Here is a 215,848-nt window from a genome sequence, read left to right as displayed (position 1 = left end):
CTCCAGCTTTTATGGCTCATCAGGTCATAGTAATGAAAACTGCCTGTAGCCAGAGTAGAAGAAATGCTTTTGATAATTTTGCTCTTCATCTGCCACTTTTTATAAACTCTGCTGGGGCCTGCACTTGTATAATGCCTCCAAAGTGTATTTTTAAATGTAATTTGAGTGGGGTACAAACATGGCTAATCCTTTGTTGCAGCTGACAAACACCAGTGGAAGGATTCTACCAATCAAAATAAGACCAACAAATTGAGGGGTTGTAGGTCATCATTTATAAAGTAAACGTTCTCAAAGCCTGATTGAGTTCCCAGTATTCTTATTATCTCTCCTCTAGTGTTCTGAAGACAGCATCAGCCTCCTTCCCTTGAGTTCCCTCAGTGAGGCCGAGAAAGCACCTGGGTCCTGTGGCTAGGTCAGAAGCAACAGAATCAAAAAAAGAGAGGAGGGAAATAGATGTATATTGAATACTTTTGTGCCAATCGTTGATAAGTGTTTTTAGGTATGGATATTATGTCATTTAACCTTTACAGTAACTCTGCAAAGTGTAGATTATTGAACCTATTTTATACATGTGCAAGGTGAGGTTTACAAAAGTTAAATAACTTGCCCAGAGTTATCATATAACTAGTCAGGAATAATTTAAAGCCAGCGTTGTTTGACTCCAGACCCCATGCTCTTTCATTCTGCTCTCCTAAGAGAATGAGAAAAAAGAAGAGGAATGAGTGAAAAGGAGAACAAGATTAAGAAGAAAAAAAGAGAGAGAGAATAATGGGGTAACATATACAGTTGCTTCAGATTCCTTTCATATCTTAGAACCACATCTAGGCATCTTTCCCTTCCCAAGTTAACTTTGTTTTCCAGGTTCTAGTAATCTGGAGTGCAATTGAAGTCCGAACATCCAAGCTTCATTATAGGATGGACTCCTGTAGCCTTTATGATATGTTGTTCAAATTTTCTCTTGTAGGATGTATGACAAGACAATATTTTTTCCAGAGAAAGAAATCCATATAAACTGGCTGGTTTCAGCTTTCCTACTTGCTCAATGATTTTTATCCACTTTCCGTTTGAATCTGGTCTCCTGTGAAGAGGAATGCCTTTCTGCCTTTCCCTGCCACCTAACGCATTTTATTTTCCCTCTCATTTCTGAAGCAGTGACACTGTGTACTGTATTTTGAGTGCTAATGTTGATTGAAGTTGTCCCTGAAAGGATTGCACTTGACATGTCAAGGAGTGAGTGATTGACAGCAGATATAAGTACTTTTAGTGTCAAGGCTTTGTCAAGTCATTGTGGTGAAACCTAGCCTACTGAATACCAATACATAATACCCTCTAGATTTGCAGTGAACAGATTTCTAGCTCCCTGAACACTGATTCCTATATGCTTCTAAAGGAAAACGTAATATATTTTGACAAAGTTGGAAGAATATTTTATTTTTAAATCTATAACAAAATGTATAATTTTAGCAGGTATCATAAAATCAGTATTCGTTTTACTTTTTTCCTGCCTAATAATCTGAATATGATGGATTGCCTTCCCCTTGTGCGTTTCTGACTATTCATTTTCTATGGGACTAAGTTTTAGTGGTATGCTGTCTTTAATGGGAAGGTTTGTAGTATGCAACTAGGCTTGTAAATTGAGAAGTTTAACCCTATTTCCAGAACTCAGAAGATGATTACTTCCATGCTAAATAAGATGATTTTGTCCTACTACTCAAAGAAAAAATTATTTTCGTTATTGCTGTTATTTTGTATAAGCATTTAAGGAAATATTTTTGTCCTGTTTCCTCCTTCTTTATTAGTTATCATTATTACTATTTTGATGTTTTCTTTTTTTTACTATCTTATTGTCCAAAACACATGTATTTTATTGTAATGCCACTTATTCCAAACCCTGGAAAAAATTATTTGCTGTAAAATGTATTCTGTTCTCTTAAAATAGACAAACATGGAATTGATGATATAATGTCAGCAAATCTTTCAGTAGTACATTCCACTCTGTGAGAACAATTAAAATATGTTAACCTCTGCTCAGCATCAATTGATATAGATTTTATCTTCTTCTAGATCTCTAGTATTTGGAAATTAGGTTTCTCATTTTGCATTTCTGTTTTTAATACTGCTCTTAGTCTTTCTTGATCAGCTGAAATCGTTGCATATTTAGCCCCCAACCCTCTTTTCCTCGTTACTCAGTTACTTCTCATAATGGTAGGTTTTCTTGTTCTTATAATCCTTACTCACTTAAAATTTTCTGTAATGATAAGTGCTTTTAAATTCTTACAGTAAATTTTGAGTAATAGTGGTTCCTTCGTTGTATCTGATACCAAATTATGAAGTCAGCCTTGAAATTGGTAAGTTGACACTCATGTGCATAAGGGGTCAGTGAGTGTGAATAAACACATATGCATCTCCTTTTATGACAATTTCTATATAAAAATTTTTAAAGCTTTTAATGATTAAATTTCCCAGATAGAAGGTAGCACAGAGCCTGGCACGGAAAAGGGGGATGTTCAATAAATGCTTATTGGTTCACGGAGTTTTAAAGGAAGAATATGGTTTTATGATTATATGCTTAACCATGTGGAGAGTTCCATATAAAAACCATCATCATACTGTTTTGTCTTTCTTAAATTTAGGTTGTTAAAGGCCTTACCTATTTGTGGAGTTTAAAGATTTTACATAGAGGTAGGTACTGAGCTTACAAGCTCTAACTTAATTTGGGGTGGGATGGGGAGCTTTCTGGACATCTTGATTTTTATAGTGAATAAATGATTAGATATTTAAGCCAGCTGATATATTTGCTAGTCAAAAATATGGCTGCTTTATAAATGTTATTTTTTTATTTTCTCCCTCAACTGCTCTGATTTATATTATAAACTTGGTATTATATTTTTGTGAATCATGTTTACCAAACACGTAAAATTGTGTTTCATAATATTTGAAAGTGACAGATCTTATTTTTCTTATTTAACTCTAGTTAATGCAAAACCTTCACTTTTTTATACAATTGCATCCCTTTCTTTTTTTTCTTTTTTTTAAAGATTGGCACCTGAGCTAACAACTGTTGCCAATCTTCTTTTTTTTTTTTTTCTGCTTCATCTCCCCAAACCCTCCTGTACACGGTTGTATATCTTAGTTGCAGGTCCTTCTAGTTGTGGGATGTGGGACGCCGCCTCAACGTGGCCTGACGAGCGGTGCCATGTCCACGCCCAGGATCCGAACCCTGGGTCGCCGCAGCAGAGTGCGTGAACTTAACCACTCGGCCACGGAGCTGGCCCCCCATTTCTTTCATTAATATTTCTTATATCATCATACACTGTTCTTTAAGAGATTGCTTCACATACCGTGAGAGTGAAACTTTATAGAAGGAATTAGTGAAAGCATCAGAAATTAGTCTCCTAGTCTATTAACAGAGCACTTGAGAGAATAACAGATTAACTGTTGAATGTTGCAAAAGGAACCTCCCTTTGCTTTTTTTTAATGTTCCTAAAATGTCTGAATTCATTTGGAGCAAAAAGAAACAGACTATAATAAAGCACCTTCAGGGCCTAATGTTACTAACAGTATTGTTTCATTTTACACATCTGCTCGGCCTAGCTTTATGCACATTGGGGAATGCAACAGCATATGCATTAGATGTGATTAAAGGAAAGTTTTTTTAGAAAAGGTATCAACTATGAAAGAAAACAACTGATGTCTTCAATTGTAGTATCACATCTGTCACTAAGGGTTGTTTTTGTTTGGGGTGGTTTTAATATCCTAGTGATTCCAAATTTCTTCTTAAATCCTCCTGCCTCTTTTGAAGAGGGTATATAGATGTGACAAGTAAAATATCAATTCAGTTCTTGAGTGTTTATGCTGATTAAATGGAATCATAAACCAAATTTTTCTTTAAAGCCGGTCTACTCTATTTCTAGAGTATAGTTGGTGCCAAATGTAGATGCAGGGAGAGTGAGCTGAGTTGTGTTAGCATTACTCTTCTTGGGTGTAAGTCAGCATGTAAACACATCTGGTGGGTGAGAGAACACCACCAAGATTAAGAGAGAATAGTATTTAACATAATATGACTTATATTGTTTCTATTCCCTGTACTCCTACCTCCCCCCCTCATCAACCCATAAAGTGGTTATAGCCATTTTAATAGGAATTAACACAGTGGTCAATTCTTGTCATTTTATTGATTTTTGTGAACATCTGCTATCCATTTAACAAAGGAACTCAAGGAAGTCATCAATTCTCAATAGCATCCCTTCATTAAAAGGACCTTGCCGTGGAAATGCAAATGTTATTATTAAAGTGATCCTTAGGACCATCCTGTACTCTGGGCATACAGCATCATTTTGGCTTGTAATGAATTCTCACTAGCCTTAGCTTTCTGTGAGGAATCTAGTAGCACTAAGGACTATAGTGGATGGGGAAATACTGTTTAGTTATTCTGCAATCATCTTTGTTTTTCTTCTTTAAAATCAGAAATCATGCTGATAAGTAGGTATACCTCTAGTATTTCCTGTATCTAAATTATTTGGTTTTAGTTTTACTCTTTGTTTTGAAGAAATAATTAAATTTTTCTTTTGAAATGGGATCTTGATAGACCTGTTTCATATAGATTTATGTCTGGATCTAAAAATAAAGTCTAAGCTGTTTGTCAGATTCTCAGTACAACCACACTGTAATCACCGTGTGCAAGTGTGATTAACCAGGTCCTTCTTCCAAGCTCTGGATGCAACTCGGGCTAAGAAAGCGTTCTTTGATCAGTGACATACCAGGGTCTTAAAGGTTTGACCAAATTGAGAACATAGAGGTTTCAAAAAGGAATCCTGAGCCTGTACTTCTCTTTTCAGTCTGTGCTGGCCAGCCCAATTCCCACAGAGAGTAACCTGCTATAAAATGCAACTAGTTATGGAAAGAAGATATCTGCCAGGGCCTGAGAGGGGGCGGTGGTAGTGGACCAGCAAACCCTCTCAAAGGATTTCATTTTTAAATAAATACCAGTGAGTGACTGTGCATCTGCATCTGTCTAGATGGAAACACTAAGGAATTACAGTGCAGAGGAATGGTTATTTACTGGTAGTTAGGGATACCCAACTATAGAAATAATATGCTGTGCTAAGGCACCTCATTAAATATATTTATATGCTAAGCTTTTGAGTTTCCTGGTTATTCATGGAAACTTTTACCTTCTGGATTTAAAAGCATGTGTTTTTATTGAAAGGTGGAAGAAGCCAGATGTCCCTGAAGACTTTTGTAAAGCACTGTAATAAGAATTTTACTCCAGATTGAGTAGTTAACATAATATTTTAGAGCTTTTTGTCCATACTTAATAACTTGGATTCCATAAAAATAAGATTAAAGATGCCTTTTTATTTATCAAAAAGCCATTTAATTTTCTCCTTGATTAAAAAATTGTAGGTTTTTGGATCAGTTCAATCAGGCAATTAAAGATCAGAGCTTTTAAGTTCAGCTAAGGCAATTAAATAGGTAATATACTTGTTTATACACTTTTACTATATAAGCTGATTGCTGTACCTTCTTACAAGCACATATACTCATTTTTGCTTTCTCTAAATGAATGATGATGGGAATTCTATCTGAATATGTGTCACATTGTCAAATCAAAGAGAGGTGTCCTTCTGCAGGAAGGGGGGCCTGGTCCTGGTGCCTTGAGAAAATAGAGAGTGAAAAGAAGATGGTGAAAGAGAATTACTGCTGAGGGATCTAAGGCTCTTTCTCCTTTGTCTTGGGCTCAGTACCCATGTTCTCCTCTGATCATCATTTTCTTCCCTACCAAATGCTGCCCCTGAAAACAAGGGTCTTGTACTTCTAAACAAGCTGTTGAAAATCTAGAATCTTTCCTATGGTGCACATCCAGTGAAGACTGTAGGGTAGAATGAAATCTGAGTGACAAGCAGTGACAAGCCATCCATCCCATGAGGCTCGTTAGTCTGATACAGATGAGTTTATTCGATAGTGTATTATGTCAACTGTATATTTTTTTAGAAATTGAAGTATAACAGTTGCCATTCATAATGGATCACTGAATATCATATTCAATCAGGTTTTACTATTATTTTGTTCTTTTTAAGAATTGGTTGAGATGATATATGTGAAAGTACTTTATAAACTATCAAATGCTAATAATTCAAGCATGTTTTTATTGTATAATAACTATGAATTAATCACTTTATCTGATTAATAAGCATACCCCAATACCAAATAAAGCCAAGGAGAGAGTTTATTATACTTTGTATTACAGGGTCAAAAATTATGAATATTTTTCTCTAGGATAAACGTGATATCACACAAAGACGTAATTACTAAACATATTTGAAACTTCCACCAAGATTAACTACTGTGGAAAAATTGTTTTTATTAAAAAAGCATATGTGTGAGCCCTGTAAGCATAGCATGTACTGACTGGGTAAAAACAAAGAAAATGAACAGTGAGAGTCTGTTAGGCCAGATCCGGCATTACAGCAAACATTGCAGCTTAACTTCAAAACATACATCGCCACTAATGAGGTGAGAGCCCTGCATATTAATAAACCTGCAGCTCCAGTCATAGCCATCATTACCCACATCAAACATAAATACAAGATTAACACCTATGCCATTTCTTTGGAAGATGTGAGAATGCCCTGGCAGTAACTGCTCTCTCTTTCCCTGAGGATAAAAAATAGAAATGGAAGGGTAATGAGAATAGAACTTAGATTAAGAAAATAAAATTGGCAATCAGGCTGGGGCAATCTTACACAGAAGGAGAAGTTTATAAGAAAGAAAAAACCTAGACAGTTAGTGTCCCAGGATATTTTTTGTATTTATGAGCCTGGTTAGTTTCATTTATTTTCTCTAATAGGAGACCTTTTTAATATTTCTTATTTTTTATATTATATATATATTTTTTATATTATTTTGAAGGCAAAACCTGCCCAGATAGACTTGTATTTAGAGAAACTAAGTCTGTGGTTTCAGCATGCATGTTAGAAATTTTGTTTTCTACCCCTTGCTTTCCTTTTTATAAATCTGGCCTAACACGAGTCTTCCAACTGGTGCTTGATTAGACGCCAAAGCCAGTGTTGTTATTTTATTCATTCACAACTATTTATTTTATACCTGCTAAGTTGCAAGCACTGGTCTAAGTCCTTAGAATACATCGATATGTAAAATAAAAAATTTCTATACTCATGAAACTTATATTCTAGCAGGGGTAGGGCAGGGTTGGGTAAGTAAATACGGTCATGTGCCGCATAACAACATTTCAGTCAACAATGGACTGCATATATGATGGTGGTCCCATAAGATTATAATAAAGCTGAAAAATTCCTATTGCCTAGTGATGTTGTAACCATCGTAACATCATAGCAAGAGAAAAGGAAACTGCAGGAGAAGAACAAGAAGAAAAACCTCCAAGAAAATTCACAATGAAGGGTTTAACAGAAGCTTCGCAGACTTCAGCAGCCTCCTTAAAAAGCTTGAAAACATAGACCCCAACACCAAAGGGTTTTCGTTAATAGAGAGGAATGTTCATGGTGCTCTATGTGCTTAAAAGCAAATCTATGATGAAAAAAAGAAACAAACCAAGCAAATCACCATGGATATATTTCTGAAGAGAGTGATACCTCTTCAGGAAGAGCCTCAAGCAAGTCCTTCAGGAAGTATTCAAGAAGGCATTGTTATCATAGGAGATGACAGTTCTTTACATGTTCTTGCCCCTGAAGACCTCCCTGTGGGACAAGACGTGGAGGTGGAAGAGAGTGATATTGATGATCCTGACCCTGTGTAGGCCTAGGCTAATGTGTGTGTTTGTGTCTTAGTTTTTCACAAAAAAGCTTACAAAGTAAAAAAAAAAAAAAAAATTTTAATAGAAAATGTTTATAGAGTAAGGATAGAAAAAAAATATTTGTGTACAATTGTGCAATGTATTTGTGTTTTAAACTAAGTATTATTACAAAAGAATCAAAAAGTATTAAAAAATTTAAGAGTTTCCCACAACTAGAAGGACCTGCAACTAAGATATACAACTGTGTACAGGGGATTTTGGGGAGATAAAGCAGGGAAAAAAAAAAAAAGGTTGGCAACAGTTGTTAGCCCAGCTGCCAATCCTTAAAAAAAAAAAAAGAAAAAAAAAATTTAAGAGTTTATAAAGTAAAAAAGTTAGAGTAAGCTAAGGTTAATTTATTATTGAGGAAAGAAAAATGTTTTTTTATAAATTTAATGTAGCCTAAGTGTACAGAGGTTATAAAGTCTGTAGCAGTGTACAGTAGTGTCCTGGGCCTTCACATCCAGTCACCACTCACTCACAGACTCACCTAGAGCAACTTCCAGTCCTGCAGCCTCCATTCATGGTAAGTGCCCTGTGCAGGTGTACCATTTTTATCTTTTATGCTGTATTTTTACTGTACCTTTTTTATGTTTAGATATACAAATCCTTACCATTGTGCTACGTTTACCTACAGTATTCAGTACAGTAACATGCTGTACAGGTTTGTAGCCTAGGTGTGGAGTAGGCTATACCATCTAGGCTTGTGAAGTACACTCTGTGTTGTTCGCACAAGGATGAAATCATGTAATAGTGCATTTCTCAGAATGTATCCCTGTTGTTAAGTGACCCCTGACTGTACAGAGTGTGTTAGGAGGTGATTAGTAATATGAAGAAAAGAAAAACTAGATCAAGTTTAGGGGAGGCAAAGGGTAGGTTGCAGTGCTCATCAGGTAGACCTCACAGAGAAGATGAGATTGGAGCAAATGCTTTTGAAGGAGGAGAGTTGCTAGTCAGTTAGGTGTGTGGTGGAGTAGAGCAGAAGACAGCAGGTAGGATGTGCCTGAAGTGTTCAGGATACCGCGAGGAGGCAAGTGTGTCAGTGGGCAACAGTAGAAGCAGCTGTTAGGAACTGCTGCAGTAATCCAGGTGAGTTATAAAAGCTCAGATCAGGAAGACGGGAGAAGATGGAGAGAATTGGTGAGATTCTGGATATATTTTAAGTGTAGAGTCAATAGAATTTTCTGCTAGATTGCTTGTGAGTTTTAGGAGGACGAGAGGAATCAAGGTTGCTTAAACTTTTGGCAGTAGTTCAGTATGCTAAAAAATGTTTCCTGCTACTTTTTTTCTGTTAAAAGAGAGACCTTCATTAAAATTAAAGAAAAAACTGATAATATCAAGTGCTGACAAGAATACAGAACAACTGAAACTCTGATTCATTGCTGGTGGGAATATAAATGGTACAGCCATTTTGGAATACAGTTTGGCACTTTGCTGCAACATGATCAGCAAATCCCAGTGCTAGCGGCTTTATTCGTAAGAGCCCCAAACTGGAAACAACCCAACTGTGGTACATCCACACAGTGGATACTACTCAGCAGTAGTAGGGAGCAAACCACTGATACACACGATGTGGATGAGTATCAAATGCTTTATGCTGAGTGAAAGAAGCCAGACTTGAAGGACTACCTATTGTGTCATTTCATTAATATGACATTCTGGAAAAGGCAAAACTGTAAAGATGGAAAATACGTCAGTGGTTGCCAAGGGTAGAGTAAGGGTTGACTGTAAAGCTATGAGGGAATTTGGGGGTGGTGTTAGAAATGGTCTGTATCTTGATTTTGATGGTTACATGACTGTACACATTTGTTAGAAGGACCTGGAAAGGGTTAATTTTACTCTAAATTATACCTCCGTAAATCAGACTTTTAAAGAAAAAGAAAGGAAGAGAAAAAAGGCATATTCTCTTACTTAGTAGTGTGGTAGAAGCCCTACTTTAGAAAGAAATTTCCTCTGCCAAAAAGACAAACCATTCTTTCAAAGGATCTTGGTGATTCTGTTATTATCACCATGTTTCATGGCTCATGGAAAATCCTGCCTAGGTTTGGCTTAGCAACTCAGTAGCTTGAAAAAAAAAATCCCTCATGATTTAAAGGACATCTACTATGTCAAAAAGAGAGGGGGAGGGAGTAATAGAGAAACTTAAAAGTCACTGTCCAACAATTTGGAGGATCTGGAAATTGGAGAAAATTTTCTTAGTTAATCCATTTTTTCCCCTCAGATATTATTAAAGAGCTTCAGATTGCAGCACTGACATGGCCTGACTTGGACAGTTTAAAAAGCTCAGTTTCTAAGAAGGAATAAAGCTTTATTTGAATTCCCAATTCAGTCCCACTGCCTGCCTGCCTTGTTGTGTGACCCTGAAAGGCAGGTCACTCCTGCTCTCTGAGCCTCGGTTTCCTCATATATACAGTGAAGGGATGGCTAAATGATCACTCAGTTTCCTTCAAGCACCAGGATTCTGGATGCTGTGATCCATGACTGAAGGAAGTATGATGCATTGGCCAAGGTAAGGGAACAAAGCAAATCAGAGGGCATACGGGAGGGAGAAGAAAGAAAAAGATAGAAACCCCCAAGAGTCGATTTTGCTATGAAAATAGTAATAATGATGAATATTTATTAAGCACTTACTTTCTGTACCAGGCACTGTTCTGAGTGCTTAACGTGTATAAACTATTTTGTGTTCCTTCAAAGTGGGGAATTCTAGGAAACATGAAATATTTTAGAACTGAAGATGAGAGTGAAATGCAAACACATAATTGAGAAAGCAGTATGGCTTAGTAAGAAAATGGTTACTTTCTAAACCAGACTGGTAGAATCAAATCAACAGACATCTTTAAGGGGAAAGGTTTTTAAACGATAAAGTATACTGAATATAAAGCATTAACATTAACAAAGAATTATAAAAAAGACACGTAGAGTCACAACTAGGATGGAAAGCAAGGGCATTCTCTTTAAAAAATCTTTTTATTTTGAAATAATTGTAGCTCCACAGGAAGTTGCCAAAAGGGTACAAGAAGGTCTCATGAAAGGGCATCCTTGTTAAGGAAGGAATTTGGAAGAAAATTGGAGGCTGATAATCCAAAAGAGTGTAGGCAGGTAAATGTTACATATATTTGCTAATACCTTTTAAATGAGATCAGTGTAAATTTTAAGATTTAAAGAATGTTTGTATTATATTCCAAATTATTCGATTATATTTATTGAGAAAAGAAGAATGAAATCGTAGAAGAAATTTTGATGTCAAGTTGATAATGTAAAAGAATACCTTTGTGTATGTAAAAATTGGGGTTTGTGGCAAAAATAATTTAGGGAATGATCATTTCCTGGATAAATTGATTCTTTAGGGAAAGAATTATAGGAAAGCATTACTATCAGTAGAAAACTAACCTGATTAATTTTAAGGAATTTATGAAAAAATGTAATTTGCACAAAACTGTCCTAACAACCTCTTTTGCAGAGATTTATACAGTTTGTGCTTATTTATAGGTTAGAGTGAGTTTTGAAATAATGTAAGCCGTATTTTGCTATCTAGAGGACCAGAGTTTTTTTTTAAGGAATTGCCTAGTGTTTGAGCAAGGCAAGTCGTAAAAGGACCATCCCCGGTTGGTTTTATGTGGCGACATGTGATGATGAGAGAGCTGAGGTGTGGGGCCGCCTTCCCTGAGCTTTGTGACTGCATAGTGTGTCTGGAAAGGGCGGCATTTATGTTAAGCAAGTGCTAGTGATGAGAGCACCATTACACCTGGGCTCCTGTTTTTAAATCCTTTAAATATTGTCCTTTAACTGTTAATCATATGCCAATGCTGTGGTAAATCATAATTCATGAACATTTATGCTTTTGGGGGGAAAAAAAGCCGTAGCCCATTAACTGAGGTAAACAAACTAGTTTAATGACTCTGGGTTGTTGGTTTTTCTCCAGCTCTGACTATCTACACAAGTGAACGTCTCTAGAAATTAAGCCTCCTTTCCCACGTTGGTCATTCATTCTCTTTGCCTCGGGTAATCACTGAGGATTTCTGTATTTGTGGTAATAATTTTCAAAAGACAAGAAACCTCATATAGCATTACTTAAAAATGTTCTTCTAAGGAATATGTGTGTAGAATATATAAAGAACTCTCAAAACTCAACAGTAGAAAAACAATCCAATTAGAAAATGAGCAAAAGATGTGAAGAGACATTCTGCTGAAGAAGATATACAAATGGCAAATAAGCGCATGAAAGGATGTTCAGCATCGTTAGCCACTAAGGAAATGCAAATTAAAACCACAGTGAGATAGTACTACACACCTACCAGAATAGCTAAAGTGAAAAAAATAGTGATAACACAAAATACTGACAAGGATGCAGGGAAATTAGATCACTAATACATTGCCGATAGGAATGTGAAATGATACAGCCCCACTGTAAAACAATTTGGCATTTCTTAAAAATCTAAACATGCAGCTTACCATATGACTCAGCAGTTACACTCCTGAGCATTTATCCCAGAGAAATGAAAACAAAACCTGTACACAAATATTTATAGCAGCTTTATTCATCGTAGCCCAAAACTGGTAACAACCCACATGTCCTTCAGTGAGTGGATGGTCAAACAAGCTGTGATACATTCATACCATATAATCTACTGCTCAGCAATAAAAGGGAATGAGCTATTGATATACATAACCTGGGTGGATCTCCATATAATTATGCTGAGTGAAAAAAATGACCATAAAATGTTACATACTATATGGTTCCATTTTTATGACATTCTTGAAATGAGAAAATTATAGAAATGGAGAGGAGATTAATGGTTTCCAAGGGCTAATGAGAAGATGCTGAAGTGGGAGAGAAGTGGGTGTGGCTATGAAAGGGTATGGTGATGGAGACATTCTCTGTCTTGGCAGTGTCAAGTAGTGTCAGTACCCTGTTCATGATGTTGTATTATAGTTCTACAAGATGTCACCATTGGGAGAAAATGGATAGAAGGTACACAGGATATCTCAGTATTTCTTTCAACTGCATGAATCTACAATTATCTGAAAATAAAAGGCTTAATTTAAAAAAAAAAGAACGTGATCTTTCTATAGTTGTCTGTATTTGAATGGTCTACTTAATTAAGAGACAGTTGTCCTGAACTTAATTTTTCTTTCTCCCATGGATCTGTGTTAGGATTTATCATAGACAGAGTCATCCCTTTTAGGATCTCTCTAACAGGGTGAGGAACCCAGGGGAAATTACCCTGCAGGCCACCTCCCCTTCCCGGTCTGAAAATTTCATCAGTGAAAGCAGTAGAGGATAGACAAGAGGTCATGTGTCATACAGGGAAGGAATACAAATGGGATAGGGTAGTTAGTCCCCCATCCCCTTGCCTAAAATCATTTTTCTTGCTGGGGATTGGGATTTAAAGTAGATTATATGATGATTGTGTGTTTGACTCACAGGTCTTCATGGTACCCTAAAATGAGCGCCTCACCTTTATGGTGAGCCCCTGTCTAAGCACCCTGCAAGATGTGGTCTGATGAGTGTTTGATCGACCAAGCCCCACAGATAGCTCTGATCATAGCTTTGTCTCTTAAGCAAACCATGAAATTTAGAAGCTCATCAGAGAGAAAGAGAGAACAGCTGTATGATGGGTCACTTCTCTTGGCAGAGGTTGGAGATCACAGTTAATTTATGACACTGTATGCCAAATATGTCTTAATTGGAAGTCATCCTTTGTCCCCCTTTCTAGTTTTAGAGTAAGGTATTTATCCTCAGATAGAATATTCTGCCAAGAATGTTTAGCAGTTGGAAGACCTTTCCACATCTGTCTCTTTCTCCAAAGGCATGGTTTAAGGTGATCAGCACCATGGAAATCAAATCTATTCTTTTGCTATTGGAGGACTGAGTTCCTTCTGGATTGGGTACAATAAAAAATATTATTGCTATTAATATTACTGTTCATTGAGTGCCTTCTGTGTACTCTGTGCCATCTGTATGCTAGATTTTTTGTATACATTATTTTATTCAAGCTTCATGATAACGTTCCAAGGAAGGTATCATCGTATCCCCATTGTTAGATGAGGAAACTAAGGCCCCAAAAAGGTAAATAACTTAGTCATAAGAAAGGCAATAAGTGATTGGCAGCCTAACGGAAGAGCTCTAGTTTTAGTGTCAGACCCAGGTTTAATTGCTGCTTCTGACTCTTAATTCAACTCAGCTATGTGGCCTTGGGTTAGATCCTTAACCTCTTTGAGGTCATAGCACTCACTGCGTCTGGTACATAATAGCTATTGATAGAGTTCAAATAACAGTTTCTCAAGAGAAGTCGCAAGAGATTGAGAGAATAGAACCTTCCCCAGACCGCTCTCCTATATATACTTTTCTGTAAGAAGTGGAAAAATCTAAAATAAAACATCTGAAGATCAGCCAGCTCTTCATGCCAAAGCTGGCATAAAAATCTAGCCCATAAATTCAGATGAAATTTATCTCATAAATATAATATAGTTTGTTACGGCTTAAGAGTTAGGATTGGAGACTAGTTGTGTGGCCTTGGGCAAGTAATTTCATTAATTTGAGCCACAATTTGCTCATCTGTAAAATGGAGTTAATAGTACCTATCCCAAGATTTATGAGAATTAAATGAGATAATAATGCATTTGTTAATAATGCATTTAGCCCACTGCTTGGCATATAGCAAGTGGCAAGTAAGTGTTGTCTGCTGTAATTTGTATTATTTCTTGAGAATAATTAATCAGAGTTGGTCTTCTGGATATGCTCCTCCAAGTCAAGTCTACAATAAAAATGTGTTTTACGATTATGTCTGCATTTAATGTAGTATTCCGTTGTTTACTTTGCTTTTTCACTGAAAAGGTTTTCTAGTCACTAGGAGTCTTACAATTGGTAGTATCTTAGACTTGGGGGAGCAGATTGTTGTAGAGCTAGGGCAAAAATAGAGGTTCCTTCTGACTCTCAGGAACTTGTTTCCCCACACGTGGTGTTTCCCATAGACCAAGAATTGGTACATATTGCCAGCTAGGAATCTGAGATCCACGGTGAAGGGAACCTCCTTTACTTGCTATGCAGGCACTGGGGGAAGGCAGAACTGGGAAGCCCAGGCCTTTTTGCCCTTGATATTAGCCTTGTAAATGCTGCATGTCTCTTGCGTTTTTCATTCATGAATGAGGAAAACCTTATTTGTTGCCTCCTTTCTGAACTGAATCATGAGACTCTAGATAATAACTGTCATTTAGGATGGCTAATTATGCTGCTTAATTTTATTTAAGGCTTTTGCAAGAATATTTGGATGACCTACCCTTTATTATGTTATGGAGTGATTAGAATAACTTTTATATCTCATTGTGGTTTTCTCTTAAGTGTGTTCCTGTTGTGCACAGATGAATTTATAATGCAGAATGTCAGCATAGTCTATATTTAATTGTACCTGCTGTTCTCATTCATTAGAATGCAGTCCCCAAGAAATAACTAGATAGATATATTAGTTGTCTTTTCATAAGACAATTAAGCATAATGAAAGAAGGTTGCTAAAGCACCCTGGCACAGTGCTAGAAGAGTTTACTAGAGTGGAGACCTGCTAATGTCTCCTCTGGCTCCTGGTAAACTGAAAGTGGCTTCCTGGCATTCAAGCAAAACAGTGTAATTGCTTTATAGAGGGGGAAAAGTTGAGAAGTTTATTTCTGCTTCCGTTATGATCCCACAACAGAGCCACATGCCTTATTTTAAAACTCAACTCACATTTCCTTAAGAATTGTACCATGCCTATTTCTAAAAACATGAAGTGAGGTTTACACATAAAAGCACAGAACAAATTAAATATTCTAAGTATAAAACAAAATGGAAACCAAAAGGGAGCCAAAGTAGGATATCACCATCACTTGATGTGAATAGATCACTCAAAAAAAGAATTCTCAATTTGCATGGTTTTCCTTTCCTGAAAAAAGAAAGTGTATATAGTAGCATGTACAGAAGTTGCAATTTTCTTTGGAACTAATCCTACCAGGATATTGACATATAGATCCCTATACAAAGCACACTGGGTAACTCCAACTGTAGTTTTATGAAAGAGTTTTTTTGTATCTGTTTTGAACAGTGCCCTGGCGCCCAGCCCTAGCCTGACTGAGGGTAACCTCCCACTCTGCCCCCTGATGTGTTGAGGGCGGGGCCTGGGTGGTGGGCAGAGGAGCCTTTTGTGAGGAGCTGCAGAAAGCACATGCTCTTGAAGCTCTGGGCTTTATTGGCAAGCTTCAGCTTGATGCTGTTTATGTGGATTGTTTAATGGCTAATTGATGCAGCATGTGTAAAGATACAGTTTCTTGCATGAGGCGGTTATGGGTGGCAACATGGGTTGTCTCAACATGATACCAATTTCCACAGTCAATTTGGTCAATTCAGTGGAAAAAAAAAAAAATGAGTCAGTCCAGCCTGAAAATCAGAGCAGAGCAGAGCAGTTACTGGAGGTTACTGAGGCAACTATGGTTCATTGACCAAATTTTTCATGTTTGAACCAGTTGTTTTTGCATTTATGTATATAACCTTAGTGGACTATTTTGGGAAATAATCTGAAACACACAGAAGTGACATTGAAAAATTAGTATCTTTCTTTAAATATTTATGATGACAATCAGGCTTTCTAGTGTGTATCAGTTTTGAGAAGGAATAACCATTTTACCATATGACGAGTGTAATTAACTGATGTTTCATATTTTGTTATGAATAGAGTAGGAAAGAGACCATGGGACCAGAAAGCACCTAAAAAACTATGGAGGAGTTAATAAGTGAAAATATGTTTTGAGGCTGATTTTTTTAAACAGCTTTATTTATATATAACTTACCTATCATAAAATTCATCCATTTTAAGTATATGATTCAGGGATTTTTAATAAGTTATAGAACTGTGCAACTATCACAATAATCCATTTTAAATTATTCCATCATCCCAAAAAAGAGTCCTCATGCCCATTTGCAATCGATCCTTGCTTCCAGCCCCAGGGAACCACTAATCTATTTTCTGACTTTATAGATTTGCCTTTTTAGATATTTTATATAAATAGAATCACACAATGTAAAATCTTTTATATCTCACTTCTTTGACTTAGCATAATGTTTTTAAGGTTCATTCATGTACTTGTTGCATGTGTTAGCAGTCCATTCCTTTTTTATTGCTGAATAATGTTCCATTGTATGGATATATCACATTTTATCCATCTATTTATTAGTAGAGAGACATTTGGATTGTATCCAGTTTGGGGCTATTTTGAATAATGCTGCTATTCATATACAAGTCTTTATTTGGTTCTCCGATTGCATTTCTCTTGAGTAGATACTTGGGAGTGGTTAGTATCTGTCTTTAAATATTTGTGATCACAGTGCATCAGATCATCTAGTCCATATCAGTTTTGAGAACAAATAACCATTTTATCATTGATACATAGTATATGATCAGTGTAATTAACTGATGTTTCATACTGTCTCAAAGATAGAATAGGAAAGTGACTACAAACGTTATATGGTAAGTTTATGTTTAATTTTTAAAGACATTTTGAAGCTGATTTTTATTCAGTTACAGCCTCCTGTAGAAAACCACCTACTATTTTCTGCATGACATGAGACCCGATTTGTAAATTCTTCCATTCTTACAACTCCTTGGTATTTTTCTAATAACCTTCTAAGTGCTTCAATTTATTAAACAGAATTGCATCATAACTACCTGTTATCTACGTGGGCTGTCACTGCTGCATTACATTACATCATTGTTAAAAAGCCCAGCTTACTGTGAAATCTCACTGAATGAGTGGGAAAACATTGTGACAGGAGACACTTGTTGTGATTGGGTAATTGTTAACTCTTCTGTGATCCCAGCTGAACAGCACTTGCCATTCTGGAAGAAGCCTGCCTTCAGGTGGAGCTTATATAATTAAAGTGAACCTTATTTAGCATTTGGGTCTAGTCCAGTGTATTAGATGATCCACATCCTGACTTCCTAGGCTGAGTCATTGTCATCACCAATTCTAGAAAGCAGTAGCTTCCAGTATACGTAGTGCACTCAAGTTTACAAAATGTTTCTAAAATTTAGTTTTATTCATTCAATTCACTGAGCCCCAGCTCTGTGAGAGGCACTGCTAAGCCCAGTCTCACTTAATTCTTATAACAACCTTGTCAATGTGGGAAGATCAGATATCACCCTTAAGCTTGTATGTCATACAGCACACACATGCACACGTTCACACTCACACGCTGTCCATGCCATCTCTGCTTGCTCTGAGAGGATATGACAAACAGGAATCTATCTTGACTCCTATAAAAACCCTGTCTGCATAAAATGACTAAATTTTTTTCTAAAATGAAATAAGATAAGAAATATCTGATATTAAAAATAGTCACTTTGCGTTATACTTTATCTCATTTTCTCCAATGTGCTATTGACCTCTTGGTCAAGATGGATTAAAACCAAACCTCCAGTTACAGAACACCAAAACATGATATTTCATATGTAATGCAAAGGGGATTAGAGTTAATTTGATTTTTCACTAAAGGCTTGTGTTTTACATTAGAAGTGTATTTCTTTTTAGTGGTATGAAAAGGACCTGTAATTTCTGGATTCTACACACCTCATTTGTATTTTCTTTGAGAAAAGGTCTCAGTTAAAATCAATGCCCTACTATTCATTGAAGCTCCCTTGCCTTCAATAAAACTAATTGATAAACCCTAATAATTAATGGCCTGATTAAACCAAAATGACTTACATCTGCCCTGATGATTGCCATTTATAATCAGTCACTTGAATGAGTCATCTTTTCTGTGCTTTGCTTACAGAAGAAAGGCTAGAATGTTTTTAAAGTAAGCTGAATGAAAAGCTGTATGCCTTCAATTGTTTGTTTTCTATAACTTGAGATTGCACTAAAATAAGTCTAAATATAACTACCTCCTTAAAAGTAATCTTGCTGCCTAATCTGTTGTACTGTTGTCTATGGCTTGGAGTGAAGTTGAAAACAAACCAAAACCAAAATTAAATCGTTTTAGTATTCCTGGAACTATTCTTGAGAATTGTAGCATTTGCACATTTTAAATAAAAACTTGGAAGTAGTAAGTTCAGTGGCTATATACTAGGATTTTTTATACCTCAGGTATAAGGTGGAATATTTTATTCAGATAAAGTAAAACTTAGAGGAGCTATCCTCATTCCAACATTTAAAGAATTCCATTTGCTTCAAATTCTGCCACAGGAATTCAGATTTAGCTTAACTAATTAAAATCCTAATATTATTTATATTCCATCTATTTCAAAAAAGGATTTGAAGCAGCTTATGATATAAAGTCAAAACAATGAACAAAAGATAAGAACTTTAAAGGCATATTTCCACTTCTGCCCAGGAAGAAATCACTGCTATGGGACTTGCCCTTCACCAAAAACAACTAGGAAACTGGAAAATATTTATGAAACATCTGTTTTCAGACACTAGACAACAAGCAGTGCAAGACTCTGAGCCCTGAGAGAAGGGAAAAAGATGAGGTGGGCCCTATAATCAACCAAGCTTTCTACCCGGAGACGGTTTCCAGACTGCAGCATAAGGAGGAGGAACCTAAACAGACCCCAGAAGTCTTACTTAGTTGAAGAGAGACAGAATTTGGAGATTGAGACAGACAAAATGGCTAGAATTTACAAGGTAGAGTCCTAGAGAGGCAGGAGCTGTGATGAAAAGAGCTCAAGAAATTGTAAAGGAGTCTCCTTGAGTCTTTGGCTAAACATCCATCTCTGCATTCATAGGGTGAAATCTTACAAAGCTACACAAAGAACTGCTGTCTGGGAAAGAAAATTTGGGGGGAGCTATAAGCTAAGTAATTCCCAAAGATTACACAAGTTTGAGAATTTTAATAATTTCAACCAACCAGAGGAGAGAGACCTTGTTGAATACATTGGAGCATTCAAGAGGGACTTTAGAAGGGTCCTGCTTGAAGAGTGGGGCTAAACTAGCCCTAGAGGAGGGGTTACTCTAGGCTCTCCATAAATAAAAACTCTAAAGTAAACCTCAGAATGATTGGCTGTCTGCAAATAAGTTAATTACCTGCCAGTATCAAGTCCAACACTTTCTAAAGGATTACAACAAAATTCAGTACTCAAGAACGTAAGATTTACAGTATCTGGTATCCGGTTAAAAATTAGTAGGTGAACAGAGAATTCTTCTGATGATAATGGGTGAAAGACCATAACCAGGAGAAAAACCAGTCAGTAGAAACGGGACCCGCCCCCCAAGATAATGAACTTGCCAGATAAGGACTTTAGAGCAGTTACTATAAATATTTTAAGTATACTCAAAGATTTCAAGGAAAAAATGAACATTATGAGGAGAGAAATGGAAGACGTAAAAAAGAACAAAGTGGAACGTTTAGAGATGAAAAAATAAAATATCTGAAATCAAAATTTCACTTGATGGAATTAACAGTGGATTAGACACAACGGAAGAAACGATTAGTGATCTTGATGTTAGAGAGAAATTATCCAAAATTACTACAAATAAAAAAGAGACCAAAAAAATGAATATAGCTTCAGTGATCTTTGAGACAGTGGCATGATGTCTAAGATTTATGTGTATCTAGAGTCTCAGAAGGAAAGAAGAGAGAAAAGGAAACAAAAATTAATTTGAAGAATTGATGCCCCCAGACTTGCCAAATTTGATGAAACACATAAACTCACAGGTCTAAGAAGCTAAACAAACGCTAACCAGGACAACACAAAGCCATACCAAAGTAAAATAAAAAATTTGAAAACCAGTGGTTTAAAAAAAATCTTTAAAATATTCAGAAAAAACAAAGTACATTAAGTAGAGAGGAACAAAAATAAGAATGACAGCAGACTTCTTGTCAGAAGCTATGCAAGCCAGAAGATAATGGAAAGACATTTTAAATGTTGGGGGGAAAACCCTATCAGAATTCTATGTCCAGAAAATGTATTTTTCAAAAATAACAGCTAAATATAAATCATCTTAGGCAAACAAAGCAAGGAAAATTCTTTGCCAGTAGACTAGCATTATAACAAATAAAGCAAGTTGTTTAGGCAGAAGGAAAATACCAGATGGAAGGTTGGATCTGCACAAAGGAATAAATAGTACCAGCAATGGTAAACATGCAGACGTATGTAAAAGACTTGTTTCTCACTTTTAAGCTTCTTTAAAAGATAATTATTTAAAGCAAAAATAAAAATAGTGTATTGTGGAGCTTATAATGCATGTAGAGGAAAGATAATAGCAGAAAGGATGTGAGAAAGAAAATGGAAATATACTACTATAAGTTTCTTACGTTATAAATGAAGCACTCTTAATATTATTTGAAAGTAGACTGTGACAAGTTAAAGAAACGTTGCAAATCCTAGAACAGCCATTAAAAACAAACAAACAAACTTCAAGCAGAGGCTGGCAAACTTTAGCCCACAGGCTAAATTTGGCTCTCTACCTGTTTTTGTAAACAAAATTTAATTGGAACACAGTTATGCCTACTCATTTACATATTACCTATGACTGCTTTTGAATTACAGTGGCAAAATTGAATATTTACAACAAAAGCGATATGGCTCTCAAAACCTGAAATTGAGTTTTAAAAAAAAGGTTTGCCAACCTCTGGCTAGAAGCCAATAGTAGAGATCAGTGGAATGCTAAAAAGAGCCCAGCTAATCCAAAAGAAGGCAAGAAAAGAAGAAAAAGGGAACCACAGATGGGACAAATAGTAAGATGGTAGAGTTGAACTCAGTCATATCAATAATTACATTAAGTGTAAATGGTCTAAATGCTCCAATTAAAGCATGAATTGTCAGACTGGTTAAAAAAGCAAGACCCAACTGTGTGCTATCCGCGAGATACCCACATTAAATATTAATGACAGAGACAGACCACCCAAACACTAATTGTCAGACTAAGGCAGAAATTATAGCGACATAGTACAGAGTTTATAATGTATATAGGAAAGGCAAAACTAATCTATAACAACAGAAACCAATTAGTGGTTGCAGAGGTCAGGGTGGAGTTGACTGTGAAGAGTCACAGGGAACTTTTCGGTGATAGAAATCTTTCATATCTTGACTGTGGTGTGGTTACATGGATGTATACACTTGTCAAACTCATCAAACTATGCATTCAAAATGATTGTAATAAAATTGATTTTTTTTAAATGAATAAAATTGATTTTAAAAAGTAAAGTAAAACGAGAAGAAATTTCTCTTCAGATGTTCTGAACTTTCTAGCAGTTAAATCAAAGAGAAATACAGTGGGTTATATCAGTCTTTTCTAAATGCTGGCTTAAAGACTGGACTGTATTAGATTCAATTCTGATTCATTAGGTCTGAAATGGAACTGAAAAAGTTTTTTTTCAAATGCACAGCCAGGCTTGGTAGCTGTTTAGTTACATAACTCTCATTGTCTTTATTGTAGGAAGCATGCCAATTGTTCAGGAAGAAAATCCCATCTAAAGTATACATAGGCAATGTTATCCTGAAATCTCATGTGCAGTATTTTTGGTCAAAGAATATATTCCTGAAGGGCAGAGACAGGGACTTACTCATGTTTCTCTCCACTGCACCTACTACCTTATCTGGCACGTGGTAAGATGTCAATAAATATTTGCTGAATGAGTATTTTTGAATGACTGGATTCTTCTCAGAGTGAAAAACATCATTTAGAAATGTATTCCTTAACAGTGAAATGTGTTCCTTCTGAAGTATATGCTACTAAGTAGGGAAAGATGTAGCTGCTTCTCAGGCTGAATTCGTGCTTTGCTGGGTGAGTACGTCTGCCCATCTGTTTAGTAGAGAGATACACTCACCGTTTGCTCAATAAGTATTGTTTTTAGTCTGTACGAGGCACCATTCTGGATGTAGTAGTGAACGAAACAGATCAAGTCTCTGCATTCATGAAGCTTCCCTTCAAGAGGCAGAACTGTGAGGGAACAGATTTCCTTGTGCTGACACAGTGTGTCCGTGGTGTAAATGTTAAGAAGAACATTGAAACAGGGAAGAAGGAAAGGGAGTATCTGGGGTGGGAAGGTATTGCTGTTCATATTGGGTGGTTAGGGAAGACTTCTCCTAAAAAGGTAGCATTTGAACAGAAGCCTCAAAGAAGTGAAGGAGCCAGCCATGCATATGTATGGGAGCAGAGTATTCCAGGGATATGGAACCACAGAACAGGAGCTTGCCTGGCAAGGAGGCAGGTGAGATGAAGCAGAGTGGGCCGGGAGAGGAGGAGGAAGGATGAGAGCACAGAGGTAGTGGGGGGCCAGCTAAGAGAAGGCCTTAGAGACCATCATGAGGACCTTGCATTGAGTTGCGAAGCCCTTGGAGGTATTAGGCAGAAAAGTGACGTGGTCTGATGTAAGTTTTAAAAGGATCACTTTAGCTGCTGTGCTCAACACAGACTATAGTAGAGCAGGTGCAAAAATAGGGAGACCAGTTCAGTAGCCTTGTTGAGGAATGAGTGCATATGGTCTGGCAAAAATGCCTCCTCATAAACGTTAAATTGTTTTTATAGTTCTACTTACTGGGCTTTGGAAATTATTTCCTTTCAGCTAGTATTTTATTCAAATACAGCTTAAGTTTGCTACAGTAGCAATGGAAACTATTTGCTAAATATAATGAAATATACCACCTGTGTAGCTTGATTGATTACCAATGGATAATAATAATACCTTACATTTATACAGTGTTTGACAGTTGAAGAGCAATTTTACATTCATCTCGTTTAATCCGCACAGTTCTTTAAGATTGGCACAGAGATGGAAACTAAAATGTCACGTGCCTAGTCCAAAGTCACATGCCAAGTTTATGGCAGTAACAAAATGACTAAAACTCAGCTCTTTTGTCCCCTAGCCTGAATCCATTGATTTTGTTTAAAGGGGTCTATTGTGTTCAAACGATGTCTCAAGGTGTTGGTGGGGAGGGGGACACTTAATATTAACAAATTTAATATATTGTTTAAAAAACCATCAACCAGTGAGCAAGATACTGTGCTCAGAAGGGATACGTACAGAGATGTATAAAGCTTTTTCCTCCCCTGTGAACTTAATACTTGGGGTAGTGGTGTCTGTAACAGTAAATATGGTAACTACTGGTAAAAAGGATTATGTGCGCAGTTCCAGACAATGGCACAGACAGTAAATGCTTGGGGCAGTGGTGTCTGTAACAGTAAATATGGTAACTACTGGTAAAAAGGATTATGTGCGCAGTTCCAAACAATGGCACAGACAGTAAATGCTTGGGCGGTTCAAAGGCAGCAGTGACTTTGATGACCTGAGTAGCTAGGGCAGCAGGGAAGCAGGTACTTGAGTTGAAGGATGGGCAGGATTCCGTCAGAAAATATCCAGGAAGGGTTTCTAAACCTGGGGTGGGGAGAAAAGAACACACAGCATGAACAAAGGCTTAGTGATGGGGTTTTTTGAGTTGGGTTTTTTTTTTGTTGTTTTTTTTTTTGAGACAATGATTAAAACATTCTATTTGGAATACAAAGGTTGGTTTGAAGATGACTGGTTGTCTACTACTTTCATACATAAAGTATTCCTAAAAAGTAGGCTGAGAGGTGAATGTGCAAAAGTCTTATAGTAGGCTTCCATGTAAGTTAAAAAAGATGTTGTTGGAGAGCTGAAAAATGCAGTAAAGTTTTTATTTACACCTTGCCTTTTAGAATATAATTATAACATAGTTTTCTTGCTTTGTTCTCTCTATTGATCCACTTAAGTCAAATGTATGTCTGATTAAAGATTTGTTAATTTTAGCATAACTTGTGATTTCCAGGCAGCTCCTTCTTCCAAAAGCTCAAAATATTTGTTCATTAACTGTCTCCCTCTGATGTGATGTGTTCAGAGCGGTTTAAGGATGGCAATATACAAAAGGAGCAGATTGTCTAAAAGAAAAATATTCTAAGTTGAGGGCCTGTAATGAGAATTAGATTTGGAAAATAAGACCAGGCTATGTAGAGGCTAACATTTCTTTCAGTTCAGCGAACATTTATTTAGTGTCTACTGTGGCTGTCTGTGATGTGTATGTATTTTGCTATCTGCTGGGGCAAGTTTGAAAGCACAACCCTATTCTTAAAGAGTTCACATTTGGATTAGCAGGGGAAGTCAGGAAATGTTTTACTTCCTCCTCAAGGAGAGAAATGATGTAGTGAAAATTGTACATTTAATGTGATAGTGGTGTAAGATTTGTATTGAAATTGGGGGCAGAGAGACCAGTTGGTAAAAGAGCTTACACCTGCCTAGGCAAACTACTTTCTGTTCAGAGAGCGAGCCCCCTAAAGGAAGTATGTGGTGTGTCTCGTCTGAAGGGCACGTTATGGAGATATGTTCTACTGCTAACCCCTGACCCTTCAACCAGAATCATCAACAGAAAATAATGCATGTGTGTTCGTGGTTTCCGTTCATTTATTCTCTCATCCATTCAGCAAATATTTATTAAGCACTTACTGTATGCCTGGCACTATTCTACAGACTGGGAATATAGTAGTCAATAAAAGAGGTAAAGTCCTGCCTTCATGGAGTTTACATTCTAGTGTCAGTCAGGCAACACCAAATAAGTACATGTATGAGAAAATACCTGGCGCATTGCCTGTCACATAGCAGGTAGGGTTCAATAATTGTTGGTTACTGAGTTTGAACTTGAAGTTTGAATTAAGTACCTACAATTGGCAAGATACTTTTTTGGAGTACCCTTTTGCAGGATAGACAGTTGGGGTAAGATTATTACTCACAGATTTTTTTTTTTTAATGTTACATAAAAAATTGAATCTCTTGTTCTGTTTTGGGTAATTAAGGTTATATGCTGTATTAAATATAACAAGTTGTCTGTTCCAGACTACTTTTGCCATTGAAGATGAAGCGGTGAAGCAGGTGCTATTCTGTACCATCAAAAGTAGTGTGCTCTTATCCTGCTTGGATGGTTTTTGTGGGCTTCCTGAATTCCTGAAAAGGCTCATTGTTGTCACTGACAATGCTGCACAGAAACCCTTTGTGTCATTATTTAGCAACTGACTGCCTTGGCAAAAGCTCTGTCACTTCTTTTGTTAACTATAACAGCAGTCAAAAATGATGTAAGGGAAGAGAAGGATAAATGAAACAAAGACTAAGTGCATGCATGCACACACATACACACGTCTTTTAGATCAATTTCTGAGTATTACCTGAAGTAGTGTTTGTCACGTAAAACCAGGAGATAGGAGTACTGCATTCGTTTTCTCATTGTTTCGTTCAGATATGACCTGTTACCAGAAACATATGAATGATTTTTTCCTTGTTGGCTTCCCTTTTGCCTTACTGCTTCTCAGATGGGAGGAGTGGTTTCACCTTGAAAGCAAAGCTAAGCCTTTTTGTGCAAATTCTTTGCAAGATTACATTTTCTTATCTACCTACTTTTCCTAGAAGGCTGGCGATAGGATGATGTATTTACTGTTGTTGGAAGCCAAGATTTTATTTAAGTTTCACTTAAAATAAACCTTTGCTTCTATAGAAACTAGAAATGGTTGGAAGTGGGAGTTAGGACCTTACGTTTTGCCTCCAGATAAAATGTTTTACCTTAAATTTGTGATTGGAATTCTGGATGTCATTTCTGCAATATGGTATGGTGTGCATGTGCGCCGTTTTTTAGAACAAGCACTGTAGATGTGGAATTAGTTACGTGGACTTTTCTGGTCCCTTTTTAGATGTGAAGCCCTCCAATATGCTAGTAAACACAAGCGGACAGGTCAAGCTGTGTGATTTTGGAGTTAGCACTCAGGTAGGTCTCTTTTTCCTTCCAGTCTGCTCTCCTCTCTATAACATCCACTTTTTATTTTCAGTCTACTCTCTGGATTGAAAAATCGCCTAGCTGCCAGACAAACAGAACTCTGCATCTTCTCCTCGGCTGGGATTGTGTCATTCATTTTTAATCTCTGAGCGAGTTTCCTTCATCAGAATATGATTGTTCATTGTTTAATGACAGTAAAAACTGCTGATATTGTAATTACTACTTACGAATAGCAAACTTCATTGATATGCAGCTTTGATATGAAAGTGTTTTGGCCAGACAAAAGGGAGGGCAGAGTGGGAGCTGTGCCTGGGGAGCCCAACTGGCCCACAATAAAAATTAATATTGGGAGCAACAATGGTGGAGGGCCATGACAATGTGCGGCACAAATTTTAATTAATTTCCATTTTGGGCCTCCCCGGAGGACCCCAGTGATAGTGACCCATGAGCGTGCTGTGATGTTGATTTGAATTGCAGCCGCCTTTACTCCCAGCCAAACACGAAGACCAAAGCAAAGGTCATCGTTGTATTATGAGTTGTCAGAGTCTGTTATCCCTCCAGCATATTTAGTGTGCGTTTCATTCTAGTAATGCACAGGGCTTCATTCACATCTTGAGCCATTTGACTAAAAAATGAGTGTGTTCAAATTCTACTTCAAATTGACTTTTTATATCAGGCGGGTTTGGGGTACTAAAGCTATAAGCATCCTGCTTAAGTGAATTCTTTAAGGGTATCTGCTATAAACTGTAATGCTGTGCTTGTTTAAATTGGAAATCACATTCAAAAGAAAAGAGAGATTTAATCATTTTTAATGCCTTTGTAGATAAATTTGTTCCCTTTTACATAATTTTTAGTTGATTTATAGAAATGATGATTGTAGGTTAAATGGGGAATAATTGCCCATTTTATTTCCACATTATCTTTATATTGTTCTAACAGACTGTTTTGTCTCATAGCTGGTGAATTCTATAGCCAAGACGTATGTTGGAACAAATGCTTATATGGCGGTAAGTAAACTTATGCAAAAATAACATTTAAAACCAACATCTTTATCTTTAAGTACTTGGTAATGTATAATTCTTGAATTAATTCCACAGCTTTAGCCTAACAGTTCATAAATTACAGAGTCAATCCAGTCATGATTCTATTTTTAAATCTTTCTGAAAGACATTAGGGTTTATACAGGAGCTACCAACTTATCTGATTTTGTTGACTTAACTGGTTGGTTCAAGTGGAAAATCGCTGAGTTTTGAAGTTTAATCCTACAGAAAAATTGCACCTGATAGCGTATTGGCTACTTTGCCACATTGCTTATTTAATTAACCCTCAAATATACCAAAATGTGAGTAAATAAAATTGGTCGTTTTTTCCAAGATTACAAACATGCTTTGTCACCAGATCAAAATTAAATTATCCATGTGACCAGCTCTTACTTATGGATCTCTGAAGAAAAGTGTTTAGCAGGCAGTTCTCTTTAGAACTTGGACATCTATGTTCTGTTTATTTGTTAGTCATACCTCTTGTAAGATAACTTGCTTAGTTCCACGCAAATAAATTTACCAAGAATAAAAAGTGGAAGTGCAGAACTATTTCAAAGACCAACGTGTACTTGGTTTTGACCTTTTTTCTCCTTACCTTTTAAGTAAGGGAAGTTATTTGTGTCTATAAAAATGCTTTTGTGTATTGGTTTCCACAATCACTTCAGAATGGAGGGTGGGGAGAGATGAACAAAAAGCTTATCTAGTATCAGTTTTGGAGCAAAGTTTTGTTTTAACATCTTCAGGTTAGTTATTTTAATGAGGGTTCTAGATTTATTCAGGTAGTCTGTTTGACTTCTAATAGTCTGTATGTGAAGTTAAAGTGTTGGTATGGATGGAACCCTGGATGTTATTCTCAGTATTCTTTGTTCATATATTATCTTGATAAAAAGATGTTGATATGGATAGAACCCTGGATCTTACTCTCAGAATAGTACAAAGCAATTTTTTTACTGAGATACTAGAATAGTTTATTTTTGTCTTGCATTGCTTTTACAGAAAATTCATTCCTTCTCATTTTTTTAGGTAATGTGAAAAAGAAATTAACGTCTGAAGTCATCATATCTGTTTTTATAAAACTTAATCACCCTCTTGGCTCTACCTGGTTAGCTGAGATTAGTGAGCCACCTTTATAATTAACAAAACCCTGCTAAATGCCGTGATTTCAGTCTTTGAAAGAATATGGAATACTGATTTTAAAAAAAAGAACTATAAATGAAACAACTTCTCAACTACCCCTCATGGTCTTAGGTTTAAATTGCTCTAATAATTAAATTGCCTTATGTTTGAATGTATAAATTCAGATTACAGTTGTCTTTCCCAGGTGTACGTTAAAGAAATTACTTTATTTCCATTTTGTTTATGGATGCATGTGATGCGTCTGTCTGTTAATTGAAAATGTGTGGATTAAAATTATGAAACGTTAGCTCAGATTGGCAAAGTTAAAATTGCTTTGTTTCTTGGGTGAGTGAATTCTAGTCATCAGCTTTATAGTTCAAGCTGTAAAAAGCATAAGATACCTAGGAAGTGAGAAGTGATAGCCTCATAGTGAGCTTCACTCAATTCAGCAGGCCGTCGTTGGCCATGTACTTGCCTGACTGGTGAGAGATCAGAGGTTGAGAGTCAGGGAAGATGGAAATAATATTTATTATTCTGTTACTGGTATTAATCCCTGCCTTAGACATGGTGATAATTTTATTGTATTACTACCATTGGGGGGGGACTGGGTGAATGGTGCACAAAATCTCCCTGTATATATATTTTTTCAACTTCTTGTGAATCAATAAGTATTCCAAAATAAAAATTAAATAGGAGAAAAGAAAGTTTGATTGGAACACAGCTTCACCCATTTATTTCCTCATTGTTTATGGCTGCTTTAGTGCTGTGATTGCAGACTGGAGTAGTTGTGACAGTTGCAGCAGAGACCATATGGCCCACAAAGTGAAAAATATTTACTATCTGGCCCTTTACAGAAAAAGTTTGCCAACCTCTGGTGTCTGCCAGTAAAAGCTGTATCTGACACTGAGTTCCTTCCATTAATCAACCAGTATTTACTGAGCACCTTCCATCTTCTTAGCCAGATACAGTGGAACCACTCTATAATCCACATGAGACGTGGGCAAGATAGGAAACATAGCATTATATACGGCCACATTATGTGTAACATCATAAAAACCGAAGTTGTACCAAGCATACATTTAGAGAATAAGAAGGCATACAGTGTACGAATTTGATGATTCAAGCAGTATGTAAAAAGAGCACTTATAAAAGAGAGAGATCACTGTGGAAGGATGAGCAAAGACTCAGAAGTAGATGATAATGTGACATGGGTGGGGGCGAGGAAGTTGGGCAGAGGACAAATAATAAATTGTGGGAGGGGCCGGCCCGGTGGCCGACTGGTTAAGTTTGCGTGCTCTGCCTTTCGGCAGCCCAGGGTTTCACCACTTTGGATCCTGGGCGTGGACATGACACTGCTCATCGGGCCATGCTGAGGTAGCATCCCACACAGCACAACCACAAGGTACTACAGCTAGAATATACAACTATGTATGGGGGCTTTGGGGAGAAAAAGGAAAAAAGAGGAAGATTGGCAACAGATGTTCGCTGATGTGCCAATCTTTAAAAAAGTAAAAATAAAAATAAATTTTGGGAATATACAGTTGGAGGTCACCTGATGTAATGCCCTCATTTTACCCCCATTTCTCTCACTTTATATTCGTACATACTTCTGTACAATGATACTAATAGTAATAGCTAATACTTAATTAGCACCATGTGCCAGTCACTCTTTTAAACTCTTACATCTACTAACTCTTTAAATCCTCACAACAATCTTATAAGGTAGGTAATTTTATTCTCATTTTACAGATGAAGAAACCAAGGGATAGAGAAGTTAAGTGACTTACCCAGTTCATATAGCTAAAAATTGGCAGAAGTGGGATTCAAACCTAAGTAATCAGTCTCCAGAAACTAAACTTGTAACTGCTCTGCCTCTCCCTATATCCAAATCATTTATGTGTGTCTCTCAATCTAGATTATGAACTTTACAGGGACAGGGTTTATTCTGCTCATTCTCTGTATGCAGTCCATCACAGTGCTAAATGAAGGAATTCATGAAAGCTGCATTTCAAAACAGACTTGTTCATTAATTATGAGCAGAGCACTTAACTTTTCATATTAAGTATCTTACTTGCATTATAAGGTGTAGAAGACGCCCCAGATTACTCAAATACAGTCAGCTAGGCTACTCAGATATTGAAAAGAAAATGAATCAAAGAAATAGTCTTGCATGTGTGAACAGTCTCACCTCATTCTCCTGTAATCTGAAGTGTGAGGTGCAAGAAAATGATAATTAGGAAAACGCAGTGAGGTTTTTCTAAGATCCTAGCTCATTTAAAAAAACAAAACAAAACAACGTATGAGCACATTAAGCAGTGGAGCTTGTGGGAGACTTGGAAAGTCATCTGGTCCAACCTCCTCATTGGCTGTTGAGACTGAGACCCAGAAAGTGAAGTGGCATATTCAAGGATACATTACATTTTAGGGGAAGATAATTAGGCTCAACAGACACTTTAATCCAAAGGAAGAAAGATTTTCAACCACATTTTAAAAGGATTTCATCCAGAAGGATTATAAAAGGGGTCCAGAAGGCTTTTGGGGGCTTACATTAAGTTAAACCATTTCTCAGAAATTCTAGTTACTAAAAATTTTACTCTGTTTTAAAGATAGAAGTCCCTAAAACCTTAACCCACTGTTTAATCACTGTGGTTTGTTTATTATAATTTTTTAAATCAAATGTAAAGGTTTGACAATATTGTTATGAATAAATAAAGTTTTGAAATTTGCAAGAAAGATCTTGCCCAAATATTTGTCCTTTGGGATCAGAAAGACAATCTAAATAACTATTCTTATCTCCTGAACATTTTTTCCTACCTGGGCTATTCCTATCCTTAGAAATTATCTTTACCCAGAATAAAACTTGACAGACTATAAGGTCCATCTCAGTTGACCATGCTCGTGCAGTGATGGTGATGATGGTAGCGTTGACCGGAACGAGGCTGGTATTTACTGAGCATTCCCATGTGGCATGTACTGAATCAAGTACATTACATAGATTGGTTTAATCTTCACACAACCCCATGACATATATGTATTACTATTATTGTCTTCATTTTACAGATGAGGAAACCAAAGGTGAAGCAGCTTTAGCCCAGGGTTTCAGAGTTGGTCAAGTAGTGAGAGTCAAGATTTAATTAGGACTCCAGCTTCTAGTTTCTGGTAATAGCAAGTTAGGTTATTTGGACCAACTATTCTGCTGAAAAATGCTAGTTAAAATACTTTTAAAACCATCTCAAATGCACTGAAGAGCTAAAAAGATAATGAGGAACTCCAAGGACAATTTTCAGATGGAATCCTGCAACAGATGGGCAAGCAGAATGTTAGAACACCAAAGCTCCTTATTCCTGAGGGCATTTGCCCGTACCACAGCTGTGAATGACATGGGGGCCCCTAAGCCAGAGGGTCCAGGAGATCTTCCCCATATCATGCTGGAAGCCTGAAGGGCTCACCTTTAGAGTAAAAGCAAACCAGAACTAAAGCTGTTCCTTCTCCCCCAGTTCCAGGGAACAGAACAGAAGCCTTCTCAGAGCCAAGCAGAGAAGCAGGAGAAAAAGAAAGAAGGGGAAGTTGTGGCCATAGACTAACTCTGGCATAGATTTGCACCCTGGGTATTTGTATATATGACCTAAATTGTAAAGGGAACTTCATGCTGAAAACTTGATATGAGGTGGGCACATTCACCTCAGGCCTCAGAGAACCTCTCCAAATTTTTTTTTCACGAGGAAAATCTAGCAAGCAGTCAAAGAAGACCAGGCACACAAGGACACAAAGCAACATGAAGAAGAACCAGCAGAAACAACAGATGCACACAGACTTCAGATCATAAATTTTAGAAGTGACATAGTAGATTTGAGAAAGTCTCAAACAAAACTACTAGATTAAAATCAAAACCTTGCTACTTTGTAGCATATTGGACATAGCAGAAGAGAGATTTAGTGAACTGGAAGATAGACTGAGTTAGAGCAGTCTGACCAGTATACTCTACTACTCACACAGGGATCTTGCCAACTTAAAAAAAACCATTGTTTGTGATAACGTATTTTGGTTACATACTAACCTGAAGTATTTGTTCATACTTTGTTCATTTTCTGAGTAGCCTAATCCTGAGCAGAAATTCCTTTATCAGAAGAGATGAGATGTACCTTGGTATCCTCCTGCTTTTGACAAGTAAACTCTGGGATATTGGGTTGTAAATAGAGACAGTTCTGGGAGGAGTTGACTAAATATGTGTCCTGGGTAAATGCTAAGTCACAGAGGGTAGCTGGAAGGAGTGGAACGTGCATGCCAGCTCGGAGCCACTGCCCTTTGAAATCTTCTATAAATCCTGCTTTTTATATGGTCATGACTCTTTACTGTTCTTGTTAAGAACAGACCAGAGTTTTTTCCCCTACACTTTAAACCCCATTACAGAGGCGTTCCAGAGAAGATTCATGTTTTTCCTATTATTTAGCTTTCCATGCTAAATAATAACAGCTGTCATGTCAGCAAGTAACCCAGCTTTAGCTTTTTGACTGCAAAATGTCCATCACAGATCTTCTGTCAGTAGTCTAGTACCTGTTGGTTGGTTTTGTTTTGTTTTGTTTCAGAGGGGACAAGACAGGGCTACCTTGGCCTCAAGTGTGAGAAGAGAGTTGAATTCTGCAGCCTTAGGCCATCGAGTCCTGGCTCCATAAATTCAGAATGTATTAGGGCTTATCCTGTGCCTGTGTCAGTTTCAGGGGCCTGGGATCATTTCCCATCCCTATCTGCCATACAAATTCTTTAGGATAGACTCTGCTTTTTCTGAGCATTTGTGCTTAGGCACTGCCATCACAGCAGTAATCTCATTTTGAAAGGTTATTGCAAGAATAATTTTTCCAATGAGAGGTTAGCAGAATCTCATCCTTAAGGAGTTCTCTTATTTGCCACCTGATATCTGTGACCATTATCACTTTTTTATTTTTTCTTTTTAAATTAAATTTAATTTTTCTATGCCTTATTTTCAGCTTACAGTTTGCATTTGTTTTGGTAGATCAGTGGGTAAATGTTATCAATGTATTTAATCTTAATGTTGGTCCTGCCAAAATATTTTATATGTGGGTTCCACTTTTGTTTGTTTATTTGTTTCTTCTGTACTCTGGATGAAGTGCTATACTGATAACTGTCAGCTAGTGGAATGAAGAAAGAGAGGAACGAAAGAAAAGACAGGGAGGAAGGCAACAGGAAGGAAGAGGCTCTTCTGACTTCTAGTTCTGGGAGGTTTTTGACACACTGGAAAGAACTGTGACTGTGCAGTCGGCCATACCTGGGTTTGAATCCTGGCTGTGTTCCTAACCAGTACTCTTAAAGCTAGTCCATAGCTCTAGACTTCAACAAGTCACTTAATCTTACTAAGCTTCAGTTTTTATATCTGTAAAATGAAGACAATAATATCTAACTTTGCAAGATTGTTATGAAGTGTAGAGGATGCAAAGTATCTAGCCCAGTGTCTAGCACATACCAGATAGTCATTAAATGATAGCTATTACTATCCTTATGTAGTGGGTGCAAACTAAACCTGTCTGTGCCTCATTTTCCTCTTCTGTTAAATGGGGATGATAATAGTACCAATCTAACATGGGTGTTTATGAATCTGAAATGAGACATGCATGAAGAGCACTTAAAACAATGCCTGGCACATGGGAATTCTTCAGTAAATGCACAAAATGATGATTTTGTTGTTGATGATGATGATGGCAGCAGCATCACTCCAGCAACTGACTGGCCAGTGGCATATGAATATATCCTAGTACCTATTGAACCAGCTAGGATTGGATAATGGGTTCATTCATGTATGAACAAGGAACTTGAAAATGATGGCAAAGTGGATTAGAACATAAAAGAAAAAGTATTAAGGAATTGGAATGACCATGTCTATTAGCAGCTGCAAGAAATGGCCACGTGACACTTGGCCCTTGGGAAGAATTATTCTTGGTAGGAAAGGGGTTTTACAAATTAAAGAAATAAATAAAAGAAGGGAAATAAGACAATCCGTCCTACTCCCTCAGGGCAGGGCTTTGTGTAATTTTATGGAAAGTGGTCCCAGGAGAAGGCAGCAACTACACTGAAGTAACCAGTAGTTGGGAGTGGGAAGTAGGTTACAAAGTTCTGGGTCCCAGCTAAGCCAACTTTCTGAGATGTAAGACTGTGCCCTCTCACCTGAGAACATCTGGCCCACATCTTGTACACCCCTGGTGTATCCCTTGCTGGTGACTGGTGGATGCCCACTTCCTCCATCTGCAGTGGACTAGGCTGACTCTGACCCCAGTTACTCTTAAGGGCTCTCATGGCAGCTCCTAAAGGGTGATGGCTTTGGTGGCTGCCAGGAACTCCAGGGATGGTACAAAGAGTAAACTGCTGTCCTGGAGGCCAAGAGATGTGGGTTATCATCCCAGCCTTGTCGTGACTATCTCTATAACCTTGAGCAACTATTCCATTTCCATGAGAAGTGACTCTTATTCCTTTGTTCATGTTCACTCAAAAGACTTCTGTGAAGTACCCAACTGAATGCCAAATCCTGGAAGAATAGAGAGAACAGGCAGCACTCACTTCAGTATGAAATTATTCCTGTTGAAGTAGAGAGTGTGCGTATAGTGGCTTTCTAAACCGGGTATTTGCTACACATCTTGAATGGAGGACCAATAGTCCCAAATGGACCTTTCAGACTGTTCCTTGGTTCATATCAAAAGAAACGATGATAATTGGAATAAAATACTGAACAGTAAGTGAATCTGGGCAAACGAAATATGAGTGTTCTTCATACTAGTCTTAATCTTTCAACTTTTCTGTAAATTCGAAATTATTTCCAAATAAAAGATTAAAAATTTTAAAATGAAAGAATCCCTAATGATCCAGACCAATCAATCAAAATGCAAATAAGTGATAATATTATATAATAGCACGTGATTTGTCACTCCACAACTAAGACCACTGGATTTGGAGGGAGAAGACCTGGGATCAAGTCTCAGCTCATTTACCAGTTTAGGATTTTGCCTAAATTATTTTACCAATCTGAGCTTCCATTTCTTTCATCTATAAAATAAAGATGATAAAGTTTCCCTCACAGGGACTTTGTGAGGATTCAGTGAGATTATATATAAAATATCTATATTAACTATATAATTTCTATGTATTATCTACATAATGTACACACATATATGTATACACGTCCATATAAAATTGTTTTGCTCCTCATAAAGTACTATGCAACTATTGATGGCTCCCCGCCTTAGCTGAGCTCATCTGAGTGTATCTGTTTCCTGGAGCAGCTTACATCAACTCTCAAGCTCCCTTCTGTTTTCTTACAGCCTGAAAGAATTTCAGGGGAGCAGTATGGAATCCATTCTGACGTCTGGAGCTTAGGAATCTCTTTCATGGAGGTATGTTGTTGTTTGCAAATAGATGCTTCTGTGTATTTCTGTACTAATATGTTCTATCAGGAAGAATGAAGATTTTGAAAAAAAATTAAACCTTCAGTTTGTTAAATGTATGTGTACACAGAATTTAATTCTAAAGTCCTTATTTTTATATCCTTGCGTGGCTTGTGAACTGACTGTTCTAAAGTGCTACTTCTCACAGATCACCTGTATAAAACTTACCTGGAGTGCTTCTTAAAAATGCAGCTTCCCAGACTCCATCCAAGACCAGTTAAATCCAGATCTCTAAGACTCTGCACTATTAACATGTTCCCTGAGTGATCCTTATGCACACTAAATCTGGGAAACCTGTGTTGTGAAAGAGATTCAAGAAGAATTATGTGTGATGGTAGCCTTGTTGGAATGCATATATAACTTCCAAAGGTGATTACTTTAAAGAGTACAGCCCTACTCATTTGGATGTATAAATTCTATGTGTTGATTTAGAAAGAAAAAAGCCACCTTGTTCCAATATGGTCATATCGTGTGTTGGGGGATGGGCTGTGATATGATCTGGGAGACAATAAGGGGTGTGTATTTAACACAATTTTAATGTCTTTACTCTTTATAGCTGTGCTTAGAATGGATTTTATCTTACTGTGCTACTTGTAGCCCCACTAGAACTCTGTGGTAAGGTTTCTATACAATGACTGTTGATCTATAAGGAAATGCACATGATTTATATTAGAAGGATATCTGGCTCAATGTGAGTTACAGTAATATAGAGTCTGGATATTCACTAGTGTGCTTCGAGAATTGTTTCTCACATACACTAGTTCAGATAAAGGAGGACTTTTTAAAAAGTAGAAAAGACTCCTTAAATAAGGTCATGGTTAGAGTTGAGATCATGATTTTACCACTTTTCTTTGGTCAAATACTTTTTCTGTGGTTTTTGTAATGCATGAATGCAGTTGAGTTTGTAAGGAAATGTCTTCAGACTCAATTCACCTGTGCTATAGAAGGAAAGCAAAAATAAAGTATTGAATGTATAAACCGTATTCTTCTGATTCTCATAAAAGGGAATCTAAGAGGAAATACAATATGTGTGCATCAGGTGAAAAGTTAGCAATAATGGTAGACAAATGCTTAGAACTGAGTCTCCCAATGGAATCCTGAAGGGCTTGTTCAGTTAGCCTATTTCAGAGGAAGCTAGTGCTGTTGACGTGTGGGGCTCAGGTCTTGTTTTATAATTTTCCTTTGCATATTTTAAGTCATTTGTCATTGAATGTATTTAATAAACAACCAGATCCAGTGTAGAGTATTTTGGAAGTTACATGGTGTAGAGATAAGAATCCTAGATTGGGAATGAATCCTAGATTGTACTTCGAGCTTTGCTACTGGTTTTCTAGGTGGCCCTGTGCAAGCCACTGTCCCTCATTTTGGGCCTCAGTTTCTTCATCTGTAAAATAATGGTCTCTACGCCCCTTTCCAGACTAACATTCTATGATTCTAAACAGTCTGCTGTTGTCTTTCTTTAACTTTCTGCAGCAACTCTGGAGTTGTGTGACTTAGTGATATACCCTCGCATGACATAATATGAGAGGCATAGCAATATTGTGAGAGACCACCACTAATAGATTTAAGATTTAGAACATATGTGAATATTCACCATTCATTCCTTCCACATTTATTTTTTCATTCATATATTGAGCTCCTGCTATGCCTGCTAGATAGGCAATGGGGATATAGTAATGAAAAGACACTCTAGACTTGACTCTCATGGAGTTGAGTTTGGTGAGGGCTTGGGGCGTGAGGAAAAGGACAGAAAACAGAAGGATAACTAAATATATAATTTTTCAGGTGGTGGTAAGTCCTATGGAGAAAAATAAAGTGGAGTAGTCCTTTCTGATAAAGTAACCTTTGAGCAGAGACTTGAATGATGTGAAAGGAGGGAGCCATCGGGCAACAGCAGATACAAAGGTGCGAAGCTGCAGTGTGTTTGGCATATTTAAGAAAGGCTGAGAGACCAGGGTGACTGGAGTAGAGTTAGCAAGGGAAAAAGTACATTCAGAGAGGTAGCCAGGGACCAGACCATATACCACCTTGTAGGCCATAGTAAGGACTTGAGATTTTACTCTGAGAGTAAATGATCTGAATTACATTTTCAAAGGATCACTGGGTGCTCTGTGGCTCACAGACTATAGAGAGGCAAGCATAGAAACAGGGAGATCAGTTAAGATAGGTAGGTAGGTAGATAGATGCCTAGTAAATAGAACGTATTTACATGGCATATTGAAAATATGTCTGTCAAGTATTTTGCTGGGTGCTAGGGAGACAAAGATTAATAAAAAGAGATTCATTGTAATAGAGGGAGGGAGATTGCCATTGATGTATTTGAGGTTTTGTTGATCGTCTTCGTTTATCTGGAGGTACACTATTGAATGGTCTCTGGAAGACTGAAGAAGACAGACTCATTGAATTTGTAAGATTGAGGAGGATTAAGGCATAGGGAACTGTGTGAAAAGTGTCAGCGCTAAGTGTGGGACACCTGAATGCCAGAAGGAATGGGTTGGCTCATGTGGTGAAGAGGATGGTAGAAGAGCTCAGGAGTGAGGGCCAGAAAAAGTTAGGCATTTTGATTCTTCTTGTGTTTTAAAATGGATGGTGAGAAGCCAGATGTTAATTCAGAAGGAGGAGAAGATATCGTTACAGGATGCAAAGTGCAGTCTGATTATGATCATCAAAAAGGGTGGTTGAGCACCTCTTTGTGCATCTGGCTTAACTAAGTGTTTTCAGAGGAACTATGTGATTGCAGCCTCTCTCTTCTAGGAGCTTATGATCCACCAGACAAGCACGTGACAACATATGACCAAACACGAGTGGTAGACCAGTAAGTGGTTAGAGAATAGAGTAAGGCCCCCGGCATGTTTTATACCAAATTTATTTGGGGTACAAGGTGATGAGAAATATGTGATAGGGAAAGGGAAGTTGGAAGTTCTGAGTCCATACATGAGAAATTGTTGGTGATTCAATAATGAAGAGAACCCCAAAGGTTCTTTTTTCCTTAGGGGTAGATGCGATGAGAACATTATCTGAAGAGATGGGAAAGTTAGTCCAAAAGAAGCACTTGAAGGCCAAGATTCTTCTTTGTTTCCACCACAGTATGCTTAGAATAGATGTGGTAAATCCTGTTTAAAACTACTACAGATAGAGGGGCTGGCCCCGTGGCTGAGTGGTTAAGTTCGCGCGCTCCGCTGCAGGCGGCCCAGTGTTTCGTTAGTTCGAATCCTGGGCGTGGACATGGCACTGCTCATCAAACCACGCTGAGGCAGTGTCCCACATGCCAGAACTAGAAGGACCCACAACGAAGAATACACAACTATGTACCGGGGGGCTTTGGGGAGAAAAAGGAAAAAATAAAATCTTTAAAAAAAAAAAACTACTACAGATAGAGAAAAGTGTGAATCTCAATAGAATTTTAAAATTTGAGTAACTAATTGTGTTCTGAAACATTCTCAACATCTTCAAAGAAGAATTGCTCCTCTTCTGTTTATCCTCACTTTTTTTTTTTTTTTTTTTGAGGAAGATTATCCTTGAGCTAACATCTGCTGCCAATCCTCCTCTTTTTGCTGAGGAAGACTGGCCCTGAGCTAACATCCGTGCCCATCTTCCTCTATTTATATGTGGGACGCCTGCCACAGCATGGCTTGACAAGCAGTGCTAGATCCACACCCAGGATCCGAACCAGCTATCCCCGGGCCGCCAAAGCAGAACATGCGAACTTAACCGCTGTGCTCCTGGATCGGCCCCTGTTTATCCTCACTTTTAACAACAAGATTCCCTTTCTAGGTGTGCACTTTGAAGAGTAGAAACTTTCATTTATTCAATAATTATTATTTAAGCACTAACCACGTGCTAGGCCTTGGAGAATGGAGCATACAAAGCTGAGAAAAGCCTACCTCTGATAGAGAAGACAGACACCTACAGCCCGGAACAGTGTGACAAAGTCCTCAGTAAAGATATTTGTGAAGGATTCTGAACCACAGAGGGGAGGGAAGGGCAGGAGTTTCTCAAAGGAATTGACAGTTGAGGTAGAGTAGTCTTAAAGGGAGTTTGCCAATGGGAGAAAGAAGGAAAAGGTGGAGGAGTCCCTCCCCCCATCCCCTAGCACACTCTAAGATGGATCCCTGTAAACTCTTCAGGAGAGATCAAATGTCAAAGTATGCAAGGTCTCACCTAGTGCCACTTCACTCCGTTTGTGTGGATACCTTCCTCAAATGTTTTGAGGCAATCAGTTTATTCTCTTAGGATACCTGTGGTAATGAAACGAATGGGATAAAAATATAGGAAACTGGGGCCAGCCCCGTGGCGGAGTGGTTAAGTTTGTGCGCTCCGCTTCAGCAGCCCCGGGTTTCGCCGGTTCGGATCCTGGACACGGACATGGCACCACTCATCAGGCCTTGCTGAGGCGGCGTCCCACATGCCACAACTGGAAGGACCCAGAACTAAAAAAAATACACAACTCTGTACCGGGGGGCTTTGGGGAGAAAAAGGAAAAATAAAATCTTTAAAAAAAGAAAAAAAAAAAGTATATATATAGGAAACCGAGCAAAGGAATTTTCCTGAAATGACACAAGAATCAAATGAGACAAAATGGGAGTTAGAGTTTTCTATCCTTTCTACCTCTACCTAGCACCCCCACCCCCAGTCCAATAAACTCTCATCCCATCCCTGAGGTTTGGTGATGCAAGAATCAGAAGGTCACTTCATTGTTTTAAACTCCTAAAATAACAAAGTTCACCCTTGCTTGCCTTCGTCATTCTGCTCCTTCCCTTGTTAATGTGCTGTCACACTCTCCATGGGGAGTCATAACGAGGCCTCTTGCCATACTCTTTCATAAAAGATAATGCTACATGCCACTAAAATGTGCCATTAAAAAAGTCACAGACAGGTACATTTGTGCCTTAAGCAAAGAATCTTTAATATCAGAGCATCTTTTATCCAGAGACAGAACTGCCCCCATCACCTCTTGGTTCAGCATCCCTCCATTTGTGGGATAAAGTGGGTCTCTTCTAGGATTTTGTCAGCTGTATTTAGTATTTGGAGTTAGCAGAAGTAACCTGAAGATGGAAACCCTTAAGAAGGGAAAAAATGTTATTATTCTGCTAGACTAAAGCACAGCAGTTTTATTAGATGGGAAGAATTTGACGCTTTCTATTTTTTTTGTGGATTTATTGTACGGTTTTCAATTCAGATCTTTAAATGTATTGTAGTTCTCGTGTGGATTAGTTATGGAAGCAAATAAAGGTCATTGCAGTCTGTGGGGTTTGTATGGGCTCACTTTGTAATGGGGAAAAGAACCCATATGGAATTGCACTTCTTCCTCCTGCCAGGAATCAGTGGCAGGAATCAAAAAAAAGAAGATCCACTAACAAGGATACAGAATTCCTGAACTAGGGCAAACAGGGGGGATTAATCCTGCCCCTGGAGTATTTGTTTGACTCTTCTAGAAAGCTTGCACAGATTCAGTTGACTGACTGATTTTTAGGACTATTCACGCTCATAGTTGCCATTCAAGACTTTAGGGCCAACTTTTAAAATGAAAATGAGTTTGGTACATAATAAGGTCTTTGTTTTACCAAGTGTGAGGATTTTATTTAATTTTTAGTGGTGAGGAGTAACTAAAACATTTAGGGCACAATTTTGTAATTTCACAAGCAGCTCAGTACTTATCTCCTCCTGCAGAATGGCTTGAGGAGAGAGTCCTACTGTTGTTTTTCACTAATTAGTTACTCCACTCATATTCTTGTGTGATTTGAGTCACAACATGTTTGCAAAAGCTGGAGTTTTAAGTTGGCCCTTCTTGGGTCAAAAAATAAGCCAACATACACCCTGCTCTAGGCTTGCCTTTGCAATACCCAGGATGGCACATATACATTTAAGAAGGCACCAGGCCAGTCTTGTAATGTTCTTACTCTCACTGAGTGTGTTGTGCAAGTACATGTTCTGGTTTGTGATTCTATCTGGCAGGTTATTATAAACCTTATTAAGGTTGGTGATGAATAATCTTCTGATGGGCTTTTCCGCAGGAGTCAGACGGAAGCGCTATCTTTAGCACATGCATTTTGCTTTCTTCACTTGGGTCCTTGCTCTTCGTGTCTTTGTTTGCCTCCTCTCTCTGCCAGTCTCTTGAGTCCGAGGCATAAAACAGTCTGGCTCAATGTGCTTGGTTAATTGGAGTGTCATCTAGTCCTCTGAGACCCCTCTTCAGCATGATCACTGTTTTATTGAAGTGGTGTCAGTGATGTGTTAAATGATGACAGCAAGGTCCATGGCTTAGAAAAATCTCTCTAGATAGGTGAAGAACATATTCAGAGAGCCACACAAGGTTATTGTCATCAAAGTAATACCATCTTCTGAAGATTTTTATGGGTTCTGTTGTTTTAACAAAGTTTTTCTTTTGAGTTTCAGAATTACCTTTACCAAGTTAAAAAATAAATCCATGGAATACTAACTATAGTGCTCGCTCTACATGGAATATCATTTTTCTGCATCTCCCCGAGATAGAGTTTAAATGCCAGTCCTTTGTGATACCAACTCTGATCTCTCCAGCTGAAAGCAGTATCTTCTTCTGACCTACATCTGCATCTTCCTTGTGGCATGTGCATCTTCCATTTTGCATTATAGTAATTTGTAGGTGTGTCATAGTTCCTTATGATAGCATTCAAATCTGATTCTCTCGAAATCTACACTCTCTAGCACAATTCCACTGCCCTAGTGGGTACTCAAGAAATATTTTTGGCTCAATTTCTTCAGACTTTTGTAATGATTTTAAAGCAGTTTCTGAGAATAAAGATCAGAGTTTAAAGTTTGATGCAGCCTTGAATATAGTGCTCATAAATGTTTGCTGAATAGATCACAAATGTTTTCTTGTGAAGAAGGGCTTTCTGTTTGCCAGAGTATCAGACCCAGATTCAAATTCCACTTTTGGCAGTATAAACTATAGATCCTTAGATAAGTCATTTAATCTCTCTGGGCCTTAGTTTCCTCATCTTTAGATGGAAACTCTACTCCAGAGCTTCTGGACAAAGATCACAGTGAGAAAATTAAGCCATTATCCCCTCTCTTTAGAAGGAATTACCTTTTGAAATGTTTATATTTGGTTCAAAAGCCTACTAATTTGGTAAAGCATGGAATATATGCTTTAGCTTCCACTCTCACCTCAAACTTCACTAAAAACAACCATAAAAGAATTTATTTTTAAAGGCATGATACCATAAAGACAAAGTGAAAGGGGAAGGAGACAACAGCAACTGAATTTTGGATGTGGGAAAGCCGATGGGCAATGGTAAACAACTTAACAACGCTGAGAATGCCGAAATCCTAAGCCAGCAGGAGTAAGAAGCACCCTGATTTCCTGGAGAACACCCAAAAGGCTCAGGAAGTGGTAGTACCAGATATCTGGAACTAGGAGTGAAGATGGAAACAAAGAGAAGAGAATTATTTTGAAGTTTTTTTGAGAAGCAGTTAAGCTGTTTGACCCACAGATTCTGCCCCTAACTCAGCAAAAGCAGACAGTTAACCCTCTCCAGCCCTAACCTAAGACTGGAAGGAGGTTTTTTTGTTTTTGGAGAGAATAAAATAAGTGATGCCTGGCACTGTGGAAGACTGTGTCCCTTCACTGAGTACAGAGGCATTAAGTGAGTTTGGACTTTTAACGTAAAGACGTCCCAGCCTTCTTACCACGCCCTGTTCCTAGGACACTGGCAGCCAAAATTACCTTTCAGGCAGGAGATCAGAAGAGACTTTCCCTAGGGAAATGGGACCAAGAAGTCTTAAAGATCCAGACATTGAGAGTTCTCCAAGGAAACAGCCCAATTTGGTGATGTTCCCTCAGTCTGCAAGCTCCACAGGTGAGCACAGTGCTTCCAGTCAGATTTTCAGTGCCTTACTCTTAGCAAGACATTTGAGGAAGGCCTTTAAGGTGAGAACAGAGACCTCAAATAACTGAAAAAAAGCAACTTGGAGGGCCTTGGAACCTATGCAGGGGAGGAAAATTCCAATGAACTACTGTAGTATTCTCAGAGGGATAAGAGAAAATGTTACATCCAGGAAACAAGAACTGGCTGCTGTTACAAAGGAACTTTCAGAGAACAATAACAACAAATAAAGAAATGAAAATCAGAGAACCTGGTCAGGAAGTCTAACATGAAAAACAGAAGTTTCAGGAAAAAAGAATAGAGAAAACAGAGGGGAGGAAATCATCAAAGAAAATGTTTTCATTTTAATTTTTATAACATGAGGGAAACACTTATATGCTGTTTGAAACTGCCCTTCTCTTAGTATTCCTACAGCAAAAACAAAACCTTAGTTTTTTTCTAAATAACCTGTGTCAATGCTTTTCCCCAGAGACAGTGAGTTTTTGTTGATAAATAGTAAATTTTTAAATTTTCTGTAGACATCTATATTAGAATTTTTCCTAAGGAGAATTTAGCATAAAAAGTACAAGTAGTTGGATGTAACTACCTTGTCTTATGGAAATGTTAAAAGCTGCAAACACATCTCATTTTTGAAAATTTTGCCTTTCTCTATATTGTTTAATGGGTGCCAGATAAGACTCATTAGATACCAAGAAAATAAAATATAATCTACATTTATAAGCAAACACATAAAGCTATTTGAAGTTAAAATAAAAGTGTTGAAAAAGTGGCATAGATCACCCAGCCTAGTACCCTTGACAGAAGCTTCTGGAGAAGTTTGATGAAGAGGATGTAGTTTTCTTTCTGTGATGTCAGTTTCAGATTCAAGGGCTGTCATCCTAATTCTTGAACTGTTAAAATCCAGATTAACCAGATCTGTTGGCACCACCGCTTAGAATCAGTGTGAGCTTGAACAAGTCATTTTGCCACTCCAGCTGTCAGTTTCTGATCTGTAAAATGAAGATAACATTAGAATTGTTTAATTTCTCAAATATTTGCTCAGTGCCTTTTATGTGCCAAACACTTTACTAGGTGCTGGGGAAACATTGGTAGGTAAAATAGGCCTGTTCTCTTTCCTTGCTGAACCTACAATGTAATGAGGCAGGCAGATGATAATAATAGTAAATTCTTATTTTTTGAAAGCAGACACCTTCTTTTGTGAACACTTTCATTTAACAACAACAACCTTATGAGGTTACTTTGAGAAGTAAGCTTCTCTTTGAAATAACATCCTCATCTACGTGTTGGGTGTTTACTGGGTGATGAGAATTAGGGAGCATTATCTAGACGTGGTCCCTGCCGCTAAATGGATAGAAGAAGCCATTCCCTGCTCTCCCTACACAAAGCCCCTGGAGACACAGCTGTCTCTAGTGGGCCAAGCTGCGGCTCTGTTTGCCTTTGTGGCCCTTGGTGATTGTGAACCGGTTCTGAGGGGTGACGGATGACTCCAGATGCCCTATGAGCGGCTGCTGTCAACTTCTCTGTACCATAACAACTTGGCATTTGGTGTGCTTAAGTACTGACATTTTCTCCTCTTGTTTTTTAAAATTATTGTCAAGAAGATGAGTGAAAGTTGAATTTTGTTATACTGTGCTCTGTCTGCTGCTCCAACTAGTGAAAATCTTACCTGTTGAGCAGGTGGTTTCTGCTGAAAACCATCAAAAGGCAAAAGGATCAAAACTGAAGGATCCAAACACCAAGGAAATTTCAGTGGAAGATTGTATAGGAAAGTGGGTGGGAGTTTCCTTTACAAGGCTGAGAGGCCTTGTCAGTGGGTCTCCCTTCCTTCCATTGAAGAATGTTGAGGAAAATGGCATGTAAGTTTCCATCACTCATTCCCCTGCTTTTACTCCCATTTTTGTAATTGTTTTAACTTGAGTTTTCTCACTGTCATTTTTTTGTCTAAAATTTTTTGTAACTTACTGCAAAAAGGAGCTGTTAAAATGACCTTTGGCATATGATGGATTGACTAGTTTAATCCTCTGCAAGGTTTGTGAAGGGATCCAGCTGTCTCAGATTACCATGCCTAAATGTGCATTTTCCAAGGTTGTCAGTGATTGTAGTGAATGTGAAACTGGCAGACAAAGTGACGTGTTTTCCACTGAATGAGGCATTGTTGAGCTTGCTTTGTGCTCTCAGCTATCGTGAACAACCATGAGATTGACAAAACAAGTTGGAACAGGTGCTAGCAGTCCCAGCTAAGCATTTTATTATTTTGATGGATTTCGGACTGATTTTAAAGTTTTTACAGCAGCACATGGCCAAATTCTGTATGCACACAAACACACACAATTTGGACTTCAAAAAAACCATTAAATCAACAAAGTCTTGATAGGAAGAATAAAGAAAGGAAGAGAAGACAAAGCAAGCATTTGACAAGCCATATTCAGATGTTTGAAGGACTGTCATTAGAGAAGAGGCGGGCTGCTGCTTTATAACTGATTGGCTGAACTTTCTGAAACTAAGAAACAAACAGAAAAAGCCCATAGTTTTCTATTCTATATAAAGAATACTTTTCTAATGGCTGGATCCCTATACCCTTCCTACTCAACAGTGGCATCGTCGCCTTTAGGGGTTAAAGTGCCCCATCCATGGGGGGCATTGAAGTAGTGACTGAATAACCACTTGTCTCAGATTTTTTTTTAAAGAAGAAATACTTTGTAGAAGAGACAAGTATAAGGTTAGACAGGCTGCCATCATTTATTTGGTCACTCAGCAAATTTTTGTTGAGTGCCTATTATGTGGCAGGTACTGTGCTGGTCCCTGGGGACATTGCCGTGAAGGAAACTGACAAAACCCCTGCTTTCACAGAGCCTATGTTTGAAAGAAAGATGCTTGACAATAGTAACTTGTGGGACAGAAATAAACAGCATTGTGTGATGGGGGTAGCTGAGTGATGTGGAGTTACTTCTGAGTCGAGATCTAACAGATAAGAAGGAGCCAGTCTTCTAGTGACATCTGTCAACTCTAAAATTCTGTGTGAGTGTGATATTTGGGGAAGCGTTGCTACTACCTTTAAGATATCCAGTGGTAAAAACCACTAGAATTCTATCAATACTCAAATCCAGTGACCTGGAATTGGCTTTAAAAATCCTCTCAATCCAAAAGTCCCATGCACCCCTATGTTCACTGCAGCATTATTTACAATAGCCAAGGTGTGGAAGCAACCTAAATGCCCATCAACTGATGATTGGATAAAGAAGATATGGTATATATACAATGGAATACTACTCAGCCATAAAAAAGGTAAAATCGTCCCATTCACAACAACATGGATGGTCCTTGAAAGTATTATGTTAAGAGAAATAAGCCGGATAGAGAAAGACGAACTCTGCATGACTCCACTCATAAGTAGAAGTTAAACATAGAGACAAAGAGAATTGATCGGTGGTTACCAGGGGAAAGGGGGGGTGGGGGGAGGGCACAAAGGGTGAAGTGGTGCACCTACAACATGACTAACAATAATGTACAACTGAAATTCCACAAGGTTGTAGACTATCATAATCTTAATAAAAAGTTTTTTAAAAATCTTCTGGAATATCCTATGGACAATATTACATACTTTGGTTCTGAACTGGATAGTAATAACTTTAACATCTTTATAATATTTATTTAGAAAAGTCTTTTACATACCTTGTCTTGTATTTAGAGACTAACATGCTTTTTAACCAGAAGAGAGACTTTATAACTTGTTACGTCAGATCCCTCCTCTTGCCCGTGAGGAAGCTTGGGTCCAGAGAAGGGAGGGAATGTTTCCACACTTACAGCACTGTGCAGAAGAGAACTGGAATCGAGGACTTCTGGTGTGAAGTCTAGTGCTCTTTCCTCTATTTCTAGCTGTTGACATCTTCTTGCTCAGTGTCATTCTAACAAGAAGGATGGCAGCATAACACTTTACGTGTACATAAGACTTAAAGCCTTTTGACATTCCTTATCTCATTCAAGCTTCTCCTCACTATGAGGGGAAATAACTGAAAAATCAGTAATGTAAGGCACCCAAGATTGTTCCAACGTATAAGCTTCAAAGCTCCCATTTTGCAAATAAGGAAACTGAGATCCAGAGAAATCAAAGGACTTTTCCCCAAAGGTTAAGTGACTGAACCAGGCAGCAGCAGTTAAGTGTCCTGACTCTGGATTAAAGTCTGCTTCTTCCATTATGCTGTAGAGAAGAAGTAGATCGAGTAGACTGAAAAAAGAAGAGGTAAATGATAAATGTAAATGGACAGGAAATTAGATAAAGGAAAAGACTGGTTTATTGTGACTCTGCTCTTTAGGCAAGACTGCTTTTCACAGGATTATTACCTACACTATTCCTATAGCTGGTTCAGTTTTACCATATTTCAAAGTGTACAATTGCCATTGTTTTTTAGAAACCAAGGCCTAGGTTATTTTTTTTAAAAAAACATATAAATTAACCTAATCTCCAATATGTCTGCTATAACAGGAAGTGGGTAGGTGAGAATTCCATCTAATCAGTAAACGTTTATATAGTGCTGCCCTGTTGGCGGAAAGGATACAGACTTGGCTCTCAGGAGCTCCTTGACCAGTAGGGACAAAGAGAAGTAAAAGTGCAATGGAAGCATAGAGGCCTGAGCAGATGAGAGGGGCGGCTGATATCAATGTCAAAGCATTTCACTTATCTGTGACTGCTTAACAAACTACCCGACACTAGTGGCTTAAAATGGCGACCATTTATTTACTCACAATTCTGTGGATCAGGAATCCTAGCAAGGCTCAACCATTCCATGTAGTATCCACAGTGGCCTCTAGTGAGGGTGCAGTCAGATGGTGTGTAAGAACGGAATATCCAAGATGGCTTTGCCTGCATGCATGGTGGGGGTGGCCACTCCATCCGTCCTTCCGTCTGTCTCTCTCGCTCGCTCGCTCTCTCTCATTCTTTCTCACAGGAGCAACAACACATACAGAGGCCAGAAGTGTGAGTGTGAGAATATTACTTGATTATGACTTCCTTGACCTTGAAATGTCTAGAAATAGAAGTGTAGATTAGGTTGAGCTTGATAGACTATACCCCAGTGCTGATGTTTTCTCAGGTACTCACAGCTGCATGACTCCAGTGAGCAGTTTGGAAATGGAGACGTCCCCAGTGCTAAGTCTCTAGGGATGGTGATCATGATTAAAGTCACCCACTGTCAGAGGACACAGGTCAGCATTACACAAACATTTTGAAAGGGTGTCATTTCTTAATTCTTACTATGAAGATTAAAATGGTTATCAAATTAAGCACATGAGATGATTTTGGAGACACTTAACTCTAATCTTTTCCCTTCTTGTGACCTTTTAGTCTTTAATAAGAAATAAGCCATCTAAATTAATCATAATGCTTAAATATGTGAGAGTGATTATTCTAAGCAGTGATGTGTAAGAGGGCCCTGTCAGTTAAGACTATCAACCCCGATACTGAAGAGTTTGTGTACTACGTTCATTAAAGTATTGTAGCGTAGAAACAACCAAGCCGTGTACCACCAGACTGACCAGGCTCTGGGAGACCTCACATCACCATCATGGGATCATCATAATCAACAAACGCTTATTATCTGCCTACTGCAAAATACTATTTCTCACGTCACAGAGAATATATAAACGTTTATGACTTAGAGTTTACCCTTAAACAAGTTAGAACTTGCCAGGCATTACAGACACACAACGATGCAGAACACTAGGAACTGTCACCAGGTGGGATGTGATAGATGGCCAGGGAATGATACGGACAGGGACTGATGTGAATTTGGTCCTAAAATTGTCCTCTGGAACTAACTCCTGACAGAAGAGGAGGAACAATTTGAACCAAGTCCAGAAAGGATAGGTAGCTTGGACTTCCATCTATTCCTCTCTTACACCATCTCAGATTCCAGATGGGAAAATTACCCTCAGGACTGCATTTTGAGTTGTGCAAAAATTTGAAGAACATTTATTTTTGTATTAGAAAGGTAAAGTGTTTGCTTTCATCCGTCATGACTGGACTTTCTCTTTAATTCAGTCTCTCACTAAATTTCCTCTCAATGTGCAGAACACCATCGAAGAGACCTTTGCAGCTGTTTTTAAATGACTTTTAGAGATTTGGTTATATACCCAGATATTTTAATTAGCTTTGCTCTGATTAGAGCTACTGATAGAAATCACCTTGGAACAATGAGTGTCTTCAAAGCTACAAAAGTGGGTCTGTTTAAATGGAAGAGTTTTTTTCCTTTTTTTTTTTAATCAGTTAGCTGCCTCATATTTACTATGGCCTAGTTGAAAAAATATATATAATTTAAACCATAGTATACAACCAAAAAATTATTCAGTCAGAGTTTTTAGTCTAATATAGATAGATTGATATATATACACACACACAAACACATATACATATATACACACATGTAAACCCACACACTCTTTTTTAAGAAAGTGATGCCGGTGAAATAGCCTAATGGGAGAGGAAGGAGAATTATGTGTTTCGAGACAGCAGGGTTAGAAAGACCAAGCAACATTTAAAGATTGAAAACAATAGCATTTAGCATGAAATCTATTTTTTATCATCCTTACCCAGCCATTAGAATGAAGAAAGACAGTGTCCAGCTGTAGCAGTAGTTTGCTAGCAGGAGAATTAGAAGTAAAGGTACTAGTGCCTGAGGGGCGGGTCATGAATTAATAATTGCTATGTGGCGGATGAGCCCCGTCAGAAGAGCTGAAAATGAGGAAGTTGCCTTGCAGAGCACTATCAATCACTCAGTGACCATAACTTCCAGTAATTAGTGTATTTTATGGGCCTTTGCTTCAGTGACTCGAAAGCACATATGCTCCAGTCAGAGCTAAACTTTGCCGGAGTAATATTCCAGGATGATTTATCCTCCTGCTGCACTGGGATATAACCCTATATTAGGTGAAGATTGTGAACTAAGCTGCAATAAAGTGTAAGTTTAGGTACAGTTTGCCCAGGTTGAGACCTCAATGTATCATGCTTTTCAGCATTTGTGGTTAGGCTAAAGCAAGCAATCATTTTTAACAGTGAAACAAATAAAGCAATTAAAGGAACAGCATTAGGATATTGTACTGGTGAATTACTGTTGGCCTCTCCTTATTTAAGTGTCCACTGTAATGAGCCCATTTCTAATTTTAAAAAAAACTCTATTAGAAACATTTATTTGTAATGCTGTCCTTTCTCCACTATTATTAGTAATCTGTGGGATATAATGCAAGACCTTCTGAATGATGGGGAAGTGCTTGATTTCTTTGTGCTACTGTGTTTGGGCTCCTTAAGTTAAAATAAATTTTCTTTTCATCAGTGGACTCTGGCGAGGATGAGGAATTCTTTTGTAAATAATGGCACCTGCTTAGAAGCACTCCTGATGGGAACCTCACATTTAGGCTCTTTCTACACAAAGAAAACGTTTTATTTGTGAGCTCTCAGAAGCACTTGGCGCTTTCTGTGCAGGTGTAATGCATTGTTTGCAATGGTTCGCCCATTGCACTAGAAGTCTCTGGGGCTTCTGCAGACAGGGTCCTTTGCCATCGCCAAAACATCTGTATAGTCCAGAGTTCCTAGTAATTTAACAAGCTTTGTCACCAACCTACAGTGTAACCTTGGGCAAATTAATTAAGCTTCTGGTGCCTCCATTGGGTCATAATTCTGTTTGTGTTAAAGAAATCCTTAGAGTTTATAGGAAAGTGTTATGTGAAAAGAAGTATAAATTGAATAAGGAAAAGATATGCTTGGTTTCACTGTGTTCTTTTTTGAATGAAATGTTTCTACACCACTTTTAATGATGGTGTCCTTGAATTTCCTCAAAAAGACACCAGTGATAAGCTAATGTCACCAAGCTTGGGTGGAAAGGTGTATACAGTTTGATGTTTTTGTTACATTTATTATCCCATCTTTAATTTGCAATGTATTATAATATCATGCAAGTTAAAACAATGATAGTAAAACAAACTAATTTTCTTTAATTAAAGTGAATTAGGCTTTGATTTTAATATATTTGATGTAGTGAGAACTGATAATGTGGAGGGTCCCAAAGGTTATTAGGGCATATTTCTGTTGGGCCTGATGGTGTTAGTAATAACCCTGTTCCTCGTAGTTCTAGACATGAACAAATATGTCACTTCATCAGTCTCTGTGACTCGCACTTCTGCCCCTCCGCAGGGGTTGCAGATTCCACAAGTTATCAGCTAATGGCGTTATACATTAAAAATTGAAGCGTTCCTCACTCCGAGGCCTTGCAAGGCTTTGTTCTTAAGCCCTAGACACTTTGGAGTGCAGCTGCAAACTATAGGCAGAAGATTAAATTAATTTGTAACCTTTTTTTTTGGTCCTGCATTACTAAATCCTCCACGTTTAATTGAAATCCTACTTCAAGACGCTTTCTGTTTCTGTGTTCTTTGTTGTCAGTTTAACCTCCGAAGCACTTTAACATTGGTAAATTGCTGTTATATCCTTTGGATTGTTTTTAAACCATTCAGTAAGAGGACAGTGAAATTGATACATGGGAAGAAAAGGAAAGTCGTAGGGTAGATTTTGAGGTATTTAATATTTATTATGGTTCTTCCAGCATAGTTTCAGATGATTTAAACTCTCTCTCTAGGACTGTGTAAATTGGTCTTGGGATGAAACCTCACCTAGGGAATTTTATGTAATCCAGTAGTTAAGTCTGATTTTTTAAAGTTTCCCTGTGTCTGAGTGTTCCAAAGTGGCTGCTGCATTTCTATAAAACAAAGGTTTAACTGCAGTGCAAAATCCTTGCATGGAAATTTAATTGTGTAAAATGTGCACAAGGTAATTAAGAACAAATTTTAGAACATTTCAGACTATAAAGTCCTCCTTCAGCTAGATCACTGCCTGTATTGAAAATGCTTATTTTCAATTTGCAGTTACGTCGAGAAACATAGAATATGTCAAAATTAAGACTAAAAAAAACCCAGTGCTCTTCAGTATAACAGTAAATTTAAAACTATTCCCACATTGTTGCTATTCTAAGTAGGAGACCTGATCACCAAAACATATCCTGCGTTTGTGTTCTGTACTTACCTTCTGGCTACAATGTATGTTATCTCTTTATCATTTATGACTTTGTGACAATAATAATCATTATCAACAGAAGCTATTTTTGTTTCTTTGTACATAGCTATCTTCTATCCTAACTGTTGTTAAAATATGAAGGTTTCTATCATGCAATTGTTCTATATTTGGTAATTGTTATGATTACACCCCCACACACGTATAATTGTTATTTAGATAGTAAAATCCAACGTATTCAAATGCTGCTAAATCAAGAGTATTTCATAGATTGTGGTTGGACAAATCCAAGATGACACTAAGCAACAGTTCTAGTTTTATAGTAAAATATTAGTAGTTCACTGTTATTTAAATGTATTCCCAACTGTAAATGTTTTCAGAGCTTTTTTTTTTGCCTTTTACATAGTAAATCGCTCACAGTAAACAGAGTATTAGCAGTTTGCTGAATCTTAAGTATTTGGAATTAAAATCCACTTTTTAAATTTAACGTTAAATAGAATCCTCTCCCTTCCTCATTTCTACCTCCACCCCCTGAAAAATAAATAAAGCTTTTCCAAATATTTTACAGTGTGAGCCGCTCCCCTCCTGGGAATGAAAAGGACGTGAGAGTCCTTTGATGAACTGCTGGCGTTTATGTGGGTCCACATTTTTCAATATATTTTTTTAAAAACTGGACTTAAGCTGCCTATATTTAAATGCTTCTTTTGTAAAGATGATAAAGAGAGCAAAGATTTCTATTGGCTTAGCCCTAATCTGTTTGCTTTGTTGTGATTCTTTTTTTTTTCTTTAACTGTTAACCTATTTATAAATCTAAATCTACACACAAAGGTCGTTGGTTGGCTGAACTTAAACCATTTTAGTCAGTAAATTTAATTAAGAAAATACAGTGCAACTCATAAGCAAATGAGTTTTTTCCTAGTTTTAAACCAAACCACCCTCTTGAGTGCTGATTGCCTTGCCCGACCCCTGGTGATACAGAAACAGGCAAAATTAAAAAGGACATTAAAGCTTCATTAAATCTGAAACACATTTAGTACAGTGACATATCTGCAGGCCATTTCAGAGAAGATTACATACTCTCTTTTGTAAGTTTCCTAATTTATAATACCTTGACAATAAAAACTGGGGAAATGCAAGTAGATTAATAGACCAGTTGGGGTAAAAGATACAGAATGGCCCCAGGTCCAGCTGTCTCTGAAATATTCACTCATAGCATATGTGCTCCCTCTTCCCCATAAGGGTTCAGTGTTTATTTTGACTTTTGACAGCCTCATGAAGAACTTGTTCTTCATGCAGGCATATCTGCTACAAGCCCTTTTCCTTTTTAACCTTCTCCTAATTGAACTTGATAAAAGAGTTCTAGGCCCTGGCTATATATTTCCTTCTCTTTTGCCATCAGACAAAATAGTGTGGAACATAAACACTGCAGCTACATTAAACCTAGAAGGACAGGAACATACATGGAAGGCAGCTCCCTCTCCCGGGGCCTTAAAGTGACTGCTGTGGTGCCAGCCTAATAGTGCCACTGCCAGTTTTCACGGGCGCAGAATTGGAATCCTTGGCCGGCTGCTGGAGCAGCCCAGTGGTGACACTCTGTGTGAAAGAACATGATTATTTGACTGCTCTGGTCAAGGACAAGAAACCATTCTCTATCCTCTGACTGAAAAGAGGTCAGACATGCAAGATGTCTTAGAAGCAGTTCTCCCAGGACTATAGTTGACAGGCAGGCCTGAGATTCCACAGGATGTCAGGAAAGTACACACAAAGCAAAGCCAACCCCAGGAGTGGTGAGTTCACTAGTTCAAGCACTGCCACCTGCTCCCAGGCAGACTGGTACAGAGAGGCTCCAGTTGGCCAGCCTGTACTGAATTTCTCTCTGTTCTCCTGCATGGTGGTATCTTACAGAAGAAATGAATGATCAGCCATCCTTGTTACCTTGTACCAGTCATGACAGAGGGGGCCGAGTAGATGTGTGCATGTTCCCAAGTCAGCTGTAGCCTGTCCTCTCTATAGAACAGTGATGACTTGAGAATTTGAGGCTTTGTGGTGAAGTGGGAAGATTCATATTTTTCACCTTATCCCACTCTTTTTTAAAACCTTCCATTTATCATTGCTTAGTTCTTTAAACTGCAAGAACCAGTGGCCAGTGTTGGCACCCGCCAGCTAGTTTAGATCTTAAATATACTGTGGTAGACAAGTTTCTTCTGCTGGTAAGTCATGTGGACAGAATTCTTCCGTAGTCCTTAATGACATGTTGAACATGTACCCAATTGGATGGCAGAGCCCCTGTAGAGGCGCTTGAGATAGAATGTTCCAAATGCTTTTTAGTAGTTATTAAGCTGTTGGTTTTTATAGATGAGAGATCCTCCTCTTGGTAGTTGTCTAACTCCAAATGGAGGAATATGCAAAATTTGTAATCCACAGATGAGTGTGATGATAGGTGACAGCTTTTGATGAGCTGTCACTGCCTGTCAGTTCAGTAGAGAATGGTGCAAACGCCTAGTCCACCCATTAGTGCCACAATAGACCACAGTAGCTCCTCCTGAATTGGTGTGCACACTCATTGGCCAGAAACACACTGTATTTTCAAAATGTGAGGCAAATTGATGGCACATATTGGGTGGGAGTGGAGTAGGGGCAGTGGAGAGCTGAATCCCTCCCCTTCCAAATAAATAACTGTTTATAGACAACAAACATAATCACACAACACCTTAAAAGGGAGTTTGGTTAATATCCACACTCTCTTTCCTTCACCCTACGTTGTAATGTTTTACTATTTATATTTGAAGGGATTAATGATATCCACCAAATGAAATAACAATAGTATAACTTTATATCTTGAAAATCAATGACCTCTGAGTATTCAAGAAATGAGTGCAAGGTAATGAAACATACAAGGTTTTCCAAAACAGATATATATAAATATACATCCAAATGAGTGTTGCTTCTTTCAAAGTAGTCACCTTTCCTGGTCATGTGGTTTTTTTTCCTTTACATTGCTGTTGCTCAAACTGGTCTTACAACTTTGAAAATTAAACTCAGCACTTCATGTTTATCCTTAGTAAGGAACAAAACATTTATTCTTTGAAGGTGGCTTTGGGTTTTGGTCATACCTATAGGGCATTCAAACCTTAGTCAACAAATAATTTAGTGGAGCAAAAATCTGAGGAGTATAATTTTAAATCCAAGATACAATTCTAACAAAATGAAGTAGATGTTCTTCTCTTGCTTGAAATGATTCTGAATACAGTTCCAAAAGAGGAGTTCAGAAATGTTTGAGCAGTGTCAGTGTGTTTGAAATAAATGCACAACTTCTCAAAATCTAGAAAAGCAATGTAACAACACTGGAAAGAACAATGGATTAAGGTACAGATCTTGGGGTCAGTCGCTAGGCTTCTACTGATAAACTGTGTGGGAACTTCTTCAATGGGACTCTGAGGTTCTAATCTGTAAAATGGATTGATTCTTTCTTGGATCCATTCCAGCTTCAGAGTTCCCTGATGTAGTGATTCTGCTTTGAAAGTAGTTACAAATACGTGTAACGGATTTTAGCCCTGAGACTGGGCCACATTATGAAGTTGCAAAATTTTGCCGCTATTTACTTTAAATACGTTATGGTATGTTTGGTAAATTTGATCTCATTACTTTATATCAATCCTGTTCCTAGTTGAATCTTTTGTTTGTACAGTGAGAATCCAAAGGCCGAAATTAAGTAACTGGCCTAGAAACATAGCAGTTTACAAATCAAGCAAAATCAAAAGCTCTAAGGATTCACTTTCCAAATTTCAGACTTAAACTTATAGTTCTGACTTCTCAGTCTTAAAATTGCCATTTACCCACTAGTAGTGTCTCTTTTCTTCTAACTATAGATAGAAAATGGATGAAAAAAACTAACAGATAAATGGAAATAATGGCAAAATTTTCTGTTTCATATGGCCCATTCCTCACTTCCTATAACCCTCCCTGTATACTTGTAACTGAAAACTCTACAGAGCTGTGGGCTAGGAACAGTTAGGTGTTCCCATTTTACAAGAGAAAAGCCAACAGTCTCCTTCCATTGTTTTATATCTCTGTCTAGAAGAAACTGTAGCTCACATGTAAATGTGAATAATGCCCATAGAGCTGAGAATATTCCTAAGAGAAACCACATAAGGACAATATTTAGTTGTTAAAATTAGAGTATTTTATTGGAGATGCATCACTGTCCATTGAAAATGTCCATTCTGAATTCAACTCTTAATGTAATTACAGCAGTAATTTAGTTCATGCATTCAAGGTTGTGAGCTTTTTATATTTGCTGGACACAGTTCTGAAATTTAGTACTTGTCTGTCTTAAGGAGATCTGCCCTGCATGCAAATCTATAACTAGACAAATATTATTTCCTTTCCCAGCTTGCTCTTGGGAGGTTTCCATATCCTCAGGTAAGATTGTTCATTACTGCCGTTTGCCACTGTGACATTCATTCCTATGTATGAAGGTGCAGGGAGCAATTGTGAACATTTGAGCCACATACAAATAAATCTGTCCTGTTAAATTGAAAAGTGATATCTTAAAGGAGTCATTTAGAAGTCTCTATTGATTTTTTATTTTTTTAAACTCCAGATTTTTTTCGTCTTTGTTAAAGGTTGAAAGCCATCATCGTGCTCTTCCTTTGTGTGACATTGGTGATGTTTTCCTTATCCTCACTCAGCACCATGTGCTCAGATTGAGGTTGAGGGAGAGGCACAGCCTTTTCTTGATACACTATTCGAGTGTTTGGATTTAATTAAAGTTATTTGAATTAAAGGATTGAGATGAATGGTAAAAATATCTAAATAGGTCATTATTTTTGCTAAGCAAGTAGACGGACCCCAAATTTTATGCAGGTGTGATTTTGAACATATTCCTTTCTAAAATTTTGCCTCTTCCTATCCACATTTCTAAGAAAACAAACCATTGTATTACTATTGCTGATGATAATCTTTATAATTTCTTTAATGTTTTTATTATAGAAGGATGCTAACACTTAAAATATAAAGCTATTTTGTGATTTGAAAATGATTCCCCAGTGCGTGTGGGGAAATAAGTGAAATGTCTAGAGGGATGAAAAATGAATGGTTTGACTGTTTTCCTCTGGTTGATGCTCACTGTTTTTCTGGCATCTTGGTCTGTACAGGCCAAAGTGCCTGGAGGCATGTCTGATTTAAAGGTGGTGTTGGTCTCTGCTCTTTAAGCATCTATTAACTTGCTATTATTATGCAAATAAGTGTTGTATTACACATACTAATTTATGCATGGTTAGATTATGCAGATGCATCACAAACATGGTTATTGAATAATAGGATGGGGCTCGTTCTCTCCACCATCTTTATAAGCGATTTTAAGCAAATTCTCCTGGTACCCATGTGAGCATTTAAAGACCCTTCACATACTGAAATGTCTCTTTTGTATCCTTTTTCTTTTACAGTTAGAGTCATCAGATAAATGGAAGAGAAATTCTCCAAGTTGTTAGGTTCAAGAATGTTAATCTCATTTTTCAAATTTTTAGGCTTCTTTGTTTAAACATTATCTTTTCCTTAAAGAGAAAATTCTAAAATGTAATCACTTGGCATGCATTCTAGCATTTAGTGAGATTTTAGTATATACAGCCTTGTTGCTTAGCTCTAGGTAGCCCATCAAATTAAAATCACATTTTCAGGATTTATAGCTCATTAGAATATTTATCTTGGTAAGCCTATTACTCTGTCAGTAATTTTTAAACAATTCACTATTTGGCCAATTTATGCAATCCCCTAAAATTTTGTAATTGAAGAGAAGAGACCCTGAATAATGTATCTCTCGAACAAGTCTTGGTAGAAAACTTGTAAGCCATCTAATAAAAATGCCAAAGATTGAGAATGTAGCTATATTCTTGAGATTCCTAATATTTAGAGTAATTAATCAGTGAGATTTGATAAGTGATAAGTCTAAGAAATGGATTGCCATTGCATTTGACAAGTGAAGCGTTTGAAGGCTCTGGTCAGTTTGGGAAGAGACTGAATACCTTTGCAATATTGTTTTCTTGAGTGTCTAAGTATACATTTACTTGATCAGTCAGCTGGAGGTGGGAAAATCTAATGTGCTGAGCTCCCTAGTTAGCAATAATCTTTATGCCAGAGTCGGGGGAAAACTGTATTCCTTAAGTCATGATAGAATATTGTCATCAGATTGGGACATTTATTTCAAATAAAAGAAGCAGCTTTGATACCATCAGGCCTGTTTCCCAGATCTTTCAACAGAAGTTTGTGTGCTTTGTTGCTAGAATCAATAATGACTTTTGGTGGAGTTGGCGTTTATTTTACAGGCTTTGTTCTATAGACTGAAGATTAGGAAAGAATACTTGATAAATTCTTTTCCTGACCCTCCCTTTTGCCCTCAAATAAAGCACAAAAGAAGAATGTTTATTTTTATAGTATCACAGAAATTGGATTATGAGATAATACCTTCTCTTTGGCCCATATTATCTTATTTGAACCCCCAACCACTCTGTGCGATGGCCTCCCTTCATAAATTGGGCAAACAGAATGGCTGATTGGCTCGTTGTTGAACTGCAGATGGTTTGGTGCCATTGAATCCCAAATGGAGTAGGCAGGAGTGAATCACAGACTCTCAGGATTGGAAGGGATCTCAGACATCGTTGAATCAAACCTGTCTACAATATCAGAAAGCAAACATCTACACTCTACTTGAACACCTCCAGTGGTAGGAAACTCACTACTTTGCAAAGCAGCCATAGAGTCAAAACAGTGTTCTATTTACCGAACTGAGGACTGCCTCATCCCAATTGTCATCCGGGGGTCTGGTCCTTGAACACATGAGCCTTTCGTATATCCTTAAGATTACATAGATTTGAATCCCTTCTGTACTCAAGACTGGGGACAGTGCCAGGGCATTGCTGCTCTGAACTCTAAGTCAAATCAGGGCACCAGATCTGGGTACGCTTCACTGATGGCAAGTTGAGAAGAAGGGTGGAGTGTTGGAAAGAGCTCTGGACCAGGAGCCAGAAGATAGGAATTAGAACTCAGCTCTACCACAAACTCTCTGGTCACCACAGGCCTTAATTCTTCTTTGTTAACTCTTTGAGGCTTCAGTTTCCTTGTCTCTAAAATGAGGTTCTTAATACCTATCTTTCCCATTGGAGAAGAGGAAGTATACAGATCAAATAAGATTGTGGATATGAAACCACTCAGGAAAGTACCAAGGGCCACCCTACTGATCCTGATGTTGGGCTGTAACACAAAATAAAATTTCTAATCGCCAACTGAAGGTTGCAAAAGGATGTGCTCAGCAATCTGCCAGCTGCAACTGGAGCAGAGTGTAAAATGAGCAGAGGGGAAAGTGAGGAGGAGAGGCTAGCTTCAAGACTTGTTCTTCCCCAAGCCCGGCATCAGTGCTGCTGACAGCGTCGTTAGCAGCACCTCTTCTTGCCAGTGACATACTGTGTTATCAGGTGGGGACGCAGATGAAGGAGGGGTATTGGGAAGATATCAGGGAGAGTCAGTGGCCTGGGTCCAACATAAAAGTTAAAGGACTAGTTTTTTTGAAATAATCATTCTATATGAATGTCATTGTTTTGTGGGTTGGTTTTTTATTTATTTTAAAATGCTATTTTCGTTTCCTTTAGACCTTAAGTTTGCATAGCCTCATTGGCATACGGTTTAGGACTCGATAGAAAAAATTGTTAAGAGCCACTAAAAATGCACAGTCTATTACTGCAGCTAATAATAGGAAGAGCAATGATGTCTTGGATTCGTCTAGCACCTTTCTGACATCGAGCTCCAGAGTGCTTTCTGTTGTCTGACTCAGGCTGTACGTCCCACCTGCAGGGACTATTATTCCCAGCCTCCAGGTGAGCAGACTGAGTCTCAGAGAGGCGAGGCATCTTGCCTCAGGGATGAAGGGGTACAGTTAGGTCTTGGACTGGCTCTGTGTACTCTGAATTTGGTTAGCCATTCATACCACTGCTCTTCTTTACCCTCAGCCCCACCAAGCCCTTCTCCTGGTTTGCCTTCTCTGCCCTAGGGAGGCCTCTTGTGTAGATGAGAAATGCTGAACACTGGGGGGTTGTGCCATTGCAGATGATGACAAGACCCCTCCCTAGAGCCCTTTTGCTCTTCTTAACATGTCTTTAGCAGAGTGACAGGGGGATCTGGAGAGCCCCAGAGCTCTCACTGACCCCAGTGACATTAAATTCTGGGTGCCTGTGAAGCATATTATATTCTACAATATGATAATGAAAAAATTATGTTTTTAAACATCTTGCAAACAATATCTCAATTTCTTGAACAATTTAGCTTTAATAATAATCTGGAAAGATGTGCAGGTCTGGACAAGGACTGGAGCTGTGTGTAGTTAATCATGTAGATACAAATTCAGTTGACTTAAAAAACATGATGGTGGGCAATGGTTTGTTTAATGACACCATAATTTAGGAGAAATGAAAAAGATTGCCTGCTAAAAATTGTCATCCTTCATTCAAACTTTACAATAGTGCCCTGCATTAGGATGTTAGTAAAACCATTAAGGAGACTTCTCAGGGGATGTGCCAACTCTAGCATTTGGAAATTTGGTAAGCAACATGCCACAGGAAAGTGAAGATATTACAGATACAAATGTATTTAAAGTACTTTTCCATATATAAAAATGTTGTTCTTCTTTTGGCTACAATTCCTGATCTTGGTTAATAAATTACATCAAAATGACCTGAAGTTAGAAAAAGGAAAAAAATCTGAGCAAATAGTGCCCCTGGTATTGTAAAGCTTTGAATGTTTTCACACCCCATTAATTTATTACTTCTCTTTCTTCATCTTTAAATTTCATTTTTTTTTTCAAAATTCCGACTCCCCGCTGCTGCAGTGATTTTCATCTTGTTGTTAATTTTCCCTGCTCCATATGGAGCTCCAGACATTTCACCTGGAGGCTGTACTAGATTTTGCTGTAGTGATCGTACTTCCGGAGGCCAAAACTGTCATTTAGGGTTCCTGGTGCATCTGTCTGCGCCAGGCTTTTCACTGGCATGGGAGAGTGTGAATAACAAATTGGATGCACCTGAGATTCAGATGATTAGTGTGTTTTGTGAATCTCCACGACTTGTAAGCAGATAGCTCTGGGGGTGGGGGGTGGGGAGGAGGGCTAAACAGCGACTGTGGGTGAATCTGTACTCACACCTTACATTTGGGGCTTTGCAAGGGAAGTGCAAACATCCTAGGCAGTCTGTGAGTGCAGAGAGTAACAAATATTTCATCCTGCCTTGTCATTGATTAGAAAAGAGCCTTTAATTTCATTTCACCCCATGTTGTGATTAATTTGCATTCTTTGTCAGAAGTTAATGGAGTTTTTTATGGTTCACTCTGAAATCCTTGAAGACATCAGACTTGATCTGATGTTTATACAACCGCCAGCGGAATTTTTTCGTTTGATTGATGGCAAGCTTGATGTTATTCCAAACGGCTTTTTAAGCTGTTTTTAAGAATTATTTGAATAAAATGCAAGCAAGATATTGTTGTAACGATCAAGATTATCTGTTAAAAATCTGTTTCAAATAAAGAAGATGATAAGTAGTAAAAAGGATCAAAAACATAAGAGATGTATAGTGTATATGCAATGTTATTTGTTAAAAATACATAAGAGTGGCATTCAAAGAAATTATTGCAAATCAAGAGATCACTTTTATTGAAAAAGAATATACCATCATCTGGCCAAATAGAATAATTAAGGCTAAGGTACAAGGAAAGTCTGGATCTTTGGGATTAAAAACCTTTACTACCAATTGGCTAATTCTCATTTATTCTGCCAGCTTTTGCCACCAATGTACAAAATAGAGATCTACTGTTCTTAACTCGAGGAGACAGGGTCTGTCAGGCCTGTTAGCTGAACAAAATGATGACATATTACTTGTCTCAATAAAGAGGCATTCTTAAATCCCAATACGAGTTAAACATAAGTGGATAATAGAGGATTTTAAGTGAAAGACGTGCATTCTTAATAGTATAACAACTGGCCTTTTTCACAAGATGGTACAGAAATGAAAATATCCTCTTGTTAAAAGCAAAATACCGGAGTTCTTTGTGGGTAAGAGGAATGTGTGTTCACCCCCATACACTATCCATCAGAGTAGGAGGGAAGCTGTAGGTGCCATTTGCTCCGAACCTCCTGCTACTAACCAGGGAAATATGTTTTGACAATGCTTTTTGATTACTAATACCATTTGTTTGATTTGGGGGCTTTGCCTTGCTTCAGCAGATTCTTGCTTAGCTGCAATTGCTGCTGGTGAGACTTACTCATAGGTCAAAAAGCTACTTATCTGAGCACTTTCATTTAAAACAGAGTAATTTATTTGCTGTATCTGAAAACTTGCTAAATAATTGGGTGGTTTTAATTGAAGTTACTCTTTTCTGATTCTTGTATTAACATGATCTAAGGTCCTTTTTATTATATGCAATCCATATTATTGACCAAATTTGCCCTGTTTTCGTTTAAATGTAAGCAGCTTGTCAAAGAGAAAATGTTTTGTTTGACTTGGCTTGGAAACCTGCTTTTTTAATGTGGGTTTTTTTTCAATTGACAGACTGTCTTTTAAACATTCATTTATTTTGTAGTAATAAATTGTGCTCTGGATAGAGTATTTGTCTCATAATAGAGTAGAAAGCATACGTTCTTAAAACTGTTTTAAAATATTAAACACTTCAAAAGCTAATGTCAGAGTACTAGTTTTTTGCTTTTTGTGGTTTTTTTTTTCAGTGAGGAATATTGGCCCTAAACTAGCATCCGTTGCCAATTTTCCTCTTTTTGCTTGAGGGACTCGCCCTGAGCTAACATCTGTGGCAATCTTCCTCTATTTTGTATGTGGGACGCCAACACAGCATGGCTTGATGAGCAGTGTGTAGATTCACGCCTGGGATCCAAACCTGCAAACCCTCGGCCACCAAAACAAAGCATGTGAACTTAACCACTATGCCACCAGGCCGGCCCAAATGTACCTAATTTTATTCCTGTTTTAAAAGCCATTGACTATATTATTACTAATCCTAATTTTGATAATTTAATATTGTTTTATATTCAATGTTAAATCTAGACCATAGATATCTTTATCTTATTGATGTGTTAATATACTGATCATGCCTAGACCAACCTAGAATTGCAAAATAATACCTAAAAAGTTGGCCTTCTTTGAAAAGAGATATTTGGAATCTATCCTTTGTTGCATGAACTTTTTGAAGTTCAGACCATCAAAGATTTTAGTCAATTATAAGTATCTAGTTTTTGTGTGAGGTCTCTAATCAGAGGAAAAAAACAGTAGTGGAAAATTACCCTGAACTTCAAGTACTCACCTTTAATTGGCAAAATTCCAAAAGAGTGATACGCATGCAGTTTTTTCCCTAAACAAATTTCTAGCCTACATGTTTAAATTCGTTGTTTATTTTCATCCTCACTATTTAGGTTATAGACATTTTAAAATATGCTGATATTTCAAGCCATAAAATCAGATTTTATGTTCCATAAAATGCAGAGGTGAAATCTAAGTGATATGAAGATGTTCATTTATACACATTTGCTTCTTCCCAGGAATTTTTTAATTGCCCATGTCAAATTCTTCTCCCAATGTCTATCTCATACTTATCAAGAAGACTCATAATTTTATTTGCTTAGCCTATGCCAAAGACAGGAGGTGGGTTTCTAGTATGTCCTTAAAATAGAGCAGAAATGGAAGCAAAATTATCCCCGAAGTGTGGCTAGCTTAGAATTGTGACATTTTCCATTAAAGATAAATTACTTGTTGATACCGCAATTGAGATATATGTAGTTAGTCAGCAGGTTAGTGATTCCTGTCTTTTTTTAAAGCACTAACCCCATGTTGGTTTGATTTTATAGCACCTTCCAAACTAGTGTTTGACATACATCTCTATTCAACTCATATTTGTCTTGGAGCACCCGCTCTATCCTGGCAGTCTGCTGAGCACTAGGAGTACAGTGATGAGACAGATGTGGTCCCTGCTCTCAAAGAGTCTAGTCCAGTGAAGAGGAAAACATAAAACAAATGAGTGGAAGTTGATATAAAAGGAACCCAACAGGAGGTGGTGTGCTCTGGCCTCAAGAGGAAGAGGTCAGCTCACTTTAGGAAGTCATGAAGGTTTCACAGTCATGAAGTCATGATGCTTGAGCTGAGGCTCTGAGGCTAGAAGGACGGGCAAGAACTTTGCAGGCATTCTAGTCAAAAGGAGAGTGATCTGGTAAAAGATACGGGTCTAAAGCAGCATGGTGTAATTGGTGTCCTGCCAGTACTTTAACCTGATAGTGTACTACTACTGTTGTTACTTTCATTTCCCTAACAGTTTAGGAATTTCCCTAGGTAACTTTTAAAGCAAGACTTGGAGGGAAGTAAGAAAGAGGAGGGAAGAATGGTAGAGGAGAGGTGGTGTGTCAGGATGGAGATGGCAGGTGTCGCAGAGACCAGATAGTAAAATTGGGTTTGAATCCCTTTGAGATGACTGAGAGCCAGTCTGAGGTTGGAAATCAGTGCATTTTAAGATCTCTGCCCCTAAGGTCAGTTGGCTCTTGCCTCTGAGGGGTTCCCTGCCACCATCTATGAATTTGAATTGGCACATTATAGGACATTTTCTAGACTGCTGGGGGAGGAGAGTGGGAATTGTCATGGTCAAATGAGCTAATGCCTAAGAGAGCACTCTGAAAAATATAAGGTGGTGAACAAGAGCAAGGTAATATTAGTATTATTTATATTTCCAGAAAGTACTTTAGGGATTTACCTTTGTAGCTCTGGAAATATATGACCATGTCTCACACCAGAAAGGACTAAAATGAATTACTTTTCTGATCCCATAAGAGCCTTTCTTTACAGTCTTTCTTTTTTGAGTTATAATTTATCATTCACAATCACAATCATAATATATAGAATTATATACAGAATCTAGTCATTTTTAGTTCAGTAACTGGGGACCATGATTCTATTATAATTTTTAAATAATCAGCTGAGCCTAGAAATAGAATTGAAGTTTGAAGTAATGAACTTGGTGCCCACTCTGGCTTTTAAGTGATGACTTTGCCATCTTCTCTCCCTCTTAGACTCTATGGTCTGGAAGGCCTTCCGTTTTTCTCCCTCAGGTTTTATTGGTGCTGCCTGCTACTTCACAGCTTCATAGAATTTCAGGATGTGAAGAGTACTTACAATGATCTGATCCAACTGCTTTATTTTCTAGAGGAGGAAATGGGGGTTCCTAGCCATTTAGTGACTCATTCGTGATTACCAGCTATTTGGCAACAGGATCAGACTGTATCCCACTCTAGAGGGACGATGCGGGGAGAAAGTGAGATAAGGCACTCAGAGGCTTTGAGCCCAAGTGACCGTCCTTATTATATACACCCACCCACTCAAGTACTGCCTCCAACTGGTGTGTCTGCAGAGATGGAAATTACTGTCCCAGGATGCTCCAGGCCTGCCAAATAATTGCTAGTGGATATGGATCCCTGGGGGGAAAGTGGCCCTCAACAGTGGTAGTAGCAGCAGCAACGGACAAAGACAGCAACTTTTATTGTACCCCACTGATTTACTTTTCACCATTCAGTATAGAAAACAGGTAGATTTGGAGCTAGGAGGTCATTCGCATCCAAGTTAAAAGGGGGGCAGACCTGCCTGAGCTTTGTTTGAGCACAGATTACTTTTTAGATGTTTAACAGTTCTGGATTAATGAATGGGAGGTTGGGAATTCTTCCTCAACTAAAATGTTAATGATACTAAGAACTCAACCTTCTTTAGTACCAATAAAACAGACAAGCTAAGTTCATTGAAAAATCAATGAGTTGCCTAAAAGGAGCAAAGAGCTGATTCAATTTAGCACTGGAGATTGCCCAGGACACACCAGGTAGAAGAGGGTTCCAGGGACCTCTAGGAGCTAGGAAAGGAGGCAGTTGTCTGTTTATGCACAGAGCCAAGGTGTCACTTCCAAAGGATTGTGGGAAACTGAGGCAACCAGTTAGAACCAAGTGTGGACTCTGTTATGCTGTACACTGTCAGGGTCTACAGTTGGTGACCACCAAGGGGAGAAGGAGAGAAAAGCTGGGGAACAGAATGGTCTTATGAGGAAAGAAGCTCAGAGGAGGAAAGAAAGACCAAAGAGCTTGTCTTGTTTTCTGTTCAGAAACAGGTTGCAGAGAGCACCATTCTGGGTGTGAGGAGACCTTGACTCTAGCCTTAGTTCTAGTTATAAAAATACAGTAAACAAAAGAAAGTTCCCAGCCAGAGGCCTCCCTCCAGCCCCTTTGGATAGCCCTGTGCCTCCTTGGTAACCAGACAGCTAGAAATGCTCAGTGACTCAGGGCAGAGGGGACTGGGAGGCAGCAAATGACACACCCAACAAGTGACAGGTTAAGTCATTGTCAGTGTATGGTTTCTGCCCAAACACACACATAACTAACCTGAGTTCTGGTCCTGGCTTTCCTTGTTAGTTGTTTGACCTTATTTCTTTTTGAACCTCAGTTTCCTCATCTGGAAGATGATAGAGGTGTCCTGGGTCAGTGATTTGCAGAATTATGGGAAGACAGGACATAGAGTAAGTGGGAATCTACTCCCCAACACATACACACATGCATGCACACACAAACACAATAGCAGTTCTACTTTTATCTGCTAATTTTTTAAACATGTCTAAGCAATATCTTGTATGGACTAGGAATTATTTGGTAAACAGAGTCTGAAAAAAATGCTGGACTATGCATTCTGTGGTCTCCTTTCATCTTGTGGGAGCAGTTTCCTCCTCTTTTCCACATCTTGAGCTATTCTTCTCATCATCATCTCCCTGAGTTCTCTCTTGGAGTTTATTGAAACCTGATTTTACCTATGTCACAATATGAGAGGTGCAAAATAAAATTCTGAAATGAAAGTCAAACTTTGTTCAGTTGATTCTAGATCCATGACTTCTTTTCTTTAAATCTATTTTGAATTTCATTTACAGTCAAGCCTGTAAGACACATGTTAATTAACATGGTTGTATGGGACTATGTTTCAAGATTCTTTCCTTCCTGATCCCATATGAATCATGTATTGGCTGCAATTGCAGCTTATCGCAGAATCTCAGCAGGCCAAACAGTGTTGTCAAATAGACGTGTTTAAAAAAAAGAATGCAGCAATGTATAGAGTCTTAGCTCACAAAGAACACCTCCCTTGCAATGCCTAAAAACATCACTTGTTGGGAGGAAGCTGTCTTAAAAATCTACACCACCCTTCATCCAGCAAATTGTGTTTTATCCAAATATGGAGTGACGTTTAGAGGAGAATGCAAGCCCTGTACTTTAAGTCTTAGCTCTGCCAGTACATTTCAGGGACCTTAGATAAGTTACTTCATTTTTGTGGACCAGCAATTTTATCTTATCCAACTGCTGGGTCCTAGAGTCTAGTACAGTGCCTGGCATAGAGCACGTACTTGATAAACATGTATGAATCAATAAATTAATGATTTAGTCTAACTTTACTTTTTTACATGCTGGCATAGTAGATTTTAGAATCAGAAGGAACTGATTCCATCTAAGGATCAATTCATCTTGCCGCTTTAAATGAATAATTTTGTCCCCTTTTTTTCTTACATGTTTGTACTCCCACTCAACACCACCAGCATTAATATCAGAAGGATAAAAGGTTCCAAGGAGATGTGATAGTTGTCTTCAGATAATTGAGGGTTCTCATGTAAGAAAAGACACAGATTTGTGCCATCAGGAGGGTAGAACTGGAAGGAGAGGTAGAATGGACAGTCAGAAGACGTAAGCTCCCCATCACGAGATGCGTTCAGATGAAAGCCTGGTCGGCAGGGGTGTAATGAAGGAGGGATTCAAGGATCAGATGAGGTGGAGAGCTAGGTCAGATTTTAAAGCCTTTAAGATCCTTTCAGTCCCCAGAAGTCTACGATTGTGCCTCTCCTCAGTCAAAAAATAAAAGGATGCAGTTTCTCTCTGTTGCAGAGGAGAGCAATAGGTAGAAACTTCATCAGACTTGTCTAGATTCTATAATTCGTTTAATCATTTACTTATTTTGATTCTCAAATGCTCCGTTGGTATGAAACACGTAAGAAATAGAAGAGTACAGGAAAGAAGTAATTCTTTTTCAGTCCAAGATTATGTCCTTCTCTCTTTTTCTCAGTTGAGCCAACTCTGTGATATGGCTATAAAAAAATGTGAAGGCACTTGTTGCCTCCATGAGTTTCTTCTAAATAGTGTATAGTGTCCAAAACAAGAAGATGTAAACCAGTCCATCCAGGTATTTGTTCAGGTGTGGGCCTCATGCTTTATGAGGAAGGTACACATGTGGCACCACTTTCAGAGAAAGGTGACTGTGGTGGTGGAGAAAGTGAAATCCTGCCTGGGTCCTTCCAGGCACCTTTCTCGTTCAGGTAGCAGAAAACCCAACTCAAAGTTGCCTCAACCACAAGGAGAGTTTGTTAAATGGCAGGACCGAAAAGCCAAGTATTACTAGTTTTAGGTAGAACTTGATCCAACAAGTTACTTTTGGCTCTAAGTAATCTTCTCCCTTCACAAACCAAGAATGGCTGTTGGAGTTCCTGGGGCGACCTGCTTTAAGCAGATCTCTTTTCCCCACAGGCAACCAGAGGCCCTAGGCTTCATTTTGATTGGACAGTTTAACTCCCTGTGCCCAGGGGATTTAGATGATGCTGACTAGTTAAGCCTGAACCATCTGCCCCACCCGTAAAGCTGGGGGTAAAGTCATCTTCCCAGGAAGCACACAGGCTGCTTGGGGGCAGGGGATGTTGTTAGAGCATCATCATTAATAGAAGGCGAGGATAGAGGGCAACCACACATAGCAGTGGTCACAGGAGGAGAAGTGTTCATTCAGGACAAAAGACATCATGGGGACATGATAGCTGTCTGCAGATTGTAAAAAGCTGCCGTTAGACCTGATCGCCCGCAGCTCCAGACCACGGGCACATCTTATAGGAAGACACGTTTGGACTCAAAATAAGAAAGAACTTTCTAACAATTTAAGCTACCCAAGATAGAATAATTGGAATCCATCATTGAAAGTCTTGTAGCCAAGGCAGGATGCCTGCCTGTCAGGAATATGATAAAGAGGATTTCTTTATAGGGCAAGGAGTTGGACTTGGTGACATCTAACATCGTTCTGGATTCTGTGTCGTGGGGAGGACTTAAGCTAATAGAGATGCAAACTAAATGATGGTCCAGAAAAAACCCTTTCAAACATTTTGATGCATTAAAAAAACTTTTGCTATAGCAGATTTATTTGACCTTAAAAAGTAGAATATGGTCAACCGGCCTTTTCTCAGAAAAAGCAACATCTTCCCCCAGTTCCCATACACACATAACTAATATTCTTAAACTAGATTTTGAAATAAGACCACTCTTTTTTGGAAAAAAGAAAAGGGAAAAGTTGGATACAGCAAATGTCTAAAATCGTCTTCAAAAGGAAAATGTTTAATGGACTCGTTGGCCAGACCTCATACCATTAGAGAAAAAGTTAATTTTGTAATTCACATTGATCATTTTGAATTGAGGTTTCTAAGCCTCTGCTTTTCTCACAAAATTCAGGTCTAAATATTAAAACTTACATTTGCCCAGAGGATGATTTACTAAGGCTCCTATATACCTATGTGGAGTAGGACATGAGCTGTGTCAATTTTAAATACAAAAGGGAAAAAAGAGTATAGACTGGCAATCAGGTCCTTTCTTTTCTGCTCACTGACTGGCAGATCCAGCAAATGAATAATGTTATGCCATACCTTGATGCTCCAGCTGTTGTATTTTGTGTGAAAATGCATTGTCCTTGATACTCGGGAAGCAGTAAGAGCCAAGTGATCTAATTTATGGCTGTGATGATTTTCTGTCGGGTCCCATCTGAGCTGTGCCCTCCTCTAGGCATCTCCGAACCTTCCTTTCCCACCCAGCTGTTTGTTAAACTCAGGGACATCTAGTTTCAGCTCTTCGAAACTGGTCCCTCCTGAATGCAGCACCCTGGCTGGAATTTGAGATGTGGGGCAGAGAGAAGGTGCCAGTAAGTGGATCTTTGAATGTGGGAATTATAGTGATTCCCAATCGGTGAGAACCAGTCATTCTTATGCCCTGTTTAGTAGGTCCCTGCTAAACCCTCTTATGACTTATTTTTGTTTTGTCGTTTATTTTTGCTTAAATAAGTCTTATGACTTAATTTTTTGTTTTTGTTCTATCCAAGATACACCAATAGACTCACAGGCATGATAACAACTTGAACAAAGACAGAGGCTGATGAATAGAGGAGATAGGATGGCATAAGTGAATTATACCTGTTCATTTTATATTATTAGAAATAGTATATATTGTTCATTTATTTTGTCTCATAATGTGTTCAGTATCTAAAATATCAGTTTGCTAAAATTCCCATTTTTAGTTAGCTAGAGTAAATTTTGTTCTATTCCTTTTTGAAAAGCACTCCTTTGTTTGGGAAATCTTATTTTAAGTTAGTAATACTCAGTAATGTGTGTTCAGTTTGTGGTCATGTGGAAGTGAATTTTTTTTTTCCTCTCCTTGAAGGCTTTCTGAGATTTGGGCACTTTGTTTTCACAAGTAATAATGGATTGGAGGTGGTGCGTCCCGAAGTTTTAGCACCTAACAACAGTGCCAGATAAAATTAGATTGAACGCTGGAACTAGTTTTCCCTCAGATAGGAAGACAATCCTGGCACTTGGATGAGAAGCTCCACCTTGGAGGAACCGTTGGCCTCCTCTAGCTCCTGCCTTCACTTTGTAGACAAAAGTCCTGAGCCTAGAGAAGGCAGGGAGCTTCTGAAGCCGTGGGGTCTGGCTGGAATTCCAGGGGTCTTTCTGACTCTGACATTGGTGTCTTTTCCCTACACTAGGCAGCTTCCTGAATCAGCAGCCACTTCTAGGCCAGGTTCTATCCGTGACCCTGGGCACTGCTCCCTTGGAGCCTCAGTGTCCCTAACAGCAGAATGAGTAGATTGCACTAGATCTCTGAGGTCCCTTCCATTTCAAAAATTCTTTAGGTCATTATTCTTCATTTAGAATATGGAAGTCTCAACCTACCATAATCTCTGTTTATATTTAGCCAGGGTTATTGCTTAATGCAACTGATTTGAAAAGAGAGTCTTTGCAAAATAGCCACACTTCCTAAAATTAGAAGTTTTTTAAAAAATGAAGAATTCAACATCGATAGCTAGAATGTGATGCCAGTAGCACGACAAATAAAAAAGATATTCTCTAAAAATTCCAACCATATGATTTAATTTTCTATTTCTTTTTTCTATTTAAGAGAAAATAACACAAGCTTGAAAAGCAGTAAATATGTAAAGAGAAAATTTGTCAACTGATATTGGAAGATCTGACCTAGGTCACACATAAATCTCTCAGACAAGAGCTGCAGGGCAAGCCATAATTTCAGAGAGTAAAAGAGAAAATGAAAGCTATAGCTGGTGTCTTCTCTAAGTTACATAGGTGGATTCATTTTAGTTTTCTGATTGTGCTTCTGAATATAATGTGAAAGGGCTGGTAGCAAGGTCTGTTTTACCACTGTGTGTAAAAAGTACCTCTACAGAGATGGAAGCATAATGTGAGACTTCCAGAGTTGCTTTGTATCACCAGAGCCATTACCTAAATAGTTGAGGCCCTACAAGCAAACTTCTGCATTGGCAATTTCCTGTCCAGGATCATTTTCCAAAGTCATAAGTCATGTTATAGGAGCTTTTCTAGTTGCCAACTCTATGGTCCTTGCAAGGAAATATACGAAAATGTTACTTCTATAATACTCTAAGACCTAACTGATATTTATGCCTGCCTGTTATAAAGTCATTCTTCCACATTTAAACACATAAAGGTCTGTCTTATATCAGGATGAGGCAAAACTATCCACTATTAGTGTGGCTTAAAATCTTGGACCTAACAGCTGATGAAAGAAAGAAAAAGCTATGCCCAGAAGAGGGAAGAGATTCATCTAATTAGTGTATCAAAATGCTAGTAGTTCTAGAGACTGATTAGCAAAATGTATGACTGGAGCAATGATTGTTCTGTTATTGTCCAAAAATATTAGTTAGACATAGAAAACTCAGCACAAGCAAAATGTACCAGCAAGAATGTGGACTTGGACAAGTTAGTTGTAAACAGCATTTCATATGTTGTGAAGGGCAGGCAATACGTCAGCCCTAACAACATTATTGTGTTCCTCTGAACTCTGCTCCCACAGCTCGGCGTTTGGAAGGCAGACCCAGAATAAAGAGAGGCATTCACAAAGCTAAGATTTTATATTGAGTACCCTTAGTACCACTTTAATGTGCTATAAAACTAGGGGCTTCACTTTTTCATGAACTGTGTGCAAAAGCAAAGGCAGTGACTGGAGGTTGACTTTGTTTGGATCTGTTTTATGGTTGCTGTGCCTGTACAGTAATGTGATCTTGAAAAAGGTAAACAACAAAGAGTTTAGCCGTGAAAAATATGCCTAATATAAATACAGTTGAGTACATGGCAGTTCAGAATTTGAAAAATATGACTGTGGCGTTAAATTTTCTGGTGGAATTAACAGAGGAACAGAATATATCCTTTAAGGCAATATATCTGAGACAGAGAAAGGAGATAATACATCTAACTCTATGGTCTATGTGGCATTTATATAAAGAAAAGCACAGTAGCTTTATTTAATTGAGAAAATGAATCAATTACAATGATGTTGCATCATCAAATTCTTGTGAAATAGAAGATATAAGTCACCGCATTGTGTAACAGTGTTAAAAGGTAATTGAGTATCTTAAGCATTTTGAATCAATTTCAGGTACTGGCACTGCTACCTTAATACAAAATTTATGAAGATGATTTCTTATAATATGTTGCTATCAAAACTGTGTAATAAAACCTGGTAACAACATCTCTCTTTAAAAACATGGGTAAAACAGTGTAGTTATAAGATCATAAGAAAAAGACTTTGATATTGCCGTTTCTCCCTTTCTTGTCGTGAAGAGGAAGCATTAAAATACTGCAGATTTGTCTTAAACCATGCTTTTAATCCACAGAATAGGACAGAGTGGAGACATTCTCTAAAATCTCCTTTCTTGAGGAAGTGTCCTCCCGTCAGTCCATTTGGTTCACACAGCTCCTGTTACTGGTAGCAATGTCTCACAATCCATTCCTAAATTCATTTTGAAACATCTTACTCAGAATGTTCACTGCATGTTTTCCTCAGAGAATGTTGTAATCCCCCTAACTGTTGAAAATTTGTGAAAAACATTCTCTTTGATGTAAAAAATGGATTTGTTCATTATAAACAACCCTCCTGTTGAAGTAGATACATCTTACTAAGGATGTGGGAGGTGGGGGTGGGGAGTATCCCACGTGGTCTTGAAAAAAATGTAAGCAAACGCCAAAGGCATCTTGTATCATAGGAGAAGTTACCTGGGATGGTCAAGATTTTCTTTTTTTTTCTTTCTTTTTTTTTGGTGAAGATGATTGGCCCTGAGCCAACATCTGTGCCAATCTTCCTCTATTTTCTATGCAGGACGCTGCCACAGCATTGCTTGATGAGCAGTGTGTAGGTCCATGCCTGAGATCTGAACCCATGAACCCCAGGCCACTGAAGCTGAGCATGCGAATTTAACCACTATGCCACCCGGCTGTATGGCTTGTTACTAAAATCTTTAACCACTCCAGGGTGGTAGTAACAGCTCTGTCTTCCTTTTTAATGTAAATCTTTACCTGCAGAGCCTTATCCAGAAGTACTCATTGGCTAGAGAAACAGGAAGCAGCAGTAATTCTGGACAGCTTTAAGTAGGAGCTGTCAAAGTAGACGAAGAACCAGTCATCCTGGGACAGGTTTCAGGGAGTGGTGGCTGGGGAGGTGGGTGCTGAGGAGCCAGGAGCAGCTGTGAGTGGGCACTGTGTTCAGCTGAGATGATAACATGGGAAAGCACTTTTTAAAACACTCAAGCACGAGGTGGAAGGGTCTGCTGATCAGCCATGTGGATGCAGAAGAAATACAAAAAGATAGCTGCTGCCCTTGAGCAGCTTATATTCTATGTGAAAAGAGCCCATATGCCAAAATTGATCATTTATCAACTTCATCATGCCAAGTATAAATATATGCAAATCCAATTGTTTTTAAATAATGCCGTGCTTGTAAGCAGATACAATGCAGAAGCTGGAGGAAAAGGATCATGGGAGAAACCCCAGCTCAACCATAGCCTGTTCCTGAGGCCTTGGGCCTGCACCATCCTCTGGGAGGCCCAGTTTTCTCATCATAGAATAGAGGTGATGATCCCTGCCAACCTCAGGGCTGGTGCAGATCACATGAGGATGTGTATGTGAAGGAACTTTTAAAAGCACCATTGAAAACATATTAGGGACTATTACTATTTTCCCTTATTTTCCCAGCTGGTTGGAGCTCAGTTATTCCAGCAAACAACTGACCCCTCAGTAGTTGTATTTGGTTCCTGAAATTTTTCTTCTTAGGAAATTGAGTACCTGGACTCCATTCTCATTGAGTTTATGATAACCGTAGGCATTTTTCGGGGGGAAGGGAGTCATTGAAGTGTTTAATACTTTAATTGCTAAGTAGATGTTTTATTAATTTGGTGTCACATTTTAGTACCTTTCTAAGAGATATGGTTTACTGGTGTTAGATTTGTGAGCAGCCGGCCTTCAGAACAGGCATGCTTAACTTTCTGCTTTTATCCCCTGAAAAACAGTGTAAAACTTGCATGGATTTGATTTTCCCAGAGAGCATTGCTGCCCTGGAAACAGGCTGAAGGAACTTTGGAAAAGGTGGAATCTTCACCCCACTCCTGAGTTAGAGGCAGATACTTCAACCACATAATTAAAGTTTTCTTCACAAAATAGGGGATTGTGAGCAGACACTGGCAGGAATCCAAAATTCTAATTTCTGACTATGATTTAATTTCAATTTTAAATAAATCGGTTTTTAATTTAAAAAGAGTGAGCTTCATAACATTAGCAATGATTGCAACATTAAGCCCAGTGTTCACAATCTAGCAATATAAAACATTATTTATATCTGAATCGTAAACAGCCTTTTGAAATGGATTATGGTTTTTCTCCCTATTCTAATACAACCTGGAGGGTACTAAAAAGTGTTGTGTGAAATTAACATTCTGCTGACTTTCGCCTATAAATGAGAAGCGAGCTATTAACATTTGTGTATTTTCATTATGTAAATTGTGTTAACACATGCCCACAAATTGCCACCAGCAATGCAATAATTTTCTCTCAGTGATCATAATGTGTCCAAGTGAGTCATTTTGATTATGACATGCTAATTACATATTGCCTTTTTTCAGATTCAGAAAAACCAGGGATCTTTAATGGTAAGCTTTATGAGTTCAGAAAAAAATTCACTTTTCTTTTTCCTGATGGCTGCTTCCTTTGCATGCTTGAATGCCTTGTTTTAAACTTAGCAAATTGCATTTTGAAGAAAATGCAAACCTTTAACTGCCTGTATTAGATTAGGTACCATTAGAAATAATAGAACATCCTGAGCGTCGATGTTTTTATAAGAGTTTGCTGTTGTTGATTAATCTTGCTGTATTTTATTGCATTAATGATTTTTTCTTTCCACTCCACTGTAAGGATATTGCATAGAGGCTAATACTTTTTCCTCTCTTCTTCCCCATCGCAGCCTCTCCAGCTTCTGCAGTGCATTGTTGATGAGGTGAGGCATCGTCTTATGTGCTTTCACTCCTAAAGTCATTCCTAATGGTGTGGAAAGCTTATATTTTGTTTCCTAATGAAGCACAATGCCCAACATCCTTGGAGCAAGTTGTGTTGTATGCCTCTGAGCTGTGTTACGTGAACTGGCCTTGTCCTGAATCCTGCTCTTCTGATTCTGCCTGAGAATCCCTGCCAAAACAGACTGTCCCACGGGCTGGTCCTTGGGGGTGTCAGAAGCCCTAAAGACAAAACACGATAATATTAATTTATCCTCTCCCTGGCCAGATGGGGATGGAGCTGGAAATGAAAGTGGTATCATTTTTTTTCCATAACAGATATTTAAAGTCATTCAGTAGGCAAGGGTCAGAGTTGAATAGCACACACAAGCTGGGTAAAATTTGTCTTCCTTGCTTTATTTACCCAGAGCATATCAGAGTGATAAGAGTGTTCAAAAGCTCTAGCTCAACAGTTCAGCTTTAATTTCCTAATTAGGCATTTCCCCCAGAATAGACTCCTAACTTTTTGTGCTTTTAACTAGTATTCTCCCATTTTAAAGTTGTCGTCTCTCTGGTCACCCTGATCGGTGGAGCTCCACTGTCCCTTCGACTTCATGGAGTTAATCTACCTTCATTTCTTTCTCAGTCAACTTTTTCTACTTCTGATTCTGACTTAAATTCCTTTTTTCTATAAATTAGCAGTCTTATAGTACAGAAGACTCTCAATTAAGAAACATTAATGTTTAAAAACTGAGTTTCTCTGGGCTTGGGCTTACCTACTAGCATTGGTTTTTTTTAAACTTTAATTTTACAATATTTAAAACACTTGTAATGAAGGCGATGAATGATTCAGATAGGAAAGTTTGAAAGAAAAAAACAAATCGTAATTCATAATTATTCCTCTCAATTAAACATCTGTATAACCAGTTATGAGTTTTGGGAGAAAAAATAAAGATCCTCCTAGGAAAAAAGCAAATGTGTACACATATCACAATAATAGTAAGAATGGGGCTCTAACATCCTTAATGGTTGCATCAGTCAGTCCATATATCCCCTGCAAGCCATAAACCATGTTAGTGCAAAAATGAAGGCATCGTCCTGAAACAAATGGAGGCCCCATTTTCTCAAATATCAGACAGGCCTCCTGGATCTAACAGCTCATCAACATCTTCTGTCATCTTAGATTCCAAAAGCATCCTATCCACATCAGAATCCTCCCAATTAAACTGATTTTCCTGAGGTCCCCCTCCAGGATTGCTTAGGGACCTGCCCAGAGAAACCTGGCCCTCCCGGTCTAAGGCACAGCCTGCCCTGCTCCTGGACTCTGCTGTTCTCTGCCTGCCAGGCTCCTGGCATCAAATGTTCGGGTGCAGACACTCTTCACCAATAATATATATTTTACTAGAGAGCTAATTTGAAGGATTTCTGCATGAAATGGATGTTTCCATGTCTTATTTAAAGTAGCAGTGATTGCTATTAAATTTAAAATATTTTACTTATTTGGGCAAAATCCTGAGACTTTTGAAATTATTGTAGCGAGATGTTCTGTCTAAGGAGGGAAAGCCTATGTGATGAAGGACAACAGCATGTAATTTAAATGGGTGTTTTTTTTAACATTTCTTCCTCATTTGAGAGAAAAATATAATTTAGACACCTATTCCCACTTACACTAAAAACATATTAAAATATCTTCTTTATGGAAACTTGGGAACTTCACATTGTCATTACTAAAACAAACATAAGTTGGTCTTAGAACTGAGCTGATGTTCAGTAGTAAGAATATTAGGAAAGAGTTGGCCAGATGACCTGCCTTAGGCAAGGTGCACCATAGCTTCTAGGTAAGAAAGGATTGAGGGGTCCTTTAATTACTGTGTTTATCCCGTGTTTGCCAGATTTCTCATTGCTGTGATACTGTGTTTCTCAAAGGGAGAAAGGACTAACTGCATCAGAATTACCTAAGGCTCATGTTAAAAATGCAGATTCTTGGACCCAGATCACTAAATTAGACTTTCTAGGGGTGGAGCCCAGGAATCTTCATTTTACTGGCTTCCCAGGTCACTCTTTGCAAATTAAAGTTTAAGAACGTCTTCTGTAATGGCTTTTTAGGGCTAAGTCTGCCCAGACCTGGAGCCCAGAAGGCAATTAACTGTCTGTCTTCATTTGCATCTGACTTTTAGGGCTTCTATTCCTGAGTGCATATAACCAGCCAGGATTTGAGCCATTTTACTCCTTGGGAGTGGGACGTACCTGATTGTGGAATGGATATCTATTGATAGTATGTACTGTTTCTATTAAAGTCAGATCAAAAAGTACCACCCCTAATTCAAACAAGATGGAGTATTTGGAGTCATGTACAAAATAGCTGAGCAAAGCCCAGTGTAACATACTTCATTATTATGTGGATGCACTTGACCTCCTGGCATGGCCTGACAAAGGGTGAGGAAGTAGTAAAACAAGACAAGTGGGCAGGAGGCAGCCCTAGAGTGGCCAGAAGTGGACGTCAGAGCCAGTCTGGGAGTCAGGAGGTGGAATCGTGGGACAAAGCCAGAGTCAGCCACCAGGTGTCCAAATAGAAGACACCAAAATTCACACAGAGGAGTGAGAATCATGAACATGAAACTGGAACCACAGAATGGGAACTGGAAGGGTAGCTGAGGTAACAGGAGAATCAAGCTCCAATCAGAAATCTGGGCAATCCACTTTAATTGTGGTGGGTGGAGTTTGGAGTGAGTGGAGTATCTGGTTTGGACCTGGCTAACTTGGGATATGAGTGATGTCTTAAAGACACCACCTGATGCCTCCGAGTTCTCTCAAAAGAACTTCTTACTTTAACACCCTTGTGTAACAGGCCCTCTCTAGGTCCCTGCCTGCCTCTGAGTGCTGTGATGCCTTAGCTATCTGATATCTTTGGGGAATAAGGTGGCCCTTATGGTCTACATAACTGATATTTACTACTTTAAGCTCTAACATCAATGAGAAAATTTGCATTTTTGGAAAGAAATGTTTCTAAAATGTATTTGCTGTTGGCAGCCTGTTGATAGAGTATAGTGACTATCATTTAACCTTTTCTTGATGACTCAGGTCCTTGTTTTGAAAATGGGACTGAACTAAACTTTGATGTGTTGATGCCCTCCAGGGCTATAGAGTTGTGTGGGGCTTGCCTTGTTCTTTCACTGAATTTTACCAACCATTTTGCCAGTATGTTTGGCCTTGGCTCTCAGTGATGTGCATGCGCCTCTTGAGATGTATAGAGCCGTTTGCTCCCAGGCAAAAGGGCCCTACATGGCTGTGCTAATCTGCTTGGTACTTTTCCCATGTTCTCTTGTGATCGCCGCTGTTTCCTATGGTCACTCCCCTTTCTTGTCAGTGACTGCCTGCTGCCCCAGTGACCTGACCATCTGTCTTCAGTCTTTCCACTCCTGATAGTGACCCTGGCAAAACTAGAAGATGCCAAATGAAATCAGATACCCAAGTGGTATGTGTAAGGTCAAACACACTCATCTGAGAAGAGAGACAGAGGCTTGAAGCCCTCCTTACTGAAGTAAAATAGGTGGGCTTATGTTCAGTCATTCAACAGATAGTTATGAAAAGTGCCCACTATATGCAAGCCCAAGTTGGACCAGCCATGATCAGGACAGCCCCCAAGCTTAGACACAACTGAGCTTCTGGGCAAAGCACCCAGGCCAACTGCAGACTAGGTCTTTGAGTCAGGGTAGAAAAGCAGAAGCACAGCCCCAAATCCTGGGCCAACACAATGTGCTGGGACTCAGGAGGCTATGTAGCCATCTAACACTTCCCCTGGTGCCTGAGCTCCCAGTTTGCCTAGCAACAAGGGGCTGGCCACACTGGGGATGTGGCCAGTGGGAATACAGCAGTGATATCTAAGTCCCCAGTCCCAGGCTGGCTGGAGCCAGCTAGTGGGGGCCATCAGTGGATTGAGGTGCATGCTGGGAATTGCAAAGATTGAAGTGGGGACTTCTCCCTTGGGCCTGCCCCCAAGTAGTCCAAAGCCTTGGAAAAGATATGACACAGAAATGAATAATTGTTGTTCAGTGTAGGGTGCATACCATTTAACCCAGAGACAGGAGAGTTTGTTCTGCCAGGAGAAGGTTTGTTCTGTGAGTGGATTGGGAGAGGCCCCTCAGGGAACGTGACATTTAAGCTTGGTCTTAAAGGATGAGTAAAAGTTTGTCAGGTCAAGAAAGGAAAAAAATAGAGGGCCAAGCCCAGGGGCGCAGCGGTTGAGTTCACACATTCCGCTTTGGCAGCCCGGCGTTCACCAGTTCAGATCCTGGGTGCAGACCTTTGTATCACTTATGAAGCCATGCTGTGGCAGGCATCCCACATAGAAAATAGAGGAAGATGGGTATGGTTGTTAGCTCAGGGCCAATCTTACCTCAGCAAAAAGAGGAGGATTGGTGGCAGATGTTAGCTGAGGGCTAATCTTCCTCAAAAAAAAAAAGAAATAAGAAAGGAAAAAAGTAAATGTCAGGCAGAAGGACTTGAAACTTTGTTGTGAACCATTTTTGAGTTCACAGATGTGTTTCAGAATGTTCAGGTTGTCTGAAATATGACAACCAGGAAATGGATTATTACTCTGACTATATATATGTTTCAAGCATATTACAACTAAAAATAAATTTCTATCTAACATCTGTAGGTGCTCAGCAGGACAATTAGCAAATCCCTGATTTATGCTTCTGTTTATTTATTCATTTTACTAGTAAAAGTGGATTCATATAAGTCATGTTTTATACCCAATCAGGAATATCTTCTACATGAAAGTGTTGATTTCTTAGTAAGAACTACAAGATTTGTAAAATACCAAAATGATTCTGAAATATAAGCACAAACTTTTAGTGGTCGGTAATGGCCTACAATTGGGCCAAGTGTACAGACAAACAGTGGGCTTAATTGTCTAAGATGCTAGCTGAATAATTCAGATATACCGATTGTTCTTCCCTGGTGTGGCTAGAAAGGGAGAAGGATTTGGTGTCAGGGATGACATGACATAGCACTCTATTAGAACATCTAGGTAGGTCTGATGAAGAGTTTATCTCACGTGCTTACTCTAAGAAGGCTTCCCAAGGAGGTGAACACAGGGCTTTGATAGAGGACAGTGGCATTTACAGAGTATGGAGACTGAATAGACAGATGGCCAAGGAGCCAAGGGATCCCGGAGGTTGAAAACAGATAATTAATAACAGAAGGAAATTTGGAAAATTCACAAATATGTGGAAATAATCCACTGCTATATAATCAATGGGACAAAGAAGAAATTGAAAGAGAAATTAGAAAATACTTTGAGGTGAGCAAAAATGAAAACACGGTATACCAAAACTTATGGGATACAGTGAAAGCAGTGTTCAGAGGGAAATTTTTAGTTGTAAATGCCTGCATTATACAAGAAGAAAGGGGGGCCGGCCCAGTGTCATAGTGGTTAAGTTCATGCACTCCTCTTCGGCAGCCCAGGGTTCTTCGGTTTGAATCCTGGGCACAGACATAGCACCACTCATCAAGCCATGCTGAGACGGCGCCCCACATAGAAGAACTAGAAGGACATACAACTAGGATATACAACTATGTACTGGGACTTTGGGGAGAAAAAAAAAAAGAGGAAGATTGGCAACAGATGTTAGGTCAGGGCCAATCTTCAAAAACAAAGAAGAAAGATCTTGGGGCTGGCCCAGTGGCATGGTGGTGAAGTTTGTGCACTCCACTTCAGCAGCCTGGGGTTTGCATGTTCAGATCCTGGGTGTGGACCTACACGCTGCTCATCAAACCATGCTGTGGTGGCATCCCACATAGAAAATACAGGAAAAATGGCACAGATGTTAGCTCAAGGACAATCTTCCTCAAGCAAAAAGAGGAAGATTGGCAACAGATGTTTGCTCAGGGCCAGTCTTCCTCACCAAAAAAAAAACCTCAAAAAACTCAAATCAGTAACCTGATCTTCTGCCTTAAACTAGAAAAAGAAGAGTAAACTATACTCAAAGCTAGCAGAAGGAAAGAAATAATAAAATTAGAGCAGAAATAAACAAAATAGAGAATAGAAAAACAACAGGGAAAATCAATAAAACCAAAAGTTGGTCCTCTGAAAAATCAACAAAATTGACATACCTGTGTTGGATTGACCAAAAAAAAAAAAAAAAAACAGGTGGAAGACTCAAATGGCTAAAATCAGGACCAAAAGCAGGTACCTTACTACCAACCTTACAGAAATAGAGTTATAAGGGAATACTATGAACAATTGTATGCCAACAAATTAGATAACCTAGATGAAATGGATAAATTCCTAGAAAAACAATGTATCAATACTGACTCAAGAAGAAATACAAAATCTGAGTAGACTTATAACAAGTAAATAAATTTTTAAAAAATCTTCCCACAAAGGAAAGCCCAGGATCATATGGCTTCACAGGTGAATTCTACCAACTGCTTAAACTTTTAACACTAGTCCTTCTCAAACTCTTCCAGAAAATAGAGAGGGAGCACTTCCTAACTTCTTCTGTGAAGCCATTATTACCCTGATACCAAAACCAAACAGACACCTCACAAGAAAAGAAGACTACAGACCAATTTCCCTTATCAGTATAGATGCAAAAATCTTCAAGAGGGGCCGGCCCTGTGGTGTAGTGGTTAAGTTTGGCACACTCCACTTCAGCAGCCCGGGTTTGTGGGTTCAGATCCCAGGTCCAGACCTCCACTACTCGTCAGCCATGCTGTGGTGGCTACCCACGTACAAAATAGAGGAAGATGGGCACTGCTGTTAGCTCAGGGCCAATCTTCCTCATGCACACAAAAAAGAGGAAGATTGGCAACAGATGTTACCTCAGGGCAAATCTTCCTCAGCAAAAAAAAAAAAAAAACAAAACAAAAAAAGAATCCTCAAGAAAATGCCAGCAAACCAAATGCAGAAGTATATAAAAAAAATATGTCATGACCAAATGGGATTTATCCCAGAAATGCAAGGTTGGTCCAGCATACAAAAATCAGTCAATGTATTACATCATATTAGTAGAATAATGGGAATAATGGGAAAAGTCCCATGATAGCTCAATAGTCACTTGACAAAATCTAACACCCTTTCATGTTAAAAACACTCAAAAAACTTGGAAGAGAAGGGGACTTCCACAACTTGATAAAGGACATCTACTGAAAACCCACAGGTATCATAATTAATGGTAAAAGACTGAAAGCTTTCCCTCTACGATCAGGAGCAAGAGGATGATGTGTACTCTTGCCACTTCTATTCTACATTGTACTGGAGGTTCTACCCAGGGCAGTTAGTCAAGAAAAAGAAAAGGCATCCAAGTTGAAGAGGCAGAAGTAAAACTATATTTGCAGATGACACAATATTATATATAGAAAAGCCTAGAAAATCCAGAAATAAAAACTGTTGATTAGGGGCCGGCCCCGTGGCTGAGCAGTTGGGTTCATGTGCTCTGCTTCAGCAGCCCCGGGTTTCGCTGATTCAGATCCTGGGCACGGACATGGCACCACTCATCAGGCCATGCTGAGGCGGCGTCCCACATGCCACAACTAGAAGGACCCACAACTAAAATATACAACTGTGTACTGGGAGTATTTGGGGAGAAAAAGAAAAAGGAAGAAAAAAAGATTGGCAACAGTTGTTCGCTGAGGTACCAATCTTTAAAACAAAACACTGTTGATTGAACAAGTTCCTAAGAATAGACATATAGAATAGAATTGAGGGGCTGGCCCCGTGGCCAAGTGGTTAAGTTCGCACGCTCCGCTGCAGGCAGCCCAGTGTTTCGTTGGTTCGAATCCTGGGCGCGGACATGCCACTGCTCATCAAACCACACTGAGGCAGCGTCCCACATGCCACAACTAGAAGGACCCACAACAAAGAATATACAACTATGTACCGGGGGGCTTTGGGGAGAAAAAGGAAAAAAATAAAATCTTTAAAAAAAAAAAAAGGAATAGAATTGAGAGTCCAGAAATAAACCCATATATCCATGGTCACTTGTTTTCTGAGAGGATGCCAAGACCGTTCAATGGTAAAGGAATAGTCTTTTCAACAAATAATGCTGGACAATTGCATATCCACATGCAAAGAATGAATTTGGACCCCTCCCTCACGTCATACACAAAAATTAAAATGGATCAAAGACCTAAATGTAAGAGCTAAAATTATGAAGCTCTTTAAAGGAAACATAGATGTAAATCTTTGTGACCTTAGATTAGGTAACAGTTTCTTGGTTATGACACCATCAAGATAGTGGAATCGCTGTGACAATGCCAGGGTTCCAGGCCGATAGACAGGTAGAGCCATGACAAGCCACAGCTCTAAGAAGAGGACCTTTGTGCCCCAGTGTGGGAGGTGGGAGAGATGCTGGCTTTCTCTGTAAGGTCTGTAGCTAGGAAAAGCAGATTGACAGGAATGCCACAGTGGCGGTCGCGGGAAGGATGACAGAAAGGAAGTGACCAGCTGAGTGATGGGCAAGAAGAGGAGAAAGTAAGGGGTGAGTGTTGCTGTGGGGCCTGACTTTGGGTCCTCAATGATGAGGAGGAGTAAAGTGGACTTGCTTAAGTTGAGAACAGACTCTCTTGGCCAAAAACATACTTAACAGCTCATCATTACAAAATTCCATTTATAAAAGTAGATGCCTTCTGTGAGTTAGTATGACTCTATTTACTCATAAAACTTAATGAAGACATAAGAGAGCCTGGCTTTTATCTGCCTGGCTGGCATATGCACGTCATTACAGTGGTACTAACAAGAGTCATTATGAATGGGGACACTAGTCCTCCGCACCAAACACCTGCACTCACGAGAGGCCTCACGTAGACTCTTAGACGTGGCTCCTCTGATGTTCACTAGAAATGCCAGCAAACCTGTCCAATGCTGGAAGGAAGCAGCGTTTGATGCCAGCCCGCACCTGGCAGCTCAGTGGATAAGAGGAAGGAGGTTAATCACACAGCCAAGCACCTCCACATGAGCCGGGTGAACCAGGAGGCAGCCAGCATCTCTGTTCTAGAAGAGAGAGGTATGAAGAAGGGGATGAGAAAACCTAGGACTGGGGAAGGGAGGAAGAGGAGAGAAGAGTCTGCTTTGTTACTGCGTTGTTAAAAATGTCTAAGCTTTTCTCTCTGCCTTGTTTCTCCACCACCAAGAGAACTGAAAACGTACATCCACATAAAAACTTGTACACGAATGTTTGTAGCAGCATTATTCGTAACAGCCAAAACATAGAAACAACTCAAATATTCATAGACCGATGGATAGATAACAAAATGTGGTATATCCATACATTGGACTATTATTCAGCACAGAATTGTCTTTTAAAGATTTTATTTTTTTCCTTTTTCTCCCCAAAGCCCCCCAGTACATAGTTGTATATTCTTCGTTGTGGGTCCTTCTAGTTGTGGCATGTGGGACGCTGCCTCAGCGTGGTTTGATGAGCAGTGCCATGTCCGCGCCCAGGATTCGAACCAACGAAACACTGGGCCACCTGCAGCGGAGCGCGTGAACCTAACCACTCAGCCATGGGGCCAGCCCCACAGAATTGTCTTTTAAAAAATACAGATCTCAACCTGTCAACCCTTCCAGGGATCCCCCTGCCTATAGGGTAATATCTAAACTTCTTAACACAGCATTTAAGACGCCTGCGTATTTTTTTCAGCCTCACTTTGGGTCAGTCATTAGTCTTCAAAGCTGCCCCACAGTTTCACACCTATGGTGGTACTCCTCCGGCTTGGAACGGCCTTCTCCTCTTTTTCACTTTGTAAATGCCTAGGCATCCTCAAAGGCCCACAGGTCAAACCTCATCTCCTCTTTGAAGCTGTCTCTGTTACCTCTCCACCTCTTCTGTCCTACCACACTCCCGCCCAGTGTGAGCGGAATTCAGCGTATCATTGTTTACAAAGCTGTGTTATAGTTGTTAGTCACACCGAGTCAAATTTAGTTGGTGAGTTTGCCTCCCAGTAGACCATGAAGTCATCCAGCATGAGGATTTATCCCAGCACCTGGTAAAGATCATGGCCCAAGTAGGAGCTCAGGAAATGCTCCTTGAAGTAAATTAAATATGGATTTTTTTAGCAGGGCTAGTCCTACACAAAATGGAATGTGGTCTAAGTTTATCTTTTCTTCCACTGAGGCCCATTATATCCAGCTGAAAAGGACCTCTGTCCTATAACACAGCAGTGAAGTACAGAGGCCATCATAGAGAAATTCATTTCTCTTTCCTTTTTTCCTTTGAAATTTTTTTATTGAAATATAATTCACATAAAATTCACTCCTTTAAAGTATACCACTCAGTTCCAGAACATTTCCATCACTCCATAAAGAAACCCAGCACTTGTTAACAGTCACTCCTAATTCCTCTCTTTCCTCCAATCCCTGGCAACCACTAACTAATCTACTTTCTGTCTCTATGGATTTTCCTGTTGTGGATATTTCATATAATTTGGACCATACAATATCTGGCATTTTGTGATTGTTTTCTTGCATTTAACATAATGTTTCCAAGGTACACCACGTCATAGCATTTATTACTGCTTCATTACTATTTATGGCTGAGTAATATTCCACGGTGTGGATATACCATATTTTGTTTATCTGTTCATCAGTTGATGAACATTTGAGTTGTTTCTACTTTTTGGCTGTTATGAATAACGCTGCTATGAACATTCGTGTACAAGTTTTTATGTGGATGTATGTTTTCAGTTCTCTTGGATATATACCTAGGAGTAGAATTGCTGGGTCATATGAAAATTCTATATTTAACTTTTTGATGAACTTCCAAACTGTTCTTTCACAGCAATTGCACCATGTTACATTCCCACCAGCAATTTATGAGGGTTCAAATTTCTCCACATTCTTGCCAACGCTTGTTATTTTTTGGGTTTTTTTATTATAATCATCCTAATGGATGTGAAGTAGTCTCTTGCGGTTTTGATATTCATTTCCCTTATGATTAATGATGAGCATATTGTCATGTATTTGTTGGCCATTTGAATATCTTCTTTGAAGAAATGTCTGTTCAATTCCATTGTCCATTTTTAAATTGGGTTGTCTTTTTATTATTGAGTTGTAAGAGTTCTTTACATATTCTGGATACTAAACTTAAATTTTTTCTCCCTTTCTATGGATTGTCTTTTCAGTTTATTGATGGTGTCCTTTGACACACACAAGTTTTAAATTTATTTTTTTTTTGGAATTTGAAGCCATTCTGGTTTGATTAAAGGATGGAAGGCTTAGATCATCACCCTATCCCCACCCCACCCCTGGCACCCACATAAAAGTCCTTAGAGTTTCATAGATTATAGTTTGAAAACCATTCATTGTAGCCCAAACAATCATTCTGTAAACCTGTATTAATCCCAGAGCTAGGTACTGGAGACAGGGAATAAGATGCAATTGCCACCGTTAAAGTCTCCACTCGAGTCAGGGAGGCAGACCATAAACAGTCATACATAAATAGATCACTTTAAACTAAACCGCAGGTAGTACAAGTGGTATGAGACTTGATGGACTGAGCTCTCAGAGGAGCACAGCAACTGTCATGTTAACCACTCACATAAATGGGTATTACTCACATAATAAGGTATTTAATGATGTTTGCAGCTATATAAATTTACAATTATATATTTGTAAATATACAAGGTGCTAGGGAAACACAGAGAAGAAAGCTGATAATAGAGGAGATGATAATGTACCAGAGGGCCCAACAGAGAAGGGGAGCCCAAAGGGCCAGTAGGAGTTAGCTCCAGAGAGTCTTGAAGCCCCTACAGGGAGTTCAATGTGGCTTCAGCGCTTGGCAGAGTATTAAGAGATGAGGCAAGGGCCACATTTCTAGGGATCTTTATACACTGTGCCTGAAGGCATTTGCAGCAGTCGGGGGACTAAAAGAGTTTTAAGTAGGGGATCAACAGAGCCAGATTTGTGCTTTAGAAAAATCACTCTGAGAGAGTTGTGGAAGATGGAATGGGAGGGACAGTTAGGCAGCTATAGTTCTGGTCAGAAATTATGAGGGCTTTGGGACAGCCTTAGCACGTTTGAAGGGTATTTAGGAGGTAGAATAAACGGGATTGGTGAGTAATTGGGTGTAGGGGAGGGTGGAGAGGTGGGGTCAGGGGTAAAGCACATGGCTTGGGCAGTCAGGTCTTCCCTGAGATGGGGCACACCCACAGGAAGATGATGAGCATTCTATTCATAGGACAGCACCAAGCGCCTCATTCAAAACTATATTAATTCCTCTTTCAGACCCAGTTATAAGAAGTTTATCAACTAAACTCTTAAGTCCCTGGCTTTTCATTTCTGTCTTCCAGGTATTGCACCTAATGTACAGTAGTCACTCATAAATATTGATTGAGTGAAATTTGGGCGTAATTATAAGAACTTACTACTTGTTTTTTCAAGATCTCAGAAAAACAAATCCAAAAAGTAATAGAGAGTATATGATGAGGAGTACTTAACTAATATATATGGTCCTTTATGGAAATTCAGAAATCTATCCTTAACCCTTAGGAGTTACAGAATGTTTTCCCATGTCATGTTGCTTTTCCACAGCACTCCGTTTTACAGATGAGAAAACTGAGTGACAGTCAAAGAGTAGGGCTCCTTCTGTTCTACTGTAACTGACCTTGATGGAACCGAAAAATGACAGCTGAACATTTTGGCATCAAGAGGAGAGATTTTAAAATCCATAAAAGAAGACAACTTAGAAAGCATTGCAGACATGCCCCAAGGGCGTAGCTATATTGCAACACAGTTCAGTTTTGCTGTCTATAAGAATGACTCCATGTTTTTAAAAAAAGAATTGAATTCTATTCTGCATATTTTGTTTATGTTGGCAAGGAGAAGCTTGACTCCTTTTAGAAAGATTTATATATACAAAAGCTTTGGCTCTTAGAGAATTCATTCATGCAGTCACTCATTCCTGGACAGGTTAACTGAGAAACTGCTGGGCTGTCAACAGAGCAGCTGTTCTCTAGGGGTAGGGGCATGAGAATGGTTGCCTAATAATATCTCTCTGGAATTCACAAAGTGAAGTTAACCAGCTCCAGAGGGAATAGTATCCATTTTTTTCCCTGAGGGACTTTGCCATAATTCTGGCTTCTGAAGTTAGCAGGAAGTAAAAGGAACATCCCCCATCTCTCCTGCTCCCAGCATCCTAAGCATGGCCTGTTCCTGACACAACGTGTAACTGCAGATAGTTTAAAGTGAGACAAGACTTGCTAGCCTGAGCTCTCCAATGACTGGTGGAGGCCCAGCGCTCTGACCACGGTCACTAACACCGTAACCACTCGCATAAACAGGTACTGATGATGTGGGATTTCCTGATGTTTGCGGCTTGTGTGAGTTAATGACTGAGGCATTAGAAACTTGTAAATTAATACAAGTGGATATACGATAGTCTTGTCCTCCAGCAATATCGTTAACTGGACCTGTGTCTCGTAGTGTTAGAAATATATAATTGGGAGCCTGAAAACTGATATTCCTCTTTTATGTGAGGCAACCATTAGAAATCTAACACTCCCGTTGAAAAGTCCAGTATGTTTAAATTAATTCAGTTTGGCTGGTTTGAAGGTTGAAAATAGGTTAGCATTAAGGCCATGATTCCTTTAGTAATTACTTTTTCTATTGGTAATAACTATTTCTTTAGAAATGACATTAACATTCTACCAAAACCCAGCAGTAATCCAAAAGTTAATGTTCTGTTCATTTATAATTATATTTAATTCATATTTATGAGTTGTCGGAAGGGAGGAGAAAGAAAGGAGTTTAAAAAATGTAACAGAAGAAACAAGTTAAAAGCACAGTTTTTCCTGATAGCCTGAAGGATGTACAAAGTCACTTTTAAAGTGGGAAAAATAAATTTTTTAAACACACAGTTATATAGAATCAGATTTTATTGGCTTCCGCTGAAAAAAACTGTATTCTTATTATTTCCTGGTGGCACCGAGTGAGTTCAGTGGATAGGCTTTCTCCATTTCTTCTTTTTTACTAACTAAAATATTAGCATAAACATCCCTATGATATTGATTTCAGTAAATCAATTAGATTTGGGGGGAGTTTTTAACCAGGAAAAATTCTGAGTCTTTAGGCAGTCGTTGAACAAGTAGCTTTGTGTTGTTTTCTTTGAATTGTCTGCGAAGCCTGATATATTATTAATGAATTGATTTCTTGGTGGTGGAGGCCTGTGAACAGTGTTCTATGAATGGGCAGTTGCCTGGTGGGGCCAGTTTTGGCTGCTGTCATTTAACATGTGTTGCTCTATTGTGAAGTCTTACCCAGCCGTAGGACAATGCTCATTTAATCCACCATGATGGGACCTACACACCCTGAGCCCAAGTTGGATGCCAGGGTCAGTTACCCAGCAGCTTGGGCTGGGGCACTGCTCTGCCTCACTGCCTAGTTGCTGTAATCATTTTGCCTGCCGTTAATTTTCCCTAAACCAGGGAAAACGCGTCTGTGAGCAGTGCAAATGTTCTCAAAAGAGATTCCAAACGGGTCGGCTGGGGTGTTGCCTCCCTTCCAGAATGGAGGCAGCATTCCAGGGAGTGCGAGTTCCTTCTTTCCTCCTGGAAATGGAAGCGTCTGGGCCCACGAGATCCCTGATGTTCTGAGGTCCAGAGTAGCAGATGGCATTATGGTTTTCCAAATCCTGAACATTCTAACTGAACTTGTTCATTTCACAGTATGTAGTTTTGTTTTGTTTTTTTTCACTTCCTCTCCCTTTTTCCCTCCCTGTCTCCCTCTCTTTGTTCCTCTCAGATTGACTAATTTTAAACTGATGCAGTATCTCCTTTAGCCAACTTTAAATTCCCTTCTCTCTGTGTTTATTGTACGCAACCAGGTATAGCACAATTTCACATATAATTCTCAGGCTTTGAGTCACAGCTGACATAGCCTTTGAATTTGGTTATAAAAATGTGTAAGCAGATAACCGTCAACGCTCCTACCCCCGGCAGCCCCTGGAAGTTCTGTTTCCCTCCTATCCATAGCTTGCAGTGGAGGTGGCAAATGGCAGTAATTATTTTAACTAACAGTTGAGTGAACATTCAGGAGGACATCCAGTGTGGCGATGTGGACTTTGGATTTCAGCGAGTTCTCAGAGTCTGACTTGATGGTGTTATGGCTTGTTGATTTTTCAGGACACGGACCTGCCAGGTTCTTGCCCTTGAATAGTGTGTGGATGTAGTTCAGATGTTTTGATGTTAACGCTTTACCTATGAAAAGAGGAATAATTCCCTTCATTTAGGAATCTGTTAAGCGTTATTTTTCACTCCTAGAGTTTCCTCTTTCCTTTTTGTTTAATATAATTTATGATCTATCTTTCATCTAAGATTTTAAGTGCGTTTAATCAGCACTTCTACACATAGAATGTGGTGAAATGCCAGTGTGTATATTAACATTATAATTTAGGTCCTGGATCAAACATGTGTAGCTGGACTTTTCCTGAGGAAAAAAAATTGACCTTACTAGTGTATGAAATTCAAACACTATATAGGGACAAGTTAAACCACAGGTAGGAATTGCTGAATAATTACCTTTAGACCAGCCTGAGCAGGAGGCTTCCCACGAGGGTGAGCTCATTTAATGGTTCCTAAAACTCAATCTCATGGATGTCAATGGTCATGCTTGATTATTTGCAGCAGTGTTTTATGAAAAAGCGATAGAAATGCTTTGGGAGGCTACAGAGAAAGAGGACAATAACGGGTTTGACTTTTGTAAATGAAATCCCTTTGGTATGAGACAAGCATGCTTTTTGTTCTGCTTAAGCCATCAAAAAGGGAGGTCTGTGTGGATGTTAGTGTGCACGTGTGTGTGAGACTGTGTATTTGTGTGTGTGTTCTGTTCATACAGACACCTCTAAATAATACTGTGCACTATAGCTTATGACCAACAAGAGACCTAAAATAAAAAGAGAAAAAAGGTGTTCATTGGCTTTGGAAAGGAAGCAATTTCAAATACAGTTTAAAAGATTAATCCGTTTTCCAGTTCTCCACTTACCTGTTTTCAAGGAATTTTATAAAACACGAAGATCTTTGCCATATGTTTGGAAAATCTCTAAGTAAATATAAGTCTTTTAAATGACAAAAATTAGATAGACTAAATGAAGGGTTAGTTTTGACTTAATGACAAAATTTCTTCCCTTCCCCTTTATCCCAAAACTGAAGAACTTCCAAAACACTTAGGAGAAAAAAGAGAATAGGAAAAATATCTATAATCTCAAATTTCAATTACCTAGAGACAAATTCCTTTAGACCTGTTCATTTATATTTTGTGGGTTTTTTTATAAGCCTTCTGATTATGATGTTCACTTGGCTAACAGCTGATTCTCCCTTGATTTAAGGGTTTATGGGTAAGGTGGGTATTTCAGTGGTGAAAATACAGGCGTTTTGCTCCTGGTACCAGGTCCATCTGAGACAAGTTAAATGAGCTGCTACTATCAGTCTGGACCCAGTGGACAGAACTTCACACCAAAATGCTCACACATGTAATTTGTCACGTCTGGCAACCCAGAGCATGGGCTGACCCAGGAAATTGAATCATCTTTCACTTTCTCTGCTCAAGGCTTGATGTGGAGTCGTATGAGTAAAAGGAGGGCTTTCTGGTCTCCAGCTGAGGAGGGTCAGAGGCTTGCTTTTCTGATGACGTCCATCCGTAAGCCTTCCTAAATTCAAATCCTCATTCCCACCCCAGTGCTGTCCTTGTATATAACAGCCCACAGATTAGGTCAGTTCCGTCTACATCATGAAATCCAAAACACATTTAATGTCGTGATACTGATTGTTCCCTCACAGAGGCCATGTTTTTAAGTAAACTAAGTGTTTTCAACAAGCATTGATTGAATTCGTACAAATCTGATATGTAATCCTGGTTTACTCATATCTTAAAGTAGGCTGACTCATTCTTTGACTGACCAGGAGCACTTGTCCATCTATTTCCCACCTTTCTCTGTTTCCCACCTTTCCTGCAGATAGGAACATTAGGGACCTTCAAAATATTAATACTAAGCTAATTTCCCAGAATCTCCCATTGGATTACACTTTGGACAGGTAGATATTTTGGTATGTAGATTGGCTTCTGTGAAAATCTTTAAAGATGAGGGTCCGCTTTTTTTGTTTTTCTGCTTTTGTGTCTTTGATTTTTTTTTTCAAACAAACAAAGTTTCCTCCCCAACCGAGAGGAGACTTCTTGTATGGATTCTGCCAGTTGTCTCACAAAGACACTACTTTAAGGCAGTGAACAGTGGAGGATCAAAAACCAGTTTGGGGTTCGACAAGGCAAAATGCTATTCTGCCTGACATGAAGCCACTGGAATCACAAATGACCTTTGATCTCAGCACTGTGGATAGATGTGGAGGGATCGAAGAGAGCTGTGGCAATTAGTGTGAACTCCAGTGTATTGGGCCAGGCCAAAGGAACATTAGGCTTGAATGAGAAGACTTAGCATGACTCTCAATACTGGGCAGACTCCAGGTGATTCTCTGATGTTAACCACCTGTTGGCTTGATGGCTTGACACCGTGATGTCTAAAAATAGACTATTAAAAATCTTAGAAGGCTATCCATATTTTATTTAACTTGCCAGGCTGGTTTAATCTAACCACAGTACAACTCACCTTAGAATTCACCATTGTGGCAAACACCTTGAGATTTTTGAGTTGTGCTTCTATCTTCCTTGTTTTACTGCCAATAAGTGTGAAATCTTGGTTTGAAGGAATGTCTGTTTGGCACAAAGAGAAGGGAACAGGACACAGATTAAGATGTTCAAGGTCCCTTCACCACCGGTGCTCTCCAGGAGTGAGGAAGGAAGAAAGTAGAAGAGCAGAGAAGGTATCTCACAGCCTCCAGACTCTTCTGTCTTATTCTCCATCACTCTCCTTTAGGGACTCAAATACACCAGCCAAAGTAAATCGAACACCAGGAGCTCCCCGTACTGCCTGAGCACCAGCCATGGCCTCTCACTTGGCCAGTTCCTCCATCTTGCAGGGCTGTTTATTAGGGGTGCATATCTTGTCTCCTGAAGAATACACAGATTCTCTGGGGGTATAGATTAAGTATCAGCCATCCCACAAGCCAGGGTCAGTGCCTTTGACATGGTGAGTGGTCAAGAAAATTGTTGAATGAATGAACTAATAAATAAGTAGTGAAGGATTTCATCATTTTTATATAGTATTTTATGTGTATTCCCTATCAGTGTCTGAATTAAGCACCACATCATTTTCAGGTTCCATTGTCATCTTTAATTATGAATTAAAGGCAAAAATTAAATTCTCAGGTATATTTTTTAAGCAATGTCTCTTAACTTTTTTCCAGTTAAGTAGGTATGTCAGGCTGTTTTCCGTTATACAAAGCAGAGCTCTGCTAAGAATTTGGACCTCACCACAGTTTTTTAAAATAGCTCCTTACCTTTTTCTTTTTAGACTTTCAATTTTGACATCATTTTAGATTCGCATGCAGATCTAAGAAATAATATGGAGAGATCCTGTATACCCTTCACCCAGTTTCCCCCAGTGGTAACAGCTCGTAAGTATAGTACAATCTCACAACCAGGAAGTTGAAATTGATACAATCCTTTGAATTTATTCAGATTCTACCAGTTTTACATGCACTCCTGTGTATGTGTGAACATTAATGACATGGATCCTTTCAAAGCCAAGAAACATGGCCTCCAAAAAAACACAAGTATTTAAAATAATGATCTCCCTTTTAAGTAAGTCATTTCAAAAGCATTTTTCTCATATGTTTTCTGTGTTTGGAGTATCCACCTGACCTGCCTGCTCTCAGGATCACAGAGTGTACTTACTGGCAAACTTACTCTGCGAGTGAGCCAGCAGCGGCTGTGGTTGGACTTGGACCTCCTCCTCCCACCTCCTCTCCACCTCTTTGAGTGTGCAGGTACACACACACTCTCAGATTTTCTGCTGCTTGCCTTTTTTTATGCCTGAGTACCTTGCTGACAAGTGCTAATAACAAAATACCCAGAGAGAGTCCAGTTGAAGTTACATACATTAAACATTCTGAACTTGTCCTTTTGCTCATAGATTGTGCATAATTAATAATTAAACAGTTTCAGTTGTAATGGGTTGACCTTCCTGAACTGTTCATTATTCACAAGGCAAAGGCATCACTCAAACTTTTTTCCCATTGTCCTTCGCTGTTCTCTAGCATGCCGCGTGCTTGTGTTCCAGTTGTTTAGTGAAAGGGGCTGACCAGGTAGTTACTGAAACCTCTGAGACTTGGAGACTGTCCTCCTTGATGACCAGAATTGCTTAGTGAAATGGTTTGTGGCAGCTATTTTTATATGACAGTTTCCTGCTCAATAACAGGATCCAGCTCGGGCCCCTCCAGCAGGGCCCTAAAGTGGATTTGGGACCAGAATCTCAGGATAAGGCTTTTGGTTAAGGTTGTGTCCACTGTTTTGTTCCATGCCTGCGTGCTTAGAAGTTCAACAGAAGAGCATCCCCGAAAAAGCCCTTAAGGTGAAGTATGGCACCCAAGGTCTCAAAGAGAGTGACGTTTATTAACAATTTAGAGTTGGTTTCAGCCAGTACTTTGAGTTATTAGTGTAACTGCTTCTCCAATTCGTGTTTATATTTTTGAAATGTATTTCTTCATCTTGCCTGACCCCATATCCCGTATTTCACAGAGAACATTTTTGATAAGGAGCAGCAACTGCTAGATCCTCTGAACCCCTTGGCATGGTTCTCAGTCTCCCTCTAACCAGGCGGTGACTTTTCCCCTCTCTGGGAGCTGCTGTGAAACTGGAGCAGCTTTACTGTGCTCTCCCCTCTCTCCTTCGAACAGATTTGAATTAGATAATGAAATAGGTTCTTGGAGGTTTTTACATCCTGATCTAAACTAATTCCAATTTTACTTGCTTAAAAATGAGAAAAGTACACTTTAAACTCCCCCAGCGTGGTGAGCGCTGTCAGGCTGTTGGTTGCTTTCCTTTGGAGTGTTGACAGCCTGCATGCTTTTGTGCAGTTGGAGGCTCTCAGAGGACTCCGTTGCCCCTCCCTCATGTCTGTGTGTGACATTCTGACCCCCTCCCCCACAACTAGTCATCTTCTGCATTGCAGGAAATTCTCCTTTGAGGTATGCAAGAGATGTGGATTTTAAAATGAAAAGAAATATCTGGCATTATGCATGTGAGATTAGAATTTCCCCCTGCATCTTTGATGAGTGATTCTTTCCAGGCACCACTGAGATGAGAATCCACTCTCTGTGGTTCTGCAAAGTCGACTTGGGCTGGCATTTTCACAAGTGAAATAAATTATTCATGGGTACCACCCAGTGTTCCTTAGTTTTATATTATGAGGAACTTAACAGGCTACAATATCAGGTCTTAAATAAAATTAACTACCCATGCAACGATGTCACATTTCCTCGTTTTATTTCTCATCCATGTTAAAATGACATCTTCATCAAGTTGCCTAGTCTATAATTCATTAATTTACTCTTAGTATCATACTTTGAAATGAGGCTCACGTTAGCATCACGCTTTATACCAGGATCTTTATAGAAAACCAGTGCAGAATTTTAACCATCTTGGTAAATATTCAGCCACATTACAACAGGAGGCTTTTATTTTCCTAAACATTACATTTTAAAGCAACCACTACTCAGACACTTCCAGTACTACAGCCTCCCAAAAAATTTTAGAAAAGAATAACTTGGAGAATTAACTACCTGATCAGAGTCCATAGTTTTTGTACCTCAGACTTTGAACTATCTTTTTACTAATAGTTTTTGAGACAGTAAAATGTCATTTCTTGAACTGGGCCTTGTAGAATCTTGCAGGCTTGATGATATATATGGCTTTCCTAAAACAGGCCAGGCTAAAATTGATATCATGTTTTATTTTTGCTCTTCAAACCGATGGGACTTCTGTGACCATTTTAGAGTACCTTGGTCGAGGCCTTGTGTTATTGCGTGCCTTCTTTCCTTTGAGTGGACTATTTCATCAGCCCCCCCGTTTTTCATGTCTTCTCTACGTAATGCCTACATGTAATCCTTTGAACTTGGCAGGATTTTATGTCACTCCCATTTTCCTTTGTTTTCCTTTCCTCTTGGAAGCCTCTCTCCACTGATGAGAATTTTAAGCTTACAATTACTAACCTTCCTCTGCTCTGGATGAACAGAGTAAATTCAAAGAGGACAGATACGCAAAAACTAAGAAACATTTTGTTCACATTCCTTTTCTTTTAATCTCTTTGGGATTTTTCTCTTTTTTTGGCTGCTTTGACCCCCTCAGTTCGTTTTGATTTAATTGTATTTTCCAGCAGTTTCCAATTGTTTGAATTGGAAACAAAGCCTTAATAAGAGTTCTAGTTAATTTTCTGTCTTGTAATTACCGATCTCATTTTTCTGATAATTGGCCACAGCAATTATATGTATATTTACTAATCACATAGGAGGCTGTGCAATTGTATCTATCTGCCACCATTGATAATGACACGCATATTGCAGAGGTGCTTTTATCATCTTCTTTTTTCCACTACATCAAAGCTATTTCCTCTCGTTCTCAATAATGAATACATGCATGCATTTGACACAGTTGTGTGCTAGAGAAATTGTTTGGCTCCCACCAAATGCTGCATGCTCTGAGTTTCTTGCCTGCAGCGCTGGAAGGTTGTATGTAATGATATATTGCTCATCCAAATGGCCAAAGCACTCCAAAGCACAGTGAGATTAAAATAAGTCATTCCTTTGTTAATTTAAATAGGTGCATGTATCATACTTTGCAGGGCACTTTGTGTAGGGATGTCAGGGAGGAAAAAAGCCGCCGAAAGGTATTTTTAATAGCAAATGAGAATAGATGAGAATGGAGTCATTTGCAGCTGCCTACTTTATGTGGCTCTCTTGTTCCAACTGTAGGTCTAATGAGATGACTGTTAAAGTACTCTGCAGTGTAATTTCATTACATCCTGAGCCGTTACACTATAAACACAGTGGCGCTCTCTGTCATTCTTGGAAAAACTCCTAAATTCTTAAAGCCTTCCTTTGCAAATGGTAATGGGGTTTGCTCCCTGTGTTACTCGGTGGTTGTCGTTTGTGGCCGTGTGGTTTTCTGCTCTTTTGAGTGACTCCCGCCTCCACCCCAGTTCTGTTTGGTGGTCAAGATGGGAGTTGTTCATCGTGTCCTGAATTCACTGGCTTTCTCCTATGATGAGTTAGCCTAGACTGGCAAATAGGCCGAAATTCCTTTTCAGGAAACAGCTTCTTCTATAAAAGCCTTTCTATTCAAATAAAAAAAATCCGACCCAGATGATTCAGTTATGGGCAAGCAGTTAAGAGCAGTTAAATATACAAATAAATGTAAATAAAAAGGAAAGTGTAAATAAATAGCAAATCCAGTAAAAGAAACAAAGGTCAACACAAGAATAATTTCACAGCTCTTCGTTAATTACAAGACCATTTGTGTGTTACTTAAATAATCATTAATTTCTCATTTACACTTTCGTACCTTCTTTCCTCCCCTGTGGCTATCATTGTCCTTTTTTCACCTCACCTCCCCCTTTGCTCTCATGTTCCTCACCATCGTAAAATGTGTGTGGCTTTAAATTTGGCAGTTTTACATGAATGTGGAAGAGGATGTAGACAGTCTTTTTAATAGATGAGGCCTTATTCTCCTTCCCACATGGTGGTGAATCCTTGTTATATATTCATCTTCATACTGCTTCTTTTGGCCAGGGGTGCTGTGGGGGTGGGGGTGCGGTATAAAGAAAGAAGAAATTGCTGTGACTTTTGGTGACTTGTTTTTCCTCCATCCCAGGATTCGCCTGTCCTTCCGGTTGGAGAGTTCTCCGAGCCATTTGTACATTTCATCACTCAGTGGTGAGCCCGTTTGCAAACATGCCATGCCCTCAATGTAAATGATACATGCCATTAACTCGGCGGCTCCGGGAGACCTTATGGCTCTCCCTGCTTCCTTTTGGAGATGGAGGGACTTCGGGGCCTTGGGCAGATGGGGCAGCAAAGCCGAAGAAATTGTTTAAATTATGTAAACGTTATTTACACAAAGGGTCGTAAATGTACTTTAGAGGCTTTTTCCTGTTTTAATAAACTGCTGAGAATCAGGCTACTTCTTTGAGCACAGATACTGTTGCTATCCAATTTTTTTTTTTTAAGAAATATGCAATTTTATAGCCCCTATTGAACAGACATATGAAGCTTATTTTTATTAATGTAACCTCAAGTTACCCATAAAACTGTCTGTCACTTAGTAGAAGCAGCATAGTTTATTAATTCATCGGATTTTCAGTAAATAACTTTTATCTTTGGTTATATTTTAAACATGATACTGGTGTCCCATTTCAATGAATTTTGATGTTTGAAAGACTATGAGAACATGGTTCCATTAGGCCCACTTTAACCATTAAAGAACTGAGAGGAACCACAGGATTTAGATCAAAGGGGCCCTCAGAGTCTCTAGGCATCCCCTTGTCATTTTACAAAATACCTGAGGAAACAGGCATTTTTCTGCCAAAGGTTTTCAGCTTCTGCCTTTTTCCTCCCAGTAGAACCAGTTTTTCTTTCATTATCCCTTTCATGTCATCCATCTCTCCCATCTGGGCAGTACTTGTGTGGCCTTGGAAGGCCCAGTTGCCCCACTGCCCTCCCCCTGCCCTCTCCCTCACCCCAGCAGGGAGAGAGAGGGGAAATTAGGAGCATAGAAATGACCAAAGCAGGAGATAGAACTAACTAGAAACTGTTCTGGACATTCTGGAACTCCTTCATAACTACATTTGCTTCTCTTTCCCTCCTTCACCAAATTCCTCATTTCATCACTCCTTTGGAATCATGTCCACTGGTGGAAAATGAACCCTCCATTCCTCTGGTGCCACTAAATGGTACAGTCAGGAGCCCTTGCTAAATGGAAACACTGTCCCCTTCCCCACCACCCCAGGATCCATCTGATGATTACACTAAAGTGAAACCAAGACATATTCTTTAATAAAGATGTCAAGCTTTATCACCTTTTTGACTAGGTGTAATATGTTACCTCTTAATAAAAATGTCTCATACGGTTTATATACCATAGGAAAATATGTAGGGAAGAGATTTTCCCCCCAACTTTTAAAACGTTATTAACATTGTTTCTATTTTTTAAAATACTTATGTAATATTCCATAGCTGTTAAAAACTATTTTCACTCTGCAGACATTTTATTTCCAAAGCATGCCATGTTGGAAAACATATATGTTGGTTAAACATTGGAATCCTGAGCTCATTAATAATATTAGAGCAATTATCCAGAGAAATATGTATTAATTTCTCTTAATTTCCTTTATGTGGAGATTCCTAAAAACACTTAGAAGCCCATCATGGGAATGCCCTATTTTGAAATGTAGAAATTGAAAAACTGTGCGATTCCTAAGCTACCTGGAATGTCTGGTTTAGGCATCACTCGCTCCAGAGGTGCTGGATTTGTGACGGGACCAGCACGCTTATCTCGCTGCGTGGTCCAAGACCAACCTGGGGGTGGGGCCGCTTCTGGGCAGACAGGGAGAAAAGCAGATAAGGCTTTCCCTTCCTTCTGTCTAAAAAATTAATCAGCTATTATATAAAAGTTTTATGGAGACAGAGGGAAGGATAACCTGTGTTGAAATTTCCAGAGATGTCAAGCCAAAACAGAAATGATAGTGGGTAATAGCTTTGTTTTCCCAAGAGATACAGCTACTTTGGAATGTCAGATTAGGATTGTTACCAACTCCACTGGCGAGACAGCTTAAATTACTTACTAATGGGTGCAGTATTTGAGAGGTGCATATGGTTATTTATAGGGAAGGAAAATGTCCTCAATGTCATTAATGGTTCCTAACTACCGTTCTCGTTTAGCAAATGATCATTAAATCTCTCTACTTAAAACAAAAATAGTGTCAGCAAATGCAGAGATTGTATGGAGGGTTATCTTCTTGCTTGTTAGAGGTTGCCTTATATAAAGAAAAAGCGTTGGTGCGATTTTCCAAATAACAGAAGCAACAATCTCTTTTCTCGACTTCGTCCCACAGACACTCTGAGTTTAGGCCATCAAGTAGGCAAGGTGCCCACAGTCACGTCAGTCCCGTGTGTGGCTGCTTCATCATGTAGCTAAGTACGTGCCACAGCCACTAGTGATGCCTATGGCATGTAAGACAAGAAATATTTTGCATGAGGAATGTGGTTCTTTAAGCAGTTTAAACAAACTTAACTTTCCCACAGCTGTTTAATGAATTATCAACTTGTAGCCAAAATAAATGAAAGTCTAGATAATGTAATAACCCATTTGTAATTTTTAGCATTATCTAGATTCCTGACCTCTTTTATGTATTACTTGTCATTTGGAATAATAATGAAGGAATGAGATGTCTTCTCATTTGACTTGATAGTCATGTTTCTTTTCATATTGTCTTATCCTGTTTACCAAAAAGAAATAGATCGTTCCCTAAATTTAAGTTTGAAATAAATTGATAATTGAGTCAGGAAGAGAATATTGCTGCTCTTTTGCACATTAGTTTCAAAAGTAGAATTGGAATAAATTTAAATTCATTTTTCATCTGTATTGCAAGAGTAACTCCAAAAAGAACCTTTGTGTTTCTGATTCATGAGATCTCCCAAAATCTGATTAATTAAAGGCCAAAATAAAAGAAAGGGAATAGATGCTAATACTTTGGCCAAGAATTGAACATGCTGAATTTTGAAAACATTGAAATTCCAGGGGAAATAGTCAATAGTGGAAATTAGAGCAGAAATTTCCAAGTGACATAGATAACATGAGGGGTTTCTTTTTCTCCTACAGCATGCGAAAACAGCCAAAAGAAAGGCCAGCTCCTGAGGAATTGATGGTGAGTAAATTTCTTTAATTACATTAGAATTCTCCATTTATATATCTGTGCTTAACATTCTGTTAAAAGGACCAGAATGGAGTTTAAAACATCCGAAGGCTCTGGAGAGGCAACATTATTTACTTTATTTGGTTAGGTGTTTTTAAAGCACATATCCTTAGATAGGAGTTTTTACTTTTTAAAATTCCATCCCCATTTTGACACTTAATGCAGAACTCTTTTCCTTTGCCTCACACTCAAGGGTCACAAGTTAATCTAGGTTACTCCTTGTCCTCATTTGCTATTACAGCCTCTCAGAATTAAGAGGATTGGTAACAGAGAAGACAGTCAGCCTATTAAGTTTTTAGTGCTATCCTACAGGAAATTCTGAATGGTGTGGAGACCTCTCGAATTCATGTAGAATGAAATTAGATTGGCTGCAAAAGACCAAGTTAATGTGAATCTTCTGTCTTTCCTCAGAAGGAGACAACTACAAGGCTGCTAGTGCTGTGTTCGCAGCTCCAAGGCCACTTTCTTTGATTGCAAATGACAGTTTTTAGTCAAGCAGGGAGAGAACAGAGACGCTTCCTAACAATTCCCAAATGGTCATTTATTTAGTGCAGATTGTTGATTTGACAATGCGCAAGCTGTTAGAATACGTTAGGCTCGAGCATTAGTAAATAATAATTATAGTCTGCTCTTTCTAATGTTTTGCATACCATTCCTTGTCTTTAGATTATTGTAATCAGAGCAAATTCCGACCAATTTTCTTTTACCACTTTAAACAATAAGCGTTTTACAGATATCGGCTCACAGGTTTTCATCCTTTGTATTTCATCCTAATAAACATTCTAAGCACCCAAACTTCTTTACGATACAGATTTCACCCCCAAATATAAAATAACAGTATATTTCCCCTTTGCATTGTGAGTACTTTCCAGAAAGGTGGTTTTCTCCTTCATGTTACCCCTGGAGCAAAATCGCAGTTTTCAGGGTAGTTTCAAGCTAAAGTTCATCCCTAAAACTTCGGCAGTTTATAACTGTGCACATTTCATGTCTAGAATAAACTGGTCTTTTTGGGGAGTGGGTCTCTTTGATGGTTGGGAAATTCATGCAGTTAGTCACGTTTGAGAAAACTTGGAACAGATTCTAGAGATGGAGACCATTTACCTTATACATTATTATGCTATGGCTGGATAGCTCAGCTGTTAAAACAAAGGCATAGGGTTTCATAAAACAGATATCTGTTTGTAAATGCATGTTTCGATGCTGCAATGAGTTGGCCACTTATAAATAAAACATCTGTAGATTGTACAAACTCCCGTAAATGTATAGGGATGTACATGTTGGTAAGGAACCCCACTCCAGGGTGGCAAGTCATAAAGACAAGGCTAAAGATGAGTACTTTCAGTGCCTTGGAAGCAAGTGGATGTGGATGTCTGTGTGTTTGTATGTGTGTGTGGAGAGACACAGGGATACGTATTTCAATATATCTCTTTACAACTATACACCCTGGTCTGTGCTGTCCTGCATTTTTAATTGATAAATACCAATAAATCAATAAAATACAATGAAAAATTTAGTCACAGGAAGCACCATCCTATACTTAATTTAACATTGTTTCTGGTACTGCTCACAGTTTGATTTAAATGAATTTATTCCCTTAGGTATAGCAATAGAGAGGCACCCCCTGGCTTAGAAAAGGCTTAGTGAGGAGACAGGAAACAATGGGATGTGTGTGGGGCTCCTGTGGTCCAAGGGAGTTGAGCCCTGCCTGCCTTTGGCCAAAATATTGGATCCAGTTGGGGATGCGAAGAAAGCAGGTCATCTCTGGTTTGAGGAATCTGAGTCACATCCTAGGGACCCAGTCTTAAGGAACCAGTCCTTTATTCCTTGTATCATATTAAAGGCTTTAATTTTTCCTTTTCCCTGTCCGCCTACAACCTATTTGATGGTGCTCCCATCTGGAAGCTGAGAGCGTCCTCTGGAAGGCATGAACTGTAGAACACATTTGTCTGTGGGTGGGGGCCTGCCTTTCACCAAATGAGCACTTTATCTCCCAAGCACGGTAACTCTAGCCAGCAGGGTACCAACCTGGTCTGCACAGCTTGGGCCACATCAACTGTGAGGCCTGCAGAATTGTCCAGGTTTCCCTATGGGCCTGCATTTCCCAAATCAAAGGAAGAAAATCAGAGATGGGATCAGGTGGAAATACTGAGAGTTACAGATTCACCATCAGAGAACTCTTGAAATTCGGGTGTCACCTTGACCACTGGTGATCACAGCAAGTCCCAGCCTGAGTAAATCAGAATGTAGGAAGGGGGGGCCATGAACACAGGGGCACTCAAGCAGTTTTTGTCTTTTTATTTGGTAGGCTCACCTTATATACCAGGATACCCAATAGCATCATCTTTGCAATTTTTGACCATATCGATCTTAAAGATGAAATGTAAAACTCAAGTTTAGACCCTTGAAGCCATTCAAATCTCATTTGGTTGTTTAGCTATTTAATTCTCTCTACTTTGTGGGGTTGTTCCTAAGATGGTTACCAGTTTTTATGTTCTAAGTGGAAGTATTTTAAAGCTGGACCAAGAAATTCCCTTAACACTCACATTTTGGGGAGACCAGCGTCCACATGAGCCAGTGCACTTTTCTGACAGTAGTCATTAAGCTACATAAAGAATTCACTCAAAAGTTTCATCATTGGCATCCACATCATCTCAGGAGATCTCAGAACCAGGCAAACAATTGAATTCAGTGGATCTTTATAGACCATTATGTGCAAAGTCCTGTGCTAGACTCAGCAAAAGATACAAAGAAGAGTAAGTCCCGTGCATCCAATCTTACAGGAGACATGGCAAGTATACAAGTAACTAGAATAAAATAACTGCTCTGAAAGAACTGCAGAGCTCTGGGGGATCCCTTTGGGAAAATGGGGAAAAGTTACATGGAGAAGGTACCATTTGAAAAGAGCTTTTGGAGGATAGGCTGAATTTTATAGAGAGTTTTCAAAGGGTCCTTCCAGGCAAAGGCAACAGGATGGGCAAAGCATAAGTGTGTGGAGGCCCTAGACCTTTTCAGAGCAAGATGAAACCTCCAGTGCCTCTTGTCATTGGCCTCATGGAGTCCCAAACCCACAAAGGTGAAGTTTAGATAGGCAGCGTATTCACCACCAGCTGGGCAACCTGTTAAGATATTTCACTTCTTATAGAAGGAACCCTAGTGTTTAGGTCTGAAAACTTTGACCTGACATAGAAGCGGCACATGTACCTTTTTTCTTGAGTGAGTTCTCTTGAGTGGACTCCCATTCAAGATAGGGAAGTCCTTCACCCTTAGGGAAGATCTGACCTTTCTTCAATTCTTTAAGAGCTATAGCATAAATCAGGAGTCGTCTTTAAACCCAACAAAGGAAAACCAGCCATGCATGTAGCCAAGAACATTCAACTGCTGACACAACTAGACAGTTAGGGACCCCTGCACACACGCTTTCTGCTCCTATGATAACGATTACATTATTAGAGAACCCACTTTTAAGTCCCCCTGACGTAAATCACAGCAAAGACGTAGGTCAGTACTGCCCCAGTTCTGTGACCCAGGACCAGCCAACATAGAAAAGGTTTCCAGGCTGTGGAAGCTCTGGAGCTGGCAGAGTGTTCAGCAGGCTTGAGACAACCAAGCCAGGGGTGTCACGACTTCCATGGAAAATACCAGCTTCTGCCAGTCAGGAAGGATTGGTGGGACTGTAACAAGAGGAGAGAGGATGGTAATGCAAAGATGGTAGAGAAGCTGTCCCAAAATGTCAATAATCAGATTGAGGGAAGCAAAAAAGTAAAAATCAGACCGTTAAACTCAAGGACAGAGTCAACCTGAGATGGGAGCGTTAAGAGGGAGATGTTCAAGTCTGATTTTGCTATTCAAATTATATGTTTAGGTATTTTTTAGATAAAAGGGATATGGTAAGAAGCATTACTGTATAGACCATTTGCTTGTGTAAATCACAAAGAATTCCTTGTGCCGAATCAGTCTTGCTTTAGTGTTCTTTTGTAGCTAAGGCCGTGCTCTGATTTAGCAGAGAAGGCCTCCACACTTCCCTTCTCTTGTCAGCACCTCCCCATCCCCTCCCCACCTGTGTCTTCATCTGCAAAATGAGGGGATGGACGAGAGCAGCAGTCCCTGACCTAGGGTCTGTGACTTCAGGAAGTCTGTTAGAGCCCCTGAAATTACATCCAAAATCAGGCATGCTTGTGGAGATTTACATTTTTTTCTGAAAAGAGGAATTCCTGGCTGTCATCAGTTTTTCAAAGGGGACCATGACCCTGAATGATTGTTAAGCTCCCTTGCTACCCTCTCATTCTCTTAGTTAGAGCTGTGCAGCCAGGACCAGACCAGCAGCTTCTTACTAGCATCTTGCGAGGGAGGTATTCACTGGGAAGGTGCTTGCTTGCTGGGGGGGGGGGGCGTGCAGGAAGGCGAAGGCCCTCCCTATGGGACTCAGCAGGGCTTCCCACCAGCTGTCAGGCGGCCCTTTAACCTCCCAGCCTATCCTGAATGTGGGCCTTGACTTGATCAGGGAGGGTGTGGGCCATGGGCACCTCTGCAGTTACAATTTGGGTTCAGAGTGCTGCAGATCCTTCTATGCATTTAGAGTATTTCCAGAAGCTTTCCATGTCTAAGCTCTATTTAATGGAATCTATGCATAGCAAGTAATCAGGTCAGAAGAAGCAGCATCCCGGTTTGAGATCAATCGCTGGCTAATACTTTATCTAGGCCACTTTATTATCTCATGCTGATCCGATTCCCATTCTCCTCCTCCTTTGTAGCATGCACTTCGGCTGTGGTAAAAGTACGTATCACATACATATTAAAAACATATACCCATTCTATCTGTATGTAAATGCATGAGGCACAGCTGGATATTGCAGAGGAGTTTGATTTACTAATAGTTATTATCTGTTCTAGCTGTTCAGTGGCAGAATTTCAGAGAAACAAGCTGGCGCAGAAATTGTCTTTATGCTGTTGCTCTACTGCTTTAGTAATTGTTTAAAAACATGGGTTTTCTCCCTAGGTTCTAATGCCAGTTATTTTGCGCATTTCTTTGTACATTCCAGAGCAGGGTGTCCCCAGTTAGTATTTCCTCAGGTCTGGTTTTCTGTTCAGGCTGCTAAGAAGAAACAGAGTGCAGTTTTGCAATTGAAATTTGACATTTTGCTTAGAAAGCAAGTAAATAGTGGGGCTGGAAATACAAGAAGCAGGTGTGGGTTTTGCGGGAGGAGCGTCAGCTATAATCAAAATAGTGCTTTTAGATTTTTTCCCCTTCGTCTAAATCCCGGCAGCTGCAAACTTGAAGGCACCTCGTCTCTCAGAGAAGGCTTTATGGAGAAGAGGTGGAATTGTTTGGGGGCTAGTAAACATCAAACTGCTCCAGAAAAATCTGTTTAAACATTTAATTACTTGCAAAGAGATGTTAACTTGTTTAACTCCTCTAAATTAAATTGTCAGTGGTAGCTTTTCTGCTTATCCAAAGCTGATGGCCATTACATTTTTAGATAGTTTGGTTGGTTGTTCTCTCAGTTAATCAAGGTATGTGATAAATTGGACATCTGTATGGTCCCTTTTAAAAATTGGGGAAATCACCACGTTAGATTTCTGTCTCTCCAGCACTCAAATTCCGGTGTAACTTTTGGGTTTACATCAAATGGCTTTGTTCACCATTATTAGACCCAAACCTTTTGACCATTATGAAAGTAAAATGCACTGGACAATTAAGGAGATGATTTTATTCAGACTAGTACAATAGGGAAAATGTTTATTAGTGAGGAATGTCTCAAAGAAAAGGGAGGGGGCCAAGGTTAGGGAGGCAGGTAAACAAGGAAGTCATCAGCCAGTCTTATGGAAGTCATGAGAAAGGATGGAAAAGGGTCTTATCTCTGTGAGACTAGTGTGGTCCTTTGTGGCTAACAAAAGAACGGGGAGCTTTCTCACCCGTTACTGCTCTCTGGGAGCACAGGGCTCAGATAAAATTCATTATCACCACATTCTACTAAATGGACCAAAGATGAGTTTTAGTTTATTTTGATCGAGGGCTTTCATGTCCTAAGCACAAATAGGAGGAAAGGCACATTTTGGCAGCCCCCTTGCATAGTGCTCATGGACCACTCTGCTTGCAGTCTAGGCTTTTTAAGATACTAATGATGGTTTAATAAGAAAGTCTGAACTTGGTTGTAGTTTACCGCATTTAACCTTTGCCTTTGTCTTACTGAACATGTTTTAAAATAGACCAGGGCCAGACTCATATGTGTGTCTGGCCGCCCATTCTTGCAGGCATCATTTTTGCTTTTGGTTACTCATTTGGAAGTGAAAATCAGCTCGTTAGCTAAGGCACCTGGAATTTGCAGGGCGAAACCCTGGCTGGGATTGTAATTTCAACTAAATATTTTCTTTGAGCACAAAAGACATCACAGAAGGTTTGGAGCTCCATGTTGGGTCCAGCTGACAGTGATGTAATGATTTTTTTTATTATTTTCAAGTTCTGAAGGCCATTAAAATCATGTTTGTGCCTGCTTATAAATAGGAATCCACTAGTAAGAAGTTGATTTTAGCTTTTTAATTGCACATAATTACAACGGCAGAATCACTGTCTGGATGTTTGAGATCGCACTAAATCAGACAGCTTTAATTTGAATTTTCGATGACACGTTAGCACTTCAGCAAGAACAGAGGGATTATAACCCCAGAAAACAAGCTTTGTCTTTCCATAGACGTGACTGCTTAATCTTTTCACAAGACTATAGCAGATAAATATATGTGTGTATTTATACACATGTGTGTAGCAAGAGATACACATAGATAAAAATCTGTCATTCCTTGATCATGGCAATCTGACAGTTTTAATTTCCCAGTTAAGGATAACTTTTTTCCTCTATCAGTCAAGTCAGATCTCTTAATATGGTGGTGATTTGCCTGTTTAAGATTTTGGTTGTTTGAACTCCTGCCTGCAATACTTCTTTCTTGTTTTACTGAGCTGTCATCTTCCCAGCATCAAGTTTCAAGGCACAATGAGGCTGTGCAGACTTGACCGCAGGAATAGTTTGGTTATCTTGAATGCGGTCAAGTGGATAGATCAGGCTGCTCTTCAGTGGGGCTACGCTGGGTCTTTGGAGTGTGTCGTTTGACACTGCTCAGCTCCTGGGGAGTCTCTGTTATTAGGGTGGGGGCCTCACCCTAGAATGCCCTCCTCCCCCGTGTCGTTGAAGGCCTCCGTCCTCCTCCCTTCAGCTTCTCCTCGCTCTTTCCCTTCCTAGTGCTTACTGTCTTCTCTGAAGCCCTCCATAATTTATCTCCAACTTGGAACAGCACTTAATTATATAAATCACATTCTTATTTTATATTCACAAATTGGTCTGTGTACTGACCACGGCAACTCATTAGAATCTCTGAGTGGGCTAAAAAAAGAAAAAGAAAGGGGCCAGCCCCATGGCATAGTGGTTAAGTTCAGCGCACTCCACTTCAGCAGTCTGGGTTGGTGGGTTTGGATCCTGGGCATGGATCTACACCACTTGCCAGCCATGCTGTGGCAGCAACCCACATATAAAATGGAGGAAGACTGGCACAGATGTTAGGTCAAGGCTAATCTTCCTCAAGCAAAAAAAGAGGAAGATTGGTCACAGATATTAGCTCAGGGCAAATCTTCCTCAGGGGGAAAAAAAATGCCTAGATCCCAACCTGGATCAAAGAATCTCTGGCATTTGGACTGGGGAGCAGGTACTGTTTTATTTTTTAAAGCTCTCCAGGTGATTGTATGGAGCAGCCCAAAGGTGACACTTACTGGTTTAAGACTTTTTTCTCCAGCTAAATTATAAGTTCCTTGAAGGAGGATCGTGATCTTATAATTCAGTGCCTAGCTTGGTCCTATGCTACTGTCATTCTGGAGAGGTCTCTGATCTAATTAAAAGAAGAGAAATCACCATCAGTTACTCTTTGCATGTGGCGCTCTTTCTAATCCAATTCAATAAAACGCTGTACTAGACATTGAACAGGTAAAGACAAACTAGACATGTCCCTGGTTCTCCAGGAACTCACAGAGTAAAGCTCAGGAAACCGACACAAGAACAAGCAATCTCTGGACACTGTGAGATACAGTAGAAGTTAGGGTGACCATATGGAATACGTGGTCTGATCAGAGGTTTTTGTTTGATGTCCTGCTATGAGAGGGCATCTGGGTAAAATAATTTGGTGCCAAAATAAAGGAATTTCTAGGATGTTGCAGAGATAATATTTAAAGCATTTAACAGCCAGTATAGCATGGGCATGACCAATCAGAACAGACACCAGCGTTGGGCCATCCCACCCTGGAAGTGTGGGAAGAGCAAGAAAGTGTGAAGCAGGTGTTGCTCGGCAGCACCTGTGGTCTCTGGCGTGTGTTCTGACCGCTGGAGAATTCACCTCTGACAGTTAATTCCAAATCAAGAGGTCATTAGAGAGCCGAGACCTAAAGGAGACCACCTGGCCAGCACCATCTTTGCCTGGTTAGATTGATAGCAAGGGACCCCAAGGTCTTTATCTATCAGCATATCAGATGCATGCCACCCCACCCCCCCAGCTCTGGGGGATAATGGATTAGGCTGAAAAAGATCAGAAACATTTAGCCATTTGTGGGGAGCATAAAAGGATCTTGAAGCCTGGTCTCTGATTTGGGATTTGCTGTTGAAGGCAGCAAACTTGTTTTCCTGTGAGTACACTCCAATAAATAGATGCAATTCTTATCAATAATTAATGAGTCTAACCAGGAATTTCAAGGGCTGGAAAAATATTAGAAGCCTCCTATTTACAGTTGTAACCAGCTGGATTTGTTTAATGGGTTGTTTGCTTTTTAATTTGTAGCAGGTTTGAGAGAGACCTTTGGGGATGGCAAGCCTTGTGGTTTCAGTGAGGCCTTTTGTAGATACACAGTGATTTGGGGGGCCAAATCTGCCTGCAGATAATTTGAGGTTCACTTGGCTATTTAGGGACTGCAGAAAAGCAGTAGAGACATTTGGGCCTTCTGTCCTCTGTTTAATTTTCAAGATTAGAATTAAACATTAGGCCTTGGTCTACTGAGAGACATTTGCCAGAGCACGGACTAGTTTCTTTCCAGTATCCTGGTTTACCATTTCTCTGTTCTCTTAATATAAATGGTCACTGATTCTGAAGTAGGAGAATAGGTACCATTCATTTATTCTTGCAAAGGATCCCTTGACACAAATAAAAATGGAATTTTCAAATGTAACCCGATTAACTCTTAATTGTATACCAATAGCCTGTGTGTGTCTCAACTCCCTCAGAAGGCTTCTGAATGGCCTGCATCTCTTTTTAAACTTGGGGGCGGGAGGGATTCAATTAATAGCAGGACTTTCTAATTGTGGGATTGGTATGGAGTTGACAAAAATTTGTATAAATAGGGTACATTTTTCCACTTAAGAGGGCTGTGCTGAAACATTTTTAATTGGATTTTCATGGTGATTGACAGCGTTTGATTATGACAGTAACTTTATTTGGCTGGACTGCTTTAGCCTCTTATTCGGATTTTTCCATCAAAGCTCTTTTTCATCCCCTGAATCCCCGGCGGAGCAGCAGTCATTGTGGAAGAGCCTTTTAGCACCTTTGTTGCAGCCATCCCTGGTGACGATTGGGCCCAGCTGGTAGTAGATGGGAAAATGGGCCTTTCACAAAGAGGCCGTGTCTCCTGCCTCTGCGGTTTCAATAATTTTAAGAGCCCCCAAAACCTGTTGAGGATTAGAAGTAGCTTTAGATGTGAAATGAGTGTTAAGTATTAGTAATCGGGAGATTAGGGCCCCAGGGACAATGAGAGATAAACAACTGCAATTAAGGCAAATCTGCCGATGTAAACAAAATTTAGCAGAAACAGATGCCCTAACCATTTTGGGGGATTGATTTGAGGGCACTGAGGAATCGATTTTTGTCTTGTTTACACTTTCAAACCCCTGTGATATACTGGAAGGCTAAATATTTCATACAGCCTGATTTTAGTTAATTTTTTTTTCAGCGCCTCACAGTAGGCGCCTCTCTTCTCGCAGTGACCAGGCCTGAGTTTATTCAGCATTCACAGGGAGCAGCTAATTGTCTATGAAGGGCCCCCGTGTTTAAATGGGCTTGACAGGAATTTAAATTTTGTTTCAATCAACCCCTGTGCTCACAGCCTGCTCCAGTTTCTAATTTTTAAATTAAACATGATTTTTTTTTTAAGCCACAGCCTTGCCTCTGGAATACTCTCACTCTCACTTTCTGGAAGGCAAATCGACATCCCTGGCATGCTGGTGTACTCAGGGCCTGAGGCGCCAGCTCTGAGGCTGGAAAGTTCTTTCTCCAAGACAAGCTTTTCCTCCCCCTGTCAGGGAGGTCAGCCGGGCTTTGGCTGGGCACATTCTCCTTCCTGCCTTCTGAAATGGCCTCCTTTCCAGCTCTCCTGTGCAGGGAGCTGTACCCCATCATCTGGAAAGTGGGTTAAGTACCAAAGGAAGGTGTAAGGATAGCTTTGAGAGGGTGGCTGAATTATAACCCACTGCACGTCTGGTACAGATTTGTAGAAAAGTAGAGGCCTTTTCTCCTCCTGTGAGATAGGGGAGACACACTGTGAGCCTCACAAATGTGCATTTCAGTGTGCACTCACCATTTTTATTTGTTGAGCATCTGCTGTGTGCCGAGCATCCTGCCTGATGCCACTGTCAGCCCTGAGTCCTGACCTCAGCCAGCTTACAGTCTAGCAAGGAAGACGAGGATATGAACAGCCAAGCACAGGATGGAATGTGAGACTCGCCAAAGACCCTCCCTCCCTGACCCCGCCCCCTTCACCTCAGGGCATCCCTCCCCAGCGCCTGCGTTCCGACATCCTAACAGTCCCCAGATGCCTGAGGCATTCTCACAAGGTCAGGTCTTTGCTAGTGCTGCTTCCTCGGCCAAGAATGCCCTTTCCTTGCATCCACCTGGTGAACTCCTATTCAGCCTCCAAGACCCAGCTGGCACAGCCTCTGTGAAGCTTTCCCAGGCCTTCTTCAGTAGGGTTGATGACTTCCTCTTGTATGTCATCCTTCCTCCTGGCTAGTACCTCTGTCAGTGCACTTTCACACTTTGTGGCAGTAACTTGTTTACATAACTGGTAACAGCCCATAAACAAGACCACGAGTTCCTGGAGGGTGAGATCTTGTCCTGTTTATCTTTGTATCCTTATCATCGGAGTCCTTAGCTCCAAGTAGAATGCTCAGGAAACAGTTATTGAGTTGAAATGATAGGAATTTAACAGGTAAAATGAGTTCTGAGGAGGGCAAGATTTCTTCCAGCCCAGGGTATCTGGGGAGGCTTTGTGAATGGGGTGACAAGTGAGCCAGGCCTCGAAGAAGATTTGGATATTTATGTGAGTGTATTACTTTCTGCACACAATGTGAAACAGCTTGGATCATAAGGAAAAGTACCAGACCCTCTAATATCCACACTAGCCAAAATCTGTACTGCAACCTATTGCAAGAAATTGGAGTAACAATTGCATGCAACTTGAAGGTTTGGATAAATTCAGAAAGGCTTTGGTTCTTTAACCTTAAAAAAAAATATTATAGAGAGAGAAATTAATCTAAACAGATAACGTTTTTTTAAACATGAGTTTACAGAGTTCTTTCATCTAAGTTTTCCCATTTTACTGATGTGTCAAACTTGGGCTCAGAGAGGCTAATCAACTTGCCTGGAGTCATACAGCCAGGAAGAATAGAGGACCATTCTGCGCTACATCAAAGCTGTATCTATTGGTGCATAGTGGGTAGGGGTGTGCTATTGTGGTTGTGAGAATTGCAGCTAAGTCAACTATAATAATAAAACTAAATACAAAAATAAAACGAAATAGGGGCTGGCCCGGTGACGCAGCAGTTAAGTGCACACGTTCCGCTTCTCGGTGGCCCAGTGTTTGCCGGTTCAGATCCCGGGTGCGGACATGACACTGCTTGGCACTCCATGCTGTGGTCGGTGTCCCACATATAAAGTAGAGGAAGATGGGCACGGATGTGAGCTCAGGGCCAGTCTTCCTCAGCAAAAAGAGGAGGATTGGCATCAGATGTTAGCTCAGGGCTAATCTTCCTCAACAAAAAAAAGTAAATAAATAAAACTAAATACAAATACCGTACAAGGAAACGTGTAGTATTACAGCAAGTTTGTGCTCATGAACCAAGGTGCCCCTCTGGGATGATTTCTCAACTCATTCCATATGGTCCCATCCACCTTGGCCCCGTCCCACATCTGCAGGCTGCGGTCGAAGCAGAAAGCTGGTATCTGTACACCGTGGCGGGGGCCTGGCTGAAGCCTGAACCTCTGCAAACAAAACCAACGAGAAGAGAGAGAGGATTCCCCAGCAGTTTGCACCTGGTCTGTCGGTTGGTTATCGGAGAGGAAGCTATGAGAATCTGTGTAACTGTTTTTTGGTTTTGTCAACCTGCTGCAAAAACTGAGGGCAGAGTATGTTCTGCCATTTGTCTGACCGCAAACCTTTTCTCCGAGTTTCTGGTTCTGCTATTATGGTCATAGCAATGAGAGCTTCCAAGAGCTATTGTTCCTTGAGTTTGGGAGAAATTCACTGAGCACATTCCACGTGCAGAATATATTGCTAGTGCTTTGGTTTAGTGCTACTCAAACATGGGCCATGGACCAGTGGTGGTATCTGAACCATTTCCTGAACACAGGAAGTTTGTGCCAGAATATAAATCAAGCATGCCTCAAAGCATTCTGTTTAGTTCAGCTGACATTTTTTGTAGCAGAACTTCCTCAGTGAAGGAAGCTGTGTGCTCATTCACATTACCGCACAGCTCCTTATCTTGTTGCAAAACAGGAGCAAGGAGTTCCCAGACCAGCTACTTGAGTCGCACAGCTGTAGGGCGTTCAGAGGCTGATCAGACACTACTCCTGCCCTCCAGGAGCTTACAGTTGGTGAGGAAGTGAGGCTTTTCTGTAACTATCACGTCCCCTGCCACTGGCATGATACAAAGGTCCAAGTAACTGTTCAGTAATCTCTGTTTAATAGATGATCAGAAACAACTAAATGAAGTAAAAGCCAGACTGGTGAGTGCTTTAAAAGACATGTGAACAAAGTAGTCAGATCACACCCAGAATATGGAGCAGGCAGAGAGTGGGGTCCATCAGGAAGGCAGAAGGAAGACTGGCACTGGGGAGACAGCCCACAGGTATCCGTGCCAACACAGATACTCAGGGAGTGAGAACAGCAGGAGCGCAGGCATGGAGCCAGGACCTCGCTCATTTCTGTAACCCTGACGGGGAGAACTGGAGGTGGGGAGGTTTGTGGCCAGACAACTGGCAGGATGTGCTCTGTCCTCTCTGTGTGAAGTCTGGGGTGCTGAAGATAGGCTCTAGATCTTGAGAATGAGTGTATTGTGACTGTGAGACAAGAAGAAGCATGGTAAACTGGAAAGAGCGTTGATCTGGTAATCAGAAATAGGATTTCAAGAACAGGCTCTACCTCTCAGTAATTGGGTAATCAGCAATTGCTTAGCTTTTCTGGGCTTCAGCTTCATCTATAAAATGGGGGTAGTGATACCAACCTTGAAAGGTGGTTTGTTTTTTAATAAGGTGGAGTTTTTGAAAATGTGTTTGTAAACTGTAAAGTGCTAGGCATATGTGGGGCACTAAATCATTCAGCCTCTTTGGGTTGTGATTGTTCTCATCTGTCTGATGTTCCTGGGCATTTTAGACTAGTAACTTCTTGGAAGACAGATGTGTTTAGTGGCGCTTACTGTGACTTAGAACAAAGTATGTGTGTGTCAGATGTTTGCAGCTAGTGTCCAAAGGATTGGTCATTTCTTTGGGGTGGACCTCAGTGCGTTATTCCTTACCAGTCATTAGAAAGCCTTAACTTTTTGTGTTTGTCTTCTATTATCTGTAACATGTAATGAACATCTCCTTGGAGTTATTGTGAAACAGTCAATCAATAAATATTTGCTGCCTGTGTCTGTGAGGTGCTGTGGTGGGTTCAAAAGGAATGTAAGAAACATCCAGGTCCTCAAGGATCAGACAGACACGTTCATAGGAGACATGTCTGTGTGCTGCTGACGTGCACGGTGTGAGAGCTGGGGAAAGGATGCGGAAGGGTTCACTGCTCAGGGAGGCAGCTCTGTTCCGGCTAGACCTGTAGGATTGTTAGCATTTGTCTGAGTGTGGGAACTGGAAAGTGGTGGCTCAGCAGAGAATCAGCTCCTCCCATCCCTCCACCCCTCCTTTACTAGCTGCTCCACTTCAAACATGTCATTGAACCTCTCTCTGGCGCAGGTTCCTTACCTGCGGGGTCTCACAAAGTGGGAAATTTAAGTGAGATAAAAGCATGATACATGCTTAGCATGGTGTTCAACATAAAATAAGTACTCGGTAACTGGTAACCATCATTATTATCCTAATCACTGCTAATAACAAGAGCGAAGGTGTTCCAAGAAGAACCAGCACAGGCTGAGGCCAGAGAAAGCAAGGGACAGTGAGGAAGCCACCCGCCGCCCCAGCCAAAGCAAAGAGACGTCTGGACATAAACGGGGTGACGTTAGCTGGATGGGGTAGATCTGATCTGAAGGGCTTCACACACCAGGGAGGAGTGTGGCTACAGGACGCTGCTGTTGGTTCTGAAGCAGGGCGGTGGCTGGACGAGCTGCAGCACGACAGGCAGACGGACACCCAGGACTGATCTCTGCCTGCTCCGCGTGGACAGACTCTGGCTGGAACTGATTTGTGAACAGGGGTGTCCTACCCCTCTGCTTCTTTCTGAAATGCCATGAAGGTCTCCAGCCAGAAGAATCGGAAACTGAGTTCAGAGCCAGTAGCTTCTTGGCAGCATGTCATTTGTCTCTCTTTCTGCATCTTCTTTTCAGTGTCCTTTCTGTCACTATCAGGGAAAATCATTAGTATGCTAATCTAGCTAGCCGTCATTTTAACACTGACCTTTGCTAACCTGCCTTTGCAATTTCAGGAACTATGTTTGACTTCTCTAAAAGTAACCTTAAATTGTAGTCTTGTAAGAATTCCAGAGCTGTATCCTTCACTCCTTCTTCTAATGAGGTTATGACCAAATGCTCATTATAATTGCTTTAGACTCCTTTTAATTTTCAAGCTTATTAATCATAAGAAGAGTTATTTAAAATTGCATAAATTAATCTTAGATTAAAAGCCCATCAAAGCCTCGAAACAATTAAGAATAAGTAGGATTTCCCTGGGGCAGCAAGTTTTATTTTAATATTGTAGTCAGGTGGATATCAGAACCTTGAAGTATGGTAGTGATTAATGTATGCAAAATTTAAATGAGATTTTTTAAATGGCAAATCTAAATCACATGTTGACCTAACTGTAGGCTTTAACTGCATTGTCTGTCTCATATTTAAACTGTTTACTAATCAGCATTTTAATTACAGCATGTGCTGGCAGACCCTAGGACAAATAAAATCTAGCCTTTTTAAATGTTACTGCAAAGTCTGTTATCTGAAAATAACAAGACACCTTTATTGGGAACAATGGAGGAATGGGAAAACAGACTTGGCCTGGACAGTCCTGAGGAGTGGGGCTGCCCGGTCCTTCCTGCCTCTGCTCTCACCTTGGGCTTCTGCTGGTCTGACGCAAGCTACCTCTCCACGGAACTTCGGCCGGGTTTCCTTTGAAGTTGATTCATGTTTAATTAGGGAAATACTTCCCTCCATGTGTTTGAGCCCCGGTTGCCAAGCATTATTTACTTGAACAGTGTGTAGCCCTGGGGTCCCTAGGCCCTCCCCTTTTGTGATATGGAGATAAGATATTTCCAGAAATTTGGTTTAACCTCAGGCAGAGTCATCAGCCTTCTGTCTTGCGTTCCTCCTGCACCTCCTCAGGAGCTCCTATCACCGCCAGGGTGGGCACGCTGTCCCCAGGAGGGCAGTCATGGGCTGCATCACAGTCTGGAAAGAACTTCTCTATTTTACAAATCCTCTGTTTCGTTATTGAAGGTAGATAGGTAAGAGGGTCGCCTTGAACAAATTATTTCACCCCTGAAACTTCACTTCTCACTTCATGGAGAGGGGCTAATAGTGACCAACTTACTGTTTCTGTTTCTGGAAAAATCCAGACAAGATGAAGCATGTAAAGAACTTAGCATAGGAGTTGTAAAATAAGATTTCCCAAAATGTTTGCTCCTGCCCTCATCATTTATTTTCTAAAACCAGTTTTTAAATTATGGTTAAAAATTCAAATAGTACAGAGGATATACAGTAAGAAGTTAGTCTTCTTCCTTGCACGGCCCCAGCCCCACTCTCGGAGTTAAGCACTGTTAATAGTAGTTTGTGTGTCCTTCTAGGATTTTTAATGTTATTGTTCTGCACCTTGGTTTTTCACTTAATATATCTTTGAAATTTTTTCGTATCATGTAAAAGTCTACCTCATTTTTTGTAATGACTGCATGGCATCCCATAATATGGATGTACCGTATTTATTTAACCAGCACCGTGTCATAGAACATTTTGACCATGGCCAGATCTTTGCTGTTAAGATGGTGACCACCTATATCTGTATACATCTTTGTATACTGGATGTGAGAATGCCAGCTCCCCTTCACCTCTTCTAATGCTAAATTATCAGACTTTAATCTTTGCCAGTCTAATCAGTGTTAAATGCAATCTAGTTGTTGTTTTAATTTGCATTCTTTTGTTAAGTATGAAGTTGAACACTTTTTTTCATACGTTTATTGGCCATTTGCAATTTTTTTGCATACTTTGCCCATTTTTCTGTTGGATAGGTTGTCTCTTCCTCCTTTTTGAGCCTTGATTTCCCCATGGCGAGGGAGGTAGACCCACAGTCTCAAGGCCCCTTCTGCCTCTCTAGTCTGTGGTCCAGAACAAAGTGTCCTTTGGGCAGCTTTTACGCTACCGAAGGTGCCCGTCTGTTTATGACCTTGGCGAACCGCATTGAGGCTGCATAGCCTATAGCTGGGGGTAACCTGCAAGAGGGTCATTTTCTTCTTTTGTTTAGTTGTGTATCTTCCTCCCTTAAAAAAGCAGGCTTGGAAATTACAAGGCAGAGCTGGGATTGAACTTCCTTTAAAGCTGCCTGTAGACATCAGGAATATTTATTTTCTCTATTTGTTTTAAGCCTGGGAAGACTGTGGTTTTCTCGACACTGTCCTGATGGAGCCCTGACCAGCAAGCGTGCAATGCCCCTAGCCCTAATGTGCCATTAATGATAGGTTAATGTACAGTATAATGTTTTTGGGACTATGGGTTCATTACACTTCTGAGTGTGAGGTCTTTCCACAGAGCGCCCAAGGTCCCATTGCATTATATCATGCAATAAAAATACCCTTTTCATATCACACACTAATAAACTGTATTTGAAATGCTGTCTGAGGGCACTGCTATCTTGTCTATAGGCTGTGCACAAGTGCAACAGTTGGGATGCCTTTTTTCTATTTTGTATTTTAGTTACACGGAATTCTGAACCCAGGGAAGTCTGCTCATTCTTGTTTTAAATGGTGAAGCGAGTTGGGTCTTTAGGCCTGAGGCTCAGGGGACAGGCTGCTCAGTGAGCAGTGAGGGTCCTTAATACATGGAGCAAGGCCCTCATTGTCTACTGCCCACCCACCCACACAGCGTGCAGCTGTCAGGGGAGCTGGTCTAGAGTCTTCCACACTTAGCCCTGACCATGCGTTAGGTGTCATAAAAATGTCCATAGAAGAGGAGTATGGTAAGTCCCGCCAAGTTTAGGCCATCGATAGTCAAGACTCCAGCACTGTTTCCATCACAGCCTTTGTGCTAGGAAGTTCACTCAGGCAGCCTTCCTCTGAGGTTGGTGCTGTTCTCCTTATTTTACAGGAGAGCTAGGGGAAGGCTGTGCTGTAGAGGGTGAAATCCACAGGCTCCTAGGAACCACAGGTAAATTACCTTCCTGCTCAGATGCAGACAGAGCCCCTCGCACGCAGAACTCTAGTCACCCAAGAGATCAGAGATGCGGGCTGGGCTGGGGCGAGCTTCCTCTTCTCAAATGCACGGAGTCCTGGTGCTCTCTTTAGTTACTCACAGCTTCCTGTGAGTTTGCTTAATCAGGTGGTTTTCTTCCCAACAGTTAGCTGATAGCGGAGGTGGCTTTGAAGCTTGGGGCCCTTTGGAAAAGGAGACTGCTCTTCTACATCAGAAAGGAAGAAGGCGTCCGAATCCAGGGCTGAGGCAAAGGCTGGGATGAGACAGCTTCAAATCACCTACTTCATACCTGGGTCCAGGGCAGGCCATGGCACCTGTGGGCTTTTTGGCAGTTGTAGCGTTTGGGGAAAGAATGACATGTGAGGTCCAAGAACCTGGTCTCAAGCCGGCCCCTGAGACTTGAGCCTGAAGCAGAGTCCTTTCCTCTTCGGAGCTCCAGTGTCCTTCCTTATAGAATAGGTAACATCTACTTCTGACAGGGCTGGAGGTCACATGAAATAACGTAAATGAAGACACTTAATTGGTACCTGGCACAGGGTAGGTGCTCACAACTGGTGACATTGTATTGCTGATATTACCGCGTTATAACAAAAGGCATAGGCTTTGGAGCTGGTGTCTGTTCAAATCCCAACTCTACCTTAGGCAAGTCACTTCTCTGAACCCACTTTTTGAATCCACGAATTGGAGGTAATAACAGTAATGCCACCCAGCTGCTTCATGGGATTGTCGTGACACTAGAATTAGATAATGAGATTAAAAGTACTTTGTGGAATGAAAAACTCAAATGCTGGTATCTGTAAATATACATACATCTCTCTCCAAATCAACGTATTCAAACTGGGTTATTTTTTTAATAAATCCCCTTATAGCAAAGCCAATAAGGGCAGCTATTAAAAAGATTCAGTGGTCTGTCCCCCTCACCACCGGGGAGCATGTCGTGGCCAAAATATAGACTTAGAATATTAGCACGAAACATATAAAAGTCAGTATGCCGCCTTTTCATAAGAACAGAGCAGCGGAGTAGGGGCGGGATCTGTCCTCACCTCAGGTAGTCTGAGGTTCCAGTACCTGCGTGAGGTGGACAGTATTGCGTGGAACAGTGGTTGAAAGATCAAGGGACCATGTTGAAGGATTGAGTTGGTCTAGGGAGCCAAGAAGATGTTAGAAAGGAAAGATTGGAAGTTGCTGAGACCAGGCTGCAAAAGGCTGGACCTTGTGGCTCTAGGCAAAGTCCCCTTAACTGTTAAGAGAAGAGTATTTAAGTTGCAAGAATAATTAGTTTTTCTTTCAGGGTTATGGGGTTGGACTAATTCTTTTGTTTTCAGATGTGAGGACTTTGGAGCACTTATATAAACCTCTCAGGGGTTAAATCTGTGTTTAGGGCTACCAGGACTTGAAAAATGTTACCCGGTATCAAGAAAACCAGAAGTGACAAGTTCATTTTAAAAGGCTGGTTTGTCATTGTTTATCTAATTTTCAGAGTTGACACAGAAAATTAAACCAGCTGACACTCACTCTCTGACTGTCCCCCCGGCTCGTTTCCCTGCTCCTTTCCTCCCTGACCTTTGCAAGTACCAAATGCTCCAAACCCCAAAATATAAAACTTCTCGCCGAGTTTCCAAGTTGCTCCACAGTCACTCCAAGATTCTGTCAGAGGGTGTCATCCCTAATGTTATTAAAAACAAGATGAGGTTATAAATCTGCTCTGTGAGGTATTTCTTTTTTCCCTCCGCTTTGACCATAAATCTTAGAAGTAATCAAACTCTGCAAAGGAAGCCACGATAAACGTGGGCCCTGTGTGGCCCCAGATGTCTTTACTAAATTCGGAGGATCTGAAGGCTGTCTGCCCGTGACGTCACACAGTGCTGCCGCGAGGCGGCGAGTGGGATGAGCGGGAGCGCTCACCCTGTTCAGTACTGATATTCGAAACTCACGGGCCGGCCGGCTTTTGTTCAGCACCATCGGTGAAGGAGCTGCTGCTCCATAGAGGGGAAATTACTCAGATAACTGGAGCTCACTCTTTATAAAATCAAAACTTTAAAAAACGAGTATAGGTAAGAGGTCATCTTAAATGTGTATCCTCTTACACAGATCATGTGCATCAGGATCTAGCTTTTTTAACAGACTTCCTTAGATCATCGTTATGAACACTGTCTGTTTGCTGTATTCTGCTGTACCCATGTCTCCTGACACTCTCGTGTGTAGGGCCATTTGTCCCTACACTGGGTGACCCCAGGCTGGGTTTTTGTTTTGGTTGTATGGTGTCACTTCTTACCCTGCCCGTGTTCCTCTGACAGCCCTCCCCTCCTCCTCTTCCATTTGGCTATTTCTTTTGTGCTTTGATTGAGAAACCAGGTACTAAACTTGTTAGCATTAAGTCTAAAATATAAGGAAATTGGCTTGAAAAAGGCTTGAGGGAGTAGCTAAAAGTAGCATATCCAAGTTTTAGCTTAATTTCCAGTTTCTTAGCCTTAGATAAGGATGTCAAATTATAGTGACTTCTCCATATGTAAGATGCTTCTGGACTTGAAAACAGACTGTTTCACTAAATAGGAAATACATTACTCAATAAAGTTGCATATGAATGTCCAGGTTTGAAACAGTATGACCACTTTGGTCTTGAATCAATAATTAGTGTAGACTTCAAATTGTTGAAGTTTTGTCATTTTCTGAGGTGCCCAAATAAGCCACGAAGGTGCCAAGGGGAGTCCTTAGGCTCTAAAAACCAGACAGAGCCAGGCACAGTGAAGCTCTCCATACATCCATACTGAATTTGATTGAATTCAAGTTTCCTTGCAAACTGGAGCAGTGCTAGCAGGAGAAGCAAGCTTGTAACTAAATAACTTTGTCCTTCTTGAAAGTGAAAATAGACTTTGGTTTCATAAGGCTCTGCAGGGAAGGCAGCCAGCTTATTTGTAACCAGATGAAGTGTGCTCCCTTAGTCATTCATCGTGCGCGTGACCAATGACACCGCCTCAGAAAACACAGGCCGCACCGTTCACCACCACAGAAAACGCATTTCAGGCTTCCGTACATTTAATTTTCTTCAACATTACCTTGCAAACCACAGTAAATCAATAACAGAATAGTTAAGTACCACAGGTTCTTTGTGTTTTGTTTTAAAAAATATTGCTCAAGGCTAAAAGGGGGTTCTATTGATGATTTTTATTTGCTGCTGGGACACAAAATGATCAGAATTTTCAAATGGTTTGCTTCCTTTTTGTGGATTTCCTTTTAAAAAAAGAGGAAGGGGCAGTTTCAAATGGAGACGTTGGTTGCTGATAGCAGAAACCCGAGAGTAGCTGGTAGTTTTCAATCCTGTATTTTATAGAGTAGGCCTGGCAGCTTCAGACTGTGTTAGGCTTTTATTTCAAAATTTCCAAAAGGGCTACCCTAGCCAGCCCCATGAGCGCCCCCACACTCAGCGCAACTCCCTATTCCACTGAATCGAGTGAGGTTCACACAACTCTGGGGCACCAGAGCTGAAAACAGTAAAAAAGATGGCACTTCAGTTAAAGTTATTTACCCTAAATGTTGACATCTAGTGTCTTTAACAGTTTTTTTCTCTGTTTTTTTGTTGATTTGATTGCATCAAAAAATTTCCACTTTGGCTTCAGTTTTTGTGTGAATGGTTGTTTCTCCTTGTTAAGAAACTGGAAAAGCTGATACTAAGATGGATTTCACGAGGTAGCAGCCTTTACTTAATTGGTTGCTTCTTGAAATAAGATGCAGCAGTAGATAAGAAGTGCTTTGAACAGTTAAAAGTGTGATACCAGTGCTGGAAGCCCGTGACTCACCTGCCCGGAGTGATATTTTGTCAATGCTGGTTGGCACCTCCCAGTCACCACCATTGTTACCCGTCCCAATGCCCCCACCATCTCTCTCTCTCCCCCCTCTGCTGAGGAGTCGTCACTCTACATTTTCAAATATGTTGGCCTCATAGTATTCATATGGTATATGTCCTTATTATTTTTAAATTTTTGCTGGATTTGTGGTTATGTGTCCTTTTTTCATTCCTGATGATGTTTGCTTATGTCTTCTCTTTACCAATTCTGTCAGAGGTTAGTTTACTTTACTAGTCTTTTTAAAGAACCAGTATTTTATTGACTTCATCATCTCTTTGATATCTTTCTATTTAATTCCATTGTGTTCTTTATTAGTTGCTATCTTATGTTTTCTTTAGATTTACTTTTTGTTCTGTTTATAATTTATTGAATTAGACACTTAGCTCATAAATTTCCCATCTTTTTTCCCTTAATATATCTATATAAAGCTATAAATTACCTTCTAAGCATTACTTTAGCTGCATCTCACAAATATTTATAGGTAGTGTTTTCATTATCATTCAGTTCTAAGTGATTTCCAATTTCCATTAGGATTTCTTTTTTGACCCATGAATTATTTAGAAGTCTGGTTTATTTGCAGATACTCAGAGGTGTTTTACTGTCTTGTGGTGGTTGTCTGTTTTTTGTGCCCCATGGTCAGAGAACGCAGTTGGTGTGATGTCAGATCTGTGTTACTTGAGACTCCCCTTCTACATGGTGACAGTTGTTTCAGTGTTCCCTTTTGGCTTGAAAGAAATGTGTATTCTCTAATTGTTGAGTGCAGTGTCCTGTTTACATTCTTTAGATCAAGCTTGTTAATTGTGTTACTCATATATTTTGTGGCCTGATTTTCTCCCTGCTTTATCCACTACTAAGAGAGCTCTATTGAAGTCTCCCACTGTTAGGGCAGCTTGTCTGCTTCTCCCTGCAGTTCCATCAGTGTTTGCTTTAAGGCAGTGATGGTAGGTGCCTATGTCAAAATAGTATAGCTTCATTTAGAAGCCTTTCTTTTATCTTTTTGCAATGACTCTTTATCTCTAATAGATTTAAAGAGATAAGTATTTTATGTCTTTATCTCTAATATATTTTGCTTTAAATTTTATTTTTGTCTGATATTAATATAACTATGCTATCTTTTGGTTACTACTTGTCTGCTATGTGTGTTACTAGCCCTTTGCTTTCATCATTTCTGGGTTCTTTTGTTTTAAATGATTCTCTGTGTTTTGTTGTTGGTGTTTTTAATTTTATCTAAGACTCTCTTTTCATCCATTAGTTTAATATTTATATTTATTGCTTATTGACATACTTGAGTTTTTTCCCTACTCTCCTGTTTTGTACTTTTCTACAATACTTTTCTGACTTCTTTCTTCTCCTTTTTCCACTCTGTTGGATTAATTTCTTTCTTCTCTTTATTCTTTCCATTGGTTTAGAAATTATATTCTATTTCAAGCCTCTTATTGATTAGAGTAGTCCTCCCTTATTCATGGTTTCTCTTTCTGTGGTTTCTGTTACCCGCAGTCCAAAAATATTAAATGGAAAATTCCAGAAATAAACAATTCATAAGTGTTAAATTGCACGCTATTCTAAGTAGCATGGTGAAATCTCACGCCATCCTGCTCCATCCCACCCATGAGGTGATCATCTATTTGTTGGACATCATCATCTGCTCCTGACTTCCAACCATCGACATTGTCATGGCTCAATGATCCTCCATCTGACGTATCATCAGAGGTCAAAGGAGCCTAACACTACGTCACAATGCCTGTGTCGTCACCTCACCACATAGACATTACATCGTCTCACATCATCAAAACAAGGGAGAGTACAGTACAGTAAGATATTTTGAAAGAGAGAGACCACATTCACATAACTTTTATTACAGTATATTGATGTAATTGTTGTATTTTGTTATTGTTGGTAATCTCTTACTGCACCTAATATATAAATTAAACTTTATCCTAGGTATGTATTATGTATAGGAAAAAGCATAGTATATATAGGGTTTGGTACTGTCCATGGTTTCAGGCATCCAATGGGAGTCTTGGAGTGTATCCCCTGCAGATAAGGGGGGACTACTGTGTCCCTAGATTTTTAGCTTAATTTACCAAAGCCTAAGGTTAATCACTAAATATACCCCCCTCCCAAACAATACTCAGCTTTAGGCCAGTCTCCTACCTGTATATTAGGTAGAATTAGCTTCAACTGCATATGATAGAAAACAACAATGTAACCAAGGCAGCAGGTCTTGTAAAAGAAGCCAGAAAGTGGGGTGCCCAGACTAGTTTGGCAGCTCCTTCTATCTTACCAGCCAAGGAGCATTCAAGCTCCAGCCAACAGGAATGAGAAAGGACAGTGGAAATGCTTGCTTTATTTTAAGGACAGTTCTAGGGATTGGCACACAGCCTATGTGCTCACATGGCATTGGCCAAAACTAGCTGCAAGAGAGGCTGGGCGTGCAGTTGCTTTGCTGAGTGACAGTGTTCCTTATTAAAATCAGGGTTCGTATCACTAAGGAAGAAGGGAGAATGGATATTGAGAGGCAGCTAGCAGTCTCTGCCACAGCCCCTCTCCCTGCAGATACAGGGGCTGAAGAGTTTCTTTTTCTTTTTTAGGAAGTTTAGCTGTGAGCTAACACCTGCTGCCAATCCACTTCTTTTTGCTGAGAAAGACTGGCCCTGAGCTAACATCCGTGCCCATCTTCCTCTGCTTTATATGTGGGACGGCTGCCACAGCATGGCTTGCCAAGCAGTGCCGTGTCCTCACCCAGGATCCAAACTGGCAAACCCCGGGCCGCCACTTAACTGCTGCACCACCGGGCCAGCCCCTAAGTGTACATTTTTTTACGCCTTTCCAATTATTTTTCTATTATCTCAGTTGTGAGAACTCTAATCTCCCTCTGTGTTATGTCTGCTGACTCGTGTCCATGGTGAATTATTTCCTCACCTATTTTGGAATTTTTACTGTAAGCTCATACTGAGTGGGGCGTATTATTGTGGAAATTCTTGAATTTCAGAAGTGTTGCCCCAGAATGGTCTTTCATCTGCTTCTGAGGACACCCCAGAGTATCACTAGATCAGGGTCCATGTTATATTAGTTTATCAGCCTGGGGTTCTCAGACCACAGAGGTGGTATGTTGGGCCTCAACCTGCACAAGTCTCGGCCTTGTTTTCGTATTCCTCTGAGGGGAGTTGCCCTTATGGTCCCCTTTGCTGATGGGCAGAATTTTTCTCACTCACCCCTTCTGTAGTCCCAGCTTTGTTCAGAGTCTCAGGGTCAGCTCCCCAGGTGGACCTTGTCTCCTGTTTCTGCTTACTTCTTCACACTTTCCAGATCCTGCATTCCTGGAACCAGTAGCTCCCCCAGGGCCCACAAGGCTTCCACTCACACACTTAGGATTCTGGTTTTCAGTTCACTCGTCATTTTTGCTACTTGTATATTTCCTTCTTCCTTATGAGTTTAGCTGTGCTTTTAGAAAATGTTCCATTTTGTCTGGCGTGGCTCGGGGTTTGCAGAGGGAGGGCTTATAGGCTGTCGCAGTCTCTCAGCATCTTTCATTCACACATCGTCAGAATCACTCCCTTCTATTTGTTCAACAAACTTACTGTGTTCCCATTGTGTGCCAGAAATGGTGCTGGTTTCATTGTCTCTTCCCTCCTTTCTGTACAGTCACATGCCCTCACATGCACACACATGCATGAGCACATGCACACACACACAGCCAAGGTCTCAGGGCTCAAAGATCAAACCTCAAGAGGTCAGGAAAAAAGAGGGCAGGAGAGAATCCATCCTTCTGAGCATCGTCTTTAAACCTCCACCACCACACATCCAGATTCCTATAATTGGCGCCATATTCACTGCTTGGACATGCTGCAGCTTTAGCCTCAACGTTATTGGAGCAAGGCTCCCCCTCTCCCTCTGGCACCCTCTGATCCTGACTCCTCTGGGCCTCTACCCAGCCCAAGGCTGCCTGGGGGAGCCAGCATGCTCCCTGCTTTCCCTCCACCCCAGTCCTATCTGAGTTCCCTGCCCGGACAGCCACCACAGCCCCCTGTAAATGGACTAGCTGCACCGTTCTGCCACTCACATGGGTCAGTTCCCTTTGACTCAGACTCATGGGTACTGGCATCCCGTGTGTCTACCCCCCGTCCATGGCCCATGAGAGTCATCCTGTGCCCCATCCCCTGCACTGGTCCTGTGGCTGCCCTGTAAGCACAGGCCCCAGAATGACTCACAGAGACCTCTAGAAACGTCTTGTTCTCTCGATGGGCCATTTTCTGACCAATTACTCTGTGTGGGAACACATAGATCTGCTCAGATGAAAGATGGAGCACTCCTTGACCCCCTTAGGTGCCTATGTATAGTCTAAGATGGCTAGAGGTAAGCAATTTGCTGCTAATAATTGAATATTTGGGGAGAAACATCTATTTCTGTAGCAGTTGTGAAAAATAAACTTGGGAAGGTTGATTGAAATGGCATGTCACAACTGCAAACCATTTCTGAGGTCTTAAAAGAAAATGAAGGGCTGGAAGAGTACCCCCCCACCACCAGCCAGGGAAACATTTTAGGAATCAGAGGCTGACAAAGCACGTCCTCAGAAGATGCCTTGCCTCAGGAAGCTCTGTGCCCATGGCATTTGCCCACTTAAGCCGGGCTAGGTGCACAGGCAGACTCTGCACTGGCTGCACAGAGAGAAGGCTCATGCCCTCATCTGACTGCTGTGCCCCAAATGCAGAACCCTAGGGCCTGCGTTCTGTGTGGAGGAACAGCACCCACCCCTCACGCTGCCCAGCGTGTGTCTGTGAAGCCCGGTGTTCAGACAGGCAATCTCATCTACTCCTCGCCACCCAGCACTAGAGGAGGAGAGAGCAGTGGAATTCACTGGGGGTGAGGAGGCCAGCACACAGCCTCGCCATGCTGAAAACCAGCTGAGAAATAAGACTCAGGAAATGATGGAAAGGAAGTATCCACTTTACTTCTATAAAGATCTGGATTGAAGGATGTGCTTACGTGTGTGGTCCGAGTAGCCTTGCTGGGAACTCATCACTGAATCCCGGTCAGAGGTGAACAACTGCAGGCCTCCCCCGTCGGGTCTGGAGCCTGCCTGGATCTTACCACGAGAAGGCAGGCCCAGTGCGCCCTCCCTGTGGCCGGGAGACCCCTGAGCCAGCCTGCTCAGTACTTCCTCTCAGTGCTGCCCCACCTCCCCACTGGGACAGGGCTCAGGAGTGTAGTAACAGAAGTCCCTCCACATAGAATGATGAAGCCAGGGAAATGCAGGTTCCCTCGTAGTGTTGTCTCTCTTATAGGTGAGGCAACTGTGGCCCTTCCCAAGCCTTCACAGCTCCTGGGCTGGCGAGAGAAGGCTTTCTGACTCTTAGTCCAGGACTCCGTGCATTACCCGACACAGGGGCAGACAGAAGAATCTTTATTGAAGTCTTCATTTTCTCCCTACTGAGTCATTCATGGGTCTCCCCTTCAGCCTCAACACCAGCCACCTCCTCCCAGTGTTGATTAGCCTGGGCACACCCAGCCTGGAAGGAAGAACTGACCCCCCAGGGATGGTTATGACTTATTATCTCATAGTTAATATTATCATGAAGGCTGCCCTGCCGCTTGTCAGTTTAGCAGACATTGGACATCTGTGTGTCCTTCCATAAATTAACTTCTCTAATCTGAAGTTATCTCCTGGGTAAGTAGGGATTAGACTTGGTCATTGTGAAACTTTAGCAGTGGAACGCTTTTTATTATGTAAAATTAATGCAGAATCTCAATATAGGGCAAATACAGGCCTTGATCCACACCTTCCTAGCTGGTTGTCACGTGACAGACTACTGGGCAGACGTGCTCCATGGGCTCAGTGCACCTGGCTCTAGTGTGGCACTCATGGGTTTTGCACATGCGTACAGTGCGAGTGGACGTGACAGCACTGTTTTCAAATGGCCAGTGCACCACAGTGGCCCTCCTAGATGTCAGCCTGCGTGTAAGTTCAGTAGTATGCACAGATCTAACAAGCGGACTGACTGTTGTAAGAGCTGCAAAACAAGTTCCATCACAAGGCAGGGTCACAGATCACCAGTGTTCAGTGTAACATTGAGTTGAACATAGATGAGTATGTATGTTATTTTTTAATTAGATTTTTACAAATATAGTTAAAAATATATCTGAAGAATTTGAATCAGACATCTGTAGAAGCCCCAACACACCTTACACCCTCCAGCTCCGCCTGTCTCTGAGGTCCATCCAGTCCTCCTGCTCCTCCATTAGTGCTGAGAAGGAACTGAAGTGTTGCTCCTGCCATGAGGGCTGGAATCCCAAAGGGACGTGCAGAGAGCCTTCAGGCAAAGCTCACAGGCCCAGTGAGGAAAGGTAAAGTGACAGGCAGTGCTTTGACATCCGGACCTCCCCAGCCACTTGGAGCGCCTCTGACGGGCACCACCTAATTACAGGAGCGGCCCTCACTTGAACAGCCTCCTAGAGTGGTTAATTGTTTTGGACTTGGCTGGGATGTAACTGGGCCAAGCTTACTTGCTTAAACAGGCTCATAGGTCTTTGGCATTCTCTCCCATGCAGCGTCCTTGGTGGGAGAGGAGATGCCTGGGGTTCACCTTAAGGGAGGGGAGCCTTGTGATCCAGAGAGTTCCCGCAGGAGTCTAGAGCAGCCGCAGCTTGTGGAGCCTTCTCCCTGCCCACCCCAACCTGGGGGGGGCCTCTCAACCTAGCATCAGGCTCCTGGGGAAGCACCGTAACTTACCAATCAATCCAGCTAATTTTTCTTACAGGCTGCTATGAGAGTAGCACTGCCTTGCCCTCAAGTGGCTTCCAGTCTAGTGTTAGGATAAAATGGGCTCAAAGGACAATAAAACACGGCAGAATAAGTGTGTACTCTTGGGAGGCCAACAAGAAGGTGTTTGCGCAATTCCATAGAGGAAAGGATGGCATCTGTTGGGAAGAGACATGAAGAAAGGCTCCACAGAGGTACATCTTAGGTTTGGGGTGCAGTCTGCTACTGGGCATCCTGTTTCTGATTGTTCTTTCTGCTCTTACCTCCTGGTTCTGGTGTCCGTAGCCCTGGGAAACTTCTTCCGGGCCCTGGGCCTCCATTTTCCTGCTTCTCTGGAGTCTAGACCCAAAGAGAAGGAATGGAGAACCAGGGAAGCTGGGGTTCTCTGACAGAGCAGCAGCTCCTGCTGGAGGGCAGGCTGTCCTGCAGGGTGGGTGCCACCATCCTCCGACCCTGGCATTGATGAGAAAGGACAGCTGAGAGCTTGGGCTCTGGAGACCGTGCCACGTTCAAGCTCTGTGGCCTTGGACACGTTCCTTTATCTTTCTTGCTTGAGTTTCCTCATCTGTCAAAAGGGGATAATATTAATACTTAACAGAGTTGCTTAGTATTAAATAAATTATTTGATTAGAAATGCCTGACACATACAACTTCAAACAAGGAGGTCACAGATATGCTCTTTGCTACCCTAACTTCAGTTTATCAGTTAAAAATTACTTGTTGAGCACCTATAATGTACAAGATAGTCCTTTTGTCTGTGTGTGTGTGTGTGCGTGTGCGCGTGCAAGAGAGGAAGATTCGCCCTGAGCTAACGTCTGTGCCAGTCTTCCTCTATGTATGTGGCACACCACCACAGCATGGCTGGCGAGTGGAGTAGGTCTGAACCCACGAACCCGGGTAGCCGAAGCAGAGCACATGGAACTTTAACCACTTAGCCACGGGGCCGGCCCCAAGATGCTCTTTTTAAAAAGTAGGAATCGAAAACTCCCTGTGCCCGACCTCAGTGAGCACCGTAGTGTCGTGTCCTCTGTGGCAGAAGAAAGTCCTGGGTTCAGACCCTAACTCTGCCACTTTCTAGCTCTGCGACCTTGCCCAAAGTCATGTTTCTTGGCGCCTTGGTTTCTTTTGTGTGTAGATGGGGGTGCTGGGAGGGTTCAAGGCTATGTGCAGATGCAGGGCAGCCAGCGGGCACACATATTTACCGCGTGCTTGGTAAATAGATGCAGACATACAGAATATCAAGATCACCTGGTCATCCCTAGGCCTGCTGCTGACTGTGGGCTTGCTACATGCTAGCTGTCACAGCAGGCCTTGCAGCCACGCCAGCAAGTTATTAAATGATTCACTTGCATGATGTTCTTTGGGAAGTTATACAATAAAAGAAGGTGTGGGGACCCCAAATAGGTAAATTCCTATTTGGGAAGAAACTCGAAGCCTAACTAAGGGCAGAAAGTGAGGTGTCAGTGAGTGAGCACTGGACTGGGAGTCCAGACAGCTGAGCCTCAGCAGCACTTTTCCCGCTTTGGCAGGGCTGGAGCCTCCATTTCCTGCCCATGCAGTGAACACACTAACCCCTCCTCTCCCTGCCTCCTGCACAAGTTAGCACCGTCCACGCAGGAGGGACTCGGCAGTGTCCTGCTGTCAGTCTCCAGGAGGGCATCTCATCATGATGAAATGGATGGAGGAAAATTAGGGACATTATGACAGAAGTAGAGAGCCCAGCTGTAGCGAAACACTGGACACTAAGGCCCAGGGGAAGGGGAGTGTCCTGAAGAGCCGCCACTCCTCTTCAGCAGTTAGAGTTTCCCCAGCACCCTCCACGGCGCTGGCAGGATCTGCTGCTCAGCCTCACTGGTGAGGCATCTGTACCAGGTGATGCCAGCCATCTTTGGTTGTATTGACTCGTCTGTCTCGCTCTCCCCCGTGTCCCACTTTTGGATCCATCCTACCTCTTGCAGTCCCATCCTTTTCCTTTCATTGTGTGTCTATCTTCTGTGGTGAAGTTTGTGGACCATAATACTTCAACCCTCACCGGTTTAATTGTTGCAATTGGCCCTGAGAGAATCCAGGAAATGAAGTGGCTCCCACTGCCTGGTGATGAGGCCAGCGAAATCATTCAGCAGCTACATCCTGGCGTGCACTGCGCCAGGCTCTGCAGAGTGGACGCTAACACTTTCTGTGTGGAGGACGGAGGCCTAGGTGTCTGGGACAGTCACTTGGGTGGGGGATGCTCTTGACAAGCAGCTTCTGGGTGTCTTGGCTCCAGGGAGGTGGGCCACACCACGCTCCATCCGTTCCTGGTAGCCTGATGGGACTGAGAGAGCTTGTCCACACCTGGATTCCTCTGCCTGAGAGGGATGTGCATTTCACTCAAGCACAGGGAGGCTCCAGGGGGCTGCAGAGAGACCTCAGAGAGACCCGAAGAGGGCCTGTGAGGTCAGCTCTCTGTTGGCAGGTGCAGGAGAGCACGTGGTCCTGAGCATGGCATTTGGAGTCAGGAGACCCCCTTGTGGGTCCAGCCCAGCCACTTGCTTCAGTGATCCCGGACAGGTCCCTGAATGTCTGTTTCCTCATCTGGAAGGTGGAGCTGCATAGCTGTGTGGACGTCCAAAGTGAGCATGGGGATTCAGTGGGAAAATCAGCACAAAGCCCTTCGCAAGTGCTTGGCACACAGCACTCAGTTCATGGTGCTGGACTCTATTAATATTATTTGGTGTGCAGTTCCCATCCGTCTCCGGGCCTCTGGCCTTTCTAGGACTCCTAGAGCAGCTGGCTGTGCCAGCATCTGCTCAGGTCTGTCCGGAGCCAACTGAGAACTTGGGCACTTCAGAGTGGCTGAGTGATTTTCATGCTTTCCCCAGAACTGTCCATCAGATTTTGTTTGTTTCTCATTAAACTCATGAGGAGTACCTGCATTGTGTGTCACAGGGCTGGAGGAGTACAGCTGTATTCTAGGGAGGAGGGGAGAACACACCCTGCCAGGGTCACAGGAGATGCACTCCAGCCCTAAAAGTACACCAGAGTAGAAACCAGAAGACCTGAGTTCAGCCCCAACACTTAATTGGTCACTTCCCCTCCCCAGACCTCAGTGTCTTCTGTAAAATGGGATGATGCTGTGCTTTCCCTGCTTTTCACACGGGGCTCATGGGAGGAGGGAGAATCCAGTAAGAGTGACCTGCCACTGCAACAGGGCACTCTCCCAGAGTGTCCAAGGGATGATGCTGACAGAGGTCAGGACCTGGGACAGTTCAGGCTCGAAGCCTGCAGCCCTGGTCCCACCTCTGGCCACGTGGGCCTGAACTGCATGATTCGCATGAGAGGGAATTGCAGTCTGGATGTTCATTCTCCTACCTCTGTCCGCCCCAGGTCAGCCTGAGGAGAGCCCTGGGCAGTGGGTTTAGGTTACAGAGACTTGTGACCCAGCCTCAGCTCTGGGAGCCCAGGCAGGTCAACCATGAGCACATGGCATCCGTTTCCTCATCTGTACAGTGGAGATGATAGTGTCCACCTTTGTGACTTAGTGCCTCTAAGCTCAGACTCTGAAGGGCTTATGGACCCTGCAGGTGGAGATGCTGCCAGGGCCCGGTATCATGGCCCCCAAGAATCTCCACTGCTATCCTGACACCCTCCTGCCCCACTCTGCCTCTCTCTGTGCAGCCCAGTGCTCTCACTCCTGGCACACTAGCTTTCTTGGTGTGTTCAGTCATGGTGGTCCCTGCTGCCAACAGCTCCCAGGTTTGCATGTCACAGCCCTGGATGCCTAGAAAGTCTGAGGTCTCTCCTCCATGTCTTGTTTGCCTATCTCTCTCCCCTCTCTGTCTCCCTCTCAAACCAATCAACAATAGCTGAGGACAAAACCACTTGTCCAGGTCACACCCTTGCAGAGTGGTGTAAAGCATCAGGGATGCACAGGAGACAGAAGTCACCTCCCAGCCAAAGAGGGCAGGGGTGGGGCAGAGTCTCTACCAGAGTGGAGGATGCCAGCTTTCTCCTCCCCTGTCTCCCAGGACACTTGGGCAAAATGCTTCCCTGCAGTGTGGCCATCAGCTTCCCGTAACTGGAGGAATGCCTCCACTCTCCCCTCCTGCAGTTCCGCTCTGCTTGTTCCGGAACAGATGATAACAGAGATGGAGCATATGGGCCCCAAAGTCACCGGGCATTCTGGGAAAGTGACACTGTGCTACCCCAGGCTTGGGGGGAGGGGGCCCTGCGGCTCCTGAGCACAGCTTCTCCCTTTGTTCTTCACAAGGGCGTAAGGTCGCCTCTCCTGAGCCTCCTGAAAAGGCAGTGTGCACACTGACTTCAGGGAGGCCTCCCTTTGTCTAGGCAGCGATTCAGGAAGGCGGGTGTTAGGTAGACGCATACACGGGGGGAGAACGTAGGGGAGCCAAGAGAGAGTCCCTCCTGGGCCTCTCCTGCCTGAGCCCCCCACCCAGGCCTGTGCCGCCTGTTGGACACCCACCCTTCCCCAGCGGCAGGCTGCACCAGGCGCCTGCTGCCTTAGGGGTCCTGCAGGTATGTTGGGAGCCCCCACAGAGTGCCACAGGCAGATCACAGGAGGTGCCCAGCTGGGCTCCAGGCCCAACTCCTCTGTGGCCTCAGTGAGTCCCTGCCCTGGCCTGGGGCCCTTTGGCACCCTCTGAGTTTCCTCTGTCCCTGCCCCTGACAGTGTTCTGTGTGCCTCTGAGTTAGACCGTGCAAGATGCTCCAGGGATGGTTTTCCTTGTGTGAATTGGGAAAACCAGGTAAGGGGGCACAGTGTCAGCCCAGGCTGAGAAAGCCTGGACATTCTTCTATCCTATCCCCAGAGACATCTCAGGTCTAACAAGCAATCTTTTTCCTTTTGGCCTAGTCCTCGACTGCTCTCGCAGACACAGGCGTCTGGGTACCCAGGGCACTGAGCCCTGGCTCACATCTCTCCTGGCCATGTGATGAGCCCATTTCGAGGCAGCTCAGAGCTTTGAGCATGTGGCCATCCCTCAGGGCTGCAGGTCAACACTGGGATGTATTGGGAAAACAGCCCTGAGAGCCCAGGTCAGGCCAGTGGGGAGGAAAGAGGAGGGGGCCCAAGAAGGGCACAGAAGGCAGGAGGGAGCAGGGAAGCTGGAGCTGGAAGGCGGGCAGGGGAGAGAGAGAAGGAGCTGGGAGAGGGGCGGGAGGCGGCAGAGAAGGCTGCCACCCACCCATCCACCCCCGCTCCTCTCTGCTTGCCCATGTGGCTCCCTGAGTCTCAGGCTATGAAATTTTTGAGGAAGCTGCCAGGTATGCATTCCTTAGAGAAACCACTTGGGGAGGAGGGAGGAGAAGAACGCTTTGCCATTTTCCTTTTACCTTTGCCCTATGGCCAGGGTGACCCTACGGCTGCCCTTGCTTGTTTTTTTGACCTTCCCTGGGAACTCCCGGAGGCCCTCAGATTGTAAGTGTGAACCTTGATTCTTCAGGACAGCAAGGGAGGGGACTGACTAAATATAGCCTGACCTGCCTGTGGGCTAAGTAGGTTAGAGCCTGAGACGGGCCTCATCTTGTGGACACAGGCCTGGCCCCTCCAAATCCAGCCCCAGCTTCTCGGCAGGACCCGGAGTAGATCCGCAGACGCCAACACATCCCTCCTTGCCCTGACACCTGCCTTCCCTCCTCTTGTAGATTGTGAGTTCTTTATAGAGCTTCAGACAAGAAATCTAGAAGGAACTGACATAGTCTCTGACGAGACGATCTCTGCTCTCTGGGCAGCAGGTGGGCTGGAATGCTGGCTGCTCCAGAGGCAGGCCTGGCCGGGCAGCTGTTGGAGAGAACCTGGGCTGAGGAGGCCCAGGCCATGTGGGGTTAAGACAAGCCCTCATTCCTGGGGAGCTTTCAGGCTGATCGGAGTTTCAGGAGAAGGGGCCAAGCACAGGCAGAATCAGAGGTGTGCAGTGAGGGCTCCGGAGGGTGTGTCACTGCTCCACCTTGGGCCTCAGTCATCCAGCTGCAAAGTGGGGCTGATAGCTGTCCTCCTTCCATCACAGAGCTTTTGGGGAAAAGACGCAAGATCCAGGCTGAGAACAGGCGTTGGAAAGTGTGATGACGCGCAGAGTCTGGGGAATGCCTGTCACAGCCTCCTCTTCTTCCCCACAGGGCCACCCGTTCATCGTGCAGTTCAATGACGGAAACGCCGCTGTGGTGTCCATGTGGGTGTGCAGGGCCCTGGAAGAGAGGCGGAGCCAGCAGGGGCCTCCATGAGGCCACCGTGGGATGCTGAAAGCCCAAGACTGGTCACCAAGGGGAAAACCCACCTGTTGCGCCCTCTTTCCATTTGCTGTCTGCACCAGAAGAGCTTTGCTGGGCCCGGGCCTCTCTGCTCACCTTCAGCTCTGCTGGCAGAGGGCCTTGCCCAGGGAGTCCTCAAGGGTGGCCAGCCCCTGCCCCGCCAGGGCAAGCCCTCACCCCCTCCAGTCTGGAGGCACTGACTGGAGGGCGCTAGAGGAGTAGGGCATCAAGAATGAAGGCTCCTAAGCCCCTGCCCCTTTTCCTTTTCCTAACATTTTTCTTTGTAAAGGGTCAGGCCCTGTCAGCATCACTGATGGGAATAAAAGTGTTACTGCTTTGCAACTGCCTCCCCCATGAGGGTTGTATTGTTCAGGGAGTCTGTTACCTACCCAGGGTGGGGGGCAGGGATGTGTGGCAGTGCCAGCTCCTTGTGCCTGGAGCTGCCCTTGCCCTGGCACCTGCCAACGCCCTGAGTTCTTACAGTGCTGTGATGAGGCCCATAGCCCAGCCCCTTTGACAGATGAGAAACTGAGGCATGGAAGTCCCCAGACCAAGTTCCATGGCAAGGATAGCTGAGCTGGGATCTCAGGACCCCTGCTGTGTGATCCTTGCTGGACAGCAGTTTGTCTGCCCCCACACTTGAGGGCTGGGCAGCCCGGACAGCAGCGCTGGCTCCCACGCAGGGATCTGACCTGCAGCGGTAGGTGAGGAGGGAGCAGGAGACCAAGAGTTGGAGAAGGGCCCAGGCGGTTTTGAGAGGCTCTTCTACCTCCCACCCCCACACCCTGCCACCAGCTGCTCTCTACAGCAAGCTGCTCCTGGCGGCCTCTCCCTGGCCCTGACCCCACACCCAGCGCACCTCACTCCCCTGGGGCCATTCACATCCATCCTCTCAGGTAATCCTCTCAGCCACTCACCAGGTAAGTGTGGTTACCCCATTTTACAGGCCAGGCACTGAGGCTCACAGACCCTCTGTTCCCCACTTGGAGGTCTAAGTGGCATCCTGACACGTCCAAAAGCGTACTCTTGGTGCCATGCATACGTCCGGCACCTCCTGCACCCCTTTCCCATCTCAGCCCCCAGTGCCCGAGTTAATGTGCTGGGACTGGCCTTGACTCCCTTCTCTTCCACACCCCATATCTGGCCCACCAGGAAGTCCTGGTCTCTTTGCCTTATCCACCACTTCCTGCCCTGGTGCAAGGCACCACACCTAGACCACAACCGCAGCCTGCTTCCAGGCCCTGCTCCCACCCTGCAGTCTGTTCTCCACACGGCTGCTAGAGGGAGCCTGCGCAAACAGGCCGATCATGGACCAAACCCACTGAGAACCTCCAGGGGCTCCCAGCTCCCTCAGAGGACAAAGCCCTATGTGACCCTGTGTGACCTTACAGTCTCTGATCTCAACTCCCATCACCTCCAACTCTCAGTCTGCTCCAGCCACCTGGCCTTGGCCTCCTCACGGAGCCTTGAACATCCAGGCACACTCCCCCATCAGGGCCAAGGCAGAGACCCCGAAAGGTTCGCATTCCCTCCAGAGTGAAGAGCTGTTGCAGGAAGCCGTGGCCCAGCCCGGGACTGCATCTCCAGCCCACTCACATTTCACCAGGGCCACATGACTAGTTCTTGTCAATGGAATGAGAGCAGGTGGTATGTTGCTTCCTGGGCAAGGGGCTGAAGACGCAGATGTGCCTCCTCCACTACCCTTTCTCCATCCTTCTGCTAAATGGAGAAACGACCATGGCGGGAGGTCGGAAGGGCTGAGCCACAAATGGGAAGAGCCTGAATCCTTGAGTCGCCACATAGAAGAGCATGCCGCTCGACTGCATTGGACTGTTAAATGAGCTCAAACTAAACTATTTTGTTGACATATTACTGACAGCCAGTATTGTGCCAACTAACATAGGCCTTTGTACCTGGCGTGGGAGCACTGTTCCCCATGTATCCATGGGGCTCACTTCTGCATCCTTCAGATCTTTGTTCAAACGGCATCTCAGTGGGTCCTGACCTGACCACTCTTTAAGGTCACACACCTGCTCCCTAGGACTCATGTTCCCCTCGCCTCCACCATTTTGCTCCATTGCATTGTTACTGTGTGACAACCACTAATTTTACTTATCTTCTGTCTCCTCCCTCTCCATCCCCCACTAGAATGTACACTCCACAAGGGCAGAGAGTCTGCTGTGTTTTCTTCACACAGTATCCCCAGTGCCAAGAACAGACCCTGGCCTGATAGGTGCCCAATAAATGTCTGTTGGCAGAATGACCAATGTGGCAGAGCTGTGGTTTCCAGCCCATGCTCAGTCCGTTGCCCCTGAAGGGGCCACCCTATGTGAGGCATCATTTTGTCTCCTGGGGCAGGGTTGGAGTGGTCGTATCTTTAATAGCACTTTTCAAGGTGGTACAGGCCTCCGGCTGCCCCTGGTCTCCTTGCTGAGCACCTTCTGTTCCCTGGAGGCCCAGGACCGGGAACCTTGTGCTCGAGCTGGATAGACCGCGTCTTTGGGGGAAGACGTGCTTTCAGGTCTCTGCACACTCAGGGCTGAAGGGCAGAGAATAACCTCAGGGTGAGGCGCCGGGACGAGGCCAGGCATGCAGGCTGGCGGCTCCCCTGGAACCCCTCCATCACACGGGTTGGTCAGAAGGGGATGGATGCTGCCTCCACCTCGGGTAGGGGAGCCCAGAGAGGGCCACGACGCTGCCTCCAAGACGTCTTCCATCCTTACTGACTGCTGCCCTGATTCCCCATCGGAGCTTCATCCTTTAGCTAAGTTTGGGCCCTATCAGGATGGGGACCTGTGTTCTCAGTGTAGCGGGAGGACGGGGAGGGGGAGGAAGGCAGTGCCAGGCAAGCCGGCAGAAGGGCCTGAAGCGATGGGAACAGGAGGGCAAGAAGGGAGCCAGTACTGACAGCGCCCAGTGGCCTAAGCAAACAGCGGTGTCCTGACTCCATATTGGGGCCAGGTGGACTCCCAAGACTTCTGCACTGAGGGGTCGGGGTGTTTTCACTTAAACCATCCAGAAACAGCTCAGTCCAAGGGCAGCTGGGAGGCTGAGGCCAGCATCAGCTCCAAGGGGCGTGTGGTGAAGGCCAACAGGTGTGATGATGTGAGAAGGAGTGGGCAGGGGAGCCCTGGGCAGATGGAAGCAGTAAATGGCTCTGGAAGGAGCCCGAGCCTGGGTTTTTGTGGGAGCTGGCTGCTTGCACAGGGCAGAGGGGAGTGGGCAGGAAGTAGGAGGAGTCAGCCAGCCCTCCGTGGCAGGGCTGGGTTTCCATGGCTCTTCTTGGCTTTTCGTGACTCCTTTCTGGTTGGCAGAAATCATGTCCTGGATCCACCAGAGAGGCTCATAAACTAGGGGGCAGGCAAGTGAGGTGGGGCTGGCAGGGGGTGGGGCCCCTCAGAGGGAGGCCAGGTAGAGTCCCGGAGACAGCCTGGGCGAGCACGAGCCACCAAGATGGATTACAATGTGGGGCAGGGACAGCCAGCAGAGCCCAGGCCTCGTAATGACAAATTTCTGCTGAACAACTACAAATATTCACTGTGACTTTGGACAGAGGCTGGAAAGACTTTGCTTCCTCCCTTGGCGGTATCATTTGTCTTGTTTTGAAGCTGTGAGATTGCAGGCGAGAACTTACAGACGAAAGTTTGTCTTAATTGCTGTGGTGTCACCACCCCTCTGGCAGATAACAGCACAATGAACGAGTCGATGGGGCTGAGCCCTCCAGGTCCTTCTTCTAAAGTGAGACAAATTTCCCTCCTTTGAACCCAACAGTCCATCGGCAGCTCTGTCATTTATTTATCTCCCTAACAGTTTGCATTAACTTGCAAAGGATAGAAAGTCTCTCCTGCCCGCAGACTTAGTTAAAAGCACCCAGTCAGGGGAAGTCAGGCTGTGCTGCTGATCCTTCCTAAGAATTTGCTTTTTATTTTTCCCCCGTTTTGGGGGGGAGGGTAGTAGGAAGAACAGTGGGGCACACTGGGAAAAGTAGTGAGGGTGGCAGGATGGAAAAAGAATGTAGCGGGTACCCAGAGTTCCAGTGTCCAGTTCACTTTAGTTCTGAGAAAGAAAAAAATACTCTCTCGCAATATCAGCTAGGCGTGGCAAACTGCCTTCACACTCGTCTCATGTGGTCCCCCCAGCATCCCTGCAAGGGCGGGGCCGTAGTGATCCCACCTCTGTCTCCCACTCGATGTTCCCATCACAGGGGGCGATGCTCTGCTCCCTGACTGAACGAACCATGCTCTCTCTGACCCCCAGCCATTGCACAGACTGTTCCCTCAGCCCCACACACCTTTCCCGGCCACCCCTTTGTCTCCTGCCCAGCTCCTATTCATCCTCCAAGGCTCGGCTGAAATGCAGTCCCTCTGGAGGCCTTTTCCTACCTCCCTGTGGACCCTGGGGCTCCCTGTCACTGACTGACCTCACTGTATTGTCCTTATCTGTTTCCTGACACTGTCTGCCTCCCTCCGATGAAAGCCCAAGGAAGCCGGGAGCTAGGTCAGTGCCTGGCACTCAGGAGACGCTCAAGAAATCGCGGTTAAATAAATGGAGGGGAGGCAGGCAGGACTTAGGGCTTCACATAACTTAGTGGCCTGGCCTCCACTCTCCAGCCGTCGAGGAACAAGACCTTAATAAAGGCCGCACAGTGATGGGGTGTGGGTGCTCTTTAATTTCCTCCCTACTGTTCTGCTTTTTTCTAATATAACACAATGAACATGTATTATTTTTATAATAAAAATAATTTGTTTAAAAAGTATTCTAAGTCTTTTGGTCACCAAGGCCGTGGGAAAGGCAGCATTCAATGTCGAGCCCTTCTCCATCCCACAGCCTCCTGGGTCCCTTTTTTGGCAGTCCTGTGGGGGAAGCAGTGAAAGGTCGCAATGAAAGGCATGGGCTTGGAAAGTCACACAGGCACACAGACCTGAACCCAAGTCCTGGCTCCTCCACTGACTCGCTGTGTGACCCTGGGCAGAATGCCTAACCTCTCAGGGCTTCAGTTTCCTCATTGGTAAAATGGGGTAATGACAGTGCCCAGCCCCTGAGTTGTTGTGGATGTTGTTGATGTCATTATTAAATCATCCTCGCTACTGACCAGGACATGCACAAAACACTTCCAAAGGGCTGGTTTCCTCCACCTTCCTCCTGCCAGGCACCCCTGCCCCACATACACAGATCGACACACAGCCACTCCTCAGTGCCTATGACTCCCCTTGTCATCTGCCTCCCACCCTCCAGGTCTGGAGAAGGACGAAGGATGAAGGTGTAAGGTGTGTCAGCTCCAGTGAGGGCCGCTACACATTTGGCATGAGGGCCTGGCATGGGTGTTCTGGGCTCTAATGGCAGCGCCTGTGGGTGACCACACTGCTCCCTCCCCTCCAGTGTGATGCTCCAGATTCCAGGTGGTGGCTCAGGAGGCTGAGGGTGGGTACAGAAGTGCCCCCTCCTACAGGGGCACACCTGCTCTCCTCATACTTGGGAATCAACTTCCTCCCACACATCCCAGCTCCCAAGCACCTCTTTTTTGAGACACCTGTAGTAGGCAGAATATGACAGCCCCCCGGCTGTCATAGATGTCACATCCTAATGTCACAGATAGTCACATCCTAATACCCAGAAACTATGGCTATGTTATGTTACATGGCAAAGGGGCATCAAAGTTGCAGATGGAATTAAGGTTGCTAATCAGCCAACCTTAAAATAAGATTGTGCTGGATTCTCCAGGTGGGCCCAGTGTCATCACAAGGGTCCTTTAAAGGGGAAGAGTGAGGCAGGAGAGGCAAGGAAGCGTCAGAGAGAGAGATCTGAGGATGCTACACTGCTGGCTTTGAAGATGGAGGGAGGAGCCAGGGGCCAAGGAGTGCAGGAGGCTTCTAGAAGCTGGAAGAGGCAGGAAGCTGGGTTCTCCCTGGAACCTCCAGAAGGGATGCCTCGATTTTAGGCCAGTGAGATGTGTTTCCAACCTCTGACCTCCAGAATTGTGAAATAATAAGTGTATGTTGTTTTAAAACACTGTGGTAATTTGTTAGAGCAGCAATAGGAAACTGGAACAACATTTCCCCTCATTTCCAAGCCAGGCTGTCCCCAGCGCCTTTGCAGCAAACCCTGCCATGTGTGCATCCCTTTACAGTTCACACAGCCCGTGTTCCAGGCCTCCATTCTCAGCTGTCTTTCCCTCGCTCACACGCGCGCACACACGCTCGCTCTCTCTCTCTCTCTCTCTCTCTCCCTTCCTCTCCCCAGCACCATGCACCCAGCATTCTTCAAGAGTCAGGCTCCTGGGGCCGGCCCAGTGGCGTAGCAATTAAGTGCACATGTTCTGCTTCTCGGTGGCCCAGGGTTCACTGGTTCAGATCCCAGGTGCGGACATGGCACTGCTTGGCAAAAAAAAGCCATGCTGTGGTAGGCGTCCCACATATAAAGTAGAGGGAGATGGGTATGGATGTTAGCTCACGGCCAATCTTCCTCAAAAAAGAAAAAAGAGTCAGTCTCCCCTTCCCCTCCCCCACAGAGCTCAGCCTCCTTGAGCCCTGGAGGCTGGACCCTTACAGAGCCTCACCCTCCCCGGGAACCAGCTGGGGTGGGGGACTCTCCCAGGGCCTCTCTGAATCCTCTGCAGTGCCCAACACAGATGCTGGAGACACTGTTTATTCATCAAATACTTCCTCAGCACCTCCTGTGTGCCAGGAGTTGGGGACACAGTGGGGACCAAGACAAGAGAGTCCCTGCACTCTGGAGCTCACATTCCAGCAGTGAAGACAGACAAGAAAGAAGACGGTAAGTTCAGGTGAGGACAATTGCTGTGAAGAAGAAATAAAGCGAGGTACAGGGGATAGAAAGGGACAGGATTGGGGCTGGGGTGGCAGCGGTGGCGTTGGTGGGAGGGTCACATTCCTATTTCCATTGATACCAGCTAAGGGAACTTGAGCCCCCGCTGTGTGCCAGGTACTGTGCTGGGCCCTGGGCGCCTCTCAACTGGGTTAGTTTCCCAACAGTCCTATGAAGCCAGTATGCTCATTTCATGGTCCAGGAAGCTGAGGTTCAGAGAGGTAAAGTGATTTGCCCAAAGCCACAGCCAGGAAGTAGTAGCTACTTAGTACTTAAGTAACTTAGTACTTAGTAACCTTAGATTCAAACCCAGACCTGACGAAAGGGAAGGCTGTTTCTTCAGCAATAGGTACCTCCCTGTAAGATGCGGGCTGTGTTCTCTTAGGACTCCCGCTCCAGTGAGAGAGGCAGAACACCCCATAGTCACTCCCTCCCAGGCCAGGCTAGTGGTAGAGGCACATGCCACGTACATCGGAAGGGGGAGGGGAGAAGTGAATCATCAGTGGGGGAGGGAGGGGGGAAGAGCCTCACCCCTGTTTACCGGCTCCCGATTCCTGAGCAGTCACAGTGGGCTTCCACTTGTGTCTGCAGAGGGAGGAGGCTGTGTGGCCCCTTCTCTGGGGAAGCCTCATCTCTCCTGGGGGACGGAGGACAGTTACTTCTCCAGACCAGAAAAGCCAGTGGGGTGCCAAGACAGTTTAATGGGGAGAGAATAATCTTGTCAACAAATGGTGGGGGCCAATGGGATATCCATATATAAAAGAATGAATTTGGATCTCTACCTCATACCCTACACAAAAATTAACTCAAAATGGATCACAGACCTAAATGTAAGAGCTAAAACTATAACATTCTTTAAGGAAAATATAGGAGAAATCTTATGACTTTGTGTTCAGTAAAGCTTTCTTAGACATTATACCAAAAGCACAAGCAGCAAAAAATAAAATAGATAAATTGAATGCCATCAAAATTAAAAAGTTTTTTGCTTCAAAGGACATGATTAAGTGAAAAGACAACACAGAAGAGAAGATATTTGCAAATCATATATCTAAAAAGGGACATGTATCCAGAATACATAAAGAACTCTTTCAACTCAATAATAAAAATACAAATAACCCCAATGAAAAAGTGGGCAAAGCATCTGAATAAACATTTCTCCAAAGAAGATGTGCAAATGGCTAAGAAGAACATGAAAAGGTGCTCAAAATCATTCATCGTTAAAGAAATGCAAGTCAAAACCACAATGAGCTGCTGTTTCACGCCCACTAGGGTGGCTATAATAAAAAAGACCAAGAGTAACAAGTGCTGCCACGGATGTGAAGTAAGGAGAAGCCTCGTGCATCACTGGTGGGAATGTAAAATGGTGCAGTGCTTTGGGGAACCAGTCTGGCAGTTCCTTAAAAAGTTAGACATAGAGTTACCATATGACCCGGCAATTCTACGTCTAGATACATACCCAAGAGAAATTAAAACATTCAGCCACACAAAAAACTTCTACATGAATGTTCATAGCAGCTTCATTCATAATAGGCAAAAAGTGGAAACAACGCAAATATTCATCAATGGATGAACAGATAAACAAAATGTGGTATATCCATACAATGGAATATTACTTGGCAATAAAAAGGAATGAAGTACTGATCCATGCTACCACACGGATGACCTTGAAACAGTATGCTAAGTGAAAGAAGCCAGACACAAAAGACCACATATTGAATGTTTCCATTTATATGAAATGTCCAGAATAGGCAAATTTATAGAGACAGAAAGTAGAATAGTGGTCACCAGGGGCTGGAGAGGGTGGAGAGATGGGGTGATGGTTGATGGGTAGGGGGTTTCTCTCTGGGGTGATGAAAAATTCTAAAATTGATAGTGATGATGGCTGCACAACTCTGAATATATGAAAAACCATTGAACTGTACACTTGAAATAGGTGAATTATATGGTATGTGAACTGTATCTCAATAAAGCTTGACTTGTCCCAGAAAGCCGAGTAGATTGCACCACTGTTGAGGCAGGAGCCATCCGGAGGCGATCTGAGGCTGTCAGGGCAGGGGGAGTTTACGGGTGCTGAGCACCTACTCTGTGCCAGCGGCTTTGTGCAGGGCTGGGACTAGGGGAGAATTTTCAGGACCCTGACAGTGAATGCCTCCTTAAATTTTGTGCCCTAGGCACCTCAATCTAGTCCCAGACCTAGCTATGTGCCCCACACCCAGCACCTTATTTAGTCCTTATGACGTCCCAGTAAGACCCATCTGACTGCTTTACAGATGCAGTTTTGCAGATTCAAATAGCACAGAGCTGGGGTTTGAACCCGGGTCTCACTGACTCCAGAGTCTGTTCTCTTTCCAGCCCCTTCCCCCACCACGCTGAGCAGAGGAGGCCCTGGGAAGGAAGCCCCTTACAACCAGGGAGAGCTCAGCAAGCCTGCCAGCTACTCCACACCTGCCTGCCAGGGCCCATCCTCTCCTCCTAAGAGAAGAAGCCTTCGGAGGCTCTGCCCGAGTAGACTTGCCTGTGTGGAAGGTGGGAATCCCAAACCTCCTAGACCACCAGGGAGCACAGAACCATCTACTCTTGAAAAACCGGATTGGCCACTAGATGCCAAGGGCGGCACTCAATCACTATGGCCAGTAAGTCAGCCGAGACCTGGGCTGGGGCTCACAGCCCGTACACTTGAATGCTGTTCACTCATTCATTCAACAAACATGTTGAGCACCAGCTGAGTGCTAGGTCCTGGGAATACAACAGCAAACAAAACTTTCCAGTGGGAGAAACAGAAAACACCGCGAACAAATAACTAATCAGGAAGTACTAACTAGTAAACAATCCAATGATGAAAACAAAACAGCATGCACCAGGGAGAGATGAGGGGCCCAGGTGGGCTCCAGAGAGAGATGAGGGGCCCAGGTGGGCTCCGAGAAGGCCCTGTGTAGTGTCCAGGAGAGACCTCTGCGGCTTCGGAAAGGCAGGCACTGGAGAGGGAAGGAAGGCAGCCGGTTCTGTGGGGCAGCAGCCTCTGGGCGCTGGTGAATTTTCGTGGTGTGTTTCCCTGGGTCGGTAGGAAATTTCTGAGTGCCCGCAGGGTCTCCGTTGCGCTAAGGACCTTGGACAGAGGCCCGTGGGGCAGCTGGGGCTGACAGGAGGGGAATCCTTGATGGGGGCAGGGCTGCTGGGATATGGGTGGGGACCCAAACTAGAGATTTAGGGGAGGAGGAGTGCCGGGCTCAGCTGAGCTCCTCACCCACCCTCTTTCCCGAACACCTCTGCTCAGGCCTTGGGGACTTCTATGGGGTTCAGGGCAAAGAAGTCTGGTCCTGGGCTCTCTCCTTAGTCCCTCCTTCAAGTGCAGAGAGAGCCCTAAGACGGGCACAGCCTGGCCTCACGACCTGCAAACCATGCCCAGGTCCTCCTGGCTCTGCCCCTCCCTCTAAGCTTAAGCGACCGACCCCCAAGCAGAGCCCCTGAAGCCCCCCCCCACACACACACACACAGCGTCAGGGCTCCAGAATTCTTCTCACGTTCATCTGTAGTTCCCTTGGGCCTCCTGGTCCGTATATTCTTCACTCCAGCAAAGTGCCGGTCCGTGTGTCCATCCTACAGATGCACATATTGAGGCCAAGGTCCATGGTCACTCAAGTGGTCAAGAACCAGATCCGGACCGCGACTTGTCTCGCTCCTTTTGCTGTCCCAGAAGCAGGGAGGCCTCCGCCGGGAGGAGCGCTGGCCTGGCCCCTGATCCCAAAGAGCCGGCTCAGGGCGGAAGGACCCCGGAGTGTGCGGCCTCGGGCAAGTCCCAGCCCTCCCCGAGCCTCAGACTTCCCGTCCACACCCGGAGTCAGGTGGGCTGGGAGCTCTGAGCACCTCGGCGCCGCCTCTGGGGTTCCCGCTTCCCCCACGGCCTCGCCTCGGCTCTGGGGCTGCGCCCTGGAGGCCCCGCCCAGCCACCTTCTCTCGCCTGGGCCCGGGCCGCGGCGCCGGCTCTAGTCTATCTGGCCGTCGGATTAATATCCAGATATTAAGTAAACAATAAATTAGCAAAACTACAAGAAAATTTTACAGCCCTTTGCATTTGGCAATCATTGAGTGTTAATTAGAAATTCATTACAATTAAAACCCTGCCTAAACAGGGCCTGCGCGCCTTAATTACATCTGATTTTTAATTCAGAATACGTGTTTACACAGTAAGCGCTACGTACCCCATGATTATCCCCAATCCTCTTTATACTGTACTAATTATGTAAATTAAACCTAATTAACTGACGAAAACTGCCGTTAATTCAACTGGTAAAAGATATGTGCTTGCGGAGGAGGCGCGGCCGCCCAGCCCAAGCCCAAGCCGAAGCCTGTATGGGCGCGGGCCGCCCGGCCGCGTGGACGCGACGCCGGGGACGCAGAGGCAGCACAGACCCGGCTGGGGGGGCGGGACACGTGAGGCGCGTCCCCGATCCGGAGTCGGGCCCTCAGACTCTGGTGCCACCTGGCAGCGGATAAAAGAGAGAATCTGCACTAATGGGGGTCAGGAAGGCCAAGGGCACCGATTCGCGCGGGCTCCCCAGCTCTGGACAGGGCCGCAGGACCCAGAGCACCCTCGGAGGAAGAGGGGTCCCCTGCTGCCCCTTCTGAGCCTGAGTTCAAGTCCTAGCCCCGCCCCGCCGCGGCGGCCTGAACCGGAGCAGGTCACCTGGCTTTGCTAGGCCTGTCTCCTCCACGCGGATTGTGGCGAGGGCGATAATAAAACGTCCTCGTGGCTGCGCAGCGCTGCGCACTCCTATCGTCCCTTCGCCAAGCGAGGACGTCGCGGCAGCGTGCAAGGCACGAGATTTAGGGGCTGGGAGATCAGCCTCCGTCCCTTATTGATCGAGGAACATGGGTGGGTTGGCTTGCACTGCCTGACCCTCAGTTTCCTGCCTATGAAATGGGAATAAATAATCCCTACCTATTCCCAGGGCCGTTGTGAGAACCGGCACTGCAAACTATAAAATGTGGTTCGCGGTGATACTAACCAATTGGACGCTGGTCCAGAGCAGGGTCCAGGCCCGACCCTCAAGACCCGCTCCCCGGAGACCACTACCCCTCAAGTGAGCGGCGGCGCCTCCCCAGTCTCTCTCCACGCGCCTTCAGTCTCTGTCTCAGACCCGGTGCGAGAGCCAGGTGGGCCGGCAAAGCCGGACGCTGGCGCGGGAGCTGTCCGCAGCTTGGTGCTGAACGGAGACGCAGAGGCGACGCTGCGTGGCCCTGGTGCGGTAACCCGAGGAGGGAACTTTTGTCTGAGAGGTCCCTGGGGCCCCGCGGCCAGGCTGCCGGGAACGCCCCAGAGGCGGGCCCCGAGGCGCTGTGGGCCTTCGCAGTACAATAGAGGCAGGACAGGCAGGCCCTGCTCAGGGGGACCCTGCCCATCCTTTTCCCACTCCCACCCCCCCCCCCGGGGGCGTCCTGGCTCCGCAATTGTTGTCACCACCACACTGAATTCTGAGATGCCTTTTAAAAAATCATTAGGAGGCTAAGAATAATTATTGAACGGGATTGTAATTATGGGGTGGGGGAGGCCAAGCCGAGGGAGAGGGGACAAACATGTGGAGGCTGGGGGCGGCTCTCGGACTGGAATGGAAAATAGGTTCTTGTTTTCCTCGGAGGGAAGTGGGCGTGAGGGTAGAGAGCGGCAGAGTTAGAGCGGGACAGAGGCAGAGCCCGGGGACGACGCGCCAATGGAGGGGCCAGAGGCAGAGAGAGACAAGGGCTGAGCAGGCTCTGGGAGAAAAGAGAGACAAGCAGGGGATCCAAGACGGAAACTGAGGCAAGCGAACAAGCAGAAACTCGCTCTAGAAGAGACTCCGCAGAGAAGACACAGCCCTCAAACTTGGGGGTAGTTTTCGAGGCCTCAGAGGACACGTTAGCCAAGGGGATAAGGAGGTGGCAAGCGAGTCCTCAGGCCGGCCCGGCCGCTCCCTCTCTCCGAGGGCTACGCCAGGGCGATCCGTTCGCACCCCCACAGGCTATTCCCAGGGTCCTTGCAAGCCCGCAGAGAAGAGAAAAGCGAGAGGGGAGAAGTGGAGGCGAAGCGGAGACGAACCCCCGAGAGCCGGAATGCAGGAGGGGAGAGGGCCTGTAACCCGGAGCGACCCGGCGCCGCTGGCCGCAGAAGATTTATGGCGCCGCCCGGGTTCCAAGGACGGGCTGCGCTCGCCTTTGCTGCCACCGTCGGTAGCCGGTAGCCGCCGTGGCTGCTGCGCCCCCTGCCCGGGCGGCCCGCCGAGCCCCGGGCCATCCCTGCCATTATTAACTTCTGTTTGATTAGGGTAATTGTTCAAACTTGGGCCGGACAGTATGATTAATTACAGTTTAATTAACGTGTCCATTAAGGACACTTAATGCCACTGCGGGTTGGGGGAGAGGCGAGAGGGCGCCCGGATGCCGGCAAAGAGGGAGGGGTGTTCAAATGAACTAGAGACTGAGGTTGAGAGAGAGGGAGAACACGGGACTCAGTGGGGTAGTGGGGGGAAAGAATGGTGAAAACAGAAACCGACAGAGAGAGGAGAGAGGGATGGAGAGAAATGGAGCTTTGGGAAGAGAAAAGATGCCACGGAGCTTCAGCAGCGTCAGGGGGCTAAACTCCCACCACCGGGAAACTGAGTTAGCAAGAGAGCTAGAGAGAAGTCCAGCGGTCAACTAGACAGTGGTTGACCCCAGGTATCTCCCAGCGATGACTTGGCTTCTGCCCTGTGCCTGTTGGTGTTGGTGGGGGGACGCATTCAAGGCCGGGGCTGGGGGTGGGGGCGCCTCAAATCCAGTTCCCCAGTCCACTGCGTGAAGGAGGCGGGAGGTCTCCCTTCTTCAGGCTGGAGCTGTCCCGACGTCTCCCATGCCAGTCAGAAGCGTGCGGGGTGGTGGGGGAGGCAGTTGGGTTCTGCCCCTTCCCAGCCGCCACCCTTGCCTTCCCTCTCCCCAACACACACCCTGGTCTCTGCTCAGGCCGCTGGTAAGCCTACTGGCTCCACAGGACCACTCTTCGGCTCCACCGCCTTGGCCCGAAAAGGCGGTACCCCTCCCCGCGCCCCTTCCTCCTAGCTAGGAGCCTTCCTTAGCCCCATTCGCCGGCCTTGGCCAGGATGGATCCTGGCCCCTTGGCGGGGAGCGCTGGGCCCTCCCCACTTCGTTCCTGAGGGCAAACTTTGCTGCCCCGGCCCTTCCTCTCTCCCGGCCCCTTTGGCGAGCGTGGGCCGCAGGTGCTGGGGGCAGGGCGCAGGTGTGCGGCCGCTTACCTGGGGCAGGCAGGCCTGGGGGTCCGGGGAGGCGGCGGGCGCGGCTGTGGCCCGCGGGCTAGCGGACCCCGGGAGGGCGCGAGTGACTGCGCGGGCGGTGGGTGTGGCGCCCCGGCTCGCAGCTGTCAGGTTAGCCCGCCCCGCGCCGGCCTCACCACTCCGGCTGTGACCGCGCCGTGCCCGTCGCCGCGCCATGCGCTCCAGGCTTCGGCCTCCGCTCCGGGCCCGTCCGGGGCCTCGGGGACAGCGGCTCAGGGCTCACATCTCCGCGCCAGGGGACCTTGCGCCCCGCGCCTGCTGACAGCGGGCGCCGCGCGGGAGGGGCCGGCGGGGCCTCGGGTGTGAACGCGGGGAGCCCGGGAGCGCGGCTGTGCGCGCGCGCGGGGAGGGGCCGCGCCGTCACCCGGAGAGCCCGGCGGATCCCGGACTCCCGCCCGCCGCTCCGCCCGCCGCGCACCTCCGCTCGCCGCTCGCCCGGCTCCAGCCGCCGCCGCACGGTGAGTACCCGTTGGGTCGCCCGCCACCCTCGCGCCCTTCCCGTACAGCTTTTTTCGTTTAGTTCCGATTTGGGTTCTTGTGGCTGTTTGTTTTTGTTATTATACCTAAAGACTCCATCGCCTCACTCGCACCACTGTCCGCCTCCCGCCTCATCGCCCTCTCCAAGCTCACCCTTCAAGCCCCCAGGAGCCGGCGAGGGCTCCCCGAGTCGCCCTGGCCGCTGCTCCTTGTCGCTGCGTACAGCCTTTTGCCCGGGCTTTCTGCTCTGGTCCTCGAAATTCGGTTCCTTTCCTAGGGCCCCCGTTCTCCTGGCTCCGGAGCCCGGAGCTCCCTCTTCCCACTTGGGAAAACCTCGCGGGGACCCAAGACCCTCAGCTTGAGGAGGATGCGCTCAGCTTCGGGCGATCCTTTCACTGTATGCGGGCAGGGCACACTTGCCGATTTCGGGAGACTGAGAAGACATCGTCATTTCCCTGAGCCGCGGCGCCCGGGCCACCTCCCCAGCCCGCCTCCCCAGCCCGCCTGAGAGCCGTTGCGGGTGTGGGGGGGCTGGTCTTGTTGACCCCTCAGCCGGGGAGTCAGGACAATGCTTTTGCCTCCTAAAATGTTACAAGAGACTTCAACGCTAAAGGAGGGTCAACTTGTTTCAATTCGATCCGCAGAGATAAAGAGGAAACAGACAGATAACAGATAAATAGCTTGATACTTGAAGAAGGAATGAAGACAAATGGGAGAAAGAGGAGCGAGCTGGGAGAGACAGACAGCTCAGGGAACATAAGATCGACAGATGAGGGGCACCTAGACAAGCAGAAAGAGGGAGAGAGACAGACAGACAGAGATCTCAGCCTCCTCCTTGAAGGCTTTTGAACTCGGATCCCTTGTCCGGCTCGACCTGTGCCTCTGAAAATGGATTTGCCTTTCCTGCCTAGTTCAGGGGAGGGTCCTCAGGGTTGGGCTTCCTGGGCCTCAGGAGCGCCTGCAGCCGTGGGCCAAGCAGGAGCCTTCTGTACCTGAGGACACGTGGTTGGGCCGGGCCACCTAGTGGGCCCCAAGCATCAGTACCCGGGTCCTCCCGCTGCTGAGGTCCGGGGACGCACCTGCCTCCCTCCCTTTGCCAGAGAGCAGAGCGCGGGACCGCAGCAACTTTTGACCTGGAGGCTTGTGGTGGCTTCTGAGACCGGCCAGGATTCTGCTCAGCCCATATGAGCCGGGACAGCCCGACATGAAGGATACTCAGAAGAGACTCCGAAAAGAGTAAGCCCAGAGCCCGGTGAGACTGCATTTGGCCTGAGCGGGAAAGGCATATCTAAAGGAAGAAAACTTAGGGAGTGGGCAGTTAGAAGCGAAGCAGAAGTGGCTCCTGAGAAACTTCCTTGAGAAGCTCTCCCTCCCAGGCACTGACCCGGATGGAAAGCAGCTTTGGTCTGGAACGCAGCTAAAAATGCAGAAAATGTAGTTAGGAACTGTGTGACTCTGGTCCCATTGATGGCTGGAAAGAAAATGGCTTATATTTCCAGCCGGAATCTTTCTGCTCAACGAACGCGGGGCTCCGGGCGTGAGAAGAGAAACTCGAGTTTGCGGAAACCAGCGCCGTTGTTCCGAGGAGCCGGCTCAGCGCGGAGCTGGGTGCGGTGGAGGCTGCCCCGGGGCTGGGCGCGCAAGGCGAGCTTTGGCGAGAGTCGAGTTCAGCACCGCGAACAGCGGCCGCCTCAGCCTCTCCCCCGAACCCCCGCCTCGAGATCCTCCTCCTTTTCCTTGGCCCCCCCCCCTCCGCCCCCTGCTGTCTGGAGACTGGCAGTGACCGCCCCTTTCCCCCCTCCCTGCGCTGCCCCCGCCTGCCCGCGTGCAAGCGAGACTGAGCAGAGGGGCAGCCTGTCCCCGAAGTCCTGGCTTCAGGACCCGGGCCGGTAGGGCAGACTGCGAGGGTGGCCGCAGGCGCACGGATTTGGGCGCCGGAAAGGCTGGGTTCGGCAATGGCTTTGCTGTGTGGCCTTGGGCAAGTCATTCTCCGTCTCTGGGCCCCACTCCCTTCCCAATCCGAAAACACGATTGGGTTCCTGGCTGCCAGGGCATTCCTGAGGTCTCAGTTACCCCTTCTCCTCCCCCAAACCCCGGGGACTTTTGTTCCGGCGCCAGTAGACATCTGAATAACAAAAGGCGCCCGTCCAGGGGGCGAATGAGCTTGGACTCCCCATTGCCAAGTTTCCCCGCGCGCCCGACTGGCGCGTCCCGCTGGGCGGGCCGGAACCGCCGCGGAGCTGAAAATGGCTTATCTGCTGTCTGCTTTCTCTGTTTCGCAGGAGCGGCGGCATGGAGGCTCTCACCACTCAGCTGGGGCCGGGGCGCGAGGGCAACTCCTCGCCCAACTCGAAGCAGGAGCTGCAGCCCTACTCGGGCTCCAGCGCTCTCAAACCCAACCAGGTGGGCGAGACGTCGCTGTATGGGGTGCCTATCGTGTCTCTGGTCATCGACGGCCAGGAGCGCCTGTGCCTGGCTCAGATCTCCAACACCCTCCTTAAGAACTACAGCTACAACGAGATCCACAACCGCCGCGTGGCCCTCGGCATCACGTGCGTGCAATGCACGCCGGTGCAGCTGGAGATTCTGCGTCGGGCCGGGGCCATGCCCATCTCATCGCGCCGCTGCGGCATGATCACGAAGCGCGAGGCTGAACGCCTGTGCAAGTCGTTCCTGGGCGAGCACAAGCCACCCAAGCTGCCTGAGAACTTCGCCTTCGATGTGGTGCACGAGTGCGCGTGGGGCTCGCGTGGCAGCTTCATCCCTGCGCGTTACAACAGCTCGCGTGCCAAGTGCATCAAGTGCGGGTACTGCAGCATGTACTTCTCGCCTAACAAGTTCATCTTCCACTCGCACCGCACACCCGACGCCAAGTATACGCAGCCTGACGCCGCCAACTTCAACTCGTGGCGCCGTCACCTCAAACTCAGTGACAAGTCGGCCACGGACGAACTGAGCCACGCTTGGGAGGACGTCAAGGCCATGTTCAATGGTGGCACACGCAAACGGACCTTCTCGCTGCAAGGAGGAGGCGGCGGCGGCGCTAATGGCGGGTCGGGTGGGCAGGGGAAAGGTGGTGCTGGCGGCGGGGGCGGGGGCGGCCCGGGTTGCAGCGCGGAGATGGCTCCAGGCCCACCGCCCCACAAAAGCCTGCGCTGTGGCGAAGATGAGGCCACCGGGCCTCCTGGGCCGCCTCCTCCCCACCCGCAGCGGGGACTTGGTCTGGCAGCGGGAGCCGGTGGCCCCGCGGGCCCTGGAGGGCCTGGTGGCGGCGCCGGCGTTCGCAGCTACCCGGTGATTCCAGTACCCAGCAAGGGCTTTGGCCTTCTGCAGAAGCTGCCCCCGCCGCTTTTCCCTCATCCCTACGGCTTCCCCACGGCCTTCGGCCTCTGCCCCAAAAAGGACGACCCCGTACTAGGTGCGGGCGAACCCAAGGGCGGCCCAGGCACCGGGACCGGCGGGGGCGCGGGCACTGGCGGAGGCGCGGGCGGCCCAGGAGCCGGCCACTTGCCCCCGGGGGCCGGGGCTGGCCCAGGCGGCGGCGCCATGTTCTGGGGTCACCAGCCCTCCGGGGCAGCCAAGGACGCAGCGGCCGTGGCTGCAGCGGCCGCCGCAGCCACCGTGTACCCGACGTTTCCCATGTTCTGGCCGGCGGCAGGCAGCCTCCCGGTGCCGCCCTATCCAGCTGCGCAGAGCCAAGCCAAGGCCGTGGCGGCCGCTGTAGCGGCTGCAGCGGCGGCGGCGGCGGCGGCTGCAGGTGGCGGCGGCCCCGAACCCCTGGACGGTGCCGAGCCGACCAAGGAGGGCGGCCTGGGCGCAGAGGAGCGCTGCCCGAGCGCCCTGTCCCGCGGGCCGCTGGACGAGGACGGCGCGGACGAGGCGCTGCCGCCGCCGCTGGCCCCACTGCCCCCGCCTCCGCCGCCGCCGCCGCCCGCGCGCAAAGGCTCCTACGTGTCGGCCTTCCGGCCCGTGGTCAAGGACGCTGAGAGCATTGCCAAGCTCTACGGTAGCGCACGCGACGCCTACGGCGCGGGGCCGGCTCGTGGGCCGGGGCCCGGCGCGGGGTCCGGCGGCGGCTACGTAAGCCCGGACTTTCTGAGCGAGGGCAGCTCCAGTTACCACTCCGCCTCGCCCGACGTGGACACTGCAGACGAGCCGGAGGTGGACGTGGAGTCCAACCGCTTCCCCGACGACGAGGGCGCCCCGGACGAGACCGAGCCCAGTGTTCCCCGCGCACCCAGCACGGGAGGCGGCCCGGATGGCGACCAGCCCGCAGGGCCCCAATCTAGCACCTCCTCGGGCGCAGACGGTCCCACAGACTCTCCCGACTGCGGTAGCCCTCGCCCCCGGCGCCGTCCGGGGATACCCGCAGCCAGCCGGTCCGTATTTGGGGACCTGGCGGCCGACGACGTGGTGCGGAGACCTGAGAGGAGCCCGCCCAGCAGTGGCTATGAGCTGCGAGAGCCTTGCGGGCCGCTGGGGGGCCCCGCGCCGGCCAAGGTGAGCCCGCGCCCGCCCCGCTGGGGCGCCTCCCCGCTTACCCCTGGGCACCGCGAGGATGTGGGGCGGGCCCCGGCCCGGTGGGGGATGGGAATTTTGTTCTGAGAGGGCATTCGAGCAGCAAGCCCCGGCTGCTCTGGGTAGGCCCAGCTTCCGAAGCGCTGTGCAGCTGGCCTCGCTGGAACCCCTGACTGAGGGTTTTGGAAGATCTGGGGGAGCAGGCCTGAGAGACGCGTGTGCTGGGTTTTTGTGAATGGGAGTGGGGAAGAGACAGGCAGAGACCGTCAGTCACACAGAGACAGAAAAGGAGAAGTAAAAGGGGTCTGGAGAGAGAATGCGAAGCAAAGAAAGGCACCCAAAGCCAGAGAAAAGAGCTCTGGAGGCCGGGCCTGCAGCGTGCCCGCCCGGATGCGGATCAGAGCCCTGGGGAAGATGAGCGGGTAAGGCGAGGAGAGGGCGGCCTCTCCCCCAAACCGGGACCCAGCAGGATGGGGGTCCCCGGAATCTTCCTCCACCCCAACTGTACTTTTCCGAGTCTCTTCGAACTCCCGCCTTGAGAACCATGGGGGTCGTTGATAGGAAGCTGTCGAGACCGTGTGCGGGGCGGGAGAGGGCCTCTCAGGTTGGCACGGCCGCGGGTTCGGGTACGGGGTGGGCCGCTAAGCCCGAATCGTCGGCCATTTGAAAGTGGGTGCGCACACCTGTACATTTCCACTCGGTTCATGAAAACACGAACCATTAGCCGGATGCGAAAGGCGTCATTTATGCCGGGCACCGGGTGCGAGCGGGAGAGAAGATGTCTAAAAGGAGGCAGGCGAAGAGGGTGGGGGAGACTTTGAACGCCCCTTGGCTTGGGAGCCGCTTTGTGTTTCGGACAATTTTCTCGAGGGCGTTAATAATTACCCCGAATCTACAATAGCGATGCAGCCTCCGAGGGCGTTCCGGTCCCGCGGGCGAGCCGACCTCTGCTACCCGCTCAGCTTTCCCTCCCGGCCGGGCCGCGGCGCAGGGCTGGGGAGCTCGGAGCCGCCGCCAAGCGCCCCCCTAACCGCCTGTCATTTCTCGGCCGCGGCAGGTGTACGCGCCCGAGCGGGACGAGCACGTGAAGAGCGCGGCGGCGGCGCTGGCGCCCGCAGCCTCGTACCTCTGCACCCCGGAGGCCCACGGTAACGCCCCCAGCCCCCCTGCCGAGGTCGCTGACCACTGTGATGGGGGAACCGCAGGCAGGGGGCCGGGGCCAAGGGGAGGCCTGGGAGGGAAGACGAGGGGAGAAAGAGGGACGCAGAGAAAGCGAGAGAAAGAGGGAGAGAGGAAGAAAAATAATGGAAGAAAAAGGAAGCTAAGCGAGAACTCCCAACAACTTCCATCGTTGGTTACCTAAAACAACAGGCTGCTCTCCCCACACCCACACCCACACCCACACACGCGCGCGCGCGCGCTCCCCTACACCTCCGACACTGGCTTAAAACCTTTTTACAATCACCCCTGGCACCCCGTTCGAGTCCTCTCATTTATTCAGCAAGTATTTTGGGTCGTGAGGTCCCCTGTGGTCAGGCCGGTTCGGGCGGAGGGTGGGGGCGCTTGGCCGCGCGCTTGGGGTACCCTGGAGGTGCCGCGGTGGCCGCGGCCCAACGCGACCGGGAGCCGTGCACGTGCGCGCGGGAGCCTGCAGCTCGAAGAAGAGAGGCCTCGGGCCTCGGAAATCCGGGCAGGCAGAGTCCGGGAGGATGGCTCCCCCGCCGCCACCACCCCACGGGTCGCCGCCTGGGCCACGTTCTCGGCGGGAACGGCGCAGGCAGACCCGGCGGCCACGCGCGCTCGCGGTGCCCCAGTATCTGCGCGCGATGTAGGTCGCTAGTCCCTGGTGGGCTCGGCTGCTGGTCTTGTTCTTTTCGGAGGGGCTGGGGAGGGGGCGTGGAGCCCAAGAAGAGCAGACCGCGCGCGGGGGAGGGGCCCGAAGCCTGAGGGTGCGAGCCCAGGCGCACAGCCGGGAACCAGCGGCGGCCAGGACGCTTTTAATTAGGGCTGGGGCGCCCCGACCGCGGCAGCTCTGGCCGTATCGGGGTCACAGTTTCTTTGCCTCTCCTTGAAACTCGGTTTATTGCCATTAAGAGCCAGATAAGGAAGACAATCACTCGACCGCCGACGATTTGGAAACGAGGAAATCCTATCCAGACCAAAGGAGCATCTCCCAGCCAAGTCCCGCAACCACAGACCGAGGTGAGCCTTAGGACTCTCGAGCAGCACCCCCGCCCGGGAGCCGGGGCCGAGGTCGCCCAGGTTCCCACCGGCTGCAGCCTGCGAGGAAGGCTTTCCATCAACCGTAAGCGGCTGCCGGTCCCCTCTCGTGGCTGGCAGATAAATATTTAAACAGCTGGCGAGGTGCAAGCCAGGTTTCTTGAGTTTGGGAGTCTTCTGGGTAAGGGAAGGGGTGTACTAAAAGGAAATGGGAGACACCATCACCCACATAAAACAGGTCATAGGGCACTTTCTGCCCGAAGGGCCTGTCTTCCCTGGGGCCACTCTCCTACAGTGGGTCACTCTCTAGAATGATGACTACACTCCTAAAATGATGGCTTGGAAGGTGGCTAGTGCTGGATACTGTAACTGTCTCCCCTGAAGGCAGAGGGGCTGGAGTAGGTCCCTGACTTAGCATATTTCCTGGGAAGCTCTCCCCTCCCCTCCCCAGGCCTCTCCCAGGACAGAATCCCTCTTACCTGCCCTTGTATCCCAGGCGAAGATGGGCTCACGCTGGATGTCACGGGAACTCAGCTAGTGGAGAAAGACATCGAGAACCTGGCCAGAGGTGAGGTTAAATCTGTGCACTTTGCTTGAGGGAGATGGGCCCTTCTCGTAGAGGGTGTTATTCCTGTAGGAGTAAGTCTGAGAAGATAGGGCTCTGGGGACTCAGTTTCCATTGAGTGGAAGGATAGTCCCCTGGACACGTTATCCTGGCACAGAGGGGCACATGCATGTAGGGGGTAGGGAGAGTGAACCAAATCCCCAGAGGTTCATTGGAAGTTTGGGTTCCCGAGGCCAGGCCTGTCTGAATAGCCCAGGGAGAAAGAGAAATGAGTAATAATGCTCAGAACTTGATGCACAATCAGAAAGGACAAATCTAGGTCTCCCAGCCTCCCTGAAGAACAGGACTTTTTTTGAACAGGAAGATTGCAGGGAGGCATTCACTTTAGGAATGTCTGAGAGATTAGTTTTTTCCTGTAATTAACGCATAACCACCCCACCCTAAATGGGGCAAAGATGGAGCTTGTTCTCGAATGGGATCCTGGGGCTGCTGCTCAGCCTGCAAGGGGGAGCCTGGCCTGAGGCACGGAGGAAGGAGCCTCTGAGGCCACTTCGCTCCTCTATCGCCCATGTTCGTGTTTTCTCAGCACCTGCTGGGGGGTTGGGGGGATTTCTCAGAAAGCCTTCCCAGGGGAAGGACCCATGGTCAGGGCAGCCCCCTGGCACCCCTCTGGAGCTGGTTTCTGAGGGCACTAAAGGGGCTTTCCACACTCACCTGCCCCCTCCCCCAAACCAGCCCAGGGATGGGCTTGGAAATTGGTGTAGGGGAGGGAGAGAAGCATCAGTGGTCCTCCACTCTTCCTAGAGTATGCAGTTACCTCCAAAATCACTGGTGCTTTATGTGAGGGTTCTTAGCATGGATTTGGGTTCTGAGGACCTCCTGAAATTGAAAACAGACTGTTGTGAATGTGTTGTTTTCCGGGGGTGGGGCATGTTCCAAGGCTTTGCCCAGATTCTCCCGGCTCTGTATTATTGAAGGGAGGGATGGGATTAGGTCTGCCATTTGAAGGGGTAAATGAGTCCTCCTGGACCAGTCTCTAAGGTTAGGGAGTTAGGAACAACTTAAACTTGATACCAGGCCGGTAGGCCTGGAGGCAGGGTCTAGAAGTCCAGTGCATTCTACCATCTTGAATTGATTCTCCTGGGCAGTGTATCTCCTAGCTTTTTCGTGGCCCAAATGCTTCAAAAGCAAATGGGAAAACAGTGCTGAGGACCTTTACCTACCAGCCCCACCCTCCCCAGGTCCCATCTCAGGGCTATGGGCCAGGGCAGGACCTGCCTGCTTTCTGGGCCCCCTGAATCCTGCCCGTCCCTCCCCCTTACTTCTGACTCTCCCACCTTTACAGACGAATTGCAAAAACTGCTCCTGGAGCAAATGGAACTCCGCAAGAAGCTGGAGCGAGAATTTCAGAGTCTCAAAGGTACCCCTATCCCGACCCACCCCACCCCATCGCCAGAGCCTTGCTCCCACTCCGGGCCCCCAGTGCAGGCAGCTGCTGCCGCAGGCCCTGCATGACCCGACCCCTCCTTTTCCAGGGTATCCAGCCAGGCCAAAGACTGAGGGGGTGGGGCCGGGGGTGGGGGTGGGGAGTGGGGAAATGGGGCTGAGGGAGGGAGCTGTGCATAACAGCTCTCACTTAATCAATTTGCACAGATAATTTTCAGGATCAAATGAAGAGGGAATTGGCTTATCGAGAAGAAATGGTGCAACAGCTGCAAATTGTCAGAGGTAAGACGGGAGTCAGGTGAGCGCGCGCACGGGCGTAACTGCCTCTCGTCTGGCAGGAGCCGCAATGTTGGCTCAGTCGTTTGGATTTAAATTGAAGGTAATTTAACAATTATTTTTTTTATTTAATATCCTTTGTATACTCTGATTAGCCTCAGAATGGCAAGCGAGCCCAGCAAACGGCTTGCAGGCATCATTACGTGGAGTGATTGAACTTCTTATCGCGGCAATTTCCATGGTTTCTAAATTAAAAATCGAGGCGTAAAATTACCTGGGAAGTAATGCCTAAGTTTGCTTTAATTTTGGTTAGATCCGTCTGCCTTTAAGCGCCATCCCAGGCCATTTCCTCCCTCGCCAGGCTGCAGTTTGGAGCGTTGATGCCCCCTCCCTCGGTCCCCCGACTGGTTTCTACGAGGGGCGGAGCGCTGGGGAGAGGGTGAGGCCCTGGCGGTGACCTCCGCTGGCCCGAGGGTGGTCTCATTTCCTCCCCGGCCCCTCCCCATGTCTTCCAGACACTCTGTGTAACGAACTCGACCAGGAGCGGAAGGCGCGCTACGCCATCCAGCAGAAATTAAAAGGTTCGGAAGCCCGGGAACAAAGATAGGAGGGGTGCCAGGCAGTGGTGCTGTCGAATGAATGATGGATCCAATGAATGAACGAATAACGGGGCTAGTGAGAGGGGAAGGCCGGGTCTACCCCGGTCAGACGCTGAGCAGAGGGAAGTGGAAATTGGTGTTAGTGGGGAAATGATTCTAGAACCACTGTTCTAGGGATAGGAAGAAAGAGCCCTTCTGACTCTGGGCGTTGGGAAATCTGCCGTCGGGTCCAAATCTGGCCTTGGGCAGATCGACCTCCCTCTCACCGTGCTTCACTTTCCTCTTCTGTAAAATGGGGCTATTGAACCAGAGCAGTGGTTCTGAATCGCCAGGATCTCTCTCCTACCTTCCTACCTTCTGATCCGCTCCCTGAGCCGGAAGCGGGTGGGTGAGACCCTCGCAGGCAGGGGAGGGGGGCGGGTGGGTCGCCTGGGTCAGGCGAGGCAGAGGAGGCACCCAACATGGCCCGCTCGACTGTCTCTCCAGAAGCCCACGACGCCCTGCACCACTTCTCCTGCAAGATGCTGACGCCCCGCCACTGCACTGGCAACTGCTCCTTCAAGCCCCCGCTGTTGCCCTAGGGCCGGCCCGGGCCGCCCCACGCGCCCTCAAGCCATGCTGCTCTCTTCTTGTAAATACCCGCGGCCGCGGCGGCCGAGAGCGAGGAACAAGCCATTCAGACCGGACCGATGTAAATACAGCCTCCCGCCCGCCTGCCCTCCTCCGGGGCGCCTCGGCCTCGCCTGCCCCCGCCCGGGCACCCGGTCCAGGGGCCCGTCTCTGTTTCCAAGTGTAAATATCACCTCGCCCCACGGTTGAACTCCAGGGCATCGGACCTCATGGGGTTAACTGGACCGAAGGGGGTAAGAAAGGGGAGGGGGGTCCCTCCCCACACCTGTACAGCCTCGGACCCCCAATTGTGATTACAATGTAGCAACTTCTCCGGCGCTGGTCCTGCGCTCCCCCGTCCCGTCCACTTCTGAAACTTGTTCCTGATGACAAAGTGGCTATGTGCAATGGATATAAATGTACTGTGAGTCTCTTGGTTCAGTATTGGGTTCACTTTAATTTATTCATGCTTTAAGTTATTTTGCTTCCTTCTCCTGGACGTACTTCCAGTCCCGTTTGACATTCCCCTTTGGGTTTTGCTTTGTCTATTTTTTGTTGTAACCTCTTGTTGTAACAGCACTTTAAAAAGGGCGACAACTGACTCACGAAATAGAGACCACCTTGAGCCTGTTTGGAGAGACCACCCCTGTATCCGTGACTTTTGTTTTGTTTTTAATAAAAAAAAAACCAATCTGTCACTTCCTGGGGCTGTGGAGATAGGAGTTGGGGGGGCCGGAAGTGGGGCAGAGGCTGGCTGAGGGCTGCGCAACAGGTGGAGCGTGGGGGCCGCAGCTCCGGTTCTGGGGTGCCCTGGCTGAGAATCGCGTCTCCTCAGGTGGGCAGCAGGGAGCGCCAGACATCTCCACCAATCCTTCAGACACACCCAGCGTGCCCCCCAGGCCACCCCGTCCCTGCGTTTAAGACCCTTCCTTGGGCTTTGGCGCGACGACCGCCTGGTTCCTGGTGCCGAGGTCTTTGGTTCTCGAGCGCTCTCAGGGGCCGAGAGTTTATTCGTGCCCATTTCCACGCCTGCCCCACCGGGAAGTCACCTCCGGGGCGCTCAGAGACCGGACGCTGTTTCCTGGTAGTTTGCACGGCGCCCTGCCCCCACGCCCAGGTTCACCCGGAATCGCCAGAAGGAGCGGGCACCGCCGGCCTGGCTCTGGAGCGCTGGAACGGGGGGGTCGAGGTTCGCAGGGTGGGCGATTCTTTCCCGGGCAGGCCTGGAAACGAAGGGCGAGACTCGACGCTCGTGCGCAGCTGCCCTGCCGCCGCCGGAACGGAGCGAGCCCTGACGGATTCTAACCTTCCGTCCATTTTAGTCCCAGCGAGTTTGCGGACAGGAGCCCGAGGAGCAAAGCGAGGCCCGCCGGCTGCAGGTGTCCGGGTCGCCGGGCTCGCCAGGGCCCCCGTGGGAGGGAGTGGGGGGAATGCCCGGGCTGCGGATGCTGAGGCCTCACCTTGCCGCTGTCCTCCGGTAGGCCTCAGTTTCCACAGATCACTTGCTGGTTCGGCTACAGATAAGGGAGGGAACGTGGGGCGAGGGGGAGGAAAGTGTGGGTGGAGTGGGAAAGGGCACAGTGTTGGGCGTCATTCAGCCCCGGCTTCCAGTTTCGCCTCCTCGGCTGCCTAGCAGGGTGCTGCGTCGCGTACTTTATGCTTCCTAGGCCACCGGTTTGGCTTCTGTAAAATAACATTCAGGCCTCTGTCCCCGGCGGCGCGTGGAAGCGCTCTGGGAAGGAAGCGGAGCGCAGGGCAGCCGTCGGCGGCCGGGCCAGCGCCCGGACGACCCCGCCCTCCCGACCCCTGGGCTCTCACTGCGCTGCTCCGGGGGGCGCGAGGCGCCCCGGGGGGGACCCTGGAGGCAGGCGTGCGGGCTGCGCCTCCGAGCGAGCAGCTCGGGCCAGGAAGTTTCGTGGCGGGTCGTCTAGAGAGCCCGGGGCTGAGCCGACCAGCAGGGGCGCCGGCCGGGAGCCCCCCCCCCGGCGCGGTCGTGGCACGAAGCCAGGCCGCAGAGCACCCTGCGCTGGGTCTGCGAGCCCTCAGGTCCCGGGGTACTCCGAGGGCTAGACACAGAGAGGAAGGACACCAGCAAGATAATGACTGTGAGGGCGCCGGGCAAACCGAGGCGTCCCCGAGGGATGAAGTCGCCTCGAGACGTGCGATCTCCCAGTAGGGACCCTCCAGGGAGCGGGAACGTTTCCTAGGGGTGGAACCAACCAGATCAGTTCTCCACTGTTCACCAGCAGTGAAACTGTAGTGCAGAGACGAAGTGACTTCCGTCCCCAGGGCGTGCCAGGAGCGAGCGGAGCTGGGACGGGGCGGGGCGGCGCGGGCGCTGGAGAGCGCGCGAGGTTCCCCCCGGACGTCACCGCACTTTCCTTCTCTGTAAAATGGGAGTAACAGTTACTGCCCCGGCAGGAAGTTCCGTGTCTGCGGCTGCACAGAGGAACCTAGCAAATCAGTCCTTTTCACCTTTCCTTTTCGAATTCGCGAAAGTGGAGAAAAGCGCCATAGGCAGCTGGGCCCTTCCCGAAAGGGCGCCCCAACTGGGCCGGCATCGCTGAGGATTGGAGTGTAGGCGGATCCGACCCAGAAAACTCTGTCGCAAAAAACCCTCCTGGGCTCCGCGTCCCTCCAGAAGTGGTTTGTTCCCCCACAAATGTTAATAACCAAACGATTTGTATGGATGTAATTATCAATAATTATACGAATTATTGCTGATTGCGGGGCTCGTAGCTACTTTAATTAGTTTACCAGATTCTAATTAAGTTAAATGAAACATTAATAGGGGAAATATGCTTTGAAAAGAAAAAGAACCCAGGCTTTTTTAGTCTATTTCTCGCCACAACGTTGCCACCTTGCGACACATTGTAGGCATTACAGTCGACGGCCGAAGGCCCCAGACTAGGGCGCTTTGTCTTCGGGAGAAAAAGTGGGGCTTGGGGAATTGGGAACGGGTCGCGGGACACAGAATGTCCTCTCAGCTGTTCTTTCGCCGCGTTTGGCTCCTCTCCTCGGCCCCCGGCGGTGCCCACAGGAGGGCGGACTCTGGAGTCCGAGGTCTGGAAGTAAAGAACCCTTTGAACTCCCACTCCTGCTCCAGCAGAGGAACTCCGGATTCTACATAGGGAGGCCTGGTGGGAGAGGCGGTCTTTACCTTCACCTGTCCCGGCAAATCCAGAGTGAGAAACTGAGCGAAGCTGGAGACTGCTTGATTTTTCACTCCCCTGGGAGAAACCAGAAGGGCGATCCTCACCTCCATTTCTTCTGCAAATTGGGGTAACCTGTGGGCAAAAGACACCCGGAAGGCTCTTTGGATTCCTGGGACTAACTTCTGTGTTCCTGTGGCACTTGGTTCTTGAGGCTAAAGGTGCTCACCTTCCCGAGTCATCCTTGGGTGTGCGTTTCTGTTTCCCACAGGACTTTAAGTACCTTGGCTGCAGGGGTGTATCTTGCTCTTCCTTGTGGCCTCCAGCACACAGCCCAGTGCATCACAGGTGCTCAGGGATGTCTAGGCGAATGGGTTCCAACTTTGTGGTTCCCCTAGGTGCTGGAAATGTCTGAGGGAAGGAATCCCCAGGTGCCTCTGGACAACAGCTGCTGGGAAGCAATTAAGCTCATTTGTGTAAGGTTAATTAAGCACAGGCTTACTACTCAGAAGATCCTTCATCAATAGGATTAGTTTTGGGGGCAGGTGTCAGGTAAGTGATGTTAACCCCCAACAGGAAAACTTTCTTCCTCTTCCAACTGCATCCCACAGAGGGTGCTCCTTCACATCTTTATTTATTTATTTATTTATTGGTGTGGAAAATTGGCTCTGAGCTAACACCTGTGCCAGTCTTCCTCTATTTTGTACCTGGGACACCTCCACAGCATGGCTTGACAAGCAGTGTGTATATCCAGGCCTAGGATCTGAACCAGTGAACCCTGGCCACCCAAGGGGAGCAAGAACTTAACCACTATGCCACTGGGCCAGCCCCACTCCCTCACATCTTGCAGGGTCACTGGGCACATACATGTCCACTCTTTCCCAGCTACTCTGATCTTTAGATATATAGCCTTGATCCTTCACAAAAGTTCGACTCCTGTCCTTGAGTTCAGAACACCAACAAAAACAGAAGTGGACCTGCATGCTCTTTCTATTAATTCTAACCAGTCTTACCTCCCACTCTACACCCTCAAAAGGAGCATAATGTTTGGTTAAGAGCACAAACTCTATAGCCAGATTTCCTGCATCTCAATCCCTTCTCTGCCATTGACTAGTTGCGTGACATTAGGCAAGTCATTGAGGCTCTCTGTGCCTCGGCTTCCTCATGTATAACGCGATGGGGAAAAGGGTAGCGACTTCATGGAACTGTGCAGAGCCAGGAAAGTCAGCCAGGGCTCTGGCTTTTCCAGAACTAGGAATTGCCTGTGTCTTTCCTCATTTCTTCTCTGCGACAACCTTCATGTCAAGAAGTACAATGAGTTTCTTTAGAAGGAGACGGAGCCACACCAACATTGGTCATATCCTTATTTGGCATGCCAGAAGGAGACCTTTAAAACTATCCACCCAGTTGCCCGAGTGGCCTCCAAAGAACCAGGTATCTTTGGGGCAAGAAAGGAAAACAAAAGGTTGTCCTCTAACACCATGCACTGGAGGCCGTGAGCCGAGGAGAACGCGCGACAAGAGGTCCCATAGACTCCTATTCTCGGCTGTTACCTGGAAAGGATCATTTCGCCTCCACTGAAGAGAACAGAAATGGACCCCTGATGGCACGCTGCTCGGCGGCTCCGAGCGCCCGCCAGGAGAGGACCCGCCACTGCCCTGGCTGCGGCGGCCGCTGGAGGCAACCGGCTTGGGCTGCTCGCGGCCGCAGAGACCGCCAGGCGGACTACGTGCGTGCTCAGGCACTTGCAAAGCAGATGCGGCAACTGTTCTCTCCTGGAAAGAAATTGCTATTTCAAAAAACATTGATGAAGTCATCACAGGAAATCTGAAGGTCGTTGGATTTTTTTTTTCTTCTTATCTTACTAATTAGGACTGTACTTTTTGCAAATGAATTACATCGGGGCAGGGCACTGATCTTTTCAGGGTTTGTGCCTCTAAAGGTTTTATCAGGCCTTGCCTCGGCCTACTAGTTACATGATCCCGCCCAGGTTCCTTTACCTCGCAGTGTCTCCTGTAAAGTGGTGGCAGTAATACCCACAAGGCAAGGCTGTCGGGAATACTAAAGTAAGATAGTGGTGAAGCCCCTCGTACGTGGTAGGTGCTCACCAAGGGGTGGGCACTATTTTTTGTTGAGTTCCAGAGGCAGCATGAGAAGTCAGCCTTGTTGCAAGTTCCTGTTATAATACATCTCATGTTTATCGTAGCACTAACGTCCTGTGATGTTTTGGACCTGAAATGGATCAACTTTGGCAAGGCCGTTGCATAAGTGTAATTACAGGTCCCGTAGAACTCAGGATAGTGCACGGGGAAACAGAGGCAAGATGGAAAAGATTGGGGGCCAAAGGGCCAGATGTAAAGAGCACCGCAAAACGATGAATATGACTATGCCCCACCTCCTTACCATCTCCTGGGAGTACACTTTCCTTTTAGTCAAACAAAGGATAGAAACTGTATGCGAAAAGCGCTGCATCGAAGTACAAACTCTGCCCGGGGGTAAACTCAGGTCCAAAATATGGAACGCTTCACGAATTTGCGTGTCATCCTTGCGCAGGGGCCATGCTAATCTTCTCTGTATCGTTCCAATTTTAGTATATGTGCTGCCGAAGCGAGCACGATTGTGTAGCTCTCTCAGGAGGTAAATAAAGCCAAGAGTAGCAAAACTTTTATAGTTATGGTGACTACACTGTGCACTTTTTAAAACCCAAAAATATTCAAGAAGCTATGGCCTCCTGGATCACACATACTGTAATTGTATCTTTTGATTACTGCCAAATTAAATCAATTTCTCACTAACCGTCTTACACCGCATATGCAAATGAAGGAACCATGGGAAATTGTCCCTCAGCCCGCCCGACCTCTGCGCGTCTGGCGGGCGGGCAGCCCCGTTCGGTCACGTGGTGCGCGCTGCCCGCGCCTCTTCCGCTCGGACCGGGAGGGGTGCAGAGGGTCAGGGCGCGGCGGGCGGGCCCGGAAGCTGCGGGGGCCGCGTGTGCGCGCGCGAGTGCACTTTTGTGGTGAGGGGCCATGGTGCCAATGAGGTCCCCACAGAGGTCCGGTCCGGGAACGCTAAACGGTCCCGAGCTGGTCGGGCCCGTCCGCGCCGGACCTGTGACCCTTCCGAGAGCTGGAGCCGGCGACCGTGACCCGGAAGGGGCTGGGCAGGGGCGGCCGAGGCTGCGGCTCGGGGCTGGGCGGCGCCTGGCGAGGGCCGGGCGCACCGCTGCCGCCCTGGGGTTCTCAGACCCAGCGCGCTGCGCCGGAAGCCAAGGGGAAGGGGAGGGAGCCCACTTTGCGGGCCGGGCTGTCCGTAGTGTGACTCGGAGCTGGTGGCGGTCTGGGGTAGTTCACTGCCCTTTGATCCAGCACTGGGCCAGGCGCTTAGCCCGATCGGTGTCCCTAAACTGAGGCTCTAGATGGTTAAACTATCAAGGCCAAAACTATCCTGCCAGTGGTGAAAGAAGTTGGGATTTGGATGCATGTCTGGTTTTAAAGACTGATCTTTTCCTCTTTGCAGTGGAACTCGAGAGAGGCAAGATCTGGGACCCAGAGCGCGGCCTCCCCTAAGTAAGGGAATACTTAGAATACTCGCCAGTCCTTATCAGCTCAGACTTTCCTTCCTGCTATCCTTCATCAAATGTCGAGCAGCTGTGATGGCAGCGCTGGGGCTGCAGGGTGAACACGTGGTTAGGGATGCTGTAGTCATGGAGCTTCCCTTCCAGCAGGGGAGCCAGGCAGACGTGGGAGAGCGTTCTCAGGGCTGAGATGGACTAGAAAGAACGTGGGGGGATGAAGGCCACTTCAGTGGGTGGGCGAGAGGGGAGCGGACATACGATATACATGCAGCCCTGAGAACAGGACAGAGAGTTCCAGGCAGGGGAAGACCTTGGAACCTCCTGAGTCAGTGTCGCCCATCTGGGCCAGTCCTTCAGGGAGGGCCACAGTGGAGGTAGTTGGCGCTCCAGGCTGTGCTCCGGCTCAGCATGTCAGGCTGACTCAGCCACAACCAGAGCACCTGGCCCGGCCTTGGTCGACTTTGGATTTCCTCCGCCCACCTGTCTTCAGTGAAATGGAAATCAGGTGCAGGCTGCTCACCTTCTCATCTGACCTCTCTAAATAAGCAGTAAGCAAATGCAAACCGCAGAATACTAATATGGCCTTTATTGAGTGAAAAGAGCTAATTTGGGCAATGCTGTTTCCCTTGGATTTACAAAAGAGAATTGCAAGTAACCAAAAAGCGTATTAGCATTGATGGGAGATGATGCTAATCTTCACTCAGCATCCACGTTTTTATTCATTTATTTGGAAGGAGAGCCTTTTCAACAGAGTCAATGCGCACACGTGTCATAGTGACAGGTACATCTTGTGGGTTCATAACTGCCTTACTGCGGAAGCCAGCAGGAGGTAGACCAGGTTGTTCACCATTTCTGGCTACACGAGCATGTGTTATTTTGAGCCAGAGGTGGGTTTTTTTTGGTTTGTTTTTTCTTTTTGAGCAATTGTGGTACAGAGGAGAGAGATTTGAGTTCTAGTTCTTGTTCCTTCTTGCGCCTGTCTTAGTGACCTTGGCCAGCTCCCTAGACCTCTGGTCCTGATTTGTCTTCTGTAAAGTGAGAGGACTGCCCTAGAGATGATCTTTACCATCTCTTCCAGCTTTGACATGCTGTGGTTTTTGTAACTGGGTAACTGAAGGACTTTTTTTGAGACTATAATTAGCAAGAGGTAAAAATTCAACCTTTTGTTTTCTCTTTTAGAAGGGTAGAGCTTGCTGGTCATCCTTGGGGCCTGGAAGGCTCCAGGAACAGTCCACAGGGGCCGTTGTGGACCTAGGGTCTGGGACCTGCTGAACCATGCAACACTTGCCTCTGTGCCCTGGGGCCCGGCATGGAGGATGGTGGGGGTTGAGGGGTGGGGAGAAGGGTTGGGTATGACTTGAAGCTGGAGGAGACACATGGAGGGACTCAGTGAGGGAGAATCGCGGGGATCACAACTTCCAGGGAGGTCCAAGCCCCCGCAGACCCTGAGGGGACAGATGCTAAAGGCCAGGAGGAGTGTGGTTGCCAGAGAGGCAGTCTCGGCAGCAGTGGAAGCCTGGCTCCTGCAGGCCTCAGCTGTTGGCTTCTCCACTCTGCAGACCCGAGGTGGTCCGAATTCCAACAATCTTCCCCATCCTCCTGGGCTGCAGAACCCCGAGAAGTGAGGAGTGGTCCCCCAATTGTGTCTGAGGTGGTACTTCCCACCCCCCTGAGTGGGAGAAGACAGAGCCAGCTTTAATTTGATTTTGGACAATAAAGAAATGGGCTGTTTCATATTGAAAAAATGTCAGTGAAGACATGAGATCTTAGGATTCTCTAAAGTGATGGCATTTCCCGTACAGCCAGAGAGCACTGAGCATTTTCATCTATCATTTCATTTGAAGTGAGAAGGGCCAGGGATTGCCATCAGCCCCAGCAGAGGGAGGAAGAAGCAGGGATGTGGAGACAAGCAGCATGGCCTCCTCTGTACTGGGAACCCTGGGGATGAACGGTGTCCGTGCCTTTAGGAGGTGTCGCCCAGGATTGTGGGGCAGGGAAATGCTGAGTTCACAGGCCTAAGCGGAAGCTCCAAAGGGCCCAAGCACAGAGCATGTGGGGGAGGACCCACATCCCAGGCTGCCAGAAATCCCTTCCAGCAGCTCACACTCTGACTCAGGCTTGTTCCTGTAGCATCTCTTGAAGTGTCCTCTCCTGCCAAAATCATCTCAGTGTTTTCCAAAGTTTCCTTCTTTGCCACCCAGTAAAGGAGGCCAGGAGGTGGATGGGGCAGGCAGAAGAGGGTCTGTTTGCCCACAGCTCAGGGGGTGGCCTGAAGAAAGGGGCAGCGTCCGCCGTGGCCAGCGGACCTCTCAGAGGGAGTCTGTCCTTCCCAGCCCCTCTCTTGCTCTGTGGGCTGGGTCCCTGCTGCGGTTCGGTCAGTTCCAGTCCATCCCAGATGTCGGACCTCAACGGCACCCTCTCATCCTGCCCCTTGCCCAGCTGGCATTTGGAGAGGGGCGCACAGCCCAGGCCACACCTTTCACTGCGCCCCAGATCTCTTATTTGTGCCTGGATCTTAAGTCTCTGGCTGTTTCCCCACCTGTAGGATAGTGGCTGTTTGAAGGCTGAGGATTGCAGCAGGAAGGCCCAAGCTGGCTCCAGGGGAAGTGTTTAGAATAGGCCCTGGGCCCATGGGAAGTACATGGTGGGTATGGAATACTCCATACATAACTACTCCTTCCTCTCTTTTCTTCTTTCCTTAATTTTCCAACTAACTGTATGAAACAAAGTTGTCAAAAGTGAAAACAGCTCCTTTTTCTTTTTAGCTACTAAGTAGCTTTCTTTTCCTCTTCTTGGCTACCACAGGGACTGTTTTCACCCAGAGGTCTTTAATCCTTTGAGTTTGCGTTACTGAAGGCCCTGGTTAAAATGCAGCTATGTTGCTGGGAAGGAAGACCGCATAGACTCACGGACTCCTGTTTACTCAGCTTAGTGTGGCTCCTGGCCCTTTAAGATCAACCCGGGTCTGCTGAGGCTGTTTCATTTTAGTGTCTCTGAGAGATGGGTACAAGGGAGTTTATTACTCCTATATTACACGTGGGGGAAACGTAGGTAAAGTGACACAGCTCGTCAGTGATGATTCCGGAGCTGGAACGTGGATTTGGATCTCTCTGACTCCAAGGGTTAGCTTTGCACCTCGATGGAATACGCGCGTACAATTGGAGGGGTTTGGGGAAGCTCCCTCCAAAAGGTCGCTCCCTGTTGCCTCAAATCCTGCAATGATGCATCGTTACTTTGAGCCGCTGCTATCTTAAGGGTTCCCTGTGAGTTAGTTCCTCAAGAGCCTTTTCCGCGGCAATCCCCGCGTGGCCTACGAACACTAGGTGCTTGGGTTTCGGTGTGGAGGGCATGCTCTGAAGGAGAGTGTGAGAAGAATTGCCAGGTGCAAATAAAAAGTCTGCCGGCTTCTCCGTGGCTCTGTCAGTTTCTCTATGTGCGGTTGCACAGCGTGGGAGGAAAAGTGTGGCCGCTCCCCAAATCCTCACGGCCCTGGAGTCCAGACATCACTCGCCCCTGGGTCACACTGACCGCAGCTGTGGTGCAGGGAGAAACTGCAGGGCTTTGAGCCAAGAAGGGCTGTGTTTACAGCCCAGCAGTGGGCCTCAGGTTCCTCATCTCCAAAACGGAAGTCGTGATTTCCCCGCTTGCTTTACAGGGTCAGGAAGCCCCGGGAGAAATCCCGCTGCGAAGTGCTGTACACCGCTAGGCAGGAGTATGGTCTTGTCAGACACCCATTCGAGCCTCCGGCCCGTAAATGCTTCCCGTACCTGGGGAGTGGGCATTTGTGCATCAGGAACAAACCTACAAAACATGAGCACCGAGACGAACCATCACATTGTATTAATATTTTCACACCACTTAACTCTCATTAAAATGTACTTTGCTGAATTTAATATGTGACTTCAAATGACACAACATATTAAGTGCTTAATATACTAGAAATTATGAAACTATTATAGTCGATGCCACATGAAATAATTAGACTGAATTAAACTTCAGCAGCGAAGTGAAGGAAAGACTTCACCTTATAACGTTTTAAAGTAGCTTAAGCCACCACTGTAATCCCCAAAATGAATGTCCAGAAATTAGGATCTTTAAATAAAAACTGGAACTTAATCTGTACTCAGACCCGGCTCTTCTGAGGTTTGGTGACTCGGGGTCTTGTTGCCTCGGGAGGTGAGGAGCCCTGAGACCCACCCAAGTCGCTGCTTCCCTGGTGCCTGCCTGGGGGATGACTCAGGCAGCTCAAGTAGGAGTACAGCCTCTGCTCAAGGGACAGATTGGTCTTCTTTGCCCTGAATTAGCCTTTTGACAAGTTAAAAATAAAAACAAACCCACTTTATTTAACATTTATTGAGTACTGCCTTTCTGCCAGGCATTTTATGTGCATTTTCTCATTTAATCCTCATGATGCATCCATGTTATAAGCCATCATTTTCAGGTGAGGAAACTGAGGCTCAGAAAGATTGTGAATCATCCAAGGCCTTTACAATCAGAATCTATAGTGTTCACCCCTCCATCACACGCGACCTTCTCATTAGCGTGTGTGTATGAGTGCGCAGGTGTCCACCACTTCCTGTTGTAATAATGATTTCATGACCAAACACAAGAGCCTGCAGATAGTGACTTACAACCTGTGTCTTCATTGCAGTACATCGTGGAGGAGGGGACATGACTGGAGAGTCTCACTTGGAACAGGAGGCAGCCTGGCTAACTCACACAGTGAGTTCTCTGTCAGTATTTGCTGCTCATTCAGTTCAAAAAGAATGAATTCATTACGTCCTGAGTACCCTGACATTTCCCTATGTGTAGCTGTCATAAACAAGACAACTTAGAGAGGAAGGAATACTTTCTATCAGAGGGAATACTAATTTCTTAGCTATTTAAGTTTCACGTCTCAATTACTCAGATCAGCATGAAAATACTGACTCAATGGGCTCCTCGAAAAATATAACTTTGAGGGTGGAGATTTAAATATATCTTAACTGACCAGCAAAAATAACTTTAATGGAAACAGGAAAACTTACCTCAAGCAAACGTGTTTATAATTAATCGAAAACGTATTTTCCATAAGTATCAGGATTAGATTCTGCCTCTATAATAGAAAACCAAATGACAGTGGCTTTTAAGATGACAGAGGTTCATTTCTCTCTTGCATGAAGCAAATTGTCTTTCAAGGCCTGGGCCGGTAGCTCCACTGTGTCCCTGAGCCAGGCTCTTTTATCCTTTAGGGCAACAACTTATGGTCCAAGATGGTGCTGGAGCTGCAAGTTCTGGGCATCAGGAAGGAGGAAGGCGGCAAGGATGCCCATTACTGCCCTGAACAAGATCTGTAAGATCTGTGAGAGAGGGGAAGAGAATGGCAATGATGGGCAAGCAGCTGTCCTTGGTATACGGCCTGGCGCTCGAGTAGCAGTCAGTAAATGCTACTCTTAACCGTTGCTCTCGCTTTCTGCAGAGCATCGAGAAGGGGGAAGAGATGTAAGATTTAGTAATAGCATACAGGGTTCCAGGGACCCTGCTGGACCTTTACACATTATCTCATTCAATTATCATAATCCAGTGTGGGCGGCATAGCAGCAGGTCAGGTGAGAAGAGAGCTGTAACTTGGGGTGAGGCTCTATCCACGTGTGGAGGTAGGAAGTTGGGAGAAGTTGGAATGTTTGCATAAGCAGCCCAGGGGCTTCTGGGAAGGAAGGGATTAAAACCTCCAACACTTGTTCTCTGAGATTCAAATTACTAAAAATTTTCAGGGTGGAGCAGATGGTATTGACCAAGATTCAGGGGCAGGAAAGTTAACACTGTACCCTTAAAATAAAATTGCCGTGAGTGTTGAAAGTGAAGAGATTCAAACATTTTTCCGTTTTAAATACTTTATTTTTCTTTTTTTTCTCCCAAAGCCCCCGGTACATAGTTGTATATTTTTAGTTGTGGGTCCTTCTAGTTGTGGCATGTGGGACGCCGCCTCAGCATGGCTTGATGAGTGGTGCCATGTCCGCGCCCAGGATCCGAACTGGTGAAACCCTGGGCCACCGAAGTGGAGCGCATGAACTTAACCACTCGGCCACAGGGCCGGCCCCCATAGATTCAAAAATTCAAAGGATAACAGTTTGCAAAAGACTTGAACAGGCACTTCACAAAATGGGAGCTTGAGATAGCCAATGTGGAAATATACGCAATCCTGTTAGCCATCAGGGAAAGGCAAAATAAACTACCTCACAATTAACATTGACAAGTCTGATGATATCAGGAGGTACAGCAATGGAGATGTGGGAATACACGGCTGAGGAGGGGAGAAATCGGTGCAGCCGCTTCGGAAAACTGTTTGCATATCTTCTAAAATTGAAGATAAACTTACCCTGTGACTCAGTTCTTCCATTTCTAGTTATAAACCCTAGAAAACTCACGTGCACATGCACCAAGTTACAGGTAAAGGAATATTCAAAGCAGCATTGTTCGTAATGGCCCCAAACTGGAAACAACTCAAGTGCCCATCGACAGGAGAATGGATAAATTTGTCATAGTGTATTCATGCCATAGAATGCTATACAGTAATAAAAAGGAGTGAACTACAGTCACATCCAGTGTTAGACTCAACTGTATCTCCCCCACCTTGCCAAATTCATATGCTGAAGTCCTAACCCCTAGACTTCAGAGTGTGACCGTATTTTATTACATAGGTAATTCAGTTAAAATGAGGTCATATGGGTGGGGCCCAATCCAATAGGGCTGATGCCCTTATAGGAAGAGGAGATTTGGACATAGACACACACAGAGAGGAGACGATGTGAAGACACAGGGAGAAGACAGCTGGCTACAAGGTAAGGAGCGAGACGGGAGCAGAGCCTTCTCTCACCGCCTTCAGAAGGAGCCAACCCTCCTGATCCCTTGCTCTTGGACTTCTGGCCTCTAGAACTGTGAGAAAGTAAATTTCTTTTGTTAAGCCAGTCTGTGGTACTTTGTTGCAGCAGCCCTGATGAACCAATACACCCAGCAAGACGGATGACTTTTGTAAACACAATGTTGCATGAAAGAAGTAAGACACAAAGAATATACACAGAATTATACCATTTACGTGAAGTTCAAAATTAGGCAAAACTAAACCATATTGTTAGGGCCACATATATAGATTGTAAAAAATGATAAGAAAAGCAAGGAAGGGTTACCAGAAATGACAAGAAAATGGGAAGGAACACGTGCAGGCTTCTGGGGTGTGCAATACTGTATCTCTTCCTTGGGCGCTGGTCACTCAAGTGTTCTCCCCATAATTATTCACTACACTGGACCTTTATCTGCTTATTTATAATAAACTTTCCAGTGTTTACTTATAACAAAATGTTGTAAAAACAAGAAGGGGAAGGAGATGGGGAAGAAAGAGAAGAAGAGGAGGGGAGAAGGGGAGGGCGGGGCAAAGAGGAGGACGAGGGGGAGAAGATGGGGGGGGAAGAAATCAAGCGGAGGAACCAGTGGGCTGGTCCCTTATCTAGTGGGTTGGTCTAAGGCTCTGTGAGACCACAACTGTCTGCCAACTGAGGGTCTGAGGGTCGGGGGCTGCCTCTGAGTACCTCACCGGGCCCAGAATCTCAGGAGGAACACCCACCCCTAGAGAAGTCTTAGGAACTTTGTAATCTAGAGAAAACCCCTGCACTCCTGTGAGGTTGGTTTCTTCATCTTTAGATGGGAAGCTGCACTCAATGTTGTAAGGCTCTTTCTCTTGCTAATTCAGTTCTCTACTCAGATGTCACCTCCCCCAGGAGGCCTTCCCTGACCACTTCTTGACAATGGCACCTCCTTTCATTCTTTCTCCCTTTATTTCTCTTCATAGTACTCAATGCTGGTGGAAAGTATTTATCACTGAAATTCTGTCAAATAATTGTTGATTTGTGACCAGGGAGCAGGATTTTTGTTTTGTTTACCACTGTATTCCCAGTGCCTAAAACAGTGTTTGGCACATAGTAGTGCTCAGTGAAGACGTGCAGAGGGACAGAGATTAGACAAGATTAGACTAGGGCCTGACACCGAGAAGTCGCTCTATAAATGTGAGTTTCCCCTCCCCTTTGAGCTGAGACCCCACCCACCTTTCCTGGGGCTGGACTCAGCCAGCTCCTATCTCGTTCCTGCCTCCTCTCCATCCTGGGACTGAAAATGCCCACAACTCACCCCTCCGATCATTAGCAACATTTCACCTTGGGTAACGTCAGAAGCCTGAAGTCCTCAGGGTTGGGGTCCCCTGCAAGATGACACCTCATCCTGAGCTGCTGCTTCCCCTGAACCCAAGGTGACCATTTCATGTGTCCCCTCCCCACACCCTGCCAAGGATCACAGCCTCCTTTCTCCAGGGGAGGGGGCCTTCTCCTCAGTGGCTCAGCGGCCCGGATGCCCCAGGCTGTGAATGCGGACAGCACTTGGGGCGTGTGGGTATCCACTTACAGTTTCCTGTCGTGGGCTCAGAGCACGGCCCTGCAGCCTCACCATAAAGCCTCTCCTTCCCCCACCAGCATTAGTTGCTCCCTTCTCCCTGATCTTGCCACACGGTGCCTATATTGAGCGCTGACTTTCTTTCACCTCGTATTAGAGTCTGGTGGGGCTGGGCAAAGTGGCTCCGCCGGCGCCCAGTGCGTGCCTTGCCCTCTAAACTGACCCAGGACCTGCAGATGGGAAGCCTGTGGGAGGAAGCCTGACCCTCACTCACTGTTGGTGGTTGTTCTAGCCAGAAAACTGAGAGGCACCTCCTATTACACTGTGTGGCTTCCTGAGGGGGTCACTTCTGTCCACCCTGGCCCTTCTATTAGACTGAGCCTGCCCCTGACCCTGAAGACTACCGCTCAGCACCTATGGGGAGGGGCACCGAGCGGGACTGACGAGGGGCTCCTCTGGAAGGCACATTTGCCTACCACATGGATGCTACAGATGCAGAGTGTTGTTTCATTTAGCCATATCCTATGTACAGTAATATGGATGCATTGTGGTAATTAAATTGTATTAACTCACCTGGAGGGTCTTTTGGCTTTTAGAAGGGAAGTATCATGCATTTATATTTATTCTGGCATGTTTGGTCTAATTTTCATGTCTGGGTTTTATTTTCATGTTTTGGTCTATGCTTTCTCTTTTTTTATGTTTCTTTTATTTTTGCCTTCTGTGATATGCACAATGAGTTATTTGTTTTTATCTTCTGTGATTTGGAAAGTGTACAGCCTATTGTTTTAATCCTGTTAACACCCTCAAGATTGTAAAAACTTTCTTGAGCCCACATTTCTCTAACTATCAGATTCAGGATGTCTGTAATTTCTGCCTCCCTTACAAGGTCGGTGAGGAGTTTTCCAGCTCCCTGCCTGCACGCTTCGCCATCAAAGGCTCAGGTTATCATAGCTGTCTGTTTAAAAACTATACAGATCTTCTTTCTCCAAAAATTGGTTTTGAATTTAACATCTAAATTTTAACCATGCTTACAATAATTATTTATATTAAATTCTCTGTGTTTAACTGATTTCCATGTGGACTATATGTTTCAGTTACTGTGGCTGCACGAATTACCTCAAAACTTAATGGCTTAAAACGGTAATCATTTATTATCCTTTGCAGTTTCTGCTCATTAGGACTTGAGACCGGCTGCAGCAGGGATGGCTCAGCTCTCCTCCTTGAGGTCTGAGGCCGCAGCAGGAAGACTCAAAAGCTTTAGTCTCCAGCTTGGCTTTAATCATCTGAAGGCTTCTTCACCTGTGTTTGGTGCTGACTGTCCCCCAGCTGGGGCCTGGCTGGGCTATTAACCAGAACTCCCACACAGAGCCTCTTGCCTTCCTCACAATATACGGGCTGAGTTCCAAGGGCAAGTGGCCCCCGAGAGAGAGAGCCAGGTGGAAGCAATATTGCCATTTATGACCTAATCTCGGAAATTATTCAGTGCCACTTCTGTTGCATCTGTTGACTGGGGCAGTTACAAAGGTCCACCCAGATTCAATGGAAGAGTGTCAACGTCACTGTGTAAGATGAAAATGTGGGACGCTCACACACATACGTAAATGTACATGTGTATACACATTACATACATATCTATGTTAGTATGGTCCTCTTTGAAAAATACCATCAGCCATGCTGCATTTCCTTAAAGTCTTGATTTTGATTTGTGTTTCAGGCAGTTGGAGTATGTGTTTGAGTAGTTCTTTCAGCAAGATTGCATGAGTGAATATCTGAAAGCATCCATGAAGTCTTAAGGTGTAGCATGTAAAACTGCCATCTTCCTTCTTATTTTAAAAGTTATAAAAGTAATACAGCTTCATTATAAGTAACTCAAACATTGCGCAAAAAAACCCCCCTAAAGGTGATGAAAATCCTTCATAGTTCCACCTTCCAGAGATAAACACTGTTGGCAGTTTGGTATATATTCTGTAGATTTTTCTATATACATTTTAGCATATATTACTATTACTATAAAATGGGATCATACCATCCATATTGGTTTTTAGCTTGCTTGATGGAGTGGATTTCCTTTCAACCCCACTTTGGTAAGTGATCTGCGAGTGTTTCCTCCTGGCGATCATGAGTGGCCTGGCCAGCTGCATCTGGTGTATTCCCAGCTGAGACTGTATCACGCCTTCAGCCTTCATAGCAAACCAGCTGTGTGAGAGGACCCTTTCACAGTACGACAGATGACTCCAGCCAGCAGCAGAAACGTTTCAGGACCTGCCAGAATTCAGGCCAGTGGGCATTCAGTTGACTTCCCTCCCGACTGTGGACGAAGCCAGTTTTGACTCCATTCGCACGTTTATTTCAATATTCCTGATCTATAAATGTCCCTGTTCTTGACATTCGCCTTTGAACTAGTTGTAGCATCTTCCTGGGTCCATGGTTAATAAGCAGTTAAATAGAATCTTTAATATGAGTTCATTTTGTATCTGCATAAGAGCCATGATATTACCTTTCTTTTTATTTATTTTTAAAGATTTTATTTTTTTCCTTTTTCTCCCCAAAGCCCCCGGTACATAGTTGTGTATTCTTCGTTGTGGGTCCTTCTAGTTGTGGTATGTGGGACGCTGCCTCAGCATGGTTTGATGAGCAGCGCCATGTCCGCGCCCAGGATTCAAACCAACGAAACACTGGGCCGCCTGCAGCGGAGCGCGCGAACTTAACCACTCGGCCACGGGGCCAGACCCTACCTTTCTTTTTAAAATTATCCTTTGGTAGTTCTTTCCTGAAAAGTTGAGAAATGGTGTATTCAGCATTCTCTACAATGTAGCAGGCATGATGTAATGCTACGTATGGACAATAGAATTTGAGTAAGTATATGCAGTATGATTAGAACTACATTTAATGCTCATACGAACAAAAGACTGGAAAAGATATACCAAAGTGTATATCGTTTACACTGCTTGATATTTTTATTATATTTCCCCCCAAATTTAAAAAATGGGCTGATGCTACCTTTGTTACAGACGGCCAGGGAGGCTACAGTCTAAGACTTTGTTTTATCGATGGAGTAATGATTGCTTTCTGGGTCATGAAGGACTGGAGTGGGGCATCCTGTCTGCTGCACAGCTACTGGGGTCAGTCCTCCCAGCAGAACTCACTGCTGACGAGGGAGGGGCATATGATGAGAGGAACAGTAATAATAATAATAAAATCAGAAGCACATCTAATGTCCCAGGAACCCTCATAACACCCCTTTGAATACTACTGGTGTAATATTGGTATTCCCATTTCACAGATGAGGAAACTGAGGGAGTTAGGAGGCTTAGGGGGTTAGGTAACGTGCCATCTAGTATGTGGTGAAGCAGGACTTGAAAGTCAGGCTAATGGCCTTGCTACCCTTCATCACGTAAGACACAATTGGAAAGGAAATCCTGGGATCCCCCTCTGAAAAATCAGCCCCACTACTGAATCCACGCCCCCCAGAATCAGTTCATCCAGGAAACATTTACTGACCCTCCTCTGTGTCCCAGGCCCTGAGGATAAGACACGGCCGAGTCTTCAAGGAACTCACGAGCCAGGATGAGCTGGCAGGGATGGAAGCAGAAGGGAGGGGTGCTGTGAGAGCACGAGGAGGGGCCCTGCAGGGACAGGGGGAGGGTTTGGCGGTGCTTTCAGGCGGAGGGACAGCCAACTTGAGTCTCAGAGGATGGGAAGAGCTGGCCTGGTAAAGGGGTTGGTAAAGGGGCATTCAGGGCAGAAGAAGGGCCTCAGCAGAAGGGTAACAAAGAAACACCAGAGAAGCACAGTGAGGGCATTCATTCTGGCACTGCTGTCCCTGCCTCCAGGGCCCACCCATCCATCCCCTCCCCAGTGATCAGAAGGCCATTTCATTCAGTGGGAAGGTGGCTACAGTTGATCGTTGGAGATGGGTACCAGAACATGCCAATCAGAGCCCACCTTTCTCCAGGATGTTTGGACTTGGGTCCGATCGTGCCCCCCCCAAGGCCTAATGGTGTAGGATGCAGGTGGAGAAGGTATGGCAATGGTGCACAGAGGATGTCAGAAGAGTAAGACCAGGCGGTGTGAGGTCTGAGCAATGGGTCTACACATCCCTGAGGTCCAGCCATCCGCCCAGCATGGGGTCCCAGGCACGTGCCAGGTCTTCTTAATACATTCCTCATTTCCTTCAGATTGTCCAAATGGGGTTTCTGTCACCTGTAACCAAAAATCCCTGCCTGTCTCCAAGTTGGTGAGAGTCAGGAGAGTCTGCTCAGGACAGGGTCATTCCTGCGGACTCAGAGAGGCTGGAAGCCCACGGCTTCATTCACTGGGAGACATTCCACTGCTCAGCGGATCAGCCTTCCAACTCATTATTGCTGGTGTCTCCTCTCCCTGGAGGAAAGGCGCCTGGATTGACAAATGGCCCCTGGGAACCTGCTTGGTGAATAGGCCCCAGTGCCAGCCGTGATCTTTGCAGCTAGTGGCATCCAGCTCGGGTTGCCCAGGAGTCGGCAAACTGTTTCTGTTGATGCCAGATAATAACTGTTTTAGGCGCTGTCACAATTGTTCACCTCTGCCACGGCAGCGCAAAACAGCCAAAGACAGTACCTAAGTGAAGGAGCGTAGCCAGCTTCCAATAAACTTTATTTATAGACAAGGAGATTTGAATTTTATGTGATTTTCATGTGTCTTGCTATATTATTCTTCTTTTGATTTTTTTCAACTATTTAAGAATATAAAAGCCATTCTCAGCTCTCAGACCAAGCAAACACAGGGGGCAGCGGGCCAGGTTTGGCCACCTGCTGACGAAGAGCATAAACCTTCATGCCAAGAAGGAAGATGACTGTCAAAGAGGCTGGACAGCTGGGTCAGCTGGTTAAGGATACTGCTGGGGCCACTGTCCAGGCCTGTCACACTGGATTCCTCTTCTCTCCGGTCATTCAGACTACCCTCTTCAGTTGACACCCTCCTACGAATGAAGCTCAGGACCTGTGAGTGGGCTCAAGTGCCTGGAGATAGTGACATTTCCAGCCTGGCTTCCCAAACTGTAGCCTCGGACCACCTTGATTCAGCTGCTCCTGACACTGCTAAGGGCCGCTCTTCTGCCTCGACCACTGTGAGAAGCAGATCATTTAAACCCACCCACCATATACCCCTGACAACTGAGGGGCCAGAGTGGGATGCCTGCCAGAAGCTAGGCGGGGCGTGGGCCAGCTGCAGTTGGTGACTTGTGGCCTGGCTAGAAAACAAGGGCTGTCTTTTGAGAGGTGTCTTGAAAGACCCAGAGGAAGCTGCAGTTAGGGCGGGCTCTGTGGCAGAGGTCAAGTAGACTCCGACGCTGGGGTGGCGCAAGTGGCCAGGTGCCAGTTGAAGTTATGGGGAGTAGAGCTGTGGGTGAGAAAGGGAGCTGGTTAGGAAGAGAAACAGAGTGGGTGCCCTAGAGACAGACAGACAGACTGGCTACTGGGAGAGACGTGGGAGCTGAATCCCAGAACTGCCCCGTTGCTGGCCCTTCCTGAGACTTGACTCGGGCGCTTCCCTGTGTCTTCCCAGCCCTGACGCCTGCCTTTCCTCAGTGATCCCAACCCTTGGCTGACACACTCCAGCAACCTGAAAGCCATGACTGGAGCAGGTCATTTCTGCTGCTGGCTGGGCTCATCCCTTGCACTGGGACTTTATGACTTTACCCTCAGAGGGAGCTTTGAAGGCAGGCTGGGCTCTCCTTGCTGTGCTGGCATCTGCAGGCTGGAATCTTGCCTCAGCCAGTAAGACTCAGGGCGCTGACCTGGGCCCTGCTTTCCCCACCTCTCAAATGGCCAGCCTGCAGCCTGCTCCATTGATTATGATGACACTGAACTCTATCTGAGTCCTATGCCCCCGAAAGGCAGTGATGGTTAAGAACTCCCCTCACTTCTTTCAGTCCCGGGGAAAAAGCTAATCGCGAAGGACCACCTTGCTCTTGCAAATTCCAAGAAAAATACCCTTCTCCATTCTTTCTTAGTCTTCCAAGACTTACCGATGGCTCTTGGTTACCTGCCTCTCTAAAACCTCAGGCCCCTGCCTTTTCCTTGAGACGTTCCTCACTAGCGAACATTCTCCCTGTTGGAACAGCGTGAATAAAATCTCCTTCATTGTTTGGTGCCTTTTGCTCTCACAATTGCCAGAGGTTGTTGTAAGCATCAACTGGGTGGGGTATCCGGAGTCCTAGGTTCCAGTCCTGGCTCACCCATGCCCGGCATTCCCTTCCGGCCGGTTTCGGGTCTCCGGTCTCGGTTGGGAACTCGCTAAAGGTCCCTTGCTTGCAAGGTGTGAGCGGCAACTCAGCTCCTAGCCCCTGCGAGGGGAGGCGGGGCCAATCGAGCAGCTGTAACTTTTGCACGCCGCCACCAGAGGGCGGCGGCTCCGCGATGGAAGGCTCTCGCCTGTACACCAGCTCACTGCTGCAGTCTTTAAAATACGCTTTGGAAGTGGACGCCAAGCCGTGTTTTCAGCTCTCCAGCACTCTCCCCTGCTACGGTCCGCTGCGTTCCAGGCGTTCCTCTTTCACTCCCACACCCAGAGTCCTCCTCCGCCCATGCCCGTCACAAGACTCTCGAGTGCGCTGGAGCGGGTGCTCAAAAGCCATCCTCCAGCCTGTGGGCGTCTAGCGCTTGTCGGATGACAATGTCCCTTCCCCTCTCGCGGCCTTCTGGCCCTCTTCTCCACTTGAGACAAGTTGAAGAATCTCTGAGGCAGTCGGGGAGTGAGGAGGAGAGGCAGAGGGAGGAGCCCGAAGACGACTGCCCTGGGGGCAGCCATTTGGAGAGCCACAGTGTCCTCATAAAGTGGGCAAGGCAAGAACTGTTACCTTGTCTGAAAGATGGAGAAACAAGGCTCCCAGAGAGAAAAAGTGATTCGCCTCTGGTCGCACAGCTAGTAAATGGCAGAATTAGGACAGGGATTCCGTTCTCCAGGCCCCGAACCTGGAGCCCTCGGGCTGGCCAGGCACAGTCAGAGATTGCCCGCCACTTGGCCAAATTCAACTTGGGCCGCTCCTGCAGAAAGGGGCCCCGGACGTCTCTCAGGGCACAAACGAAAACGCAGCCGCTTAAAGGGCTCAAGCTGTAGAGTTTTACGTGTTAACATGGTAAAATGGTCACGTTTGCTTTTTAAAGTGTCTATGTCTACATACACATTTTAAAAGCAAATATAAATACAAAAGCCAAACTGGCCACAGCGGCTGTCTGGTGACTGGGACAGCAATGGTGGGAAGGGATTTGCATTTTCTCTGTACTGTTCAAATTCCTCGCTGCTGGCCTATATAAAGCGGAAAGAAGGAGGAGGATCAGGATTTCTGTTTGACAAAAAGTAATTCTTCGTCGTTAAAGAATTGGAAAATACAAAAGAGTATAAAGAAAATAAAACATTAGTAATCCCCTTTCGTTCCCATAGATATTGATGTTTTTCTTTCTAGTTGGTTTCTTTTTCTACAAAATGTGAGTAAGAGTATTAACTGCACAGGAATGTCGTGAAGATTGAGTGAGAGAGTGTATATAATAGATAATGTTCCAGAAGTGTTTGCTATTTTAATATGTAACAAAATTGGCATCTTACTGTATATATTGTTTATGTGCTACTGGTTTCATTTATAACATTGCCTCATGACTAGTTTCCCATGTCAACTGTGCTTTAAAAGTTACAATTTGTGATTGCACAAAATTTCATTATATTTAAGTACAATTTCTTTAACCTAGCCCCTATTGTTGCACTTTAGATTGTTTCCAATTTTTGCTGTTAAAATAACAGTGAGATTAACATCTTTAAACATCTCTCCTTGTCAGCATTTCTGAGTACTTCCTTAGATGGGTTTCTAGAGGTAGGATTACTGGGACAAAGGGTACAAATATTTTTCAGGCTTTTGATTCAGGTTACCAAATTGCTTCCCAGAAAGACCTTGCCAATTTATACTCCCACCTGCAGTGCGTGAGAATGCCCGTCCCCCTGCACACAAAGGAGGGACTTTTTGGGGATGGGTGAGATTTGATTATGTTATTGGACTGAGGGGAAGCAGCCCTGTGGGGGAGGAGAGTATAAATTTCAGGAGAGAGAGGGGATGTCTAAAGAAGAGAGGTCCCGGGGAGAAAGGGGGTGGGGAGCACCTTTATAGGGATTGCCTTGGGCTTTAGAAGGGGCGCCTCACTTGTTGAGACTAGGGGAAAGAGGTGTGATTGGATATGGATGTGCAGTCACTGTTAGTACACAGGGGAGAGTCAAGAGAGCTAGTCCCTGGGGGTCCCCTTTTCTCAATAAAGTAGGAGGCTGAATCATCTAGTCAAAGGTGAAAGGGGCTGGCTGGTGGCATAGTGGTTAAGTTCGTGTGCTCCACTTTGGCAGCCTGGGGTTCACGGGTTAGGATCCAGGCAAGGACCTACACACCACTCATCAAGCCATGCTGTGGTGGCTTCTCACATACAAAACAGAGGAATGCTTTCTGAGCTAATATTAGCTGAGCCAATAGATGTTAACTCAGCAACAATCTTCCTCAAGCAAAAAGAGGAAGATTGACAAAGGATGTTAGCTCAGGGCCAATCTTCCTCACCCCCCCAAAAAAGAGAAAAAGAAAAAGGTGAAGGATGAGGGCTAAGAAGGGAGGGGACTTGAGGAGAGGGATGCAACACTTTCACTTAAGGAGAGTGAAAGGGTTGACAATCTGGTTGCGGTGGACAACCTTGTTTGTGTGGCAACATTCTTAAGGGCTGTGTGTACTTTCTCTACAGTGTACAGCCACCTGGGGAAAGAAAAAGTTGTACACGTGTTAATTTAAACCAAATCCTTCAAAACATTTGGTAAATGTAGTAGAAAACATAGTAGAAAAGAATGGGGCTGAGGGAGTCATGACAGTGAAAAGGTTACGAACTTTTGGAGTTGTACCAAACTTTCAAAGAACAGGTAATTCCTATCTTATATAAGTTTTCCTAGAAAATTGGAAGAAAAATTAGCTGCCTGGATCATCTTATGAAACCAGTGTAATCTTGAATCCAAAATCAGTAAGAACAAAGCAATAAGTGAAAAGAATAGGCTCATTTCACCTTTGATGTTGGTATAAAAATCCTAAATAAAATATCAGTTAACTAATCCAGTTATATATTTTAAAAATGCACTTTGATTAAGTAGGGTTTATTGTAGGAATTCCAAGGCAGTTCATCAGAAATCACCCCCATAATAAAGGACAAAAGTCATATGATTCTCTCAATTGATGAAGAAAAAGCATTTGATAAAATTCATCAGCTATTTACGATTAAATAATAACTTAGCAAACTGGATATAGGAGAGACAGCCTTAACTTGGTGAAGGTTATACAGCAAAAACTTGAAGAAAACATTCCATTTAATGAAGAAACTTTAAGTGCGTTCTCTTTAAGAGCTGGAATAAAATAAGGAATCCAGCTATCCTGCTAGCATTCAATATATAATAATGAAAGTTCTGGACAAAACTGTCAGGGAAGAAAAAATAAGAGAAATAAAAATGAGAAGAGAAGAGATAAAAAACTATCATTATGTAAATATTTTCATTTGCCTTGAAAAACCAAGAGAATCAACAGATAGACTGTTAAAACTGTTAAGAGGGGGCCAGCCCTGCGGCCGAGTGGTTAAGTTCACACGCTCTGCTTTGGCGGCCCAAGGTTTGCCGGTTTGGATCCTGGGCACAGACCTAGCACCGCTCATCGAGCCACACTGTGGTGGCGCTCCACATAGAAGAACTAGAATGACTTACAACTAGGGTGTACAACCATGTGCTGGGGCTTTGGCGAGGACAAAAAAAAAGAGGAAGATTGGCAACAGATGTTAGCTCAGGGCCACTCTTCCTCACACACACAAAAAAGCTATTAAGAGAATTCAGAAAAATCACTACATATAAGATGAACCTAAGGACTTAAATTTGTAACATTTCTCTTCACCAGCAGTAACCAACTTCTATTTACAATAACAAAAAAGCGTGTACAATATCTAGGAATGAACTTAACCAAGAATATACAAGAAACCTATGGGGGAAACTTTAAAATTGTAGTAGAGGATGTAGAAATTAACCTGAATAAACGGAGGGAAATTTTACGCTCTCGGACGGAATGGCTTAATATCATACAGGAGTCAGTTCTTTATGGATTAATCTATAAAGGCAATGAAATCCCAATCAAAATTCCAGGTGTATCTTCCCGGGACTTGAAACTCATTCTAAAATGTATCTAGACGAACAGGACCAAGTCAACCTTACAAAAGGAGAGTAAGGAGTTGTGTAAAAAGCCAAGCCAAGCAAAACAACGATAGACCAATAGACCGTGGAACAGAACAGAAACTCAAGTCAGACCGTGAGCATATGGGTGGGAGGCATCACAAGTCGATGAAGAAGGGGCAGATCAAACCAGCTTATAAATGGAGAAAATAAAACAGCCTCCCTGCCTGACGCCAAAGAAAAGGGTACATTCCCAATGACGGATGACCTCAATGTGCAAAATAAAGCTCTGAAGTAAATAGAATATAAGAGGGCATCTTTGGGACCTGGGTTGGGAGAGGGACTCCTCGCATAAAACTTCAAAATCACGAACCAAAAGCAAAAAATTAATTTCATGACATCAAAATTAAGGATTTCTGTTCCAAAGAGGAGACCATAGGCAATAGGTGATAGAATGGAGAAGATATTTGTAAATCTAAAAGTGATAAGGGATTAATACATAGAATATACAAGTAACTCATGCAAACCCATAAGCAAAAGAGAGACAGTTTCTGGCCTGGCAAGTAAGGGGCTTGGAAGTCTGCACTCTGTCCTAACAAGTAAAAAGCTGAACGAACTGAAAATAAGTGGCTCTTCTTAGATCTGTCAGAGAACTGAGAACACAGGGAAAACTGCTGTTCCGAAAATTGGAGACACAGGTGGATGCTCACAACTTACCAGAGCGGAAACCTCCGCGGGAACCAGTTCTAGCGGAGGAAAACCTGAACTGTAGTTGATGAGTTACGGAGGCTCCGTATGGACAAGTCTGAGCTTTACAAACTCCCGGAGGGCCCAGGCTTAGAGGGGCACCCAAACTTTTGTGAGTTTTATCTCCAGGAGCTCGGCCAGGTTCTCACAGCAAATGTCAGAAAAAAATCAGGTCATGCTTCCAGCAGGGGGAGGGAAAAAGTAACCATTCTGAAATATGCCAGAAGGTTCTGTTCTTCTTAACACTTGCCCTCCGAAGAAACTATTTTGCCTGAGCTTAATCTGCACTGTGGTTTTATCAAAGCCTACCCAAACTGGAAGAAGGGAAATAACAAACTCTAAGCAGCTCGAGCCATCCTTAAGGGGGTGAAAAACACTGAGAAGCACTTGTGAAGTCCACGGTCCAGAGGAACAGGCTCACTAAAAGACTGAGGCCCAAGCACAGGACTATGGGAACCTCCCCCACCCCCACCCCACCACCGCATCACTAGAGGCCTGTTTACTGCCGTTCCTTTTATCCAGTACATCATGTCTGGCTTTTAAGAAAAAATTACAATGTGTACTCCAAGGCAAAAAACACAGTTTGAAGAGACAGAGAAAGCCTCAGAACCAGGCTCAGATCTGGCAGAGATGTTGGAATGATCACACGGGGTTTTTCAGTAACTATGATCAACATGCTAAGGGCACTGATGGATAAAGTAGACAACATGCAAGGGTTGTATAAGCAGAGAGAGGGAAATTCTAAGAAAGAATCAAAAAGAAATGCTAGAGATCAAAAACACTGTAGCAGAAATGAAGAATGCCTTCGATGAACTCATTAGTGGACTGGACATGGCTGAACAAAGAATCTCTGAGCTTGAGGATGTGTCAGTAGACTGTCCAAAACTGAAAAGCAAAGAGAAAAATGTCTGAAAAATATGGAACAGAATATCCGAAGACTGTGGAGCAACTACAAAAGGTGTAACGTACGCATAATGGGAAGACCAAAGAATGAAAGGAGCAGAAGAAATATTTGAAGTAATAATGACTGAGAATTTCCCAAAATTGATGTCAGACACCAAAACACAGATCTAGGAAGCTCAGAGAACACCAATCAGGATAAATGCCCTCAACACCTCCACCATACGTAGGCATATTATATTCCAACAGCAGCAAATCAATGATAAAATCTTGAAGGAAGCCAGGAGAAAGAACCTATTACCTACAGAGGAGCAAAAATGAGAATTAATCCGACTTATACTCAGAAACCATACGAGCAAGAAAAGAGTAGAGTGACATACTTCAAGCATTAAGAGAATCCCCACCCCCAACTTATAATTCTGTATCCTGAGAAATTATCCTTCAAAACTGAAGGAGAAATAAAGACTTTCTCAGACAAACAGGAATTGAGGGCATTTGTTGCCAGTAATCCTGCCTTGCAAGAAATGTTGAAAGAAGTTCTTCAGAGAGAAGGAAAATGATACAGGTCAGAAACTTGGATCTACATAAAGAAAGGAACAGCATGAGACAAGGAATAAGTGAAGGTAAAATAACCACTTTTAGTTTTCTTATTCTTAATAGATCAACAGGTAACAGTTTGATCAAAATAATAATAGCAGTAATGTATTCAGTGATTATCGCTTATGTGTAAGTGAAATGAATGACAGCAATGATAGACAGGATGGGAGGGAGGAATTAGGAATAAAAAATGGTTATTATAAAGTACTTGCAGTACTGGTAAAGTGGGGCAGTATATTTTGAAAGTGGACTTGGGTTAGTTGTAAATGTATATTGCAAACTCTAGAGAAACTATTGAAAAAAGGAAAAAAGGAAAACTGATTGCTAAGAAAGGAGAGAAAGTGGAATCATATAAAGTGCTCAGCTAAAACCACAAAAGGTAGAACAAGTGTAGAGGACAAAAATAGGAGCAAAGAACAGGGATAACATAAAGAAAATAGTAACAAATATGGTAGGTATTAATCCAACTATATTAATAAACACTTTAAATGTCACTGGTCTAAATACACCAACTAGAAGATAGAGATGGTCAGAGTGGATCAAAAAACATGACCCAATTATGTCATCTATAAGAAATCCACTTTAAATATAAAGATACATATAGATTAAAAGTGAAAGAATGGAGAAAGATATACCAGGCTAACACTAACCTAGAGAAACCTGGAGTAGCTAAATTAATTTCAGGTAGAAAGACTACAGAGCGAGGAAAGTTATAAGGGATAAAGGGAGGCATTATATAACATTGAAAGACTCACTTCTCCAAGAAGACATAAAAATTTTTAATGTGCATGCACCTAACAAGAGAGTGTCAGTATATATGAGGCAAAACTGATAGAAATGCAAGAAAAATAGATGAATCCACGATCATTGTTGGAGGCTTCCACACCCCTCCGTCAGAAACGGATGGTCTACCAGGCAGGAAATCTGTGAGGACATAGTTGAAGGCAACAATTTCATCAACCAAGTGAATATAATTGATGTCTATAGACTGCTTCATCCATCCACTGCAGAATACACATTCTTCTCAAGCTCCTATGGAACATTTGCCAAGATAGAACATTCGCCAACACAAACCACATTCTGGACCATAAAACACACCTTAGGAAACTTAAAAAATAGAAATCATACAATGTCTGCTTTCAGACCAAAATGGAATTAAACTAGCAATCAATAACAAAGATAGCTGGAAAATCCCAAGATATTTGAACATTAAACAAGACACTTCTAAATGACACGTGGGTCAAAGAAGAAGTCTCGAGAGAAATTTTAAAATAGTTGGAACTACATGAAAATGGAAATACAGCTAATCCAAAACTATGTGAGGCAGCGAAAGCAGTGCTTAGAGAGAAATTTATAGCATTGATGCATATATTAGAAGAGAAGAAAGAACTAAAATCAGTGATCTAAGCTGCCATCTTAGAAAACTAAAAAAAGAAGAGCAAATTAGACCCAAAATAAGCAAAAGCTAGCAGGTCCTATAGAAAAATGGGCAAACTTTATCAACGGGCAGTTTATAAAAGTGGTAATCCAAAGGCATATGAAGAGAATTATTAAGAATTAAAATCATCAGTAATCAGAAAAGTTCAAATTAAGACAACAATGAAATATCACCTTACGCTTGTTAGACTGACAAAAATTGGAAAGTTGGAAAACGCCAGGTCTTGGCAGGTGTGTAGGCCACTTCGTGTGCTGCTGGTGCAGATGCAGAGCATCTGGGGAGCAGTCTGGCGCTGCACAGACAAATTAGACATGTGCAGAGCCTGGACCCAGCAAACCCACTTCTGGGTGGATCTTCCAAACGATGATCACACAGGTCCATCAGGGGATATGGATTAGAATGTTCTCTGTTGTCGATTTCTCTCTCTCTTTAGGTCTGTTAATAGTTGCTTTATATACTTTGGCACTCCTAGGCTACGTGCATATATATTAATAAATGCTGTGTCTTCCTGGTGGATTGTCCCCTTTGTCATTATATAATGTCTCTCTTTGTCTTTTGTTATCTTTTTGGCTTGAAGCCTATGCTCCTCTCTTATATGAGTACAGCTACTCCTACTTTCTTTTGTTTGTCATTTGCTTGGAGTGTCATCTTCCATCCCTTTACTCTGAGCCTATGTTTGTCTTTAGAGGCAGCATATTATTGGGTCTTGCTTTTTAATTTATCCAGCCACTCTGAGTCTTTTGATTGGTGAATTCAATCCATTTACATTTAGGGTGATTATTTGATATATGAGGGCTTAATACTGCCATTTTATCTTTTATTTTCTGATTGTTCTATATTTCCATTGTTTCTTTTTCCTCGTCTTCCTGTCTGCCATTTCAGTTTGGTGGTTTTCTGTGATGTGTTTCTCAGTTTCCTCTTTTTTTGTTCTGTGACTCTGCTCTGAATTTTTCTTTTGTGGTTACCCCGAGGTTTGTATAAAGTATCTCATAGATGAAATAGTCCTTTTTCTGCTGATAGCATCTTATCTCCGTTTGCCTATGCAGGTTCCATCCTGTTCCTCATCCTCTTCTATGTTTTTATTGTCACAAATTATCCCTTTTTGTATAGTGACCTTGGCACTGAATTGAAGAGGTTATAGTTATTTTTAATGCTTTCATTCTCTTTAGCCTTTATGTTGTAACTAAGAGTTTACTAACCTATTCTGGTACAGAGTTGCAATTTTCTGATTCTGTCGCCTTGTTTAAAGCTTTGTAAACCTTTGCCTTTTTGTTTCAGGTAGGAGGGCTCTTTTCAAGATTTCTTATACAGCAGGTCTAGTGGTCATGAACTCCCTCAGCTTTTGTTTTTCTGGGAAAGCCTTTATATCTCCTTCATATTTGAAAGATAACTTTGCCAGATATTCTTGGCTGACAGTTTTTTCCTTTCAATATTTTGAATGCATCATTCCACTCGTTCTTGGCCTGTAGAGTTTCTGCTGAGAAATCTGCTGATAGCCTAATGGGGGGTTCCTTTGTAAGTTATTCCTTCTCTCTGGCCACCCTTAATATTCTTTGTTGTTGACTGTGTGTGTGTGTGTATGTGTGTGAGTGTGTGTGTGTGTGAGGAAGATTGGCTCTGAGCTAACATCTGTTGCCAATCTTCCTCTCTTTGTTTGAGGAAGATTGTCGCTGAGCTAACCTCTGTGCCAATCTCCCTCCATTCTATGTGGGACACCGCCACAGTGTGGCCTGATGAGCAGTGCTAACTAAGTCTGCACCCGGGATCTGAACATGCAAACCCCAGGCTGCCGAGGTGGAGCACATGAACTTAACCACTATACCACCAGGCTGGCCAACTCTTTGTTATTGACTTTTGAAGTTTTAATATAATGTGCCTTGGGGAAGGTTTTTTTGTGTTGAGATAATAGGTATTCTATTAGCTTCATGTACTTGTATATCCAGTTTCTTCCTCAGGTTTGGGAGTTCTCAGCTATTATTTCTTTACAAAAGTTCCCTGCTTCTTTCTTCCTTTCTTCTCCTTTTGGGATACCCATTATCCTTATGTTGCTTTTCCTAGTTGACTCGGATATTTTGGTAGAATTTCTCCATTTTTAAAAAATCTGAGTTCTCTCTCCTCTTCCACCTGAATCACTTCTAGATTTCCATCTTCAAGCTTACCAATTCTCTCTTCTATATGGTCTGCTCTATGTCCAACGCTTTCTATTTTATTCTTCATCCCATTTATTGTATTCTTCAGCTCCAGAATTTCCATTTGGTTCTTTTTTAGAATTTCAGTCTGTTTGGTGAAGTATTCCTCTGTTCGTTAATTTTATTCCTGAGCTCATTGAACTGTCTTTCTGAGTTTTCTTGCAACTTGTTCAGTTTCTTCATGACAGCTATTTTGAATTCTCTGTCACTTAGATTGCAATCTTCTGTGATTTCGAGCTTGGTTTTTGGAGAGTTGTCATTTTCCCTTTGTGATACCTTGTTACTGTAGTTCTTAAGGGTGCTTCATGATTGTTCCTCTGCTGGCACATCTGTGATGACAAACATCTCTCTTATTTGGGCTTTGTTGACTTTGACTTTGAGCTACTTCTTTGAGAGCCTGCACTTTCCACACTCCACTACCTCTGACAAAGGAATCATCAGTCCTCTTGTTGTGCTGCTTGTGCCTTTGAGGTTGCTGACGCCTTGCTGTTTACAGTGCCACTGCAGTTGTGGGTGTCACCTCTGGGGTCATTGGGCTGGCAAGCATCTCTTCTGCTTCTGGGATTGCCTGGGTCATAGGTTCCCCCACTGTGGTGGGTGGAGGGGAGAGTAGGGCAGGAGCCGGGGTCACAGGCACCTCCATCATGTCCTGGTTTGTTGGATCTGCAGGCACTGCTGCTACAGGTTAGGGGGCTGAAGTTGCAGGAAACCCTGAAGCTTGAGGGGACCAGAGTCATGGGCTCTGCTGTCACTATTACCTGGCTCTCCATGGGCTCTCCACAAACTTGGGCACTGCCGCCACATGCACTGCCTGCGCTACTGCTCCCAGGTTATCTGGGGTGCTGGCAACACCAATGCTGGGGGGTGCTGGGTTCACAGGTGTCATTGCCACTGCTGGGCAGACCAGGGTCATGGGTGACACTGCCAGCACCACAGGTGGAGGGGTACCTGGGTCACGAGTGCTTCTGGGGTTCCTGAAGCCTCAGGTCGTGGGTGCCACCCACCACTGCTGGGGGAGGCAGAGGGGCCAAGTCACAAGTGTGGCTTCAGTTCCTGCAGCCTCTGATCTATGGACCAATGCAATGCCTGGAACTTCAGGTCTTGGGCACCGCTACTGCTGATGCTGGGGGAATTAGGGTCTTGGATACAGCCCCCACTGCTGGGGGGGCCAGAGTTGAAGGCACCACTGCCAGGGGCTGGGGAGGGACTAGGTTACAGGTATCATCACAGTTCCTGGAGCTGGCTGCAATTCCCCATGGGTGTTACCTCAGTTCCTGGGACCTCTGGTTGCAGGTTTGGCCAGAGTTCCTGGAATTTCCCATTTGGGGAGTTGCCACCACTGCTCCCCTGATTCCACTGCCCCTAGGAAGTCCAGTCCACCCACCTTCAGATGTATAGATGAACGGATCACTCAAGTGTTCTGGTGTGCTGCACAGAGAGTCCACTGTTGGTCTATAGATGTCCTACTGGTTGTAACTCAGAGGGAAGAGACAAAAGGAACAGATTACTCTGCCACGATGCTGCCATCACTGCTCAGTGGTTGCAATGTGTGTTCTCAGGAACCTTTTTGCATCATTTTGTTTTAGATATGTCTCTTCTAAGAAGTATATGGTTGATTTCTTTTTAACCCAAACTGAGTCTTTGTCTTCTAATAGGGGGTTTAACTCACTTACATGTATTGTTTGGATTATGTAGTTTGTTTTTGGTGATCTTGCTTACATTCATGCTTGTTTATGATTCTAATTACTTTTTTCTTGTCTTTTGTTATGAGACTGTTTTGTTTGCCTTTATCTTGCTGTGATTTGGAAGACAGATATCCTATTTTTTAATTCTACTATGGTTAATTTTAAATTAAAAAAAATCTTGGGTATAGCATGGTAAAGGTCTTGGACTTGGTACAAAATAAATCTGTAACTTATCACACATACTGAAACTCAGAAGTCCAGCTTTGATCTTCTTGAGTGACCCTTTTAAATTGCAGCTGATCTTATAATTAGTTTTATTAGGATTTATTGATAATGTGGTGAATTTTCTTTTGTTTCTCAGCCTTTTTTATCCCAACGACATACATAGTGAATGACATTCACATACAAGGCACATTCTCATGGACAGAAACCCATTTTTGAGGAATATTAAACATTTCATAGAGAATTAAAATAAATAGCCCCTCATAGATTTTTTGGCATGATATTTATAAAAGCATTTTGTAAACATACGAGTGATAAAATCAGCCGTTTAAAGAACTTTTTAAACCCTTGTTATTTTATAAGGAAAAGTACATAAATATAAGCAACTTAATTTTTAAAATATGAAGCTTTATTTAAATTAAAGTTTATCTTTTAACTAATTTTATTTTTCCCATGTCTTCATACCATAGATAATATTAGGAAAGGAATAAGTACACATTGTTGCCAAATACACGAGTTAATCTTATTTTGCTATTTAAAATTATAGCAGAATTCAAACATATATATCAATGTGACTGTGGTTATGACAAATTGCACTTGTGCCATAGGTTTGATTTGGTAATTGTAGCTGCCATGTGGCTCTTAAGAGAGATGATCCTCGGGTCACGCTACTTCCTATGCCTTCTGGATGTGGATGCAGTCTTTTGTTTAATTCATCTCCCCTGCCTCCTTCCCTATTAAGAATTTATCTATGGGTAGGGGCCGGCCCAGTGGGGCAGCAGTTAAGTGCACACGTTCCACTTCTCAGCAGCCCGGGGTTCGCCGGTTCAGATCTTGGGTGCAGACATGGCACTGCTTGTCAAGCCATGCTGTGGTAGGCGTCCCACATATAAAGTAGAGGAAGATGGGCACGGATGTGAGCTCAGGGCCAGTCTTCCTCAGCAAAAAGAGGAGGATTGGCAGCAGATGTTAGCTCAGGGCTAATCTTCCTCAAAAAAAAAAAAATTTATCTATGGGTAGAATTAAGAAGAAAATGCAAGTAAGCATAAGAATCATGACTCACAGGCACCAAGATCATTCATAACCCCACAACTATTTGTGGTGCCACTGTCAGGTGTAGCCATGAGACAAGCGGAGGCAGAGACAAGCTGTGGGTCCTGTGCACTATGCCAGTGGGTCTCTGCTTCTCGGAAAGTGCGCTGTCAAGGGACCGAGAGGGCTTGATTCTATGGGAATGCACTCTGAGTTCTCTGAGTTAGTTAATTAAGTTCAAATTAGGAAATATTCCAGGCAATCAAAGAAAAATAGTGAATGATAAGACAAAGAACAATATACTTGCCACCTAGCTTGAGAGAGAAAACATTAGAAATACAATTAAAACTCTGAAACAATTAAGTCTCTCTGATTTAAATAAAACAAGGCAAAAAAAGAAAACCCCCAACCCCTACTTTTATTAAAGTATAGCATACATCTGCTAATTTATTCTTAATGAATAAAGAATTTTCCAAACTCAGTTCTTGAACCACCACTTGGGATTAATTTTGTGGGACAACTTTGTCTCTGATGATGACATAGCAAGGTGTTGCAATAACACGACTGGTGGACATTGTATTTCTTGAGCCATCAAACTGATGAATGAAATAGTGTCTTTTGACTTTCCTCATTGTAAGCTGTTATGTCAACATTTTTTGTTGAATTTATAAATGCCAACAACTCAACTTTCAAAAATATAAAACTATAAATGAAAACTAAGTCTCTTGCCCACCCCTGTTCTCCAATCACTCATGACTTCTCCTTCCAGGAGAGGCGGCTATGGTGCGGTATCCTTCCAGAGATATTCTGTGAGTTCTGTGAATTCACTGTGATAGTCAGTGAATTTTCAAGATATATATACATCAGTTAGGCTGCGTAAACAGAAAGGCAACTCTCCTGGCTTAGCCAAGTAGGAACTTCTGTTTTTCATTAATGAGAAGTCTGGAGGCAGGCAGGCAGGGTGGGGTAGCATTGTCACGATGTCATCAATGTCCTGGCTACCTTCCGTCTTTCCACTCTGTCAAACTTAACATGTGGCTTTTGCTTTCTTGCTTAGAGTCTCATAGCCACAAGTTGACTGCTCCACACTCACATCTGTATTTCAGAAATCAAGAAGAAGGAGGAAGGAAGAGAGAGAGTGATGGCTGTATGAAAGCGAAAACCTCAGAGGCCTCCTGCTGTCTTCCATTTATATCTGATTGGCCACAGTGGTGTCACACGGCCATTTGGAGGGAGCCCGGGAAGGGAAACCTTTTATCTGGGGCCACTGTGACTTCCCACAAAACGTCTCTTAGGAAAGAAAGGCAGCAAATAATTGCATCAATCAATCCTACTTTTATTCTTTCATTTAACTGTGCAGTTCAACATGCTTTTCCTCTTCACAGTACAGGTTTTCAACGTCAGTTAGATGTGTTTATTTTTATTCATTTAACAAATAAGAACGTGCTGCTTCCTTAGGTGGCAGAGACTAATTGCCTTCCAATATCCGTTTCTACTGTCTTTAGAATCACTGATATTTGGATGGATACAAAGCCACCCAGAAATTGGGGCCAGCCCTGTGACCGAGTGGTTAAGTTCACATGCTCCGCTTCAGTGGCCCAGGGTTTCGCCAGTTCGGATTCTAGGCGTGGACATGGCACCACTTGTCAGGCCATGTTGAGGCAGCATCCCACATGCCACAACTAGAAGGACCCACAACTAAAATATACAACTATGTATTGGGGGCATTTGGGGAGAAAAAGCAAAAAAAAAAAAAAAAAAAAGAAGATTGGCAACAGATGTTGGCTCAGGTGCCAATCTTTAAAAAAAAAAAAAAGCCACCCAGAATAAAACTAAATTTCTAAGCATCCTTTCAGCAAGGTGTGGCCATAAGACTAAGTGCTGGCCTATGGGATGAGAGCCAAAGTTATATATGCAACTTCCGGGTCCCGCCTCTGAAGAGGACACATGGGCCTTCCTCTTCCTCTTCTTTCCTTCCTGCTGGCTGCACTGTGGACTTTCTCTTGCTCTCTCGTACAGATGAGATGCACATGTAACAGAAGCCAAACTGACCTCCTAACTGTTACCTCTGTGAATGTGCCAGACACTGCTCTAGGGACCCAGGACACAAACAATGATAAAATTAACTTCTTGCCTTTGAAGAGCTCAAAATCTCCTGGGGAAGACCAATGGGTAGACGAATACCTTTGAAGTCATATGGTCAGTGCTGCGGTCAGTGCTGTGGGAGGCCCAAGGACCTTGGAGCCCAGCAAATTCAATCACCTACCATTCCCCCATCTGTCCATTTGTGCAGCTCTCTAGACAGTCACACGTTTATTCGTTTGCCCACTCACCCATGGATTGATTCATCTATCATCCACCCATTCGTTCTCCCATCCGCCATCCGTCTCTCCCACGTATCTCAGCAGGACCCTGCAGCGATTTGTTACGGAGAGTTATGCAGGACCGTTCTGATGTATTTTTCCTAGCATCAAGCCAATCAGAATGGCACCTTTTATCAAATTTTAACTGATGCCAGGTACCAAGATCATCATACACATGCAATGTAATGATGAAATTTCATATTCAAATCACATAATAAATGCTTATTTGGGCACATTTTTAGATTTTCCTAGATAACAAAAATTATATATTCACTAGTCTTTTTCAAGCAGTTCCTTCCACTTGTCCTGAGTCAGACATGACACCATCCCACATCACAGTCAACCCTGGGGAAACGCAGCAAGGCAGGCAGGATGAATTCGGTGTGTGCTGTAACCAACTTGATGCTATAAAACTAAGGGCCGCCCCTAGATGTGTACTCCCCTTATTCTCAAGGGCTGGGGTGAGGTGGGGTGACCAGAGGAGGCCCACAGGCTTCATTCCCCTCCAGCCAATGCGACTCCCTCCCTCCCTCTCTTTTCTCACTTACTTTCAACAACGCTTTCATCTTAACAATAAAGAGAAAACCAAGGATTCAGATTATGGTAAGAACATAGTCAAGGTATGAATTTTCTGTTACATTTAATGAGGAAACCTAGCTGTTGTGTTAAGAAATTAGTTCACAAATTGACCCCCATTAACATACATTGAACGTTATTTATCAAAAATGCTGTGCACAACTAGTAGGACCCACAACTAAAATATACAACTATGTACTGGGGGGATTTGGAGAGAAAAAGCAGAAAAAAAAAATGCTGTGAATTTATTTGGCTTAAAACTTTACCTATCAAACCTCAAACAAATCAGACTTAAGCAGTTAGGTCTAATATTAAATTCAGCCCTGTTCTTGGCACTGAGAGGTACAAAGACTCAGGTCCCTTCTTCCCCTGTCCTGAGACAGGAAATTTCCTCTCTGCTCAGGCAGATGAGAGACACGACCGCAAAGTCAAATCGCAGAATGGGACGATATGACAAGAGATGTCACCAAGGGGATATGATAAGCCAAATGTTGAGTAAATGGTACAAGTAAGAAATGCATCCTCCTCCTACGGGGTCGTAGTCACAATGGTTGGAATGGCCAGGGAAGCTGGTCTTCCCTCCTCTTCCTTTCCTTCCTCCCAGTTCCAGGCAGTGGGGGACGCAGTGAGGACGAGCACAGAGAGAAATCGCTATCCTCATGGAACTTCCCTTCTGGGGGGCAAGACAGACGATAAGCAAAATAAATAAAAATAACGAGAGTTTAGGACAGTGATATGTGCTGTGGAAAGAATAAATCTGGGAAAAGGAATCAGGACTACCGTCAGGGTGTAAGTTAAATTTGGAGGTCAGGCAAGGCCCCACAAAGAAGGTGACCTGAGTAAAAACTGAAGGAGGTGAGGGAGGAAGCCATGCAGGTATCGAGAGGAAGAGCGTTCCAGGCAGAGGGAACATACGTGGAAAGCAGTTATTCAGTGCCTACTGTGTGCCCACATGACGCCAACAGCAATATGTGGCTATTTGCCAAGCCATCTTGGACAAACATTTACTGCCTACTACAAAGAACAAGAGTGTGCTTTCTTTCCCAGAAGGTGGCAGGTGGAGGGGATGTGGGGGATGGGTGCACAGAAGCAACAGCAACATTTGCATTTTTAAAAGAAGGCTGCCCCCAACTCTGGTGGGGGAGTGATGGGAGCCCAATAATGACTCTCTGGTCAGCCTGATGGAGGGATTGTAAAGGGGAGGGACATAAGGACACAGGGACAGGGCGATTCTGCTGCAGAGCACTCCTTCATCAGACCTTAGGGCGACTGACCTGCCCCCTGCCCTCTGCTGAGAGTCTGGCAGGACATGCTCCCCCCGGCTCCAGGCAGCTGGGCTCCTGGAAGCAGCACACCCAGGAGAGAGGAGCAGCTCCGCGGCTGGTGTTGGCCATCAGCCGGGACTCGCTACACTCTGCAGAGCTCCTCAGATTACCAGGCAGGGCTGCCTGTGACAACATTTGGAGGAGGACTGTCCTTCCAGGCGCGCCTCTGTAATCAGACTCTGCCTCCCTATAAAATCCGACAGGAGGCGACAGCTAAGCCACTGTGGGCTCTGGCTTCAGGATGAATGAGTCCCTCCTCCTAGAATCAAATGATGCGCCAGTGCCTCGATTCTTTCATCCATAAAATGGGGAGAATAATAGTAGCACTTATCTCATAGGGTGTTGTGAGAATCACAGCCCTCAACTGGTGGTAATTGTCACTACTTAGTATCAATTATTATTAATACTTCCTCAGAATTGTACAAATTGCAGTATGTCCAAATAAACAGATTTTAAAGGCCTCCTGAGGCTGGCAGGGGGGAGGCAGTATCTGTCGAGGTTGAGTAGAGGCTCTGGGTCTGACTGCCTGGGTTTGACCCGAGGATGGCCACTTAGGAGCTGTGTGCCCTTGGGCCACTTACTTAACCTCCTTGAGCTTCTGCTTCTTCATCTTTAAAGTGAAAATGGTATGTAGTGCACATTTCACTACCTGGCAGGAGGCTGGACCAGGCTTTTTACAGCCCGAGCATCTGTGCTGTCCAAAGGACCTGGGCAGTGAGACAGTATTATTCTACTACTGGGATAATTACGTGATTGTATTAACAGCAACTACCTCAAAGGGGTGTTACGAGGGATGAGCACTTGTAGCGCACTCCACAACAGCGCCTGGCAATAACTAGGCGCCACTATTATTAACCCCATTTTGTAGATGAGGAAATTGAGGCCCACAGGGCTTAACAGACCCGACCCCAGGGGCATGCAGCTGGCCGGGGGCACGGCTGGCACTGGAATCCAGGGGTTCCGTCCAGTGCCCGGCGGCGGCCCAGCCTGGGAACTAGACAACTCCCCGCCCCCCTTCTCTCCCTGGGAACGGAAAGCTGGCCGCCCTCCAAGTCCCAGGGGCCCCGAGCTCTGCCCCCGCTCCACTCCACCCTCCCCATCCCCAGAACAAAGTACACCGCGCTGCGGGAACATTCCAGCCCGCTGAAGGCAAGACGGGCGCGGCGGCCTCGCCCCCAGGGCTGCGCAGGTCCGCGCCCCGGGCCGGCCTCTCGGGGCCCCCTCCCGGCCGCTCCCGGCCCCGCAGCAGCCGGGTGTGCAGACGCAACTGCACCGCAGGAGCTCTCTTTGCTCTTGCTAACTCGGGGACCAGCACCGACGAGGCCGCGGCCGCGGGGGGCGGGGCGGACGGAGAGGCCGGGGCCGCGGGGGGCGGGGCGGGGCGGGGCGGACGGAGAGACCGGCGGGCGGGGCGGAGAGGCCGCGGCCCGCGGGGGGCGGGGCGGGCGGAGGGGCCGGGGCCGCGGGGGGCGGCGCGGGGCGGACGGAGAGGCCGAGGCCCCGCGGGGCGGGGTGGCTGGAGAGGCCGGCGGGCGGGGCAGAGAGGCAGCTGCCTGCTCGGGCCGTCGGCCGGCTGGGGCAGACCCCGCTGCCCACTTTATTCCTTTATTGGAAACTAATGCGTGCTTTTGTTAAGAAAATAAGCTTAGGTAAAACTAGGTGAAAGATGGCCATTAATCCTACTACACTGAGATAACTGCTATTAATTTTGGTTGTCCTTCCAGACTTTTCTATGCACAGAAACAAACATGTATAGTGACAGGAAAGGGGTCCTGCTATTATACTGTTTGTTTTTGTTAATAGACTTTAGTTTTTAGGTCGGCTTTAGCTTTACAGAAAATCAAGGAGATAGTGCAGAGTTCCTGTATACCCCTCTTTGTTCTCCCTATTAGCACTTTGAGTAAGTGTGGTACATTTGTTATAATTAATGAACCAATATTGATACATTATTATTAACTAAAGTCCATAGCTCAATCAAGGTTCACTCTGTGCCGTAAAGTTCAAAGTTTTGATAAGCGGAGGACCTCACGCATCCACCGTGACAGTAGCACACAGAACAGTTTCCCTACCCTGCACTCCTGTGCTCCATGTGTTCATCCTGCCCCCTCCGCCCCAGTGCAACCACTGATGTCTTTACTGTCTCTCTAGTTTTGCCTTTTCCAGAATGTTGTATGGTTGGGGGTCATACAGTATGAGCATTTTTAGCCTGGCTTCTTTCACTAAACAATATCCTTTTAAGGTTCCTCCTTTTACGGTTCCTCCATGTTTTCTCATGGATTAAAAGCTCATTTCTTTTTATCACTGAATAATATTCTATCGAATGAACCTACCACTGTTTATCCATTCACCTTTGGAAGGATGTCTTGGTTACCTCCAGTTTTTGTCAGTTAGGAACAAGCTGCTATAAACATTCATGTACGGGTTTATTATACTGTTTTCTAGCTTTTTTTTTTTTTTTTTGGCAGGGAAAGATTCACCAATCTTTCTCTTTTTTGTTTTTTTTCTCCCCAAAGCCACAGGGCATGGTTGTATATCCTAGTTGTAAGTCCTTCTAGTACTTCTGTGTGAGCTCCCACCACAGCATGGCTACTGGCAGACCCTCAGGAACCGAACTGGGAGGCAGAAGTGGTGAGAGCACCCCACCTTAACCACTACGCGGTCAGGGCTGGCTCTAGCTCACTTTTTTCAATTATGTTATGAATGGTTTTCTGTGTTATAAATATAGATCTTTATCATCTTTTTAATGGCTACATAAGATTCTATCACAGTTTATTTAACCAGCCCCTTCTGTTAACATATTGATTGTTGTCTCTGATTCTAACCTCACAAACCTGCCGCTACTAGTTGGTCAATGCTTGACGGTATCTTGTAGTTAACGCCTGGCTGCCTGAATCCTGTGTTTAATTCCCAGCCACCTCACTTACTGGGTAACCCTGGGCAAAGTTTTTAATTCCCTATGACTTGGTTCCTCATCTGTGAAATGGAAATAATAATTATACTTAATATGAGGATTAAATGAGCTGATGCATGTAAAGTGTTTAGAACAGTTTAGAACCTGGCACATATAAACCTAAAATAAAATTTCTTCTTATAATTTATTATCCATTGAGCACCTCCTGTGTGTCCTGAGCCAGGCAGGCATTGTGGAAGTTATCAGAGACTAAGTCATACGTGTAATTGTCCCCTTGAGGAGCTGGGTTCAGCTCCCGCTGGGGGGTGGGGCGGGTAACACAAAACACAGTAGCACTACCCCTCTGTGTGGTTTTCTCTGGGCCAGGCACGGGGCACCATTCTGGAGCCTGGGAGTGGCAGGGCTGGAATTTGAACAGAGGTCTGGTTCTAACCACTTCGCTACCCTGCCTCTCGGTACACGAAATTCCCATATAATACGAAACAAGATGGGTCCTAATGAAGTGGAGATGAAGAACTGTGAGCATTCAGGGGACTCAGTGATGGCTTCCAGCTGGGCATACCAGGGAAGGCTTTAGTTAAAATCCATTCACTGAACACGGAAAGATAGCTACACCAGGCACAGCCCTAAACACTAGATGAATAAAGAGGCAGATAAAACCATGGGCAGCATATAATCTGGTGGGAGATAAGGGAAACAAAGTCAAGAAGCAAATGTCAGATGACAGCTGGTAACATGAGCTACAAAGGAAATCCAGGCTGCCATGGGATACCAGAGCGGGTAGTGGGGGCTGCCACCTTAAAATGGTCAGGGAGGCGCCTTGGACAAGGCGACTTTGAAACACTGAGGACTGTGGGACGAGGGACCAGCCATTCGAGGAGTTGTGTAGAATATTCTAGCAGCAAGAACGAACAAAGGCCCGGAGGTAGAAGGGGGTTTTTGGTGAGTTCTACATGCTGTCAGAAGCCAGTGTGGGAGGAGCTCAGGGAGCAAGGGGAAAATGACTAAAGCTGAAGTTGCAGAGTGCACACACACTAGTTTCTAAGAACTTTCCGACTTAACTGAAAGTGGCTGGGCAGCCTGGAAGGCAAGAACAAGAATGTCCATTTCGTGTGCACCTATTACAGCCCAGGCTTCATACGGTTCACACAGTATTGTACTTGACCTTTCCAACGACTTACTTTACAGATGTGGAAACTGAGGCTTGAGTTTTACTCCAAGTGAAAAGGGAAGCCATTGAAGGGTTTTAAGCAAGGAAGTAGCGACGCTGGGTTGATATTGTCACAAGATCCAGCTGGCAGCTCTGTGGGGCATGGAGTGGAGGTTTGCATAGGGGGATCTGGGGGACCGGTTAAGAGACTGCTGCGCTCAGCTAGGTAAGAGAGAGAATGGAGATCTGACTAGAATGATGCCGGTGGATGGAGAGAGAGTTGGATCGACTTGAGACTGAGAGGCCATGTCGATGGATTGGATTAGTAAGGAGAGGAAGGAAGCTGATACATGCTATTTTAAATGCCTCAAACTGTTCAGGAAAGTATAAACAAGAAACCATTTAAAATCCTCTGAAACCCAACTTCCCAGAGATAACGACTGTTAATTTTTATTGGAACGTCCTTCCAGACGTCTTTCTGTGTCCAAATAGAATAAATAAATGGGCTCCTTCAGTTGTAAAATACAAAGACCCGCTCAAGCTAACTTACGTAATGTGGATTTTGTTATGAGGAATCAGGGGTTATCTCCTAGAATTGCAAGCCAGTCAGCTTTCACGGAGACCTGGAAGCAGGGCAGGAAGCCAAGAACTCAGGTAACCCTCTCTTCTCTCCAAGGCTCATCGTCACTTCTCTCTGTGTCCCTCTGCCTGCCTGCTCTGGTCTTCTCTCTCTTTTGGCTGACTGATCATGGTGTGCATTCACCTCCCCCATGGCTGCCCTCCCTGGCTTTGTATCACTGTCCAATTCAAGTATCTGACAAGGATGAGCTGACGTCACTTGGCCACAGATTGCATTTTCTGGGAGAGGAAATGGGATCTGGTGCCATAATGATGAGATGGTCCATCCTTTATAACATGGAGAAAGGCCATGGGCACGGATGCAGGTTGGCTGCTGCATTTGGTGATGGGAAGATGAGGTAGTTCTCCTGATTGCTTCTTTTATCTCAAGGAAATGAGTGAGGTTGGCAGCTGAGAAGCTGAGAGTGGAGTGCGGATGGGGATGGAAGGTTTCCTAAAAGATGAGAAGATATGAAATTATCTCTGAAAGTGGGGATGTGAATTTATGAGGATTAGTGCAAATGGCCCACTTGAGTTTTGTGGTCATAAATTGAAAGAGAGATTAGTAGGCACAATTGTGTTTTCCTCTAGCTACATCTAGCTGCTCAGGTGGGGGTGTGAGGTGCAGGAAATTGGCTTTTTCCATTTTTCAGACAATATGATGAGAAAGAGAGGAACAAGGAGTGGTTATAGTGATGGACTGTGGAATCTAGAGGGATAATGAAGAAAGTGAGGAGATGAGTAAAGTGATGGGCAGTGAAAACATTGGGGAGTCTCTCTGGGGTTGAAGAATTGAGTCAAGATGTAAGAGTAAGAGAGCTGGAAAGATTAGAAGGGATGGCCAAAGAGTGGATGCTGGAAACTGACTTTAAAGGCAGTGACTGTCGTTGATGACAGTCTAGGGCATAACCACGGCAGTGGGAGGATGAGGTTGTGTGGAGGACAAGGTAGTTGGAGGTGAAGAAATCAGGAACCAGCTTCTACCCTGGCCCCCAGGGATTCTCGCCGGGTGGTGCTCACACCTCTTGGGTAGTCCCTCCCACGTTCAATAGGGCGGACCTTTGTAACTAATGACTGTGTGTGACTTCCAAGGCTAGGTTATAAAAAACACTGTGGCTTCTGCCTTGCTCTCTCTTGGGGGAAGCCAGCCACCACCTCCTAAGGACACTCAAGGGGCCCACATGGTGAGGACCAACCAGCAGTAACTTGCCAGGCCGGTTTGTGAGCCACCTTGGAAGCCAGACCTCCTGCCACAGTCAGGCCTTGAGATGACTGCAGCCGCCCCGGCAGACGAGATGCGGCATCACAGAGACTCAGAGCCAGAACGACCGTTCTAGGGTGCTCCTGAGCTCCTGACCCATGGAGGCAATGTCAGAGAGGAAACGCTTCTCGTGTTAAGTTTGGGGATAATTTGTTACACAACAGTAGATAAGTAATACAGAACCTGAAAAGCTAGGATGTTGTGTAGGTCTTTGATGGATGTTGGCTGAAGTCACAAAAAATGGCAAGGTACTGGGCCTGGCCCGGTGGCTAAGTGGTTAGTTCCACGTGCTCTGCTTTGGCAGCCTGGCTTCACGGGTTTGGATCCCCGGTGCAGACCTACTCCATTCACCAGCTATACTGTAGAGGTGTGCCACATACAAAAAAGGAGGGGGATTGGCACAATATTAGCTCAGGGCAAATCCTCCTCAGCAAACAAACAAACAAACAAAAAACCAAGGTACTAATCGTAGAGAGTGAAGCTGAGAGCCAGGCTTTAAACTCTTCAGGAAGTGAGGCACAGTAGCCAGGAGGCTGGCAGAAGCCTCCAACAAGAAGAATAGCGGCTGGTATAGCCTAAAGACACAAAGTTGAAGGGAAGAGAGGTTTTGTAGAGAAAAGGAAGGATAATTAGTCTAAAAAAGGCAAAGAAGAGAAGGAGGACCCCTCCCCCACCTCTAGATCTGTGATACACAGAGGCTAAGAGGAAAACCAGCTGCCACATGAGAGGACTGCAAGAAAAGCAACGTCCCCAAGCAGAACCAGATTTCGGTGAGAGCAAGGAAGAGGAATGAATGTTGGGAGTGTTGAGTGTCTAGGGCGTATTACCAAGGGTGCACTGTGACTTCCAGGGTCACGGTGGGAGAATGGGGGAAGTAGGAAGAGTAGGAAATTGGATTAGATTAAGGGATGTGCATAAGAGCCTGGGTGAGGGTAGATGACCATCAATGGATGTTGAATTTTATTACTTTTTTAATTGCAAACCTATCATATGATTATATGAATCTTCTCCTTTATTCTGTTTATATTGTAAGTGTTAATGATTAATTTCAAATTTATACCAACCCTGCATTCTTGCAATAGCACAAACTTTCAGGATGTATTATCTTTTGTGGATATAGTTGAATTCACTTTGCTGTTAAAATTTTGCTTAGGATATTTTGCGTCTGTGTTCATTAATGAGATTGACTTATACTTTTCCTTGCTTTTAATATCCTTGTTAGGTTTTAGTAACAAGGTTATGCTGGCCTCATAATTTGAAATTGGATATGTTTCTTCTTTTCTAGTGTCTGGAAAAGTCTGTGTAATCACGATATTTTTCTTCCTTAAATGTTTATTAGAATTTGCCAGTGAAGCCATTTGGGACTGGAGTTTTCTTTGTTGGAAGTTTTAAATTGTAAATTCAATTTCTTTAATAGATATAATACTATTCAGATTTTCTATTCCTTCTTTTGTTGGTTTTTGGAAGTTGTAGTTTTCTAGGAACTTTGTCAACTCAAATTTTCAATTTATTGGAAGACATCAGGATGTTCATAATCTTATCTTTATAATGTCTATAGGATCTGGAGCAATGTACTTTTTTCAATCCTGATATTGATAATTCACGCCTTCTCTCATTTCTTTATCAATTTTCCTAGGGGCTTTTATATTTTATTAATGTTCTCACAGAACAGTCTTTGACTTAGATCATCCTTTGTATCGTAAGTTTGTTTTTTGTTGCCTTCATTTCTGCTGTTATCTTTATGGATTCCTTTATACTTTTTAAAGTTTAATTTGTTAAAACATAGAGTTACCATGTTACCCAGGATGTCACTTCTAAATATACCTAAGAGAAATAGAAACATATGCCCACACAAAAACTTGTGCATGAACATTCACAGCAGCATTGTTCATAATAGCCAACAAGTGGAAACAACCCAAGTGCCACCAACCGATAAGTAGAAAAACAGAATATGGTATATCCATACTCTGTTAGTCGACTGGGGCTCCCATAACGGGATACTGCAGACTGGGTGGCTTAAACATCGGAGATTTATTGTCTCACAATTCTGGAGGCTGGAAGTCCAAGATCAGGGTTTGGCAGGTTGGATTTCTCCTGAGACCTCTCACCTTGGCTTGCAGACAGACCCTTTCTCGCTGTGTCCCCACATGGCCGTCTCTGTTCATGTGCATCTCTGGTGTCTCATCCTCTTCTTATAAGGACACCAGTTCTGTTGGATTAGGGCCCCACCCTCAGGACCTCGTTTACCCTTATCTGTCTCTTTAAGGGCCCCGTCTTCAAATACAGTCTCACTGGGTTTAGCTTCAGCATGTGAATGGCGCAGGGTGTGGGGGACACAATTCCGTCCATAACAATATGATTGCTGTATGGAAATTCTTTGTGTGAATATACCATGTTTTACTTATCTGTACTACTGTTGATGGACACTGGGCTAGTTTCGAATTTGAGGTTATTGTGAATAGTATTTCTATGAACATGCTATGTCTTTTGGGTGAACATTAAACATTTCTGTTGGATATATGCCTAAGAATTCCTGGGTCCATTAAATATCCTTATTTTTGGCTTTGAAATGAACAATTTTCCCATAGATCAGTTTACACTCCTACCAGCAGTTCCTGAGAGTTCTGTGTATTGTACATCTTTGGCAACACTTGGTATTATCTGACTCTTTTTTTTTTTTCATTTTTTAAGTCAATTCTGGAGGTAGTCTGGGATGTCTTGTGATTTTAATTTGTATTTCCTTCATGAATAATGAAGTTGAGTCCTTTTCTGTGTTTATTGGCCATGGGGATATAATTTATTGTGAAGTACTTGTTAATTTTCTGTCATTGTTATTGATTTATAAAGGTTTTAAGTATATTCTGGCCACGTGAACACATTCTCTGTTATTGAAAATATCTTCTTACACACTGTGGTTTGCCATTTTACTCTTTTTCAACTAGCAAAGACTTTTATTCTTAATATAGTCCAATTTATCATTTTTGTCCCTATATAGTTAGCCAATTATTTTGGTCCTGTTTTAAAAATCTTTGCATACTACAAAGTTGTGAAGATGTTCTCTTATGTTTCCTCCTAAAAGCTCTTTTGTTTTTCCATTCATATTTAGACCTGCAGGGGAATTATTTTTCATGTGTGATGTCACATGGGGACCAAAATTCTTTCTTCCATATGGACATCCAGTTAGCGCAGCACCATATAGTCAAAGATCTTCCTTGCCCCAATGTACTGCAGTGTTAACTTTGCTGGAAATCAGGTGACCAAGTAAGTGTAAATCTGATTCTATCTATTGGTTTATTTGTCTATGTTCAGATTGATATATTTTATCATTCTATTTCCACTTTTGAATTAGCTTGAAAATTATGTACTCTTTTATTATTCTGTTAGTGGTTACCCCAGTGATTACAAAAGAATTTGTGACTTATCAAAGTGTAATATTACTTGGTAGTTTTACTTTCTTCCCAAATAATGTAAGGAATTTAGAATACTTTAACTCCATCTATCATCCTCCTCAACTTAGCTGTGATTTTTTAAAATGCGTTTTAGTTCCATATATATTTCAAACGTCTCAAAATATTCTTATTGTTTTGGCAATCGATAGTCAATTCGATTTTTCTCTATATATCTGCTTACTTTGTTGCTCTTCATTTCTTCCTGCATCTCTGCACTTCCATCTGCTATCTTTTTCCACTTGCCTGAAGAATACCCTTTAGTGTTTTCTTTGAATCAGATCTGCTGGTGATGAATTCTCTTAATTTTTATTTGTCTGAAAATGTTTTTTTCCCCCCAAGATTTTTAATTTTTCCTTTTTTCTCTCCAAAGCCCCCTGGTACATAGTTGTATATTTTTAGTTGTAGGTCCTTCTAGTTGTGGCATGCAGGAGGCTGCCTCAACATGGCCTGATGAGCGGTGCCGCATCCGTGCCCAGGATCCAAACCGGCAAAATCCAAGACAGCTGAAGCAGAGTGCGTGAACTTAACCACTCGGCCATGGGGCCAGCCCCTGAAAATGTTTTTATTTCATTTTCAGTCTTGAAGAGTGTTTCTTCTGGGTGCAGTATTTCAGCTCTCTGATGACACTAACGCATTGTATTTTGGACTTCATTGTTCTGTTGAGATTTTATGTGTCATTCTAATGATTGCTCCTTTGAAGGAAAGCTATCTGTTCTCTCTTGTCTAGGTGTGATTTTCTTTTATAAATCCTCTTTGGGAGTTGATAGAAATTCTTGCATCTGTGACTTGATATCTTTAATCAATTTTGGAAAATTCTCAGTCGTTGTCTCTTCAAATATTGTTTCTGCATCATTTCTCTCTCCTTTATGTATAAGGACTCCGATTACACCTATATTAGGCCTTCTTAATGTATTGCTTGCTTTTACTTCTACATTTTATTTATTTTTGACTCTCCATGCAATTTGGATATTTCTTCAGTTTTATTTTTTAGTACATTAATTCTCTCCTCAGCTTTGTCTAATCTGCCATTAATTCCACACATTGAGTTCCTATTTCTCAGTTATGGTGTTATTTATGTCTAGAATTTCTACTTGTTTTTTTTTTAATGGTTTCTAGTTCTTTGATGAAGTTCTGAGGGAATACAAAGAGTTACCCAGCATGTCCACGGCAGGTAGACTCTTGCCCTAAGACTGGCTTTGGAACCATCTGAGGAGCTGCTGGAAGCTGTTGCAACATTGGTGGTGCCCTGTGAACAGATCTCTGGTGACCAACAAAGAGCTTCTTGGCTCACAGATGGAAGTTCCAAGATGAGCAGACAGCATCTTGTTTGGAAGGCTGCCACTCTGACTGAAAAAGGCAAAAACAAATCAAGTATATTGGGAAATGGAGTTAAAAGCCTCCTATCCTTATCCCGCCCTGTGTCCTCCAAACGTTAGGCATATTCATGTTGGACTCCTGCTGCCTATGTTATATAAATGCTACACCAAATGGAGGTGCTCAGACAGGTTTGATCATTCTGTTATAAGGGAACCATGACCAAAGACCAGGGGGTGGCCTCTGTTTATAAGAAAGAACTTGTCTGGTCTTTGTCCTGAGTTCCTGGAACAGAGCTTCTAGAGCTTGAAATTTCCTGGGTGATCAGAGTGTCTCGTAACTCATGAGCCCCTTGTATTACACCTGAGTTTATGCTCATGAGGTGACTCATGGTGAGCCCTTAGATAGCTTCAGGACAGGTCCTGGTTTGAGCCATGTGATATCAGCATGACCTCCCAACCTCCAGGGAGAAGATGGGGCCTGGAGATTGAGTTCCATCACATGGCCAGCGATTCAATCAAGCTTGCTTATGTAATGGAACCCTAAGAAAAACTGGGCTACTGAAGCTCTGTGAAACCTCCTGGCTGGTGAACACACAGATGTGCCAGGAGAGTAATATGCCCTGATTCCACGGGGAGAGGGCACAGAAGCTCTGTGTTTGGGAACTTCCCAAGCATAGCCCTCTATGTCTTTTCATTTGGCTGGTCCTTTATAATAAAACTACAATCATAAATATTCTGCTTTCCTGAGCTCTGTGAGTCATTATAATGAAATATTGAACCTAGGGTGTCATGGGAACCCTTGAATCTGTACCAGTTGGTCAAAAGTGCAGGTGGCCCCAAGGTGAGGACAGTCTTGCTGGGCACTGACCATGCCCTTAAACCTGTGGAGTTTGACGCTAACTCCAGGTGGTTAGTATCAGGATTGGATTTTAGTAAGCTAGTTGGTATCAGGACAGATTCCACTTTTTACCCCTAACCGCAAAAGGCTGTCAGATACTCTGCTCAGCTTCTCAAGCTCTCAACTGCTTCTTCTGGACTCAACTGATGCCCACTGGGGAAAGGCAACACTAAATGCTGAGCTTGCCTCTCTAGCTTTCCTTCTGAATTTTGGCCCTATAATTTCTCGTTGCCCTGTTAGAACTTCAGTCCTTCAGTCAGATGTTTTCATATTCTGTCTGGATTTTCTATTTGTCGTCAGTGGAAAGTTTGCTCTGCATTATCCAGTCTACCATTAATGGAAACATAAATCCCTCTTCTCATAGATTTTTTTTTCATTGTGGTTAAATACACATTGACATAAAATATATCATTTGAACCATTTTAAAGTGTACAATTCAGTGACATTTAGTATATTTTCAATGTTCTACAACCGTCACCACTATCTAGTTCCAGAATATTTTCGTCACCTCAAAAGGAAACCCCACATCCATTAAAAAGTCATTCCCCATTCCATCTCCCCCAGCCCCTGGCAGCCACTAATCTGCTTTCTGTCTCCATGGATTTGCCTATTTTGGGTATTTCAGAGAAATGAAATCATGCAGTATGTGGCCTTTTGTGTCTGGCTTCTTTCACTTAGTATGTTTTCAAGGTCATAGATTTTTTTTATGTGGTGTTTTCTTTGTTTTTTAAATATTCTTCAGTTACGTTTTGTTTTCCTTTTTGACTCAGGAGGCATTTAGGAGACTGTTTTCTAATTTTTGTTCTATTTGTATTATTCATTGTTAGTTTTGGTGCACCATAGTCCGAGAATATAACTGATTCTATTTCCATTTTTTTGTTAATAATTTTCTTTTTGGCCTATTGTACTATCAAATTTTGTAAATGTCTCATGGGGGCTTGAAAATAAGATATAGTCTCTATATTCAGAATAGACACATATATTTATTCTATGTATTTACCTGTCTAGCCAGCTGGTTAGCTAACTATCATCAATCTTATTAAATATATTATTCAAAATCTCAGAATCATAACTTATTTTTTGTATATCTGATTTGTCAAGGTCTGAGAGAGATGAGTTAAAGTGACTTATTACAGTTTTATTTCTGTATTTATTCCAGCATTGTATTCTGTAAATTAATCCTTAAATTTTTATATTTTCACTTTCTTTATTTCAATGCTGTTATTTATTGTAATGTTTATTAGCCTGAATTCAGCCTGTTATTATTACAGAACACTTGCCCACTTTTTGTTTGTATTTACATGCGATAAATATGTTGGTTCCCGGATTAATTTCAGCCTTTCTGGGTTCTTTGGTTTCAGCTATATTTCTTGTTGGTAACATATGACTGGCTTTCATTTTCCTTTGAAGAGTGTGTTTGCATTCGTTGTGTTGAACAGGTTGAGTCCGCTTCTGTTCTACTTTGTATTCTCTGCTTTATGCTGCTGTAGGGTCTGGTTTTTTTGTTGCTTTCTGGTAATCTGGAAGGAATTCAGACCATTTTTAGTTCTACTGGTGGTTACCTTTGTAATTTTAAATAATAGGTTTAACCAACATTTCTTAATTCATCACCTTCAGAAAAGAAAGACTATCACTCACTCCCTCCTAAGAAAAATAAAAATATTGATGATTTAAACAACCTTCCTTGCAGCTGCTATGGAAAACAGTATAGCAATTCTTCAAAAAGTTAAACAAAGAATTACCATAGGACCCAGCAATCCCACCTCTGGGTGTATATTCAGAATAAGCGAAAGCAGGGTCTCAAACAGATATTTGTACATTGATGTCCATAGGAGCATTATTCACAATAGCCAAAAGGTGGAAGCAAGCCAAGTGTCCATCAACACGTGAATGGATAAACAAAATGTGGGATTTGAATATTATTCAGCCTGAAAAATAAAGGAAATTCTGGGGCCAGCCTGGTGGTGTAGTGGTTAAGTTTTTGCTCTCCGCTTCAGGATCCGAGGGTTCACAGGTTCGGATCCCAGGTGCAGACCTAGCACTGCTCACCAAGCCACGCTGTGACAGCATCTCACATAAAATAGAGGAGGATGGGCACAGATGTTAGCTCAGCAGCAATCTTCCTCAAGCAAAAAGAGGAGGATTGGCAACAGATGTTAATTCAGGGCCAATCTTCCTCACACACACAAAAAAAGGAAATTCTGACATGTGATGCACCATGAATAAACCTTGAAGACGTTATGCTAAATGAAAGAAGCCTGTCACAAAAGGACAGATGCTGTATGAGTCCTCTTATATGAGATTCCTAAAGTAGTCAAATACATGGAGACAGAAAGTAGAGTGGTGGTTGCCAGGGGCTGGGGGAAGAAGGAGGGGGAGCCAGTGTTTAATGGGTGCAGAGTTTCAGTTTGGAAGATACAAAAGTTCTGGAGATGGATGGTAGGGATGGTTGCCCAACAACATGGATGTACTTAATGCCATGGAATTGTACATTTAAAAATGGTTAAAATGGTAAATTTTATCACAATAAAAACTGGCAAACATCAATCTCTTTTCCTTCTCTTCTCTCCCATACCCTTTTTAATGGAAATTTTGGGATTTTTTTTCCCTCCTATAACCTATTATCAACAACAATTAACAAAAGAAGCATTTTGTAGGGTTTTTTCACAATAACTATAACAATTGTATTATTTTCCTGGTAAACATAATCGTTACAGTTACATGTGTAATTACATGTTTAAATAGATTTAACGTTTACCATCAACCTGTTTATACCTCAGTTTCCTCCTATGTAAGTTCTTAATATGGATTCCTCCTTTGGTTGTTTCTATCAGGTCTTCAGGTAGAATGAAAGAGTTCCTGCCGGTGGAATGGATGAGGAGAATGTTACTTCTTGGGTAATGTCTGTGGAGGAGGACCCTTCCGGCCTGGGGATGGGAGCAGCTTCCTGCTCTCGCTAGCCCTGGGGCGCAGCACATTCCCTTTGGTTTCCCTCAACTCTTGCCTACCCCTCGTCAATCGTCCTTTCACTAAACTCTCCCAAGTGATGCGGCCTGAGTGGGGCTTCTGTTTCCAGCTGGGACCATGACTGAGGCAGCCAGTGCCTCCTCTTCCCTCCACATACTCCTTGCCTCCAGTCCCCTTTCTGCCTCTCTTTCTCGTTCACCATTCCTCACCCTTACCCCTCCCTATTCTCTTTCTGCCTCTCGTTTTGGAGCTAGGTGACAGGTGACAAATAAAAATGGCAAGTAATAGGATATATTGAAATATATGAGGAAGCCATTTGGTGTAAACCTAATTCGGCCTGACCTGGTCTTTCCAAAAGGGCCTGACCGAGGCCACTGAGCATGCATTGTATATCTGCTTTAGAGATTCCCTATGGCAAGAGCAAAAGGCCCTTGAGATAAAGATGCAACTTCCCTCCCCCTCCCAACGTTGGCATCTCCTTAAGGATTAAGTATCTTTCCTTAGGCTAGAAGCTGATTGCTGCGCTCACCTGTGACTGCCCAGCTGGAGACAATAGACTTGCCTCCTGCTACGCCCACCAAGATAGCAGACCCACTGCCTGCTGTGTCCATCAAGCGCTGTGCCGACAGGGCAATCTTGTGACTATTGTGGGAGGGACA

At 43.9% G+C, this 215,848-nt stretch overlaps 2 protein-coding genes and 1 non-coding gene across 8 annotated transcripts; 2 read left to right on the top strand and 1 right to left on the bottom strand.

The window, feature by feature from the left end:
- Nucleotides 1–2,556: 2,556 nt before the first annotated feature.
- On the top strand, nt 2,557–137,710 carry LOC124233101 (dual specificity mitogen-activated protein kinase kinase 5-like). Of its 6 annotated transcripts, XR_006886973.1 has the most exons (11): nt 2,557–2,682; nt 26,471–26,544; nt 27,510–27,560; nt 36,035–36,106; nt 57,467–57,496; nt 76,399–76,425; nt 76,737–76,769; nt 95,169–95,643; nt 99,524–99,585; nt 102,530–102,575; nt 137,237–137,268. XR_006886973.1 is itself a non-coding variant. In XM_046650212.1 (10 exons), exons 2-10 carry the CDS (start codon nt 26,488–26,490, stop codon nt 137,339–137,341), a joined length of 483 nt encoding a protein of 160 aa, XP_046506168.1. In that variant the 5' UTR covers nt 2,557–2,682; nt 26,471–26,487; the 3' UTR covers nt 137,342–137,710. The 6 variants fall into 6 exon arrangements, 5 of the variants coding, with proteins under 5 accessions (XP_046506168.1, XP_046506171.1, XP_046506170.1 ...); XM_046650212.1 differs by lacking the exon at nt 95,169–95,643 and having other exon boundaries at nt 137,237–137,710; XM_046650213.1 differs by lacking the exons at nt 2,557–2,682; nt 95,169–95,643 and adding an exon at nt 22,240–22,386 and having other exon boundaries at nt 137,237–137,710.
- Nucleotides 137,711–153,926: 16,216 nt separating this feature from the next.
- On the top strand, nt 153,927–163,791 carry LOC124233104 (SKI family transcriptional corepressor 1). Its single transcript, XM_046650220.1, has 9 exons — nt 153,927–153,949; nt 154,254–156,471; nt 157,547–157,637; nt 158,584–158,691; nt 159,206–159,277; nt 160,620–160,694; nt 160,928–161,002; nt 161,512–161,577; nt 162,082–163,791. Exons 1-9 carry the CDS (start codon nt 153,927–153,929, stop codon nt 162,174–162,176), a joined length of 2,823 nt encoding a protein of 940 aa, XP_046506176.1. The 3' UTR covers nt 162,177–163,791.
- A 4,073-nt stretch (nt 163,792–167,864) lies between these two features.
- Nucleotides 167,865–167,971, bottom strand: LOC124233139 (U6 spliceosomal RNA). The gene has a single exon (XR_006886981.1). It is a non-coding gene; the product is annotated as a U6 spliceosomal RNA (small nuclear RNA).
- Between the last annotated feature and the right edge of the window lie 47,877 nt (nt 167,972–215,848).

Source organism: Equus quagga, unplaced genomic scaffold (genome assembly GCF_021613505.1).
Source record: "Equus quagga isolate Etosha38 unplaced genomic scaffold, UCLA_HA_Equagga_1.0 153_RagTag, whole genome shotgun sequence".
Classification (NCBI taxonomy): domain Eukaryota; kingdom Metazoa; phylum Chordata; class Mammalia; order Perissodactyla; family Equidae; genus Equus; species Equus quagga.
This window is presented reverse-complemented; position numbering and strand designations above follow the sequence as displayed.

What these genes read in the sequence shown, in the direction of transcription:
- LOC124233101 (XM_046650212.1), top strand. Translation starts at nt 26,488, where the DNA reads ATGCTAGTAAACACAAGCGGACAGGTCAAGCTGTGTGATTTTGGAGTT. An exon ending in GAACAAATGCTTATATGGCG is followed by an intron (nt 27,561 to 36,034) that starts GTAAGTAAACTT and finishes GTTTTCTTACAG; the next exon opens with CCTGAAAGAATTTCAGGGGA. An exon ending in TGCAGTGCATTGTTGATGAG is followed by an intron (nt 76,770 to 99,523) that starts GTGAGGCATCGT and finishes CCTCCATCCCAG; the next exon opens with GATTCGCCTGTCCTTCCGGT.
- LOC124233104 (XM_046650220.1), top strand. Translation starts at nt 153,927, where the DNA reads ATGGCTTTGCTGTGTGGCCTTGG. An exon ending in GCTTTGCTGTGTGGCCTTGG is followed by an intron (nt 153,950 to 154,253) that starts GCAAGTCATTCT and finishes TCTGTTTCGCAG; the next exon opens with GAGCGGCGGCATGGAGGCTC. An exon ending in CATCCAGCAGAAATTAAAAG is followed by an intron (nt 161,578 to 162,081) that starts GTTCGGAAGCCC and finishes CTGTCTCTCCAG; the next exon opens with AAGCCCACGACGCCCTGCAC.